The 288358-nt window shown below is 43.3% G+C and overlaps 1 protein-coding gene across 1 annotated transcript; it reads right to left on the bottom strand.

The window, feature by feature from the left end:
* Positions 1 to 75424: 75424 nt before the first annotated feature.
* On the bottom strand, positions 75425 to 271701 carry LOC124616241 (proline-rich receptor-like protein kinase PERK9). The gene is made up of 4 exons (XM_047144545.1): positions 271683 to 271701; positions 263610 to 264031; positions 254475 to 254554; positions 75425 to 75701 (listed from the first exon to the last, which is right to left on the bottom strand). The coding sequence occupies exons 1-4, from the start codon at positions 271699 to 271701 to the stop codon at positions 75425 to 75427; spliced, it is 798 nt and encodes a 265-aa protein (XP_047000501.1).
* Between the last annotated feature and the right edge of the window lie 16657 nt (positions 271702 to 288358).

Genomic DNA, 288358 nt, shown 5'->3' with positions numbered 1-288358 from the left:
TGTCCATGCTATGATCACCGAGCGAGGTGGCACAGTGGTTAGCACACTGGACTCGCATTCGGGAAGACGACGGTTGAAACACGCGTCCGGCCATCCTGATTTAGGTTTTCCGTGATTTTCCTAAATCGCTTCAGGCAAATGCCGGGATGGTTCCTTTGAAAGGTCACTACCGACTTCCTTCTCCATCCATCCCTAATCCGCTGGGACCGATGACCTCGCTGTTTGGTCCCCTGCCCAAAATCAGCCAACCAACCATGTTATAATTGGACCTTGGAGGCAGACGAGGGGGACACAGTTGCACGCTGGAAGACTCAATCTTCAGACCAAGAAAAATGCCTTCCAACATGTCATTTTTATGGCAATATGACTAGGCGCCTGGTTTCAGTGGAACCAATGGGCACTGGAGGCATATAAATAAGTCTGGATTTTAAAGCAGGGATCACTGGTCATCGCCTGAAGCCCGCAGTACCCCCACGACGCCAGAGCAACGCCAGGACGAAGCTAGACAACGAGACGACGAGGTTTCAGCCATGGGTTTGAGACTGGGCTGCACCTAGTGTCTACACAAAGTCCTTCACGAGACTTAACGTCATCGCCCTGCCAAACTGCTGTCCGTGCCAGCCGCCACCGAGGGGGACCTGACGCAACAGCAACAGTCGCGGGCCGAAATCTGTCCGAGGGTAGCGGGTTATGCCTCACATCGCCACCGCGGCTGCATACCGAGCGGGACGCCATCACAGCGAAACAAGACGCGCCACTGACGTCAAGGGCCATGGTCTACAGAGGTTGCCGGCCTCAGCAGCAAGAGACGCCAGCTCGGCGTCTCCAAGTGGAAGCTGCCAGCGGTTTATCAACCTCGGCCAGAGTGAACGACTCGTGCCTGTCTCGCTACACAATGTACCGAGATCAGTGAAACTTCTTTCTAACGTAACAGAGTTTTCCCTCTGACTCACGGCCTGCCATCACCATAAACTCATCCCCCAGATTGCCCAGCACCCTACAGAGTTGTGTCAGTGTTCATAATGGAAACGAGGATGTCACAACGTGACAACAGACCTTACAATGAATCAGCCATTTAAACCTGACTACAAAATTAGTTGACAAGCTACAGAAGGCACAGTTAGAGTGCCCTATGCAGAACAGCATGCGAATCACTTAGCATGGCTTCCAAGAATCTCGTCAAATGACCTCCAGTGCTTCTCTCGAATCACTTCAGAATGAACTCCCAAAGGTCTCAGAATACTCTTCCTGTCATCATCAAATCAGTCCCACAATGATCTCAGAAAGAACCAAAATGATCACAGTAAACTTCAATAAATTCCAAAGATTAACTGCATCATCCCACAACCCTTCTGCTCCGCAGTTTTTATTCTCATTCTCTCCACTCTATCTTTCAGTGACCGGAATCTGCCGTTGAATCACCTTGTCACTGATTAACTCAGTTTGTATCACCAACCAACGAACAATCGACTCTAGGTAATCACCCCTGCCAGTCTTCGTTACAGTATGCCAGACTCTCCGATCTTGCTTGGAAATGTCCCTGGATAGTAGCTGTTATGTAACACTAGAATGCAGGCGATCCTTTCATGCCATCTCCCATTGCGGCACCTGGCACTGTATGTGGTTACTTTCTTAGTGCCCTGCAAACCGGATTTTCTACAGAAAGTCGAAAGTCGCTGAGAATCCTTCCAGGTGTTTCTCGGTGTTATTGAGACGGTAAGGACTTTTTCCATAAGAGAAACCTCTCCGCCTCCATCAAGTGTTGCAGGTCCTCGGAACTCGCCAGCGTTCCTCAGTGGTCACAACTTCCAGAGCGAAGCACACTTACAAATTTTACCTGTCCGTCTTCCATGGCTTTCGGGAGAGTTTCGTGATAATCGTGTGCAGCTTAATCCTTTTGTCCAAATTGTCCGGGTACGGACTTGACGATTGATTAAGTCATTTTTATTTTATTTTTTTATTTACTTACTTTTTACTTCACTGGAATGTTCAGTGTTTTGAATTTGGTGTGTCTCTTGACATACGTAGCTACATCTACATCTACCCTCATACTCTGCAAACCAGTGTGATGTGCCTGTTAGAGGATAACTCTTATTGTACAATATTTTAAGATTGCTTGCCATTCCATTCGCATATGGAGCGTATGATTAATGACTAATTAAATGCATCTGTGTGCGCTGTAATTCGTCTCATATTGTGTTCACTTTCCCTATATGTGCGATACGTAAAACACAATAATATATCCCTAGAGTACACACTTGATACTGGTTTCTGAAAGACGATAAGTAGGTTTCCTTAGGGTAGTTGATGTTGGCCTTCAGGTATCGTTGAGTTAGGGTTTTTCAGTATTTACGTGACACTCTACAATGGTTTCGTCAAACATGTGAGCGTTCGTGCTGTCCTTCCTTGTACATGTCCAAGGCTCCCTGTTAGTCCTGTCTGGCATCGGTCCATGACACAACATTCTGGGAGGGATGCACGAGTATTTTGTAAGCAATTTTCTTTGTACGTTGACTACTCTTCGCCAGTATCTTACCAGCTGACAGATGTCTTAGTTCGACTGAGTCTACGTGAACATTTCATGTCATATCCACACATATCGTTACAATCAGCTTTTCATATAGGCTGGATGATTTCGATTGTGACTGACCGCATTTGCAGTCATACAACACTATGCTCTTTGGTTTTGTGGAGGGCTCAGTCTCAAATTTTTGTACAATCATATCAAGATGGCAATATCAGCACCTTCTTGATATCGTATCATGATCTGACTGTCAAATCTGGTGCAAACTGTTTCATATATTACTTCATTATAGATAACTGCACCATTTGCAAACAGTGTGAAGTTGCCATCAATATGTTCTGTAACGTCATTAAAGCAAGGGTCACAACACACTTCTCTGGGGGCACCTCAAGTTACTTCTACATTCACTGATTTCTCTCCATCGAAGATAATGTGCTCCGTTCTCGGTGTGATGAAATCCGCAGTCCTGTCACATATGTCATTCGATACGCCCTAACATCGTCCTTTTCTTAACAAACTTTGGTATGCTATAGAGTCAAATGCTTTTTGGAAACCGAGGAATCATCTACCAGATTATATTTAACGAACAGGTGGGTCACGTGAAGTGTCATTTGAGAAAAGCACAAGTTGGTGTTTTTGCATGACCGACGTTTTCGGAATCCTTGGTTGTTGGAGATCATTCTCTCCGCGAGACCTCAATAATATTGAACGATGGTTACTTGGACCACTTATGCTGTCTTTCTTGTAGACTGATACGACTTGTGCTTTCTGCAAACGAATGAACGCAGCGTTGTGTTCGAGGTGCCTACGGTATGTAATGATTAGGAGAGAGGCTAGTTCAGTCTCAGATTCTTAACAGGATTTCATCGGGTCCTTGGGCCTTCTCCAATGTAAACGATTCTATCTGATTATCAATGGCGCTGGCACGAACATCTGTTCCTCTCATTTTTCAATGCCTGATAATTAAACTGAGGAAATAGAAATTTCGCTTAGCTTGAATCAGTTGCAGATGGTGCGTTGCCTGTTAAGCATCGTGTCCACTTTCCAGTCGTAGCTGTCCGATTTTGGAATCTTTCTCTGTGAAATCAGATAGGAATGTTTAAGTAATTGGTGTCGGAGTGATAACTATTTTAAGATTGCCTCGTGCGTCAAAGTTGTTGTTAACCATTTATTATTATTATTATTATTATTAATGAGTGGTGATTGTGCGTCAAATATTGTTTTATGCACCACACCCCACTGGGAATGAGCGTGAGAGTTCTAACCATCATCATCTCGGTATCTCTGGAAGCGATGAGGGAGGCGTTACAGACTGCTCTTTTTGTAAGATTGCCTCGTGCGTCAAAGTTGCTGATAGTAAGAAACTACGTAACCTACCAGCCGTGTATGATTCATCTGCGAGAGACGATGGAAGGACAAAAAAGCAGGTGTAAGAGCAAACTGGAACCCTCTGTGACCTATTTCCGTCACTTGGGCGGATGGATGAATACATGTTTTGATCAGTAGTGGGTTCTTGTGGAGACCACGCCACAGCAAATCAATGGCCAGGTGAAGCAATCGAGGTGGCGGAGTGATTTGCGTACACTGCTTAAGGCACACTACAGTGTGGTTCCTTAGAAAGAAAATTGACCGATTTCTCTTTCGATACTTCCTCCATTTCGAGCCTTTACTGCATCTCTAATAAGCTGGCCGTCTATCAAACAGTAACGAACACAAACTGTGAAGCCTAAATCACACCGTCTATTTTCCAAATATATTCATCGTCTACTGTTTCAGTGTTCAGACAGACTATATATGTTTGATAGCGTGATCTCGAACAAGGAGTTTCAACTCGTAACATAAAATTTCCGTCCCAACGACCTGGATGCCGCATCCAGTCTCAATCAACCTAAAACTGGCCCGGAAATTTCTCACCAGACACGAATCTTCTAATAGCTATGGAAATGGAAATGAGCGTTTGGCGTCATTGGCCGGGAGGACCCTTACGGGGCAGGTCCGGCCACCTTGGTGCAGGTCTTACTACACTCGACGCTACATTGGGCGACGACCTGCGCGCCGGATGGGGATGAAATGATGATGAAGACAACACAACACCCAGTCCCTGAGTTGAAAAAATCCCCGACCCAGCCGGAAGTCGAACCTGGGCCCCTTAGGACGACAGTCCGTCATGCACTATCGGTGCTGTAATAACTATAAGACATACTGATGAACATTTTTTACGCACGATGAAGCGTGTTCTATGAGTTCATATGTGTGGACTAGTCCAACCAGCTCTCGTCTAGAGTAACGAAGACTTGAACATGAGCACCTTAATATGGAAAATATAACTCACTGACAACAGAACATTTGTAACGATAAAAGTGCAGGGTCTATTTGATAATGTTCTTTCACGATCATCTTTTAATTTTCGCTTTCACAGTTAAGCAGCTTTACGATTTAGTTGGACTTTTCTGCAAGCTTTCTTCCTATTGAGTAATGCTTTCAGATGTACGATCTCGTTTTCGATAGTTTACTGTCGAACCCTTTGCTGTTTGTTTGCAAAAGAAGAAAACATTTTCGAGGTATTTTTATTTTAAGTTCCGTGTATTTGACAATGACTCACCTGCCTGTATCCGAAGTGCGGGGATACTAAATTTCCTGCTCACTGATGAAATACCTTGGGGCTGTGCCTAAAACTGAGCCCTAAAATCATTTTTGTCAGTTTTCTTCCGATTTATATGCTCAATGGAAACGAGCCCCAATGGGTTCATCCATGGAAGTCTCTGAACATTTTACACATCATTTACTAAAACTTTTTCATAATAACTCTCTTGTAGTTTGTGCAAGAATTGACGTAGACAAGAGAATTAACCTGGTACCAAAACTATCAAAATGTGGAAGAATGGATACTAGCTATAGAGACCGGCATGCTTAAATATCAAAGAAATCACATGTGTGTATCAGCGTAATTGCTTCCCTGCCGGCCGGCCGCTGTGGCCGAGTGGTTCGAGGCGCTTCAATTGGGAACCGCGCTGCTGCTCCGGTCGCAGGTTCGAATCCTGCCTCGGGCATGGATGTGTGTGATGTCCTTAGGTTAGCTAGGTTTAAGTAGTTCTAAGTCTAGGAGGCTGATGACCTCAGATGTTAAGTCCCATAGTGTTTAAAGCCATTTGAACCTTTTCTTTGCTTCCCTGCCGGCGGGATAGCCGCGCGGTCTCAGGCGTCTTGTCACGGTCCGCGCGGTCCCCCGTTGGAGGGTCGAGTCCTTCCTCATGCATGGGTGTATGTCTCGTCCTTAGCGTAAGTTAGTTCAAATTATATTAAGTAGTGTGTAAGCTTAGGGACCGATGACCTCCACAGTTTGGTCCCATAACACCTTACCACAAATTTCCAAAGTTTCCAAATTTGCTTCCTTCTGGCATAAGTATGTCATTAAAATCGATCTAGATGTGTGAAGGAAATCACACTTAATTGGGTTGCAGTTTCTGTCGACATCATTTCTATCTTCAATAACTCGGAAGGAAATAGACGAGCGTCGCCCACTTGCTCTCGTTCGAAAGAAATCAGATGAAAGTCTGAAGAACGTTTAAATACCATCCCAATATCCGTGGACAACACACATCGCACAGAGCATTCGTGTAAAGTGGATCCACAGTATTTTCAACTTTACCTGTTCGGAAAATATCTACAGACAATCAAATTCCAGAGTCTAGTCCACAGATACAAGACACAAGTTTTATGTTTAAGCGAAATATATGTATCAACATTGTTTGTGAGCTCCCAGTGTGTATGTCAAAGACTGTAAAACAATGCAAGCCTATATGTATGAAAAAGTTTGAAAAATTCGCAATTTTATTAAAATGTCGCCGCATATCAGAGTAAAATAAAGGCAGAAACACAAAACGGGTGCGTAAACAGGCAGAATACAGCGCTGCGGTCGGCAACGCCTATGCAAGACACAAAGTGTCTGGCGCAGTTGTTAGATCGGTTACTGCTGCAACAATGCTAGGTGATCAAGCTCTAAGTGAGTTTGAACGTAGTATTACAGTCAGCGCAGGAACGATGGGACACAGTATCTCCCAGGTCGACCATTTGACGAGTGTAACCTGAATATCAAGAATACGGTGAAACATCTAATCTCTGACATCGCTGTGGCCGGAAAAAGATCCTGCAGGAACGGGAGCAACGACGAATGAAGAGAATCGTTCAACGTGAAAGAGGAGCAACCCTTACGCAAATTGCTGCGGATTTCAATGCTGGGCCATCAACAAGTGTCACCGTGCGAATCATTCAACGAAACATAATCGATATGGGCTTTCGGAGCCGAAGGCCCGCTCGTATACCCTTGACGACTGCTCGTCACAAAGCTTTACGCCGCGCCTGGGCCCATCAACACCGACTTGGACTGTTGACGACGGGAAACATGTTGCCTGGGCGGACGAGTCTCGTTTCAAATTGTATAGAGAGGATGGACATATACGGGTATGGAAACAACCTCATGTATCCATGGACCATACATGTCAGCAGGGGACTATTCAAGCTGGTGGAGGCTCCGTAATGGGGTGGGGCGTGTGCCGTTGGAGTGACGTGGGACCCCTGACACGTCTAGATACGTCACTGACAGGTGACACGTACGTAGGCATCCTGTCTGATCATCTGCGTCCAGTCATGTCCATTGTGCATTCCAATGGACTTGGGTGATTACAGCAGGAAATAGGACACCCCACACGTCCAGAGTTGCTACAGGAACACTCTTCTGAGTTTAAATGCATCCGCTGGCCACCAAACTCCCCAGACATGAACATCATTGAGCATATCTGGGATGTCTTGCAACGAGCTATTCAGAAGAGATCTCCACCCATTCGCACTCGTATGGATTTATGGACAGCCCTGCAGGATTTATGGTGTCAGTTCCCTCCAGCACTACTTCAGACATTAGTTGAGTCCATGTAACGTCTTGTTGTGCCACTCCTGCGTGTTGGCGGGGGCCCTACCCGATGTTACGCAGGTGTACCAGTTTCTTTGGCTCTTCAGTGTATACATGACCGTGGGTAGTATCTAGGTCACAGATGGCTGGCCAACGCTTACGACAAAGAATTATTAGCTCAGTAGAATTGGGGAAGATGGTGTTGGATTGTGTAGGGCACGATGAATGAGTAAGTATCCGTCAAGTCGCCCTGAAATGCGCTATTCAAAATCTGCACTATACGGTGTAGTCATGGAGCAGCAATGGTTATTGCCCAGTCATAAGAGAGGCCTGCATCCAGTGGAGGTGAATAAACTGTTTTGATACCAGAGTTCACTTCTGTCAATGGATTATCTACACTAGTACTGAATTAACGACGTGCCTGAGATTTGTATTGTTCACGAACGACGCCAGTTTCAACTATGGGGCATTTTTCTTCAGATAATGCAATTAGCCATGCATGGAATGAAGAAAATCCATGTACCACACTCTTCTGCCATTATCAGTAACGTTTTTCTGTCAACTTGTGGTCTGAAATTTTTGAAGACCAGTTGTTGGAGACAGCGTTTTCTGCGCCGTGATTATAATTGTGCTGAGTATGGCGGTCGTCACTTTCTTGTAGTTCAGCGATGGTTCAAATGGCTCTGAGCACTATTGCTGTGGTCATCAGTCCCCTAGAACTCAGAACTACTTAAACCTAACTAACCTAAGGACTTCACATACACCCATGCCCGAGGCAGGATTCGAACCTGCGACCGTAGCAACAGCGCGGCTCCGAACTGGAGCGCCTAGAACCGCACGGCCACCGCAGCCGGCTAGTTCAGTGAGCTTAAGCCTTTACTGTCAGGTGTTATGTTAACAAAAAGCTAATTATTCTTTCCCGACGATATGTCTTTCATTCCATGGTACTGAGTTTAACATCCTTTACAATCTGTAAAAAATTTTACTTTAAGGGTTTGGTACACAGTGTATGCAGTGTCGGTCACTGCAACGGTTATTTTCTTGAAAACGACAACCCTGCTTAGAACACTGAAATAAAATAAAATTTCAAAGCCATGGTTTTGTTGTAACTCGCGAGCTTATTAAGCTCATCGGAGAAAAAATTATTCACACCATTGCGCACGCATGGATGAACTGACAAGCCTTTACAGATGGTCCAGCGATCGAATCGCAGGCTCAACCGTGCGTGCACTATCTTTACGTGAGCAATCAGTGAGACATTCTCAAGCGGACATTGTGCGTAAACGTGGGTAAGAGCAAGAACGTCGCAGAGTGGCAAACACGGCAATCGTGTTTGGCCACGTCCAGGACCGTACAGTGTGAAGTGGCTGGATTTGTTGGTGTTTCGCGGCGGATTGTTCAACGTGTCTGCAAGCAGTGGTGAAACACGAGTGGCCATGAAACACGACATCGCAATTGCGGCAGGAAAAAGATCTATGACAGAGGTAACGGAGACGCGCTTCACGGCTTGTGAATCAATATAGCTTCCAAAGTGGACAGGAACTGCTGTAGACAGTGAACGAAGGTCCAACCCAACCTGTTAGCGAGAGAATATTGCGACGGGAACTGTATGTAATGAACATTTGGAGCCGGTCACGTAGCAAAAGGCCGTTGGTCACACATAAAGACGACAACAGCAAAGTTCCAGAATGAAATTTTCACTGAGCAGCGGAGTGTGCGCTGATATGAAACTTCGTTACAGTTTAAAACTGTGTGCAGGACCGAGACTCGAACTCGGGACTCTTGCCTTTCGCAGGCAAGTGAGGTAGAGTTGACGGTGGAATACTTGCTCGCTTAAGGCAAAAGTCCAAATTTCGAATCTCTGTCCGGCACACAGTTTTAATCTGCCAGGTAAGTTTCAACAGCAAAGTTCACCTGGCTGCAAGAACGTTTGACTGCTCAACCTTTGTTCTCTACACTATTACACCTCGAACAGCCTGCAAAATCACCTGACTAGACCCCACAGAGGGTACAACGCCGATGTCAGTATCGCCGCAATTTGGTGGAACTACGCTATCAAACCCTTAGCGACTGGTTTAACCCGGGTACGACGTACCTGAAAGACTTTGAGGACTCACTTCCTAACCGAATCCAGGCGGTCATTAAGTGTGTCTGTGTGTGTGTGTGTGTGAATCCTTAAGGTACCAAACTGCTGAGGTAATCGGTCCCCGTCAATAAGTCCAGGGGCAGAATTACACGGTATTAAATGATGCTTGTAATGATTTCTCTAGGAGTGATTAATTTTTTGTCCGTTGAGCTTGTAAGTTAGATGGTAGCTGTACCGCGGTGGCCCTCCTAGAAACGGAGTGAGAATATATAAAGGGCTGTTTAACTTTCAGAACATTTTTGGTTCAAATGGCTCTGAGATCATCAGTCCCCTAGAACTTAGAACTACTTAAACCGAACTAACCTAAGGACATCGCATACATTTATACCCGAGGCAGAATTCGAACGTGCGACCGTAGCGGTCGCGAGGTTCCAGACTGAAACGCCTAGAGCCGCTCGGTCACACCGGCCAGCAGAACATTTTTGTTCTGCGTAGTTTTCCTCCTGTCTGTTAGTTGAAAATAAAGAGTATTTATAGCAAAACTGAAATTGTTAACTCTTTATTCAGGTTTCATTTGAAAATCCTGGATATGTAACGTGAAACAGAGGAATGTTGCAGTAAAAATGAAAACAACAGAAGTTTCATATAGCGCTAGAAAATGCAGTTCCCTAAAGAAAGGTAAAATAAAAAAAAACACAACAAAAATATATGAAACATCGCTTCAATTCTTCGTCGAGCTTAGGTAAAACATATTTTGTTACTTATAAACAACTTTCACATTTGTCAATAATAAGAGGAAAGTGGTGAAGTACGTTCAACGGAGTACCATATAAAAACAATAATTATATAGGTTTTTTATATTTGTGCATGTGAACTGTACTTGCACCAAAAGTAACTGATTTGGTTACCAAACAGCGCAGAAGTTAACGGGATCAACTAATTGTTATTACTTATAAAATGTAAATTATCTTCCTTAAAAATTTAAAATGCACAGTACTTTTTGAAGAATGATGTGCAGTTCTAATTGTGAGAAAAAAAAGATTGATTCTGTAGATCGCAACGCCTGCATTGGTCTAATATATGACCATATGACTCAACGAGACTTAGAGGCGGTTTTATAGCCGTAACAAATATATTAATAGCATGAAAGATATCAGTGTGTTATCTTCTGCTGACCCTAATTACTGGGCGATGACTCATGTGAGGAGCTGCATTAAGGTTTAATCTGATTCATGGATTGTTTCGTGGTACGTGGTGGCCAAGAGCTAGGGCCTATGACAAATGTGCGTCTGGATTAGCGTCACATGATGTAAGCACATCCTTGTTGGGGTAGCAGGCAAATGAGTGAGAAAAAACAGCTGTCCGCAATTCCATATCAGGCAGGAATACTAAACGCGGTCTCAGGAAAGTTCGCAGATATAGTTTGTTTAAAAATGAGAGAGCTTTATTTGTTACTCACATTTGTCTGTCTCTACTGTGTTATTACCCTAACCCCGTCCCTCTATCCCCACAGTTATCTTTGCTCTCTCCCACTGGGTCATCTTCATCTTCGTTAAGACAGTTCTTATTTTCTTGCCAGAATGTCTTTTGCTTCCTTTGACACTCAGCCAGTTATTAGCATTATAGTACAGTGCTAGTGCCAACAGAGCAGTCCCACAATGCAATTATCGAGCAAACAATACGTTCTTAATTCACTCGGTGGCACGAGCCACCCGACAATAACCTGCAATTTACTCTCTTTAGACGGAGGCGCTGGTTTCACTTGTCATCGCACTGAAATATGATGCTGTTTCCCATACATCTTCGCGATAGCTGCATGAATTTTACTTTAAATTCAGTTTGTATTTAAATCAAAACTCCCAGCGTCTGTTCATCTCTCATATTAAAGAAACCTGAGGACCATAAATTCTGTGGCATTAACTAGGTTTTTGTTGTCACATAGCAATAGAAGTTAGATGATGTCTCTTCAATAACAACCAGTGGCAGTTAAAAACTTCTAGCGTGCACGAGATGACAACACAAGGAACGAATGATACGGACAGACCATTGTCAGTTTGATTTCGCGCCCACCTCACCTCTTTTTATTTCTGTTTTGATATATCTTTGGTCTTGTGACAAATTTCTCTAATGAACTGATTTATTTGAACAATGAAACGTATATTATTTTAAGAAAAATGAAAAAATTAATTCTTGAGTAATGTCTCATTTCAGCAACAGGAATTTACAATAGAAAGGAAAGCAAATACAATTATCCTCGGTGCCGATACGATCACAGACAATTGATTAGGCTCCTAATGACAGTACGAATGTTTTCCAAACGCATTTGGTAAACGCTGAAATATATTCTTAATAATCTATCACAGTTTCAATACACCGTTCAACCAGAACATTAAGACCACCTACCAAATAGCCGTGTATTCTCCTCTGGCACAGGTAACAGCGGCGACTCGTCACTGTGTTCCTCGAGCCACTCCATCACACTCTTGCCCTTGCGACAAGGCTCATTGTCTTGTTGAAACATGCCACTGCCTTCGGGACAAGTGATAGTCATGAAGAGGTATACGCGGTCTGCAACCAGTGTACGATTCTCCTTGTCCGCCATAGTGCCTTGTACGAGCCCCACTGGGCCCATGGTTGTCCACGTGAATGTTCCCCAGAGCGTAATGGAGCTGCCACCAGCTTGTTTCCGTTCGGCAGAAAGGGTGTCAAGGGGCTGTTCCCCGTAAGACAACGCATTCACGCCCTCCCAGCGATATGATGAAGTTATTGAGATTCATCAGACCATGCAAGGCTCTGCCACTGCGCCAACGTCCAACACCGATGGTCACGCGCCCATTTCAGTCGTAGTTGCCGATGTCGTGGTGTTGACATTGGCACATGCATGGGTCGTCGGCAGCGAAGGCCCATTCCTGGGAGTGTTAGGTGCACTGTGTGTCCAGACACACTTGTATTCCGCCCAAAATTAAAGTCTTATCTTTTTCTCCGCCAGAGTTAGCTGTCCGTCCAGTTTTACTAGTTTGCCCAGTTTACAACGTCCGACATCAGTATAGGAGGGTTGCTGGCCATCCCCACTACGTCTGGACGGGGTTTCACTTGGTTCTGCCACGAGTTGAAGACATTCATTACAGCACACCTGGAACACCCGGGAAGCTGTGCAGTTTGCGAAATGCTAGAGCCGACCCTCCAGGCCATCACAATCTGCCCTCGGTCAGACCCCTATAAAGCGCGCTCCTTCCCGCCTACGTGAGCCGTGAGTGTGTCTGACTAGCAGTCATTCCTCGCCAGGTGACGCTGCTATCGCCTGAACCGCTTTACATCGATAGCAGGTAGGAGGTCATAATTTTCTGACTGATCAGTGTATAACAGTGTATTCATTAGTAATACCACACAAAGAATGGCAAATTGAAGTATTATCTGCTGTGCTAATCTCTGGCCTAACAATTAGTTCTTTGATGTCCCAGATGTATAGTAGTCATCAATGGAAATTTAGTTTGAACTGTATGTAATCTATACCACCCAAGTGCACATGAAAATCTTTCTTTTCATTTACTTCAGATATCTGATGTTGGGAGATAGCTCTACAAGTAGCCCGAACCACACAACAACAAATAATGTTTTGCTACAGTAAGCTTGCCAGCATTGGAAGTTGCCTAAACAGATAATAAGATAAAAATAGACAATAATAAGTACTGGGACCCTCCCCATTTAAGTACCGGAGACTTTGAAAGGATACTAACTACTGTCTAAGTGTGAAAGAAACGAGAAGTATGAAATTTTCTGATGACTTCGGACACACCGTTATAATGTGGCATGTATTTTCAAGCAAGAATAAACGATGTTGTATCTGCTTGTCCTATCTGGCGGCTTGGCGTAAATAAAATAATTTTAATTGTAATTTATTACGTGAATTACTACCTGAAAAACATCGCGGAGTTACAGGCTCGATTTATCGCCAAAATAAATAAGAGTGTATGCCGTCTCTGCAAACAGCGACTCCAGATGGGAACATGAATACATTACAGATTATAAACACTAACATTCGTCTTTCTCAGACTTCGAATTCTCAGGAAACATTTGAGATCTGAATGATAACTGTTTAGTGAAAGGCTCACTGACAATTAATAACGAAGTATTACGAATTTAAAAAAGTTAACAGTTTTATTGTCATGGTGTAATACAACTACCTTCTCTTTCGTCTGTATCTGTCAAGAAACAAGAACAAAATGGGTCTGCAAAACAGTTGCTCGTTAATCTTACAAACTTAATTAACTAGCGAGTACAACTACAAGACGATCGCAGGTTGAACTGCGCACCTAATATTACCTATGGAATACCATATAGTCGGTTTCAAAAATAGCAAACACTGGGAACCAGATTATAATATTACGATATGTTACAATGGTCCTAAAGGGGTCACACTTTATTTGTGAAATAAACAAGCCAATTCTAATTCCTCATGCGTTATGGGTATTAGACGTTTTTGTTTCATTTTCTTTGGTAATGTTCAGCATATTTACATTTATTTAGTTATGGAACTTCGATTATCTCTGGCTGAAACAGGGATGTGGGTGTAGGACTATCTCTGCGTACGAGTTTGGTTGTTATTTTTTTTACAGATATGTCGACCTTCACTCTTTAAAAGCTTAATTGCACTTATGACTGTAAAGACTAATGCCAGTAATAAGAATTACGCTAGAGATCAATATTCAACGAGAAACAATGTCACAGCCCCTATCGTGATTGTTGAAATCGTGCAAAAATTGAAAAAGTATTCACTCTGGTCAAAAATTGTTTAATAGGTAAAAAGCTATAACACTAAATAGTGAGCAGTTCTAACTTGGAACTCGATAGTTGGAACTTACTATAAGAAAAACATAAATGTTAAGTTGCGTGTGCTGCTGTTTTCGCGAGATCGATCTCATTGATTCAGCGCATTACAAATCTCCTCTCGTTTAAGTTTTTTCCCTCCACTTATCCTCGGCTACATCGGTTCATGATACAAAAAGTTACACAATTGTTAATACCCATGCATGTACACATTTCAAATCAGTATCTCTCCTTTTCTTCTCTTGTCCTCGAGCGGGCGCTACTTGTGTAATGAATCCTGCATCTTTTACCGCACGGAATTATCCTTCGAATAAATATTTCTTTATTCCAATATAGTTAATGAAGCTAAACTGTGAAGTGAGACTTCTTCACCAAAGTAGAGGTCCAGTTTTATGAAAGAAAATGATATAATTTATTGTGAAAGTTAATCTCATCGGATAGCATGGCATGCGTAGCCCATTATGAAATCCACCAACAAGTTTCTCAAACACATTTCGTCGGGCATCAACTAAGAGATAAATATTTTAGGCGATCAGGTATGTGTATTCACATGCCTGTATTCACAATTTAGTTCTATTTTTATTCCTTAGTGAGAACACGTTTCACAGCGTCTGGCTGTACAATATGTGCGTAGCAATTACTAAGCACAAAAAATAAAATCGTATATGTTCGGAAGCGAAACGTGCGTACCGAAAACACGTTAACTCAAAAGCAAAGAGCCTTTTTTCGTACCAAAGTTTTCACCAATGTTGCTAGCAAGTAGCAGGGAATACGGCAGTGAACCCTAAATTACCAACGTACATTTTGTTTGTGGCTAGCAGGTAAGTAGCTAGAAAATGCAAAATTTAACAAAAAAATAAGTTCTCTAAACTGGCATACTAGCTTCAGTGTAGGATCCCTAGAAACGCCTCCCACACGAAAGAGTTTTGAAGTCCTTGTGCTCAACTGGTGAAACATTCGCAACAAAGTGCCATGGTTAGAGGCACTCTTAAATGTAGCAGAGTTCACATAATACTATGTTCAGAAAGTTGCCAAGAACCCGGGAAGGATGCTAGTGAGATTTCTTGGGAAAATTCATGCGTATATCTAAAAGATAGGCTAATGGAAAAAGGAGGTGCTTAATTTGTCGCAGTAGACAAGAATCTCAAATCAACCGAAGCAGGGAGTGAAGCCTACTGCCAGAATCAGTATCAAGGGTCGGTACAAACATATAAATGCATCCTCCCATCGACTACCATACCAACTCCCAAATGTTACCAAAAATTTCCGGAAAAACCACAGTCTGCTAATACGTATGTCTCGCAATCATACCGTCAGCATCGGCTGAGAGTTTAATTATGCAACAAACAGTGTGATAATAACAGTTTTAGAAGTATCTAGCAGAGGCACTTAGGAAACCTACTCATAGTGGAAATACGCTATGTCAGACCTAACAGCAACAAATAGACATGGCATCTTTCAGTATGTCGATATTGATTTGACATCAGTGACCATGAGGTAGTGGTAGCAATGAGTCCCAAAATACGTAAAGGTAGATGAAAATCTAATAGTCATTGGGGAATGGAATGTGGTTGCAGGGGAAGGAGTAGAAGAAAGTGTGTCAGCAGAATATGGGCTTGGTAGTAGGAACCAGAGACGAGAAAAGCTAATTGAGTTCTGTAATACATTTTTCTCTGTTCAATAATCGTAAGAGGAGGAGGTATACTTGGAAAAGGCCGGGAGATGTGGAAGATTTCAGTTAGATTACATCATGGTCAGCCACTGATTCCGAAATCAGGTACTGCACTGCCAGGCATACTCAAGAGCAGATAGAGATTCAGATCACAATTTAGTAGTGTTGAAGAATAGGCTGAAGTTTAAGAGACTGGTCTGGAAGAATCAAAGAAGCGGGACGTGGAAGTACTAAGGAATGAAGAGATACGCTTTAAGTTCTCTAAGGCTATATATACTGAGATAAGGAATAGCTCAGCAGGCTGGTCGTTGAAGGGGAATGGATATACCTAATGAGGGAAATCACAGAAGTTGGAAAGAAAGAGATAGTTACAAATAACTGCGAAAAATATATGCTTCCCCTTATCGATGAAAGAAGAAAGTACAAAAATGTTCCGGGGAATTCAGGAATACAGAAATACAAGTCCCTTGGGAATGAAACAAACAGAAGGTGCAAGGAAGCTAAGCCGAAATGGCTGCATGAAAAATCTGAAGAAACTGAAAAAACTAATGATTGTCGAAAGGAATGGTTCAAATGGCTCTGAGCACTATGGGACTCAACTGCTGAGGTCATTAGTCCCCTAGAACGTAGAACTAGTTAAACCTAACTAACCTAAGGACATCACAAACATCCATGCCCGAGGCAGGATTCGAACCTGCGACCGTAGCGGTCTCGCGGTTCCAGACTGCAGCGCCAGAACCGCGCGGCCACTTCGGCCGGCTTGTCGAAAGGACTGACTCAGCATATAGGAAAGTCAAACCAACTTTGGTGAAATTAAAAGCATGGGTAGTAACTCTGAGAATGCAATGGGAATATCACTGTTAAACGCAGAGGAGAGAGCGGACAGGGCGAAAGAGTACATTGAAGGCCTCCATGAGAGGGAAGATTTGCATGATGATGTGATAGCAGAAGAAACAAGAGTCGATGCAGAAGACATACTGGATCCAGTTTTAGATCAAATGGCTTGAAGCACTATGGGACTTAACATCTGAGGTCATCAGTCCCCTAGACTAAGAACTACTTAAACGTAACTAACCTAAGGACATCATACACATCCATGCCCGAGGCAGGATTCGAACCTGCGACCGATCCAGTTTTAGAATCAGAATTTAGAAGTGCTTTGGAAGACGTACGGTCGAATAAGGCAGAAAGGATAAATAACATTCCATTAAACGTTCTAGAATCATTGGGGAAAGTGGCAACAATACGGCTATTCACGTTGATGTGTAGAATGTATGAGTATGAGGATGTATCATCAGACTTTCGGGAAAACATCATTCACGTATTTCCGAGGACTGTAACAGCTACCAAGTGCGATAATAATCACACAACCAGTTTAACAGCTCGTGCATCCAAGGTCCTGCAAGAAATAATATACAAAAGAATGGAAAAGAAAATTGACGATGTGTTAGACGAAGATCAGTTTGGCTTTAGTAAAGGTGAAGGCACCAGAGAGGCAGTTCTGACTTTGCGGTTGATAATGCAAGCAAGACTAGAGATAAGTCAAGACACGTTCAGAGCATGTGTCAACGAGGAAAAAGCATTCGATGTTCGAAATTTTGAGAAAAATTGGGGTAAGCTATAGGGAAAGACGGGTAATATACAATATGTGCAAGAGCCAAGAGGGAATAGTAAGAGTGGAAGCCAGGAACGACGTACTCGGCTTAAAAAGGGTGTAAAACAGGAATGAAGTCTTTCGCCCCCACTATTTAATCTGTACATCGAAGGAGGAATAACGGAAATAAAAGAAAGGTTCGCGAGTGGAATTATATTTCAAGGTGAAAGGATAGCAATGATAAGATTCGCTGATGACATTACTATCCTCGGTGAAAGTGAAGAAGAATTACATGATTTGCTGAATGGAATGAACATTGTAGTACGTGCAGAATATCATCTGAGAGTTAATCGAAGAAAGACGAAAGCAATGAAAAGTAGCAGAAATAAGAACAGCGGGAAACGTAACATCAGAAGTGGTTATCACGAGGTGGACGAAGTTAAGGAAATCTGCTACCTAGGTAGTAAAACAACCCATAACGGACGGAGTAAGGAGGACACTAACATCTGGCTAGCATTGGCAAAAGAAGGGATGCTGGCCAAGGGAAATCTACTAGCATCAAACATAGGCCTTAATTTCAGGAAGATATTTCTGAGAATGTACATTTGGCGCACAGCGTCGTATGGGAGCGAAACATGGACTGAGGGAAAACCAGAAAAGAAGAAAATCGAAGCATTAGAGATGTGGTGCTACAGAAGAACGTTGAGTTACACGGGCTGATAAGTTGGAAGATGAGGAGATTTTCCGGAGAATCGGCGAGGAAAGAAATATATAGAAAACACTGACAAGAAGAACAAGAAGAAGAGAGAGGATTGTAGTACATCTGTTAAGAAATCACAGAATAACTTCCACGGCACTAGAGGGAACTGAGAGGGTAAAAACTATAGAGGAAAAGAGAGATTGGAATACATCCATCATATAAGTGAGGGCACAGATTAGCACAAAGAAAAGGAAAGGACCCTCCTTGCTGTCCTGCCGTGCTGCGGTCGACTGTTGACCCGATCAGCATTTTCACCAGATCTCTGACCCATTGGGTTGTCGCGAGAGTACCACGGTAGCTCTCGCCGACCGCTGCAGTTGATGAAATCTGGCCTCAAGCAGTGTACACTGACCAGAATGAGATTCCCACTCTGCAGCGGAGTGTGCGCTGATATGAAACTTCCTGGCAGATTAAAACTGTGTGCCGGACCGAGACTCGAACTCGGGACATTTGCCTTTCGCGGGCAAGGGCTCTACCATCTGAGCTACCCAGGCATGACTCACGCCCCGTCCTCACAGCTTTACTTCAGCCAGAACTTCATCTACCACCTTCCAAACTTTACAGAAGCTCTCCTGCGAACCTTGCAGAACTAGCACTCCTGCCAGGAAGTTTCAGTGTACACTGACGTTCCCTTATCTGCATCCAAGATAATACAGACTCCACGCCACAGGCGCTAGCACTGTATACTATATTTCACATTCCTGTATGGTGCGAAATCACCTACAAATTTAATAATGTGTTTGTCCTACTACGTATATTGTATACGCACAATAAGCCAAATTTAGTTGTTTCCTGTCCATGCCAGTGTTGCTTTTTTAATCGGGAGGAGTAAAGTTTCGTGCAGATACAAATAGATACAAAAACAGAGTATTAAATATAAGTACAGGGTGGTCATAATTAGACTTCCGCTATTCGAGAGGGCCCCCATGAAACCATTCAAAGAAAGACATGTTAATTTCCACATGAGAGGGTAACATTTGTTATTTGCGTACCATATTTACATTCCGGCTGTAAACGTTGCTCAGTGTGACGTTCATCAGCATCCCCGAGCCACACTAGAGATTGCTATACTGTCGTTGTAAGGCCATGTGTCGTCAAATTCAAGTCTTGCAATAAACGCAAGAGCAAAGTTTGCTCGAATATCTGCGTCACGTGGTGAAGGTTGGTGAGCAACGTGTAGCTTATACGGATACCATTTCACAATTATTCGAGCGATTTTCGAAGGGTGGACCAACCGGACCATGAAACAGACCACTGAATGTTCAGCTGACGTGACAGGCGTCATTCTGCTGGGTGCCAGAGATGTGGTGATTCGGGGAAATGAAGAAGCCGACACGGCTGCAGCGGACACGGTGTGACACGCTGCGCTGTCCCTCTTGCAGACTATCGTTTTTATGTTACGTAACAGGTCCATGCAGCTGTGGGAGGACGAAGGGTTGGCACTGACCAAGAATAACCTGCTGTTGGTGAAGTTAAGTATCCGGCCTTGGTGTTCCTCCTGCCGGTTGCTCAGTCGGGGTGGGGTGATCCTTACAAGCCTCCGAATTGGGCACAGTCCCCTTACACATGGATTCTTCCTTCGGCGAGAGGACCCTGCATTCTGTGACGCCAGTGTCGTGCAAATCACTGTGCGCCATATTTTAACTGAGCGTATTCTCTATCATGATGAGAAGGTGGAAGTGAATTTCAGTGGGAATCTGTCCTCTGCAAGTGTGGTCAAAGTTTCAAGCCTCAGCTCTTAGGGTAGAGGTTTAGCCTACGATCGGCCATGCGCGGCCATCTGCTATGTTGTTTTAAGTCCTTCTACCACTTTCTCCCTTTTTAGTCCAAGTTTCATTCTGGACATACCACCTTCTCTTCGTGCTTCAGTACTTCAGTGTGGGTACACACATGGTTTGCCGCAATTTTGTTAGTTTTATTTTCCGTTACTGTTTATTACTACTATTTAGTGTGTTTTGCTGCCGCTCGTCTCTTATCATTTTCGTCTGGGCGCTAAGATCCTTGCTGTAGTGTGTCCAAACCACCCTATCCATCTATCAGTTCAATTTATGAACTGCTTCGAGATCACACTTTGCGGTCATAATTCTCAGCCACCGCAAAAGTAACTTCTTCAACAATTTGTGGCACTACCGGCCCTCAGCCTGTCCCGGGAGAAATGCCCAAATCGCCAGTTAATTCGAACTTGCGAATCATGTTCTTCAACCTCGGTGCACCTAAACGACAGAGTGTTACTGCACAAAATCTACAACCTGGCTAACGACTACGTGCTGACGAGGATAAATGCAACACTCCTACAGAATCGACGTTTTTTCGTGGACTTCCAAGGAAAACTCAGCCGATGGAGAACTCAAAAGAACGGTCTCCCTCAAGGAAGTGTACTGTCACCTATTTTATTTAATGTGTACACTAACGACCAACCACAGCCTCAAGGATGCAACAGTTTCAAGTATGCTGATGACCTTGCTCTTCCTGCCCAGGGCAATCGGTTTGAAGATGTAGATATAATGCTTACACACGGTCTACAGCAGCTTGGTACTTACTATGAAAAGAATCAACTCGCATCCGAACCTAAGAAAACGCAAGTGTGTTCATTCCATCGGCCCGCATCTCGTGGTCGTGCGGTAGCGTTCTCGCTTCCCACGCCCGGGTTCCCGGGTTCGATTCCCGGCGGGGTCAGGGATTTTCTCTGCCTCGTGATGGCTGGGTGTTGTGTGATGTCCTTAGGTTAGTTAGGTTTAAGTAGTTCTAAGTTCTAGGGGACTGATGACCATAGATGTTAAGTCCCATAGTGCTCAGAGCCATTTGAACCATTCATTCCATCTGAAACATAAACAAGCTGACAGGAAAGTTGAAATATTCTGGAATGGAGTTGCACTAGAATATTGTTCCCGCCTCAGGTATTTGGGTGTCACTCTCGACCGTACACTGACCTACAAGGAACATTGCCTCAAGCTGAAGCAGAAAGTATCCTCCAGAAACTGCCTTGTTCGGAAACTGGCGGGATCGAACTGAGGTACACATCCAAAAACATTAAGAACAACAGCTCTTATCTTATGCTATTCTCTAGGAGAGTATGCTGGACCAGTGTGGCACAATTCAGTACATGCAAAGCAGGTTGATGTAACCTTAAATGACAGCTGTAGGATTATTACAGGCTGCCTAAGGCCAACCCCCATGGACAAAGTTCAATGTCTCGCTGGGATTGCTCCATGTGACATCAAAAGGGAGATCGCCGCTAACATCGAGAGGCATAAATCAAATACAGCGACCTCACATCCGCTCTTTGGACATCAACCTGCCAAGCCAAGACTGAAGTCCAGGAAGAGTTTCCTAACAACTTCACAGCCCTTAGAAGGATCAGCTGCGACTACCCGACTCACCAAGTGGAAAGAAAGATGCCAACACCTGTCAAACTGGATGATACCACAAGAATCCCTGCCGCCTGGACACATGGAGAAGTGGGTCATCTGGAAGTCCTTGAGCAGACTACGGACCGAAGTCGCAAGATCGAGGGACAATCTCCTTTAATGGAACTTCCAACTGCCAAATGCCAACACAGCACTGTGCGAATGCGTTGAATTGCAGATAACCCGGCATCGCTTCAAATGTAACTCACGCCCAACCAGCTGTAAAATGAAGGACTTAACGACTGCAGCACCCAATGCTATCAAAGTTGCCCAACTCTGGGTGAATAGTGTATAGTTTTCTTTGTATGTATTGTATATGTGTTCATTTTAGTGTACCTATGACACGAATGAAGAAAGACATCGGTGCAGAAAGAGGACCTCTCCGTATTCCTTTAACGCATCGATGCTCGCGAAAGGAGTAGCTTTATTTTCATTGTTTTGATAACACAGTTTTACGAGTAAACGCCTGCCCGCCTTGTTCACACCCATGTTCTGAGTCTGCAAGAGTAGTGCACTCTGATGTTTGTGTTTCAACCTCACGTCCCCGTATCAGCACCAGCACCAAACAGCAAGCCTTGATACTAGCACTATTAACAGCGAAAGTCCTGCAGCGAACGGTCCTCGTAAGTTTGGAACACATACAGTAAAACAGTTTCCCGTCTACACTGACTCAAGTAGCGAAAGTTTAGTTATAATCGCGCTGTGAGTAATGGTCGCCTTTAGCACAGGGGCCGTGCGCTGGGTGATTCCACAGCCGTCGCAAGCGGTCGTCCTCCGGCGCGACGGCGCGCTGAGCCGACACGACAGGCGGCGTCAGACGCGTTCGACCGGCCGGCGCCGAGTGGTCCTTGCCTTTCGCGGCGGGCGTTTCGATCCCCACTTTGCAGGGTGGTCCGTCTTGTCCCGCTATATGGACCGGGCCTTGACCACTTGTCCGCCTGATTTGCCAGCCTGTCCGGCCCATTCGAATGGCACTTACGCGACGCTGATTTTAATTTCTGATTCGGTAAAACGTGAAAGAAAAAGTCGCCGAAGAAAAATCAGACTACCGTTCTGTGTGAATGAATTAGTGACAGAAAACTGAAATAGAAGAAAACGAAAGTCGCATACCTTCGCGGCTGGCAGTTCATGAGGAAAACCCATATTCAGAATAGGGGGAATTTCTTCATTCATGTGATGTCCCTTCAGGTCTCCAATGTACGGATGATTCCTGAGAGATTTAACATTTCTTTGACAAGACCTTATCACTACTCACTACACAGATATTTTTCTCTAGTGATCTCCTGCAATCCTCACTGATACCTTCTTGCTGTTTGAGTTCTTGTGACTCACCCATTCTGCCAGACTGCAGCCTAACGCAGTTGTCTGCTACGAAATAATGTTTAAAATACATATGTTTTTCTTCTTGTGAGAATATCCACCTCCTATTGACCGTGAATGTGTTACCGATCAGGACTGACTAATTACCAGTTTGCTCTTCGATAGCAACAACACGCCTGTTGCGCTACTCCACTTTCCGGCATACATTTTGCTCATCGTAGAGCCATGAATATCTTGTGAGCTAATCACAGACGAGAAGGTTAACTTCGAGAGCTACGTTGTAAGCGGATTGCTGTAAGTATGAAACAAAAGAACTATACAGTTATACTGGAGAGGCGTCACATCGATTAGAATGCCACCTGGCAACATTATTGATAACCGAATGGCCTTCCGAAAGGTCGACGCGGCATATTTCTACTCTGTAGAGTAGTCTACGGTGTGATGAACATTGGTGACAAGTTTAAATTCTGTCCCGTGAGGGAACTTCTGTCGTTTAGCGCGCCGGCCGGTGTGGCCGAGCGGTTCTAGGCGCTTCAGTCTGGAACCGCGCGACCGCAGGTTCGAATCGTGCCTCGGGCATGGATGGGTGTGAAGGCCTTAGGTTAGTTACGTTTATGTAGTTCTAAGTTCTAGGGGACTGATGACCTCAGATGTTAAGTCCCATAGTGCTCAGAGCCATGTTTTGTCGTTTAGTGAAGTGCGCTACGAGCTACGCTGCTGATCAGCTCGCAGATCGAGTCAGTGTTTAAACTCATTATTGGCTTCCATCCACAACTTAGTTACGTTTATGTTGTTCTAAGTTCTAGGGGACTGATGACCTCAGATGTTAAGTCCCATAGTGCTCAGAGCCATGTCTTGTCGTTTAGCGAAGTGCGCTACGAGCTACGCTGCTGATCAGCTCACAGATCGAGTCAGTGTTTAAACTCATTATTGGCTTCCATCCACAACTTAAAAGCTCTATAGAGGTTCTTCTGCTGTGCTGCTAGGCTACCACACCTAGCAAAATGAAAAGAACGTACATATTCTCTTGGTCCGTTACCAAGACTTTTCCTTTGTTCCAGAACCCATCGGCGGCATCATTGTAATACGAGATGGCGTTCAAATTCGACGTCCATCGTTTACTCCTACAACTCATATTTCTGTATGGGTGCTTACGTTACTGTCAGATACCTACCGAAACTCTGGCCACGGATTTCAGCGAAGAATATTAGTGAAGTACACTCTGTTCCAAAGCAACATTGGTGGCACTGGGAAGTACAGCCTAAGTAAAGCAAAAAGCTTAGATTCACGTCCTGACCCAGTTAGGGTTCATCGGGAACGATTGACTGCAGTGCCATCCTCTGCCAAAAACATCATTTAGATGCCTTGTTGAAGGCAATGGGGTCAGCACACCTTTCTCCCAGTCGTTGTCAGCTTTCTTGAACTTGAGAGACACTACGTCCCAATCGTGTAGTTCCGAGGCGGAATGCACCCCATTTCAGTGCGCTCAGCAAACAAGGAAAAATTTCCGGCAGTGCCGGGAATCGAAGCTAGGTTCTCCGCATAGCAGCCTGACACTGGAACTCACTTACAAGGTGTTAAAAAACCTAATCAATGAATTTCTTCAAGTTTATCAGCCGAGCAACAGTGTTATCTAGAATTATTTTCTCAACAAATTTCCGAGTCGGCATCTTCAGACGAAGTGCCTGTATTCGACGAAAGTCCTCCTTTATAGATTCTTTGCCTAAAGCCTCCTCTATGGAGAGAGCATCAGATGAACCAGTGGCATTCCTTGTGTATTATAACGTGGAGCACATACTCCGGATGATCATCGTTGGTGATTTTGGGGGCGTACTTGGGACAGGTCCCACTCTTCCTATGTATTTGAGAGGCACTGTGGTTTTACGCGTGCCGACATTGTGTGGGAAGTCGTCAGGTATGTCTTCAGGGCACGGCCGGAAACGATTGAGGGAACTCTGACTGCACAACAGGAATTCAAGGATATCATGAGTCCTTATGTTTTTAATAACGAAAAGTGTGAGGTCATCCACCTGAGTGCGAAAAGGAACTCGTTAAACTTTGGTCACACGATAAATCAGTCTAATCTAAAAGCCGTAAATTCAACTAAATACCTAGGTATTACAATTACGAACAACTTAAGTTGGAAACAACACATAGAAAATGCTGTGGGGAAGGCAAACCAGAGGCTGCGTTTTATTGGCAGGACACTTAGAAAAATGTAACAGACCTATTAAGGAGACTGGCTACACTACGCTTGTCAGTCCTCTTTTAGAATACTGCTGCGCGGTGCGGGATCCTTACCAGGTAGGACTGACGGAGTACATCGAAAAAGTTCAAAGAAAGGCAGCACGTTTTGTATTATCGCGAAATATGGGAGACAGTGTCACAGAAATGAAACGGGATTTAGGCTGGAAATCATTAAAAGAAAGACGTTTTTCGTTGCGACGCAATCTTTTCACGAAATTCCAATCACCAACTTTCTCCTCCGATTGCGAAAATATTTTGTTGACACCGATCTACATAGGGAGATACGATCACGTCGATAAAATAAGGGAAATCAGAGCTCGTACGGAAAGATATAGGTGTTCATTCTTTCCGCGTGCTATACGAGATTGGAATAATAGAGAATTGTGAAGGTGGTTCGATGAACCCTCTGCCAGGCACTTAAATGTGCTTTGCAGAGTATCCATGTAGATGTAGACCTCTCAGGCAACAGTTTCGTGATGCTATTTTCCGAAAGCATTATGCTCGTTGGCGCATGGTACGTGTCTCTAGAAAGAGTCTACGTGATGATTTAATCCCATGGCCAGCAAGATCCGCAGATCTGTCCCTGATATAAGTAATGTGGGAGCAGCTCGGATATAAACTCTATTCTAGTGTCAGTATCAGAGATATCACTGACCAGTTATAAGATTTGTTGGCCAGCTTGCCTGAGGAGAGGATACGATAGGTTTATGCCACCCATCCCAACCGAGTCAGTGGTTGCATCCAACCCAGACAGGGTACATCGTTTTACTGGCAAGTGGGCTCGTACTGAAAAGTTCTTTGTAAACTTGGTTCGATTTTGTAACCTTTGATATAACACAAACTCCGTATCATTTTCTGATCCTCTTCCGAGAACTTCCTTTTTTTACCCCTAAGGCAGTGTATGTTTGGCAACGACCCATTTTCATATTACAAGAAATTACGCTTTTCACTGTCATACTGATACTGATGTTTTTTAAACAGCGTAAGACGTCAGCTGAGCCCTCGACATGCTCTTTTGACTGTCACATGATCCACTTCGGTTCGACCTCCCGGAAGCGAGATGGCCCCTCATAGACTCTGACGCCGTGATGTAAACCGTCACACAACTGAAACGCTATGGAAAAGCGAAAAACAGGTGTGCCCGTTTCCAGGAGACAACAGAATTCAATATCTATGGCCGAGGCCCCCTCCTCTGTCTTCTAGGAAGCGAACAGTCAGAGAAATACATTCCTTAGAACTGTACTTTGACTGGATTCTAGACTTGTAAAATGGCAATATTCTGAACAGGGCTAGGCTTTAGTCAAGGCTCATTACACAACTTCCTTAGCTAAAACTCTGACCCCATACCACACAGGGTACGGCTAGCAGGAAAACGTGTGGACGCCGACACCCAGGCACCTATCCTGACATTGTCTGGACACTGGCTGCTTCCGGCGACTTGACTAGACACTTCGGCTTGGCCCTTGTGCCTGGAGGTAACATACAATACATCAAGGCTCGAACCTCTTATAACAGCTTAAAAGGCACTTTCTAGATCACACAGTGAACAGCACCACAAGTAAAAGCATGGAGTGACAGTGTACCCACACAGAAACCGCCAACTTATCGATAGGAAACACACGACTTTCCAGCTAGCCAGGAATACGTCATTCACCAACGTGAAGGCGGAACCGAATCATCAACCATAATATGACGACTCTCAAAAAGGCGCTAGGCAGGACCACTGCGATCCCGCGCACATCACACTACGGCCAAGCGAATGCCAAATCCAACAGCCCGGCCACACGTAGAAGCACTTCCTGTCTCTCTTCACTTCACGTCCACTTTCTCACTAGCCGCCCATATTCGCCACACCATCCGCGCAGCCACCACGCGTCACTAAGCAGCCGGAAATCAAAGAGCACGACTCCAGTCGAAAACAGAGTCGATACGAGCTGCCATGGCTCAGTTGTCATTAAGGATATTGCACATTTTTCCAAAAGCGTACAAACATACTTACGCGAATTATTGAACTACATCAAATGAAATCGTCATAACTTCTGAACTGTTACTGTTAGGACGTTCAAACTGGAAGGTTGGCCAAGGAATAAGATTAGAATTAATATGCGTGTGCATGGTTTGGTTTAGCGACGGAGCCCACTTTCATTTGGATAGATTCATCATTAAGCAAAATTGGCGTATTTGGAGGACTGACAATACGCATTTCACGATCCAGAAGTCTCTTCATTCTCAACTGGTGACTGTGTGGCGTGCAATGTCCAGTCACGAAATAATCGGTGCGATATTCTTTGACGGCACGGTGACTACCGAACGGTACGTGAATGTTTTGGAAGATGATTCCATCCCCACTATCCAAAGTGACCCTGATTTCGACAATATGTGGTGATGTGTTGGTAAATGTGCCAACACCTTGTAGACAGAGGAGGCCGATGCACGCTTTCTAACGCAGACGGGCGTGAATTCTGGAACGGGATAAGTAGTGAATTCTAATAAGAAAAGTATGCAGCTCCTCGAATACTTATCTTTTATTTATCCTTGTTGTTTACAGCATTCTGGATGAGACATTTCATACGATAACTATCAAACTATGTAAGGCTAATGGGCCTTGCTAGGTCGTAGCCATGGACTTAGCTGAAGGCTATTCCAACTGTCTCTCGGCAAATGAGAGAAAGGCTTCGTCAGTGTAGTCGCTAGCAAAGTCGTCGTACAACTGCGGCGAGTGCTCTTCCGTATCTCGAGACCTGCCTTGTGGTGGCGCTCGGTCTGCGATCACACAGTGGCGACACGCGGGTCCGACATGTACTAAATGGACCGCGGCCGATTTAAGCTACCACTTAGCAAGTGTGGTGTCTGGCGGTGACACCACATTCCTCCCCCGCAAATCGGCGAACGGTCGTGTTATAAGGCTTCCGCCCGCCGTGGGGAGGACCCCATGTTGACGTATGCGATGAGGTGGGGAGCCTAACAACAGGCGAGGCTGTGCCACCCGCACCCGGCCATTCGGTCCGAGGGGGAAACGCCTGAAAACCTACTCCAGGGTGCACGTCAACACGCGGTGTATGCGCCCGTAAAGAGGCAGGAGGGGCCGAAGGGTCGACCTCCATGGCGTCGGGGTACCCGACGCGCGATGACAGCATGTGGTCCGGAGCGGGCAAGAGTTCCATGGCGGAGGACAGCTGGTCACGGGAAGCGATCGGCGGCGCGTGGCCCAGGGAGGCGCTTGGCGGCTGCAGCGAAGCGTCGAATGTGGGCGGCGCCGGCTGGAGGACAGGCGGCGGCGGCGGCGGCGGCGGCTGCGGCGGCGCGTAGCCATGGGGCAAAATGGAAGGCCTCGTCGGTAATACCTGGGGATGAGGCGAGCCAGTAGATGGGTCCCCAGGGTGCTGACCGGACGGCACCGTCGCTGAAAGCAGACGGGGAGCGGCAGAACCCGTGCGACGACAGAGGCGCAGCTGATTGAAATGCCGACGCACCTCACCAGAGGCCCTCAAAATCAAATACATCGTGCGGCCGAGGCAGCGAAGAATGCGCCCTGCGAGCCAACGCCGTGAACCGCGATAGTTGCGATAGAATACAACGTCGCCTGGAGCAAAAGCAGGAGTCTGCCGCTGCACAGGAACCTGATGCGGCGGATGCAGCAAAGACATCAAGGTTCGATGAGGACGACCGTGGAGCAACTCAGCCGGCGAGCGACCATCTCGGGGCTGAGAGCGATACGATGACAAAAAGAGCAACAACGCGTCCTCCCGAGAATGCGACTCTTTCAACTTCAGCATCTGGGACTTGAAAGTCCGGACCAATCGTTCAGCGGCACCGTTTGACTGAGGCGAAAACGGCGCGGATGTCAGATGTTGAATACCATTGGCCTGGCAGAATGACTGAAATTCTGCGGACATGAATTGTGGGCCATTGTCGGAAACAATTGTCTGCGGAAGACCTTCAATGCAAAAGATAGCAGACAACGCTTGGATGGTGGCAGAGGACGTCGTGGAAGACATCCGGACAACAAAAGGAAAATTACTGAAGGCATCGACCAGAACCAACCATCGAGCATTCCAGAATGGACCAGCAAAATCGATGTGCAAGCGTTGCCAAGGGGAAGTGGCTTTTGGCCATGCAAAGACTTTCCGCGGCGGTGCGGATTGTTGTTCGGCACACGCCTTGCAAGAAGAACACATATTCGTAATTGCAGCATCGAGTCCGAACCAAGTACAGTGCTGACGAGCAAGTTGCTTCGTTCGCACTATACCCCAATGTCCTTGGTGAACAAGCTGTAAAACAGAGGACTGTAACGAACGTGGGACCACGACTCTGGACTGATCATTATCAGAACGCAACAACAAAACACCACGTCGAACAAAAAGTCTCTCCTTGTGAGCAACAAATCGGCGAACCAACGGATCCTCGATCCGTGACTTTGACAAGGGCCATTGCGTAGCAACAAAACGCAAAACGGTAGCAAGGACAGGGTCAGCAGCTGTGGCTGTAGCGACACGACGAAAATCAATCGGAAACGATTCGACCACTTCATCGGTTTCCGCATCAATGAACATGCAAGCAAGTTCGGAAGAATCGAATGCTTTATCCTCAGCAACAGGTAAACGGGACAACGCATCGGCGTTTCCGTGCTTTGCACGCGTGGGTTCGTATCCCATCCTCGTCGCCAATGATGTGTTGGTAAATGTGCCAACACCTTGTAGACAGAGGAGGCCGATGCACGCTTTCTAACGCAGACGGGCGTGAATTCTGGAACAGGATAAGTAGTGAATTCTAATAAGAAAAGTATGCAGCTCCTCGAATACTTATCTTTTATTTATCCTTGTTGTTTACAGCATTCTGGATGAGACATTTCATACGATAACTATCAAACTATGTAAGGCTAATGGCGCCTTGCTAGGTCGTAGCCATGGACTTAGCTGAAGGCTATTCTAACTGTCTCTCGGCAAATGAGAGAAAGGCTTCGTCAGTGTAGTCGCTAGCAAAGTCGTCGTACAACTGGGGCGAGTGCTCTTCCGTATCTCGAGACCTGCCTTGTGGTGGCGCTCGGTCTGCGATCACACAGTGGCGACACGCGGGTCCGACATGTACTAAATGGACCGCGGCCGATTTAAGCTACCACCTAGCAAGTGTGGTGTCTGGCGGTGACACCACATGTGGTTCATGCAAGATAGCTCGACCCCTTCGAAGCAGCTGAGTGTTTGATGTCCTGAAGAAGCACTTTGGGGACCGCATTCTGGTTCTGGGGTACACAGAGGCCATTGGCCTGGGCCTCGATTGGCCGCAATATTCTCCAGATATGAACACATGCGCCTCCTTTTTGTGGGGTTATGTTAAAGACAAAGTGTACAGTAATAACCCCAAAACCATTGCTGAGCTGAAACCAACCATTCAGGAGGTCATCGATAGCATCGATGTTCCGACACTTCAGCGGGTCATGCAGAATTTCTCTATTCGTCTGCGCCAACATCATCGGCAATGACGGCAGGAGTATCGAACATGTCATAACCTAAGTCCGAATATCTGTAGTGACGTTATCATGTTGAATGAAGTGTGCGCACGCCGGACTTTGTAACTAATTTACTTTTTTTTTCGTATAGTTCAGTAATTGTCACCCTGTACCCAAGTACTGTACATAATGTGGTGGAGTGACATTGCTGCAAGTACATGTGACGATTATCTAAATCTACATGGATCCTCTGCAAATCACACTTAACTACCTGGAATAGCGTTTATCGAACCATATTCACAATAATTCTCCGTTATTCCACTCTTGAACAGCGCACGGAGAAAACGAACACCTCTATCTTTTCGTGAGGGCTCTGATTTTCTTTATCTTATTATGTTGATCGTTCTTTCCTACATAGGTCGACGTCAAATAATATCTTCGCATTCGGAGGAGAAAGTCAGTGATTAACATTACTTGGGACGATCCCCCTACAACGAAAAACGCCTATGTTTGAATAATGTCCACCCAAAATTCTGTATCAAGTTAGTGACACTTTCTCCCCTGTTTCTCGATAATACGAAACGTGCTGCTCTTCTTTGAACTTTCTGGATGTACTCCGTTAATCCTATATAGTAAGGATACCACAATTGCAGCACTACTCCAAAAGAAGACGGACAAGCCTAGTGCAGGCAGTCTCTTTAGCAAATCTGTTGCATCTTCTAAGTGTTCTACCAATAAGGGGCAGTCTTTGGTTCGCCCTCCCCACAATATTTTCTACGTGTTCTTTCCAATTTAAGTTGCTTGTAATTGTAATTCCTAGGTATTTAGTTGACTTTACAGCCTTTAGAGTTGACTGTTTTGTCGTGTAACCGAAGTTTTACGGATTCTTTTTAGCACTTACGTGGATGACCTCACACTTTTCATTCTTTAGGGTCAATTGCCAATGTTTGCACCATATAAATATCTTCTCTAAATTTTGCACCATACAAATACCTTCTCTACATTTTGCAATTGAATATATAAGAAACTATCAGCCTCGATTGCGGTAATGAAACCAACCTTTACTTAGGTTTCAACCCCAGTAATTGAGCCTTCTTCAGAAGATAAACCTGATTCTATAATATGTCTACGAGGACATGGTCTAGAAATAAAACTAAAACAGCCTGAATAGGTGTAGTCACATGTTGAAAATGCGGTACATAGGTACTAAGTCACCACCAAGACTTAACTTAAGCTCCGTCTCAAGACGAATAAGTTCATCCTCGTGACACACGAGATGATATCCAATTCCGCTGTTGGTACAGTTGGAAACTGTCACTGACCCTCAGTCCACCACGAAATGCATTCCACAAGTCTCACCCACCAGGGAAAGACTTGAAGTTCTCCACTAGTGGAGGACCAGAAGACGAATAAGGCAAGGAATCACAATCAATTTCCACCAAGCCACGTACAGGTGCTGAAGTAGCAGAAAAAACTCGCCTCCACGTTGTATAAACCAATCGAACTATTCCACACTTACTAAATGTCCTCTCTTCACTGTTCTGCTGACCTGGCAGCCAATCCAAACACAGCACCGCGGTTCGAACTTTGGGAGAGCAAGCCTCTGCTTTGCATATCCTGAGTGGAGCCAATCAGCGACTCAAAATCTCTCTTGTCTGAAAAAATAAATATTTTAGACTAGGCAGGCTTCGTTCTCCTGGCGAATATGGCCATGTTTTGGCAAAAAAACGTTTACGTACACGGGACCACAGTCCCTCATTTACGAAGAGATCTAATCTTTCCAGGCTGACAATTTCTAATTTCTAAAAGAAGGCTGTTAATCTTCCCAGACAGTCGTGCCTCTGAAATACATTATTTTTTACACTCGCTTAAAGAACCTGGTGACTTTCTGGCGTCAGGGGAGTTACAGTCTTGCCTCCATTAAACATGTGCACCTGCCACTCTGATAGGAGCGTGCCGGCTTCTAACATGAGAATGCTTATAGTTTTACGACCGTCCCGCCGTTTACACAAAAATTCAGATTACAGCACTCACTCACAGCTTCCTCCACCTGCTTTCCGCCAAGTGGCCGCCTTCGCGACGAACTGTCGACTGTCCCAGGTAAAATGTTTTGCAAGCCGGCATCCTTCTCGTCCGACCCTACCCTCGCAGGTAGAATTCACAGAGCGCTGCTTCCCCGAATCACTCGCACAGCCAGGTCGCTGAACACAACATTTATGGTCCACTATTCATATTCCTCCCTGTGCTCCATTCCATCACTACGGCCCCTCGGTACAAGTTCTCTACAAGCTATACATGCAGTTATAAGAATATTGTGCTCATAATATTCTCATATAAAAAAAGTCATAATCCACACATAAGAAATGTAGTATTTGGGAACATAGAGATAATGACCTAAAATATGAATATTAATCTGACCGATACAATAGTTAAAGTGAGAGAGAGGCTTGCCATGTTTCAATCAGCAGTAAGCATTCTTTTTCATTTATATCTACTTTGTCTTGGCCGAGCGGCTCTAGGCGCTTCAGTCTGGAACCGCGCGACCACTACGGTCGCAGGTTCGAATCCTGCCTCGGGCATGGATGTGTGTGATGTCCTTAGGTTGGTTAGGTTTAATTAGTTCTAAGTTCTAGGGGACTGATGACCTCAGATGTTAAGTCCCATAGTGCTCAGAGCCATTTATTGTGTTTTGTCCACGAGCAAAAGATCTCCTGCTGCTATTTTGCGAGGCGATGTCCTCGTTATAACGACCTGTTTTTCCCTCGTCCATTTCCACACCGCCGATATGTCGCAGCTTGTCAATGTTTCTTATATTGTGTGTTGTGATTCCCATGAAATTTAAAGTCTCATTTCAAAGAGTTTTGATATTTATCGTGATATTTCTGTGTACCACACTGACCATGAATTCCTACAGGTCAGTGGATTGTAAATATAGAGTAGTAATTGATTCCAATTTCTGGCGATATATGTAGTTCAACTTTATTCGGGATTTGTCTTCAGTTGCACAATGTCTTAGGTTTAACGTTCCAGTCCACTGCTTTTTAAGTATTGCCGTGTTTTACAGAGAAAATTCGCAAATGTTGCATTTAGTAGCTGATGACAAGTGATTCGTTCTTCATTTTTTCGCTCTGAGCACTTCTCCCCTGATTTACAGTACTCCTCTGAAGTTATTTGGATAAAACTGGAACAACGTAAATGAGATCGTCCACAACGCTATTTGAACTAAGACGCTGTCGAATACAAGCGCAGTATCTTGCCTATTCCGACATGAAGGTCAATGTAGCAAAAAAAATAAATAAATAAATAAATAAACAAAAAGCGCAGAAGGTATCATGTGCATAAATGATGGAAGAGAACAGAGTTGAGGATGATTCAGCCATCTGAAATATAAGTGGTCAGGTAGTTTATACGTTAGACTCTGTGACACAACTATTCCTGTAATTTCTATCTGAACTAGGCGGCTGCGATTATGAAAGTACGTCTGGCGACGTGTGGCCTTGAAACTGAAGGCACGAGCAGCAGCAGCGGGTGATGGCGTCCGTTAGGAGTGCGGCTACGCGGTATGAACGCTGCATTCGCCGCGACGCGCTTAGCTGGCATTCCGCGTTTTGGTTTACGAGGGAATCCAGCCGTGACCGTGTATGACGGAGCGCCGCGCGGAAAACAGATGGGGACAGCAGTAGCAGCGGCAGCGGCACGCGACATGGCAACCAACGGGGGCGGCGGCAAGGACGCGCCGCGAGCGCCTCACGCCACGGCGCCGGGACACACGGGTTGGTCAGGGCTGACTGTGGGCCACGGGTCAGCAGCGCGCAAGTCTTACAGAACGGAGGAGTAGTCCTACTGACCTCTTCCAAACTTCTTGGCAGATTAAAACTTTGTGCCGAACTTGAACTCCAAAGTAGGACCTTTGCCGTTCGTGGGCAAGTGCTCTACCAGCTGAGCTATCCAACCATTACTCACGAACCACCCTCACAGCCTTATTGCCATGAGTGCCTCGTCTCCCAGCTTCCAAACTTCACAGAAGTTCATTCTGGTTACTTCCAGTACTGGTAATCAGGCCTATAACTGGTGCGATGCCTCATTGGTCTACCCTGTGCAAGCCTCTTCGTCTGTCAAAAACTACTCCAACCAACATCCATCTGATCCTATTTACTACTGTAATCCTTTGGCTTCTTGTGCAATTTTTCCCCATCCGGTCGCGTGGTTCCAGACTGTAGCTCCTAGAACCGCTCGGCCACTCCAGCCGGCTCTTACCAGTTCGATTCAGCAGGTCCACATTAGTTATTCAATCTATTAATCTATGTAATTCACTTCATATTTTAGTCTGGATGTCTGGTATTCAAACATATATAATTTCCGCTGCATGCCATCAAAAATAATAGACAGTAAGGTAAAAAAATATTAAGGAACTTGACGAAAGCAATTTGCTTTAGAAAAGGTAGGCACACTACGGAGGCATTTCTGACGTCGCGCTTGATAATAGAGTAAGACTTATAAAGTCCAGGCGTTTACATCGGATTTTTCGACTTACAATACGCATTCGACAACGTCAAATGGTGCAAGCTGTTTGAAATTCTCAAAAAAATAGGTATAAGCTATGAGGAGAGACTGGTATTATACAAATGTATGGAAACCAAGAAGGAACAACAAAAAGAGAAAACTGAGAACTAAGTAATCGGATAAATAAGGCTATAAGACAAGGATCACCTTCTCGCCCGCGCTATTCAAGACGTACACGAAAAAGTTGACGCAAATGAAAGGAGCGTTCAGTAGTGGTTTTAAGATTAAAGGGAAAAGAATACAAATGATAAGATTCACTAATGAGATTGGTACCCTCGTTGAATGTGTAGAGGAATTACTGGACCTGTTGAATGAAATGAATAATCTAATTAGCAGTCACTGTGGGCTGAAAATAAAGCAAAGAAACATGAAACTAATAAGGAGTAGCAGAAATGGGATTGCTGATAAGCTGAATATTTCGGGAGCACGAATCAGACTAAGTGTAGGATATAAGTGTAGGGTATAAAAATCATACTAACACGTGCCGGCCCGGATAGACGAGCGGTCTAACGCACGGCTTTCCATATTGGGAAGGAGCGCCTGGTCCCCTGCACGAATCCTCCCGGCGGACTTGTGCCGGGGTCCGGTGAGCCGGTCAGCCAGTCTGTGGATAGTTTTAGGCGGTTTTCCATCTGCCTCAACGAATGCGAGCTGGTTTCCCTTATTCCTCCTCAGCTACACTATGTCGGCGATTGCTGCGTAAACAAGTTCTCCACGTACGCGTACACGACCATTACTCTACCACGCAAACTAAGGGGTTACACGTGTCTAGTGTGAGACGTTCCCTGGGGGGGGAGGGGGTCAACCGGAGCCGAACTGCACAATAACCCTGAAAGAGTGGTTCGGTGTGGGGCGAAGTGGACTGCTGTAGCCGTAGTGGAGTTGCGGACCACGGCGGCTGCGGCGGGGACGGCGCCTCTCCGTCGTTTCTAGGACTCCGGTTAACATACAATACAATACTAACACGTGGAGAGAGAACATCGATCACCTAAAGGAAGTTCATAGTGTCAAACTGAGAGCTCATAATTTGACGAAAAAAACTTCTGTGAATGTAAGCATAAAGAAAGAACGTCAGTGTAGTGAGAGTGTTTCTGTGTGGGTCTCTGCCTCTAAATATTTAACAAATGAAAACACAGCACGCGGTAGGCTGTGTATTTATGTTGTTTATTTAATTTGTGCGATTAGCTAATATCGAATTTGTGTCATTTTAAAGCACCTACGTGACATCAGGTTATGCACATCAAGTTTTTCATTCCCCAAATATCGAATTCATATATGTGTGAGACGAATCTGATAGGTACACAATGAAAAACGTGATATACATAGGCTGATGTCACGCATGTGCTTGAAAATGACAATGCCCATTTCAGCTATTCGCACAAATTAAATAAAGAACATTAATATAAAGCCTCCAATTGTTGTGGACTGACTAGACAGCCAGTCCACAGTGACGGGTAACCGAAAGGCACGCACTTAAACTCACGCAGGCTGGCGTGAGGTCTGAAACAGGATACGGAATGAATGCTATAAAGAAAAGTACGTAGCTGCTGGAATACTTAACTTTAATCCATCATTTGTATACATCGTTCTTGATGAGACATGCTTCATACGATAACTATCAATTGCTATGGCGCCTTGCTAGGTCGTAGCCATTGACTTAGCTGAAGGCTATTCTAACTATCTTCTCTGCAAATAAACGAGGCTTCGTCAGTGTTGCATCGCTAGCTAAGTCGTCCGTACAACTGGGGCGAGTGCTAGTCCGTCTCTCGAGACCTGCCGTGTGGTGGCGCTCGGTCTGCGATCACTGACAGTGGCGACACGCGGGTCCGACATGTACTAATGGACCGCGGCCGGTTTAAAGCTACCACCTAGCAAGTGTGGTGTCTGGCGGTGACACCACACCAATAAACCGTGGTTTCATTTGTACAATATTCTTGCAAGAATAATAAACACAAATGGATTTGTGATTGACTGCTGTGTTCCTATTCTTCCTTTGAGTCAACGGTCGCTGTGCACAACGCTTTCTTATGAAATCAAAGTTGGTTAACTGTTGTTTAAATTTTACTCTAAGACAGAAACTACAATGCTCTTCGTATTCACTCTCTTTTTGCACTTGTATTTATTAGTAACAGCAGTGTTGCTGAATTGCTAGCGACGCAATTCCTAAGTCATCAATGGAGGAAAAATTACTTTTCATAAGTATGTACTGCGAAGGTCGTTACAGTGATCATTCTAGTAAGAAGCACTTTATGTGCTAAAATCTACACACGGTGTAATGAAGGTATAAAATCGTAGGGCGAATTTTGTGACTGTATGGCCATACATTTACGACAAAAGTACTAGACAATATGTGTATTGTGGGAGTGTGCCACGAGTCACTATGTGAATGTATAAATATCATGAGCAATTTTCACCCATAGGTAAAATTTACTTATGAGGGTTTGAGTTAATATCTCCGGATGATACGCAAATCCTACCCAGTGTGCTCATTTCAAAGTGGTCAAAATGGTTCAAATGGCTCAGAGCACTATGGGACGCACATCCATGCCCGAGGCAGGATTCGAACCTGCGACGGTAGCGGTCGCGCGCTTCAGGACTGAAATGACTAGAACCGCTCGGCCACAGCGACTGGCTTCAAAGTGGTCACAGCAGGAACCTTTGGTATTAGTACCTAAGAGGTATAGGCGGAGAACGAGTATGTGCGATTTATCATTTAGTTTCCCTAAGGATGAATGAAGCTTTAACATATGTAGAAAGCGAAAATGGAAAAATTTCAGCACTAGAAATATTTCAAAGTGCATTGTTTTTGTTCTACTGATTTTTGTTTAGTTGAAACTAATGAGCTTATTAGCACATCTTTAGCAACAACTGAATATATTCTGAACGGACACTAGAGTCTCTGCAGAGGCTAGTCAGTTGTTCGCTGAAGACGGCCTAATAAACCAAAAACTAGATACTTCGCCAGAAGATGGGTAGTATGACACTTCCCGAAACGTCACGAGATATCAACGCCACCACCCGGTTGGAGACCCGAGAACCCTTCATCAACAGTTTACGCCGGGAAAGTCTACAGTCACATACAGATTGAAATAAACAAAAATCGGCAGAACAAAAACAATGAACTTGTTATTCAAATCTAATTTTGAAATTGTTCTACCAAGAAGTAACGGAGGAATCTACAAATAAAATTTCAAAATGCGGTAAATCGCTAGTTTATTGCAGGTAACAACTTTAGATTCAATGTTTATCGGGAGACTTTCACTTTGACCTATTAGGCAGGTACTTCGCAATGCCGTCGCACCATATTTACTAAAAGAAAGTACGCCTCCATAGTGTAGGGGTAGTGTTTCCACCTACCAAGCAAGGGGCCAGGGTTCGTGTCCCGATAGGGACTGAGTGATGTGTGTCCTTCATCATCAGTTTCATCAACTCTGGCCCGCAAGTCACCGAAGTGGCGTCAGCTAAAAAGTACTTGCGATACGGCGGCCGAACTCCCCAGCATGGGGCCTTCCGGCCAACATTTCCATACAATAATTTCCATTTTTTACTGAAAGAGTGATGCGACAGAGCGCAGTACAAAAACCAAAAAGAGCCGTGACTAATACTCCTTTCTTATAACGAAGAAACTGACATATGAGCTGTGACACTTGTCACCAACAAGCAGAATACCCTTGGATTTTTGTGTTAAAAGTCTGAAACCAAACCTGTTCCAGAGATCAACTATCTAAATGCATATGAAACGAGTGTACAAAATACCTGATGCTTACGAGTAGTAGCTGTCGGTACTAGCTACGTAATTACATTCAAAAACTTCAGGACGCTTATGAGCAGACCTTTAATCAAGTAACTGATGTCGATATAAGCACGCAGGGCAAGAAATTGGTCACACCAGTGTGTAAGCACAGGTGAATAGTTAAGCCTTTACAGATGGCTTAACAATCGAGTCACGTGATCAACCAACATGCACTGCGTCTGCGGTGTGCTAGCAGTAGTGATCAGTGAGATGACTATGTTTCAAGCGACATTGTACGTAAACATGGGTAAAGATAAGCACGTGACAGAGTGCCAAAAAGGGGCAACGGTGTTTGGCCGTGGCCATAGCTGTATAGTGTGTGGAGTTCATGGATTTGTTGGTGTTCCGCGGCGGACTCTCAAGCGTGTGTCTAACAAGGGAACCTCCCCATCGCATCCCCTTCAGATTTAGTTATAAGTTGGCACAGTGGATAGGCCTTGAAAAACTGAACACAGATCAATCGAGAAAACAGGAAGAAGTTGTGTGGAACTATGAAAAAATAAGCAAAGTATATAAACTGAGTAGTCCATGTGCAGGACAGGCAACATCAAGGATAATGGGAGGTTAGGAGCGCCGTGGTCCCGTGGTTAGCGTGAGCAGCTGCGGAAGAAGAGGTACTTGGTTCAAATCTTCCCTCGAGTGAAAATTTTACTTTATTTATTTTCGCAAAGTTATGATCTGTCCGTTCGTTCATTGACGTTTCTGTTCACTGTAATAAGTTTAGTGTCTGTGCTTTGCGACCACTCCGCAAAAGCGTGCGACCGTGCGATTAGTAGACGAAAGGACGTGCCTCTCCAATGGGAATCGAAAACTTTTGATTCCTCCACAGGAAAGCACGTTCTATACGACACTGGTGACGGCATGTGCGTCACATGACAGGAATATATTGTCGTCCCACCTAACTTGTGCACTTGGCGAATGGGTAAAAAGATTCTTCTACCTTTCCCGATTTAGGTTTTCTTGTGGATGTGATAATCACTCCCAAAAAGTGATGAAAACATAAGAAATTGTCACATAAACTGAAAATGAAGAATTAAACTTTTCACTCGAGGGAAGACTTGAACCAAGGACCTCTCGTTCTGCAGCTGCTCACGCTAACCACGGGACCACGGCGCTCCTTCGCTCACATTGTCCTTGATGTTGCCTATCTTGAACATGGACTACTCATTTTGTATATTTTGCTTATTTTTTCATAGTTCCAGATAACTTCTTCCTGTTTTCTCGATTGATCTGTGTTCAGTTTTTCAAGGCCCATCCACTGTGCCAACTTATAACTAAATCTGAGGGGGGTGCGGTGGGGAGGTTTCCTTGTAAGTAGTGGTGTAGCACACGTGACCATGAAACACGTCTGAGAATTGCGGTCGCAAAAAGACCCTCACTGAGAAGGACCAGAGACACGATACGAGGCTTGTCAATAAAAGTCCCTTCCAAACCCGACAAGAATTGCTGCAGTCAATGAATGATGGTCAGTCCCAACCTGTTAGCGAGAGGATACTGCGACGGGGACCGCATGCAATGAACATTTGCAATCGCTCATCTTGCAAGAGGCCGTTGCTCGTACTGGCACATAAAGACGAAAACAGGAAAGTAAGTGCGCTGCAAAATCACGTAACTTGGACCGCACAGAAAATCTGTGGGACATGTTGGAACAGCGGGTAAAACACCGACATCAGCATCCCCGTAATTTGGTGGATTTGCGCGATAAAATCCTCAGCGAAGCGCTTAACCATGATGCGACGTACCTGCACAGCCTTGTCGACTCGCTCCATAATAGAATCTAGGCAGTTATCAAGTCCGGGGTCGGAATTACACGATGTAAAACGATTATTATAATGATTTCTGTAGGGGTGAATAATTTTTTGTCCGGGCAGCTTGTGCAGGTGGCAAAAATTCTGTTGTGTGCCATCCACAGATATTTCTATTCCATGAATTCGCGTTTGGAGCACAGCATTGTATGAAAGTGAATCATGCGCTGTTGGACATAATGAAGCGTTTAAGATGTACAACAGTAGAATGCTGTTGAAAATTAGGTAGTCCGTAAGATAAGAAATGAGTGGTGCTCCGCACAATCGGAATTTGTGAACAACACCGACAGTAAATGGTTCAAATCGCTCTAAGCACTATGGGACTTAACATCTGAGGTCATCAGTTCCCTAGACTTAGAACTACTTAAACCTAACTAATCTATGGACATGACACACATCCATGCCCGAGGCAGGGTTCGAACCTGCGACAGCAACAGCTGCGTGGTTCCGGACTGAAGCTCCTTGAACCGTTCGGCCACATCGGCCGGCTACCGAAAGTAAGAAGAGACTGAATCTATAGCGCATATATTAAGACACAGAACTAGAGGTAACTGTGAAGTGTAAAAACTGTAGCGAAGGCAAAGAAGATTGCCTTCCTGATGCCGTAGCGAGAAATGCGCTCAAGTTTTTCAGAACTGCAACAGCGAGAATATTGCATGTAACAGAATGAACTTTATGCCACAGAACAGGGACAAGATGATATACATATAATTATGGTTACAAAACTACGATGATCACTAACTTAGAGCATTCAGTATGGTGTAAAGCGCCCGCATTTCCGTTCAGTTTTCCATTTTCAGCTGTAGAACAGGGCATCTGTTCAGCCATAACGTGCCCGCCGTCGCGCTGGCAACGAAGCGCTGCGTGTCTTCCCGCAGCGCTGGACTCCTGCCAGCTATCCCGAACACCTGCGCGCCTCGCCCATCACACATGTACACACGTACGTACAGTTAATAACAACAATCTACAGCTAAATTCATAACACTACATGTTATAGTCATGTATTTAATATTATCTACACTCAATAATAAAATTGTAGTTTTTATTAAAATGTCTACGGTAGTACTTCATAATCCCTCCGCTCCCCCTCCCGTCCACACACACTTGTCTCCACTGCAGAGAAAATAACCTCTTGCAAGAAATGTCGCAGTCTACTATCCCTAACCACCTACAACCTATCCGTCCCAACCTATTCCAATAAATGCATAGCTAAGCCTCTGTCATCAAACCTGAATTAACAGTCCCCACCCACCCATTCAACGATACATCATTACACACAAACAATTCCTTACGACTGGCACCCATCACCAATATCGTTAATCTTTTCCGCAATCACAGTGCTCCAAAACAGCCATCCCATTGAGCAACAGCGTAACTCCAAAAAAATTAACACTACCTGCTCAGACAGATTTCATCTTAATGCCATGGTCATGTTGTATTCCTAGAACCACACCGATTTCCCTTTCTCTCGACTGGATAGGTCCCATCTCACACTGCGCAGCATCCCTATCCTCCTCCAATAACCCTCAACAGTAAGCACCACGTAATCCACACTGTGAAAATTCACTTCTCACACCTACATCCATATTCCACCCCCGTTCCTCGTCCCATACTTTCATTCCATCAGTTCTTTTTACCCATAGTTGGTCATCGGACTACCAAACAAGACCTCGAATCAATCTTCAGCACTCCAACACCTACACGATCAGCATCATTACGACGACAATTCTGCCACCATCACAAACATTCACCACATCAAGATAATTTTATTCTATAGAATAACTTCACACTTTTCACTAATATTTTATGATTTTGCACCCAACTTTACTGTACTCAATAGCTGTACGACTGAAGAGCAGACACTTTGCTGCTTCCAGTCCACTTTTTTGGGGGGGGGGGGGGTAATGATGTAACAATGTAGAAGAATTTGCACCATATTTATAGCAGCGCAAGTATAAAATAAATTAAGTACGCAACAGGGTTTCAAAAAATGTTCAGATGTGTGTGAAATCTTATGGGGCTTAACTGCTAAGGTCATCAGTCCCTAAGCTTACACACTACTTAACCTAAATTATCCTAAGGACAAACACACACAATCATGCCCGAGGGAGGACTCGAACCTCCGCCGGGATCAACCGCTCAGTCCATGAGCAACAGGGTTTATTCTCAATCACAGAGACTGTAAGAAAAGCTTTGCTTACAGAGAGACAAAAAGGAAATCTGCTCTCAAAACCAACTTCATCTCTGTATATTGGGACTGTGTGACCTGTATGGAACAAATCGTTTTTACTTAAGCTGAATCCATCCTGTAATAAACATAGTACATCCATACAGGTAAGACAGTCAAGTATAAATAGCTTAATTTGCTAGTTTTATAAAAGTGAAACCTGAGGAATGGCAAATGTAAAATAAAGCCTTTTAAATGGGATGCTGCAGAGTTACGGTAAAAATTAAAGGAAAAAGTAAGTACGAAGTGAAGTAGTTTAAGATGTTAGTCATAAAGGCAGTGGAACTGATTTTTAAAAGTGCTACCAGAAAAAGAGATGCAGTAACATTGCTTGTGCTGGTGTAAGAGAGTTATAGAGGGGACAGCGCTAGGGAAGGAACTGGCAGTAACAGCTAAGAGCAAAGTATGTATCAGTGATAATTCCAATAGCCAAATCGTGTAATGCACTGATGGGAAAAAATCACAGCACCGTGAAACAAGCAAAGTAAAGTAACGAATTTTTGGGATTACATTTGTCTAGAATATTTAAGTGATTAACATTGAGTTGGCCGCTGTGGCCGAGCGGTTCTAGGCGCTTCAGTCCGGAACCACGCGGCTGCTACGGTCGCAGGTTCGAATCCTGCCTCGGGCATGGATGTGTGTGATGTCCTTAGGTTAGTTAGGTTTAAGTATTTCTAAGTCTAGGAGAATGATGACCTCAGATGTTAAGTCCCAAAGTGCTTAGAGCCATTTGAACAATTTTATTAACATTGAAAGATCACGTGTTAATGTAAGCCCGAGATAAGCAATTGCAAATGTGAAGTGCTGGTACATTAATAAACGGCGTAACTACCAACATGAATACTGCATGCATTGTTTCGTACAGGTGCTGGATGTCAGTTCGTGGGATGAAGTTCCATGCCCATTGCACTTGATCTTCCAGATCAGGGACAGTTAACGGTTGTTGTCGATGACGCTGGAGTTGTCATCCGATGATGTTCGGTAAGTGCTCGCTTTTACACAGATCTGGTGATCCAGCAGGCCAAGACAACATGATGACACTCAGCAGAGCATATTGGGTTGCAACAGCGAAGTGTGAGCTAGCGTGATCTCCCTGGAAGTACGAGGGTCAGTCAAAAAGTAATGCCTCCTATTTTTTTTCTACGTTTAATTGTCAGGAAATTTAAATGCAATTACATAGGTTGAAAGCCACAACATTGAGGATCATTTTGTCATTTTTCAATGTAATCTCCGCCCATCTCTACAGTTTTGGTCCATCTTTGAACAAGGGGATGTATCCCAGCACGGTAAAAATCACAGCTCTGCTTCCTAAGCCATTGACGCACGGATGTTTTGACGGCCTCCTCATCTTCAAAATGAATCCCACGATGAGCTTCTTTTAGTGGCCCGAACAGATGGAAGTCTGATGGTGCCAGGTCAGGGCTGTATGGGGGATGAGGCAAAACTTCCCATCCAATTTTGACAATCTCGTCAGAGGTGTGACGACTGGTCTGTCGTCTTGCATTGTCATGCAAAAGAAGAACATCTGCCATTGATTTTGTTGGGCGAACTCGCTGAAGACGTGCTTTAAGTTTGTTGAGGGTTGTGACGTATTGAACAGAATTTATTGTGCATCCCTGCTCCAAAAAATCAACCAGAATCACACCCTCTGTATCCCAGAAAACTGTTGCCATAACTTTCCCTGCCGATCGCACAGTTTTGAATTTGTTCTTCCTCGGCGAGCTTGTGTGACGCCACTCCATTGACTGCCTCTTTGATTCGGGTTCAAAAAAATGCACCCATGTTTCGTCCCCGGTCACAATTTTTTTCAGAAACTCATCTCCCTCCAAACGGAAGCGCTGCAAGTGTTGGGAGGCTATTGTTTTCCTTGCCTCTTTATTCTGATCGGTTAACATTCTTGGAACCCACCGTGCACAAACTTTTGAGTACCCCAATTGTTTAATAATCGTGATCACACTGCCTTTACTAAGAGAAATAATGCGACACACTTCATCTGCAGTCACCCGACGGTCACCACGAATGATGTCATCAACTTGCTGAATGTTGTGTGGAGTCACTGCACTCACCGACCTGCCGCTCCGCTTTTCGTCAGTCAACGGTGTTTGCCCTTCAGCTTCCTTACAACGACGAATCCATCGTCTAACAGTGCTGACATCCACTGTCACAACACCATACACCTTCTTCAGTCTTTCATGAATGCGTATGGGCGTTTCACCTTCTGCATTCAAGAATTCAATCACACAACGCTGTCTCAAACGAACATCGGTGTCGGCCATCTTACAAACTTCTGCTGTGCTGCCACCTGTTGACACAGAAAGTTACTACTGCAGTGGATTGAGGAAGAAGGTTTGAGGAATGGCGCCAAATTCAAATTTTTCACTTAACTTAATTTCTTTAAGTAGAAAAAAAATGGGAGGCATTACTTTTTGACCGACCCTCGTACATTCTGGAATACCAGCAAAACAGATCGAATCACCAGACTGATGTTCAGTTTTGCAGTCGTGGTGTGTGGGGTAACCACGGGAGTGCTGCTGTGTGATATGGGATCGCATCATAGACCGTAACTCCAGGTGTAGGTCCAGTTTGTCCAGCACGCAGACAGTTTTGTTACAGGCCCTCAGTTTGCCTCCTCCTAACCAACGTACGGCCATCACTGGCACCGTGGCAGAACCAGTTTTCATCAGAAAGCCTCCACTCCACCCTCGAATGAGCTCTCGCTTGCCACTACCGAAGTCAGAAATTATGATTTTTTGGGGTCAGCGGAATGCACGCTACAGGGCGTCTGGCTCCGAGCTGTCCTTGAAGTAACCAATTATTAACAGTTCGTTGTGTCACTGTAGTGCCGACTGCTGCTCGAATTATTGCTGCAGAGACATTACGATGCGCCAGAGCCAAATGCCGGAAACGACGGTCTTCCCTCTCGGCAGTGCTACGTGGCCTTCAGGAGCCCGGGCTTCTTGCTAATGTACCTTACCGTGACCACCATTAGCTACGGTCCTGACAAGTTTTTCTGTAATATCGTGGAGGGAAAATCCAGGTTTTCATAGCACTATTACAGAACCGCTGACAAACTCAGTGATCTGTTGTTAATGGTATCGTTGTAGTACTAAAGACATTCTTCACTAACATCAAGCCCGCATCTCGTGGTCGTGCGGTAGCGTTCTCGCTTCCCACGCCCGGGTTCCCGGGTTCGATTCCCGGCGGGGTCAGGGATTTTCTCTGCCTCATGATGGCTGGGTGTTGTGTGCTGTCCTTAGGTTAGTTAGGTTTAAGTAGTTCTAAGTTCTAGGGGACTGATGACCATAGCTGTTAAGTCCCATTGTGCTCAGAGCCATTTGAACCAGTAACATCAACGCACTCCGTCCACTCTCAAAGATAACAAAAGCTGATGACGGTTACAGCGCATATTTAATGACAACCTCACGATGTATCCTCACAATGCCATCACTAGCGCCTCCCTTAACCACCTGGTGCCAACTTTCAATAGACGTCATCTTTCACATGTGGAAACATGCCTGCGAACTTTCGTAGATCCCGGAAAACTACTTCTTTGGTGTCCTCGGAGTCTTTCGCGACGGCATGCATGAATAAAACGTTCTCGGTTTTCCAGCCGCGGCAATTCGAGTAAAATGCTCGAGCTTTCGATGGCCATCTCCACCATCGTCGTGAGGAGTTCACTGACTGCCGGGGCTGTTACGGTCTCTCGCCTATATAGGCATGATGACATCAGCAGCCTTTCAGATCGATTCAATGTGGCGCGCGCGCGTAAGTCGACGCGGGAAGCTAGCGGAGTTATTGCCCGTGGGAGCACCGATGACGTCAGGTGGCGCCAGGGGCAGGCGCCACGTTTGAAACTGCCGCTACCGCGTCGCGCATCTGTCTCTGCTTTCTTTCGATGTCCAACGCCCGCCCCCATGCCCTGCTGAGTGTGTATCCCTGGTCTCTGTTGAAATTGTTGTTGTTTAAGCGAATCTCGGCCTCTTCCTTTATAACGGAGTCCCAATATGTAGACGCATGAGCCAACACTTTTGTATTTTCGAACTGTATTTTACGTCCGTTTTTTAGGCAATGCTCCGCAATGGCCGACTTGCCAAGCTCCCTTTGTTTTATATGGCGCTTGTGCTCAATACAACGCTCCGCAACCGTGCGAATTGTCTGTCCAATGTACATGCAGCCACATTCACAGAGTACACCATACACACCGGACACTCGAAGAGCAATGTCGTCCTTAACAGGGCGCAACATATCTCGTATCTTGGGGGCGGGCCGGAACACTGGTCTTAGCCCATGTTTCTGCAGCAGACGTCCTAACTTACTGCTAGTTGCTCCACAGTATGTCTTCTTCTTTGGTGTTGAGATTATTTCCGTCGGCCTATATGTATGTACAGGCAACTGATGATGTTTTAACTGGATGAAATAAATAGTTGTAGTATTTACAGTATCGGCATTAATAAAGTATGTATCTTTAAAGGCAAAATTTTGTTGTATACAGATTAATACGGGTTAACAACATACATAATAACTAATTAGCAAACAGTGATGCATAAGATTTTGTCGCTTCTTACTCCTTGTGCGTATGTCAGGACACGAATGTCTTGAAGTGGCCGATCGCGTGAAAAAAATTCCTGATATTAAGTGACTAAGCTATCCAAATCAGATATGGCAATGAACACCACATATATACTCAGACCTTCACCTACTAGAAATGTCTCGCATCTCGACTCCACAAACTAACCTAAACTTCCTAGCTCATACAATAATATATTGACATGCATACATTCGGTTATAGAAGATGTTTCAAAGACAAAAAAGGAATTTGACTGCACATTTTGTTTTAAAATTCCATGACATTTTTGGTTGTTCACTTTCCTTCGCATATCTTTAGAGACTACAGCCTCTTACCCAGAACTTCAAAAGCGCCAAAATTCGAAATTCAAAAACAGGGAAGGTCCTCTTTCCAATGGATTTTATATAATTACAAGTTCAAAAATCTAATGAATCGATTATACTTTATTGACACCGACATAAAAACAACAAACGACAAGGTTTCAGCCTTTCCTGTTTCATTCCACGATTCACTTTTTACCGTCGGAGGACGCAGCATTGATGCACTAAATACGATGTTTGACGCGTGACTTTCTGAGGACAGTGATCATATGAACTAAATTATCGTAAGGTATGCCGTTTGTAGAGCGTTTAAAATTACTGCTGAAAATTTATGTATACAGAACTAAACCGTGTAAAATTTAGCTGTTTGTATTCGGTTTCAAATGTGACACAATTGAGTGACATCCAGCAATCTTACTTCAGGGTTTCGTATGTTTCTGTAAGAATGTCGCACCACAAATTAAAAAAATCCACTTTATTTCTTGTTGTGCGATAGCGTCTGTCACAAGAAAGACATTTATTTTAATTTAAATGAGAATCATGCAAATTATTTCCGCCCATCTGGACGGCTTCTAACTGGTGAGCGTCTGGTAAGGAAAGTGGAATGCCTTGACAGACGTTGGCAGGCTGCGGGCGCGCGGCTTCCTTGGCCAGCGGTGACTGGTCCCACGTCCACGCGCCGTCTCCCAGCAGAACCTGCTGGATCAACGGCAAAAGCCGTCACGACGCCTTAAAACACTGGGGGGCGGCGCAGTAAGAGGAGTCAGAAAATCCTGTCCTGTCAGCTGACGATACTGACACCAGCTGAAGATCGCAAAAAGGCTTCCTTTGCCCTTTGATAAGAAAGTGAACTAAAATGCTTGCGAGGAACTGTCTGTCTGAAAAGGAAGTATCTGCAGAAGTTGAACAGGGACAATCTGGAGTGAAAAGAAGCGTTTACGTACACACGGATTGCAACGAAACTGGCTCTGAAGAAATTAAACTAGCAAATTTTGACGGCGAATATCCTAAAACATATAGCTCGTAACCTTAACATGATAGCCGGAAGAATCGGTTTCGATATCAAACTCATGATCGCAATTAGTAAACTGCACTCCAACAAACTGTAAGTTTCGAAAAAAACCATGAATAATTTCGTAAAATAAGCCAAACAAAACACACGTTTCTCTTGATGGAATATCTACAGTTGTTATCCAATGGTTCAAATGGTTCAAATGGCTCTGAGCACTATGCGACTCAACTGCTGAGGTCATCAGTCGCCTAGAACTTAGAACTAATTAAACCTAACTAACCTAAGGACAGCACACAACACCCAGCTGTTATCCAATGGCAGTGATGAAGATATGCTACATTTTTCACAACTGCAATGGATATTACCACCGCCAAACAAAAAAAAAAGACCATAGATGAATGCAGAAATGAGCTAGATCACTCAGAAGTTTAGGATCGTTGTAATATGACGAAGTCGAGAACGTAAACTTGTGTTCCTATCATCAAACAGAATTCAAATTTAAAATTCCTACGTTATACGTTATTTAGACCTTGTACCAGTGAGAAATAACCTACTTTATTCAGTGAATCCCCCACCCAAAAAAAGAAAAAAAATAGTTCCGAGGTTTCTCATTGTTTTAAAATTTTTAATATTAATGTTTTATTAGTAGATTTTGTGAACCCAATTATTTTTAGTGAAAACGAAAAAAACAAATTTACCCTAATTTAAATCTACAATATCTGTTGAATTAATTATATTTAATGTACATAATAAAAATATTATAATTTGCAAAAATATTATAGCCATCGAACTTTTAATACGATTAATATGCGCTTTAAATATTATGGAGGACTTGTAGATGGCGTTTATTGTCTTTGGAGAAAAGTTTATTTTTCAGTGCAGTGATAACATTCTACACAGTCGACTTTTTAATTGTACAGGATCTGTAGGGTTGCTTCAAGAGAGTTCACCTCCGTTCTGTTCCTTTCATCAGTCCACTGGATGTTCATGAACGAAAATATCCGTTCTACATTAGCATTATGGGCTGGTGTTTCAAACAATTACCTTGCAGTTACTTTTTATTACCATCTCTGAGTACTGCTGCAGATGGTTTCATCTTTTGTCCTTAAAAAAAGTAATTCACTTCTTGTGATACTGCAGTGGTGCTCTGTTTCCATCATTTCTCTTGTATAGATTTTCGTCAACGAAATTCGCCAAGTCCCAAACTAATCAAAGAGACTGGAGGCATAGATTTCAAATTTTTCCACTTTCAATTAGAAAACCCTCTTTTCAACAGGTCCCCATTTTGGCACTCTCTTCAGTAACATCCAGTCAAAGACAGTGAATAATGGTGAATTCGAGGTGCTCCACTTACTGAGAAATTTTATATAAGTATCATAAAATTTGTCAAATTCTTCTTTTAAGTCCGTATCTGCTGACTTTGGTATTTCTGCTCTTTTAAGAACAGATTTAACAATAAAAAATGAACTGCTGCTCTTTTCTCTCAGTAACAGTGGCAAGAGTATTTTTCACTACGGCCTTTACCTGTATTACAGTTTTCGTGTTCCCATCAATTCTCTTTTATTCCATGCTGCAAGGTGCTATGCTGGCTGTGAGTGAACAATAAATGGGCTTCACTTACGGGACTGTTGAAAAACTGAAAATATTTTGGGGGCTTCCTTTTCATTTAGGAAGAACTCTCTTAGGTTCGAACAGCTGATGACTCTTTCAGCTGCTGGAAAAGTGAAAACCAGCGGGTTTTCGAGTGAGACATTACATGCATATACTCTGTTCCTACATAAAAACAATATTCCTTAAACCTCTCCATACTGTGTGTATAGAAAAGTGGGAGAATACGTTCACAATGACAGGTCAAACTATCAGCAGATGCCTGCACGCAGTTGTGTAAAACATGTGCAGGGCAACCTACTCCATAAGTCCTTTCGTGCAACGTTGTCTTTAATTTGGTAAATACGTTAAATTTGTCTTGTCTTTCTTAACCATCAAAGCTGGTGTTCGCATTGTCTCCACAAAATGCCATAGATCTATTTTTCTTGAGATCAAACATTTCAATAGTACTCACACAAAATGTTCAAATTTAGTCAGATGTTTCAGTAGGTAGGGAACTCACCTTCAAAAGTTTGGACAGGTTTCATTCATTAATATCGAAAAACTGACTGAACAACAAACGGAAATATTCGAGAGCCTTATGATTGCTGACTTCAGTGGATATCCCATTGAAAGAAAGCTTTTTGATGATCTAAAGGCTTTCCTTTAAACTATGGGGGGCAGTAACTCCTTGTACTAAGGCTAATACTTGCCGCACTCAACTTTTTGAAGTGGAAAAACCGTCAACCATCAAGCTATTACGCCTAATAGTACAATTACAAGACCTAAAGGTCCGCTGATGTTTTACCGTATGGCAGGCTAGAGTAAGCTCTTCTCGTATCACTTTATTGTGGCCTTAAAAATGATTTTGTAGAGTTTTAGAACAGCTCGGTGCACTATTAATGTGTTTCTTTGACTAGATATGTTCAACTATGTCAAAACGTTCACCGTGACTGATATTAATATAAGTTAGATACCAAACAATTTTCATCGTAATCTAATCGACAATTGTTGATAAAATTCCACTGCTTATAGCAGACACGTTTCGGAATCGCGTTTTGCAACACAGTAGCAACAATACGAGTAATAAGAGAATCCACCGGCGTAGCTTGTCTGACTCAACTATTCTGATAACGACAGTGGTAAGTGGCGTGAAAATCGGACAGTTTTCATAACGCTTCTCTAGTTGGAACGGTTGGCACTGTTACAACAGTACAACTACTCTCCAGCCACAGTGCCGCTCAAACGAAGTTATTGTTTCAGTGGTATCAATATTGATACTGCTATTACTGTGGGTCTACGGAAGTTGGAGGATAAGGTAAAATGCATTAATGTATCGTCAAGTATTCCGTTTAATCGAGCTAAATCTCTAAAAACTTATAAAATTTCATAAAATATATTTAAATACTGAATTGTGGGACTTCTGAGCGTTCCAGACAACTTTTCGGGACACAGTACGTTATGACGGAAAACCGAGACAATCCCGGTTTCCGAGAAGTTTGGTCATCCTTGTCTACGTAAACGTTCGGGGCGTATTACTTAGTTACATTCTTCAGCTGGATCGAAATACCGTCGTGATACCAAATTTCAGCAGTCCATTTGGCCGCCATGTTCAAGTGAGAGCGCTGTTCGCTGAAACTCGCCGGAAGTGAGTTTCAGCAATAAGCACTCTCTCCTGAAGATGACGGAAGGATAGCCCACTGAAATATTGTGTAAAGATGGTTGTATGATCCGGATAAAGACCCGAGAGGAATATAATAATAGCCTGCATTTAGTTAGTTACTTGTTCCATCAATTATGGTATAATACGCCTACATTTCGACACGATAATGTCCGCTCGAACACAGCAACAAATTCTACTGCTTGCCGTCGTGCTTAGCAGACACTACCTAGGCCAGCAGGGTCACTGAATCTCTGCCCAGCTGGGAAAATTTAGAGCATTATGGGCAGGGCCATCCAACCAGCTCGCGAGTTTGTAAATCTAAGGTAGGGGTATCCAAACTACGGCCCGCGAGGCGAAACCGGCCCGCGATGCCCGGCAAACCGGCCCGCGTTAGCTGGCTGGACATCCCCGGTATCCGGCCCGCCAAATGTTTGAAGTGGTACCTATACTGCCAACAATTGAGTTTCGAGGCCTATCGCGACCAATACACCGCGACATTGTCGGAGCTCTATCTTTACAGAGCGGAAGGTCATGGTTAAACTTGTGGCTATCCACAGTAAACAGATAGACTATTCTCCGTGTGATAGTGAAAAAAAAGAACGATTAACAGACTAGTTTGGCGAAAACATTTTAAGTAAAAAAATTATTTGATTTTATTCTACTCACGAGTCTGGTGCAAGTCTTTCAAATGGACGCCACTTCGGCGACTAGGCTTAGTAATCAATCATTATGGAAGACGCTTCTTAAGCGAGGTTTCGCTTTCTTTTGATGACGTTGTAAAATACACATAGCAACTAAATCGTATAAAATATTTTTATTTAAAGGCAGTTTAAATAAAATGCAATACCTAGTGTACATAATGATATTGGATATTTTAGTTGTAACTGATGTATAAAAATAACTGTAATTAATTTATATCTTGAAAACTCACAGTGTTAGAGTATTTACGAAAAAAAATATAACATCTTAGTGATAATGAGTGAAAAAATACTCAAATCGTGTTATACGTATTTCCATTTTCAGATTTTCCTTGTCTCTTCGAATGCAAACTTTGAATTGTCCCACACTTCGTCGTCTCACCTACTAGTACAGCGCATAAAACACTAAAAAACTCGTGAGACACTCGTAACATAGACACAATCACGCAACAGACCTATCAAGTATATGCTCTGGCTCTGCTACTCGCTACAAGACTACATAACTTATTGTTGCGCCGCTTCAAATAACATTGCGTTGACATACTCTACCTCTCTTACGTCTTGCAGTAATAGTGTTGCTAACAATGATTTTGAGATTTCGTTAACTTTGCAGGACGCTTTCGTGAAGAATGTGCAGTCACATACTTTTTTGTCGGTGAAATTCGCCAGAATAAAATACGCCACAATTTTGGTCAGGTGCGTCCACCAATCAAAATTATGTAATTAAATAAAAATCGTTGTTCGTTTTAGTGCTAGCTATTCTCACAACCTTAGATTTTTGCGATTTCATCTTTCCTTTAGCCTTACATTACGGTGACCGTGGAGTGCTAGGATGCTTTAATCCGACTAGGTAGATCTTAGCCCTTATGACTTCATGGAGGAGTCAATGTGGCCCGCGGACTAAAAAGTTTGGAGACCCTTGATCTAAGGCGCCAATTGGGCAGAATTTGGCACGATACCTCTCAGGAGGGTATCCAAAAACTTTATCAATCAATGAGAAGGCCACAAATTGCTTGCATAAGGGCCAGAGCTGGACCAGTTCGTTTTGACTTGCTCAATTTGTGAAGCTCATTCTCTTGAAAAATCATCCAACTTTTCTCAAACTGTAATCATTTATTTGGCTGTACATGTAAATCACTTTTACTGATTTCCGTTCCCTTCGGACATTTCCTTCAGAACGCGTCTTTTAACAACCGCATAATTTACTCTTTCACTTTTATGCACTTGCTCCACCAGTGGTTACGACAGGTGTTCAGAAGAGGTGAGAGATATTCTGAGTGAGGACGAGACAAGCGGTCGTTGACCGCGACCAGGCGGTGCTCAGACGTTGAGCGGCCGGCCACCTAACGAGTTGAGCGGCCGCCCGCTTTGTAGCCGCCGCAGCGGACGCCTCAGCTGGCTGAGCGCCGCCACAAATTGATATCGCGGCCGGACGGGGCGCCAAATTATGCCTGGACCGCTGCCTGCCGACTCGGCACCTTGGCGTGCGCTCCGCGGCGTCCTCGCGGAGCAGTCTGGGCGCCGGTCCAGTGACTCACCCACCAGTCTCCACTATGGCAGGTGGCGCATCTCTCGTCTCTGAAGTCTGCAGCGCTAGGCGCGAAGACCAGGCAGTGGGAAGGACGAGAATCAGTCATTTATCATTCAGAAATTCTTTAATAGTCGTTACTGTGAAGAATTACAGGATCTTTGGAGTGGGATGAACAATGTGCCGGGCACAGATTACTAGTTTTCGAGAATAACAGAGAGAGACGAAAGTAATTAGGAGTAACAGAAATGCGATTACCTTTCAAATTAACACCTAAATTAAGCAGCATCCTACAGACTAATTCTGCCATCTTTGAAGTAAAATAATATATGACTGACGAACCAGGGAGGATGTAAGAAGCAGAGAGAGATCATTCTTGCATCAAACATACGCTTGATTTGAGGTACAGCACTGTACGGAAGTAAATGACGGGCATGGCAAATCGAGAAATATGTGAATGTAAGCGTCTGAAATGTGGTGTTACAGAAAAAATGCGGAAAATTAAGTGGACTGAGAAGGGGAAAGTAAATGAGTATATGGAAAACAGTGACTAGCAGAAAGAGCAAAATTATAAGAAATCTGTTAAGACATGGGGAAATAACTTTCATGGTACTAGAGGGAGCCATAAAGGGAGAAAACTGTATAGGAAGACATAGCCTGACATACAGTGAGGTTGTATATAGACTTTCACCCCTTGAGAGGAGTCCCCATGAAAAATGTGTGATCGTAGGACGATGAAAGATTGTAGAAACATATTTTGTACGGACGTGCCAAGACAAACAACGAATAAACCATCGAAATAAGCACATTTCAGTCTCCACATGGGAGGGTAACATTTGCTATCTGCTTACCATGTTTGCGTCCTAGTTTACAAAAAAAAGTTCAAATGGCTCTGAGCGCTATGGGACTTAACTTCTAAGGTCATCAGTCCCCTAGAACTTAGAACTACTTAAACCTAACTAACCTAAGGACATCACACACATCCACGCCCAAGGCAGGATTCGAACCTGCGACCGTAGAGGTAGCGTGGGTCCAGACTGTAGCGCCTAGAAGCGCTCGGCCACCACGGTCGGCCCTAGTTTACAAACGTAGCTCATTGTGACGACCATCTGCGTCCACGACAACCTAGAAGCGCGACAGAGATACCATACCACAATCGTTGGCACCGCTTTTCGAACGGTGGACCGTGGAATGCTCAGCTATCGTTAACAGCTCTTGTACTGCTTAAAGATCGGACACTGCGTCCAGCACTCTCAACCATGGCGACAGTAACGTCTTCGACATTTTTTGGTACAAGTGACCGTCGACATCTTTCGGGTTAATTCCAACTTCCGAATTATGTTCCTCAACCGCAGTGCGGAATGAGGACTTCTGTGTGTTCCTTTAATGCGTCGATATTCGCGAAGAGCAGTAGTATAGTTGTTGTATTGATGAAATAGCTTAACGAGTAAAGCCTTGCTCATCTTCTCCAGACCCATGTTGAGTGTCTGCAATTGTAAGGAACACTGATGCTTCCGCTTCGACCCTACGTAGCCACACACAGGGGTATTTGGCCATAAAAGCTGGCCAAATGTCCAGTTTTCAAATTCGAGTGATTCCCAGAATACAAAACTTCCTGTGATAGTCTGATAGATCAGGCATTGCTGAGGCAGTAAGTTGCTTGCTTATATTACGCTGAAACGCGATAGAGATAGTCGTCAGTAGATACGTCTTGCTTTCAGTGCATCTGAAGCTTCTCTACTACATTGAAATCATTCTGTGTTTCTGAATTTGTTCAAGTGTGTTTTTACTTGAAGTGTGGTGAAAAGCAAAATGTATTCCGATGATCCGGATGTGTACCATTACTTATAATTTTTTCATTCATAGCCGGCCGGAGTGGCCGTGCGGTTCTAGGCGCTACAGTCTGGAACCGCGAGACCGCTACGGTCGCAGGTTCGAATCCTATCTCGAGCATGGATGTGTGTGATGTCCTTAGGTTAGTTAGGTTTAAGTAGTTCTAAGTTCTAGGGGACTGATGACCTCAGAAGTTGAGTCCCATAGTGCTCAGAGCCATTTGAACCATTTTTTTCATTCATATTATTTTCTACTTTTATTAGTAGTCATTCTTTTTGTTGTAGTTCACAATGTTTCCCAGCATATCTGTTAATACAGGATGATAGAAAAATCTTTCCTCTACTGGAAATTTAAAAAAAGTATCCGCTGAATACCGCAGTTTGATTTTGTACGATTTTTTTTCATCAACGAGTTGTTGGCTGTAAAATGTAATCTCCGAAATGAAATTTGAAAGCATTTTGAATTCATCCTAGGTCCATCGAAAGCCAAAATTATGGCAAGCAAAGGCCTCAATGATCTTATGAAGAGATGTTCCGAGAAAGAGTTTGTAAAATGATTGGGCTTTAATGAAAATCATATATTACCACATCCTACCTTTCCTGATGAAGAAAAGAAAGGTTTTAAATATAAATTAGAGAAACGCTGGCTTGCTTGACACAAATTTGAAAGTACCTTCTTAAAGAATAACCATAACTGGCTGTGAAGTACAATTAAAATTTCATGTTGCGAAGCTCGAGCTGGTAGCCCGTCAGAGTCGTTCGTAGCAAATATGGTATTTTTAAAGCAGCTGTTCTGGTTCTTGATATAGTTGGCACAACTGCTATTTCTCTTCAGTTAAGTGCTGGAAGTAGACAGTTTCATGCTCAGAGTAACAGTTCTCCTTCACTGTGGAAAACATCTCTACGTCTATATTAGCCGCAATTTTTTTTGTAAAACAAGTCATAACCTGACAGTCCAAGCACGTTTCAAAAACGATTGTGCCTATACATGGTAGCGATAATTGATTTTCGAAGTGTAAAACAGCTAGTAAGAAGCGGATTTCCAGAATCGATTTTGGAGTGTTTACATGGCCAACCGAAAGCAGCACTGGGAAATCGGTTAACCAAATCCGGTTTTGGGAGCCCATGTAAACATTGGGATTGAGAAAACAATTTTAGAGTGCAGAATTAATGTATGCCAGTCAAACGAGGCTCCGAGAATCTGGAAATGTTGAGGGTTTCAAATTGGTTAAAGATACTACATCATCTCCTAGATGAGCAGCTAGATGCAGATAAGCATTAGATCGGAGTTCGAGAGAGTTACATGCAAATAATCGTCATTCACATATACAAGCCTTGTCAACATTTGTGTGAGCCTCGCTGACAAATAAACAATACGAAATAATCCGAACAGCTGACAAGTAGGTCTATCCCTGTTACAGTATCATTCAAGAGGCTAAATAGCATTGCTACCCTGTGACTGAATCATATCAGGTGACTGCCATAAGTGCGGATATTCAACTTCAAGCCATACTTAAACACACGTGTGAACGATTAATATTATATTTAGAAATGGTTTTAAATGCATTGGAACTTATCTATAAAAGGATTGTCACGGTTTATAGCAAACTGAGTTTACACAAAAATTTGGGCCGGCCAGGGTGGCCGAGCGGTTCTAGGCGCTACAGTCTGGAACCGCGCGACCGCTACGGTCGCAGGTTCGAATCCTGCCTCGGGCATGGATGTGTGTGATGTGCTTAGGTTAGTTAGGTTTAAGTAGTCCTAAGTTCTAGGGGACTGATGGCCACAGCAGTCCCATAGTGCTCAGAGCTATTTGAATTTTTGAACAAAAATTTGAAACCAATCATGATTCCGATGCGAACTTGTTTCAGTCAGTAAACAGTTTTTTATATTGCTGATCAACATTCATTCAATGATTTTTAAATGAACACACCGCCATTTTACTGTATTGTTGTTTATTTACGACCCAGGTTTTGGCCTTTCATAGCATTTTCAAGTGGCTGGGTTTATGTCATTAACATACATTTCAGGACATCTAGCTCAAAATTGGTCATATATATATATATATATATATATATATATATATATATATATATATATATATATATAAAATCTCCATAGTCTAAAAAGACCAGTAAATAATAGTGAGAACACGTCGTATTTTTTAAATAAATATGACGTAATCTCACTATTATTTACTGGTCTCTTCACAAGGTGGTTGTTTTACATTTTGCATTTCGTGGCGAGCTAGGTGTCCTGCATTATATGTTAATGACATTAACTAAATCTATTGAAAATGGCATAAAAGGCCGAAACTTGGGTCGTAATTAAATAAACAAGAATATAGTCAGATAGGGGTGTATTCATTTAAAAATCATTTCAATCATTTTTTGTGCGTCCCCAACACATTACTCGCACGAATAAAGACTTAATTGTTTGGAAAAATCCTACACCATCATCTGCCCGCTATTGCAGACCAATAAGAATTCGATTTATTCATCAAACAGCTGATGTTACTAATGAATTAATTGGTTAAATCAACAGGCGAACTGAAACATTATAAGAAACAAAAATTGGAAGAACAGAAGATGCTTTATCTATAAAACACACATTGCTGATGACTATGGTAGACGTAAATGTCTGCAGTGTAGAAACAGAGGCAGCATCGACAATGATTTGCAAGGCTACCTCAAAAGATTTCAATAAATTGCGAAAAACAAAAGTAGTAAAGACAGAAGCTCTTCAGTTCGGCCAGTTCCATGCCCAAATTAGATTTTTCGAATTTTTATTGCATTTCTTATGTAACATAATCACCAAGAAGTGGCAAATCCGCTCAAAATAGGAAAAAAAACTTTTTCACGAGAGGAAAATAGCCACACAATAAATGTTTGAAATCGGCTGGGATTAACTGTAGATGTTCCGAAGCAAGGCCATTGAAATAGCAACTATGGAAATACTAATGGAAGGTTTTTTCCAGATCCTGAAACATCAACAGAAGTAACAGGTTTGGATCTACAACTCATCTATGGATTCAGGGTTATTCTAGAAGATAAACATAGACAAATTTTCTTCACATACTAATGAAACAGCAAACTATCGAGACACGTCCTTAGCCACGAGCGCACTGCCTCTACTTGAGCGTAACTAGCAATCAAGTGGACACTGTACGTAAACTGGGTAAATGTGAGGGCATGGCAGAGCGCTAAAAAGGGGCAGTCGTGTTTGTCTTAGCCCATGGCCGTGTGGTGTGTGAAGTTGCTGAATTTGTTGGTGTTTCGCGGCGGACTCTTCAGAATGTCTAGAAGTAGTGGTGGACACACGTGGCCACGAAACACGACGTCAGAACTGTCTTCGAAAATATTTTCACTGAGAGGGACCATAAACGACAGCAATTGCTGCAGACAGGGAATGAACGTCCACCCAAACCGTTAACGCAAAGAACATTTGGAGTCAGTAACCTCGCAGGCACATAAAGACGACAACAGAAAAGTCCATCATTGTTGAAAATATGGGACGGATTTTCTAAACAGTCCTCCATCCTGTTACATCTCCAGTGGCCTGTAAAATCGCCTGAAGCGAACACCATAGAAAATCTGTCGTACAAGTTAGAAAAGTGGGCAAAACACCGACATCAGCATCCCTGTAATTTTGATAGAACTGCCCAATCAAATGCTCAACGAGTGGCTTTACCTTGACGCACTTGTGAAACATCGTGTACTCACTTCCCAGCTGAATCCAGGCGGTTATCAAGTCCAGCGGCGGAATTACATGGTATGCAGAGGGTTAATATTCGTTCTCCTACAATTCTCCACACATTCGGACTTCCATCGTCATGCTGCCTACAAAACTGGGACTCGTCTGGAAAGAAGAAATAGTAGTATTCAGTTAGTGTTATCGACGCGTTTCTCGCCATGAAGGGAAACTCCAACAGTAGTCACTGTGCTAACACTTTGTGGTCCTTGAAGCATTGTTGCCGTGTTCGTGAGAATACTTGTCTTGGTGCATACAAGCCCATTTCTTGATTCAGTGTTGTATCATAAGTTTCACGCAAGCTTCTGCTACCAGCCATGGGATATAAAAGTCAACCATCGACGTACATCAGCACGAAGAGTTCTACCACCAGGAGTTGACTGTATTGCTACATGACGTAACACAACGTAGCGGTTCCACAGCCAATCAAGTGACGGGAAACTTCTTCCTGTCATATTACATCCAGGCGGAGGAAACATAAATGGTCACCGCTCAGTCAGTGGCATCTTTCCTCCGTCGTCATGGATTCGACCGGCGCGGTCTGTGTTGCAGTCGGCTGAGATTCTACAGCGTCAAGTTTGTCAAGATTTCGAAATAGGAGCTGTCATCTAGACCTGATGGCACTGGACTTCGAATGGCCCTCCTGATTCCACACTCGCATGACATTCCGGAGGATCCTGACTACCGCGAGCAGCAGTCTAGGAATTATTTGCAACCGCAGTCTCTATGGACCCTGATCCTGCCACTGTCAAATTCCGCACATGCAGAAAATTAACATGATCTTCTCTCAAACAAGCAAAATTTTAATGCGTTTTCTGAATGACAGACCTGCTGTATAATCTTTCCTTTTCTAAAAAATGAAGATTGCGAAACCCATACTTCATTTATACGAGTGTGCTGAATCCGTTGCCAATTTGACAATAGTTGCATGTCGTCGCCCGGTATTCCAATTTGAATGGCCAACAGAGTATCGTAAAAGATAAATTTATAACAGATCAAATTCTCACAGCAGAAACTGACACTTCGCTATCCATTGATTAAACAATTTTTGTATTTTTTTCTTTTGTATAGCTGCTGTCTCAGATAAGAATCGATCTGTACCGTTAGAATTCATGTTTACATGTGTAGAGTTGCCATCTGTGGGACGTCTTTCCTCCGGCAGGAGAATTTAAGCAGTTTCAGTATTCTGAAGTGTAGGTCAGTTTCATTGTTCCTACTACCCAAAAGGTAGACCTTTGTTAACTAAAACCACATCGTTCTGCGTGTCCCCGTCGCCCTTTCAAGTAAACATCCCTTTGCCATGCTAAATACGTCACGTCCCAACATCGCGAGCTGCAGATCACACCGCTACGTGCAAATCGGTACAACAGCAGCTATGTATGCCTGCATGGTGGATACAGATGAATCACTGAAAGGTGCATTTCGTGCCTTACGAATAGTTATCCGGCCCAGGTATTGGCTCGCAGCGCTCCAGCCTCCTATGATAACTTCCTGTAACTCAAGGCTCCACTATATTCTTGCTGCTCTTGTTACACTGCCGTCACACTGGTCCGCGTGCATAGCTGCTGCACAAAGAACTACCAAAACCAGAAACTAGTCAATTTTATTGATGAGCGGTTCCATTCTTTCTCCTCCAGCTGTGTCAGTTTTAGCTGGATATTGATCAGAGACAGATCATCAATCGCGAATCTCTGTGTCATATGATCTATGACTTCGTAGTATCATACTGTAAATAGCTGTAAATAGCCTTAAACACAGTGGGAAGGAAAATGCTCTAGATTTGGTCCGCGAAGAATGAATAATGTAATGAGCCAAACCGTATTCAGCCCGAAAAAAGCGCATCACTTGTTTGTATCGCCTCAACTTACTATCGATTTTTATGTGCTAGGAGAATGAAGAGTTTGTTAAATTGTTTATGTAGTTTTCTTATATTTTCGTGTTAAAATGTTGTAGATATGTGACACCACATGCTCGAGAAAAGCTGTGTCCTGTCAAGTCAGCGAGTTTGCAACGTTCAGCCGACTGCTGAATCGGAGGGTGCGGTAAAGATAGAAACTACGATGCAGTTGGCCACTACAAACGTTTGTCGGAGATTGCTAAGAAGAAACACTGATTGTTAAAGAGCGAATTAGCGTGGTACCTTTGTCCGCAGAGAATCGTTGTAGGCTTGTCCTTCTAGAATTTCAGTAGTAGTACCCCGGTATCGTTCGAGTAGTGAGCCTCAAGAGGGATTGTCTCAGGAGTGAAATGAGATCGGCTCACACGTGCGATACGTGAATTAGTCTGAAATTGAGATAGAACTCGTCTGCTCAAAGCAGATCTAAGTAGTTTAGGAAGGTATTCTGAGAGGATTAGCGGCTTGTGCAGAAAATGATTATGTCGCCGATTTTCGTAGAGAGTAGACTCGCCAGGTACAGGAAAAGATTCGATTTATTGAAGTCAGAGATTAGTTTCTCCTAGTTGTGTTTGAAACTGCAAAAAGGTGGGAATTTAAGGAGATGGGACCTGGATAAACTGAAAGAACCAGAGATTGTACAGAGTTTTGGGGAGAGCATAAGGGAACAATTGACAGGAATGGGGGAAAGAAATACTGTAGAAGAAGAATGGGTAGCTTTGAGGGATGAAATAGTGAAGTCAGCAGAGGATCAAATAGGTAAAAAGGCGAGGGCTGGTAGAAAACCTTGGGTAACAGAAGAAATATTGAATTTAATTGATGAAAGGAGAAAATATAAAAATGCAGTAAATGAAGCAGGCAAAAATGAATACAAACGTCACAAAAATGATATCGACAGGAAGTGCAAAATGGCTAAGCAGGCATGGCTAGAGGACAAATGTAAGGATGCAGAGGCTTATCTCACTAGGGGTAAGATAGATACTGCCTACAGGATAATTAAAGAGACCTTTGGAGAAAGGAGAACCACTTGTGTGAATATCAAGAGCTTTGATGGAAACCCAGTTCTAACCAAAGAAGGGAAAGCAGAAAGGTGGAAGGAGTATATAGAGGGCCTATACAAGGGCGATGTACTTGAGGACAATATTATGGAAAAGTAAGAGGATGTAGATGAAGATGAAATGGAATATTGCGTGAAGAGTTTGACAGAGCACTGAAAGACCTAAGTCGAAACAAGGCCCCCGGAGTAGACAACATTCCATTAGAACTACTGACAACCTTGGGAGAGCCAGTCCTGACAAAACTCCACCATCTGGTGAGCAAGATGTATGAGACAGGCGAAATACCCTCAGACTTCAAGAAGAATATAATAATCCCAATCCCAAAGAAAGCAGGTTTTGACAGATGTGAAAATTACCGAACTATCAGTTTAATAAGCCACAGCTGCAAAATACTAACGCGAATTCTTTACAGACGAATGGAAAAACTGATAGAAGCCGACCTCGGGGAAGATCAGTTTGGATTCCGTAGAAATGTTGGAACACGTGAGGCAATACTGACCCTACGACTTATCTTAGAAGAAAGATTAAGGAAAGGCAAACCTACGTTTCTAGCATTTGTAGACTTAGAGAAAGCTTTTGACAATGTTGATTGGAATACTCTCTTTCAAATTCTGAAGGTGGCAGGGGTAAAATACAGAGAGCGAAAGGCTATTTACAATTTGAGACAGCAAAGGACTTGGAAGAGCAGCTGAACGAAATGGACAGTGTCTTGAAAGGAGGGTATAAGATGAACATCAACAAAAGCAAAACAAGGATAATGGAATGTAGTCAAATTAAGTCGGGTGATGCTGAGGGAATTAGATTAGGAAATGAGACACTTAAAGTAGTAAAGGAGTTTTGCTATTTGGGGAGCAAAATAACTGATGATGGTCGAAGTAGAGAGGATATAAAATGTTGACTGGCAATGGCAAGGAAAGCGTTTCTTAACAAGAGAAATTTGTTAACATCGAGTATAGATTTAAGTGTCAGGAAGTCGTTTCTGAAAGTATTTGTATGGAGTGTAGCCATGTATGGAAGTGAAACGTGGACGATAAATAGCTTAGACAAGAAGAGAATGGAAGCTTTCGAAATGTGGTGCTACAGAAGAATGCTGAAGATTAGATGGGTTGATCACATAACTAATGAGGAGGTATTGAATAGAATTGGGGAGAAGAGGAGCTTGTGGCACAACTTGACTAGAAGAAGGGATCGGTTGGTAGGACATGTTCTGAGACATCGAGGGATCACCAATTTAGTATTGGAGGGCAGTGTGGAGGGTAAAAATCGTAGAGGGAGACCAAGAGATGAATACACTACACAGATTCAGAAGGATGTAGGTTGCAGTAGGTACTGGGAGATGAAGAAGCTTGCACAGGATAGAGTAGCATAGAGAGCTGCATCAAACCAGTCTCAGGACTGAAGACCACAACAACAACAGTTGTGTTTAATGGTGTTCTGTGCTGCACAACAGCTACGCGATGGTAGGTGAACCGTGTTTCAATATTTTTGTGAGATTTTCCGTCAGATGGTTTTGTAAAGAGACGTTTTCAAGCTAAGTTGTTTAGTTATTTTGTGCTTGAGCATTGAAGTGCGCACAAAAGGACAGCAGCGTTTCAGTGTGTCAGTGTGGCTGTTTTGGTGTACGCAAGCACTGAGGAATAGTGACTCAGCGATATTTAGCTAGGATTTGTTGTGTGACTTTGGTGTGAACGTAGTAATATAATCAGTTGCAGAAATCTCGTTGGGTGCACTAAATGTATAGTCTACATAAGACATAGTTATAGGTAAAAGCTATTTATTGAGAAACTAACGGAAGTTTACTGATTAGAGAACACCCTAATTCTCTCTAAAAGAGATCATCGAGTGCTGGGTTTTCAGTTTTAAATAATAGTGGGTAGCGGAAGTCACCACCTGAAGTGTTAGAGTTATATTTGGTTATTTAAAGTTCATATAGTAGAAAACTGGCGGTGACATTTAGGTTTTTTTTTTTTTTTTTGTTATTACATTTCCACTTAGTGGGTTTTGGAATAGAGCACCAGCACTCTTAAAGTAAAACGCTGATCTATACCTGTAAACAATGAATTACAGGAAACAAAGAATTAACAGTTGTAAACTGAAAACGTCATTACTCGACTTGTTCTTTATCATCAAACTATTAGAAAAAAATAATCAAAGGCTTATTTCAAAACAGACTAATATCTTGAATACATCTATTCGAAAAAAAGTGAATTCAAAACCCAATAAAGTGAAAGACTGTAATTTTGGTAAATGCAAAATTCAGAGAAATTAAAGACAAGGAATAATATTTTTGAAGTAATAACTTGCAACAGAAAGAATGATAATTAATCTTTATTTAGATATGAAAAGCAAGTTTATGCTTTATTGAAAAGTTATTAATTATAAAGGAAAGGTTGAGATTAACGAAATACTTTATTATGATAAAATTTCAATAGACTCAAGGATATTGTTGTAGCAAGACGCTACTTGTAGAGGTTATCGTTGGTTGACAACGAGAGATAAACGATATTAAATTATATCTTTGCCTTGTTAACGTATTGTCCATTCTACGTAAAAATTTATAGCATTCGCACTAATTGAGTGTGTATACGATTATTCGTTTAAGCATTAAAAAAGCCACTACAAGAAGCAACGGATCTACATGAGGTATTCATCAGCTATATACGAAAGCTATCGTTTCTGGTACGTACGTTTTTGAGAAAGTGTTTAGTTATATAGACAGAGTACACATAGTAAGCTTTGCTATATTTTGCTGTCATTGGTAAAGTAAATATATCATTCCTACTCCCGTAGACTCCTACATTTGGTATTTTTCTAGTGATTGATATTAGTTTTGGTGGTAGTTTATCTTTCGAATCTAGTGAACCCTGATAGTCAGATGTGCTGATAGGTACCACTGATCCCATTATACCATGAAAAGTGTTATTGCGTCCACCCTTTTGTACATAGTGATCTCGTAGCAAGCTGTAGTGTGATCTATAGCGTAAGAAGCTGAATATCAAATCTTACGTAACGTCATTGTGTTAGTACAGTCGATTATTTCAAGTCACACGGATTACGTCGTTCAATGTAGGCAAGGTCTTCTTAGGACGACTCATTGTAGTATTACGAGAGTGAGTTACATTGTCCGACGTCGCTTTTCACCTACGTGTTACAGTGCTGTTACAGCCTGTTGCTAGAGTATATCTCCTACTAGTTAGTGCTATCTACAGGGAGGCGCAATACAATAACCAGCAGAGTTCTCTTGTCTTGCCTGATACCGATCTAATTACCGCAGCCTCAACCTACACCGCAATGTCTTCCGTCTGCAAGAAACATAGATTCTGCATCTCACAACCAAGTGTTGTGCCCTAACATAAGATAGAGGGAAGACAGGAGGTTGCAGGTAAATCTGCAATTCCCCAACTGTTACGTGCAACTGCAGGAAGACCAACTGTCAGTGACGACAGGTTAATTACTTGGATCAGCAGCCAAGACTGTCACAGGCCACCTATGAGAGGGGCAGATTTTAGGACAATTTAGGATGCTCGCTGCAGGAACCTCAAGGAATGAAGGGGTCTGGCTAACACTGTTTATTTGCTTCCAGTCTAAATATTACTCTGAAGGCAAATTCTAAACATCAGAAAAAAGGAACGGATGCAATGCGTTGCACAAAAGTAGTCAGTATTTGAGTCCGTGGGGTTAGAGATAACAAGCAGGCTTCTCGGAGCTTACCCGAGGATGGCGACGAGCGACAAGGAATTGGCGTTCCAGGCATATGATTGACAACTCTGTCTAATACAAAAAGAACTTGTGTTAATAAGGGAATACAAAGGCGCTCTTTTTCTCTCTTAGTATAGTCGGTCCAACGATCCACAGGCACTCTGCAGGCTTCGGCCATTCAGATTCCTTCCCTTCTCCTACTCGGTATGTATGGATGCCCCTGGTCTTTACAATGACGAACTTCACGTTTGGTAGCATCAACGTCCAGATGAAAGCAGAACGTCACTGCCCTTGCTATAACGGCTAGCAACAACAATTTTCTATGTCACTTGGCCTCGCCTTGATGCCTATCGTCAACTGGGACCACTGTCTCAGCAGTTTTATCCATTTCCCATCTCACTCTAAGCTGTTCTCAGGACCAAGTATCAAACTTGCTGACTCTGCTAGCATCATAACCTCCAGATTTCACTCAGATTTGTACCAAACTTTGTATGTCGGTAGAGTATCAACCAAAACTACGACCTGGCTTGTGCTATGTACTGCCGTCCAGCAGAATGGCGTAAACGTTAACTAATAATAACACCAGAACTACCGGAGCACAGGAAAAGCGTATCTGTGAGCAATTGCTATGGGTAGTTGGTAGAGCGTAAGATCGTCGTCCGCAGGGTCCTGGGTTCAAATTCCAAAAACACGTGGTTTTTCTTTTATTTATGGTATTGTGCCTGAGAATGTTAGATGGGACAACAAGTTATTGAACAATAACTTTATCTTGGAACTCTAATATTGTTGTTTAACATATTTATGACATGTAAAAGGGCTGTTTGGAGTTTACAGTAACGTCCTCTAGGCAATCTGCTTTCGTTTTATTTCTTTTAAAGTAGCAAACCTATAGAGTACATTTATAATCTCACAGAATATAAAACCAGAATAGAAAAATAAAGAAACAATTGCATCACACGTGCTGGAGTAATAATAACCCTCTCACAAACACACGCTGTCATTTATTCAGGAGCAAAGGCTTCACGATAATGGTTGCATACGAAGAAGTGTGTGAAGCAAATTACTTTCGTGCTCTAAGCACATGTGATGAATCCCAAATTTGAGCAACCACCCTGTATAATGCAGAATGAAAGCTTGTTTCTGAAACAGAACTTTCTCCAAGTTTCAGAGGGTGTGGGTTCATCAACGAGTTTAGCCATAATTCGCCCCTGACGATGACATTTATAGTAACTGATTGTACGTGAGGGACTGCAGCTTCAGAAGATTATTCTGTTGTTGCAGACTGATCCCTTCTGAAAAATCTCTAGCAGAATCGGATATAACGAATCATATGCTTGTACTTTCTGAAGAAATGAAGGTCAAGGGGTTGACAAATAGAGGTTGTACTTGGTGGAATTACGTGAATTTTGATGTTGTCTTCTGGTAGATTGTTTCGTATGTGCGGATAACGAAGAACACTTGTGTCTTTGTCGACCATGTAAGAATCCAATCTCCACTGATTTGTTCCACTACCGCTTCTTGTAGAAATGTCCTCAACAGTTCTTTGGTCATCTTGCCGGAGGAGTGAGAGTTGACGATTAAATTTGAAGAACGAGGCTCTTGAAGGATAAACAGTTTTGGAGCAAGTTTACGCCTCTGTGAAAGCAATGGAATAACTGTGTACGTATGGGCTGTCGCATGAAGGAACTGTAAAACCCGTGCACTATCTTTAGAACTTCTAGTTGATAGAGTGCAACCCACAGATATCGTTGTAGATATTTGCGTCTGTGTAGGGTGTCATCAGCGACAAGTTGTTTGTTGTCAGTACTGTATCGTTGTCTGGATGGCGGTACGTTGCGGTACATTTTTACTGTACGGCTTACAGTATTGTTTTTACGCCTCCAGCATAAGACCAACTTTCATTGGCGTCAGATCTTTGGAAATTTAACTTTCCCGCTTTTGAATAAAACGTTCTCGATTTTCAAGCCGCGTCAATTCGAATAAAATCCTCGAGCTTTCGATGACCATCTCCGCCATTGTCGTCAGGATTTCACTGACTGCCGAGGCTGCTACGGTTCCTCGCTTATATAGGCATGATGACATCATCAGCAGCCAAATAAAGTTCGGAAATACAAAAGTGTTGGCTCATGATTTTACATATTGGGACTCCATTATAAAGAAAGAGGCCGAGATTCGTTCAAACAACAACAATTTCAACAGAGACTAGGAGTACACACTCATCAGGGCATGAGGGTGGGTGTTGGACATCGAAAGAAAGTAAAGGCAGATACGCGACGCGGAAGTGGCAGTTTCAAACGTTGCGCTTGCCTCTGGCGCCACCTGACTTCACCGATGCTGCCACTGCTGCCACGGGCAATAGCTCAGCTAGCTGCCCGGGTCGACTTAATGAGCGCGCGCCACATTGGGTCGATCTGATTGGCTGCTGATGATGTCATCATGCATATGTAAGCGAGGAACCGTAGCAGCCCAGGCCTCCCCTCCTTTTCCATCCTCTCCGTCCTCTCCCACGGCAGGTCCCACCTGGCAGTTTTATTCTTCATCGTGTGTGCTCCAAGTGCGTTTAAAGTATGTTGATCTGGAGTGTTTTTAATACTGTGGCCCACTTTTAACCTGTGCGTGTGACTTCAGTGTCTTTTTTGTGTTCTACGAATCTCCAACTGTGTTTTTAACTTTATGTCTACTTTTTTAATTGTCCCCCCATGAACGTCCCCATGTCACTGTATTTTTACCTCCATTATCTCCCCTTACTCTGTTTTATGTCCCCCTTCTTTATCGCCTTGTATGTGACATTTTATTCTTGTATTAGTTATTTCACTCGGCTGTAGAGCGGCGGATTGTGCCGCTGACAGCCCTACCCTGCCCATATGGGGCAGGGGAATGAAATCACAATAAAGAAAAACAAAATAGCAGCCCCGGCCGTCAGTGAACTTCTGACGACGATGGTGGAGATGTTCATCGAAAGGTCTATAATTTTATTCGAATTGACGAGTCTTGAAAACCTAGAACATTTTACTCATTTATGCCTTCGCTAAAGACTCCGAGGACATAGCTTTCCCGCTTTTGTTTTCGCCCACAATTTGATGTCTACATCGTGAACACATCGAACTTCCTGGCGGCGGTGTTTGAGGGTCTCCATCACTTGCATTGATTCAGATGGTTCAAACGGCTCTGAGCACTATGAGACTTAACTTCTGAGGTCATCAGTCCCCTAGAAATTAGAACTACTTAAATCTACGGACATCACACACATCCATGCCCGAGGCAGTATTCCAACCTGCGACCGTAGCGGTCGCTTGGTTCCAGACTGTAGCGCCTAGAACCGCTCGGCCACTAAGGCCGACTTCACATGCATTGAAAAATGCTTGTACTTCTCCTTCACAGACATTCACTCTCCACTTTCCCACTGCCGTTTCCACTCACACGACATACACCGCACAGGACACATAGTGCGAAATGTGTTCTTCATAGCAGACATCGTCCGATGTGCAAATTTTTGGGTTGACGTCGGCTGAATTTTTGACGTTAAGCGAACATTTGAGCGTGTCGTTTTTCTCGTATCTTGAGTAAAACACTGCCCTTTTGTCCTTCTGTGCCATTTCATCATTTCCATCGCTTGGGGACTCTTCGGGCGAAGATATCGAAAACGTCGACTCTAGTCCATTCACATAGCGCGCGCTCGTCGATATCTGTTTCCTTTTCTGTGACGTTCGACGTATTCCATTGATCAATTGTGTCCAGTACGAATGCTGCAGACATTCTCTCATTTTCAGTTATTTCCGTTGTTGTACGTACACAATAGTCGCTATGCAACAGTTCGATGAGAATGTCAATAACGTTCAGCGGATTAATGTCGCACAACAGCAGTACGTGTGCATAAACACGAGAAACTAGTCACAACACGCAACTCTAATGCACGCAGCGCTGCCATCTGCAGCCAAATGCTTCAAACGGCTCTGAGCACTAGGTGACTTAATTCTAAGGTAATCAGTCTCCTAGAACTTAGAACTACTTAAACCTAACTAACCTAAGGACATCACACACATCCATGCCCGAGGCAGGATTCGAACCTGCGACCGTAGCGGTCGCCCGGTTCCACACTGTAGCGCCTAGAACTGCTCGGCCACCCGGCCGGCCATCTGCAGTCAGTTATTATTGTTATTATTATTATGTTATTATTATTATTATTAATACTAATAATACGTCCGTGCATGTGATTCGATTGTTTCTTTATTCTATTGTCCCATTGTTTATGTTTATTCTGTGAAACTGTAAATTTACTCTATAAATTTACTACTTTAAAAGAAATAAAGGGGAAGCAGACTGCCAAGAGGACATTGCTGTAGATTCCAAACAGCCCTTTTACATGTCGTAAACATGTTGTCCCATGAAACATTTCATGCACAATACAGTAAATAATTGCGTCATGGGGTATGAAACCGGGGCCTTTCGTACGACAACCTAACGCTCTAACAACACACTCAAGGGAGTAATACGTAGCAATTGCTTTTGCCGTGTTCTGGTAGTTCTGATGTTACTTTTAATTAACGTTTACGCCCATTCTGCTGGATGAAAGCACATAGTACAGACCAGATGGTAGTTTTGATTGATACTCTTATCAACAGGCAACGTTTGGTTAAGATCTGAGTGTCTGGCATGTGAAGGTTTCTGTGTAAGACACGCCTGTTTGTGACCATCTTCTACTGTGACGCGTTACAAGACCGTCTAGGTGGTGGATGGAGTTACCAGTTGACTCTCTGGGCCAGCTGCACAGAACCTCTGCAATTCGCAGAGCTCTAGCGTTACAGTTTATCTTCGGTAACCTAACGCAAACACTTTGCCTTGGGCACTCTGCATTGTGTCTGATTTTCTATCTTGGAGTGTCATAACTGGCTTTCAGCAGCCGGAAGGTTAACAATGTGCGAGCAATACGTCGTCATGACATGGCACAAGCAGCAGAAACGACCTGCTCTTACATGCATGCGAGGCAGAGAAGCAATCCAGGCCCGGATCGTACCCACGCAGTGGTTCAACGATCAGGTAGCCTGAGTGTGGTTTTTAAGCAATTTTCTACGCCCGTTTATGCAAATGTTGGGTTAGTTCCAAACCTCCAATTTAGAAAATACGATACGCAAGCAGTTTTAATACAACAACACGCAGGACAAAGTTTACACGATCCACAGCCAGATGGTGTTAAGTATCAGTTGTAATGACAGGAAAGGAATCCAGCCGCGAAGTTAAAATTATTCTGCCGAAACATGACTAATAGCAGGCCCCGTAGGATGGTATCAATGCTAGGAGAGAAGGCAAAATTATTAGAAACCAGATTTACTTCCTAAACCACAAATTACCGACAAATAAAATAAAAGGTCCCAGAAATCTACACCTGCGTCAAAGTCCGAAAGCCACGTAATGGTGTGTGGCGCAGGGTACTTTTCCTACCACTAACTAGGCCCTCCAATCCCGTGGGAAGAATGATTGTCCGTAAACTTCTGTATTGGTTCTAATTTCTCGAATTTTCTTTTCTTGATCATTAAGCGAGACGTATGTGGGGGGAAGTAACATGTTGTTCGACTGTTCTCGGAAGGTTCTCTCCCGAAATTTGAATCATTGTGAGTCTCTTCGAGATGCACAACGCCTCTCTTATAACGCGTGACAATGGAGTTTGTTGAGCATCTTCGTAAGGCTCTCGTACCGACTAAACGCTTCCGTGACTAAATGTGCCGTTCTTCGTTAGATCTTCTCTATCTCCAATCTGGTAGGGATCCCAGATAGACGAACAATACTCAAGAATCGGTCGAACAAGCCTTTTATAAGCCACTTCGTGGATGAGTTACATTTCGTTAATATTCTTCCTATGAAAGAGAAGATCTGAGTCTTGCATCTGCTTCTCCCGCTGCTTGTTTTGTGTGGTCATTCACTTAAGGTCGTTGTGGATAGTTACGCCTAGATATTTTACGGCAGACACTGTTTCCAGCGGTTTTTCTTCAACAGTGTAGCTATACAGTAGTGGATGTCTTTCGTATGTATGTGCAATGTGTTAAATTTATTTACGTTCAGGGTCGACAGCCAGAGCCCGCGCCATTCATCAATTCTCTGGAGGTCATTCTGCAAATCGTTACTATCTTCTGGCGTTCCCACTTTGTTGCAGACAACCGCATCGTCTGCGAACAGCCTTAAAGAACATCCGACGCTTTCTATTAGATCATTTACATATTCTGTAAGCAGTAACGTTTCTATCATGCTTACTTGGGGTACTCCGGAAATTACCTTTACATTTGTAGATTATGTTTCCTTTAGAGCGATATGTTGAGTTCTGTCTGCAAGAAAGTCTTAAATCCAGTCGCAAATCTGTTCCGATACTCGATAAGCTCCAATGTTTTTCGCTAATGGCAGTGCGGGACGGAGTCAAATGCCTTCCTGAAGTCAAGGAACACGGCATCAGCCTGAGCGCCATTGTCTATGGCGCTGTGGATCTCATGGAGGAACAGAGGTAGGTGAGTTTCGCAGGATCCATGTTGATTGTTACGCAGGAGGTTTTCCTTCTCCAATAATTCTACATCAGACTGACGACAAAGATATATGTGTGTAATTGTATGCGTCTGTCTTACGACCCTTCTTAAAAACGGGAATGACCTGCGCATTTTTACAGTCGCTACGTACCCTTTATTGCTCAAGCTATATACTATAAACTACTGCTAGAAAGGGAGAAAGTGGTTTCGCATAATTTTTTGTAGATTCTTATAGGTATCTCATCAGGTCCTGACACCTTTCCACTATTAAGTGACTGTAGTTGATTTTCTATTCCGCGATAGTTACCTCAATATCTGCCATTTCGACGTTCGTACGACGATTGAGAGGAGGGACCGTGTTACGATCTTCCACGGTGAAACAGTATCGGAAGAGCGAATTCAGTGTTTCGGCCTTCTCTCTGTCATCTTCCGTTTCGGTGCCTCTATGGTCAGTGTATGAATAGATGATTTTGACCCACTTACTGATCGTGCATACGACCAAAACCTCTTAGGATTTTTAATCAGATGGGCTGACAAGGCCGGCCGAGGTGGCCGAGCGGTTCTAGGCCCTACAGTCTGGAACCGCGCGACCGCTACGGTCGGAGGTTCGAATCCTGCCTCGGGCATGGGTGTGTGTGATGTCCTTAGGTTAGTTAGGTTTAAGTAGTTCTAAGTTCTGATGACCTTAGCAGTTAAGTCCCATAGTGCTCAGAGCCATTTGAACTATTTGGGGTGACAAAATTTTTCTTTCGAAGTCATTGAACGCTTCTCTCATAGCTCTCCTTATGCTCAATTTCGCTTCGTTTACCTTTTGTTTGTCAGCTAGGTTTTTATCTCTCTCCATTCTGAGATGAAGTTCTCTTTGTTTGCGTAGCAGCCTTCTATCACGGCTATTAAACCATGGTGGGTCTTTCCCATCCCTTAAGATCTTACTCGGAACATACTCGTCTAGGGAATATTGCACGATTTCTTTGAATTGTTTCAATTTGTTTTCCACATCTTCGTCCTGATAACCGAATACTTGATGCTGTCTGCTCAGATACTCTAAAATTTGTATCCTGTCACTGTTGCTAATCAAAAATACCTTACGGTCTTTCTTTACATTCTTTGTCAGACCAGTTGTCATGGATGCTATTACAGCCTTACGATCACTGATAGCTTCCTCTACGTTAACTCATTGGATTGGTTCAGGTCTGTTTGTTGCTAGGAGGTCTAAGACGTTACCCTCACGAGTTGGTTCTCTAACCACCTGCCCCAAGTAATTTTCGGAGAAGACATCCAGAACAATGTCACTTGAATCACTGTCTCAGGCACCAGATTTGATAGCATGACACTCCCAATCTATACCTGATAAGTTGAAGCCACCCCCCTCGGTATGATCAGGAAAATTACTAACGATGTTCTGAAAGTTCTGTTTGAAACACTCTAACACTACAGCTCCTGAATCACGCGGTCTATAAAATCACCCGATTATCACTTTTGACCTATCTTTAATACTTTACCCCGAATAACCCACAATCGGAATCCGCGATAACCTAGCCAGACTTTATCGAATTCTTTACTGCAATAAACACGCCGCCACGATTGGCGACTAACCTATCCTTACGACCAATATCTCAATCTGAACTTAGGATTTCGTTCTTGCTTACATCCGGTTTCCGCCAGCTTTCTGTTTCTAACACTATCTATCCTTCAGTAAGCGATACTAATTCTGGAACCTTTCCTTGTATGCTCCCCCAGTTTACTAAAATCCTGTTAACCTATTCCGTCTCTGATCTACGACGGTGAACGTTCTCTGGGGACATGAGGAATGAGCAAGTTGGATACGTCCTCCTCATATTGCAGATGCTTAAAAGAAAAGAAGAATAGCATGGCGAGATTGAACGTTTTCCCTATCTATGAACAAAAGAAGAGTGACTCACTTTTGGGTACAACATTCTGGTAACGGCGGCCAGGTCGTAAGAAAATGAGCTGAAATGTGCGCTCGCAGTGGGGAGGGTCCGGTAGCTGCCCAAGCGCGCGCGCGCACACACACACACACACCCACACACACACAAATCGTGCCGCACTGCAGATTCCAGATACAGGCCGAGCGCAGACCGTCATCAGATTATGCCGTTCTATTGGCTATTATTCTCGGAGACCGGTAATGATTTGAGATTGCAGGCGGTCGTGATTGGCGGCCCTCGTAAAGCACGGCGTCCCTTCCCTCATCTGATGTGCGGCTAATGGCCGGCGCCCATGCTCCCAGACTGTCTGCGCGGACCACTTGCGTCTCAGTCGCGCCGGCTCTGTGATGCCAGTGGGCGCGCGGATGCTGCAGTCAGCTCTGCGCTTCCGTAACCTAGGACTCAGCAGCTGCTGTCTCTCTCCATGGAGGCCAAAGACACCTACTGGATTCTGTGTCCTTCAGCAAAATGCGTTCAAGTTTCTATAAAATTTCACTTTAGTGGCTTTAGGCTACATCATCGAGACAGCTTCTTATCTCACACGTTAACCCATGAACCATGAACAAACGGCAAAAGGCAGATTATACACTAACGAAAAAGAAAAAAGAGAAAGAAATCGCAATACCAGGAAGGATCTGTGTGACTTAAACGGAGTTGGTAGGCGTGTTTCTACATCTGAAAGGTGATGTCTAATCAAATTTTGTGTCAGTCGCATACCAGTGGCGCTAGTAGTGCCACTATGAGGATGGAAATAAGATGTTGCTTTAAATACACACTGTAACGGTCGTGAGTCTTAGTTACCTTTTACACTGGACGTGGCGAGTCTATGTTAATCAAGAATGCCTTTTAGGCGGCAAAAACGCCATTATCAATACCTCACGAGTTTGAACGCGATCGTGTATAGGGTTACGAGAAGCTGGATGTTGCTGGTGCGATATTGCAGAAAGACTTGGCAGGAATGTAGCCACTGGACAAGGCTGCTGCTAGCGGTTGCCACGGGACTGTATGGTCTCAAGAAAACTATTCTCCGGACGGCCACGTGTCACTACCGTGTTCGGCGTATGTCTCTGGCCCATCGCACTGCATCTGCAGCAGCAGTCTGAGCAGCACTTGGTACCACAGTGCCACAACCAACTGTCGCAAATAGGTTACTTGAAGAACAACTCAGAGCCAGGCGCTCTATAGAGTTCATTCCACTGACTCCAAACCACTGCCATTTACGAATTGAGTGGTGTCAAGCTGGAACTCATTGGAAGGCTGGGTGGAAGTCTGTTGTGTCTTCTGATGAAAGATACTACTGCCTCGATGACAGTGATGGCCGTGTCTTCGTTAGAAATAGCCTGCAACCAACCTGTCTGCGTGCTAGACAACTGGTCCTACACCTGGAGTTACGGTTTGAGCTGTGGTTTCGTCTGACAGCTGCAACCCTCTCGAGGTTACCCTACATACCCTGACTGCAAATTTGTACGTCAGTCTGATGATTCGACTTGTTCTACCATTCATCAACAGCATTCCAGGGTGTGTTTCCCAACAAGATAACCCTAGCTGTTGTAACCCAACATGTTCCACGGAGTGTCGACATGTTGTCTTGATCCGCTCCATCACCGGATCTGTCTCCAATCGAGCACATATGGGCCAATATCTGACGACAACTCCAGCTTCATCACAATCAGCATTAACAGTCCTTGTACTGACCGAAGAAGAACAACACACATGGAACTCCATCCCATAAACTGATATTTGGCATCTGTACACCATGCACGCACGTTTTCGTGCTTGTTTTCAACATTCTGGCGGTTACACCGATTATTATGGTTCAAATGGCTCTGAGCGCTATGGGACTCAACATGTGAGGTCATCAGACCCCTAGAACTTAGAACTATTAAACCTCACTAACCTAAGGACATCACACACATCCACGTCCGAGGCAGGATTCGAACCTGCGACCGTAGCAGTCGCACGGTTCCTGACTAAAGCGCCTAGAACCACTCGGCCACAGGGGCCGGCACTGATTATTAAAGTACCAGTATTTCACATTTGCAATGACTTATCTCGCGCTTACATTAGCCTGTGATCTTGCAACGTTAAACACTTAAATATGTTACCTACACAAAATTATTCTCGAACTTTCATTGTTCTACATTAATTACTTTTTGGTGTTGCGATTTTTGTTTCATCAGTGTATACATTGTTAGATTTTGGGAAATAAATGGTTGAAATGGCTCTGAGCACTATGGGACTCAACTGCTGAGGTCATTAGTCCCCTATAACTTAGAACTAGTTAAACCTAACTAACCTAAGGACATCACAAACATCCATGCCCGAGGCAGGATTCGAACCTGCGACCGTAGCGGTCTTGCGGTTCCAGACTGCAGCGCCTTTAACCGCACGGCCACTTCGGCCGGCTAATATGGTGAACTTCCTGACGATCTTAAGTAATTTCTATCACTTATGTTCGCCGAATTACGACACAGGCTTTATTTTTTCCTGATGGAACTATATACTTTTTTCTGTGACATTTGAAAGAAGCTTCTAAGAGAACTTCAACGACATAGCAAATATCAATCTTCGCAACATGTGCTAATCGTCAGTAGAATGTCCACGCTGACTGAAAGAAATGGGTAAAAACAACAGTCCTTGTCTATCAAAGATTGTTCCATTTTTCAAGCCCCGCTTCGTTGGTTCCTGTTTTATTGATGGGAATCCAAATACACTCAAGTATCTCTATTCCCGAAGATATAATGCTGCCGCAGTAATTGCGAAACTTCCCACTGGACGTAAGGCAGTCCTGGTGGTACCAACATGGTGGATGTCCCATTCCGCATACAAAATGACAGGCCTCTTAACATTTGGAAGGCACTGGAACGCTCGTTCTGGAAACGCAAAAATGGTCTGCACACTCACCGAACTTGAATCTTCTATTCATTTACCTGAGGCGAAACTTACACTAGAGTTATATTAGGAAACACCGACGATTCTCGAAGCCTTAGACGGCCGCTGTGGCCGAGCGGTTCTAGGCCCTTCAGTCCAGAACCGTGCTGCTGCTACGGTCGCAGTTTCGAATCCTGCCTCGGGCGTGGATGTGTGTGATGTCCTTAGGTTAGTTAGGTTTAAGTAGTTCTAAGTCTAGGGGACTGATGACCTCAGATGTTAAGCCCCACAGTGGTTAGAACCATTTTTTTCTCGAAGCTTTAAAATACCATAGACCACGGGTCTCTGCTGCCGTTAACTCTAGATCCACCGTGCAGTATTATTCCTCCAGAATCACTTTACAGCGTGTAGCAATGCTTCAAGGACAACATTTTGAATACTTGGTATCACGGCAGTGACAATAAACGCACGAACCGTACCCGAGTTACGCATTTGCTTACATTTGGTGTAAGCGGGCAGACGTTTGTGGAACCTCTTCTCCTGGTGGCGAGACAGTGGTTTGTGGCACTGTTGTTATCTTGATACTACAGGGTGATTCAAAAAGAATACCACAACTTTAAAAATGTGTATTTAATGAAAGAAACATAATATAACCTTCTGTTATACATCATTACAAAGAGTATTTAAAAAGGTTTTTTTTCACTCTAAAACAAGTTCAGAGATGTTGAATATGTCCCCCTCCAGACACTCGAGCAATATCAACCCGATACTCCAACTCGTTCCACACTCTCTGTAGCATATCAGGCGTAACAGTTTGGATAGCTGCTGTTATTTCTCGTTACAAATCATCAATGGTGGCTGGGAGAGGTGGCCGAAACACCATATCCTTAACATACCCCCATAAGAAAAAATCGCAGGGGGTAAGATCAGGGCTTCTTGGAGGCCAGTGATGATGTGCTCTGTCACGGGCTGCCTGGCGGCCGATCCATCGCCTCGGGTAGTTGACGATAAGGTTTCATAACTAACCTTTTTCGTAGGACTCTCCATACAGTTGATTGTGGAATTTGCAGCTCTCTGCTAGCTCTGCGAGTCGATTTTCCTGGGCTGCGAATAAATGCTTGCTGGATGCGTGCTACATTTTCATCACTCGTTCTCGGCCGTCCAGAACTTTTCCCTTTGCACAAACACCCATTCTCTGTAAACTGTTTATACCAACGTTTAATACACCACCTATCAGGAGGTTTAACACCATACTTCTTTCGAAATGCACGCTGAACAACTGTCGTCGATTCACTTCTGCCGTACTCAATAACACAAAAAGCTTTCTGTTGAGCGGTCGCCTACTTAGCATCAACTGACGCTGACGCCTAGTCAACAGCGCCTCAAGCGAACAAATGTACAACTAAATGAAACTTTATAGCTCCCTTAATTCGCCGACAGATAGTGCTTAGCTCTGCCTTTTGTCGTTGCAGAGTTTTAAATTCCTAAAGTTGTGGTATTCTTTTTGAATCACCCTGTATTTTATAAAGTCTATACGTTGCGTCGCTGAAGTTTTCTTATAAGCATGTTTCAAATGACACACAAAGAAGTATGGAGTGCTCTTAGTATCGTTATTCGAACGACTATAAATGACACAAATTACTTGGGAAGTCAGGAAATTTGCCATATTGTCCACTATAAATTGACGAAAATCGCTACTCGATGCATTTATTCAGTCTGAATTTATTTTGGGTGCCGGCCGCCGTGGCCGAGCGGTTCTAGGCGCTTCAGTCTGGAACCGCGCGACCGTTACGGTCGCATGTTCGTATCCTGCCTTGGGCATGGATGTGTGTGATGTCCTTAGGTTAGTTAGGTTTAAGTAGTTCTAAGTTCTAGGGGACTAATGACCTAAGATGAAGAGTCCTGTAGTGCTCAGAGCCATCTGTACCATTTAGATGACACCTTTTTATGCGTACATTAAATTTATTTAAGCCGTCTCTAATTCCTGTTGTCTATGCAAACATTACAATCGTGAAATATCATAAATACGTCAAGTTCGTGACAAATCTTGGAGCCCATAATTTCTATTAAATGCAGCAGGTGCAACTTTTGTTTAGCTTATAAACTAACTGCGTCCGAACAGGCCTCGGAAGGCGCAAAGGGGCCGACCGACCGCCATCTCATCCTAATATGATAGACATCACTGCACACGGACAGGGGCAGGTATGTGGTGAGCACACCGCTCTGCCAGCCGTTGTCAGCTTTCGTGACCAGAGCCGCCACTTCGTGATCAAGAAGCTCCTCAATTGGCTTCACAGGGATTGAGTGCGCCTTGCTTGCCAACAGTGTTCGGTCGATCTGGACGGTCACCCATCCAAGTGCTAGCCAAGCTCGACAGCTCTTAACTTCGGTGTTGCGGCTAGGCCGTTGACTTTTGTTTACCTTACACCCCATCCAAAAGTCAAAGTCAGTCCCATATTCCAGAAACGGCCGTTGGAGGTGGATGCTTGAATCCCGTATTTCTGTGTTGGGCAAGGTGTTTGAAAATTTGAAATTTGTGTTAAGTTCCTATGGGACCAAACTGCCGAGGTCATCGGTCCCTGGGCTTACACACAACTTAATCTAACTTAAACTAACTTAACGCTAAGGACAACGCACATACGCATGCACGAGGGAGGACTCGAACCTTCGACGGGGCAAGCCGCGCGAACCGTGGCAAGGCACTTAAGACCGCGTGCTGCCCCGCGCGGCAATGTCATTGTACAAGTGATCAGCGTTTCCGTACTAGAAGCTCTTTAGAAGCATCAAGTATGAAGATGTGTCGTGTGGATAATTGTGATTAGTGTTTGCATAGTGCAATGTTGTATTTGTGTTGTTATGGATGACACAAAGGTTGCCTACACTTATTGAATTGCATTAAGGGATCCTTGCCTTAGGTCAACCGACTGTATAATCATCTACGAAGTACGTAAGTCTGTGAGACACTGCTGAGACGTTTGGAATTTATTCCAGGATATTGGCGCATGGTCTGGTGATCAGGAACATCCGACCATCTCACCTTCATTTGCTGGCTCAGTACAAGTGGTGAAAGTTTCAGCCACTACCAGGATTCGAAAAGTCTACCTTCGATTCGAGCACCAAAGCACAGACGTACGCTAGCGGCCTCGGCTATGGAGACAACTCGTTTTAATGCTGATAATCGAATAAAAACCCGCAGTGTTTTAACAAATTCGTCAACTGTAAGTCAGTAAGTTATACCACAACCGATATCAAACAAAACTAACATTCGTGTGAAGAGGTACACACATGTATTGTGCATACGACAAATCTGTAGAACTACCGGTACGTCCTTCTTTTTATATGTGTAGTGTATACCATCACCAATAAATTATGAATTCAACGACCACTGTTTACTGAAGATAACAGCGCTAGTTTTGCGGAAGAGCACAAGAACAAAGTTAGTACCACATTATTCTTCCGAGTGGCCGTCTGTCGCAAAGTTTTAACCTACTATGAAGTTTGAAAGGCAGTATTACCTTCGTCAGATTAGTTCTCTGTTTCGGAAAACATTAAACGTGCACATGGAAGTAATGACTTGTGTCACGTTCAGTGTCCGTTACACGTGGTCACACTGAACATAAACTATACATATTTATGCTTCATGATACATATTTGTTCCAGACAGGCTCGAAAGAGAAAGCATCGACATCACGAAAAATAAACGGTTCAGAGGCAGAAAGAGCCACTCGTGTTCGTTGTTCCCCAAATTTCTGCATTTATAAGGCTCGTCGACTTGCACATAATCAACATCTAATCTCACTATGAGTGCGCTCAAGATCTGCCTGTTGGAAGATCCACTCGTTTTGGTAATACTAGTACTTTTAACGACTCTCATTCGGGAGAAGGGAGGACTAATGTTAAAATCCTCGTCCGGTCACTCTGATTTATATTTCCGTGATTTCCTAAACTGTTAAATACACATGCTGGGATGGTTCCACTGAAAAGGGCACGGTAGATTTCCTTCCCCATGCTTCTGAAATCCGAGCTTACGCTCTGTTTCTAATGACCTTATTGTCGACAGGACCTTCAACTCTCCTCTTCATTCCTTGCCTCACTTCTGTGTTGTCGACGGCTATGTAAGTACATGATGCAGTTTAAGGCTGCACCGTAGTGTATTGTATTCAAGTTCAGACACTCCTTTACTTTTCCCGGAGGTTTATAGGCAGTTCACCCTTCTAAAACAAAATATTCCACACACCTAGTCATTTATTTTTATTTTATTTATTTGATTTATTTTTTATTATTAAAACAGTGTCGCTATAATTTGTGTAATTTTTTATACTACTGGTCCCTCTGCATATTACTTTGTTGGTGGAAGCAAAAGTTTACTTCAATAAATGAATTATCAGGAATTAAGTATAAAAATTTCGAAACTTATCGTGGGTGAATTCAGCCCTAATATTCCGTATTCTGGATTTCGATGGATGTTGACGCGAGTCGAAACAACAAACGAGTTTTAAAAGAAATGATTTATATTTGCAAATTTAATAGTGTTAATTGATGTAATAAATTATTACATAATAATTAAAAGTTTATCTTCTCTCGGTTAATATTTCTACCTGTTTGATACCTTCTTATCCAATTATGAATATCATAATGAAAATCCCCGCAAAATATCACAGCTTTTAGGTAGATTTGAATAAAAGAAAGGTATTAATTTATTACTTATGTAAGAGAAATGTCCTCTCACAGCGTCATTTCGTTAGCTAGGTGCCTTCGCGATTTTCTTAGTATTAAATTTATTCCCGTCGAGAGAATCGATTACGTATTATACAGCATAACTGTGCGCATCCGCGCTAAATAATGACTTCCTAACGAACTAGAATCGTTTGGCGACCCTTTCGAAAAGGTACAAAATCTAAATTTCAACCTAGATTGGGACATTGCTTCCTCAGCAGGGTAGAGCAGCTGAAGGTGTGAACCCAACGCAAGCCTGGTCTTGTTTTCTTGCCAAGACGAATGACTCCCCAGCACCTCGCGCAGCATGCATGGCAAGAGCCGCCATTTATCCCGAAGCGAGCAGAGCCCCTGCTAGCGTTGCATTCCCACAGGCCGTGGAGCTGAACGCTGGCGAGGCCGCGGCTATCCATTCACCACCCCGCTCCACGCTTTCCTTTGCCGCCGTGAATCTCCGTTTCCAGAGCAGGTGAGGTGCCGCTTCTGCACTGTCTTGTAAGGGCAGCGGCGCGAACCCCGCCATGCGTTACCACGGTCGGCGCTCCAGGGCGGACACACATTGTCCACCAGCGCACGGCTCTCACCCCACCCCACCTCACACTGACGCAGGAGCTCAGTCGAAACACAGGAACTACGATATGTGCCAGCTGCTGTAACCTATTAGGGTCCGAATTTTTTATATTGACTTTAACTTGTCTTAATATTTTCTGAATTGTTTTAGAGGGTTGGAAACAGCCTTAGCAAAAACAAAAACCATAATTTTGCCACAATTTTTAAATTTTTTAAAGAAATGACTTGAAAGTTTCGCCAGGTCACAATGTTATCGTTATCGACAAACTTTATTGATGACCATAACACACATTCTATGCATGTCAAAACGCAAAGTGTGGTATCACACATCGATACCAACCCTACTGGCGTCTTTTATTTGGCAACGGAACTGCAAGTTTTCGTCAGGCGTCGACAGCGGTTGCGCGGTCTCTGATGGAGCCAGTGGTGCGCGCCCCCTGGCCACGCCCCCAGCCGCTCTGTACCAAGAGCGCCCTCTGCCTCCACAGCGGTAGCCAGACAGCCCCAGTCGCACTTGGACTCTCTTCGCTACGATTCCATCGTCAGCGCTTAGTTGAGAGAGTCCTTTCCTTGTTGGAATTGTGATATCTGGACTCGGTTTCTTGCTGCTTTATTTGGAATGAGTCTTCGAACACAACACAATGATGCTGTTGGACTAAACAGGTGACCAGAAAACTCGGACCCTCGGTCCAAATTTGTCACATAAATAAATGAAACATAAACTACTCAAAAAGCCATTACTTATCAGAACTAAAAATATAATAACATCCACTTAGTCGCCCTACAGTAAAGTCATTGCAAGTGCAGACAACATGCATCTTGCATGATGTTTGCACTTTTTGTTTGGTGACTACAGTACTACGCTGCATACAGTTGCTTGTTTTTGATGCTCGCTATAAATGTAATAATTCTCATCGTCTGAAGAAGTGCACTATGTGTGTGAAACAGGCAAGGAAATAAAATTTCTTTTGTGCAACTGGTTAGTGATTTTTCAATAAATATACTTACAGCTACTTAATGAAGTAGTAATATTTTCTGCTCCTAAACAGTTATTAGCACAAACAGATATACCATAAAATATGAGAAGCAAGAGACCACACATTATCACAGGAAACACTAAAAATCGATTATCGAAGGACAGCTTTGCAATTCCCCACAATCAAATGGCTGGAGAGCTACACGACTTCAGTTCTAACTGCTTTAGAGCCACAGATTATATCTCTGGGAAAGTTCCGCGATATATTGATAAAATATCACACTAAGAAAACTCAGGGCACTGCAGTCCCGTCAGGTTTCAAACTTCAGAGAACATCATAGGCTCTTTTTTTTGTAATTCAAATCATAAAGAAATAATATAGTTTTTCCTAAGTATTTAACTGCGAATTCCGGAGCATGGGTTTCCAATTAAAACACTGAGCCGCTCTTAGCAGTGCCAGTACCGTTAAGACTTCGGAGTTGTGTACAGGAAATCCTCGTCGGGGAGACCTGGTTTCGATTTTTGCTACTTTCCTCGAATCTCTGGAGGAGAATCTCTAGATGATTCCTTCAACCACCTAATGGCAGCTTAGCCGCTCCGCCTTTCGCTAACTGGTGTTTCGTCTTAACTGTCGCCTTTAGCGAAAAGTCGCCAAAACTTAAACTTCTTTCCTTTTTCTCCTGGCTGTTTTCTTTTTCCGATAGCGAGGGAACAGGGATATATGACGCATCAGTTAATGGTGGTACTGTATCGCTAAAAACTGTTTTTAGCTTGTGTTTTTTACGTGAAAAGTAACGAACAAGTAATTACTAAACATTGGCAACGTTGTTTATTAATATCGCTGCTATTCTTGAGCGCTGAATGTTGGTTTCATACACGTCTCTTTTGGAGTATTTTCCTCTTTTGTTTTGAGAGGTAAAACATTAAGCACAGACAGCACCTACGCTTGTCTGTGTGTGTGTGTGTGTGTGTGTGTGTGTGTGTAAATGTCCGAAACTGGCAATACGATTTTTATATATATCCTATCTTTGTTAGAGATTTTAGCGAGTCATGTTAATTTAACGAGGAGAACAAGAAGTTTATTAGTGGCCTCTGAAGGTGCAGTTCACAGAGGTTTATGTCTTAGTCAGAGCAGGAAAGATTTCTAATTTATTTTTTACGTTATATTATTTTCATATAGTCTAATTTATTATTTTCACCTGATTTACAACTACGAGAATTAATTCGATAAGATTCCGTCCGACAGCATTCTTGGGCGTTTTGACATTATGCCGCATCGCTGTTTCTGCAAAGTGTCAAAAGCGCTGCGCACTGGTGGTGGTTCCACGGCCAAATAATTCGACGAGCGGAGGAAGCATCCTTTTGCAGCATATACAAGGCCCACACTGCCAATAGGACGAAGGCTAACCTTCAGAGATTTGGTTTGGAAACACTCCCACTTCCTCCGTACAGTCCAGATCTTTCACTGTGTGATTTTCAATCTCTGGCGACGTGAAGAAAGTCATTCCTGAACGTCGCTTTCAGTCAGAAGAGGAAGTGCAAGAGTGGGTGCGGCGGTCGATCCGGCAGCGGCCGATCGCGTTCTACGGAACATGAATTGCTCGCCTCGTCTCCCAGTGAGATAAGTGTTCATGATCCCACTCGAATAGTAAACGGTTGTGAAAACACACGTGACCGCTTAGTAACAAACAATCCTGAGTTAATAACGAGCATCAAAACGAATACGGGGATTAGTGGACACAGGGTTGTCGTAGCGAGACTGAATACCGTAAGGCCCATATCCACCAAATATAAACGAAAAATATATCTATTCAAAAAAGTGGATAATAATTAGCTTGAAGCCATCCTGAGAGACAATCTCCACTACTTACAAATTAACAATGTAAGTGTAGACTATCTGTAACTGTAAGAAATTAAATCGACTGCAATTGAGATATTTATAACAAATATAAAATAAATGGCAAACGACGTAGCTGGTTCCCTATCTTACACAAACCAAGTCATAACACTGTTGCAAAATCGACAAAAAAACATGCCAAATTCAAACGAACGCAAAATTCCCAAGATTAACAACGTTTTACCTACGACAGAAATTTAGTGTAGACTTCAACGTGAGATGCTTATGATAGTTTCCACAGGCAAACTTTTCTCTAAACTGGCAGAAAATCCAAACAGATTCTGGTCGTCTGTATGGTATGCTAGCGCCAAGAGACAGTCAATGTGTTCTCTGCGACATGGCAATGAAGGACTATCGATGACAGTGCTGCTTAAGCACAGTTACTAAACACACTCTTCCGAAATTCTTTCACCAGAGAAGACGAAGTAAATACTCAGAATTCGAACCAGGAACAGCTGCCAACACGAGTAACTTAAAACCAGATATCCTCGGAATAGTGAAGCAACATAAATCACTTAATAAAAGCAAGTACTCCGGTCCAAATTTTATACCAATTAGATTCCTTTCCCAGTATGCCGATGCAATAGCTCCATTCTTAACAATGATACACAACCGCTCGCTCGGCAAAGGATCGGTACCGAAAGACTGGAAAGTTGCTCATGTCACACCAATATACAAGAAAGGCAATAGGGGTTATCCACTAAATTACAGGCCCATATCATTAACATCGATAAGCATCAGGATTTTGGATCATATATTGTGTTCGAACATTATGAATTACCTTGAAGAGAATGGTCTACTGACACGCTGTCAACACGGATTTAGAAAACGTCGTTCTTGTGAAACACAACTAGCTCTTTACTCACACAGTGTTGAGTGCTGTCGACAAGGGATTTCAGATTGATTCATTTTTTCTAGAGACCCTGAAGGCTTTCGACACCATACCCCTACAAGCTGCTTAAATTGTTGAAATGGCTCTAAGCGCTCTGGGACTTAACATCTGAGGTCAACAGTCCCCTAGACGTAGAAACTACTCAAACCTAACTAACCTAAAGACATCACTCACATCCTTGCCCGAGGTAGGATTCGAACCTGCGACCGTAGCAGCAGTGCGGTTCCGGACTGAAGCGTCTAGAACCGCTCGGCCACAGCGGCCGGCCAAGCTGCTTAAAATCAAATTGCGTGCTTATGGAATATCGTCATAGTTTTACTACTGGGCCGGCCGGAGTGGCCGAGCGGTTCTAGGCGCTACAGTCTGGAACCACGAGACCGCTACGGTCGCAGGTTCGAATCCTGCCTCGGGCTTGGATGTGTGTGATGTCCTCATGTTACTTAGATTTAAGTAGTTCTAAGTTCTAGGGGACTGATGACCTCAGAAGTTAAGTCCCGTAGTGCTCAGAGCTATTTGAACCATCTTTTTTACAACTGGATTCGATATTTCCTGTCATAAAAGTCACAGTTCGTACTAACTGACCAAAAATCATTGAGAAAACAGAAGTTATTTCTGACGTTCTCCAAGGTAGTGTTACAGGTCCACTGCTATATACACGAGGCAAACTGACCAGCCGTATTATGTTGTTTGCAAATGATGCCGACATTTACCATCTATTAAAGTCATCAGAAGATCGAAGCCATGTGATTTAGATAACACATCTATATTGTGCGAAAATTGGCAGTTGACCCCAAATAATGAAAAGTGTGAGGTCACCCAAATGAGTGCCAAAAGGAATCCGTTAAACTTCGGTTACACGATAAATCAATCAAATTAAAGCCCTTAAATTGAACTACGTACCTAGGAACTACAATTACGAATAACTTAAATTCGAAAGAACACATAGTAAATTTTGGAAATTTGTGGTTAGTTCCTGTGGGACCAAACTGCTGAGGTCATCGGTCCCTAGGCTTACACATTACTTAATCTAATTTGAACTAACTTACAGTAAGGACAACACACACACCCAAGCTATGCCCGAGGGGAGACTCGAGCACATGTGGAGAAGGCGAACCAAAGACTGTTTTTTATTGGGAGAACGCTTAGAAGACGCAACAGATCCACTAAAGAGAGTGGCTAGACTAGGCTTGTTCGTCCTCATTTGTAGTACTGCTGAGTGGTGTAGGACCCTTACCAGATAGGATTAGCGGAATACACCTGCAAAGTTTAAAGAAGGGCAGCTCATTCTGTATTATCCAGAGCAGGTGAAAGATTGTCACGGACATGATATAGGATTTGCGGTGACATCATTAAAGAAAACATTTTATTGACCCTGGCCTACATAGGAAGAAACGATCATCGTAATAAATTAAGAAAATTCTGAACTCGAATGGAAAGATATAGGTGTTCGTCTTTCCGCGCGTTGTTCGAGAGTGGAATAATAGACAATTATTATGAAATTCGTTCGATGAATTCCCCGCCTGGCACTTAAGTCTGATTTGCAGAGCAGCCATGTAGATGTAGGTATAGATGTAACTGTCTTAACGCTCGTGTTGATTACTTACTATTGCATCGAAACAGTCCACGGCCCCCTTGTGGTGGATGTTCGGTTTCCATTTGACTTCCTTTTATAACAAGAGTAAAATAATGTTGATTCCTTCTCCCATCACTGTTTAGCGAATCAGTTTCACAACTATAAATGAAAGCACAAAACTTACAGAATATTAGCCTACAGGGCTACTATAATTGGGTCTCATTGTCAAAGATGATAGCTGGTTTTGAGAAATATACTACATACGTAAGGTGTATTGTAGCACTCTGAGTTACACACGTAACATCTTTCCCAAACACATTCACTACTGTCGACTTCGACAGCGATAGTCTGTTATTGTCTGGTGGCGCCCTTATCTCCCAAAAGCTCTCACACCAGACAAGTAAATGTTGTAAAATATTCACTGCCTATGAATTCATTAATTAAAAAGGTAATACTCACGTCTGCAGATGAACGTTGTGCCACTTACATTTGTCATGCTAATGTGTGAAACAGAAAGCTGCTGAAGGAAAAGATACGTGCTCTTTCTGCGTAAAGGGAACGTAGGCGAAGTGATGTGTGGGAGAGGCGCGGTTCTTCCGCGTCTCATCCCGCACAAGAAGCAGCCGGCGGCCGGGTCGGGTCGGGTTGCCACCTGTGCGGGAGGCGGCCCGCCAGGGGACGGCGTCGTGACGTCTGCCAGCCGGCAATCCACTCGTTAGTCGCGCGGTTTCTCAACGGCGAGATTCGCCCGGTCGTTAAATCATGCGGCACATAAGGCGCTTCAGAAAAACTCCCTTCGCTACTTTCGAACCAGTCGGCGTGCTTTCACATCGGGCATCGCCCGTATTCTTCTGCCAGCCATATGTTTCGCTCGTGCGGTGGGCTTGGAGAGGGAGGGGGGTGGGTGCTTCTTTATAACACGAGAAATTATTATAGGCGACGTTCCGTAGCTGGTCTCCTCGGAGAGAGTCTGCTTTTTGGTAGGGACTGGCTACCGGGGGGACAGTGTTCGTTCTGCGGTGGACATGATACACCAGTCCGAACAGAGAAAACCAAGAAAACAGGCAAACCGTCGGTCTACGTCTGCATCAACACACCGCAAGTCACCTGACGATGTGTGGTGGAGGATGCTTCTGGTAGCATTAACTGAACTCCCCCCCCCCCCCCCCCCCCCCCTAGTTCCATTTCCCTGTTCCACTCGCGAATGCAACGTGGGAAGAACGATTGTCGACAAGTCTCTGTATCTGCTCTAATTTCTCGCATTTTCTCATCGTGGTCATTTCGCGAGATATGTGTGGGAGGAAGTAATACGTTGTAAGACTCTTCCGGGAAAGTACTCTGGCCAAATTTCAATACTAAACCTCTCCGTGATGCCTCTCTTGTATCGCCTGCTGCCACTGAAGTTTGTTGATCATCACTGTAACCCCCTCGTGCCGACTAAACGACTCCGCGACGAAGCGCAACAGCTTCGTTTGATCTTCTCTATCTCTTCTATCAGTTATGTCCGGTAAAGGTCCCAGATTGGTGGACGATACTCAAGAACCGGTCGAACAAGGGACTTGTAAGCCACTTCTTTCCTCGATGAACTACATTTCCTTAAGATTATTCCTATGACTCTCTGTCTAGCATCTGCTTTTCCAACTATTTTTTATATGTAGTCATGTCACTTAAGGTCGCTCTGCATAGTTACTCCTAGATATTTGTGGTAGATCCCGTTTCCAGCAATTTGTCATTAATTGTGTAGTTGTAAAATGATTCAAATGGCTCTGAGCACTATGGGACTTAACTTCTGAGGTCAACAGTCCCCTAGAACATAGAACTACTTAAACCTAACTAACCTAAGGACATCACACACATCCATGCCCGAGGCAGGATTCGAACCTGCGACCGTAGCGGTCGCGCGGCTCCAGACTGTAGCGCCTAGAACCGCTCGGCCACTACGGCCGGCCGTGTAGTTGTACAGTAGTGGACTTCCTCACTTACTAAATACTTTTAAAAATATTTTATGAATCGGTCAAGAAAGGAAAGAACGTGCCGTTGAACACGACTTCATTAAAGGCGGTGGAAGGGTGGAGGAAGAAATTATCCGTGCCCATATTAGAGGTGCCATGGGAACGTTTGCCCTGTGTGATTTAGGAAACCATGGAAAAACGTACGTTTGTATCACAATTTTTTGAGAACATTTCTCATGGAGGAAAACAGCGACCTGGCTAAATTATGAACGTCAAATGAGCAGTCGACGTTCGTGGAGTCACAACACCCGCTCCCTTCGCCGCTACCACCTACAATCATGATGTAAATGGTCTGAAGATGGTCCTTTCTGACCGAAGCCGGTTACCATTCTAATTAAATATTTTATTGCGAGAATTTGGACCGCCAACCTCGTGGACGCAAGTCCAGTGCCTTAGCGTTTTAGGAAATGATCGTGTCGTTGTTGAGGAAACGGGTGACAGAAGATAACCAGCTTTTTAATACTTCACCGATCGGATCGGATTGCGCAGTGTACTATCTGCCTTACAACGGAACAATCATCTTGGCTCAACAAATAAATCTCTAACACGCGCCTAGGAAATGAATAAGTTACCTCAACTGATTTCAAGAGCTAACTTCGATTGTACACGAATTATAAATACGTCTGGCATTCAAAAGACTGTTCCTCGTAATTAATCTAACGAACGCCCATTACAGATAAAAAATTTGTTTGCAATTGCTGATTTAGGGGACAAAGTGCAGCGATGCTATTTAACTCCTACTATAGAATGCCTTTTGAAGACTGTCTGGGAAGTTATACTAAGTACCCCTCAATATAAGCGTGAAGGACGATGCGATAAACTTAGGTGCCAGTTTCCAGAATGTCTGAAACACTTGCCCAGTTAGTTAAACGTTCATTCATCCAACGGTGTGGCGTACGGTAGTGCCACAGTTATATTTGTTGTTGTTACCATGATGTGTCATGATCCGTTAACAGAAATAATATGTTCTGTATGCCACCACAATTTGTTTTTGAGAACAAAGTTTTGCATTGCGGAAAGATGAAGATCATGTGGTGCTTCCGTCTGACAAGAGAAATGCCACGGTTGTTCTTAATACCACTGAACATGACAGCAAAGTAGCATCGTTGTTGGAGAATAGCACGTACAAATGCCATATCGGGACCCAGCTGCGTCATACAGCAGAGAAATGGTGGAGCTCCTAAAGAATTCTGTCTACCACAGGATGTCATCAGAAGTCTTAGAGCACGAACTCTTGACGCCAAGGCTGTACGGATTACCTACAGTTCACAGGGAAGGTATTCAACTGAGGCCAATTGTTAGTGTTGTTGGGTCTCCTAACTAAAGGCTGGCCAAATATTTAACTAAGTTGATGACTCCGATAGCTGACCGCTGTGAACATCACATCAATAATTCTCAGACCTTCACAGAGAAAATAAAATGGATCAGAGTTGGTCCAAACGATATTTTACTCAGCCTGAAGGTGGTCTCACTACTTACAAAAATTTATGTGGAGGTCACAGTAAAAGTGTTGGCAGGGCATTCTCATCCTGAAACGACAAAGTTGTTCCGACATGTAATAATGACCACCTACTTCTTGTATGGCGGCAAATTTTATGAAAAGACGGGCGGAATGGCTATGGGTTTTCTCTTGTCTCCAGCAATGGCCAACACTTTAATGGGACATAATGAGGGACGTGCATCGGATTTTTCTACCCCTCATCAATTTTCACGTACTTGTCATATTGACGACACGTTTATGGTACGACCCCAAGGCTTAGAGGCTCTTGAGAACTCCCATGAACACATGAACGGTACCCACCCAAACATGCAATCCACTGTCGGGATAGAGAAAGAAGGAAGGTTGCCATTTTTGAAGAACGTTGAATGGGCGTCTCGGCCACTCAGGCTACCACGCCCGGAGTTTTCACCATCCAATGCAAAAGACAGTATTTTTAAAACCACAGAGCAAAAACTGTTTCTCACACGCAAAACTTGGATTCCGAAATTAATTATCTCAAGTATTAGTACCGAAAGAACGGCTATGGCTCACATAATATGATCAGCGTTATCCACGAAAGAGAAACATGAAAATGTTCGGCATCCACTTTATTCCATCATTTCTGCCACGCTACATCCAGCAAAATCGGCATAGTCGTGGGAAGACGAGATATAAGATATATTTTCTGACCTCCTAAGAAGATAAAAGAAAATGCTACGCCCTGTTAACGACAGTCTCAGTGTCAGAATCCCTGGGATTTATAAAATCACTTGTGAGTGGCGAAGCAATTACATCGTCAGTCTATCCGCATCGCCTCCGACGGCTGTGCATAACAGCAACGGTATATTAAAAATCGAGAACTGGGGAAATCTGCAGTTGCTGAGCAAAGCCTCACATAAAGACATAAAATACCATTTAACGGAACAAAAGTTTTGTCCCAGGCTTCTATACAATGGGATTTTGTAACTAAAGAGTCTCCAGTAGTAAGAATGTGCGAGAATATCTTCAGCTGTGACGGTGGATATAATCTTAGCGGTGCATGGACGAGAGCACTCGATGCAGAGAAGATCCAGAGAGATTCGTGGCAATGTTTACGCTACGGGCGCAGCAGTGGCGCCACCAGCGCAGACGTTGACAACACCTGCGATGGTATTACGAAATTGCCGACCACTTATCACTTCGTCACTTATCGAAGCACATGCTCTGACAATTCTCTCTCGTATATCGTGCAAATAGTAAACACTCGCCGAATACGGCGTATCCATCTAATGTGCCATTGACATGTAAACACCATTCGACGGTTTCACAATACAACAATAATGGGAACGGTAAGATTAGTATCGTCGAATCAAGTGAATATGAATGATGTATTCCATCGAAGAACAAGTCGATATGCTTCTCATTTACGGAAAATGCCAACGACATTCAGTGAGAGCTACAGACTTATACGCTGAAAATTACCCTCAACGTACTCACCCTACACGTCGTTCATTTAAATATGTGTACGATAAACTGAGAACCACTGGATCTTCAACGCATCGGAAACACATCCGGCAAAGGAAAGTTACTAACTAGGAAAAGGAAAATGGTACTCTTGCCACTGTGGTTTGCGATCCTTGTGTTAGTTCGCGTCAAACCTACTACTTGTATGGCGGCACCTGGCATGAGCCAGAGTAGTGTTGTTCGTCTTCTTCATCGCCATAAATCTGGTACCGATTGTATGCGTCACACTGAATTATGCCGATGGGCTCAACTTCAGATTCAGAGGGATGACACTTTTATTAATTTTATTTTGTTTACTGAGAGGCTACATTCACGAATCATAGAAATGTTACTTTGCATATCATGCATTATTGAGCATCTAAAAATCCATGTTGGCTGCGGAAAGTTACACACCAAAAACCGTGGTCAGTGAATGTATGTGTGGGATTCTGGAGGACAGAATTATAGGCCCCTATCTTACAGAAGGAAATCTTAATGTTAGGAAGTACACAACATTCGTGCAAGAAACATTATGTCTGTTATTGGAAGAAATACTTTTAGGAACAAGGAACAGAATGTGGTATCAACACGATGGGTGTCAGGCACTTTTTTCGCTGATGGCTGGAAACGAGTTGCAGAGACAATTCCCAAATCGTTGGATTGGACGCGGAAGAGATGTGTCGTGGCCCGTTCGTTCGCCCGACTTGACGCCTCTGGATTTTTTCTTGTGGGGATCGGTAAAATACATTGTTTATAAAGATGTGCCAACTACACCTGAAGATATGCGAGAGAGAATTGTCAGAGCATGTTCTTCGATAAGTGCCGAAGTGATAAGGAATACCACTCAATCTATGATATGAAGATTGCAGCACTGCATTGATACCAATGGTCATCACTTCGAACACCTTCTGTAAATCGACATTTATGCTACCTTTTTGACCTTCGTTGACCTTCAAAGACCTTACCGTTACACATCATTGGATTCGTCTCGATAGCCCATATCAGAAAATAAGTACCAAACTATAGCATCCCATTTAAGGAAACAAAGTTGACCTTCATATCTCTGACGCAATCCCGCCTAGCAATAAAACACCAGCGTCATATTACGACCCCCGCCGTCGCATACAACTTTTGTACCACCAACTTTTCAGCTACTATCATACTCTCGGAGTTATTCTTGGTGGCAATAGTTAGTGACTCACCCTGTATAATTTCACACTTACACTATTTTCTTTCGATATGTTGACTAGTGTGGTCTTTTGGTAACTGCATTAAAGACTGGTTTCTATCTTCCTGTAGTTTGAGTCGAAGAACTTTGTCCCACATACATGTCACGAAATGAGCACAACGAGAAAATCAAAGAAGTTAGATATCATGCGGAGATTTACTCCACAGTCATTCTTCTGCTGCTTCGTTTGGAAATTTTGCATATAAGTGACAGTAGTACCCGAAGAATCATCCACCACACACCGTAATGAGGGTTGCAGAGTACTTGTATAGACGTAGATGTTTCTTTTGCATCCTTATCCTTTAAAACGAAAATATGTTTTTCAGCAGTAATTTTCAATCTGAATATGATCTGTGCACCAAATCAAAACTGGTTATCAAAATAAATTGATAATGGCAAGTGAAGCAGATGTGTTTTTTCATCATATTAACACAGGTGATACTTTCCATAAGACTTCAGGTCTTGAGTTATGATGGATGTATGTGTTCATATGGAATAGGTACGTAGGAAGTAAGAGTGGATCCAAAATTTAACTTTGTGGGGTAATATTTACTTAATTTTTTTCCGCCAAACTTTATCTCTACTTTCAGCATTGTTTGAATTATTCAGTGCACTTTCGCAATCTTTCAATTAAGTATCATTCAAACCAATCGTTCCTATTATCTTCAGTTTAATAAAATTTTAACTTTCCTATTAGGCTTCACGGTCTTCACACACTGTTACCAGCTGATGCAGTTTTACTGTTATAGGCCTGTGATTTTTGTGAGCAAAAAAATTAAATAAATAAAAAAATAAACAAAAATCTGAGCACATTACTTCAGTGAATATTTTATGGGAAACTGCCACTCCGAAGGTATTGGACAGGCTTCATGTAATGACTATTTTAGAATGTGGAGTGCTGAGTACAGGAGACTATGTGGCATAATTAGAAAAGGGCATACATATTACTTTCATATTACTTTCTGTGTGATATGGTGTGATATCTGGGCGCTTCTGAGTATCTTGGCCAGGAGAAGGTGCCATCTGACCGTCAGTCACAGCTGCCAGTTTTCGCCGATCTGGTGGAGGAAACCTCAACTCCCTCACGATCCCACAGAGTGATAGCCAGACGGCCTGAGGGCGAGTCCAAAAGACGTTAGGCACCTCTTTGGCTGCTCGAACCGACACGTGACAACGCGCAAATGGCTGCTTCACCTTTTATAAAGCTCTTGCATGTGAAGCCGAAATATGCTCAGCTCGTTTTACTGTTACTAATTGTTTCATTTCTCATTGCCAAATTTTTGTGTTGGAGATATCAGACAGCTGCTAGTTTTACTGCGCTTTGCATAGAAAGACAATGTCAGGTTCTTAGAAACTGCCGGAACCAATTTGGCACCTGAACACCAAATCTGCGGATACTTTCACAATTTCGACATCAGAGTTTCTTGGGAACATTCATCAAACAGGTACGACATTAGGTCCGTATATGTACATGTCACTAACAGTACAGTAGCCACTAACAAGTTAACGTTAATGCGAGTTGTGGCAGGTAATAATTTTGCATGTTGTTAATTTCACCTATAAAATGAACCTCTGAAATAGTATCTTTAATGGGTGAACATACCGTTACTCGCTGTAATGTTGTTGGCAAACTCCAAAGGCCGTCCTACATGGCGTTAACCTCGATGTGATACCTTTTACGACGCGACCGTTTTCTGGAAAACTCATTTCAGGCCTGTCCTTCACGTCCGTTTAATGAACATCTACGCGTAATTTACAGGATTCTTTCCGAGGAAGCTCTTTTTCGCATTGTCTATGTTTGCCTTCCGGAATGGGTAAAAATATCTCCGTTAAACCAAGGTCTTGAAATTTAAAAGGTTTACGTCACCGTCTGTCGAAGTCCTTGTATATATATGTAGGTAAAAGAAATACGCGTTGCGCCACGTACGCATGCAGTCTTCCACGTTTGTACCGACTTTTTGTATGTCATTTGATTGATTGGTGCTACTTTAGTCTTCTGCATCTACATACATACTTCGCAAGCCACCTTAGGGTGCACGGTGGAGGGTACCTTGTGCCACTGCCAATCTTTCCAGTTACACTCTCAAATGGGGTTGGGGACATACGTGCCCTGTTTTCTCTTGTCTTCATGGCCCTTACACGAGACATACTTTGCTAGCAGTAGACTTGTTCTGCCATCTGTCGCAAATGCCAGTTCTCTGAATTTTCGTAGTATTGGTTCGTGAAAACAACGTTTACTTTCCTCCAGGGATTTCCACTGGAGTTCAGCAACATTTACGTAATAGCCACGTGTTGATCAAACATACTGGTAACAAATGTAGCAGAACGCCTCTAAATTGCTTCTATGTCTTCTTTTTATCCTACCTAGTGTGGATCGCAAACACTCAACCAGTAGCACAAATTTCCAGCATGTGCCCTTCTTTACTTATGAACTAAGCCTTTCTGGAGTTCTCTCAACAAACCGAAGTCGACCATTCGCCTTCCTTAAAAACGACCTTACGTGCTTGTTCTATTTTATGTCGCTTTCTACAGTGACACACAGTTATTTGATGGATGTCACTATGTCACTTAGCAAACAACTAAACCACCATTCGAAGATTACAAAATTGTTTTTCCTGATCATCTGTGCTAACTTTGATTTTTCCACATTTAGAGCAAGCTGTCATTCATCACGCCAAACAAACATTCGTCCAAGTCATCTTTTTTCCTCCTACAGTCAGTAAACGAGTACAATTGCTCTTACGCTATACCATCAAACAGTTGCAGATTGTTACTCGCTCTACCGTCAGATCATTCATCTGTAGAGAACATCAGCGCTCGTATCATACTTGCACGGGACACTGATGACTATATATTTGTCTCCCTCCGATGAACACTCACCGCTCAGGACAGCGTAATAGGTCCTATAACCGAAAACGTCTCCGAGCGATTCACATACTTGAGAACCAATTTCGAATGCTGACATCTTTCCTGAAACACAAAATACAAACTGCTGTCTCTTAGGATTTCATTTTTTACGTCTTTGTTTCTATTCATATTACTTCTCATTAACATCAATTTCTCATCTGGTAAAAGATGGTAGTACGACGAAATCTGTATAATAGCGGTCCTTATAAGGTAGACAAGAAACATTGAACGAATTCGGAGTCGCAATTCTACGATCCTAACACATCGATGTAGCCCACACAAAAGTATAACATAAATTCTCGGGCAGCTTCAATCTGCGTACCTCGAAGAAAGGTGTAGTTCGCTTGAAACACTGTTTTGTAAACTTAAACAACGTGTATGGGAGGAGGACTGTGACCATCACGCTGCCACCAACGTACACATTGCACACAGCTCTTGAGAATAAGATAGGATATTAGAGCACGTGCTGAGGCGTGTGGACACTCATATTCCCCTCACTCTGTGGGATGCTAAAGTAAGTCGATAACATTTATACGATTTTCCCTCAGCCATGCACTGTACAGTGGCTTTGCGGAATACAAATATAGATTTAGATCGTCAAGTACTACTCAGAATTTTTATGTGATTCTCATGTCATCATGCCCCAATTATCGTTCTAGTTTTATGAAACGAGTTACGGACATGCGGACTCAAGTTTTACATTCGTAGTACGAGCATTTTTTTTTCCTTCCTCAGATTGAGACAAGTGGAAAATGGATAACCGGAGATTATCTGTTAATCGAAGACGTCGAGATCATTGGAAACAGAGCACAGTTAAGGTCCTGGGCTTGCAATGGGGAGTAGCAAGGTTCGTATCACTTTTGCGACCATCCCTATTTCCGTTTGACACGTTTTCACTGAATCGGTCAAAACGAATGACGGGAGAGTTCCTTTCAGAAGAACAAGACAGGTTTCCTTTCCCCCATCATCGCCCAACTAGAGCTTGGGCTACATATCTAACGAATTCGTCGATATTGAGGTGTGAAACCCTAATCTTACTTTTTTTTTCAGACTGGACCCTCGTGGGGTACGGATATTGCCGTGTCCTCTTCAAAGTTTTATGAAACGAGTTACGGATATACGGACTCAAGTTTTACATTCGTAGTACGAGCATTTTTTTTCCTTCCTCAGATTGAGACAAGTGGAAAATGGATAACCGGAGATTATCTGTTAATCGAAGACGTCGAGATCATTGGAAACAGAGCACAGTTATGGCCCTGGGCTTGCAATGGGGAGTAGCAAGGTTCGTATCACTTTTGCGACCATCCCTATTTCCGTTTGACACGTTTTCACTGAATCGGTCAAAACGAATGACGGGAGAGTTCCTTTCAGAAGGACAAGACAGGTTTCCTTTCCCCCATCATCGCCCAACTAGAGCTTGGGCTACATATCTAACGAATTCGTCGATATAGAGGTGTGAAACCCTAATCTTACTTTTTTTTTCAGACTGGACCCTCGTGGGGTACGGATATTGCCGTGTCCTCTTCAAAGAAACAACCCCAGGATTTTCCTTATTCGTTACAGGAAAAACCACAGAAAACCTACATTTCGATTCTAGACGGGTATTCGAAACCCGCTACAATCGAAATCGTGTTCAGAGCTTTAAATGGTGTACTACCTCCCTCAGTTTGTCTTGAGATTTCTGTAGATTCAGTAGCAATTTTTTCACATTTAAGTCCTATTCCACGAGTCGACATGGTTTACTTCGGCTGATATCGATACTTTCCTTCCCTAGGTTCGGCCGGCCGGATGGCCGAGCGATTCTAGGCTCTTCAGTCTGGAACCGCGCGACCGCTACGGTCGCAGGCTCGAATTCTGCCTCGGGTATGGATGTGTGTGATGTCCTTAGGTTAGTTAGGTTTAATTAGTTCTAAGTTGTAGGGGACTGATGACCTCAGATGTTAAGTCCCATAACGCTCAGAGCCATTTGAACCATTTTTTAACCCTAGGGTCGTCCCATCGGAAGTCAAACCATTTAGAAATGGAGTCCTGTCTAGAGCCGACAGTATTCTAGTACAAATAACAATTCGAACATTCGTGAGCAACAATTTAGAAAAGAAGAAACTAATAGGCTTCCGCCATAATACTGACGTAGTTACTTCAGTGAATAATAACAGTGGTATCGGACTGTGCCATTGCACTCGACTAAACACATTTGGATTTTATAATGAAACCTGTGGCGTGGGCGTGATACGCAGGGGTGTGATCAACAGTCTCGACCGGCCTGTTTTCAACGTCTTACCCGCGACGAGAAACGAGTGAATTTCCTGAAACGGGCGCCAGTCCGCCGGGGGAAACTACACAACGTTCATAATAAAGATCCCATTACTTAATAAACAAGACATTCGCAAATAACACAAGTAGCCTCTGCGGGCACACTTAATGCACGTTGTCTTACCATGACTACCAGGACACCTGTTGCTGGACATTAATATAGGATGTGGCCAAGCTTCGCTTTTATGACGGCCTGAAATCGTCTGGAGACACTTTCAATGAGTTGTCTGACTGTCAGTCCATTCTTTCTCAAGACTCGAAACCAGAGAAGGTAGCGATGCTGCACGCTGAAATCTGGAGCGAATTCAACGTTTTAACTCATCCCAAAGGTGTTGCATTGCGTCAGGTCGCTATTATGGACATACCTGTCGTCCGTTGAGGAACGCTATTGTTCACAAAACATTGCGACACAGGAGCTGATTAACGTATTGTCGTTCTGATACAATCATCGCCTCCCATATGTTCCTTTCCTCTACACAGGACACAATGCTTTAAAATGTGTTATCAATCCGCATTTAGCGTTTTATTAATCACAGTAGGGCGACCACACCATAATCATGAGAAAAATCCCCATACCGTAACAGCACCTACTGCGAATCTCGCTGTTGCCGTTACAGTTGAGAGCTGGTAACGTTCTCGAGGTATTCGCTAAACACCATCCCGTCCGATTGCCTCAGGCTATAGCGTGGTTTATCAGTTCGAACCACAGGTTTCTAGCCATCCACTGTCCAGTGGCGCCCCACTTTGCACTACCTCAAGCGTCATGTAGCACTGACTGCAGCAACCTGTGGCTTATGAGGAAGTGCTCAACCACTGTACCTCATTCTCTTCAACTTCCTACCCACACTAATTGTGCTAGCTGCACTGCTGGTAGCACACTGGAACCCACGACGGACACCTTTCGCTGATTTCAAGCGACTTTTTTTACGGCTACCCTTCGCAATGCTCTGTGATTCCTGCCCGTCAGTACATGAGATGGCCGGCCGAAGTGGCCGTGCGGTTAAAGGCGCTGCAGTCTGGACCCGCGAGACCGCTACGGTCGCAGGTTCGAATCCTGCCTCGGGCATGGATGTTTGTGATGTCCTTAGGTTAGTTAGGTTTAACTAGTTCTAAGTTCTAGGGGACTAATGACCTCAGCAGTTGAGTCCCATAGTGCTCAGAGCCATTTTGAGTACATGAGGTTGCCTGGTCTTGGTTTATCTACAGTTGTTCCTTCGCCTTTCCACTTCTGCCACATCACCAGCCGTCGACTTGTACAGCTTTAGAGGGGTTGAAACGTCCCTGACCGAACCGTTACTCAGTTGACATCGAACGACTAGTCTACGTTGAAATCACTGAGCTCTGCTAACCGACGCATACTACTGACAACACAGTACTCCCCGCCTTCCTTTTTTACCGGCAGGTCCGCCTCTAGAGACATTTAATGGTGAGTTACGCATTACACGGAGGTGTCCGCATACTTTTGATAGATAGATAATGTAATTAAACAGAATCAAAAATGGAAATTATAAAATTGTTCCGAAGAAAACCTTCATATTACACTGGTAACAATCAGTAGAACCTCAACTAGGGATACCTAGTAGTGGGTAGCATTCCTGTTCTCCGTGTTGACGGCGGCGACCTGTCACCGCACAGCTGCCACGGGACACCAGGAGCGCGCGGAATTTATCGAGATCCGTGACCGCTCACGCAACAGCAGAACACAAGATACGGAGACGGATTGCAGCTGGATCTAAAGGTGCAAATCTGGCGTTCAACGGAAGTAGCCTGTCACGAAGGACTGAAGGTGACTGCAAATGATTTTAAAATATGCAGGTGTGTCATCTATTAAGGTCATTTATCTGTAAAACTCTGCATATGTTTGCAATCGACGTTTGGAGATTGACGAATGGAAATACTACAGAGCCACGAGTCGCTAAAGAAGCGATATCATACAACAAAATGTTCTTACCAGTAGACTCACGAAAGCCACAACCGAAATGTTACTTAACAAGATGCTAAATATCTGCTTGAAATGATGTACGTTACCACAGAATAGAAGTTGCTGCGATGTAAACTCTTCCCTTATTCGTCATATAACAAGGAAGACGTTGAGTGCTACGTCGCAAAAGGCCAATGATGTTAGGGGCATTCGACGATCGCACATTGTCTACCATGCAGCCACAGTATTGGCTGCTAATAGCAACAGGGGTGGGACTAGCATCTAACAATGTGCGTAATGTGAGCTTACGGAGCATAGCTGAGCCGCTTAGTAGAAGAGTAGCTCTCAACAGTGCTACAGTGCTAGTGGTGTTGTTACAAATCAGACCAAACGCAACGATAAAAAAATCAGTCATTGTATTGTATTTACAACAACATTTGCCGAAGTTGACATTACGTCAGAAAGGAAACAAAGAAATTTAACAAAGTTAGAAAGAAGTGCCGGATGAAATCTTAGCGTTTCTACAAGATGAGCCAGTGGAAGGTGTGTTGTCGTATACGCTCGACTGTGCAGACCATGTACAAGAGGAGTACAATGATGACGGTATCTGCTTAAGTGATATTGAAACAGACGTCGAGCCACGTAGTTCATCATTCTTGTCACACAGGGAGCCACAAATCCCGTTTCCAGTGAAACGTTCTAAACGACAATGGTTGACGAAAGAGCGGATACAAAACATAATTAGTTACATGGAAGGACATCCACAGCATAATCAAAAAACATTTATGAACAGATATAGAATAATTTCGCAGCAATATGACCGTGTAGTGCGCAAGGAAAAGTACGGACAATCAAGGGAGGACAAGGCGCACTTGTTACGAAAACTAGTATTTGTACGTTTCAACGTTCCTCGATACACTTTATAGGATGTGTATCACAATGCGCTACATAGAGAACAGTGATTTCAAGGGAAGCAGTACATGCTTCCATAACTTCAAACAGTACTACAGAATTAGAAGACATAAGATAACGAAATTACAAACAATTTGTCAACTTGACGGTGCACAAAAAACTGCGGAAGCTTCCTGAAAATTTGTAGATGAGATAAACATATGATTCAAAAGGCTCTGAGCACTAGGGGACTTAACATCTGAGGTCATCAGCCCCATAGACTTAGAAGTACTTAAACCTAACTAACCTATGGACATCACACACATCCATGTCCGAGGCAGGATTCGAACCTGCGACCGTAGCAGCAGCGTGGTCCCTGACTGAAGTGCCTAGAACAGCTCGGCCACAGCGGCCGGCGAGATAAACATATTCCATCGTTCAGTATAGAATTTGTTTTCAACTCTGATGAATCAGAACTTGAAGGGGAAATGCGTATGAAAGGAATCCTGGGAATCAGAGTTACCAAAATAGTTGCATCAGGGCAACAAAAATCAGTGCCTTAACACATTCGTATATCGAGTTAATGTGAATGGTAAATCAGCTGGAAAGTTATTTGGTGTGATCTGAGAAGTCGGAGGTGCTTTGCCCCTACGATTCTTTCTCATGTGCGTCATCTTGCAAGGGGGTAAGGAATATTCACGTCACAGCAAGCAAGAGTGGGGAAAATGAGCGTAAGAGAAATATAACCATGGTATGAGCACTGCTTTTGTCCAGTAGCTGGTCAAAATAACTGCTTTTCCTTCATTCCTGTCTACATATAAAAATCACACACCTTTAGAGTGGACTATCCCTCCTGAAAAGCGTGTGACACTGCAATTTATAGCATCTGGAACGACTGGACAAATTTAGCCGCTTTCCTTGCCTATAAAACATATTATCGCATTATCTGCAGCTACGCGTTAAGGGTTAGCCAGTTTGACAATAAGCTCCACGACAGACTGTTCCGCATTCAGTTGCGTGCCACTACATTCCATCAGTTCTCATCATCCCGTTACAACAATATGATTTTACATGCATTCACTAAGAGTGGATACCTAGCTGAACGTCCTCCACTGTTTGTGACTCCCAAGGAGATCGTCTTCAATCATGGCACGAACCTTTATGATCACTGTGGCGAGTCATTTTTCCTTCAGTGTTCATGGTGAAAGTTAATGGATTGTTTTTAATATGTCCTGAATGTTGACGATTTCCATTTTGTGGTGTGTAACACATACATCCCACAGAAGGTTGATCTCTGCATCTACCGAACGTTCATTTTCTGTGGCCCTCCTGGTGTACATTTTTCCTGACTGAGTTGTTAACAAAACACTTTCAGATCAGCCTTAGTAAAGACTGAAGTTGCGAAATCACACTCAAGGAGTTCCTTGTAAATGCAAATGTGAAATTATTAAAACCCAGTAGAATGAAAGAGCGAGCGCGCTTTTTTTGTAGCCAGGGAACATATCTGACAACAGATATGTTCCGTGGGTGCAATGAAGTCGGCTTGGAGTTTTCCAGTGATCGTTCTGGAGCACATGGGTGAAATGACGCGACGTTCATATTATGTTCATGGGGACAGTACAGGTCTAGGTAAGCACCTGCATTGGTAAATGGCTGCTGTACTCCTCGCCACTGTCTCGGAGGCCCCTGGGTTAAATGAGCTTTCCGTTGAACGGTGCACTGTTTGTTGAAAGTCCAACTTTCACGGAAGACGGTCCGGGGTTCGACTGAAAATGCTTACATTGTGTCAACAAATGTTTAGCTTTTCGCCAAGCTGCTAGTCATAATTGTCTGTTACACCCTTTGTTTCCTCACTGACCAGTGCTTCTGTCGGCTTTAGGTCCGTTATTTTATATTTACTCATTAGAAAATATAAAATATAACGTTACTGCTTTCAATAGCAAATGAAAGAGAGAATAACCAAGTTACACCGCGGTTGACTAAAATGTCGTAACTACAATTGTGCTCGGAGCCGCAAGCAGAAAATATTCTTCTGTGCATTATGCTGGACATCCAGAAGGTGCGCCGTGGTCTGTGGTTCCCCGCAGTCACAGTTGATGGTATCCACTGGAGGCTGCTTTTGGACCTTCCAACGCCAGAACGAAGACTTCTGAGTGACTTTCACAAGATCCAGTTCCGTTTATGACCAGGTGGCTCGATTTTCGAAGAGAGAGGACGGCTAGAGTTATGTTTAAATAGAGAAGTCCACAATTTTTTGCTGTTTTCAAGACTGATGTGGTCTTGAGGAAACTTCTTCTGGACCTCAGCCTTGGGAGTGCTGGTGCGCGCTCATGTAAGAGATGGGTTTCCTAATAAGCCTGATTTGTTCTCTCCGCATTGGCAGCTACTTCACTACTAATATCTGGTGGCGCTATGTCTGCAGGCTGCTGGAGTCTTTCAAGTGGCGTAGCTTTCACACAAGTTTCAACAATCCTTCACATTTAGGTTGGCACCTTGTCAACCACGTTAGTTTTTGCAAAGAGGGAAGAGAGTTACTGAATGTAATAGAAAAAAAGGAAACAAAACTGAATTAGACATGTGTTAAGAAACAAGAAGAGCTAATGAAAATAGTGTTAGAAGCGTATGTGGATCGGAAGAAGAGGCAACTGAGGAAGATAATTCATACACGGGATGATGTGATGGAAGGCAGTACATACAGCAACAATGGATCGCAGGAAATGGAGATACAGAATACCGGCAAATATAGCTGAAAACTGATGATGATGAACTATGTTTGTGTGGGTATATTTGCACCACAGTGGGAAAGCATACTCTGCAATACTGTAACATGTCACTAGTGTCGTCGTTCTCAGTGTTTGTGGTCGTAAGCCCCGCATGCTACTAGTGATCTTGCTAAGGATTCTGGCTCTCACCTTCATTCTCGTATTTTAGAACCATTAATCTTCAAACATGAAATGACCTCCCTCAGTGGCAGTGCCGACTCGTCTACTTTTTAAATAATTTTTATTTTGCTTTAGCTCTCTGAATTGGGTTACTTCTCTCCTTAGTAGGACTGAGATAATGTGGTCTGGGAGCGACAGCAGCGCTATCACCTCGGTTAAGTTTATCTTAAACCATTCGGATCCCTCAGGAAGTGATGGAGTGGTGCATCGCCTTGCTAGAGTTCGCCAGCGTTCACTGCCGCTGATCAAACAGATGCACGTGAGATGACATTAGGTTTATGAAACGTTTGCCACTGAGAGACGACGAGGCATGCACTGGGGATCCCATCACATGCCATGAAAACCTTTTCCACATGAATGCTCCTCTATAAACTACTTCACAAACTGTGTCACACATGTCGCTCCACGCTAAGCCCACTGCATGTCAAGAGTGGCGCGGAATCAGAAGAGTGTCCGCGTTCCGAGTTTCCTGCAGACACAGCTCTGCAGCGGTATAGATAACAGGTGTATCACTGTGTGGGAGTGGAATGGCGCAGCAACTGGAAACGCACTCCCAAGCTGAAACACGCGGAATAGTATGATTCTTGTGGGCGGTGCTGATACTCCATATAGTCCAGAACCAGCACCACGCAGTTTTCATCATTTCGGCAGGCTGAAAGAACATCTGGGGGGAAAAAGGTTTCCCAAGGAAGAGAATTCTCGAGCGCTTCCGTGATGAAAGAGCGGATTTCTGTCATACGACGAACCGAACGATTGGTAGAAAGTGATGTGTCGACAGAAGTGCCGACACAGTGTTATTTTGAGGGGGCCGATAGGCACGCTATCTAACGCAGACGGGCGTGAAGTCTGGAACAGGATAACTATTGAATGGTAGCAAGAAAAGTACGTAGCTGGAATATACTTAACTTTATTCACTCCTTGTGATACATCTCTCTTGACTATACAAATGAGACTCGCACGATACATGCACTGTTACAATTGGCGCCTTGCTAGGTCGTAGCCATGGACTTAGCAGAAGGCTATTCTAACTGACTCTCTGCAAATGAGAGGAAGGCTTCGTCCGTATTGTCGCTAGCAATGTCGTCGTACCACTGGGGGCGAGTGCTCTATCGTATCTCAAGACCTGCCTTGTGGTGGCGCTAGGTCTGCGATCACACAGTGGCGACACGCGGGTCCGACATGTACTTAAATGGACCGCGGCCGATTTAAGCTACCACCTAGCAAGTGTGGTGTCTGGCGGTGACACCACAGAAAGTTCCGACCCGTATTAACTATGCTGAAAAATAGTGTCGTATATCTGTGTCAGTTTGGTGTCTTGGGCAGCATTCAATAAAAGTTACTTGGCCTGTGAAAACAATGTGTTACTTTATTTTTGAAGTCCCTTGTACCTGATCAGTGCCCTGTAGCCAAGTGTGAGGCATCACTGCTTCTAAGTTTCCACGTTCTCGTTCCAGCCATCCGCGTGCACCAGTGTGTGTCGCGAGTCATCGGGGCAGGTCACCTTTCTCCATGCTGTGGACATCAAATGTTATATCATTCCAGTATCCGTGTTAATCTCCATGCTCTGTGGCGGGCGATGCTGGACAGAGATATCGTTGGAGTGTTTACTTACAAACAGAATAGCGAGAAAGTGCTTCCGGGTATCATGGTTGCTCACCTTTTCTACATTTTACTCCACAGATTGTTTTCACTGTGGTCCCTCTATCTGGTGTCACACACAGCAATTGACGACTGCGTAGTTAGTCATTAGACGTACGGTCACTGGAATGCTCTCATATCCACCTTTCTAGTACAGAAACAACTACACCATTACACTGACTTAAAACATGTAAACAGTGGAAAGCTGCATTTAAAATTCTCGTCGAGGTCGGCGTAATCAAGGAAGGGACAGAACGGTGCTAAAAAACACGCTGTTGAGCACCACAAAACCACACACAGCAACAGCTATCCTACTTGAATGAGGGCGTGACAGAACTGGTGGAGTGCGAGGGGCCAAGCAGGAAGTTACAGCTTGGAACAATATTCAGTAAATGTAGCTCGTCAACAAAGGAAGTAGCTTACAAAACACTCGTTCGAGCAGTAGGTGAATACTGCTCGTCAGTGTGGGATGCGACCAAATAGGACTGATACAGGAGGTAGAAAAGATTCAAAGAAGAGCAGAAAGTTTCGTTACGGGTTCATTTAGCAAGTGTGAGAGCGTCACGGAGGTGCTCAGCCAACTCCAGTGGGAACCACCGTCGCCATACCTTAGCAACAAATCTGGTAAAGAACCCGAGAAAATTCTTTACCAACATAAAACCGCTTAGCGGGTCTAAGGCTTCCATCTAGTCCGCTGTTGACCAGTCTCATATGGTTGTTGTAGATAGTAAAAAACAAAGTCGAAGTTTTAAATTTCACGTTCAAGAAATCGTTCACGCAGGAGAACCTTATAAACATACCGTCATCTAAACATTATTGAACAAATTCCCGTGTGGACGACATAGTAACAAGTATCACTGGCTTAGAGAAACAGATGAAAGCAAATAAGTGACCAGGTCAGGGTGGAATCCCTATTTGGTTTTAGTAGTCTGCAGCACTGGCTGGCCTCTTACCCAGATTGCATTTATCGCGAACCATTCTCCCAGTGTAAAGTCCCAAGAGAATGGAAAAAAGCGCAAGTGACTCCAGTATCTAAGACGGATAAAAGAACGGACCCGTAAAATTACAGACCAATACCCCCGACTTCGGTTTGCTGCGGAATCTTTGAACATATTCTCTGTTCGGATATAGAAAATTCTCTTGAGGCCTTATGTCCACGAATCAGCATGGTTTTAGAATGATCGCGTGTGCGAAACTCAGCTTGCCCTATTCTCACATGGTATACTGCGAACTATAAGCGAAGGGCAACAGGCAGATTCCGTATTTCTAGATTTCCGGAAAGCATTTGACACGGTACCCCATTGCAGGCTGGGATAATTTCGCAGGTATGTGAGTGGTTCAAAGATTTTTGAAGTTATGGAACCAAGTATGTTGATCCAGACGGCGAGTTTCATCAGAGAAACGGTTATTGCCAGGCGATAGGCGAGCCCCAGTGAAGTGTGGTAGGACAGCTGTTGTTCGGTGTATACAAAAATAATTTGATGGACAGTCTGGGCAGCAAACTGAGGTTGTTTGCTGATGACGCTGTGGTGTAAGACAAAGTGTCTGAGTTGAGTGACTGTAGGAGAGTACAATATCACCTACACAAATTTATAGTTAGTGAGATGAATGATAGTTAGCCCTAAATCTAGGAGAATCTAAGTTAATACGGATGAGTAGGAAAAACAAACCCACAGTGTTCGAATAAAGCAGTAGTAGTGCTATCCTGCTTGACACAATCACGTCGTTTAAAGATCTGGGAGTAACGCTGCAAAACGATATGAAATCTGATGAGCACGTGTGGACTGTGGTAGGAAACGGGAATGGTCGACCCCGGTTTATTGTCAGAATTTTAGGAAAGTGGGTTCATCAGTAAAGGAGACCCTACATAGAATGCCGGTCCGATCAAATCTTGAGTACTGCTCTAGGGTTTGGGATCAGTAGCAGCTCGGAGTAATACAGGACATCGAAGCAATTCAGGAGCAGGCTGCCAGATTTGTCACTGGTAGATTCGAAGAACTCATAAGTTTTACGGAGATGTTTCGAGAACTCAAATGGCAATCCCTGGAGGGAAATACTTTGTGTTCTGCCTTACGGCAGGTGTCGTCATGGGGGAAGCCTCGTCAGAGAGGTCCACCGCATGAGCGTCTAGGGAAGTGATTCCAGTGGTGGTTTCCCGTTGCCTTCCACTGATGATGATGAAATGATAATGAGGACAACACAACACCCATTCCCTGAGGGGAGAAAATCTCCGACCCAGCCGGGAATCGAACCCGGGCCCCTTGGCGTGACAGACCGCCGCGCTAACCACTCAGATATCGGGGCGGACGCCCTGGAGGAAAGGGACGTTCTCTTCGAGGAACACTATTCAGAAAATTTAAAGAACTGGCGCTTGAAACTAACTGCCGAACGATTCTACTGTCGCCAACATACACCCCGTGTAATACCACGAAGATAAGAGACGAGAAATTAGGGCTCATACGGAGCATATAACAGTCATTTTCCCCTCGCTCTATTTGTGAGTGGAGCAGGAAAGGAAATGAGTAGTAGTGGTACAGGGTACCTTCCGCCAAGCACCGTACGGTGGCTTGTGGTGTATCTATGTAAATGCAGATGTAGGCGCTGCATGAGAGGTGTCCTGCGTCACATTAAGGTGTAACGTTAAATTTCCAAGAGTGTGTTTTCCCAGAAGAGTCAACTGATATATTGCTTCCTCCTACTTATATCTCTCAAAAGGACCCTGAAGATGAAATTAGAGAAATTCGGGCTGACTTGGATGCTTTACGCGAATGTAACAGGTGAAGGGGGAAGTGACATCGATACACCCCTCCGCACAAGTACCCTCCGCCACAGGCCGTAACGTGGCTTGTGGGGTATAGAAGTAGATGTAGACCATTCCGAATTAGGTGCCAGGTCCTTTAATCGTATTCGCAAGTTATCATGGAACTATAGTCGAAAAAAAAAACTTTGAAAATATTGTGGCACAGAAGAAATCGGGCCGGCCGAAGTGGCCGTGCGGTTAAAGGCGCTGCAGCCTGGAACCGCAAGACCGCTACGGTCGCAGGTTCGAATCCTGCCTCGGGCATGGATGTTTGTGATGTCCTTAGGTTAGTTAGGTTTAACTAGTTCTAAGTTCTAGGGGACTAATGACCTCAGCAGTTGAGTCCCATAGTGCTCAGAGCCATTTGAACCATTGAAGAAATCGGAAGATTAGGTGGGTAGATCGTATACCTAAGTAAGAGGTAATTGATAGATTTGGGAAGAAAAAAAATTAGTGGCACAATTTAACTTAAACACAGGAACGGTTGGAGGACACATCCTGAGGCATCGAGGAAATGTCGGCTTGATAACTGAGCAAATCGTGGGTGGTAAAACTTGTAAAGGGAGACCAAGGCTCAAATTGATGCTGATTGAAGTAGGTATGAAGAGATGCAGACGCTAGCGAGGAGAGGTGTATCAAACCAGTCATCGGGCTGAAGACTGCAACTCATCTGGGAAAAAAAAAGAAAAAAAAAAGTTCCCGACTCAGCATGAAATTCTGTCGTTACTACGAGCTCACTTATGCAACCTGCTGGAAGCTTAATCCACTGCACGCGGACAAAGCTCAACGCCCACTTTACCCAGCAACAGGTATGCGGCACTTGTGATGGACTTGCGCCTTCATTACTGACGCGGATCTGTCCGCTGAATGCATTGGCCGCGCGCCCGCAAGAACTCGCTTAGATTTTCAAATCGCGTGCGGCGCTTACTGATTACGATATCGCTACCCGCAGACAAGTCGCGGTCCCCCGCCCTTCCGGCTCGCGCGCTGATTGAAGGCGGTCTACGGCCTGCCACCGGGCGGCGTATCGGCGGGTGCGATCAGAGCACACCGCCTTTAGTAATGCCTCCGCCGGGGCTCGAAAAAAGACACAACTCCCTCCCTACCTGCTTAGCAAAGTCACCTTCATTTTGTTCCTTTCGCAATGTCTCAGACGAGCTTCTGTTTGTGGAACAACAATACACGTGTCTGCTTTTGTAGATTTCTGATAGCGCCAGACAGCAACGATTTGCGTATCTTACATCTGAGCGCTAACTAGAGAAACAATAGACACTGTAGGACTCCAAGAGCTACGGGCATGATATAAACATTATCTGCATCAAGAAAAGTCACTCCAGTTACATTTATGATTTTAATGAAAGAGTGCTTCAGAGGAAGACTACAGATGAGTTTCTATTACGAAAAAGATTTATGCCTGTCTTCTTACATTGCCTGCCGGCCGTTGTGGCCGAGCGGTTCTAGGCGCTTCAGTCTGGAACCGCGCTGCTGCTACGGTCGCAGGTTCGAATCCTGCCTCGGGCATGGGTGTATGTGATGTCCTTAGGTTAGTTAGGTTTAAGTAGTTCTAAATCTAGGGGACTGATGACCTTAGATGTTAAGTCCCAATGTGCATAGAGCTATTTGAACCAACTTACATTGTCTTACTTCTTTTCATTTTCTGTCAACCATATTTCGCGCTGTACGGTATTGTTTCCATTATGACTGCTGTGAGGTGGGTCACTTTAAATGTGCACATGAACAGTCAGAAAAACCACACCCATTATTGATTTACAGTAATACAAGCGTCACTAGTTTCAAATTACGGTTATTCTGCGGTATATAGTGAAGTAGTATGCTTCAAAAAGGTTCAAATGGTTCTGAGCACTATGGGACTTAAACCTAACTAACCTGAGGACATCACACACATCCATGCCCGAGGCAGGATTCGAACCTGCGACCGTAGCGGTCGCTCGGTTACAGACTGAAGCGCCTAGAACCGTTCGGCCACATCGGCTGGCTGGTGCGCTTCGAACCCTACATGTTAGTATACGTTATTGGGGCCCGCTCTGCAATGCGAAGCGGAAAGACAGACCCGACCCAAAAGCAGCTCGACAATTTAGGACAAGCGATCTGGTACAGCTGACAGTTTCTGAAGTTCTAAATTATAACTATCCTCCAAAATTATGCTGAAAGAGTAAGTTGTTAACCATGTTTGCACCAGATGTTTGGTGGTTAATAATAAAAAGTCGAATCAAAACAGCTTCAGTCGTCTAAATTTCCAGTTGTTATTTTATTTGTGCAACTAGTTTCAGCGCTACGTTACGCCATCTTCAGGCCCTCCGACCGACATCTAGGAAGGATGCAGCCTCTGGTCAAGTCGATACAGGGGCCAATATTAATGGACTGGTACCCGTATATTTCTTCTTAACACAGCGATCCCTTCATCGAAAAAGATATCTACAAATACCATCCCTGAATGCTGGCTCATATTTTGTCTGGACCAGAGCTTGCATCTTTCCTACCTGCCTGAAGAAGGCCTAACGTACCGGTTGCACGAATAAAATGACAACTGGAAATTTAGACGGCTGAAGGTTGTTTTATTTGACATTCAAAATATTTTTAATTTCAGTTTTAGTGTGGTTGTACATTCATCTAGGCAAATGTTTCCCTGATTCCACATCCCTTCCCTCTTCCTGAGAAAACAATGTCCTCGATCTTGCTAATGGGATGTCCGATGACCACGGGTTGGGCAGAGACAGCGACCTTGAAGAAGCCACAGATGTAGACGACGCCTGAAACTTTTCCACAACCACGATGACTATGCGTGACTGCGATGGGACGCTATCTTCCTTCGGGTGTTGCAATTCCTAGTGAAACTTATCTGGGAGTGCAAACGTTACGCTGTGGGACTTAAAAAGAAAAACTTCGGGACTGTAGTTAGTAAGAGCAGGATGTATGCCTGGAATCCGGAAACACGTGCTGACGGCTTCTGGAACACTGATCAGAATTTCACCAAGAGTTCAGTGTTGTAGGGGCATAGGTCCACTGCATGGACAGCTTCGGTAATGTCGAGAACATCGCGCACCGAGGCGTTAAACGAATCGATGCCAAGCAGACTGGATGACTCTGTGGCTGCCATCAGTAAAATTCAAGCCAGGGTTACTGTGGCGCCATGGGAAGCATCCTGCAGTGGAAATGGGGTCGCTACTAAAACTATGTCACTTGGTCTCAAAAGGGTGCAGTACAGGCGTCCTGAAAGCTTGCTATGTGGTCCAGTCGATGATTGTAGCCAAAGACCTGTTATCAGTCTGTAAGATGACTGGTCTGTTTTCCATATGACCTATAGAGACAGATGATCTGTACAAACGCTACATCTGGAAAGCTAGGATAGGGAAGATCCTCCTCGGTGTTGCCCTGGAACCAGTACAGGGGCGCTTGACTGGAACAGCGAGAGACTATGGCCTAATGTCCAGTCTTACCACAGGCTGTATACTTTGCCTTGCACAAACGGCATTGATGGTATGCACGGCTAACAAAACACTGCTTGTAGGTTGGTAATGGTTTTAAACGACGTATCCTGGAATGGACTTTGTCCAACCTGCGCAGAGACCGGTTGTTGTGAGGCATTCAGCCAGGATCTCTGATTAGAGCTGATGCGTAAGAGAGATTGCATTGCTCGTTGGAACACTGAAACTGTTGTTCCTGGAGAGACCCTGAGGCTAGCTATCCGTTCCGCATTGTTTCGGTATGTAGATTTTAGCAGCTAAAAGTTTGTGTTGCGCTGCTGCAACGTATATTGAGCGTCGAAACAGTCAGCCAAGTAAGGAAGCATACAGTACTAAGTGCGGTTCTAGCTCGGTGTGTACCGTTGTAAAAGCTAGTACACTGCGGGGCCCATATTGTCTAACAGGAAGGCTTGCTGCTGCTCATCGACGCAGACATTGTACACCACAAAGAGCTTCCCTAATCGGGCTTTGCAGCAGGCTCAAGGCTCGATTTTCCCGTCAAAGGGTTGAAACGACGGTGGACGGTGGCGCGAGTGTGTATGGGCGTACGTGAGCGACGGGCTGGGAACCTATCCTTGCGGTAACTATAGTGTACGGTGTCAAGGTGAAAATTTGTTCTATTCGTACCTCATTTGCCTGCTGCATCCTTCGTAGTAAGGGCAGCACCGGATGGCGGTACGTGTGTCACTTGTTGCTGTTCTCCCTGGTACATGGCACACGTGATCTAATAGTTCAAAAATGCCCCATCGCCACTGATAAATATTACGGTTTGTTACTAATTAAGGAAAGTCTCAGTAGACGTTACAATCAGCTGATTTACTACCTTGCATAAAACTTGTGGTTACAATGCGGCTAAGACTCCAATAACTCCCGGGAGTCGGAATTAAACTGAGAAAAACTTTTAATTCGAAGAACTGTTGCCTGCTACGATGCTTAACCTCTCGGCGCGACGCAGTGTTCCCCAATGGCCCGTCGAGGAGAGCTTAAGTGAAGGACTGCAAGCAGTTGGCAAATGACTGGACCAGCTCTCGATGATTGGAACTGTCCACAGTGGTCCCTGTATGGGTTTAAATTGTCACTCTTCAGGGAGAGACGTGCTGCCCCGTAGCTACCCGTGACGGGGTGGAGCTGTGGTTTTGTGCTGCGGCCAGCGACCTCTTGCTGATGCCTGGCTAGGTACCCGGTGGTCAGTAGATGGCAGTGCGCCTCCTGGAGGTCTGGGTTTACACTTGATGATCCCGCGAGGATGCTACGGAGCGCGCGAACGTTGCCTTCTTCGACCAGCGCGTCTTAACTGTCGTGAGGGTTGCGGCTAGTGCCCCTGATCACCATGGCAGACATAGCGTGGAAACACGATATAGCTAGGACATTGATTTAAGTATTGCTGCGAATAGCTTGCGGAGCAGTATTGCGTCCGAAAGGGAGACAACAAAAATATTTGCCGGAATATAAAGGAAAACCGGCACTTAATTAAAATATTACAAACTAATGAGTCTAATATGACTTATGCATATGTTCGGAATGGTAGAAAACGCAAGTCAGAGAAAAGCTCGCGTAGAAAGGAGTCCTAAAAGCCTAAATAGTCCAGTGGCCAGAGAATGCATGAGCTACTGCAACGTCGAAAAAAGATAGAAGAAAACGGCGCAAAGTGATACGACTATCAGGAATACAGTGGCCATAAACAGTCAGAACTCGTGATTTATCTCTGTTCTGTAACATTACATTACTATGTAAAACTACTGTATTTAACATTTTCGTTATTAAATTATAAATTTCTACGAAACATTTGTTATGATTTTATCCAGCTTTCACGAAAAATCTACGGCGCTGACAACTCATTCAGGATGGAGAAATTGGGAAATTTAAGCAGAACCTGCTGGTTGTGTGAGAGAAAAAATTCGCATCTAATAATAAAATGAGCAGTTTTGTTATAGTATCGGCTAAAAACAGTCTTGGTTGCAATTTCAGTTATTTTATTTTTCAACGACGCGTTTCGCCTTATTTAGGCATCTTTAGGTTACCTACATAGAAAACAGAGAAGAAATACATATATTTAAGAATCGAGATCGTGTTGTGCAGACTTGGATAACCTTAAAGCATTTATAAACAGATCAAATACTGACAGATAAAATACCTTAATTTGGTATTTCTTAGAAGAATCCTTTAGTCAGTGTACCAAAGGGCATCGTCGAATATATCAGGCCAACATCGCCTCAGTTAAACTAAGTAGAAACTAGAAATATAAAATAGTAAAATCATTACCTTTTCTAGATGGACGCAAGAGACACCGAGATCTGCATAACGCGTTCGCGTTCAAAGGAGCGAGCAACAGAATAAGATGGGGGCTCAGGCAGTAAACATAATGCAGGTGCACATGACCGACTGCATCGTGGCTGGCGCGAATGCGTGACATGATAGGACCATTTCTGGGTGAGATGTGGGCGGTGGCAGTAAATGTCGATATGTGCAGGTGCAGCCCACATTACTCACCTCACTGGCCGCGCCGTGTCTGGCGTGAATGCTGGACGCGACGCGGCCATTTCTCGGTAAAATGTGGGTGCCGCCAGAATGCCGATACCTACAACTGAGTCAAGTGCGCAGGAGTGTGGCGAAGACGGCCGTACCACGATTTCGAGGGCTCGGTAGGTGCAGCATGTGTGATGGAGAATGCTTCGTCGTAAGTGGTATCATGCGAGGAATTCGTGGCAGAATAGGGTGGAGGAGGCTTTTCCCAGTCATCCTCGACATCTAGCAAAGCCTGGTCGGGTTCCAGGGATGGGATGTAGTTGTGTAAGGTGTCAGGCAAATCCAACACCTTCCATGAAAACCCTGACATGATAAGCAAATCCAGCAGTATGTCACATAGCTCCGAATAAATCGTGACATTAAATTAACCAAAGTAATAAGAGTAACGAGTGAGCAAATGGAATACCACAGACTAATACATGAATACCTAAATGCATGTCATACCTTCCCACCGTGAGACAGACGCAGTTCCGAGGGGAGAAACGAGAACAGAAGCCGAGAGCAGAACCGTGTTAAGCTAGAAGGCCCTACGATAAGGGACGGACACCCCCGTTGCCAGCCAACCGCCAGGACCACCCCCCCAGCCCATGTTAAAAGATAGAGCCCTCCAGAAGAACAGTATAAATCTTACGATAACACTAAAAGGGCCACACCAGCCGCAAGTTTTAGCGTGAGACTTTTTCGCGTCTCTGTTAGGTTGCAAACGTTAAAAAACATTGCCCCACCACGAAAAGTAACCGCCAGGACCACCCCCCCAGCCCATGTTAAAAGATAGAGCCCTCCAGAAGAACAGTATAGATCTTACGATAACACTAAAAGGGCCACACCAGCTGCAAGTTTTAGCGTGAGACTTTTTCGCGTCTCTGTTACATTGGAAACGTTAAAAACATTGCCCCATCACGACAAAGTATAACGTTTCTCATTGGATAGACAGAATTTTTGTAGGCAGAGCTTAAGGTTAACATTGAGACCCTGATTGGTCAGATGAAAACACAGCCAGATATTTTTTTTTAAACCAGCTTCGGTAGACTGTAGTAAGGAGAAGTTAGGAGAGAGTTGCTTCCGAGACGGCGAGCTGTATGGAGCTGCGCCAGCCGCCGCCCTTTGACGAACACCGACAAGGTAATGAACGCACGCGATGCCGCATAACAGCGCATAAAGCTTCATTCAGAACTGCAGAAGTCTCATCTGTTACACCCCCTTTTTGCGTAATACTGGAGTCGACCGTCAATTTAAGCTCATGGTATTCACATTTGCTACGTAAGTTAAAATCTGAAACGTGATGATTTTTCTGTTATAGAATTATTGAGAACCCACATCAGTCACTGTAATTTACAACTTAGATAAGTAATTAAAAATAATTGAGGGTCACTGTTGATAGTTTTCTCTTTTATGAAACTTAAGTCTAGATTATAGATGTGATATGCCATAAGTCATCCTTCGATCCATTGTAGAACTTGGAAACCCACTCAGGGAATATTCGTTCACATTTTTGTTGAACGCAGTTGGTTTTTATCATCCTGTATTAAAATATTTCCTTTTATCAATAGTGCAATTTATAAACAATGTTTTGTGAGTAGAATAAAATTTCCAATGGTAAACTTAACTGTTTATTCGACGTTATTTTACCAGCTAACTAAAAATAGGAAAGCCTTGAACCCCTTCCACTAAATTTAGTCAGTATTAAGATTATTTTACAGGGAGTGCAGTGGAGCTGACGCTGAAATCATTAAGTGTTTGGTTATATCATCGCTAGTCTCACTGAACTCTTCTGAACTCTACATGTCATGTGTGGTCTGGCGTCTCCTTATCCGCAACAGGTCCCAGGTTCAATCTAGTCAATTCCCTAAAAAACACGCTCATAGCGTCGTTGCGCGAAAGTGGTAGGGAGACACGACATAGAACAACAGACACCACGCAGAATGTTAGAGTTGTCGTGTAGCGTCCGCGCCGGTTTCAAGCAGGCGATGGAAATGGACGTCAGTGTGCCACGTGGTGGGACACTGAAGGTCTGCGGTCCTTGTCTGATGACACTGAGCAGGTCAGAGTACGGGGGTCCGCAAAGTAGTCTGTACCAAGTCGTCCTGCAACATGATGTAATAACGATGTGCCAGATACTTGTGTAGAAAGACGTTCGGTACCGAATGCCACGTTGGCGGTGGGACATTAAGTGTGTGAATATGTTGACATACGTGACTAACAAGGGATGGGAGGTCCACCCGTATGGAATCTACAGAGAGCTATGCAGTCTGCTGACAGGGCGAGAGATTCAGTGTATAGTAACACTGCCAGCGACACTTTCAGGTCGTCCTAGTGTGCTGTACATAGGCTAAATGGGACCCACAGAAGAGTTTTGAAGCACGACTCGCCGTGGAACACCACGGCCGCCTTCATGTAGTGTGACACATCTCCACAGGCCCATTACTTTGCGGGTGATAGGCGTCGATGCGCGTGTGCAGTACAGCAGGGACGCACAGGGTGTTAAAGAGAATGGATCAAACTGACCGCCATGATCAGTGGTAATGACCTCTGGGATTCTGAACCACGCAGTCCACAGGCTGACGAATGCACAGGGAGCAGACTCGGGCATAACGTTGTGCATAGGTGCCACTTAGACCTACCACGGGTTTTGTCGAAGGAGGTACAGATAGCTATCTGATTCTAGTAGGGAGCTGACAATGTGAAAATATACATGCTTAAAGAGTGCTTTCTGGATCAGAGAGCGTCAATGGTGGGGCTGAGCGTAGGTGCATTGACAACGAATGCAAGCCGGAGCCCAGTGACGGCAATTAAGTTTCACATTCAGCCACATTAATCTGTCTGTGACGGCGCATACTGTCGACTTAATACTAGGGTGACTAGTTACGCAGCACGTGTGATATCTCCTTACGCAACTGTAGAGGCACCAACGGGTGCGGTTTGTCTCGTGATATATCACGTAATAATGGTTCATTAGATGAGGGCAGGAACAATGATCGATGTCGAGGCCAGTGTCTGGAGTTTTGCGCAGCTCCCTGATGCTTAGGTCACGTATCCGTTTCTTCACCGTGCGTGCAGAAGTCGTATTGTATGGATATATCATTCACCTGTGAAAGAGAATCTGCAGCAATGATGTTTGTGCCGTATACACGTCTGATGTCTGTTATATACTGCGAGATAAGGTCCAAACGCCCGAATCGCCCTGGGGTGGCTTCCGATGACAGGCTTCTTATGGCAACTACTAGAGGTTTTTGACCTGTACGTGTGATAACTGTCAGGTCATCGATGTCTTCACAGAAGTACCTTGTGGTGGGATAGACTCCTAGAAGCTGCTGTTCGCACGCGGACAACTTGGTCTGTGAGGGTGACAATTTCTTGGAGAAAAATTGGAGCATCTGAGGTTCACCATCGAGTTCCTGCTGCAGAAATGCCCCGATAGCAGAACTGCTCACGTTGGCCGTGAGAATAAATAGGGCATCGGGGTTGCGTTGTGGCTAGGTGACAGCTTGTGCTAAGCACTGCATGACGCGTAGGAATTCATCTGCCATCTTTGAAGTCCACTAAATTTTTTCTTGTCCTGTTGTCGATGACCACCATAGCTTTGATGAAAGGCATCTGCAGCTCATATGCACAAGAAAGGTGGCGCCGAAGAAATTCAGAATCGCTAGGAAGCGACACAGAGCATGATTACATTTCAGAGAGGGGAGATTGATGATTGGAAAGATGTACCCGCCGTCGGTTTGATTCTGGAAGCGTTGAGCTTTTTACCTAGGAACGTGACATTCGGTTGACGTAACTGTGATCTGGATTAGTTAATAGCCACATCACTGCCTTGGAGCGCGGCTACAACTAGTTCTAGATGCTGCAAATTTTCATCGTGGTTTTTGGGGAAAATGTAGATGTCTTCCAAGTAAAACTGAAGTGAAAACGGCAAAGAAGACGAATGATAAACCACTGCCATGTATGGTCGGCGTTTTTGAGACTGTAAGGCATGTAGAGATTTTAGAGATTTCTTGCAGTCTGAATGTCGTAGTGATCGCTGTTTTCTACACGAGTCTGTGCGGCACATGCGCCGATGTTTGTGGGGAAGTGGTGGCCCGCCGATGATCATGATAAGATGCGTTGTCCTATCCCGAACTGCATATACATGCGTGCAGGTGCGGGAGGTGGAAGAGTCGAAGACATACTTCACTGACACTGCGTGTGGTGCAGTACTGATCTTGGGGAGATCTTGCCCTGTGACAGCAGGAGCTGGCGTGGTGGGGAGCATGCTCCTAGTGAGACGAGTTGGGGGTGGGGAGAGGGGGGGGGGGTCGGGGGAGGGGGAAGCCGGACACCTCCCGTCGTCCAGATCTTTAGTCACGTTGCTTAAGGTCCATCTTTCCGATGCAAAGCCACTGGGATTGATTGTGACAGTATACGTAGCGTTGGTGTGCAGTCAGCATATCATCCACTAGGGCAACACACAAAGCATGTCGAAGTATGTGTCATCGACACAATGCTGTTGGAGTGGATGTGGGCAAGTTTGAGTCATGTAGGCATAGTCAGGTAAAGAGCCCCTGAATACTACCATTGACGAAATAATGAATGAGAGCGGCGTGAATGACGTCTGGCGAGAAGCAGTCCATGCTGGTGACTAGCTCAGTGATGTCCGTGTTGTAGAATATCTAAATGCACTAAAGATCAGTGGAAAATGCAAAGTGCAGTCGGTGGTGATTTCTGAGTCGTTTCCTGGATGGCGACGTAAGGACGTTGTTGCATCGAAACATTGAAGTCCTGAGTCGTGGCAGGGAGCTGATGTCAGATCCCACGTCAATCAAGTAGTAGTGACCCGTCGAGAGATCAAGCACAAAGAGGCATCCCTGTATGGGCGTCCTCGCAGCGACACGCACCTGTGCAGTGTATGAAAGCTGTAAGTTTCTTCTGCGTGTGCCGGTGCACGTACATCGAACCGATAGTGGTGTTTGGGTAATTGCAAGACTCAGGACACTTACGTACTGTGCAGCTGAATCAGCTGTGAAACCGCCTAGCCGTTGTTCAGTGGCTTGGAGTGGCATTTACTGCATTGTTGTCGTGCGGTGCGGGTTGTATTGCTGAGCTGTGGTGGGTTGCCAGCAGTCGTGTATGTGTGATGCCCTCTTCGAGAGTGGTCGTGGCGGTTCGGGCTGTCGCAGCCGTACCTCTAGCACTGCTAGGCGTGGTATCCTCGTAATTATTAATCAAGTGGCAGTGACGGATCTCGTGCAAGAAAGTCTCTGCAACAGAGCGGCCTTTCCTACACCATAAGTTTTCTTAAGTGGTGGGGTCAGGATAATGTCACTAAAGAGTTTGTCACGTGCCGCTACATGGCATAGCAGGTGAACATACTTGTTGGCATCATTGGAAATTTCGGAAGTCAAAAATACATACTGTGGTTCCAAAACATAATGCTAGCTGGGTGCTGTCTATTGGCGATAGTTTTAAATGTGTGTCTCCCTACTGCGATAAGAAAGTTGGGTGAGCAGTCATATCAATTGATGCAGTATGCAACACGGATACCAAATAAGCATAGCACACCACTGAATGTGGCGTAACCACTAGATATTGCTCGAATGCAATTTGTGGTCCGGAGGAAGCGGAGACACGAACACGGCATTGTATACAGTTTGTGGCTGCTGCTGAAAGAAGCCAGACCCGGACACGGTATTTTCTTCAAATTCTAGTAACAGTTTCGGTGCAGGTTTCCATTGTTGTGGCGTTGCAATGGCAGTGTCAGCACAAGAAACGGAGCACTGCTGAACTTAGCACTCAGTTTTTATCGCACGACTAGCACACTGACAGCACTGCATCTCGTGCACTGCAGTCCTTGAGCTGTAGCCGCAGAAATTGAACTGGAGTAGGACGGGCACATTGTCGCAACACGATAGGCCTGAACGGATGAATGCTCGTTCCGCAGTAGACGCGGTGTCACCAACGTATGAAATATCAAACTATGTGCAAATAGGATACCAGCGGTAAAGCACAGTACATTTTACAGTATAACACTTTACTAGCATGAACTAACTGTATCACGACTGAACAATCGCATCGTCAACTACGCAGGGCGTCTTCACTATTTGTCAAAGAACAGTATTGAGGAGGGGCACCAACCGCAACAATCACGAGAATTACGGTGGGTGGGTCAAAGTAAGTGTTGCTCAGATGCTCCCTATCAGCCAAGCAAGAACATAAATTATAAACCCAGACCACAAGGAAGCCCAACAAGAGCTACAGACTACTGGGTACCTCATGAGACATCAGCAAGAGGTCGCTGGCAGCACCACAAAACTGTATCTCCATCTGGTCATGGGTAACTGGGGGCAGCACGCCTCTTCTTGAAGAGTGATTATTTGAGAAAACCCTGTGGACAGTTCCAGTCGGCAATATGAAGATGGCGTCCTCATACCAGTCATACATAGTTCATGGCCCTCCTCTATCACGATTACGGAGAAGTCAATGGGGGCCATCCGCATCTGCAGAGCTTCACGGAACCACCAATGCATAGTCTATGGTCAGCATGTACCTCATACCCGTCCAGCCAGAGGAAAACGTTTCGCCAATATCCACCTTCTGGATGGTTATCTTCAGCTCCTATTGGCACCTGATACAGTGTAGTCGTCAATAATCTGGAGTGTATGAATATATCAGGCTTCCGATTGGCACCACCAATGTTCTAGCAGTCCTGAAGGACATCCCTGGGACAGTCTGGTCGCTGGAAAGGATGCCGCTGATATTGCCTTGAACCTAGCTTCTCATACAAGACGGCAAACCTTCATTGAAATCTTGCCAAATGGTCATTTTCATACACGACATCGAGTATTTAGGACGCTTTCAGCGTAGCCAGTTCCACAGCAAGTGTCTACCATCCAACAAATACTGGTTCCGTGGACGCTTCCTAGGTCACATTTTTACTGGGCCAGCTCAACTGCTACCTGCGGCAGCTGGCCACTGCACCACTTATTCCATGAGAATGTGACCTGGGAGTGGTTTTCCGAAGATGATAAGGAGTTCCATGACCTGAAACCTCCTCTGGCCTATTTGCTGAATAGCGTACAGTCCACCAAAACCACTAAATTTCAGACTACTGGATCGACACAGTTTTTTCCCACATAGTGAATGGTGTGGAGGGTCCCGTCGCATTTATATCCTAAACGCACTTGGAAGCACAGAGGAATTACAGCCAGGTTGAAAAGTAGGCTCTGGTCAACACCTTTCGAATTAAATGCTTCCATGATTACATCTATGGCAACCGTCTAAAGCTCACAACGTATCATAATATGGAAGTAAGTTTTCAATTGGAAGGTGAGGCCATAGATGTCATGTCCAATCCCTCCATCGACTTGGGCCTCATGGAACACTACACAGCAATCGACCCTGTCGTCCAGGGGTTTTTCGAGTATATAACAAAGGGATTGGCCACAGGAACGAAACAGCTGACACTCACTGACCTCCAAAATGGTTCAAATGGCTCTGAGCACTATGGGACTCAACTGCTGAGGTCATTAGTCCCCTAGAACTTAGAACTAGTTAAACCTAACTAACCTAAGGACATCACAAACATCCATGCCCGAGGCAGGATTCGAACCTGCGACCGTAGCGGTCTGGCGGTTCCAGACTGCAGCGCCTTTAACCGCACGGCCACTTCGGCCGGCCACTGACCTCCAAGCACACTGTAACAGGTGGTATGAGCTTTCATACTTGCATGGCTTAGTGTTGCTACAGGGCGCCAGGTAACCGTGCTCATGAGCAGGACGCATGTTCTGCAGTAGGCGAGGGTTCACCAACCTAAGAAGTATCGAACTATGGATCTGTAGTATTCCACCATTAATAACATTTTCTTTACATGAACTAACTCCCGTAGGTCTGTGCAACAGCTTCGTCCAACTACACACTGCCTCTTCACTATTTGCCAAAGTACTATGGTGCTCAGAGGCACCAGTCGCAACCCTGACGACATCTATGATGAGCGGGTCAATGTAGGAGATGCTCGTACCTTACATAGCAGCCACAGGGGAACATAAAGTATAAACCCAGACCGCCACTAGGAGCTCTGAGAGCTGCGGACCACCAGGAACCTCTCCAGGCGTCACGAAGAGGTCTGAGACCGCATCACAAACTCATGCCTCTACCCAGTGAAGACTGAGTTTATTTCTGCAGAGTGACTAGGCCAGCCAAGGGACCACATCAGACAGTTGTAGTAGGCAAGAGCCGGCCGAGTCATTTGCCACCTGCTTGCAGTCCATCACTTAAGCGCTTGTTGACGTGCCGTCAGAGAAGACTGCATCTCGTCCAGAAGTTAGGCTTCATACTATGCAACAGTTCTTCAAGTGCTAGATTTTAGCGCTTTACTTCTGGCTCCTGGAAGTTAGTTGGAACCTATACCTCAGAATCGTAAAGGCTGGGGCAGAACAGCGTTCCAGGGTACAAAGAAATAAAGCAGGGGAAAGGAAATACAGTACTAACCTGACTATGGCAGATGTTAGCCCGCCCTGCTAGTTGCATAGTCTAACGCGCTGCTTCCCGAGTGGGAAAGCGTGCCGGTCCCCGGAACGAATTCGCCCGGCACATTAGTGTCGAGGTCCAGTGTGCCAGCCAGCCTGTGCATGGTTTTTAAGGCGGTTTTCCATCTACCTCAGCGAATGCGGGCTGGTTCCCCTTATTCTGCCTCAGGTACACTATGTCGGCGATAGCTGCGCTGACACTGTCTCCATGTATGCATACACCATAATTACTCTACCACGCAAACATTTGTGGCTACACTCATCTGGTGTGAGATGTTCCCAGACGGTTCAAACCCGCGTCCAGACATCCTGATATAGGTTTTTTCTGATTTCCCCAAGTCGCTTCAGGCAAATGCTGCGATGGTTCCTTTGAAAGGGCATGACCGACTTCCTCCCCATCTTTTCCTAGTCCTATGGGACCGATGACTCTCCCTGTTTGGTCCCTTCCTACAAATGAACCAACCAATCTCTAAATTATTTAAGATAGAAAATTTCCAATAAAGTTTGCTGCAATGCAACACAGCTTTCTCGCTATAATAGAGTGTCTCCATCAGTCTGCTATTTCAGTAACGATCGTTTACTAATTATTTCAAACAATTACATTTCATTTTCTTAACGGCTTAAAACTTTTGCTAATATTTTCTCACTGTTATTTTGTACGGTGTTAATATATTGGTTACGTGTGTGTGAATCTTTTCGCACTTGTTTGCTTAAATTAATATGTAATTATTGCTGTTCTCATTATTGTCCCACTGAATTGGCGACCATTGAATTTTATACATTAATTCATTTGGTTTCGCTGTGGGTGGTTCTGGATTTCGTGGTACCCCTTGTTTCGTTTCGTCCCTACCGTGGTGTGTGTGCACTGTTTTACGCATATTATTCAAAATTCAAGTAAGGGGAGAACGTAGGAAGTTATTCGTAAAAATACGTTATTGTACACTTTACCCCATTAATCAGTTATTAACTTCGGAAACAATTGCCTTAGAAATATCTTGTTACGAGCAGGCTCACGCGATCACGTTCAGTATATTCGAATAGCTAATTAATCAAGGGGGGAAGTTATATGAACTATCGTTGTCTTTGGAATCAACACGTGTCTCCAGGGGCAATAGCAAAACTACAATATGAAACGAAACAGGAACCACCCTAATATTATTTCTACAAGAAATGATTGCCCTCAAAATAAGTGGAGGAAACTCGATACGCATCAAACGAAATGAACGCAAGATCACATGTGCGTAAAATGTGAAGTAAATAAACCCAAATTGTTATAACTGTTCTCAGAATCATTGAATATGACACCCACTGATTCCGAATCGATTAGTAATATTGGTGTAATGATTAAGCAAGACTCCATAGCATAGTGAGTGCTGATGTGGAAACAAATGTTCTGCAATATGTATTAGTTAGAATCAAAGTCCTCCCGCGAGATAAGTACGTCACCAATGAAAACACACCTACTCTTTTCTAACTGGCTGCACCCTACTGACTTAATAGAGGATTTTATACAATATGGGTACTTCTTTATTACATTTCAAGAAACTGCACAAAGTTCGACTTTTAATTTGGTCACACATACAATTTTTAGGACTAACACTCCTAACCTCAGTATGTAGCAAAAGACGAAGAAAACGACAACAGAACAACTTTGTATCATAGCTGATAAATAAGTAGTAGGCGTAATGCTACCAGAATGAAAACAGTGTTAAAAGACAGTGATTCCTAAACTATAATATTTGCTACGGAAAGTCATTTAAAATAGAGGAAAGCACAGTAATCACACGTTAATAACCTGTTTATTAGATGTTGTTAGATTCCAATAGGAGTGGAATACCTGCGCTGTACTATATCCATAGCTTGCGCTCATTCCTCTTCCTGTCCTGCACAGACCGGTAAGGGTACTTCCCACTGCCTCGCATCCCTACCTGTTTCGTTTGTCTACATCGTATCTTCGAGTCTTCTTCTATTTGTGCGTCTGCGCTCATTATCATTGTTGTGGATCGGCAAGACAGCCAACCCACTATGAGAGGAAGCCGAAAGGCACGCGTTTTAGCTCACGCAGGCTGGCGTGAGGTCTGGAACAGGTCTAGGAGATGAGACTAGCAAAAAAGGACGTAGCTGTGGAATACTTAACTTTAATCCATAAATGGTGAACATCGCTCTTGACGGTACATGTTTTACAGCATCAATAGTAACTGGTAATGGCGCCTTGCTAGGTCGTAGCAAATGACGTAGCTGAAGGCTATGCTAACTATCGTCTCGGCAAATGAGAGCGTATTTTGTCAGTGAACCATCGTCGGCTGTACAACTGGGGCGAGTGCTAGGAAGTCTCTCTAGACCTGCCGTGTGGCGGCGCTCGGTCTGCAATCACTGATAGTGGCGACACGCGGGTCCGACGTATACTAACGGACCGCGGCCGATTTAAAGGCTACCACCTAGCAAGTGTGGTGTCTGGCGGTGACACCACAATCATCATCATTATCATCACCATAATCATCATCATCATCATCCTCCTCATCTTCCCTGTAGATCGTCAGCATTCTCGTCGTAGCCCTCTCGCAGCGGCCACTGGCAACTCTCCGCCTTCGCCTTCGTCTGTGCAGCCGCCGCCGCCGCCTTCACCTGCTGCCGCAATCACATCACTCCGGACGTCGCTGTTGTCATCCCCCGCCTTTTCGGTGAGACTTCGTTTTCAGTAATCATCTACTATTACCATACCATACGTTACAACATGTCACATCGTCGTGACAACAAGTAGCATGGTGTGACTGGAGCTCCAGTTTCCATTAATTTCCAGTTTTGGAAGTCACAGGGTGCATCATATTCTCATGACGATTTTACGCCTTTGGTTTGTCTATATAATGTTTTAATTTCCCCTTTGGCCATGCCTCCTTTTATCAAGAGGATGGTCTATTTTTGTAAACAGCATATTATTTAGGTCTGACCTTCGTTGGCTATCGTACAATCACACAAGCTCTTACCAGGTGAAAGAAGGTTTCATCACCTACACATTTTTTTTCATACTTTTACACCCACCAAGTTTACCGCTTTATCTTTATTCTAGATTTCCGGATGTTCGCTTTATTCTGTCGTGTCTGAGCTTGGACTACCGATCTCTTGACGGTTTAACTTTTTATTGCAAGAGAATGTCCGGTCATCTACCTGTTATCACTTGACCTTAGTGATGAAATAAGTGCGAGTACATAATTTTCATATACAGGCTGAGTTACCTAAAACTCGCACCGCAAATACTGAGGAAATGGAAAGTGCTAATGATGTGTGGTTTTCACAGAATCTATTGGTAGTCAGGGACTAGTACCGTTAGCGAATAAACAGATTGTAATAATAGCTCGATAGCGTATCTTTTGTGCAGTCGTGATTTTGAATGGAACAATGCTTATTGGTATTAACAAACTAAAAGTAGGATAAATTAGAATGTCAGTCTTGTTTGTTAAATGACTCTAGTGCAAATAGTTTACAAGATATCGTACTTCGTAAAGTTTCTACTCCGACACTTGTTTGTGCCATTCAGTGTGCGTAGTTGCTACGTACAATGTTTTCATGTTTTCTTACAATGTGCTTGTCTGTTTCATGAGCGCACTGGGAGTTGTCAGTCAGTGTGTGGCAGTCCAAGCAGTGCGTCGTGCGTGGACTACGGGATTTACAAATGCAGGAAAAGTCGACATGCTCATGGCGTGTAGAGAATGTAGGAATAATGAAGTGCTTTCTTGTACAGAGTATGCGGCAAGATATTCCAACAGACGTCAACGACCTCGGCGATCATTTAACAGCTTCTTCAACCAGTTTCATGAAAGTGGTAGTGTAACACCTAGCCAATGTAACAGAATGAAACAAATGACGGCAGAAGAGGGGGAAATTTAACGCTCTTGCTGCTGCTGCAGTTGATACGTACTCTCAACTCCCGCGCAATCGCACCAGGAAGTGTCATGCGTCAGGCAAGTGTCCTATGCGTTCTCCATCGGCATAGTTTCCATCTCTATCATATCTTTCCATTAAGAGCTGCATGGAAAAGATTATGATAATCGTGTTAACTTCTGTACTTTTGGCATTAAAGACAGGATACTCCAGATGTTTCATGTATCTTGTCTAGTGATAAAGCTACATTTACCAGTCATGGCCAAGTAAACCGCCGAAACATGCACAACCGATCTGTTGACAATCCCCGTTGGCTTCGTTAGGTGGAACGTCAGCATCCATGAAGTGAACCATCAGCCCATAGGCCCGTTATCCATAGACGAAACCCCCAACACCCACAAGTGCTGCAGGCTCCTAACAGACCATCTTCCGTACATGTTAGAAGATGTTCCTCTGCAGACTAGGGGTAATATGTGATACCAGCATGATCACTGCCCAGCTCATAGTGCACGAAGTACTTCAGCATGTCTTCAAGAATTGTTTCCAAATCGTTGGATTTGATGCATAAGACCTGTACCTCGGCCGACCCGTTCTCCAGATTTGACGCATGTAGACTTTTTTCTGTGAGGAAACCTGAAGGACGCTGTCCACAAGAATATACCGACTACACCCGACGACTTGCTGTGACGTATTACTACAGCCTTTTCGGACATCTCCGCTGAAATGCAACAGTCGTTCCACATCAACGTGGAAGCGAATATTGCCGCTACCCGTGGTCATTTTGAACATAAACTTTGACAGTCAGTTGTCTGATTACTGATCAGAATCGACAAAACTAGTGTATGCATTTCAGTTGTTCTTTACTGTGTGCTGCCACATGTGTCGGTGTGGGGACTTTTCAAAATACTGTACCTCGTAAACGACTAACACTAGAGTTCTGCAATAAACACCACTGACGTTCTAATTCACCTACTTCTAGTCTGTTAATGTCAATAGGCATTCTACATTTAAAAAAGTGTATGTCTGAACAAAAATACACTTTACAAGTTTGTTGATTGGCTAATAACACGTGCCCCTGACTACGAATCTATATGAGTAGCACTTTCCATTTTCGCAATATCTGCGGTGCAAGTTTTGTTATTCACCCTGTATCGTTTTATGTACAGTTCAACTACATTTTAACCGAAACAGGATCTTTATCTCATATACACATTGATGGTGGAGAGAGGGAGAAATGAAGGGAATAGGAGGGTGTGACTGCTGTCAGATGCATCGAAACACTATGCAGAACCAGAGGCGACGAGTGAAAATCTGTTCCAGACCGAGATTCAATCCAGCGATCTCCTACTGATTAGGCAGGTACGTTAACCACTGCACCATCCGGGCCACACCGTTATCAGAACCGTGTGGACTGTCTCCGCACGCCTCACGGCTGATCCTCATTCCCATCGAGCGCCACCTCACCTATCCGCAATCCCCGTCCATTATCCCCAAGCTCGCTAGTCCGAGATTCCCACAGGAGATCGAACGTATTTGTGCATCCGCACAGAAGAAGGTGGATTCATTGCTCAGCTAGGCGATTTAAATATATGAACGCCAAATGTCCAAAAGAGCAGACACCATGCATTCATATAAAGGATCTTTATACGTTTACCTCTTGTTTACATACAGATGTATTCCTGAAGATGTGGCTCTAAAGCCATGAAATTAGCTGGGTCATAAAAACATATTTATCATACAACTGGAGCGGTCTTTTTCATCATGATATTTCAAGAGACCGTGTTGGCTGTTGAAGTCCCCTGAAATACGTTGGTTGAGTTTTCAGCGTTTGGGCAATCCATTTTATTATTGGTGGCTTGTAGATATTCACGAGAGTTATTTCACCAAAATGAGACAATGACTTCGTGGTGGATGTTATTCGTGGTACTGGGAGAGCCAGTGCGGGTATTTTTTTCATCTTTTTAGATGCATGTTGTTACATCGTACACCTTGTTGTATGTAGCGTCAATCAAATCAAATCCATGTATTTTATTCCTACTCTCCACTTTCTGCATGAGTTTCATGGACGGCTACTAAATAAATATCGTTCTCGTCTAGGAACTTGTGTGGTATTTGGCACTACTAATACACTCGGTGTTCAGCTGGGATATTTTAACACTGGGAGCAAATTCTCCGTGCAGATTGCCCTTAAATAGAGAACTGCTCCACTTATTCATATCTACTTTGTGTTTGGGGATGTGATATATGCCAGGAGTTCATTAGGATTGTCTGGCGCTAGTATTATTGACACTTGTGTCGAACCAATCAGGGGGTTACTTTGATACTGCCTGTCCATGACGAATTTCTTTGAACTGAGATTCCTGCTCTGACTTTGAAGCTCAAAAATGGTGTAATTGTGGCAGCTTGCCTACGGAACAGTTTGCTTGCAGGAGACCTGTATGATTCATTCTGGCGAGACTGGTTGAGATTGTAGGAGATGGGACCAAAAGAAGACGGCTAGTAGATAAAACAGTCACGTAGTGCTCTCACCGGGAGGGAGTGATCTAATTCGGAAGTTTTTCTTACTTCACCCATAAAAACACCTGTCGTTCGCAAGTCAGCAGTGTCGTGTGCAAAGCGCATCTGTCCAGATGCTGGATGAGTAAGAGAAGAGTTTAGTGTACTGTCTGCGTTACTGGTGACGATAAGGAGGTATAAGGTGGAAACTGGTGCTTACACACACGCTATCCTGTCCTCTCGAATGGCACGAACGTGACCAGCGGCGGTAAAGCTAGAAGAGCGTTAGTTGCCACCAATAAATAAACTGTCACGTGTTCTCTCCTCAGGATGCGTTACGAAGACGTTTCGAACATAATCCAGAACACTGTGTAAGTAGGCTCTTTAGGTCCTTAGATAGGTAACGCCACCGCCACCTAGCGCTCTGTATAAAAATCGCTGGCTGTGCTGTGTGCAGTCTGTGGCTGGGTGGCATTGTTGGAATTTGCTATTGTAGTGTTGGGCAGTTGGCTGTTAACAGCGCGTAGTGTTGAGCAGTTGGAGGTGAGCCGCCAGCAGTGGTGGATGTGGGGAGTGAAATGGCGGAGTTTTGAGAGCGGATGATCTGGGCAGAGACAGTAAATTTGTAATATTGGATATTATGGACTGATATAGATGTTATGACTTTTGAACACTATTAAGGTAAATACATTGTTTGTTCTCTATCAAAATCTTTCATTTGCTAACTCTGTGTATCAGTAATTAGTGCCTTCTGTAGTTAGAATCTTTTATTTAGCTGGCAGTATTGGCGCTCGCTGTATGGCAGTAGTTTGACTAACGAAGATTTTTGTGAGGTAAGTGATTTGTGAAAGGTATAGGTTAATGTTAGTCAGGGCCATTCTTTTGTAGGCATTATTAAAAGTCAGATTGCGTTGCGCTAAAAATATTGTGTGTCAGTTTAGTGCTGATCAGAATAGGGAAAGAGCGAAATGTCTGACTACGTTCAGTTTTGCTCAGCTGTTAGAAAATCAAATAATGTAAGAGGTTTATCAGCACAGTAATTCATTAATTTTTCTAACGGGACGTTTCATATGGAAATGAAAGATTTTATTAGAGAACAAACAATGTATTTACCTTAACAGTGTTCAAAAGTCATAATATCTATATCAGTCCATGATATCCAATATTACAAATTTACTGTCTCTGCCCAGATCAACCGCTCTCAAAACTCCGCCATCTCACTCCCCACATCCACCACTGCTGGCGGCTCACCTCCAACTGCGCAACGCTACGCGCTGTTAACAGCCCACAGCCCAACACTACAATAGCAAATCCCAACAACGCCACCCAGCCACAGACTGCACACAGCACAGCCAGTGATTTTCATACAGAGCGCTAGGTGGCGGTGGCGTTACCAATATAAGAACCTAAAGAGCCAATAAATAAACTGTCACGTGTTCTCTCCTCAGGATACGCTACGAAGACGTTTCGAACATAATCCAAAACACTTATACGACGTCAGATACTCAGAAATTCTATGTCGTACCGAAGATGTAAATTTCCGTGACCGAGCGGATTATAACCGGTAAAAAATGAAATGAAATAAAATAAAAGAAAAATAAATAAAAAATTGAAAAAAACGCGTTTAATCGACAAACGTTTAATAACTGTTAAAAATGTTTCCTCGATGGAAAGTATCGTGTAAGTCACAAAACTGTATTCGTGAAATTGCACAAGCTGACTCTCAGCACGGAAATTACGAATATTCTTCAGCGTATGCCATCAAAATCACGAAAATACTTTTTTGGCTAACAGCAAAGCAATTAAAGAGCTCACAGAGAACACGTCGCTACAAAAGATCTCCTCATGTAGTTGGAACGCATTAGGAGTCCTGCGAGAATTTATCGGCTCGGTGTAGGATATTACGAGGAAGGGGAAGGAGTGCCAGAGGAAGACGGAAGTAGGCGCGCTCTCTATGGCGGCGGAGCCAAAGATCACGCAGAACCTCATCGGTCAGCCGGCCCGGCGCTATTAACGGACCGACTCCGCGTCACGAACAAACCGGCAGCGCGGCGGGACTCGGCAGAGGAATCGCGGTTCGCAGGTCAAGCCTCGGCAAATATTCTCTCCCGACGCTAAATCCCTCTCCGTTACGTCCCGGCCAGCCTCTGCGCAACGAGTAATGTGCTCAGCCGGGCTGAGCAGCACTCTTCCCTCCGTGTACTGCGCCTCAGCTTTCACACCCAAGAACGTAATTACTCGCCAACAAGTTCCGTAAGTCACCTGACAAATTGACTCGGGACGGCTGGCACTTCACATAAAAAAACGAAAGAAAAAACAGAAACTGATTTAAGAGATTTAAGCTTCACATGCAAGCGCGAGTTCTCGCTGCACCTCCGATCTGACATTGACATTAACAGGATATTACTACTCAACAACAGCTGTAAAACAATAAGGCGCTACAACATGAAAGCCCGTTTTGTCATTGACGTCAATGAAATACCCATTATTGAGACAGAATGAAAGGCAATTATTCAGTAAAGATACATATGCAAACAGCTGTGATGTAACAGGTGTAAAGAAAACCAATGAAAAGAAAGGCTCATATGGTACAAGAGATTTATCAAAGAGAATGAGAACAATTCAAGCCTCGGGAAATGTGACCAAGACAGAATATCTTGAACAAACTCCGGGAAGCTGAGAGAGCGTAAAACGAAAATTTTATAAATCAACTGAAAATAAGTAGAGCGTCAAGGAAACTCATGTTGGTTTAACATTACTTTTCATCAGTCAACATGACTTGCAAAACAGTAGCGAAGAATAGAGGCAAAATTGTGCAGGCATTCTAAAATTTCTTTAAACAAATGTAGAGTCCTAGAGATCAATGACAAACACACGTAGCATTAGTGACCATAGCAAAGTTATGACAGATATAAGGTATAGAGTTACTCGATCCACTAACCAGGCTCCTGGTATTTTGTGGTTTCTTTAGAATAACTGGAAAAAAATTATACAAAAAGAATTGTCATAATCATTTGCAGCACGTCTGTGAACTAACTACTCTAAATAGGAATAGCGCAGAAAGTGTTCCACTTTACAAGAAAGTAGACATGGAAGACGTACAACCATGAACGTATCTCGATAATGTAGAAGGTGTTCATTAAAGCTACTACAAACCGCATAGAGAAAAACAGCAATGGGGTTTAATCACACAGAATAGGCTAAACAACTTACTCCTCTTCTGGCGTCAGTTACTCGTAGACAACTGGGAGCAAGGAAGGGAACCTAGCGAGCTTCGCGATAAATGCAAGCTAGGTAAGGGGCATTGGCTTGCATTTATAGTGAATTTCTTGCCCAGCACAAACTCCCAAGCGACTGGGAAAAAGCGCAGGTGACCCCAGTATACCAGAAAGATAAAAAAAAAAAACGCACCCGCAAAATTACAGACCAATACCCCTAATTTCTGTTTGCTGCAGAATCCTTGACGCTAAGCAGTTTGTGTCCAGGAATCAACATGGTTTTAGAAGACATTGCTCGTGCGAAACTAAGCTTGCCCTTTACTCACATGATACACTGAGAACGCCGGCCGAAGTGGCCGTGCGGTTAAAGGCGCTGCAGTCTGGAACCGCAAGACCGCTACGGTCGCAGGTTCGAATCCTGCCTCGGACATGGATGTTTGTGATGTCCTTAGGTTAGTTAGGTTTAACTAGTTCTAAGTTCTAGGGGACTAATGACCTCAGCAGTTGAGTCCAATAGTGCTCAGAGCCATTTGAGCCAACACTGAGAACCATGGATGAAGGGCAACAGGCAGATTCCATATTTATACTAGGTCTACAACTTTGTTTCCACCGTTCTTTTCGCAAAGTTCGGGGCTTCATTGTGAAAAACGTACAAAAATATACGATTCATAGTATTGCCCATCGCTGGCCACTACATTGTCCCATCTTTAGGATAGCATACGAATCCCATGAAGGAAAAACTGGGCGTCTTTTGTGGGAATCCTTGAATCGATTCGATTTTGCACTTGTTCGTATGATCGGAAGTGCTGGTCAGCCAGACTGTATACCACTGATCGAAAAAGGTGGTAGTCAGAGAGAGTAACGTATGGAGAATACGGCGGGAGGGATAGGACTTCTCATTCCAACGTTTCCATGTATATTTTGACGGGTTTTGCGACATGGGGTCAAGCACTGACCTGCTGCAAAATTACCTTCACATGTCTATTGCTGTATTGTGTCCGTTTGTGTTTCAGTGCTGGGCTCGAACGCATCAATTGCTTCTTATAATGATGTCCTATGACTGTCTTCGCCTGTTTTAGTAGCTACGAAACCCTTCTGTCTTTCACCGCCATGCGTGTCTTCGACATCAGAATCACCGTTCTTAAGCCGTTGAAAACATTCTCTGTACGTTCTTCCACTAATAGTTCCCTCACCATTGGTCTTACACAGCATTTTACGAGCCATAGCCGCAGATTTCTTCATGTTAAAGCAGAAAATTAAAACGTCCAGCAAATGGCGAGAAATGGTTCCGCAAGTTGATGTACTTAATCGAGAATAAGCTCATGGTGCAATCACAAATCGACTAATATTTTTACGGCATTATTTTTACAGATGCCTAAGCTTATTGTATTACGCCTACGACCAACCACCCGAACCACACTTGGCGCTACTGCCGTCTATTGCAAAACGGCGGAAACAAAGTTGTAGACCTAATAGATTTCCGGAAAGCATTTGACACGGAGCTCCACTGCAGGCTGTTAACGAAGATAAGACCATATGGAATAACTTCATAGGTATGTGAGGGGCTCGAAGAGTTCTTAAATAATAGAACCCAGTATGTGGTCCTCGAACGCGAGTAATTATCAGAAACAAGGGTGTCGTCAGGAGTGTCCCAATGAAGTGTAATGGGCCCGCTGTTGTTCTCTACATAAATAAATATTTGGTGGACAGGGGGGGGGCAGCAGACTGCGGTTGTTTGCTGATGATGCCGTGGTGTACGGTAAGGTGCCGAAGTTGAGCGAGTTTAGGCGGATACAAGACGACTTAGACAAAATTTCTAGTTGGTATGATGAATGGTAGCGATACCTAAAAGTGGAAAAATGTAAGTTAATGCGGATGAGTAGGAAGAACAAACCTGTAATGTTCGGATACGGTATTGCTAGTGTGAAGCTTGACACTGTCAAGTCGCTTAAATATCTGGGCGTAATGATGCAAAGCGATAAGAGCTAAAACGAGCATGTGAAAACTGTGGTAGGGAAGGCAAATGATCGACTTCACTTTATTGTGAGAATTTTCGGAAGTATTGTTTAACCTGTGAAGGAGACCGTATATAGGACGTCAGTGCCACCTGTTCTTGACTACTGCTCGAGTGTTTGGGATCCGTATCAGGTCGGATTGAAACGAAACATCGACGCAATACAGAGGAGAGCTGCTAGATTTGTTGCCGGTAGGTTCGAACAAATGCTTCGGGAACGCAAATGGGAATCCCTGGAGGGAAGGCTGCGTCGTTTTCGGAAAACACTATTAAGAAAATTTATGGAAGTGGCCTTTGAAGCTGGCTGCCGAACGATTTTACTGCCACCAACATATATAGCGCGTAAGGATTGCGAAGATAAAAGACGAGAAATCAGGGCTCATAGGGAGGGGTACAAACCGTCATTTTTCTCTCGCTCTGTTGGCGAGTGGAACAGGACAAATGGCAAGTAATGATACAGGGTACCCTGCGCCAAACACCTTGCGGTGGCTTTCGGAGTATCTTTGTAGATGTAGATGGAGATGTAGAATGGAAAAAAAGGAACAAGTCAGTCCCTGTTTTTGGAAATTTGTGGTAAGATCTTATGGGACCAAACTGCTGAGGTCATCGGTCCCTAAGCCTACACACTACTTAATCTAACTTAAACTCACTTACGCTATGGACAATACACACACCCATGCCCGAGGGAGGACTCGAACCTCCTACGAGGGGAGCCGCACGGACCTTGACAAGGCGCCCCAGACCGCGCGGCTAACCCCCTCGGCTCCCTGTTTTTAAGTTGGGTTGTAAGAAAGATGCACATGGCTATGGACCTGTGTCAGTCAGTTACAGAGTTATGGAAGATGTTTCCCTCTCTAGATTATGACATTCGGGGCAGACAACGGCGGCCAAGTTGCGGTGCTCCACGGACACACCGCAGTCCCGGCTTTGAAGAGCATGTCCTTTGTCACGTAGACGAGAACAGGACGTCGAATAGTCGAAGCACTGGACATTCCTTGACTCCTGTACAGCACACAGGTCAGAGTTCATTGTCCCCACTGTGTGCCTACCGTAAACTGGGAGATTTTAACCGATTCGTTCCCCAAACTTATCTCACATCCAAACGGTATATTTACGGACTGGTGTTCCATATCGTAACTTTATCTCCTAAGTCGCCTCCACAATGCCTATAAACCTGAAACGGGAATTGTGAAACACCCATTGTGTACAGGGTGAATCACCTTAAACCTACACCGCAAATATTTCGGAAATGGAAAGTGCTATTGACGTGCGATTTTCACAAACTGGATTGGTAGTCGTAAATGTTAGCGAATCAACAGATTACAGTTATACTTAGAAACTGTATTTTCTGCACAAACGTACACTTTTTAAATGGAACAAAGCCTATTGAAATTAACAAACCAAAATTAGCGTAAATTAGAATGTCAGTGGTGTTTGCGCAGGATTCCAGCGCAAATCGTTTACGAGATGTAGTATTTTGAAAAGTTCCCACGTACATGTGTTAGCACACATTGAAGAACAACACAAGTGGATATACTCCTGCGTTCAAAATGGCCACCGGAAGCGGCAGTATGTGCTTCCATTCTGGTATGGAACTACTGCTCCACACCACCTAGCATTTCAGCGGATATGTCCGAGCCAGCTGCAGCAATACATCGTTGCATCTCTTCGGGTGTAGACAGCTTTTTCCAGCTTACCCCACAGAAAAAAAGCCTATAGGCGGAAAAACCGAGGAACAGGTCGGTCAGTGTACAGGTCCTCTGCCTCTGATGCAAAGATTTGGAAACAATTCTTGAAGACATGCTGTGGTACTTCGTGCACTATCTGCTGGACAGCCATCATGCTGGTACCACAGGTTGCTTCTAGTCTATGGAGGAACGTCCTCTAGCATCCGCGGTAGATGGTCTGTTAAGCGACTGCGATAGTTGTACGCGTTCAATGTTCCGTTTATGAGTAACGGGCGTATGAGATGATCGAAACAATGTTCGCTATGCATCCCACTCCATATGTTTACACTAAATGGACGCTGACGAAGCCAACGGTGATTGTCAACAGATCAATCGTTTCGGCGGTTTACTTGGGCATGATTGGTAAGCGTGGCTTCATCACTCGACAAGATACACGATACATCTAGACCAACCTGTCTTTATGCCCATTTGCATTAGTTAACACGATTATTATAATCGTTTACATGCAGCTCTTGGTGGAAAGAGATGTGGTTGAAATGGTTCAAATGGCTCTGAGCACTATGGGACTTCACATCTGTGGTCATCAGTCCCCTAAAACTTAGAACTACTTAAACCTAACTAACCTAAGGACATCACACACATCCATGCCTTTGGCAGGATTAGAACCTCCGACCGTAGAAGCACCGCGGTTCCGGGCTGAAGCGCACAGAACCGCTCGGTCACAGCGGCCGGCGCGGAAACTAACATGCGAATCAACTGCAACAGCAGCAATAACATTAATTCCCCCCCCCCCTCTTCTGCTGCCACTTGTTTCCTTCTGTTACATTGTCTAGGTGTTTTACTACCACTTTCATGAAACTGGTTGAGGAGGCTCATAAATAACTGCCAAGATTGCTGACATGTATTGGGGTATCTTGCCGCGTACACAGTACAAGAAAGAAATTCATTCTTCCTGCACTCTCCATACACGGTGAGCATGTCGTCTTTTTCTGCATTGGTAAATTCCACCGTCCATTGATGAACTATGGCTTAGACTGTCACACACTGACTGACTAGCAAGTCGAAGTGCACTCAAGCAACGCACAGGCTCAATGCAAGCAAACAACATCTTCTGAGCAACTACGCAGGTTGAATGGCACAAACATTCGTCGGCGTAGAAACTTTTCAAAATACGATATCTCGTAAACAACTCGCACTAGAATCCTGCAACAAACACCACTAACATTCTGATTTACCCTATTTTCAGTCTTTTAATGTCAATAAACATTGTTCCATTTAAAAAAGTTTGTATATGCATAAAAATACTCTTTCTAAGTATTATTACAATCTGTTGCTTGTCTACATCTACATCTTCATGGTTACTCTGCAATTCACACTTAAGTGACTGGCAGAGGGTTCATCGAACTATTTTCATACTACTCCTATACCATTCCACTCTCGAATGGCGCGTGGGAAAAAGGAACACCTAAATCTTTCCGTTCGAGTTCTGATTTCTCTTATTTTATTATGATGATCATTTCTCTCTATGTAGGAGGGTGTCAACAAAATATTTTCGCATTCGGAAGAGAAAGTTGGTGATTGAAATTTTGTAAATAGATCTCGCCACAAAGAAAACCGCCTTTGTTTCAGTGGCTGCCACCCCAACTCGCGTGTCATATCAGTGACACTCTCACCCCCATTGCGCAATAACACGAAACCAATTGCCCTTCTTTGCACTTTTTCGATGCCTTCCGTCAATCCTACCTGGTAAGGATACCACTCCGCGCAGCAATATTCCAGCAGAGGACGGACAAGTGTAATGTAGGCTGTCTCTTTAGTGGGTTTGTCGCATCTTCTAAGTGTTCATCCAACAATGCGCAGTCTTTGTTTCGCCTTCCCCACAATATTATCTGTGTGCTCATTCCAATTTCAGTTGCTCGTAATTGTAATTCCTAGATATTTAGTCGAATTGACAGCCCTTAGACTTGTGCGATTTATCACATACCCAAAATTTATCGGATTTCTTTTAGTACTCATGTGGATGACTTCGCACTTTTCTTTGTTTAGTGCCAATTGCCACTTTTCGCGCCATACAGAAATTCTCTCTATATCATTTTGTAATTGGAATTGATCTTCTGATGATTTTACTAGACGGTAAATTAGAGCATCATCTGCAAACAATCTAACGGTCCTGCTCACATTATCACCTAGATCATTTATGTAAATAAGGAACAAGAGAGGGCCTATGACACTACCTTGCGGAACGCCAGATATCGCTTCTGTTCTACTCGATGATTTACCGTCTATCAATAATAACTGTGACCTTTCTGAGAGGAAATCACGAAACCAGTCACCCAACTGACACGGTAGTTCCATACGCACTTAATTTGGTTAATAGTCGCATTTGAGGAACGGTATGAAAAGCCTTCTGAAGATCTGGGAATATGTAATCAAGCTGAGATCTCTTGTCGACAGCACTCATTAATTCATTCGAATAAAGACAAGAACGATATTTTCTGAATCCGTGTCGGATATGTATCAATAATTCATTTTCTTCAAGGTGATGCATAATGTTAGAGTACAGTATATGCTCCAAAATCCTACTGCAAATTGAGGTCAGTGATATTGGTCTGTAATTCCATGGGTTATTCCTATTTCATTTCTTGAATATTGGTGTGACCTGTGCTACTTTCCAGTCTTAAGGAACAGACACCTTTCGTCAAGTGAGCGGTTGCATATGATTGCTAAGACAGGCGCTATTGTCTAAAAATGCTAGCCCCTGACTAGTAATCCATTCTGTGAAAACCGCACATCAATAGCACTCACCTTTACCGCAAATTTGCGGTGCGATTTTTAGGTGATTCACGCTGCGTAAGTGACAGTGAAACGAAAATGAGACAGATGGAAAAAAATGCTAGCGAACTGTCTATTATTTCAAAAGTGGTAGCAATAAAAGTTATCACACTTACGCCGCTGTGAGACAGAAGGGACAATGCCTTCGTGGAAAAGTGTTGGCGGCTGCCTACGAAACCAAGATTGTACCCAACCGTGCACCTCTTCATCCGACGGCCACGTATTCCTTTCTCCAGAGCTCCAAAAAAGTGGAAATCGCGTGCGGAGAGATCGGGAATGTATGGAGATTGTGCACCACCTTCCCAGCGAAACTTCCGTAGGCCCCCATGTGGCCAAGGTTGTTTCGACTACGCTGCATAAGTTTCGCTGGTAAGCCCTTACACATCCTCCCGCTCTCTCCCCATGCGATTTCCACATGTTTAGAGCCCTGGCGAAAGACATCCGTGGCTGTCGATTCACTTCGTGAGAAGAGTTGCACGCCTGGGAACAGTCATGGTTCCATAGACAGCCGCCAACATTTTCCGACGAAGGCGTTGACCCTCTTGTCTCACAGTTATGGTGATTAATTTTGAAACAAGCATCAGTTCGCTTAGTTTTCCAATATGTCTCCTTTCGATTTGACTGCCCCTCATAACTGTGAGAGAGCAGACGTCGGAAGTCCTTGCCGCAGCATGATGTGTGTCACAGTCAGCTTTAGACTCCAGTTTCGAGCGAGCGCTCGGACACTTTGGACGAGCAACCGTGGTGGGACCAACGTGTGGCTGCATCGCAACAGAGCCGCGCTGCAGAACTCGGTCGGCCAACGCGTGAGTTCCGGGAGCGACCTGCGATACGGGCGGAGGCAGATCCCATCTGGCGCCGCTTTGCCGCTTTGTTAATGGCCTCCTTGGAAGCGCCGCCATGCGAGAGGTTTTCTGAAATCGAGACGAGACGTATTGCGCCGGCCTTGGAGCCCGTATCTACAATTCCGAGCGCTTTGTGTGTAAATAGAGCTAGCCGTGGCTCGCGAGAAATGCACCTCCTCAAAAAAATCCCTCTCTGCGTTTCCGCTAAACGCTTTCCTAGAAAAATATTCCGCATGTAGATTCCACGAGTGTTTGTAAAACACAGCCACAGCTGTGGGAGGGCAACTTTTCAACCGTCGATTCGACAAAAACACGAGACTCGCCCGTTAAATACGCACCGATTCCATCGGGGTTCCGCAACTGCTGCCATTGTTCGCTTCGATGTCTGTCTTCATTGCGCCATGTTTTCCTGTACATACTTGCACAGGTTGTGTCCACTGGCCACCATATCGAGCTTAACCACACGGAAACAGTGTCAGAGTATGAGACAGCTTTTGGAGACTTGTGATTAAATAAAGCATAAGAGATGGATATTGCTTCGGAATTTACAAAATGACTGGGGGAAGTGGCAACGAAACGGCTAGTCAAGATAGTGTGTAGAGCCTCTGAGAACTGGAGACGTACCGTAAGACTTTTTTGAAAGTACCATCCAGACACTCCTAAAGGTAGTAAGGACATATAAATGCGATAACTATCGCACAGTCAGTTTAACAGCACATGCAGCAAAGTTGCTGACAAGAATAACCTACAGAAGAACTGTGGCTCTGTTAGATCAATTGGCTTTAGGTAAGGAAAAAGCGGTAGGGAGGCTGTACTGGCGTTGCGCTTGATAAGGGAAGCAAAGACACTCTCATAAGATTTGTTGACCTATAAAATATGTTCGAAGATTTGGTAGTATGTTTGAAATTTCCAGAAAAACATGGATAAATCATAGGAGAAAAAATCGGTAATACACAACACCTACATGAACCAAGAGGGGATAATAAGAATGGAATATGAAGAGCGAAGTGGTCGGAAAAAAATGGTGCAAGACACGAATGCAGTCTCTCGTCCATATTTTTCAATCTATACATGGAAAAAGCAATGACGAACATTATTAAAAATTGTAGGTATATAATTAAAATTCACCGTGAAAAGGTATCAATGATAAGATTGGCTCATGTCATTTATATTCTCGGTGTGAGTGAAAAACAGTATTTACTGAATGGTAAAAACAGTCTAATTGGCTCATAATATGGATTGAGATTAAACCAGAGGAAGACAAAAGTAATGAAACGTAGCAGAAATGAGACTAGCAGTAAACTGAATGTCGAAATTGGCGACCACGAAGTATAGACAAAGTAAAGAATTCTGCTGCCTCGGAAGGAGAATAACGCATGGCCGACGAAGAATGTAGAATGTAAGAAGCATACTACTGCAGGGGAAAAAAGCATTCCACGCTAAAATAGGATTACTAGTAAAGGATATAGGCGTTAATTTGTAATTTTTAAATTTACATGTAATATAATGTGAAAGAAATTTCTGAAAATATGGATTTGAGATGTGACGTTCTGCAAGTGTGTTACAAATTTACTCGTCTTATAAAACAATAAATGAGCAAGCTCTCAATATTATTGGCGTGGAAAGGAATATGTGATACACATTGATAAGAGGGGAAACTGTGTTAGGGTTCGTGTTAACACATCAGGGAATATCTTCCTTGGTACTAGATGAAGCCGCAGAGATAAAAAAACCGTAGGGGAAGATAGAGATTGGAATTCATCCAACAAATAACTGAGGACGTGCACGTATCACTCTGAGATGAAGAAGCTGGCACGGGAAAGGAAGTCGTATTGAGCCGCTTCAGGCAAATGCCGGATGGTTCCTCAGAGAAGGCATGTATGCATTCCTTCTCCACCGCCGCTGTAATCCGAGCTTGTGCTCCGTCTCTACTGATCTCGTTGTCGGAGCGACTCTAATTTCCTCCTCGTCCTCCTTCTTGTAAGGAGCCATATCGTATGGAAAAATAAGGAAAGAGAAAAGTCACTGGAGCCTATTACTACGTTGTAGGCACCATCGTCTACGAACATTAAAAGAGCTTCAGTTGGTAAGATGCCAGAAGGTACGTCCCCAAACGGTCCTTATGGTCACCCTCCATCAGTGTTTCGGCTTCATTTCCAGTTCACATGTCGACATGTCCATGGAACACTTCCCGACTTGTGGTGAGCGGCGCATACGTAGCGGATTGCCTGGAACACATAACACTTGCTTTGCGTGGTGACTGGTTATCCTATTGTTACATAATTACAGTTTACGTTATTGTTGTTAGAGACTTCGGTCGAAGGGTTCACACCGGGAAAGGCAAATCGAAACTTGTTGATCTGAAAAGGAACTTGTTGAGCCGGCCGGGGTGGCCGAGCGGTTCTAGGCGCTACAGTCTGGAACCGCGAGACCACTACGGTCGCAGGTTCGAATCCTGCCGCGGGGATGGATGTGTGTGATGTCCTTAGGTTAGTTAGGTTTAAGTAGTTCTAAGCTCTAGGGGACTGATGACCTCAGAAGTTAAGTCCCATAGTGCTCAGAACCATTTGAACTTGTTGATCTGAATGGGGTGCCGTGAAGGGACGGGTGATTGGCCGAGGGAGGAGATGAACTCATTCGAAGCGTTGGATCAGCAAGAATGTTTACCATCTGGGTCAGTAGCAACAGTGCACTAGCCCAAGTAGCAACACTAGGTTGTGGAAACAAACATTTCTAACGCAGCGCAAAGTGCATATCGTGCACATTTAAGTATTCCCACCCGGAGTCCTGCACCTTGCCTGCAGTCAATAGACATGCGGGCGATCACCTTCAGCGTAGCTGAAAATATGTAATAAAGAAGGCTGGAACCACCGTGGGCCGTGGGACACCAGCAGGCTATCGAAGCAGTAGGACAGTCATTTTTGCAATGTCACTGGCAAATATTCAGCCGCCCTTCGACTTTTTGATCGTTCTTTGTTGCAGATTCTTCATGAGGACCTCCATTTCACCCTTTTATACAAGAAATCAGCGATCACGATAATGATGCTCAGGAAAGTGTATGTGAAGATTTGCTTCAAAAGTTGGCTTTTCGTGAAGCGCTGGTGTTCTTTTGTGGAGAGGCACACATTCAGTTATCCGGGTGTATGAATAAATAAAAGGCGTATTGCTGGAGTGCTGACTGTTTGGTGTGCATTGCCGCGAGTAGGAACTATTTTCATTCCTTTGCACTTTTGTACAATTTATTTATTTATTTTAGGAAAACTAGCATAAAGTGAAAGTGGTTTTCAGGAAGTTTTCTACGCGGCAACTGCCCAGTCTTGAACAAACAGATGTCGTATATGTGTAGTTTCAGTGAGATGAGGCCACGCCGCACGCAGAGCATACTGCACCGCGTGTTTTGCGGGAAAGTCGTTCTCTCGCCTGATCTCATTCAGGGAGATCTTTCGGGGATGGAACGCTTGCCCGATTTAGTACCTGACTTTTTCTTTGGGCATGTCTGAAACCATTCTTTACATCGTTCCTCCAAGGACACTTACACACTTGAATATGCACAAAGGAACGTTGTTGTTGTTGTTGTTGTGGTCTTCAGTCCTGAGAGTGGTTTGATGCTCTAAGGAACAGCCCGCGTATATGACGTTGTACTCGAAATTGTCCATGGGAACTTCACATCATAGTAAATCAGTGAATCACAATAATGGGTCTATTTTTTGCTATGTCTCATTTTTAAAATGTGTAAATTTAAGTATCCAGTTATTTAGGATCACAAAAAGAATTAAACCACGTTGAGAGAAACGTGAAATTTTTTATTGTGACTTCCATATTCTGCGTGTGTGTGTGTGTGTGTGTGTGTGTGTGTGTGTGTGTGTGTGTGTGTGTGTAAGACAAGTCGAAAATCGTCATTTTGAAATATTCAGGGGTGTGACAGGAACAGTCATTCGAAGCAAAAATGTCTAGTGACAATGGGCTTTAATATGCATACGTTAAGAGCTATGAGGACTTCTTCACCTTCGGTATCACGTAACAAATTTCTTCTTCTGTAAGCTCTCGGTTTTGGATGTCTCGCAAGGTGACAGCATGAGTCAAAGCAATAAAAAATTGTCTATTAAACATGGACTCTGAAGTGCACACCATAAGAGCTAGAAGCACTTGTTCATTTTCGCTACTGTGAAACACATCTCTTCTACTAACCAAATGCTCATACCTCTCAACGTATGCATTTTAGAGCCCATGTTTACTGCTTCGAATTATCATTCCTGTGTAATGCCTGTGAGGAATATTGTTTGGGATTTTGACAGTTTTTGCAGTGTGTGGCTGGAGTCAGACAAATACTGTTCATTTCGAGCAATATGACTTTTAAAGCGGAATTCTGTGTGCTCATTCGATTGAACGATCCTAAATTACTGTAGTGCGATATTGCTTTTATTCTATCTGTGTTAACAGGGACGGTAAAACGCGAAGAATAATCAGTACTGCACCAGCGACAGCACCGCCCAGGATCGCCTTGACTGCTACCATCAAGCAGCAACGCTGCTCAGTCGCTGCTAGCGTACTGGTTATTCTTCTTGTTTTACTCTCCTTTTCAATACATTTCGATAAAACAAATATTGCATTAGACTAATTTTGCGCCGCGGAATCGAATGGACATGTTAGTTTCCACTACAAAAATCATTTTGTTGGTAACGGGGAACAAACCGACGCTTTCCATCAGCACAGTGCGTCGTATAGAAGACTTGATGATGAGTACTTGTTTGAGCTAGCTTCAGCTACACATTGGAAAAACGAAACTGCTAGTACCTGCCAAAACGCCAGAGAAAATACGCCCGAAGACTTATGAAAGACATCCTATGTATGCTGACGGGATAAAGAGCAGCACGAAGAAGGAACGCTGTCGTGTTTCTACATCTGAAAGATGATGTCTGTTCAAATTCTGCGCCAATCACATTAGAGCGTCTATGAGGATGCAAATCAAGTTTGCTTTAAATAGACGTTGCAACGGTTGTGAGCGTTAGTTACCTTTGAAATCGGATGTGGTGAGTTGATGTTAGACAAGGATCCCCTAAAGGCGACAAAGACGCCATTAGCAACCACTCATGGAGTTTGAATGAGGTCGTGTAGTACGGCGACGAGAAGCTGTATGTTGCTTCTGTGATACTGCAGAAAGACTAGGCAGGAATGCATTCACTGTACATGATCGCTGGCAGTGGTGGTCGAGAGAATGTACGATCGCAAGAAGACAGGCAGAATGGCAATACCGAGAAGGAAGACCATGGTGTTCGGTGTATGGCTCTGTCCCATCGTTCCATCTGTAACTGCAGTTTGACCAATAGTTGGCACCTCCGAGACAGAACGAACTGTTACAAATCGGTTATCTCAAGGACAGCTCTAAACCAGAGGCCCTGCGGCGTGCATTCCACTACCCCATACAATCACAATTTGCGACTTCAGTGATGTCAATTGAGAGCTCACTGGAGGCTATGGTGGAGGTCAGTTTTTTCTCTGATGAAAGCTGGTTCTGCCTCGGTCCAACGATGGATGTGTGTTGGTTACAAGGAGGGCAGTTGAGGGCCTGCAACCAACATGTCTGTGTGCTGGACACACTGGACCTACACCTGGAGTTATGGTTTGGGATGCGATTTTGTATGATAGCAAGAGCAGTTTTGCGATTATCCCACGCACCCTGATCGCAAAACTGTCGTCAGTCTGGTGATTCGACCTGTTGTACAGCAAAGAGTGTTTGCCAACAGCATTACGCCCGCCCACATACCGCTGTTGTAACCCAACATGCTCTACAGAGTGCTGACATGTTGCCTTGGCCTGCTCGATCATCAGATCTGTCTCCAATAAAGCACATATGGGACATCATCGGATGACAACTCCAGCGTCCACAAACACATAACCGACTGAATGCTACAGGCGTGGAACTTCGTCACACAGACTGAGATATCTCACCTGTACGACACATTGCATGCACGTCTATAGGCTTGCATTCAACATTCTGGCGCTTACAACAGTTATTAATGTAGGCCTACCAGCAATTCACATTTCCAGTGGCTTATCTCGCGCTTGCATAAACCTATGATCTCTCAAGGTTAGTCAGTTAAATGTATTATCCAAACCCAATGTATTCCAAAATTATTTCTTAGTGTTGCGGTTATATATTACGAGGCCTGTTCAGAAAGTAAGCTCCGATTGATTGCCAAATTGAAACCACAGTGAACATCAGAAATGTTTTACTTGTAACAATTAGCTACGCCTTTCAGCTACTTCTCTACGTAGTCGCCGTTCTGACTTAGACTTTTGTCATAGCGTTGTACCAACTTTTCAATAGCCTCATCATAGAAGGCAGCCGCCAGTGCTTTCCGCCAATTCTCCACGCTGGCCTACACCTCGTCGTCTGTGTCAAAATGTTGTCTTCAAAGACAGCGGTTCATGTGACCAGAGATGAAACTCAGGGGGAGACAATTGCGGACTGTATTGTGGGTAATCTAACATTTCCATTTGAAAACGATGCAGAAGCATCTTCATTGCCCCTGCAGAATGCGGCTGAGAATTGTCGTGAAGACGAAACAGCACGACAGTTATGTAATGTTAGCTGCATAGCTTCAGGCGAAATTTCTCACCAGGCCCTCTTACTTGGCGGCAGACACTATTTTCTAGACATCTTTACGCACTCACTGCGAGCTCAGAAATGAGAAGAGCGACGTGATGCTAACTGGGGTTATACTAGAGACACTACCCAACACATCTGTGCAAAGCTTTATCGGATTTTCATAGTCGTTTCCATTTCGCGACCGATCGGAGCTTACTTTCTGAACGCCCCTCGTATTTGCGGTAATATAATATATAGTGAGTGTTTGTGTTTTATTGACCAATTTCGTATCACATCCCGATAAGCATCTTCAGTTGAGCTTTCACGATGAGGAATATCGACTTATCGTAATACTGAATTTCATGTTTCCGTCAATTTTTGTTTGTCTGTTTGTTTGGATGAGGAGGCGGAGGGTTGGAGGAATTGAATCAGATGACGCTGCTGCAAAGTTTCTGTTTCCACAGCGACATTTTGATTTTTTGGCCTTGTTAAGCAGCGCTCCCAGGAACACTCATCTGCCCGCAGAGGTTACTAAGATGCAAGTGTCCACTTCGTGGATCCGTAATTACAACAAGAAAAGAGGATATAGAGAAGCTAATGGAATAGGACTGTATGTAGACAATAGTCGTACGAAGTATTCTCCGCCACACAATATTCAGTGGCGAGTGCAGTACATGATAGATATTCGGGGCAAAGATGAGCAGGTGTGCCTTTAACTTGAAAATGTTGGGATTAATGCGGATAAAGAAGTAAAGAAAGAAGAGCAGTTACTTTGGACTTCAGCGTTTGAGATGAATAATTCGTCGGAAGAATTAGACGAAGAAGCGTAGTTCATTCACGAAGGGTCTGACTTACAGAACTTTCGCCTGGATTATTACTGATCACTGTTTGTTAGCAGGTGATCCTTGCTAATTTGGGTTAGAGGTAGAGACGATTGACGGAAGAGCTGTGCTATTAGTAACAGGTTTATGAAGTCAACGAAATATACTGACCGAAAATTTTGTGTACAGGGGAAGAAATTAATTCAGAATAAATTTCGTACCAACTGTTTTTGAAACAGTGATTGTTGCTAGCCAAGAGTTCAGTAACTTTAAATTTGTAGTGGAAGGTAAAATAATATCTGCCCTTAATCTGTATCAACGCTGGATGTAAGTTACAGAATTATAGAGACAGCAGGCTAATTGTTCAGGGTGATCACTTACCGACAGACACGGAGAACGGAACTGCTGGTGGTTGGAAATGAAATAATCGTGAGGCGTTGCTGGCCGCGAGGCCTCATTCGGGGAAGTTCGGTCGCCGAGTTGCACATCTTATTTCAGCCGAAGGCACGTTGGGCAACTTGCGTGACAGGGATGATGAGGACGACACAACATCCAGTACACGAGCGGAGAAAACCCCCAACCCGGCCGGGAATCGAACCCGCGCCAGCTGCCTGGTAGACAGCTACCGGCAGCCTATGAAGAATGCCGCTATAAAAGAGTCCATACATTGATAGATAAGTGAATGAACACTGGAGCCTTTCCTACACCGCTGTGGATTTTTGGTGCAAGTATCTCAACTCGTGAACAACAGAACCATTTGCTCAGCATCAGCATTTCCCGACATACGACTAAGTACGCCAGAGCTGTACGTTTACATTTTTCGTCTCATTTTACAGTGTTAGTGGTGAATATCGTTAATTACCTCGATGTTTGTGAACGCATAGCAAAGTTTAAGTTCGTAAAATGTAAAATTCATGTGTTAGGCTCAGCATTCATATTGTCACGTAGAAGAAGGTGTAATTATATGAATGACGAACATTAACTTCACTTAACGAAGGTTTATTCAGCACTTGCACATACAAGAGCGCAGGCACAGTAACCCCCACAGCTGAATTACTAGTGGCACGCAAGGTTCCCCCGGACTTTGCGTCTCAAAAATAGATTATGGTTCGACAATATTTGCTTCAACTACACCGTGTGAGGTAATCAGTAATTCTTCTGATGTAGCTTGTCTCCATTAACGAGCCTGCATTCGAGTGTTCCTGCAACAGTTGTTAAGACTGTATATTTACAGGTGTATGACCTTCAAATCTGCGAAGTGCTTCAGAAAATCGACGTGTTTCTGTGACTCTGCAGTCGCTTCTGAGCCCAACCAAGGCGCCAACAGGTAATCAGGGGGCTACCGAGATTCATACACTCCGCCCGAACGGACCCTGGAACGCCCAACAGTACCCATCAACCACCGTGTTATATCGAGCCGACAGGATATGGAGGGGCATGTGGTCAGCTTACGGCTCTGCTGGCCGTTGTCAGGGGTGCCGGGACCGTTACGTCTCAGTCAAGTAAGTCCCCAAGTGGCCTCACAAGGGGTGGCTGCACCCCGTTTACCAAGAGCGTATGGGAGAACCGGAGGGTCATCCATCCAACAGCTTTAACTTCGGTGATCTGAAGGGAAGCATTCCTACCACTGTGCCAATGTCATTGCCGAGATTCATAAAGGGGAGCTACAAAATGGTTCTTTCCTTCCCTCAGATTCAACCCACTATGTTGAAAAAGTGGTAGACAAGGAGATAATATTTCTTAAACTCCGCAGTCGACATCCCATGACATCTACATATACACTCCTGGAAATTGAAATAAGAACACCGTGAATTCATTGTCCCAGGAAGGGGAAACTTTATTGACACATTCCTGGGGTCAGATACATCACATGATCACACTGACAGAACCACAGGCACATAGACACAGGCAACAGAGCATGCACAATGTTGGCACTAGTACAGTGTATATCCACCTTTCGCAGCAATGCAGGCTGCTATTCTCCCATGGAGACGATCGTAGAGATGCTGGATGTAGTCCTGTGGAACGGCTTGCCATGCCATTTCCACCTGGCGCCTCAGTTGGACCAGCGTTCGTGCTGGACGTGCAGACCGCGTGAGACGACGCTTCATCCAGTCCCAAACATGCTCAATGGGGGACAGATCCGGAGATCTTGCTGGCCAGGGTAGTTGACTTACACCTTCTAGAGCACGTTGGGTGGCACGGGATACATGCGGACGTGCATTGTCCTGTTGGAACAGCAAGTTCCCTTGCCGGTCTAGGAATGGTAGAACGATGGGTTCGATGACGGTTTGGATGTACCGTGCACTATTCAGTGTCCCCTCGACGATCACCAGTGGTGTACGGCCAGTGTAGGAGATCGCTCCCCACACCATGATGCCGGGTGTTGGCCCTGTGTGCCTCGGTCGTATGCAGTCCTGATTGTGGCGCTCACCTGCACGGCGCCAAACACGCATACGACCATCATTGGCACCAAGGCAGAAGCGACTCTCATCGCTGAAGACGACACGTCTCCATTCGTCCCTCCATTCACGCCTGTCGCGACACCACTGGAGGCGGGCTGCACGATGTTGGGGCGTGAGCGGAAGACGGCCTAACGGTGTGCGGGACCGTAGCCCAGCTTCATGGAGACGGTTGCGAATGGTCCTCGCCGATACCCCAGGAGCAACAGTGTCCCTAATTTGCTGGGAAGTGGCGGTGCGGTCCCCTACGGCACTGCGTAGGATCCTACGGTCTTGGCGTGCATCCGTGCGTCGCTGCGGTCCGGTCCCAGGTCGACGGGCACGTGCATCTTCCGCCGACCACTGGCGACAACATCGATGTACTGTGGAGACCTCGCGCCCCACGTGTTGAGCAATTCGGCGGTACGTCCACCCGGCCTCCCGCATGCCCACTATACGCCCTCGCTCAAAGTCCGTCAACTGCACATACGGTTCACGTCCACGCTGTCGCGGCATGCTACCAGTGTTAAAGACTGCGATGGAGCTCCGTATGCCACGGCAAACTGGCTGACACTGACGGCGGCGGTGCACAAATGCTGCGCAGCTAGCGCCATTCGACGGCCAACACCGCGGTTCCTGGTGTGTCCGCTGTGCCGTGCGTGTGATCATTGCTTGTACAGCCCTCTCGCAGTGTCCGGAGCAAGTATGGTGGGTCTGACACACCGGTGTCAATGTGTTCTTTTTTCCACTTCCAGGAGTGTACATCTACATACATATTGCTCATCTTATGGTGCGTAGAAGTAGAGTATGGTAAGAGGGCAGAACGACTGTTTGTAAGCTTCCGTGTGGGTTCCAATATATTTAATTTTCCCTTCGGGGTCTTTTCACGAGACGTAGGACGATGGGAAGATAGTCCCTCGAAACTTTAACAGTGGATCACACCGTGATGCAAACGCCTCTCTTACAGTGTCTTCTAATGGAGTTGGCTGAGTATCTCCGTGACGCTGTCGCGCTCACTAGATGAACCTGTAACAAAGGTCTTCTTTAGCTCCTCTCTATTTCCTCTATAAATTCTGTCTGGTGTGAATCGAAAACCGACGATCAGAATTCAAGTTTCAGCAAAACGAGGGTTTTATAAGGTACCTCACTTGTCGATGGACCACACTACAGAAGACCTGCCAATTAATCCCAGTCTAGCTTCTGTCTTTTGTGATTAGTTTCTTGTGTGCCTTCCACTTTAAATCCCTCCCTACGCAGTCCCACAGACAGTTGTTGCATGTGACTACTTACAGTGGTTGTTCGAAAATCGTGTAATCATACGATGACGAACCTTTCGATCTCTTAATGCGGAATACCTTTTATTTCTTTATGGTAAGTGTCGATTGCCAATCCCCACACCAAACGTCGATCCTCTGCATCTCTTCCTGCATCAACTAGCAGCATGACTTCTCTGTACACAACACCTTCCGCAAACAGCCACATGGATCTTCCAGTGTTATCGGCAAGGTCAACCATATACGAGTAGAAGTATATCGTGTATAGGAAATGTACTACTATACCCCCTTGAGGACTTCAAACTTCGCTCCTTTAAGAATGTAATATGTGTTCTACATTGAGGTGACAAAACTTACGGAATACCTCCCAATCATCATGCCAGGCCTCCTTCTACCTATCGTATTGCAGCAAATCATGTGGCTAGGACTCAGTAAGTCCTTGTAAGTCCCCTAGAGACATAATGAGGCTTGTTACCTCCAAAGTCGTCCATCATTGGAAAAATGTTGCTGGTGCAGGATGTTGTGCACGAAACTAAGTCTTTATTACGTTCTGTAAATCGTTCAAATGGCTCTGAGCGCTATGGTACTTAACATCTGAGGTCATCAGTCCCCTAGAACTTAGAACTACTTAATCCTAACTAACCTAAGGACATCACACGCATCCAAGCCCGAGGCAGGATTAGAACCTGCGACCGTAGCAGCAGCGCGGTTCCGGACTGAAGAGCCTAGAACCACTGGGCCACAGCGGCCTGCGTCCTTTAAATGTTCTACGTGTTTCATATCTGGTGATCTGGATGTGTCAAATCATTCTCTAGTATTGTCCAGAATGTTCTTCAAACCAATCGTGAACATTTGTGGTCCGATGACGTAACAGCGTTATTTGTGAAAATGAAGTCCATGAATGACTGTAAATGGTCTCCAAATAGCCGAACATTTCCATTTCCAGTCGCTGATCGGTTTAGTTGCACGAGAGGATCCAGTCCATTCCATGTTAACACAGCCCACATCGTTATGGGGACACCACCATATTGTACAGTATCTTGTTGACAACCTGGGGCAGTGGGTTCATTGGGTCTGCCGCACACTCGGACCCTACCATCAGCTCTTACGAACTGAAATCGGGGCTCATCTGAAAAGGCAACGGTTTTCCAGTCGTCCAGGATACAAGCGATGAGGTCGCGAGCCCAGGGGAGGCGCTGCAGGCGATGTACTGTTAGCAAAGGCACTCGCGTCTGTCCTCTGCCGGCATAGCCCATTAAGGCCAAACTTCACCGCACTGCCCTAACGGATACGTTCGTCGTACGTCCCACACTGATTTCTGCAGTCATTTGACGCAGTGCTGCTTGTCTGTGAGCACTGACAACTCTACGAAAATGCCACTGGGTCTTGATCCTCAAGCGAAGGCTGTCGTACTTTGCGTTGTTCGTGGTGACAGGCAATGCCTGAAATTTGCTATTCTCGGCACCCTCTTGACCCCGTGGATCTCGGAATGTTGAACTTCGTAACGATTTCTGAAATGGAATGTCCCAGCTTATAAATCTGAAATCCATTACGAAACGAGAATGGAAGGAACATAGCATCAACTTACGAGCTGGTATTCAGTATTTGTGGGTCAATTGGATGAACAGAGCGAGTAATATTTCACACGATCTATCCTAAATCAGTGTTGATCCTACAGAGGAGATTTTCGCTCTCGAGAAAGGTTATAATACGTGAGCAGAAATGAAATGCTAACTGCCTCTTACCGAATGAATGTTCCGCAATCTCAGTGAAGGTGACATTACAGGTCATAGCAACCTACAAAAAGAGAAAATCGGATGCACATAATTACCGGCCAATTTCACTGACATCGATTTGTTGTAGGATCATGGAACATATTTTGTGTTCAGACATAATGACCTTTCTAGACTCTGAGAAGCTCATCTGCAGAAACCAGCACTGTTTTAGGAAACAGCGATCATGCGAGACACATCTGGCACTCTTTGAGCATGATGTAGGCTACAACTGGTTCTAGATATCGGCTCCCAGGTTGATGTCATATTTCTCGATTTTCGAAAGGCGTTGGACTCAGTTCCGCACTGTCGCTTGCTACAAAAAGTGCGCGCTTACGGTCTATTGGATGACATATGCGGTTGGATAGAAAGCTTTCTAACAGACGGGGAGCAATATGTCGTCCTGAACGGGGTGACTTCAACAGAAGCAAGCGTAACTTCAGGTGTGCCCCAGGGCAGCGTAATAGGTCCTCTGCTTTTTACGGTTTACATAAACGATCTGGTTAATGGTATTGACAATCGCCTGAGACTTTTTGTCGATGTTGCCGTATTCTACAGGAAAGTAGAATCACACGAAATTTGGGAACAAATCAATGAGGATTTGCAGAAAATAAATGCCTGGTGTAACGACTGGCAGTTATCTCTCAATATTAGTAAGTGTAACCTACTGCGTACAACAAGGTGAAAATCCCCATTAATGTACGAGTACAAAATAAATGCCCAGTCTTTGGAAGCGGTAACGTCCGTCAAGTATCTGGGTGTGACTATTCAAAATGATCTCAGATGGAATGATCAGAGCCGACCGTAGTGGCCAAGTGGTTCTAGGCGCTTCAGTCTGGAACCGCGCGACCGCTACGGTTGCAGGTTCGAATCATGCCTCGGTCATGGATGTGTGTGATGTCCTTAGGTTAGTTAGGTTTAAGTAGTTCTAAGTTCTAGGGGACTGATGACCTCAGATGTTAAGTCCCATGGTGCTCAGAGCCATTTGAACCAATTTTTGAATGATCAGATTACACAAGTAACGGGCAAGGCGAACTCTAGATTGCGGTTTATTGATAGAATCCTGAAGTGGTGCAGTCCTTCAACAAAGGAAATAGCTTGTTGTTGTTGTTGTTGCGGTCTTCAGTCCTGAGACTGGTTTGATGCAGCTCTCCATGCTACTCTATCCTGTGCAAGCTTCTTCATCTCCCAGTACCTACTGCAACCTACATCCTTCTGAATCTGCTTAGTGTATTGATCTCATGGTCTCCCTCTACGATTTTTACCCTCCACGCTGCCCTCCAATGCTAAATTTGTGATCCCTTGATGCCTCAAAACATGTCCTACCAACCGATCCCTTCTTCTAGTCAAGTTGTGCCACAAACTTCTCTTCTCCCCAATCCTATTCAACACCTCCTCATTAGTTACGTGATCTACCCACCTTATCTTCAGCATTCTTCTGTAGCACCACATTTCGAAAGCTTCTATTCTCTTCTTGTCCAAACTGGTTATCGTCCACGTTTCACTTCCATACATGGCTACACTCCATACAAATACTTTCAGAAACGTCTTCCTGACACTTAAATCTATACTCGATGTTAACAAATTTCTCTTCTTCAGAAACGATTTCCTTGCCATTGTCAATCTACATTTTATATCCTCTCTACTTCGACCATCATCAGTTATTTTACTCCCTAAATAGCAAAACTCCTTTACTACTTTAAGTGTCTCATTTCCTAATCTAATCCCCTCAGCATCACCCGATTTAATTTGACTACATTCCATTTCCTCGTTTTGCTTTTGTTGATGTTCATCTTATATCCTCCTTTCAAGACACTGTCCATTCCGTTCAACTGCTCTTCCAAGTCCTTTGCTGTCTCTGACAGAATTACAATGTCATCGGCGAACCTCAAAGTTTTTATTTCTTCTCCATGGATTTTAATACCTACTCCGAATTTTTCTTTTGTTTCCTTTACTGCTTGCTCAATACACAGATTGAATAACATTGGGGAGAGGCTACAACCCTGTCTCACTCCTTTCCCAACCACTGCTTCCCTTTCATGCCCCTCGACTCTTATAATTGCCATCTGGTTTCTGTACAAATTGTAAATAGCCTTTCGCTCCCTGTATTTTACCCCTGCCACCTTCAGAATTTGAAAGAGAGTATTCCAGTTAACGTTGTCAAAAGCTTTCTCTAAGTCTACAAATGCTAGAAACGTAGGTTTGCCTTTTCTTAATCTTTCTTCTAAGATAAGTCGTAAGGTTACTATTGCCTCACGTGTTCCAACATTTCTACGGAATCCAAACTGATCTTCCCCGAGGTCCGCTTCTACCAGTTTTTCCATTCGTCTGTAAAGAATTCGCTTTAGTATTTTGCAGCCGTGACTTATTAAACTGATAGTTCGGTAATTTTCACATCTGTCAACACCTGCTTTCTTTGGGATTGGAATTATTATATTCTTCTTGAAGTCTGTGGGTATTTCGCCTGTCTCATACATCTTGCTCACCAGATGGTAGAGTTTTGTCATGACTGGCTCTCCCAAGGCCATCAGTAGTTCTAATGGAATGTTGCCGGAAATAGCTTACAATACGTTAATTCATCCAGTCTTGGGGTATTGTTCGTCTGTATGGGACCCTTACCAGTTGGGTCTCATTCAAGAGATTGAGACGGTCGAAAGAAGAGCGGCAAGATTCGTGACTGGTACATATTAGCCATCGCGAGAGCGTTACAAACCTCATAGAAAGTTTGAAGTGGGACACACTTGCAGATAGTCGGCGCGCTTAACAGAAGGGGCTGCTCACTAAATTCCGAAATCCGATCTTCACCGAGGATGTAGAGCATATATTTTTACCACCAACTTTCAAATCGCGCAATAATCACCATTCAAAGAGAAGGGAAATAAGAGCTCGTACTGAGGCGTTCAGACAGTCGTTTTTCCCAGGCGCGATCCGCGAGTGGAACAGAGGGGGGTAAATAAGATTTTGGCGCGAATTGTGCCCTCCGCCACACACCTCTTGGTGGCTAGCGGAGTATATATATAGGTCTACATGTAGATGTAGATTTGAGATTACATGGAAGAGATCCCAACGACAGTCGTTCATTCAACGAATGAAATACGAAGGGATGAAATGGTGCTGGTATCGTTCATCAAACACCGCCCTTAAGTGAGATGCAGAAACTGGGCCTTGGTATCAGAGATCAGAGCAGTAGCCCCTTGCGCTAGGTTACCCGCTTCTGAGTAATTTCGCATTCACTCGCAGGCCGGCGCCTTTGCCGGCCCGTGTGGCGCGGCGTGGCGGAGAGTGGCGGCGGGTTGTTATCCCAGTGGACCCCTCGTCGTGACCCGAGGTGGCGTACCGCCGTTGCGGCCGCTGACGTTGACGTATTCACTAGCGGCCAGCCGTGACTCCGACAGCACGTCCGCCGACAAAGCAGGCATTAATCATAATTAAAACTTCACTTGTCGCCGACGGGAGGGGGGATCAGCCATTGTGGGTCCGGGCCGGCTCTCTGGTCGCTGTAATTAAACGTGCCCGCGGAGCGCTACCTCAGCGCCGGCAGACACGCCCTCTTCATGCAGCCGACTTCACGCCCACAGCCGCGCGGTGCGACACACGCCCCTGACAGTAACTGCCCGCACTGTGACTGTCAGTTTAGTTTCCCACCGGCAATTACTGGCCTGTAGAAAGCCTGTCAGCCTGCCTGACTGGTACCCCATTAACCTTGTTTCCGCCCTAGAGGTGTCACTGGCAGTAACACCCGTCTCCACAGCCGAGGTCAGTAACTGCTAAAATCGAGGTAGTAATCCATTCGCAGGAAGGAAGGTCAAATTTGCGAAGGAAATGAAGTTTTCCGCAAAGAATCTGAGCAGTTCAGAATAAAGCGACTCTGGAGAAACACAGGTGGCTGTTATTTATATGTGTGGTGTCTGTTCTTTCGGACATGTCATTTGTAAGACGTCGTGGTCTCCTGACCTTCATTGCTTACATATTCTGCCCTCACAATCATATTACGCACATCAAGACGCTTCATTCGAACCCAAACGCGATAAGATAAAGTCAATGTTGTATGAGTTCATGTAAACGATATGCAAATAATAAGTAAGCGCACCGTGGTTGAAATACTCTAGGCTGGCATACACACACACATTCAAGACACGACGGTCGCAGGGGCTTCCTTTTAGTTTGGGAGACGCTAACCGCATGCCAGGGGGCCGGTCCCCGCAGAGGACAACTCAGCCTATCTATGTCAGCCGGTGACCGCCCTTAGAGCAGATAGCATTGGCCTGAGTGAAAAAGGGGAACGTCCCCGTGTTCAGCTTAAAAGCAGATTCCGCTACATTGTGTGGGAGCGGCCAGCCTACGGATTCTTTACATATACCACGCAGTTTCAGAGATTTTCACAGGGAGACAGCAAACGCCAAACGCCGATACTACAGGTTTCCGGATTGGTCGCCTTAAACGAAACCTCATTCTCCCGTTTTAGAAGAGCAATGCTGATTGGCAGACGATATTTCTGACGCCTTGAGCTGAAGGAGTAATGGAAGAGACCGAAAGGCTCTGAGCACTATGGGACTCAACTGCTGTGGTCATAAGTCCCCTAGAACTTAGAACTACTTAAACCTAACTAACCTAAGGACATCACACACATCCATGCCCGAGGCAGGATTCGAACCTGCGACCGTAGCGGTCTCGCGGTTCCAGACTGCAGCGCCAGAACCGTGACCGAAAGATATACCCCTTCACGTCTGGTGTGGAGAGAGGCCGTTCCGTTGTCGCTCTTGGAGCGAGAACACGTAACCAGAGCGTGCGCGCCCGTACGTGTACTCAAAGAGCGAGGAACAAGTCTCTCCTCAGTACTTCTCTGGGAGAGCACCTCTGTCGAGAGCGAATCGAATTGCGACTCTATATTGAGTCCTTGCGATTAAGTGTTGTTCACTGTGTTAGCCGACACACTTATTGTGTAGTGTGAACGGACAGAGTAATAGTTAAACGCCTGCGAGCGAATTTTTTAGTGGCATCGCGGTGGACTGGTTATCTGACCGGTGTACCACGCCAATAGTTAGACTAGGGGCGAATAGGAGTCCTTCACTTCATCAAGGCGTAGGGAGAGTTTGATTGGCGAAGGTCAATCCAGATAGAACGAGAGTTATCTTATTTGTCAGCAGCGAGTGGCGCAGACAGCAGTCATCGCAGCTTACGGTACTGTGTGCTACAGCTCTTGCGAGCCCCATATTTCCTCCACAACAGTACTCTTCACTGCATTTCAAACGCGACAGCCTCGACCGTACCTAGCTACATTCTAATGGATAATTATTAAAGTTGAGTAGGCGCGGCTCTCAGCCATTCTGCCAAGTCAACAACAATCTTAAACTTTGTATAGAAATTTCATTAGCGAATCCTATCCTTGAGGGTTAACTTCACATTCCGAAAAGAACCAGGATATAACTTGTTCAATTCATAACTAAAAGTGCCATTGTGATTTCTAAGAATTTTTGCAAAATAAATAATAATTTTCGTTAGTTTCATATTCTTCTTACACTAACTAGCACTACTCCAGTATCCAAGTATCCCACTAGTTTCGTAAGAAATTTTGTAAATTTTTGTGTCATTTCCTTACAGCGGGCGACTCCAGAAGATATTTATTGCTGAAAGTTTTTCAGGCATTTCTCTTTAGAACGTTAGGAGCGTCTGTCTGACTTCTGTAGTAGTGTGGGGGTGGAAATTACATCTTGCAGGAGCCACAGGGTAAAGGGAAAATCTCAGATTAATCCGTTGCGCAGAATAACTTCTCAGAATAGCAACCCCACGCTCCCACATTATGAATTGAGGCACAAAGGCATTACAGACATTGGCTGCGAGTTTGATCAATGGGTAAAGCTGAAACTAGGTGCAGGACCGGGATTCGAACCAGGATCCCCTGCTTACTAGCCGGATGCGCTGACAACTAAGCCATCCGGACGCAGTGGTCATTGCAACTGCACGAATACCCCATAGCGCCTCCTATCAAACCTAAATTCTAAACTTATCCATGCACTACTAATGTAGTACCCCTACCCCATTATCCTCATTACTCGCGGCATTTCGCCGATTCCCGTAAGAGTTCGAGCCTGCTGTGTATCCGCACTGAAGAGACCGTTTGTCGTTCTCGCCTTATACTCGTATAATAAGGCGAGGACAGCAAACGATATATATACGCTATGTGATCAAAAGTATAAGAACACTTGGCTCAAAATGACTTACAAGTTCGTGGCGCCCTCTATCGGTAACGCTGGAACTCAGTATGGTGTAGGCCCACCCGCAGCTTTGATGACAGCTTCCACTCTCGCAGGTATACGTTCAGTCAGGTGCTGGAAGGTTTCTTGGGGACTGGGAGCCCATTCTTCAAGGAGTGCTGCCCTGAGGAGAGGTACCGATGGGTGTCGGTGAGGTCTGACACCAAATCGGAATTTTAGAACACCCCAAAAGTCCTCTACAGGATACAGGTAAGGACGCTGTGCAGGCCAGCCCATTACAGGGATGTTACTATCGTGTAACCACTCCGCCACACACCGTGGATTATGAACAGCTGCTCGATCGCGTTGAAAGATGCAATCGCCATCCCCGAATTGCTCTTCAGCAATGGAAAGCAAGAAGGTGCTTAAAACTTCAATGTAGGCCTGTACTGTGATAGTGCCACGCAAAACAACATGGGGTGCAAGCCCCCTCCGCGATAAACACGACCACACCATAGCACTGCCGCCTCCGAATTTTACTGTTGGCACTACACACGCTGGCAGATGACTTCACAGGGCATTCGCCATACCCAAACCCTGCCATCAGATCGCCACATTGTGTACCGTGATTCGTCACACCACACAACATTTTTCCACTGTTCAATCGTCCGATTTTTACGCTGCCTACACCAAGCGAGGCGTCGTTTGACATTTACGGGCTTGATGTGTGGCTCATGAGCAGCCGCTCGACTATGAAATCGAAGTTTTCTCACCTTCCGCCTAACTGTCATAGTACTTGTAGTGGATCCTGATGCAGTTTCGAATTCCTGTGTGATGGTCTGGATAGATGTCTGCTCATGACACAATACGACCCTCTTCAACTGTCGGCGATCTCTGTCAGTCAACAGACGAGGTCAGCATGTACGCTATTGTGCTGTGCGTGTCCTTTCACGTTTCCACTTCACTATCACATCGGAAACAGTGGACCTAGATATGTTTAGGAGTGTGGAAATCTCGCGTGCCGACGTATGACAGAAGTGACACCGAATCACCTAACCACGTTCGAAGTCCGTGAGCTTCACGGTGAGCCCTATTCAGCAGTCTCACGACGTCTAATGACTACTGAGGTTCCTGATATGTAGCAGCACAATGCACTTAATATGAAAAACGTATTTTTGGGGGATGTCAGATTACTTTTGATCACACAATGTATATGAACTCATACGAGAATCGGAGAGATGCCGCGAGTAACGAGGCTAATGAGCAGTGTGGTATAAGTAGAGAATTTGGATCTGGCAGGAGGCGTGCTAGCATCGTCCGTGCGGGTGTGGTGCCCACTGTGTCCGGATGGCTTAGTTGTCAGAGTGTCTGCCCAGTAAGCGGAACACCATGGTACGAATCCTGTTCTCGCACGAATTTACGACTTTTTCCATTGACTTACATGAATGCTCACTCGCAGGCAGTGCCTTTGTGCCACAGGTTGCTTTATTTATATACGTTATGCTGAATAGCAGATGCAGGTTGTAATGGAACTTGAATTACGTAACCATTACGGCATCTCAACTTAACCTCTCGAGACCAGCAATATTCTACTGTGTTTCTGTAAAGTAGTTAACGTATTTGTGAGACAACATTCAGATTTGATTTCATTAATGTAGAGGTATTTTGATGCATTGATATGTTTATATTGCAATGATGTTATTCTTAGGTGTATTCTTTCTTTTGTCACTATGATCTTTCATGTACTTGTAACTCTGATTTTTGGGCGCGTAAGCGATTATTAGTTGGTTGTTAGAGAGTCGGACCTTGAGAAAGTCAAGTCTTGGACGTCATGTTGGAAAGACGCATATTGTAGTCAGCTTATAAAGTGTGAACTTTAACAGTGAGGAAGATGTTTTCAACTATGTTTTATATTGTGAAGTGATGTTTTGTGTGTTGCGTGATATTGCAACAAAAGCAATAAAAAGGAAGTGTAACTTAAATTCGGAGTGCTGATTATTTTTTATATCACCATTGTGCTAACTTTCAAAGGTTTAATCTTCAAGAATGGTTTGTGAAGCGCATCTACAAAGCTTTTGAATATAGCAGAATAAAACCTAGGCCTCTTTGCATCCGAGCTTGGATTTTCGACGATTGAGCCATGATTTTACAACGAGACCAGCGTGGGAAACACGAAAAGATGAGTTCCTAGTTTATTCATTATTACATGAAATGACTTTATTAACTGTGCTTTAATGGCACCTGCCACATAATAACTTTGTTGTTGCCCGAAAATGTAGTATTTAGCAGCGTGAGCAACACCACAATAATTATTAAAATTTTGACCTTTGTTGTGGAGGGGTTGTTAGAAGGTGAACAAGTGTATTCATTGTTTCCAGACACTGTGCCACGTTGTAGACTAATAAACAACGTACGGGCACGCGGAGTATCTTCACACATATGCGACTAACTCGAACATCGTTTGACTAACTGAACCCAGTGCTTTATGCTGCACGGTGAACGCTGAACAGAAACGAAAGCAGCATGTGATACGTCATAAGGAAGCATAACTGAAGAGTGAACGTCTCATTATTCATAAACTAAATAGAAGTACGCACAGTAGAATTACAAACGTTATCATTATTCATAAAAGCAATGGAAGCAAGAGCAGAAGAATTTATAATGTTCTCAGTATTCGTGAATGATATACGGATTATTCCCTGACGATTAAATGAAATGATGGTATGGCGTTATCGGCCGGGAGACCCCTTGTGGGGTTGTTCGGCGGCCTGCTCCACGTCTTTCTGTTTGACGCCACTTCGGCGAAATTCACATCTATGTGACGATGATGAAATGAAATGATCAGGGCAAAACAAACACCTAGTCCGTGAGCGAACAAAATCCCCGACCCAGCAGGGAACCCGGGAGCTCACCATCTAGAGCAATAGTCGTCACATTGCGGTCCGCGTTTCTCAGCTCAATTTCAAGGATAATATGAGCCTTTCATAATAATAATAGACTAATTCGCATCAAGCAACTAACAGCCGAATCCAAAAACGTCAGATAACGTTAAGAGCTTCTCAAGAACTAAGTTTCCTTGCTCAGGAACAAACAAAAATACGCACAGAGATAATACTATTTTCAGATGTACTTAATTTTAATTGACGTTGTGAATGCGGCCGTGAGCGAGGTATAGCTGGCTGCTTACGTCATATATGGAATTAGCACGGACACTGTGGCGTTACAGACGTGATCTGAGAGGGGAATAATTTTTTGTCCTCCAGTGCCGACAACCCATGGTCGTGTGTGACACTACCGATCAGATGCCATCTTCAAATGCGGTACGTACATTTATAGCAAAGAATATGAAATCAAGCCAATACTGATGGAATGAAACACAATGAGAGAAAAATTATACTCGAAATAGTTAGTAAACATCTGTGATTGAGTCTCTCATTTCATATTGTATTTGGATATACATACAATTAATGTTACAAGTCAATTAATTATCTGCTGAGACAACAATACAACAAGAGTTCATCAGGCAGTGGCAGAGTCATAACTTCGGGGTCGCTGAGGATGGCAGAAACGTGAAGGAGAGAATGGTCGAAATGATTTGTTCCGATCGGTGCCGACTTATAACGATCGGTACATACCGCGACCTCACTATAGTTAATCTGTTGGGGGCCCACAAAATACCAGTTACGTAGGTTGTTGTAGTCTTCAGTCCAAAGACTGGTTTGACGCAGCTCTCCATGCTACTCTATCCTGTGCAAGCTTCTTCACCAACAAGTAACTACTGCAGCCTACATCCTTCAAAATCTGCTCAATGTATTCATCTCTTGGTTCTCCTCTACGATTTTTACCCCCCACGCTTCCCTGAAGTACTAATTTGGTGAGTCCTTGATGTCTCAGAATGTGTTCCACCAACCGATCCCTCCTAGTCAGGTTGTACCACAGATTTCTTTTCTCCCTGTTCAGTATCTCCTCATTAGATACGTGATCTACCAATCTAATCTTAAGCATTCTCCTGCAGCACCACATTTAAAAAGCTTTTGTACTCTTCTTGTCTAAACAGTTTATCGTTCATGTTTAACATCCATACATAGCTACTCTCCATACAAACACTTTAAGAAAAGACTTCCTGACACTTAAATCTATACTCGACGTTAGGGAATTTCTCTTTTTCAGAAACGCTTTTCTTGCCATTGCCAGTCTAAATTTTATATCCTCCCTACTTCGACCATCATCAGTTATTTTACTGCCCAAATAGCAAAACTCATCTACTACTTTAAGTGTCACATTTCCTAATCTAATTCCATCAACACAATTGTTTTAATTCGATTACATTCCATTATCATTGCTTTGCTTTTGTGACGTTCGTCTTATAGTCTCCTTTCAAGACGCTGTCCATTCCGTTCAGTTGCTCTTCCAAGTCCTCTGCTGTCACTGACAGAATTAAAATGTCATCGGCAAACCTCAAAGTTTTTGTTTCATCTCCCTGTACTTGAATACCTACTCTTTTTTTGTATCCTTCACTTCTTATCAATAAACAGATTGAATAACATTGGGGATAGGCTGAAACCCTGTCTCACTCCCTACTCAACCACTGCCTTCCTTTCGTGCCTCTCGACTCTTACAACTGTACAAGTTGTAAACAACTTTTCGCTCCCTGTATTATTTCAAAGAGAGTATTCCCGTCAACATTGTCAAAAGCGTTCTCTAAGTCTGCAAATGCTATAAACGTAGGGTACCATTCCTTTTATCTTCTATGAGAAGTCTTAGGGTCAGAATTGCCTCGAGTGTTCCTATCTTTATCCGGATGCAAACTGATCCTCCCCGAAGTCAGCTTCTACCAGCTTTTCCATTCCTCTGTATAGAATTAGTTTTAGTATTTTGCAACCGTGACTTACTAAACTGATAGTTCGGTAATTTTTACACCTGTCAGCAGGTTACTAATTAATAATAATATCCGTACATGTGAGACCCGAGGTGTAGGCCTGCGATGTCTGTACGTGCTCTTTTTTTCAAGAGTTTGACGGCCTCTGATCTAGAGGCAGTGATGCATATAACTTTTTGTTTTTTCATCGTTTTTCTTCTGTGGGGAAACAGTTTATCTCTCAGAGGTTGCTTTTTTAAAATTCTTTTCAGCGAGAAAAAAACAATAGTTCTAGATTATTCGGTATGTAACAAAATATTGGGACTTGTCAAATTGTTTAAATATTTAAGGTATGAAATGTAAGGAACATCCATAATCTGTAGTAGGGAAGACGAATGACAAGACTGTTTGTTGGAACATTTGTGACAACATATAGTGCATCAGTTGGTGAAGGCGCTTACGAGACGCGCCCAATTGTAGACCTGTTCTACAATGTTGCTCCAACATTTGAAGTCCTTACAAAGTAGGCATGACAAAAGGGCATGGAACTAATTCAGGGGTGCCTTGTTAATATCGTATCACGTCGACAAACCAAATATGAAAGTGCGACAGGGACACGAGGAACGTTAGATGAAAGATAACATAACTCACGTGAAATCCCCTTGCATGAATTAGGACGTAATGAATTTCCCGGCCGCCCATGTGCGCTAACCCGCTTCGTTATCGTGATCACCCCGGCCACTTGCTGGTTGTAGGTGAAAAGTGGCGGGGTTTTTCTTCAGCCAGAAGATAATGAAGGGCCGGTGTCTGCCTAATCCTCCTATATGGGCGGTGGTCAAAGCGGACTAGACTGTTAACAAATGTGAGTCATTTCTGCAGAATGGCCGGTGATTCGCAGCACCTGTGCGAAATGAAATTGAAAAACTCCGGCAGGTAGCAACTCCTTACTTAGTTCTGGTAGTGAGAACTGGAAGTGGCCAACGTAAACGTTTGAATTCTGTTTCTGAGGCTGAAATTTAAAAACTTTCGTGGGACGACCTTGATCCAGGGCAGTCGGAGAATGGGCTGACAGCACATGTGCGGTGGAGACAGTGTGTTCGTCGTGCATTTCGGAAGTCAGTAGTTGAGGGTCCAGAGCGGTAAAATTACTTTTCCAGAGAGGACGGTAAATCAACAAGATTAGGGATTGCGGTCCCTTGAAGTGGCGCAAATTTTTGATTGAACATTCCGGTTTTCCAGGTGGGTGCAGCCTGTAACGAAAAGTGTCGTGATGATCTCTCCATTGGTAATAGATTCCAGTATAGATCCCCTTTCGGATCTCCGGGAGCGGACTCCCAAGGGAGAGATGACCACGAGCAAAAGACTCAGTAACCAACGAAATAATAACTCTGTACCACTTGGGATATGCAATGTCAGGAGTTTGAAAGTGGTAGTGAATCTAGAAAATTTGAAAAGGGAATTGCACAGGTTCAGTCTAGATATAGTGGGGGTTAGAGAAGTAATATTTAAAGAAGCCAAGGATTTCCGGTCAGATGAGTATAGGGTATTATCAACAACAGTAGAAAATGCTATAACGGGAATAGATTCTTAATGAATAGGAAGCTAGGGCAGATAGTGTGTCACAGTGAACAGTTAAGTGATCGGATTGTTTTCATCAGAATCGACAGCAAACCAACATCGACGACGATAGTTCAGGTCTATATGCCGACATCGCAAGCTGAAAATGAAGGGATAAGAAAATATATGAGGATGATGAAAGGGTAATACAGGACGTAAAGGGAGATGGAAATCTTGTAGTCATGGGGGACTACAATGCAGCTGCAGGGGAAATAATAGAAGGAAAGGTTGCAGGAGAATGTGGGCTTGGGACAAGTAATGAGAGAGGAGAAAGACTAATTGAATTCTGCAATAAATTTCAGCTAATAATAGCGAATAATCTGTTCAAGAATCACAAGAGGATGATATATACTTGGAAAGGGCCGGAAGATACGGAAGATTTCAGTTCGATTGCATCTTTGCCGGGCAGAGATTCTTTCTCGGATACTGGACTTTAAGGCGTACCCAGGAGCAGATACAGACTCAGATCACAATTTGGTAGTGAAGATTTCGAGACTAATCAGGAAGAATCAATGTGCAAAGAAGTTTCTCAAGGCTATAGATACTGCGACAAGAAATAGCTTGGTAGGCAGATTAGTTGAAGAGGAATGGACACTTCTAAAGAGAACAATCATGGAAGCAGGAAAGAAAAACCCAGGTACAAAGAAGGTAACTGCGAAGAAACCATAAGTGATAGAAGAAATACTTCAGCTGATCCATGAAAGAAGGAAGTAAAAAAAAGTTTCAGGAAAAATCAGGCATAAAGGAACACAAGTCATTTAGGAATGAAATAAACAGTAAGTGCGGGGAAGCCAAGGCGATATTTCTGTCTACATGAAAAATGTCAAGAACTCGAGAAAGAATTTAGTGTCGGAAGGACTGACTCAGCATACAGTCCAAACAACAGACGGTGAAAATGAAAGCAAGAGTGATTACATTAACAGCGTAATGGGAATTACAGTGGTAAATGCAGAAGAGAGAGCCGATAGGTGCAAAGAGTAACTTGAAACAGGAGTTGATAGAGAAGAGGTAGCGGATCCAGTATTAGAGTCAAAATTTAAGACTTAACATCAAATAAAGCAAAAGGAATAGATAACATTCCATCACAATTTCTAACATTACTGGGACAAGTGGCAACAAAACGACTGTTCACGTCTGTAGAATGCATGAGTCTGGCGACATACCATCCCACTTTCGGAAAAATATCCTCTATACAATTCCGAAGACTGCAGGTGCTGACAAGTGCGAGAATTATCGCACAATCAGCTTAACAGCTCTTGCATCCAAGTTCCCGACAACAATAATATACAGAAGAATGGAACAGAAAATTGAGTATGCGTTAAGTGACAATCAGTTTGGCTTTAGGAAAAGTAAATGCACCAGAGAGGCAATTCTGACGTTGCGGATAGTGATGGAAGCAAGAATAAAGAAAAATCAAGATTTACCGACCTGGTAAAAGCGTTCGACAATGTCAATGGTGCAAGATGTTCGAGGTTCTGAGAAAATAGAGGAAACCTATAGTGGAAGACGGGTAATGTACAATATGTACAAGAGTCAAGAAGGAATAATAAGTGTGGACGACCAAGAACGAATTGCTCGGATTAAAAAGTCTGTGTAAGACAGTGATGTAGTCTTTCACCCCTATTGTTCAATCTATATATCGAAGAAGCAATGACGGAAATAAAAGGTTCAAGAGTGGAATTAAAATTCAAGGTGATAAGGTTCTCTGATGACATTGCTATCCTCCGTGAAGTGAGGAACAATTATACGATCTGCTAAATGGAATGAACAGTGTAATGAGTACAGAATATGAAGTGAGAGTATATTAAAGAAAGACGAAAGTAACGAGCCATAGCAGAAATCGTAATATCGAGAAACTTAATACCAAAACTGATGATCACGAAGTAAACGTAATCAAAGAAATCTGCTACTTAGGCGACAAACCAATCAATGACGGATGTGGCAAAGAGGACATCAAAAGCTGACTAGCACTGCAGAAAGGGCATTCATGTCCAAGAGAAGTCCACCAGTATCGAACGTTGACCCTAAATTGAGGAAGGAATTTCTGAGACTGTACGTTAGGGGGACCGCATTGTGTTGTAGTGAATCATGGGCTGTGGGAAGAAAAGAAGAAAATCGAAGCATTTGAGATGTGGTGCTACAGAAGAATGTTGAAATTAGGTAGACTGAAAAGAGAAGAAATGAGGAGGTTCTTTGCAGACCGTAATGAAAGGAATATGTGAGAAACAGTTACAAGAAGAAAGGACAGAGTGCTAGGACATACGTTAAGACATCACGGAATAAATTCAATGGCACTAGAAGGAGCTGAAGAGAGGTAAAAATTGTACAGAAAGACAGAGATTGGAATACATTCAACACATAATTGAAGACATGAGCTGCAAGTCTTACTCTGAGATGAAGAGGTTGGCACAAGAGAGGAATTCGTGGCGCGCCGCATCAAAGTATTCAGAAGACTGATGACCCCCCCCCCCCCCCCAAAAAAAAAGGGCAAATGTTGTCTCTAAATGAGCGAACTCCCTCTAAGTGAGCAAGCTCGTATTTGGTATGCAGGGCCATCATACCATATCACGAAATGGTAGCGTTTTAGTGAACGAGACGGACGTGGCGAGGTTTTGTAGAAACCGATAAATCGTATTTGTTTCCGTGGAAAGTAGAGACTGACATTTTCAATGTAATTATTTCCCTACTGACTTGCATTCGTGTTTTGTAGTTGTCGTTATAATCGGCGGAAGTTGGTATTACCCGGATGGAGGTGGTGTAGAGGACTATTATTACCGTTCGACGTACTCCAGTACACTGGCCGGATCACGGAATATTTCCCAAAGTTGTTAGATAGCTACAGGGTTTATAAGTATTGACTTTTGAATGTTGACAAGTTCAACACATTCTCATACACTATGTAATCAAAAGTATCCGGACATCTGGCACAAAATTACTTACAAGCTGCTGGCGCCCTCCATCGGTAATGCTGGAATTTAATATAGTGTTGGCCCTCCCTTAGCCTTTCGCAGGCATACGTTCAATCAGGTGCTGGAAGATTTCTTGGGGAATGGCAGCCCATTCTTCATGGAATGCTGCACTGAGGAGAGGTGTCGATGTCGGTCGGTGGGGCCTGGTAAGAAGTCGGCTTTCCAAAACATCACAAAGGTGTTCTATAGGATTCAGGTCAGGACTCTGTGCAGGCCAGTCCATTACAGGGATGTTATTGTCGTGTAACCACTCCGCCACAGGCCGTGCATTATGAACAGGTGCTCGATCGTCTTGAAAGATACAATCGCCATCCCTGAATTGTTCTTCAACAGTTGGAAACAAGAATGTGCTTGAAACATCAATGTCGGCACGTGCTGTGATAATGCCACCCAAAACAACAATGGGTTCAAGCCCCCTCCATGAAAAACATAACCACACCATAACATTACCGCCTCCGAATTTTACTGTTGGCACTACACACGCTGACAGATGACGTTCACCGGTCATTTGCCATACCCACACCCTTCCATCGGATCGCCGCATTGTGTACCGTGATTCGTCACTCCACAAAACATTTTTCCACTGTTCAGTCGTCCAATGTTCACGCTCCTTACACCAAGCGAGGCGTCATTTGGCATTTATGGGCGTGATGTGTGGCTTATGAGCAGCCGCTCGACCATGAAATCAAAATTTTCACACCTCCCGACTAACTATCATAGTACTTGTAGTAGATCCTGATGCAGCTTGAAATTCCTGTGTGATGGTCTGGATAGATGTATGCCTATTGTACATCACGACCCTCTTCAACTGTCGGCGGTCTCTGTCAGTCAACAGACGAGGCCGGTTTGTCCGCTTTTGTGCTGCAGGTGTCCTTCCACGGTTCGGCTTCACTATCACATCGGAAACAGTGGACCTACGGAGGTTTAGTAGTGTGGAAATCACCTGACCACGTTCGAAGTCCGTGAGTTCCGCGGAGCGCTCCATTCTGCTCTCTCACGATGTCTAATGATTACTGAGGTCACTGATATGGGGTACCTGGCAGTAGTGGCAACACAATGCACCTAATAAGAAAAAACGTATGTTTTTGGGGGTGTCCGAATACTTTTGATCACACAGTGTGGCTCAACGCTAGGCTGGCGATCCTTACTCATGCTAATTTTGTGTGTGTAGCAGCTGCAGAAATTCATCCCAGTCAACCAATAAACGTTCCAGTTTAAGTCTTCAAAGCCAAGGCTATTCAGTTTCAACATACACGGTGCAGTAGTTTTCCTCACATGCCGTGCGTCAGCAAGATTACATGCATTCTGCGGTATTTTAATTCCACGATACAGAAATGGAAGTATTAATTTGTCAAAAGCAGAGCTAGAAATCATATTTTACTGTATCTTCTCTGAGTGTGGCTTTAATATCAATCAAATTAATGAAAGCTGCTTCAGCGAGGAAACACTCCACTTCGCGCACTTCGCTTTATTTAGGAGGGTAACCATACGATGGATTTAAAAACCTTCAACAGCCAAGGCTATTCAATTTCAACATAAAAAAGGGTACATCAGATATACACAGCGGACGAATTCCTGACACTGTAACACGACAAAGGTAGCCATACATGCATTATTTGTAAAAGAACATTATACACAATTCTCAAGTCAGAAACTCCCAATAAATGATCGCAATGCTCTCATCTTTGAGCTACACTCTCGTGAGAGTGGCATTAAGTTCTTTTGCACCCTTCTTTCTGCGCCAGACCGTGTCTAACGGTCTCACTGGCTTCCAGGTCAGGTTGAAAAAGCACGTATCTACTAGGAATATGTTCTACCTGTATCAGTTTTTTCAGCAGGCATCAAATAAGATGCAAAGGAATGACGTTGAAGTATAACTTAACAACGATGCACACGCACATGCAAGGTACAGTCAGTTTAATATGCCCACAACGTATTTTCGACGTCAGAGTGCAGTAACCCCTCACAAACGGCAGGTGGCAGCACTAGCAACAGAGGGTATGTGAAGCTTGTTAGAGGAACGCCGTAAAAATGATTTGTCTGACGTAAAAAAGGACATGATCATTGGGTTTCGGGCCAAGGATGGACGTATTTCCGAAATGGCCGTCTGTAAACTCTTCGCTTGCGGTCGTGGGTAAAGTGCACCGTCCATGGTGAAATCGCGCTATCCAAAACCGGTGCCGCAGCAACTTTGGAACACCACGGACCATGCGACAGCGGTGAACGACGGGCAGCGGAGATGTGTACGGGCGAACAGGCGAGCATCTGTGGAGCAGCTGCCCGTCCAGGTCAACCGAGGGGCTACCAACAGTGTCTCCTCAACAAGCGTTCAGCGAACGTTGGTGCACATAGGCTTCTGCAGCAGGCGCCTGCTTCACGCACGCCTTCTGACAGCTGTTAGTCGGTGACGAAGGCTAGAATTTGCACACCAGTACCGTAACTGGACGTCCACTGAGGCGATAGGTGGCCTTCTCAGATGAATCATGAGTTATGCTTCATCGGGCAGATGGCCGGCGTGAAATGTCTGAAAGCAAATGTTGTGGTCTGGGGAATATTTTAGTGGCAGTCTGTTGGTGATCTCATGATTGTGGAAGGCACAGTGGATCAACACGAGCATGCACTTATCCTTGCCCACCCGGTTAACCGTGCGGTCCCCGGCACGAATCCACCGGGCGGATTAGTGTGGGGCGGCGGTGGGGTGGGTGGACTGCTGTAGCCTGTTGTGGGGTTGTGAACTACTGGAGCTATAGTGGGGACGAAGCCTCTCCGTCGTGTCTAGATCCCCGTTTCCATACAATACAATACAATGCACTTGTCCTTAGGGTCCATGTCCTCTCCACATGAAATTAGTTTTTCTTCAGAACAATAGCATCTACCAGCAGGACAATGCAGCATGCCGCACACAGCTCGCAGTGTACATGTGTGGTTCGAAGAGCATCTGGACGACTCCTCCCCTCGCGACCAAACTCACCATATTCAAATCCAATTTATAACCTGTAGGCTGTCCATGCCATGGATCCTCAAACAAGAACCTGTCACAGTGGCTGTGACACTAGAGTCGCCATGGCTCCACATCCCTGTCGGTACCTTACACAATCTCAATTACTCTCTTCCTGCACATCTCACTGTGGCCTGCGCAACATAAGGTGGCTACTCATGCTTTTGACAGGTGATTAATATGACTCCACAAAGTATATTTGCCATGTGTATTCGTATTAATTGTACCATGCATAATTTTTGTTTTGTTTAACTGACTGCATTCTGTAAGTTACACGTTATTACCGCTGCATCCTCTTTTGAGGGCAACTGGCCCGCAACTGTTGTAACTGGTCGTTGATATTCTGCATACTGATTCTCGGATGCAGTTCACGTCCGAGCTGGTCCCACATTTCATCTGTAGGGGACAGATCTGGAAATGCTGCTGGCACAGGTGTTTCTGAAAAACACGTAGGTGTGTCACGGAGATACATGCATTTTGTGGACGAGCGTTGTCTGTTGAAAAATGGCACCACGATATTGTCCCCAGGGACCCGACTCATGAGGACACAGGGTGGCTGAGCAGTGCCGCTGTGCAGTCAGATTTACTTCGGTCACTGTCAGCTGTTACCTGACGTCACACCCGACGCTCGCCCCTCCCCCACCACACCCCACACCTTGACGCCAGGAGTAACATAGCTGTGCCTCTGCAAAACACCACTCCGAAGACCAGCACCAATTAAGCTAATAATGGTCATCTGGGGTAGCACAGAACTGCGATTTTTCGCTAAACACAATGCGAGGCCATTCATCAGTAGCCTACGATTCCCATTCCTGGCACCACTCCAAACGTAGCCAATTCATTTGTGGCATTGAAGGCAGCCTACCAATGAGACAGTAATCCTCTAATCCAGCTGCTGCTGGTTACCACCCAATGGTGTAGGATGATGCAAAACGTTGCAGGTGGTCCATTACTTGCTCCCAAATGGCAGATGCAGATGTCGAGGGCTTACGTTGAGCTACGTGCACAATTCGCCGATCCTCTGTTGTCGTGGTCGACTGGAACATTGATGACAAATATGTCTGCCCTCACGTTGCCATGCTGTTCAACACTGGGCCATTGTCACATTCGAATGCTCCACAAATCTTTATGTTACAGGATTCGACAATTCGGCCAAATAGAGACCAACACTGAGGCCCCTCTCAAACTATGCCATGTCCTGATAACACTGTCTCACGCGAATAAACGGTATCTCCACGTACTTCACAGTGATCACTCAACATATGATGCTGTTCATGCCCCTTATGTAGCCTACCAGGCCTGGTAAACCAATCACGTAGTTTCGCGACGCTAAACATTCAGAAACCTCTCGATGACGTGTGTGTGTGAACGAAGTTACATTGACATCCGACCATGTCTTCTAAGTGCTTCACCTTTTTGGTTAACCAGCGTATGTGCCTATGTGTGTAGTGACTCGAATGTGTGATTAAATAGTTATTTACACTTCCAAAGCTCTGTGATTTAGCTGCTTTATGAATAGAGCGTTAAGCTCTGTCCGTATCTTCACAGCAATGTGGAACATTGCTGTTTAAGCCTATGTGTGATGTTATTTGTATAAAAGCGCTCCTGTACCGATTATTGCCGTATTTATCATATACCGAACCTGGTACAGAATTAACTTCGGTTTTTATAGTATCTGTATGACCACTGTGTTATCTCATTATAGTGTTCAGTTCAGTTGCCCTTGTATGAGGACATCAGGGCTACATAACGGCGTCATTAATGCAGCTGCATGTCTCAGATCCGCAGGGTCTATCATTTACTCAAGTACTGAACAGTTCACAATAGATAGAACTTGCTGGGGTATCTGTGTAGCATTCTAAGGAGCACGACCCCAGAAATTGCAAAATATATTTAAAACGCTAAACGTGCGCTGCAAGTAAACTGTTGCTTATTTTTGCAGTAATTTTTGACATTTAAAGTAACGCTATTATATGATCGTTGGGTTTTGTGCAGTTGAATATGTACTTTTTGGTGTTCATTCATCTAATCTTAACCCACATGGGTTAGCTGTGAGATTGGGTGAATCAATAAAGAATGTAGTCAGAAAGTCCAATGATCGCTTTAAGTGACCGTAAACGTAACATTCTAGAAGTACACGTATTATGTTTACGTTGACTCAACACGACAAGCAAATGAATATTGCAGTCTGCAGATCTGAAGTAACACAGATCTAAATTGGTGTATTGCAAAATAAACCACTTCAAATCATTAAAAAGGAACATCAGCTCACCACTAACTCCGGGTCGAAGCAACGCGGTTTTTCAATTTGAAGAATTAACTACCAATAAGAACCAACAACAAACAACTTTACAGAAATGGCATCAACAAAAGACAGCTTGACAGAGTTGATATCAAGCATTCACATTGCTCCGATATAAATCAGTAAACTAAAATAAGAGCGGCTCGAACCTGTGCAAACTTCTGCTCTGCTCTACGTGGCGCTGATCCAAATTTTTTGCAGAATGAAAATATTTCTTACAAAAATCAACATGGATACGCCGTGCTTTGGCATCAGAAAGGCATCTGACACAATTACGAACTACTATTTAATGAGAAAAAAATTGAACTCACCGAACGTCAGGGCAGATTGCAATTGAATTCAAGATTTCCTTGCAGGCTGATTTGCTGATTTCAACAGACGCCCTTAAGCGGACAAAATCAACAGATAGCAATTCTGGGAGCAGTGCAAGGATGTGTGGTATGTGTGATAGGAGTGTTACTATTTGCAATGAATATAAGTAAACGTAGGAAGCTCCTCAATTCTGTCTCTGGATGAGGCAGGTGTCTGTTAGGAGGTAGCTTCGGTAGGAGACTGTAGCTAACGGCAGTAAGAGTTGCATTCTTTTTTTGACTTCTGCATGTTTACTCTGCAGTATAAGAACCGCTGATTAATGATTACGGCCTGTAAATATTTCATTTAAAATTTTCATTTGCGCAACTGTTTTTTTTTTTTTTTTTTTTGTATTCTAACAAGACTACAAAAGTGAAATACGTTAGCAAGCCAGAAGGTGAGAGTGATAAAGTACCAGTCCGAAAAAACATAACATTCCACTTAGAAAAGACAAATTTATTTACGCACACTGCTATTACGAATTTCTTTTAGCAAATAAAATTTGACAACCAGAGTGATGCAAGAGAATCGTCAATAAAGATTTAATATTTAAAATTTGAGCAATTTTGAGCTGAAGTTTGGGACTCTAACACTGCGCACAGCTTCTGTCTCAACGTAAATTCCATAAAGCGCAGTATGAGTTCAAATGCTGCTAGAACAGACAAAAGCATTTTAATTGACACATATCCCAAAAAATACATCAACCATCAACAAGGGTTTACTTAATACATCAATTAACAAATGTAAGCAGAGCATTTCAGAAGAGGCAATGAACAGTTTTAAAAATAACCTTTACTTAAATCAGTGATATATTATTTGGACTCACTAAAATAGGCAAACGGAATTTAGCAGAAAGAAAATCACAGCCAAGACAGACTGCAACATAAGTAGCTTAATTTTAAATTGCGATAACTCAAGCTAGTCATGTAAAAGAATGTAGGAATAAATTTTAGACAACAACCACCATGTGGTTTCAGCTAAAACAGCATTTAGTAAAACTGAACTTACATCACTCCATGTACAAAATGAATGACACAAAACCATCACAAATAATACCAATAATCATAAATTACTAACGGGGCTCCAGCAGGATAGGCAGAAATAATGTGGCATAAGCAATTCTGGGAATGTAAGTTAGCCATGTTGGAACTGGTAAACTTGGTAAATGTAGTCGGGTTTACACCAAACCAAAAACATTATAACACGTATAGTATAAAGAAACCTACGGTTACAGTGGATGGCCACGAATAACTCTTGGTACAGTCTGCATACAAGGATGTTCACCAAACAAGTCCAGCAAGAGCGCATGACTATGGCTTAGTAATCCCACTTTGTCAATGAATTCCGTAAACATAAATTGCAGATAAAATTCCCAGCCCATATCCCACGAACTGCGACCGAAGTGCAACCCGGCATGAAACTTGGCAGAGGTTAGTAGTGGTTCACAAAGCTGCCCAAAAATGAGTTGCAGGACTTATCCTTGAATAGCCACCCTGGAGTTTAAAATGGTTCAAATGGCTCTAAGCACTATGGGACTTAACATCTGAGGTCACCAGTCCCCTAGGCTCAGAACTACTTAAACCTAACTAACCTTAGGACATCACACACATCCGTGCCCGAGGCAGGATTCGAACCTGCGACCGTAGCAGCAGCGTGGTGCCGGACTGATGCGCCAAGAACCGCTCGGTCACAGCGGCCGGCACCCTGGAGTTACCGATGGGAAACGACTGAGAGTGAGCGCATGCTCATAGCCGTAAACTAGGTGCAGCAGCGAGCACGCATCCCCCTTGGTGGGACGCCAGTGACGTAGTTGCTTAGCCACACAGGCAAAGAGATTATTTAAAACTTCCGAATTGATATCGAAACACCGTGAAGGTAAAAAGGGCACATTAGCAACAGATTATGTGACATGTAACATTTATTCTTCAGCAATTTCATTCTGATCTGTCTTTTACACTCGAAGACATGATTCCCAGAGCACACCTACAAAGTGCTTTGTTTTAGCTACAAAATGGCTGCGAGCCCTGGTTGAGTGCATTGTTCCTTCCATGGTGATGTTTTGTGGGAAATAATTATTGTTCACTTCACTTTTCTAGCACCAACTGTTAATATACAAAACTACAATCGATTCCACAAACTGGATTAATCAAGTTAGACATTTTCCCGAACGATGATATAATTTCTGTATCTTCCTCATTATTTCACTTGTAGTACTGTACTCACATCCTTATTGCAACCTCGGGCCTCAACATTCTATCCGAAATGTTAGTTTCATCAGTACTTTGCACGCACTCGGACGTCATTCACCGTCGCTCCCTTCACTGCTGTCGTCCCTTCCGACGGGAGTGTCTTAATTGCGTAGCACGCTATGATCACGTGAACAGCACACGAGGGTTGGCAGCAACAAAGCATGCGCCTTTCGCATGGTTGTCAGAGAAGTACAGTACGACATCCCCTTTTCTTTACTGTTCTTTGATATTCAAACAGCTCTTAACAGCAATGCTTTATACAACAGATATTAGAACGCTAACACTTTACACTAGTTATGTAAATATCACTCTATTACGAATTTTCTATGCTTACGTATTTGTCAATTTATTTTACTGAACGCTGTTATGAAATTTATTTTCTTTTGCGTGTTAAATGTGAGTCAGTGGCCAACCACTGAAGCATTCACAACCTGGAATGGAATGCGAGACTAAATAACCTACTGAAAAATACGCAGCTGAAGATTACGTTGATATATTGCAACGCTGCGTATTTTGGAATGCTCTAAATTATTTTCACATCTCCAAGGAGTGATTTCATCGAACAAATTGCTTGAAGAATAGCAGTTGCACATTATTGGCCAGTCCCACCATCACAACAGCTCATATGTTCTAAGACTCCAGGCAATGTAAAGGATTTTCTTATGTATTTTACTACTGTGCTAGTGCATGAATCAGTTGTTTCATTGCATTTGCTTAGCAGAATTATAAGGTTAAATTAATTGTGTTACGCGTACATCATTGACCTACATGACATAACCTATGTTAGGATAATAATCCATGAACGTTTCCAACTGATCACAAAAATAATAACTGTTATTTGTACAGATATGTACATAAATTGTTACAGTGTTTGAAAGCTTGAGTGAAATCTGTTTTTCACTCTAAGAGATAACGCTGTCTTCAACTGCTACAAGTGGTATAAGAGTTAAATAACTGCAAAAAATATTGGTTAAACCTGCATGGTTTGCTTGAATAAATGCTACAAAATGTGTTACATGTGTCACAAAAATTTGTGTATGATAACTGCTTTAAACAGTGTATCCTATGCCATAAACGTTTTAGGCGCCCCAGCCCTTGTTCTACACATTCTGTACGTCATTAATTAAAGCACTTCCAATCACCATTGCTGTTTTTACATTCTATATATTTGTGTACAGGGAAAGCGATTCTTAAGGTTTTGTTAGTTATCACACCAGCTTCAGTGTAGCCATATTCTACGCACTGCTCAGTAATCAGTTGATTCATATTCGTATTCACATTAAGAAGTAAAAGTTAGTATGACTCTGTTCCTTTATTCATGTTTAGTGATAGGCAAGTATATGATGGTAGTTGTTGATTGATGCTGCAAATATGTTCTTGTCTTTTTCCATTTTTGTTTTGTGTTCTGAATCTAAAGGAAGTTAAACAGATTTTATTTCTGAAGCTTGAAAATTATTAATAACCCTACACATTCTGAAATTATTCGTCTTATTTGGACTGGCGACAGTTTTCGTTTATTTTATTACATGCTGTTAATAATGCTTGACGAACCTAGGTTCGAATCCCGTTACTGGTTCTTTTTCTCTTTTTAATACGATGTTATGTTACGATACCAAGTTCACATTCCTAATGCATTAACCCTTTAGATACACTATCAAGGTCTTTTAGTTCTGTAAAAACGGCAACACCTACTTATTCAACTATAAGGTGCAGTATCGGTGAGAATTATACAGGTTTCCTGCGTGTTTGCATACAGTATCTCAAACCACCAGATCTGTACGTACCGGGACTACTTTATATGTTCTGTTGCCGTGACGGAAACTTTGCTGCAAGAATATTGAGGCGGTGTTACAAACTACACCAAAGGGACACTGACTTCAGAGGTAAATTTACATATTCATTTATATATGAAGAATTTTAACCGTCTCAGCATTAATAAAACAATGAGGCGACATCTGAGGTCTCAGAGAATGTGATCACCCTACCAGTGGTTGGTTGGTTGGTTTGGGGAAGGAGACCAGACAGCGTGGTCATCGGTCTCATCGGAATAGGGAAGGATGGGGAAGGAAGTCGGCCGTGCCCTTTCAGAGGAACCATCCCGGCATTTGCCTGGAGTGATTTAGGGAAATCACGGAAAACCTAAATCAGGATGGCCGGAGGCGGGATTGAACCGTCGTCCTTCCGAATGCGAGTCCAGTGTCTAACCACTGCGCCACCTCGCTCGGTCTACCAGTGGAATAACCACATAAAACGAATTGTAGCAAATCAGGTGCTAGGCTGAGATTAATCGGAAGAAATTGCTTAGAAAGCACTTGTTCGACATATTGTATGGATTATCAGTTTGGCACCTTTAACAGGTTGAGTTAATAGAAGAGATAGAAAAGATTCAACGTCCAGCTGCGCGCTTCGTTGGTGGGTCGTTTAGATATAGCGTTACGGAGATGCTCAATAAACTCTAGCGGCAGACGCTACAAGAGAGGTATTGTGTAACATGGGGGAGTATTTGAGCTTGTCTGGTGCCATTTCTAGGCAAGGTGAGGCCCAGTTACTAAGCGGATGACTTAAGGTTTCGCGATAGTTAACTTTCGCAGTGAGGATCGTAACGGAACACATCGTCCACAAGGGGCCAAATAAGATTTAAATTAATAATATGTAGAGCTGTTTTTTTATGCCCTGCAGTGAATGAATAAGGCGCAACTGTTAAATTTAAAGCAACTGGAGTTGTCTTCACAGGATTTACTCGTGAATTGCACATGTGGGTTCAATTTCCATAGATTGAAAATCTGTAAGGACGTTTTAAAATGAGTGCAGAGGGAAGAAACTTCACTCAATACAATACACAATTCCGAAAAAGTCTGTCAGATCGTTTTTCAAGAATTGTGCTCCAATGATCCCTATATATATACTGTACGTCGAACTTAAAGCTGTGTGTTATCAAAGAATTAACGGTTCAGCTGCGAATGCAAAATGTTTATAGAGCAGCTATACTCAAAATGTGCACCGCAGAGCCCTGAGGAACATCAAGTCTTGTGACACACTGAGAAAACAATTCTTACAAAATCATAGCGATATTAGTTTCATGAAAGTTATTGTTTCTCTTAGTGCTTAACAGCTGAAAGTGAAGTGATAAGCAGCATTAAAAAATCTAAAAAAATGCTACGATAAAAAGCTACAAACAAAAGAATTTAGCTTGTACGAGCAGGTATGTAGCAATTCGATACTCGTAACTACACATGCACGAAGCGGCAGTGCTGACGCTCCCTCTCTCTCTCTCTCTCTCTCGCTGCGCAATGTCTTATCTACAGACACAGCGAACATTCCACTACGCTGTCTCCATCTTTCTCTCATCGACAAACACCACAGACCAACTCGACGGATTTAGTCGCTTGGCTATCTGAGCTTCATCACGTGGGGATATATAAACGCACAGCACGCAGCACAGTGAACAGTTCCTAGTCGAGTTTGTGAATGCAACGTGCTTTCCACTTCGCCACATCGAATCTGCGCATCGGTCTCTGACTCAGCACATTCGATTCATGATTACAATTAACTGCAGTTGTAAAATTCAGCGTCATCATGGGAATTAGATTGCGCAGTATGGTTTGATTTAACGACGAACCCGACTTTAATTTGTATGGGTTCATCAGTAAGCAAAGCTGGGGTATTTGGGGGACTGAGAATCAGCATTTCGTGATCGAGAAGTCTCTTCACCTTCAATGGGTGACTGTGTGGTGTGCAATGTCCAGTCACGGAATAATCGGTGCGATATTCCCTGACAGCACGGTGACTACTGAACGATATGTGAAGGTTTTGGAAGATGATTTCATCCCCATTATCCAAAGTGACCCTGATTTTGACAAGATGTGGTGCATGCGAGACGAAGCTCGACCCCATTGAAAGAGGAGTGTGTTTGATGTCCTGGAGGAGCAATTTCGGGACGGCGTTCTGCCTCTGGGGTTACCCAGAGGCCACTAACATGGGCCTAAATTGGCCGCCATATTCTCTGGATCTGAACACATCCGACTCCTTTTTATGGAGGCATATCAAAGACATGGTGTACAGCAATAACCCCAAACCATTTCTGAGCTGGAAACAGCCATCCAGAAGGTCATCGACAGCATCGATGTTCCGACACTTCAGCGGGTCATGCAGAATTTCGCTATTCGTCTGCACCACATCATCGCCAGTGATGGTAAACACATCGAACATGTCATAACCTAAGTCCGAATATCTATAGTGACGTTTATATGTTGAATAAAGTGTGTGCACGCCATAGTTTGTAACTAATTTACGTTTTTTTTAATATAGCTGAGAAATTACCACCCATCATGTTAACACATCGAACATGTCATAACCTAAGTCCGAATATCTATAGTGACGTTTATATGTTGAATAAAGTGTGTGCACGCCATAGTTTGTAACTAATTTACGTTTTTTTAAATATAGCTGAGAAATTACGACCCATCATGTTAACACATCGAACATGTCATAACCTAAGTCCGAATATCTATAGTGACGTTTATATGTTGAATAAAGTGTGTGCACGCCATAGTTTGTAACTAATTTACGTTTTTTTTAATATAGCTGAGAAATTACCACCCATCATGTTTGTCATAAGGTAAAATTAAACTGTTGATTTTAAAATGTAGGATGCAGTGTTGACTTAAAAGTGTGGTAGCAAAATCTCATGTTGAAAGTTCAAAGGTGGTTCACACAGAAGATGAGGCATCAACCTCAAATGTTTCTGACAAATACGAGAAGGTGATGTAACTACTTCATGTTTCAGAGTTTCAAACAGTAAGATATTTAACGGCTCTTATATCAATCTAGAATTATTCTAACGGCTCACCTCTCTGCGTGTAAGGTAGCAAGCTGCTTCAGAATAATTCCATGGGACCTGCTAAGATGCGCTGATAATTAGAAACCATATACTTCGATTGCAAAGACAACTATGTATATACATACGTAAGATGTATCAATCATTAAGAAGTCAAAAAACTATGTCGTTTGCCACCAAAACTTTGAATGAAAAAGGTACTGAGGCATTGTCTTTGGTCAGTTAACGCACTGCACAAGGAGGATATATAGACACTATCGCTGAGAATTTAATAAATCCATGTGTGACAGACATCACACAATACATGCTCGATGAAAAATCTGCGAGGTATGATTCTACGGAGCAGCTTTCTAACGACACTTTTTCACTTGCAGCCAGTTGGGCACCTTCAATACAACACATTCGTCTTACAAATGGATTAGTCGATTGAAGCTGCTGGACTATCTTCGTGATAACTGCACAATTTTCATATAAACAGTCTTTCGAAGAAGACCTTCTAATATGTGCATTGCTGCCAACTAACACTACCAGAAAAGAAATTTTTAGCAGGATGAACAAATGTTTTGAAATAAACTGTCTCTATTGGAACAACGGTATCGGATTTGCACCGATGGGGCCGAGGCAATAACTGGTACAATAGCAAGAGCGGTGTCACTAATAAAAAGTAAAGCGCAAACTGTAGTTCGAGCCATAGCATTCTGCATAGACAAGCACTTGCAATAAAGAAGATGCCACCAAATCTAAACCTGGTTCTTGGTGAAGCAATAAAAATAACCAATTGTATTAAATCACACTCTCTTTAGTGCTGATTGTTTACAGTATTATCTGAAGATTGTGGAAGCAGACATAAAACACTATCGCTAAAACCGAGATAGGTGGTTATCTCGGAGCAAGACCTTAACAAAATTATCTGTACTAAGCTCTAACGCATTTATGACTGATGTTTCTTTTAAACTGAAAGACCATTTGAGCGGTGAGACTTGGTTGTTCAAACTAGCCCTTTGGCAGATATATTAGAAAAAATTAATAAATTAAGTAAAAGTTTACAGCGGAAAATGGACAATCGTTTTTAGTACTATTAAAATATTGTCTTAAAAATTCGATTTCTCGATTGTTTGTGTTGAAAAGAGAGAACTAGAAAGCTTTTTAATGCAGAATGTCTTCGTTGATGAGGAAGCAGAATTGTTGTTGTTGTTGTGGTCTTCAGTCCAGAGACTGGTTTGATGCAGCTCTCCATGCTACTCTATCCTGTGCAAGCTTCTTCACCTCCCAGTACCTACTGCAACCTACATCCTTCTGAATCTGCTTAGTGTATTCATCTCTTGGTCTCCCTCTACGATTTTTACCCTCCACGCTGCCCTCCAGTACTAAATTGGTGACCCCTTGATGCCTCAGAACATGTCCTACCAACCGATCCCTTCTTCTACTCAAGGTGTGCGACAAATTTCTATTTTCCCTAATTCTATTCAATACCTCCTCATTAGTTATGTGATCTACCCATCTAATCTTCAGCATTCTTGTGTAGCACCACATTTCGAAAGCTTCTATTCTCTTCTTGTCCAAACTATTTATCGTACACTTTTCACTTCCATACATGTCCACACTCCGTACAAATACTTTCAGAAACGACTTCCTGACACTTAAATCTATACTCGATGTTAACAAATTTCTCTTCTTCAGAAATGCTTTCCTTGCCATTGCCAGTCTACGTTTTATATCCTCCCTACTTCGACCATCATCAGTTATTTTGCTCCCCAAATAGCAAAACTCATTTACTACTTTAAGCGTCTCATTTCCTAATCTAATACCCTCAGCATCACCCGATTTAATTCGACTACATTCCACTATCCTCGTTTTGCTTTTGTTGGTGTTCAGCTTATATCCTACTTTCAAGACACTGTCCATTCCGTTCAGCTGCTCTTCCAGGTCCTTTGCTGTCTCTGACAGAATTACAATGTCATCGGAGAACCTCAAAGTTTTTATTTCTTCTCCATGGATTTTAATTCCTACTCCAAATTTTTCTTTTGTTTCCTTTACTGCTTGAACAACATGCAGATTGAGTAACATGGGGGTATAGGCTACAATCCTGTCTCACTCCCTTCCCAACCACTGCTTCCCTTTCCTGTCCTTCGACTCTTATAACTGCCATCTGGTTTCTGTACAAATTGTAAATAGCCTTTCGCTCCCTATATTTTATCCCTGCCACCTTTCTCTAAGTCTACAAATGCTAGAAACGTAGATTTGCCTTTGCTTAATCTATTTTATTGGTGCGGTTCAGTCTCCACCTGCAGATAAACATGATGATATCTAGCCGCGACAGTGAGACGAACCGTAGGGACAGTCAAAGCGTTTCTACTGAGTTTCATTAAGTTTCAAGCTTCACTCTGAAGATTGGCTGGCAGTTCAATATGCTTTCCATTTCAACCACAGTCGCAAATGCATGCCCTTCTGTAGCGGTATCTACCTTTTACTACTGAAATTTCAGCAATCACGGTTCGATTTCGCGAATATTATTGTTTTATACTACGATGGAATTATCAGAATCAGTGTCTCGGTCCTTTACCCAGATTTGACAAGTTAATAGGCTGATACTGACAATGTTTCTCACAAGATTTAATGTGCACTTTCACGTAATAAACTGAACTAACTGTGATTCTTTTTAAATTCGTAGCTAAAGATTTCCTCATATACAGCTGATTTTCCTGAGTCATATTGAGTCTCACCTTTGTCTACGATTTTTATGCTAGATAAAGGAGAAGCTCAATATGTCTCAGGAACACCAGCTGTGTTATCGTAGATAAGGACTTCTTCATTCAATATTTAAAAGGGCTACGATTTATTGGCATCAGATAAACGGGGCCAATTTCTCACAGCTTTAAGCAAAAAACCCACACGTTATCTACCAAACAGATTCTAAAACCAATGATTTTCCTACGCACCAAAGCATGTAGCGACCTCACCATCAAATGCCACATAACACCTTGTCCATCCCCGCATCCGTTCGATTGCATCAACTACTACGAAAACTATGCAGCAAGCAAGTATCATATGAAAACTTTATCAAACCAAACACTCCCGGCCAAGGCTGTTATTGGGTGCCGTCATCAAAGACCTTCACAGGCAATATTATTACCATCCTACAGTGCCCAAATCCTTCTGTAGACATTCCTGTTACCCGAACGTGAGTCAGCTCGGAATACTTATTACAGGATGATGTATCGATGAACACATCCACGCATATTTTAAGTCGACGTTGCGCAGAATTACCTCAGCAATGTAATGAAACGAAGCGAAAAACCATACCCCTTCCACATTGGAAGAAAAACGAACTGTTGTAGTGTTTCAGTACAAGTCCGACCGCGTGTCAGAGAAAATCTTAGGCTCGATCGATGTAGTCACACCTTTGGCAGCCTTCTACAGGCGGCTGTCCACATACGGGAAATGCGAGCGTGTACAGCTCGGCTAGACCGGGAATCAATCTCGGCCGCGCGCGTTGGTATCGCGTCTCTCAATGCCAAGTCCCGCGGGACATGCGGCTCGTGTGAGCGCTGCGCGGTCCGCACAATGCGCGATAAATTATGTCCGGTTGGCAGCCGGCGGCTGCTCCTCAGAGCCGGCGCAAATTTATCTCCGGCAGTCTTAATTACCGCGCGACAGGGACGCAGGCGCATGCTTTCCGCAGATCCAGATACATTGTGGAAGAGAGTGTTCTAGAGCACTGTTGGCGCACGATTTACGAGTTGGCGACCATTTTTTTTTTTTCATTACTATATGTCGCTGCGTTTAAAAACTCGTTTCAGACTGCTATCATCAACAGTTGCGAGGACAGACGAAAGGCCTTGCGCTCGCACATACAAATCTCACTGTGTACTGCTATTAGTCATCGTTCAGTATAAAGCAGGAGAGGAGATTTACGCGTCAATCCGGGCTGTGTATAGATTAGCGACTTGTACATGAGGGCTGTAGGAGGTAGGTTAGCAGTTTCCTGTTGAGGGTAGAACTAAGCATATAGTCTAACAACCCTACCATAACAAAGGTCAAAAATTAATTATGATTGTAGTGTTGCTCACGCTGCTAAATATTGCATTTTCGGGCAACAACAAAGTTATATTATGTGGCAGGTGTCATTAGAGCACAGTTAATAAAGTCATTTCTTGAAATAATGGATAAACTAGTCACTCATCTTTTTGTGTTTCCCAAGCTGGTCTCGTTGTGAACTCATGGCTCAATCGTCGAAGATCTAGGTAGTGATGATTCCAAGCTCGGATGCAAAGAGTCCTAGGTGTTATCCTACAATATTCAAAAGTTTTATAGATGTGTTTCATAAACCATTCTTGAAGATTAAACTTTTGCAAGTTAGGTCAATGGTGATGTAAAAAAGTAATTAGCACTCCGAATTTAAGTTACACTTCTTTTTTATTACTTTTGTTGCAACATCACTTCACAATATAAAACATACTTGAAAATATCTTCCTCACTGTTAAAGTTCACATTTCATAAACTGACTGCAATTTGCGTCTTTTCAACATGACGACCAAGACTTGACTCTCTAATCACTGCTTACGCGCCCAAAAATCAGAGTTACAAGTACGTCAATGATCATAGTGACAAAAGAAAGAATACACATAACAATAATATCATTGCAATATATACATATCGATGTATCGAAGTACATCTACATTAATGAAATCAAGTCTGAATGTTGTCACAGAAATATGTTAACTATTTTACAGAAACAGTAGAATATTGCTGGTATCGAGAGGTTGAGGTGAGGTGCCGTAATGGTTACGTAATTCAAGTACCATTACAATAGGTAGCTGTAAAATGTCATGGAACAAAGGAAGTGATCGTATAATGACACGTAGACAACACATAAAAATCATTTTTCTAGAGGAAACATACATCCATGTACATATAAGAATGGTTCAAATGGCTCTGAGCACTATGGGACTTAACATCTGGGGTCATCAGCCCCTAGGACTTAGAACTACTTAAACATCACACACATCCATGGCCGAGGCAGGATTCGAACCTGCGACCGCTGTAGCGCCTAGAACCGCTCGACCACAACGGCCAGCCCATGTGCATATACACCTATTATAGTGCATAACGTACGGTAGTACGTAACAGACCTATCCACTCCGCTTTCTGCTGCATTTTCATATGTAGTGAGGGAAAAATGTCTATTTGCGTCGGAAACCGCACTGATGTCTAATTCTAGTGAGCACTATACTATATAAAAAACGGAAGCAGTAAAACCGTCAACAGTTTACTTTCACTGTCGGTTCACAACACAACTTCTTTTCCCTTCCTCCCATTTTAAAACACAGTCGCAGTTATCTTTGCAGATGACGGGTTTCGACCATCTCAAATGGCCATCTTCTGAGTTAAGATTAAAATTAAAACTTCTGTATCATTCGACATTTCGCATGTAAAATACGTTTAATATTGTAAAATAATGGGATAATGAAATTCTCACACCCAGCTGCTGGACGAAGAACCATGCATTGTCACCAATATCAAAGAATTACGCTACATATCATACACTACCATCGAGAAATAAAAGTCCGTCTACGGGTTAACGTCTGGTGACTGTCACAAAAGCGATACAATTGCAAGTCAGACAGGACCACATCGTACGATCCTGTACTCTTTTCATGCGGTACCCAAATATGTATAATGTGTAATTTTATATAATGATAAATGACTAATAACACATGAGATGATGTGGTACTCATTTTGGTGCTGCAGTCTGACCAAGGCAGGCGGTTTACCACGACATCTGTGAGCTTATGTGTTCAGGTTCGCGTGCCGTATAAATAACCAACATCACACAAGTCAAGTTCTTGCCTCGTTAATTAACTGCACCATTTAAATGTTTCGTGGTGAGAGATTACAGATGTAGTGTAAAACATTAATCTTTTCGGTTTGTGAAAGTCGAGGAGGAACAAACGTAAAACAAGTGGCTATGCTAATCGCGTTTCAGTGAATTGAAAGAGATGATAGTGGTGGATGGCTGCAGAATTAAATACGAGTAGTAATGGTTGGGTACGAGAGGGGCACAATATTATTTAAGTGTTTGACAAATGCACTAATGGCTCTCAGACGTGCAATCCACTCTGCGTGATAGATGGTGTTTCAGGCTGTATGGGGAACCCGACGGGAAGTGATACCGCACAGATCTCAAGTGTAGCTATGTGCGCTATATACACTATAGCTCAGGGCAAGATAGAGTACCCTTTCATCAACAGACGATGCCGATTACGGATTACTCGCTAATGGAGGAAAGAAGTACGGTAAAAGTTTTCTATCTACTGCAGAATATAGATGTCTGTTGCAAAATATAGGAACATATTTATCAGGCTCTGGACAAATTTATCGATAGCTATTGGAAACAGGCGAAATATTTCGAATGTCTATTGAACCGCTCTTGTATACAGTCATGACAAAAAGTATTCATACCCCGTTGTTCATGAAGAATGAATTTATTTGTTAGAACTAAAAATCACAATCAAAGATTTTATTTCGTAAAGTTAACAGTATAGGGTTTTGAAATTTTGAACATTTGATTTGTTGTGATCCAGCAACCGTACGCTATTTAATTACAGCACGTATATACAGCCACTTAGGTTGCAAAAATTTAGTCAATTGACCACGGTTTCGATTGCACTGCGGTAATCTTCATCAGAATAAAAATTGTCCTAGCGCAATCGAAACCGTGGTCAATTGACAAAATTTTGTGGCTATATATACGTCCTGTAATTATTTAGCATAGGGTTTCCTTTCTAATCTGGACATATAGAAGAATGAACTAAATTAACCTTCTGCGAGAACGATTCGCATGCAGCAAGGAACTCTTCACTGAAAAGCTCCACTTCGTGCAGTTTGGTTCTGATAAGATGGTCGATAAAGATCCTAAACTGACAGCTTCTGCATTGTCTACACTTGTAAATGACCATTTCGAGAAGAAAATCACACCAAGTTTTGTTCGCCGTATTTTAAATACAGCAGGTTTTGCGGCTAAGGTACCAAGAAGAGAACTATACATCAGCAAGAAGAACAAGGAACAGAGACTTGAATTTTCTATAGAGCATATAAACAAGAACTGAAGTTTCTGGGACAACGCACTGTGTAAATTTAGATGTGGAGACGACCAAATACTGAGCTGGATCCTAAACATATTCAACCCACAGTAAAGCATGGCAGTGAAAAGGAATTACGAAATGAGGATTTTGGTCAGTTTGTTGTGTTTGTTGACGGCAACATGGATAGATGTCAGTATTTAAATATCACAAAGTGAAATCTAAAAAATAAAAAAAAGCAGCTCGAGTTTAGGCACAGATTACTACTTTCAACAAGACAATGATGATACTAAACATACAGCGGAAATTGTTCCTCTGTGACTGTTGTATCATATTCCCCATGATCTTAAGTTTCCAGCTCAGAGCGCAAACCTCAATCCAACTGAACGTCTTTAGAATATGCTTAAAAGAATAGCCATAAAACATGAGAAAAGAACTAAGACTGCTCAGAAACAATTTCTACAGGAAGGATGGCAAATATTACCTCAGAGACTATCGGTGGTTCATTCCATGTCAAAGAAGTTAACAAACGTGATACATAGAAGAGAAATGCCTACAAGCATTAACATTGTCATTACATTTATGTACACTATAATTTTCTTTGTGAGTATGAACAATTTTTCCCCTCTGTGTGAAGCCAGTGCTACATAATTTTTATTTACTTTGGCCAGAAGAATAATTTAGTTACCAGTATTACGCGAACAGATTAGGAGGAAAACCCATACCGTCAGTTTATCAAATAACATCTCTGATTGCGATCTTTAGTTCTAATAGGTTATGTTATTCTACGTGAACAACGGTGTATGAATACTTTTTTCCATGATTGTACATGGTGTGTTCACTATCAACGATAGAAAGGAACTATAGTTTGAGCTTTCCTTACAATATACTGTAAGATAAAATGTATCTTTAAGGACTCTTTTTTCGTCTAGTTTTATTTTTCAGTCCACCTTTCTTTTGATTACATTTGCTTTTTGAATGTAGGAAGACTGTGACACCGACAACAGTCGCATAAATACATTATGGGGAGCCCTTACGTCCTTCCTGGGATCTCCCGTGGCGAAGCTGTAGGCCACAGTCGCGACCGCGGGCAGAGTTCGCTTACTCTGGGCGGTGAGCGGCGCGCCAGATTAATTACGAGACGGATAACCCAGCAGATTTACTAGTAAACTTTATTGGTGGACCCGGATTAACTTTCTACACTTCTCAAGAGCAGTCTGAATAAGAGTCACCAGCCTCGCATTTTCTCGTGACGCAAGCTTAAACTTATAATTACAGGGTGTTTCAAATCGAGTGACTTGATTTCAAAACTCCATATTTATTGCTAAAAACATACTACAAACACGAGATGAATTGCAAAATACCCATAAAATCTTAAATTTGTGGCTACTCTATTACAAATGCTCTATGTGCTCATCAGCAGCAGCTCGAACAAGATCTAGACCATAGAAGTGATGGCGGCTGTTATTCTGCTCCTCACTTCTTTTATGTCACGAAGGTAAAGGGAGATGAACACACTTTTTTTCACATACCACTACAAGACAAAATCGAATTGGGTCACGTCTAACGATCTTGGAGACCAAGAATGCAGGGCAGTGCCTAGGCGACCCGTACATCTTTTTCCAACGTTGAGGCAGAGTGCCATTAAGAAATTGACATATGTTGTGCCAGTGTGGTGGAACTCCGCACTGGCACAACAACATACGTCAGTCTAACTCTATCCTGTTAGAAAATGAAGTCACTGGAGTTCTTCTGAAGTTGTGGAAAAAGTCAAATCTGCAGTCGCCATAACTTCTGTAAAAGCAGATACATTGTGTAAAGTTTATGTCGAATTTAGCTATCATCCATATGCTGTTCGTGCTAAGACTTCAACATTTTATGACTATTTTGCAATGCATCCTATGTTGTGTTGTATGTTTTATCAATAAATATGGAGTTTGAATCAGGTCATTCTTTTCGAAACAAGTATTACGTCCCTGTAACTGACTCATACAAGAAAGATTCCAAGAACCGAACGCTCGACTGTGAAATGTGCGCTGTTAACTGTTGATTCACAGCCTTGAGCTGCTTTCTAGTTGCATCCGCCTACGATCTTCTCAAAAACAAAACAGGATAACAGTTGAAAGTCAACGGATCGGAAAGCACTCCAAAACACCACACATTAAGTTTCCACAGGAACAGACTAATTTAATTCTTTCAATAACGTTTTACCAAGTCTTCCTCTTTACTCAAACTTCACAACCTAGCTAACGCATCCATACTTTGATACAATCCGTTTCTCTACAGAGCAGGCCGGCCGAAGTGGCCGTGTGGTTAAAGGCGCTGCAGTCTGGAACCGCAAGACCGCTACGGTCGCAGGTTCGAATCCTGCCTCGGGCATGGATGTTTGTGATGTCCTTAGGTTAGTTAGGTTTAACTAGTTCTAAGTTCTAGGGGACTAACGACCTCAGCAGTTGAGTCCCATAGTGCTCAGAGCCATTTGAACCACCATCTACAGAGCAAACACCCGCTCACTAAACTGCGACATTCATCTACCTACAGGACCTGAATTTTGTATAGAAAGTTTGTTTATCCTGAATGATCACTAATTTCCGACCTCTGAAATGTTAACCACTTTAAAGCACTTTCTCTGCACCAGAGCCGGCCGGTGTGGCCGAGCGGTTCTAGGCGCTACAGTCTGGAAACGCGCGACCGTTACGGTCGCAGGTTCGAATCCTGCCTCGTGGAATAGATGTGTGTCATGTCCTTAGGTTAGTTAGGTTTAAGTAGTTCTAAGTTCTAAGGGACTGATGACCTTCCATGTTAAGTCCCATAGTGCTCAGAACCATTTTTTTCTGCGCCAGAGAATGCATGAGTTGTCTCATACACTTGGACTCCTGACCGAATCCTCGACTTTACGAGATCCTAGCAGCGTCTAACAACCCTACCACAACAAAATGGAAATGAAATGAAGTCCCATGCTTCTTTACAGAGCGTAGGGGGACGATGCGGGAGACCCGCACCGCCTTACTAGGCAAGGTCCTAATGGAGGTGGTTTTCCATTGCCTTCCTCCGACCGTAATGGGGATGAATGATGATGATGAAGACGACACAACAACACCCAGTCATCTCGAGGCAGGAAAAATCTCTGACCCCGCCGGGAATCGAACCCGAGACACCTTGCTCGGGAAGCGAGAACGCTACCGCGAGACCACGAGGGGCGGACACCACAACAAAGGTAAGCATTTAATAACGATTGTGGAGTTGCTCACGCTGCTTAATACTGCATTTTTGGGCAACAACAGTCATGTTATGTGGCAGGTGTCATTAGAGCACAGATAATAAAGCAATTTTATGTAATAATCAAAAAATTAGGCACTCATCTTTTTGTGTTTCTCCCACTGGTCTCGTCGTAAAATCATGGCTCAATCGTTAAAAATCTAGGTGGTTATGATTCCAAGCTCGGATGCAAAAAGGCTTAGATTTTATTCTGCTATATTCAAAAGTTATGTAGATGCACTTCACAAACCATCCTTGAAGATTACACTTTGGCTGGACAATGGTGATGTAAAAAAAATAATCAGCACTCCGAAATTAAGTTACACTTCCTTTTAATTGCTTTTATTGCAATATCACGCGACACACTAAACATCACTTCACAATACAAAACATACTTGAAAACATCTCTCTCACAGTCACTGTTAAAGTTCACATTTTATAAGCTGACGACAGTATTCGTCTTTCTAACAAGACGTCCACGACTTGACTTTCTCAAGGTCCGACTCTAACAACTCAACAACTAACTAATAATCGCTTACGCGCCCAAAAATCAGAGTTACAAGTACGTCAAAGATCATAGTCACAAAGGAAAGAATACACATAAGAATAATATCATTGCAATATAAACATATCGATGTATCAAGAGTGAAATCAAATCTGAATGTTGTCTCAGAAATATGTTAAGTAGTTAACAGAAGTACAGTAGAATATTACTGGTATCGAGAGGTTCAGGTGAGGTACCATAATGGTTACGTAATTCAAGTACCAGTACAAGCGTCACGAACTTTTAACTTTCAGCCAGTCGGTGTCGTGAGCGTAATGCAGACCGTATCACTGGCCACTTCTTGCTCCCATTAATAACACATCTGCAAAGTGCTGCTTTCTTCCAGGCTGTCTTCTCGGTATTTTTTTCAAAACAGGTGTTGGATAACAACAGCCGTCCTCGGAAAGTCACTAATCATTATGTCATTCTAATAGGTTCCGACCACGACCCACTTGGAAGGATTCCAATGACGCTGACCCGTCATCTTCAGACCGAGCAACGCCCCCTTACCTAGATACTGGAAACTGTTTATGGTGTGCTCAACAGCCAAGAGGACGAGCCCACAAGCGCAGGTAGAAATGCTGCTATAATTACAATCACATAAACTTGTTTTTCTTTTCCTTCCTATCTCTTCATGGATTAGGTGATTTAATCTATTCTCGTCAGTACAGTCCCAAGATCTCTCCCGTGGTCTTCTCCTCTGTCTGGTTCTTCTAGGTTTGTAGACAAGAATTTATTTTGGAAGTCTGTCTTCGTACATTCCATCTACAAGTTCCCATGATCTGTTTGTTTTTGGATCTATTTTTTGTGCACTGAATCAGTTTTAATTCATTTCTAATGTCATCATTTGTTAAGCGATTTTCTCTAGTGTATCCTTTAACATAGTGAAGAAATTTGATTTCCGCAGCCTGGTTCCCGCTCATATCCTTTTGGCTGGGAACCCAGGTTTCAGTTCCAAAGAGAATAGTATGTACTGCCTTGACTTTCTAAAATTTCGTCTGTGTTTGGTGTATTTCTAATTCTTCCTCAGACTGCGTTAAATTTTAGGACCTTGTTATCAGTTCCAGTGTCGAAATTTCGTCCTGTGTCACAGATGAGACATTGAGAGTGGGTCACTTGCTCCAGTATTACATTATTTATTGTAATTTTAGATCAAGTAGGCGATTTGCCCTTGAATACCGTTACCTTTTTTGTTAGTAGATATATTTACAAGTCAACAAATTAATTTGATAAATGGCTCTTTGAGGATTAGTTTGATTTTTTTGAATTATTGTTTGATCATCTGCATATAGTAAAGTATTCAAACATTTCTGTTTGTTGATCTTTATGCTCTAGGTGATATTTTGTTTCCAAGCCCTAACATGGTCGTCCTTGTAGATGTTCAATGAAGGTGGAGACAAGACCCATTCTTTAACGCCTTGTTACTTCTTCGATTATAAGTTTTGTCTCTTTGTAAAGGGGGGGGGGGACGTTAAAGGGTTAATTAGATGCGTTAGGAAGCCTCTTTTTCTCCAGAAGCTGCCAAAATAAGTGTCTGTCGCCTTAGAAAACATTTGTACATGGACTATTAAGATTTATAAATACTCGCTGATTTCTATCGTCTGTTTCGAAAAAGACACTAACGCCATTATGTTGTATCAAACCGCTAATACTAATGTAATAAAACCCACACATGAAGGATCTAGTTCACGAAACCCTCGTGCAACCAATCCTTGAACATTGTCTGCCAGTCTGGGATCCTTAGCAGGTAGGACTAACAGGAGCTGTATGGGAGTAGCACGTATTGCCTTTGCTTCATCAGTTAAAATTGTCCACCTCGATACGAAGCTGAGTGGTCAGCGTGACGGACTGGGTGTTGTGTTGTCTTGATCATCATTTCATCCCCATCCAGCGTGCAGATCGCCGACTGTGGCGTCGAATGTAATAAGACCTGCACCATGGAGGCCGGACCTGCCCCGCAAAGACCTTCCGGCTAATGACGCCAAACTCTGATTCCCATCAGCTAAAATTCGATCTGCAGCTTGACGTCCTGGGAGATCTTGATGTTCTGAGTATTGTAACGGGACATCCTCCTCTACCATTACTTTTCCTCAACAGTATCATTTTTCGAATTTTGGACAGGTCAGTCTTCTCTCAGCTGCTGTTCTTAAAACTTTCATATAGTTTAATACACAGTACGTTATATTTCAAGCTAGAATTTATGAAAAGGAATTACTTTATTTTGGATGTTTTAATCATTAAATTGTAGTTCTGAATGTATTGTTAAAATTATTTTTTTGGAAACATTTGAAATTAAGAATTATTTGGCACACCTAAAATTGCTATTAGTAATTACACAATCTAGTACTGTTTGTTATGTTTATTTCTGGATTCATTTATGAAATAATAATCGAAACTAATAGAAATTCATTTGTCAAGAAAAACTGTAAACCCTATGGAATACTTTTATTACTGCAGAATGAGGGAGTAGTAAGCATGCCTCTGAGGTGATCGGAATTATTTTTGGATTGTGGGCGAACAGTGTAATTTCGACTTTGTTAATGTGCAATTTCTAAAGACTGTATGATATACTAAAATGTCACCAAACATATTTACGTAACAACAAAAATTCTGCAGTAACCATCTGCAAATTTATTTAGATCAATTGAACTATGAAGACTGGAAATGCGAGAATTTCAGCTTGGAGAATCAGACAACTAGGCAAGAAGAACTGGAGCCAACTCTACACAAAAAGCTAAGTGAACCAGAAAGTTTATTGTGATCTTCGCTCTTCTCAAATTCTTCATTATAGAATTTTCTTATTGAGGACAATAGCTGAAGGAAGGTGGGGCACATTACAGTATGGAATGTTGTGTTCCAAACACGCCTCGTCAAGCAGATTAATCCCCTTATCACCAAGAGCCAATTTTTTTTTGCACCAGGCCCGCGGTAATTATACCCTGGAAAGTGCAATTCGACGGGAAGTTTGGCGAGAATACCACCAACTCCTATAATGCGCCTCCTATCACGCATGTTAGGCTACCGTGGTGGTTGTGCCCTGTGCATCGCATTATATACCAAATCGTCAGCGTCGATCCAGACGTTTTGTGCCGCGGGAAAACCAAGCCATTTAACTAGTGCTCAAGACACTTGACGTCTTATGACATACATATGGTTCTCAATTCTTCTGCATTTCCTCGGTGTAAAAGCATCCCGAAATTTCATTGCCACTGCTGTCCTTTAAGACTTAAGTTCTGGGATTTGTTCTCTGTACTTTGGACACTATGAGTATCTCACTCGACCGGTTTGCGAGGTATGACTACTCAAATGGTGTCTTGCATTTTGAAATACGTACCAAATCACATTATATTTCTGTTTACATGGATCCAGCGTTTTAATACGGTAATACACCGTATTCATCAGTCTGTTATCATGAGCATCGATTGGTCCCGTTTTTATTGTGCTACAAATCCCAGAACTCTCATCACTACAACATCGGCCTACTCTAAGTCTTCCAAACCTTCGATCATAACATACCTACGAGGGTACGTTTCGCGAGGTAGTTTGTGCAGCCCTCCAGTTATTGCCTCCATACTCATTCGATCATACCTCTGTCTCTAAGCTCTGAAATTACTGAGATAACCTCATTCGAATGAGTGGTATTGCCCGCAGCTGCTGATACCATGAGCAGTCGCAGTCGATCTATTTGCTCGTTGGGATCGTCGTAGTATATACAGGGTGGTCCACTGATAGTGAGCGGGCCAAATATCTCACGAAATAAGCATCAAACGAAAAAACTACAAAGAGCGAAACTCGTCTAGCTTGAAGGGGGAAACCAGATAGCGCTATGCCCGCTAGAGGGCGCTGCCATAGGTCAAACGGATATCAACTGCGTTTTTTTAAATAGGAAACCCCATTTTTATTACATATTCGCGTAGTACGTAAATAAATATGAATGTTTTAGTTGGACAACTTTTTTCGCTTTGTGATAGATGGCGCTGTAATAGTCGCAAACGTATAAGTACGTGGTATCACGCAACATTCCGCCAGTGCGGCCGGTATTTGCTGCGTGATACATTACCCGTGTTAAAATGGACCGTTTACCAATTGCGGAAAAGGTCGATATCGTGTTGATGTATGGTTATTGTGATCAAAATGCCCACGACGTCAGTACGGGATGTTTAGGCTAGTGGAGGCTCTGACGTGCGGAGTGTGCAGTTGGAGTGATATGGGAAACCTGATACGTCTAGATACGACTCTCGACAAGTGACAAGTACATAAGCATCCTGTCTGGTCACCTGCATCCATTCATATCCATTGTGCATTCCGACGGACATAGGCAATTCCAACAGGAAAATGCGACACCCCGAACCTCCAGAATTGCTACAGAGTAACGCCAGGAACACTCTTCTGCGTTAAACACTTCCGCTGGCCACCAAACTCCCCAGACCTGAACATTATTGAGCATATCTGTGATGCCTTGCAACGTGCTGTTCAGAAGAGATCTCCACTCCCTCGCACTGTTACGGGATTATGGACAGGCCTGCAGGATTCATGGTGTCATTTCCTTCCATCACTATTTCAGGCATTAGTCGAGTCCATGCCACGTCATGTTGCGGTACTTCGGCGTGCTCGCGGGGAGGCTACACGACGTTGGGCTGGCGTACCAGTTTTTTTGCCTATTCAGTGTATATATGTTCAGTATATATACACAATGAACAGGCAGCGTATCATCACCCAATTCAATCATTGAATGATGTGGTCTCTTCGAGTCGTGGATTCAGGTACGCTTTCAGCAGACCTCTCCAAGTGGAACGGTCTTGGGAAGTTCCCTGCCAGGTGCTACCTGCGATCTTCTTGATATCTTTGTCCATTTGTTCGACGGTCTTCCTCTAGGCCTCCGATGCTCTCTCGGACTCCACTCCAGTACTTGGTTTTCCATCTGCTGTCTTTTCTTCTCGTGACGTGGCCAGCCCACTGCCATTTCAAGGAGTCTACTCTCTGTAAGATGTCCTTAAACTTCGTCACAGACCAAATGTCATCTGCCCTTTTCCTGTCGTTTCTTGTATAGCCCAGCATTGATCTTTCCACTACTCTCTTTTGTAAATGAGTTCAGTGTCCATGTCTCACAACCATACGCCAGCACAGGAAGAATACATTGATCAAATACTATTTTCTTCAGAATTACTGGCATTTTTGATGTGAATACTGTTGAATTCCTCCCAAATGCTTGCCACCCAAGCTTGATGTGCTGATAGATTTCTGGCCTTACATCTCCCTTCATATTTATAATCTGGCCAAGGTAGGTATATTCACTGACCTCTTCTAATGGACTATGCTTGACTTTCACATCTCATGCTGGGACCCATTTGTTGGACATTACTTTTGTTTTGTAAAGGTTCATGTTCAAGCCTACCAACTGACATTCCGATGCAAGAACTATAACTAAGTTTCGGAGCTCTGTTAGTCGTTGGCCAGTAAGGCAATATCATCAGCAAATCTCAAGTTAGTAAGCCTTCTTCCATTAAATCTAATTCTCTTACCTTCCCAGCTCAGCTTTGACATAGCCATTATCAGTACAGCCCAGAGCAGTTTTGAGGAGATGGGATCGCCTTGCTTGACACCCCTCATGATGCGGAATTCTTGAGTTGATTCGCCCATATTAACACAAGCTGAAGAAGTCTCGTAGATATTGCTGAGCACTTCAAGCATCGCTGCTCCCACATCTTGTTCACTCAAAGCGTGGAGGACAGTTATATGGTTAACGGAGTCAAAGGCCTTCTCAGAAACAACAAAGGCAATGCAGAGAGGCAGCCGGTATTCACTTTCTCTGTTTATCATTTCACTAAGAATCAGAAGGTGGCCATAAGTGCTAAAATTGCTTCAGAACCCTGCCACTTCTATAGGTTTGGCTGAGTATAGGGTGGAAATAACTCGATTTAACAGAATCTTTGTGAAAATTTTGTACAAAATTGAGAGGAAGCTCATGGGACGATAGTTTTTGATATTGTGAATACCTCCTTTCTTGCGTATCAATGCAATCTTTGCCCTGTTCCAGAGATATATATAAAAGATATATATCTGCAAGGTGAACATCTATGGTTCATTGTGGAATAGAGCGAATTTGATGTGGGCTGTTAAGGAATTACAAAGAAGGTATGCAGTTCCAGCACAAGCATCTGTCTGTATCAGTTCTGAAATGTAGTTTCACCCCATACAGCTGCACTGCCATTATTTGTCGGAAAGTATTAATCATAGAATCATCCATTACAGTCCTTACCTGTGTGCTTGGATGTAGTACACTTATTAACTTCATCCCTGCTCATCAGCAGCATTGCCTCAATTTTACACACAGATACTTGCATCAGAGCAGGTAAGTGTCCCACCTCTTGTGCTTCGGAAGACTGACGAGACTTTTATCAAATGATCCACAGTTCCAGCACACGCATTTCTTAACATGAGTTGCAAAATGAAACTTAGTCCCATTCTGTTCCATCTTCATTATTTGATGAAGTGTATTCATCTTCCTCATATATTCACCAAAATATCGCCGCTTTACAAACGTCATGCAGGTGGCAGTGGATACAGTCAATAACTACATGATTACAGCTAATATATCCGCTAAACTCCTCCTTTATGGACGCAGACGTCTCATTCATAGGATGCACAGTATGCAGTAAACACTTTCATCGATCTTCTCAGGAGGCTCAGCACAGAGCGAAGCTCCTTCAAGAGTGGAGAAGGGAGGAGGGGGTGGAGGGGGGGGGGGGAGTGGAAGTGCAGTAGTGAGGAAGGGGAGGTGCTGATGGAGGCGGGCAACAGTGTCCTCTGGTGGGGGATTATGAACTAGGTCATCTGGTCCCCAGACCTCGAAGTGAACACACAAAATTTGATATCTCCACCAATTAATTTGAACTTCCCATCATTTTTTGAATTTCCCGCCATTTCCAGGAGTGGGGGATGGGGGAAAAGAGTGGGGAGGGTGGGGAGGGCGGGGGAAGGGACCCACGTGCCACCTGGGGAAAATCCATGATGCTATCAGGGGTGGGGGTTGCCCGTGAATGTATGCAACCTACATCAATGAAGTGGGAAAAATTGGAAATCTGTGGTAAGTTGCTACGGGACCAGACTGTTAAAGGTCACCGGTTCCTAGTCTTACACACTACTTAGTCTAACTTAAACTAACTTACGCTAACGACTCCACACACACCCAGGCCTGAGGGAGACCACGAACCTACGATGGTGGAACAAAGTGGCGTATAACGGATTTATCCCACAACTTCAGAGGACCTCGGTAGCCTTTAAATGGGAATGAGAGAAATTTGAGAGAGAATTAAGTTTTAAGTCGGTCGGTTGGCAGCTCAAATGATATAATTGGTAGCACGCAATCAGCGAGATGTGGAGGTCGAGAAACGAACCTCAGTTCGTCACTCAATTCGAACTTTTTCAGATATATTCGCCATATAAAACGAAAAATATTTCTTTTTCATCATCTGAGTACTGTCAAGAACATAAACGGCAGTGGATACATCAAACCAGTTTCATGCAGCCTCATAACATGTAATCCACCCACTGTTCCCTTAAGTAAGACATCTAGGAAATGTAGTTGATGCTGTTTCGCAAGTACGGCAGTGAATTTTTTTCTAGAGTGAATAGAGTTTTGATGTTCTAACAAATCTTACGTTTTATAATTCCATGTGGACCTACTACAAATATATCATTCAGTTGAAACACGTTAACTACAACTAATGGATTCTGGCCACGTTGGCTCGGAATATTGCGCGTACGTAATTGAAGTCTCGCTCAAAGAAGCGTTCTTGACCACTCCGATCGGCAGACCTAGACAACAGGAGAGAACATATTACGATTTTGTGTCCAGTCCATTAAGCACTATTAATCTAAAAATAAAATCAAGTCAAAAAGATCCCACATATACCTGTTTTACCGTAGATTTTTGGTAGGATAACCTTGACAGTTACATCCCGCTCAAATGCCATGACATGTAGGGTAAATGAAATTTACAATACTGGCGCGCCTGCGGTTCAGTGGGATCGTGCGAGCTACATTTACTCGCATGACGGATGAACAGGGAGCGCAGTTAAACCATCAAGTATCGTTTACATTCAACAGCGCAAGACGTATGTGCATAGAGCAACGCAGCTCCGTTTCGGTTTCTGCTGCGCGTTGCGTTGTTAGCGAATGCAGACAGGAGATAGGCATCTGGACGCAAATTAAGCTGGGTAATCCGAAAGATGGACGACATGAGCAAAGGCAAAATGCCGCACGCCTGCAACAAGGACACTTTCTAATGGGCTGCTCACGACCGCACACCCGCGTGATACCGTAACGCGGCACGGCGGGCACAGGCCGGCGTAAATAAATGCACGTGGATGCCACCTGTCAGCCGCGGCAAGCTGAAGCATTGTTGTTAGTGGGCACTGCTTCCACAGTGGCTGCAGCCGATCATTTTGTGGTCCTATCTCTGTTACATATCTGTTAGCACCAGGCTGGCAGTTCGTGGGTCGCAGATGATACCGAAACCAGCGTCTCGTTTCTGCTCCTAAGTATTTGTTCTTAAAAAGTTCGCGGATGATGCCTTTTTTAGTAATGTTCAGTTTCGACTTGGACGTCAAACTGGACTTGGAGGGTGCTTGGCTCATACTTCAAGAACTTTTCTAAATGGCCACAAGCATTTCGGCATCGCGGGATGGCACAGCAGCAACTCTGTTATTTGACTACTGGACTAATAAAGAAACAACCGTAACATCCCACGGAAGCAAAATTTCAAAAACGGTTTATGACACCTACGCTCATACTGGACATATTTTTATTCGTTTTTAGGAATGATTACCCCACACGCATTAAAGATGTGCGTTACGTCCGTCCACAGGCCATGGCAGGCTCATCGGCACCGACCGAACGGTGTGTCACCTTCTGCCCATGACGTCATTGGATAGAATATGGAGGGTCGTGGTATCAGCACACTGCTCTCCCGCTCGTTGTCAGTTTTCGTCACCTAAAGCCACTACTACTCGGTCAGTTATCTCAGAGTAGCTCTTGCACAGAGCGTACTGAATTATTTGTTAGATTTAGTCCAATTTCTGTCTTCCCCTACAGTTTATCACTCTAAAGTTCCCTCTAATACCGTGGAAGTTATTCCCTCATGCCTTAATCCATTTGATATCATCCTGTCCCTTCTTCTTGTCAATGTTTTCCCTATATTCCTTTGTTCGCCGATACTACAGAGAGCCTTCTCATTCTTTACCTTACCAGTCCATCTAATTTTCACGTTCTTCTGTCACATCACATCACAATCGCATGATTCTCTTCTGTTCCGCTTTTTCCAAAGACCATGATTCACTACCATGTAACACTATGCTCGAAACGTGCATTGTCAAAAATTTCATCGTAAAATCAAGGTTTATGTTTGACACTAATCGATTTCTTTTGGCCAGAAAAGCATTCTTTTCCTGTGATAATCTTCATTTTATGTTCTCCTTGCTTCGTCCGTCATGGGCTACTTTGCTTCGAGGGTACCAGAATTGTTAAACTTCTTTATCATCAATTTTGATGTTAAGCTTCTCGCTATTCTCATTTCTGCTACTTCTCACTACTTCTGTCTTTCTTGAGGTTACTCTCAGTCCGTACTCTTTACTCATTAGAATATTTATTGCCTTCTCATATTCTATAACTCTTGCTCACTTTCACTTAAGATAGCAATGGGATCAGCGAATCTTATCATTGATATACTTTCACCCCTAATTTTAATGTCACTCTTGAACCTTTTCTTTGTTTCCATCATTGATTTTTCGCTGTATAGATTGCGAAAGACTGCATCCCGTTTTACACCCTTTATAATGCTCCCACCAAGGAAAAATCCGTGGTCGTATCAGGAATCGAGCCATGGGCCCCCACGTGGCAGTCAGTCGCATTGACCACTCAGCTGCGGAGGTGAACGTATTAGAAATATGATTTTGTGCAGTCCTGTTTAAAGTAACGAGGCAGTGTATGTAGAAGAAATTCAAAGCTATATTACGCCGTAATAACAGAATTCATGCCATGTCAAGCTATTTTTCGTTACGGCACCTGCCACTCCACATCCTTATTGTATAATCACTTTACAATATGCTGGCCCAAGTGTAAAAATGCAAGGAACATTGTGCCAGCAGTTACAGTGTGTTAAGTTCACACCCAGTTCAGAGATACTTGACCGAGTGAGGTGGCGCAGTGGTTAGCACACTGAACTCACATTCGCGTGAACGACGGCTCAAACCGGTGTCCGGCCGTCCTGATTTAGGTTTACCGTGATTTCCCTAAATCGCTTCAGGCAAATGTTGGGATGGTTCCTTTGCAAGGGTACGGCCAATTTCCTTCCCTCATCCGATGGGACTGATGACTTCACTGTTTGGTTCCCTCCCCCAAGTCAACCAATCAATCGGAGATTCTCGTGGGGCGTGAATTTCCCTAAAGTAACAGACGTACGCTTTCACGTAACAGCAACTAACATACATTGTAGGCGCGCGCTTGCCGAGTATATTAGACATTGTTTTACAAAGGATCCATTGACCAGCAGAGGTGTTACCACATGGTTTTCTGGAAGAATATTCTTCCCGTAGATATGTTTTTTATATTTCTTGGTCTAGCGGTAACATCCTTGATTCACAATATGAAAGTCTTCGGTCCCGTGTTCGAACTGCGCCGCTGCTTAAATTTTGATTAATAATCAGCATTGGCGCTGAAGACTTCCGGCATAAGAAGTCACCCTATTTCTGCCAACAGCCTTGTCAAAGAGGGCGGGGGAGCGGACAGAGATTCAGGGCACTCTCTTGTCCTAGGGGTGCGAAACTGCCCCAAATGCGGAGGAATCAGCAATGATCAACGGCATGAGGATCCAGAAGCCAATGGAAACCACTGCATTAAAGACACATAACGTGTATCCACAGGACATGTGGCCTGTAACTGAAGAAGCGTCATGATGATCTCTCCATTAGCAAAAGATTTCTGAATAGTCCCCCATTCGGATCTTCGGTAGGGGACTACCAAGGGGAAGGTTACCATGCGAAAAAGTCCGAATAATCAACGGAAGAATAACGTTCTATGAGTCTGGACGTGGAATGTCAGACGCTTGAACGTGGTAGGGAAACTAGAAAATCTGAAAATGGAAATGCAAAGGCTCAATCTAGATATAGTAGAGGTCAGTGAAGGGAAGTGGACAGAACACAAGGATTTCTGGTCAGATGAGTATAGGGTAATATCAACAGCAGCAGAGAATGGTATAACAGGAATAGGATTCGTTATGACTAGGAAGGTAGGGCACAGAGTGTGTTACTGTGAACAGTTCAGTGACCGGGTTGTTCTAATCAGAATCGACAGCAGACCAACACCGACAACGATAGTTCAGGTATACATGCCGACGTCGCAAGCTGAAGATGAACAGATAGAGAAAGTATATGAGGATATTGAAAGGCTAATACTGTACGTAAAAGGAGACGAAAATCTAGTAGTTATGGGAGATTGGAATGCAGTTGTAGGGGAAGAAGTAGAAGAAAAGGTTACAGGAGAATACGGGCTTGGGACAAGGAATGAGAGAGGAGAGAAACTGAGTTCTGTAACAAGTTTCAGCTAGTAATAGCGAACAAACTGTTCAAGAAACACAAGAGGAGGTGGTATACTTGGAAAAGGCAGGGTGATACGGGAAGATTTCAGTTAGGTTACATCATGGTCAGACAGAGATTCCGAAATCAGATACTGGATTGTAAGACATACCCAGGAGCAGATATATACTCAGATCACAATATAGTAGTGATGAAGAGTAAGCTGAAGTTTAATACATCAGTTAGGAAGAATCAATACGCAAAGAAGTGGGATACGGAACTACTAAGGAATGACGAGATACGCTTGAAGTTCTCTAAGGCTATAGATACAGTAATAACGAATAGCTCAGTAGGCAGTACAGTTGAAGAGGAATGAACATCCCAAAAAAAGGCCGTCAGAGAATTTGGGAAGGACAACTTAGGAAATATGTGAAGACATTGTAGGGAAGCAGCCTACTCACGCTGTAGTAAATTCACATCAGTTTCCATTGTGTGCCAGCCAGTCTGCTGTAACTAGCTCTGACGTCATAAATGTTGTGCAATACCTTAAAAATCAAGCAAATGACCTAAAACTTTTCTAGCATGTCAGGAATAATACTAAATTAATGTGTGTTAAATATCAGTTCGATAACTTCAGCCACTTTCGAAATTTGGACGTTTTTCTGAAAAAATCATTGGCGCAACAGAAAAGAGCTAGAGACTTCAAAATTTATATTTAGATTCATCTTTCATAATGATTTAATAAAAACAGTACTTTGGATTTCACATATTAGGATTTTAGTGGAAATTCATGATTTTGTGGTTTTCGTCTCAAAACTGAAGGAAGCAAGATAGATTAAGTAGGCTAGTAAATAAGGCTAGGATGTTTAGATTTAAATAGGTTGGAGGTCCGCTATGACTATGAAGATGTGTAAAGTTTCTTTTGAATACCTATAAAATTATAGCGATAGCGGATCTCAAAAGGGCCAGTTCAGAGCTCATCTACTGCATGCAGTGTAATTTAATTAATTCTCTCCCCCAGAATATTTAACTTAGCCACGTCAAAATTTTATTATCAATACTTACCTGCGTGCTGAATGCACGTTTAAATTAAGAGCTTCTTCGGCCATCAGCAAAAGAAGCTATAAATTATTATGTAACTTGAAGTGGTGCGTTACTAGCCCAGCGGCTAGTCGGGAGAGCCGAAAAGATCAGGCGTTCCCTTAGCCGTCCGCACCGCGGCTTTATATATAAGAACGCTGCGCGAGGAAGAAAGGCCCCAGTTCTCTCCAGACGCTGAATGACACGCCATCTGTGTCGGGAGCCGCATCGCATCAGTGTCACTGCTACAAACAGCCTCGGGTGCCGTATTAAGTTACTAGAGATATGCGGAACCATGAAAACATTTCATGTGAAGTGTTAATTCTGGAATGATTTTCATTATCTAGCTTCAGTTTGCGTATTGTCGCGTTTTCACGCGCCGTCGCGGGACAGACATTCTACCAAATATTTAGCGTGGCATTTGATGAAATATTTTCATCAAATTATGGCGAGCATTCTTTTTAACATTTAATTCGGACATTTATAGTTGCATCAGCACATTAGACTCTGAACTGCTCTGTTAGTTAGGTTGTAGGGATACTTGTGTTTTTTATCAGTGAATTTCAGAATATACTCAACTATTTTGGAAAACCGTTTTTGATTAGAAATCCCAGACAATCTCCTAATTCCTCAGAGCTATAAGCTGCAGCTATAATAACATTCTCAGATAAAATGGGCACTAGGATCTCTAATTACTGGTTCCATGTTTTATTAAATCACTTTCTGGGTGCCAAAAAAGTAAATAGAGAGCCAGTGTTGAGAACGGCGAAAGACAGCATTAACAACATTCTAAAAGCCAGAAACTGATTCAACAGGCAAGCATTTATACAGCAATTAGATTAAATTTTTACAAACTTATCCGCCGCCCCACATATGGTGCATCGGCCGGGAAATGTTACAACATTCAAACAAGGATACAGCAAGTAGATTCATTTTTACAAACTTACTATCTGCCGCCCCACATATGGTGCATCGGCCGGGAAATCAACTAAGTGAAAGTGATTTTTAACTATTCGGATTCGCGAGTGAAATGCGACACGCAACTGAGTATAGAACAGTGAATGTGTTACGTGTGCATGTGGACGACGCAATTGGATTAACAACACATCTGGATTGACGGAGGTGGCACTGAGTCTAGCGGTGCTGCCGGCATCGCGAGAAGCCAGTCTCGCCGCACCGCAGTCGTCCGCTGGAGCAGTCGGCGCAGAGCCTGCAATTGCGGGCCACGCAAACACACAACAGCCGTCGGAGAGCCGTCTGCAGTTCAACGTGCCACGTCGCATCAGGAATCCTGGTACGCCGCGCCGGCAACGCCATACGTCGTGCAGAAGGAACTAAGTTAAGTGAAAAGCTGTTATGAAATTTTACTAACCTGCACTAAAAGACTGTCGGCGATGGAACCGCCAAAAGAAACTGAGGTTAAACTTAAACCAGAACCTATGTCTGTTGAGGGAACTGTAAATCCAGACAACGGTTCAAGTGTAAATATGCATGAAAGTAGTAATGTTAAAGTGAAAAATGAAGTATTGTCTCCTGACCGTAGTGTAAAATGGGGCAATGATTCAATAATAGAAACCCCTGTAGTAAAGCAGAAAGTAGAAATTGTAAATTTATTGGATGATAGTTTCTCTGATGAATTAAAAATGAAACAGTCATCAGAGATGGTAGAGTTTAAGAAGGAGCAGTTAGATATGACTAATCAATCAGAAGTTTCATTTAGTTTTGATGATTCTGGTATTGGAGCTAGTTTTTCGTCACCTGAGTGTGATAAAAAGCCAGCTAGTGAGCAACCCAAAGATGCTGGGGCTGTTGATTTAAATGTTATATTACAAGCAATAGGTGCCAGTAATGCTAGAATGACAGCTGATTTAAAATCTGATATAATTGAAGTAAATAACAGGATTGTGGCCAGCCAAACAAATTTTAATAAACGGTTTGAGGCAATGGACAATAAATTAGAATCCAATAATGCTGAATTAAAATCTAATATAATTGAGGTAAATAACAGGATTGTGGCCAGTCAAACTAATTTTAATAAACGATTGGAGGTAATGGACGATACCTTCAAGGCTGGTTGCAATAAGTTGAAAGAGGATCTAGACAGTTTGAATTGTAAAATTGATTACAATCATGAGGATATTAAGAAAAGGTTGCTCAACAATTTTCTGAAATGTATAAGACAATAGAATCCGAAGTTGCTGAGGTTCGCAAAGACTTCCAAATGGAAGATGCGAAGCTGGAGCACAAGTTAACAGAAAAGATTGAGGCGGAGTCTGAACTGTGCTCAGATAGATTTAAAGATGTTAATATAAAAGTAAACATATGTCAAGCAGACATAGATGCAATCAAATCTGATACTACTCATATTGTGCAAAGAGTAGATAATGTTGAAATGAAGGTAGAAAATATTAGTACTAACATTGCTAACATTGAGAGTAAAGTAGCTTCAGTAACTTCTGGTAATGGTAGTATACAAGTTGTAGCTGCAAAATCCGCTTTTATCGGGTGTCGGCAGTTCTTGCGGTTTGATCCAGATAAAAATATCCATCCGCTAGATTTCTGGAACGATTTTGAAGATGTGATTCCACCAACTTGGTCTGAGCGAGAGAAAATCTCATTTATTAAAAGCCATTTAGCAGGTGACGCCATGCGTTGGTCAGCTGATGTTATGTTGAAATGTAAAACATTAGCGGAATTTAAAACAGCTTTCATTAATGAGTATTGGTCTAGTAACAAGCAAAATGAAGTGTTGAGAGAATTTTGGAGTGGAAAACGCTTCTATGCAGGCAAGGAATCTATTAAAGAATTTGCTAGGTCATGGATCTCACGTTTGTCACATTTGGACGAAAAGCTGAAACCTGAAATGATAATACTGGGTCTTGAAGCCAAACTGCCATGGTATTGGCAAACTAGAATTATATCTGCCCCTAGAGACAATCTGGATCGTTTCATTGAATATCTGGAACGTGTAGAACGTGTTGCTGCCAATGAGGAGCAACCACGTAATAACAGAAATGCTAATAACAATAGTAGTAATTTTAGGAACGAGCAACATGGCAATGTAAACATCAGAACAGTAGGTGTTCGTCATCCTAAGAGAGGTAGGAATTGGGGAAATAATTATCAGAACCAACAATGGCGTGCAAGGAATAATAATTTTGTTCCAAACAGAAATATGCAGGTAAACAACAGTGCGGAAAGTAATGCTGTGCCAGTCAACTATAATGAAACTAAAGGAAACAGTAGTAGGCCGAGGCAGGAAAACTAGTTCCCGTCTATGAGGACACTGGCGCTCACCAGGCGGTTACTTTTCCTAAGCCAGTAGTTAAGGGAATTGGTAAGACAGATCAGAATACTCAAACTGAAGATGTGGATGAAGAGTCGGTAGCACCTAAGAATACAGCAGAAATATTAGATCACTCACAGTATTTGATAGATACCGTGTTAGAGACGCTTTCTAAGTGGGAAGAGAAAGAGAAGGCGCAGCAGTATAATGGTAGGGAAGAGCTACAAAATATTGAATTGTCAGGTGAAGAAGCAGAAGAAATTCATGCTTATATTTACGATGAGGATGATGTGCTCTTATCTAAAGTGCCTGTGCAGGATGTTGATAATGTACTAATAGATTTAGGACAGGAGATAAGTGGGAATGTAGAGGGTAGGCTGTTTGGGGTCGATGAACCCAGTAGCTGTGACCAGTTGTCACTTGAGAAGGAAACCGACGATAATGGTGAAAGTGGTTTAGCTGTAACTAATGTTATGCCCGGTCTGGAGGCGCAGAATCGCTCAGACTACAGTAATTTGGGTCATATTCAGCAAACTAAATGTAATGAAGTCGTGCGGTGTTTCGATTTAAAATTAATAGACCGACCGGAAAAGGCAGCTGAAAATGTAATTCAGGAAACCCCTACACACTGTGACCTAAATGTAATGAAGACAGATGTCGATCACTTTAGTTGGAGACAAATCCAAAAGGAACTACTAGATGAATGTGAGGAACCACCTGTACAACCTAGAATAAGCCAGCCTATAATAATAGTGAATATGTTGGGTATCAATGTACGTTGTCTCTTAGACAGTGGAAGTGAGGTGAGTGCAATATCTCAGTCCTTCTTTGATGCATTACCTGGTAAAGACAAGCTTACAGTAATGAGGGTGTGAGGACTAAGAATAATTGGTGCTACTGGCAAGGTTTCAAAAACGGTAAAGCAAGAAGCTTTACTACCCTTTAACATTAATGGTAATTTAATTGATCATCCATGTTTAATTGTAAACAATCTCAGTATTGAGGTTTTAATTGGCATAGATTTCTTGTCAAAATATCAGAGTGTTGTTGACTTTGAAGGAAGCCAGTTGAAAATGGTCTTGCCAATAACCGGAGTAATTATAGTACCTTTTAGTGATAAGCATGTAGTGACTGATGATGGAACTTGGGAGCTGCCTATACGAGTTCTGAAAAATAGGAGGTATTGGGACGAAGGTGTTAATCTTAGTAACAGTAAGCTAAACACAGAAGAAGAAGAAGAAGCAATTATTGTGGACAAAATAGAAGCTAAATTGCAGGAAATCGATAATATTTCAGACAATCAAAAGGAAGAACTGAGACAGGTTCTAAAAAGGCATCACAAAGTATTTTCAGATCGACGTGGCGTGGTCAAAGGTTATGAATGAATGCTGTAGGGAGGAGGTTTTTCTGTAACCTCTACACAGTGTGGCAGCTGTGCAGTCCCAGCTGTGTGAGATCTTCTTTCCCTTTCAGGTCTCATTCATTCTTCGTCTTTCCTATCTACAAAAATTTCGACGTCTTCTTTCCAACACATAAAATTTTCTGTTATGGTTATCAAGCCAGCATTAAACCAATGAATGCTGTAGGGAGGAGGTTGTTCTGTAACCTCTACACAGTGTGGCAGCTGTGCAGTCCCAGCTGTGTGAGATTTTCTTTCCCTTTCAGGTCTCATTCATTCTTCATCTTTCCTATCTACAAAAATTTCGACGTCTTCTTTCCAACACATAAAATTTTCTGTTATGGTTATCAAGCCAGCATTAAACCAATGAATGTTGTAGGGAGGAGGTTGTTCTGTAACCTCTACACAGTGTGGCAGCTGTGCAGTCCCAGCTGTGTGAGATCTTCTTTCCCTTTCAGGTCTCACTCATTCTTCCTCTTTCCTGTCCTCAAAAAATTTCTTACTCTTCTTTACAGCATTAAACCAATGAATGCTGTAGGGAGGAGGTTGTTCTGTAACCTCTACACAGTGTGGCAGCTGTGCAGTCCCAGCTGTGTGAGATCTTCTTTCCCTTTCAGGTCTCACTCATTCTTCATCTTTCCTATCCACAAAAATTTCGACCTCTTCTTTCCAGATATGAAAATTTTCTGTCATAGCTATCAAGCCATGAGTTACGTAACCATTCTATCTACCGATTAGTGAAGAAAAATACCTAATGTGACAAACCTAATAGTGACAAACAATAGAGAAGTATGATGTAATTAAGATACAAATGTATTTGAGTAACAATTATGTATAGTACCCTGGTAATTTAGTAACTACTAAGTGTTGTTTTATTGGAAATGGTCCACCAACAGTAATTTAAAAAGATGTATGAATTCATGTACAAGCAGGATCTGAAGTGATAGTGAAACCTAGTGTATGCATTAGAGCTAACTAATAAATAGTAAGAAAGAGATTGCTTAGTGTTATGAAAAATATGCGGATAAGTTGTAAGGATGAACTCACCTGGTGTAGCAAGGAAAGGCAGTGTAATAGAATTGAGCAGTGTTTGTGGTTGAGACGTGAAGGACACGTCCCTGAAGTATTTATAAGGTTGGAGCTGGCCATTATTTTAGTGTAGTGTGTGACAGGATACACCTACACGTATTGAGGTTATGAGTTGGAGGCGTGAATGCGACCATAGGTACCCTTATGTTAAATGAGACAGAGCAGCTCATGGTGTCCTATAGGTTTAAGGAATTTAGCATTACGCTCGTCCATAATTACTTGATGCACTTTAGTGGTAGGTCTGAGAGAGACTACCTGAGGTTTCAGCGTCCGTTCGAGTGGAAATGGATTGCCACGTGAGCAAACTAATCAGCTGCAATACACTATGAATATGAAAGAAATGTGCTATCCTATGCTTTAAATATTAATAGAGTGAGTTTTAAATAAGTACATACACTAGCAAAGTAAATAAATAACATACTGACAGACGTGAAACATTATTGATAGCTCAGCATAAAGACACTTCAAAGTAAGTAAGTACCTAATTGCAGATGTGGAACTGACAACAGCAGTGGACCAATAAGTGGATTTTGTAGTCAACTAAACGCAGTGTGTTTTGAACACTCACAACTGTACTATTACCAAAAGTTACTCACATGTACAAAGAAGCTGAGAAAACAACCACTAATCATACTCATACTATCTCTAAGAATAAGGTAATCAAAGATGAGTCAGTTAAGTGCTTAAAATACAAATGTATCAGGAATGTACCGAGCATTGGTTCAGTGTTCTGGCCCAGAAATAAGAAATTCAGATTAAATATGATTTATGATTGTATGCCTTAGGAGCATAAATTTTCTCCAGTACGTGACTAACGGCGTTTTGAGCCATTTGTTTACCGATTTTATGACAGTTAAGTAACCGTGAGAGTAAAATTAAAAAGGTTCTGTTAACTTTGTTCCAGTAACATATTGAAGGATAAAATGTATATATCCCCATTTCATTGTGACCCACCCATAGATATTAAGTGAACAGAGTCTGAGGCACTCTTTTTGTTTGTTCTACAGGACAAACCAGATAATAGCAGCCTGGTAGCTGCGTGAAAGCGTGGAGTGACTTGGACACAACTCACAGTGACCCCTCCCCTTTCCCCCATGTAATTTAGAGAGAACGTGAACGACGCACACCATAGCAACGTCCCCTCCTCTACCCTTGTGAATGGAAGTGTAGGACGCCAGCCAAAGCGGCTACAACCACGTGTGTAAAAATTATTTGTGAAATTTTCTTTCAGGTTTAGAAAAGACTGCTAAGAGATAATCATCTGTTTATGTACCATGTTATTTTCTTTGAATTTGTGTATGTAAAAATGTATTTAATGTATTTAATGGATCTAAGATTTTCATAATTTTTCAATTTGTATGTGTTTGTTTGTCTAAGGCAATATGTATGCCAAAATATTTCATTGACTTTGCTTAAAATTTTGAGTAATGACATTGTTTAAAAGGCAGTGAACATGCCCACAATTTAAATAATTAATATAGGTAATCAGTTTTCTTTAATGTTTCTACAGGTTTATATTTCAATTTGAATTTTCATAGGAAATTAAGCTGTGCTCTTGCTTCCCTTTTTGTAATTAAATTTTTTTTTCATTCATTAACATTCATAAACAAAAAATTTAAGTAGAGGGTGATGTAGGGAAGCAGCCTACTCACACTGTAGTAAATTCACATCAGTTTCCATTGTGTGCCAGCCAGTCTGCTGTAACTAGCTCTGACGTCATAAATGTTGCGCAATACCTTAAAAATCAAGCAAATGACCTAAAACTTTTCTAGCATGTCAGGAATAATACTAAATTAATGTGTGTTAAATATCAGTTCGATAACTTCAGCCATTTTCGAAATTTGGACGTTTTTCTGAAAAAATCATTGGCGCAACAGAAAAGAGCTAGAGACTTCAAAATTTATATTTAGATTCATCTTTCATAATGATTTAATAAAAACAGTACTTTGGATTTCACATATTAAGATTTTAGTGGAAATTCATGATTTTGTGGTTTTCGTCTCAAAACTGAAGGAAGCAAGATAGATTAAGTAGGCTAGTAAATAAGGCTAGGATGTTTAGATTTAAATAGGTTGGAGGTCCGCTATGACTATGAAGATGTGTAAAGTTTCTTTTGAATACCTATAAAATTATAGCGATAGCGGATCTCAAAAGGGCCAGTTCAGAGCTCATCTACTGCGTGCAGTGTAATTTAATTAATTCTCTCGCCAAGAATATTTAACTTAGCCACGTCAAAATTTTATTATCAATACTTACCTGCGTGCTGAATGCACGTTTAAATTAAGAGCTTCTTCGGCCATCAGCAAAAGAAGCTATAAATTATTATGTAACTTGAAGTGGTGCGTTACTAGCCCAGCGGCTAGTCGGGAGAGCCGAAAAGATCAGGCGTTCCCTTAGCCGTCCGCACCGCGGCTTTATATATAAGAACGCTGCGCGAGGAAGAAAGGCCCCAGTTCTCTCCAGACGCTGAATGACACGCCATCTGTGTCGGGAGCCGCGTCGCATCAGTGTCACTGCTACAAACAGCCTCGGGTGCCGTATTAAGTTACTAGAGATACGCGGAACCATGAAAACATTTCATGTGAAGTGTTAATTCTGGAATGATTTTCATTATCTAGCTTCAGTTTGCGTATTGTCGCGTTTTCACGCGCCGTCGCGGGACAGACATTCTACCAAATATTTAGCGTGGCGTTTGATGAAATATTTTCATCAAATTATGGCGAGCATTCTTTTTAACATTTAATTCGGGCATTTATAGTTGCATCAGCGCATTAGACTCTGAACTGCTCTGTTAGTTAGGTTGTAGGGATACTTGTGTTTTTTATCAGTGAATTTCAGAATATACTCAACTATTTTGGAAAACCGTTTTTGATTAGAAATCCCGGACAATCTCCTAATTCCTCAGAGCTATAAGCTGCAGCTATAATAACATTCTCAGATAAAGTGGGCACTAGGATATCTAATTACTGGTTCCATGTTTTATTAAATCACTTTCTGGGTGCCAAAAAAGTAAATAGAGAGCCAGTGTTGAGAACGGCGAAAGACAGCATTAACAATATTCTAAAAGCCAGAAACTGATTCAACAGGCAAGCATTTATACAGCAATTAGATTAAATTTTTACAAACTTATCCGCCGCCCCACATATGGTGCATCGGCCGGGAAATGTTACAACATTCAAACAAGGATACAGCAAGTAGATTCACTTTTACAAACTTACTATCCGCCGCCCCACAACATCGAAAAAGAAATGGTTGTCGGTAGGACATACTCAGCATACAGGAAAGTCAAAGCAACCTTCGGTGACATTAAAAACAAGAGTGATAACATTAAGAGTGCAATGGGAATTCCACTATTAAATGTAGAGGGAAGAGCGGATAGGTGGAAAGTATACACTGAAAGCCTCTACGAGGGGGAAGATTTGTCTGATTTGATAGAAGAAGAAACAGGAGGAAGACATAGGGAACCCGGTACCAGAATCAGAATTTAAAAGATCTTTGAAGATTTAAGGTCAAATAAGGCAGAAGGGATAGATAACATTCCATCAGAAATTCTAAAATCATTGGGGTAAGTGGCAACAAAACGACTATTCACGATGGTGTGTAGAATGTATGAGTCTGGCGCCATACCATCTAACTTTCGGAAAAGCATCATCTACACAATTCCGAAGAGGGAAAGAGGTACCAAGTGCGAGAATTACCGCACAATCAGCTAAACAGCTCATGCTTCCAAGCTGCTTTCAAGAATAATATACAGAAGAATGGAAAAGAAAATTGAGGATCCACTAGATGACGATCAGTTTGACTCTAGGAAAGGTAAAGGCACGAGAGAGGCAATTCTGGTGCTACAGTTAATGATGGTGGCAAGACTAAAGAAAAATCAAGACATGTTCATAGGATTTGTCGACGTGGAAGAAACGTTCGACAACGTAAAATGGTGCAAGATGTTCGAAATTCTGAAAAAAGTAGGGAGAGACGTGTCATATATAATACGTACAACAGCCAAGAAGGAATAATAAGAGTTGACAACAAAGAACGAAGTGCGCATATTAAAAAGGGTGTAAGACAAGGATGTAGCCTTCCGCCCCCACTGTTCAATCTGTACATAGAGGAAGCAGTGATGAAAATAAAAGAAAGGTTCAGGAGTGGAATTAAAATTAATGGTAAAAGGTTGTCAATGATACTAATCGCTGATGATATTGCTATCCTCAAATAAAGTGAAGAAGAATTACATTATCTGCTGAACGGAATGAACAGTCTAATGAGTACAGAGTATGGACTGAGAGTAAATCGAAGAAAGGCTAAGATAATGAGAAGTAGTGGAAATGAGAACAGCGAGAAACTTAACATCACGATTGATGCACACGAAGTAGATGCAGTTAAGGAATTCTGCTACCTAGGCAGTAAAATAACAAATGACAGACGTAGCAGGGAGGACATCAAAAGCAGACTAGCTATGGCAAAAAAAGGCATTCCTAGCTGAGAGAAGTCAACTAATACCAAATATCGACTTTAATTTGAGGAAGAAATTTCTGAGAATGTACGTCTGGAAAAATGTTCAAATGTGTGTGAAATCTTATGGAACTTAACTGCTAAGGTCATCAGTCCATAAGCTTACGCACTACTTAAAACCTAAATTATCCTAAGGACAAGCACACACACCCATGCCCGAGGGAGGACTCGAACCTCCGTCGGGACCAGCCACACAGTCCGTGACTGCAGCGCCTTAGACTGCTCCGCTAATCCCGCACGGCGTACGTCTGGAGTACAGCGTTGTATGGTAGTGAAACATGGACTGTGGGAAAACCGGAACAGAAGAGAATCGAAGCATCTGAGATGTGGTGCTACAGACGAATATTGAAAATTAGGTGGACTGATAAGGTAAGGAATGAGGAGGTTTTACGCAGAATCGGAGAGGAAAGGAATATGTGGAAAACATTGATAAGGAGAAGGGACAGGATGATAGGACATCTCGTAAGACATGCGGGAATGACTTCCATGGTACTAGAGGGAGCTGTAGAGGGAAAAAACTGTAGAGGAAGACAGTGGTTGGAAATCATCCAGCAGCAAATAATTGAGGATGTAAATGGAGCAAAAAGTGTCCTTATAGAGGTTTGCTAGTAATTATTCTTTCCCAGCTCCATCCGGCAATTGAGGGCATAGCAATTCGACGCTCCCACTACAAAAAGCTTTGTTCCCCGTGACAAATGTTGGAGTAAAGTGATTCGATATGTGGATGATTCTATTTGCGTGTCATGTCATCCCACGACAGTCGTTTGTGGGAAATAAATGCTTAGCGCTATGACAAGTAGTTTTCCGGCAAACGGTCCTTTAGATATTTGTCATCCGTAGCATTGGTGTGGCCATCTGATACCTAGACAGTACACGTTGGCACAGGGAGTCTCTGTGTATATAGGTCAAGTCGTACAGGGTGTCACAAATACAACAGAGACGCCGCTACAAAACAGCGGATCGAAGGAAACAGGGCATTCTAAAGGGAACTTTCCCATGGCCACAACCATACACAGAAATTCTGATCGCAATGTGGCTCTAGAGAATTTGTTTGGCAAATGGGCAGACGGGAACCAAAAAGACGTAATACAAGCCACGAGCACGTTACGCCATACTCCATTGGCTGGATAACGTTCCAATGAAAATAAACCACGAGACAGAGAAGAGGAAGCACCGACAAGTTGCCCATCGTGCTACTTGTTTGGGGCCTTGGAAAAGAATAACTGACGATCTATCTGTTCTGTGAGAGCCTTTCACTGTCACTGTGCTCACAATTTTCTGGTTCCGCAGGATTTTGTTATCGATAATCTTTTCCCTTCTCTCTGTATATTTATCAGTTCTCCATATCTCTGCCCCATATAGTAATACTGGTCTGATAATACTTTTCTTGCCCGGGGGGGGGGGGGGTGTAGTAGCATGGCAATTAATGATCTTATTAATCACAGGACGCAGTTGCAAAAACTGAACTGGCAACGAATAGGCAGCTGTGAAAGTCATATAAGACTTTGAAGCCCGTATAGTAGGTATTCGTGAATTAGTTTGAAGTGTGATTCTTTTGTTAGATAATCACCTGCTACCACATTACATCCTTTTCGCAGCAAGCAACAACTCAGGTAGTGTTTTCAATCGATTTTTTGCTATATGTTGGCATGTGGGCAAAACACGACATTTGACTTTTTCTTCCAAATGCTATTTCTACTTCTTTGATGACTAACGAAGTTTTTGAAAAAAATACTGACGAATTTAACAGACAGCCTACTTGCCAATTTCGGAGTTCGATATGTTGTGTTTAACATCCAAGCTACGATGGTTCAAAACATCAGTTTCAATATTGAAACATTAGTTTTTAGACTCCCAGCATCAATATCTTGTAAACATCGATAATCAAAAATGGTTCAAATGGCTCTGAGCACTATGGGACTTAACATCTATGGTCATCAGTCCCCTAGAACTTAGAACTACTTAAACCTAACTAACCTAAGGACAGCACACAACACCCAGCCATCACGAGGCAGAGAAAATCCCTGACCCCGCTGGGAATCGAACCCGGCAACCCGGGCGTGGGAAGCGAGAATGCTACCGCACGACCACGAGATGCGGGCATCGATAATCATCGAACATCCCTGGTCCACATCGCATCGGAGAGGAAGGCTGCCCAAGGAATAAAATAACTGCATACATAATTATCCAATGTTCTACAACAGGAAGAACCACATTTAAAGAGCGCTATATCACTAACAATTAAAGAAATAGACCACTGAACAACAACGATGTATACCTATCAGGTAAGATGACTATCGACAACAAAACTTTCTTCTTAAAACTAAATCAAAAAAAGAAGACCTAAGTCATGAATCAGTAATAATACCGATGAGAGCGTATGGCTGTTGGAAGGACATATATTCCACTTCTAAGAAAAATATCTGTTGAAGAAGCGGTACACTGGTTTATTTAAGGATTTTTTTGCATATTTAGTGTTCATCAGTGTAAAAGAGGTATCCTACAGTGCCGGCGTGGTTACATTTTGGATGGGTGCACTGTCGATGACAAAGCACTGTGCTAAAACGACGTGCGAAAATCAGCCTTACAGCCTTTTGTCTTCCGTTAGTACGTAAATTAGCATGCAGGTGTACAAAGCGATTGAGTGGAAAAGAAGTCGAAAGGACGATCGAGTTCTTTCAGCAGAAAGAAAGCAGCATGAACGAGAAATGTCTGAAACCTCTACAGATATCTGTGTCGTGTCACTCATGTGGAACCACTAAACACAAAATATAGGCAAATTATGCAAATCGTGTAACCACAGTGACATTACGAATCGAAATAAAAAAGAAAACTGGGTTATTAATACTATGCTTGAAGTCCTTGTCAGGAGACTGGTGCAATCGTAAACGTACATTTAAGGAAAGGTGAGCCAGATATGTTAATTTGGAGCCGTCCTCGCTATAACTCAGAAAACATTCTTTGCAAAAACAAATTATCGGAATTAATGTGATCCAAATTCGAAGTGGTGTTCTCTCTTTTTTTCTTCTTTTTTATTGTGTGTTCATTTTGAAATTACCATCATTGTCTCGTTGACAGAGACACCATCATACGCTTACTTGTTTCTCAGACCTCCGCTGTGTTACCAAATTTTTCTGGCCATCCACTGTTAACCGGTTCCTACGTCGCAGACAACTTGCTAATAGCTTACAGCGCCTTCTTTAGTTACTGTTACATTCTTGAAACACCAAGCAAGTTTTATCTTTCTAAGGTGTTAATTATGTCCGCTTTCCCTGGAACATGTTGAGTAGATGTTGCAGTAGTTGTCTATGAATATAATTCTTTAATTCATTCAAAGATCTTCGATATCATTTATTTCGGGGACCTGAGCAGACCACGCAGAAAAACTGCATTAAAGAATAACGACGCAGTTCGTTGTGAACAGCAGCATTATCATGGTGGCACAAAAGAATTCCGATTCCATTCCTATCCTTTCGGCACAGTACGGGAAGCATGCTGTGGTCTAGCACGTCAACATAAGTGATCCAGTTGGTTTAGAGCATGCAACCGTAATAGCTTCAGGTTACTCCACTATACGCGTTGAGAATGTTGCCAGTGGATTAGCGGCTGAAGCTTTAGTTTGATTCCTTTTTTTATTATTATCATTAATCTTCTCCTTCCACCACCACAGAACAGGCGCCATTCAGACACCACTCGTCCCATTACTTAAAACCTATATATCTGTTTAAAAGTACCGAACTGAAATTAAAAATGAAGTGAAGAAGCGTATATAAGCTACCAAATTTTAAGCTAGTGATCGCTTTTTGATGCATGTCCACAGCTGATGGACGGATAGTTACTTCTGGTTAAGTGTAGATAGTTGATGAATTAGACGCGGAATTAGGTGGGTAGAACGTCCCTGGAGTGACTCTTGTACGAGAATTAAAAAGGGAGCTGGATGTGAGTGACACCGGTTTTCTACAATATGTGGAGTTGCAGGATGTTTAGGAGAGTTTCCATTTGCGGAGTGGTCATAACTATAATTCTAGGAGGGAAGGTTTCTGCATTTATTTATGGCAGTTTGATGAAGATGTCTTTCGTTTGGATGTTTAGAGGTGATGAAAAGATGGAATTTGTTGGTAGAGTTGCGGAGAAATCCATGTTAGGCGAGGATTCTCGATAAGAAGGTCTACGCTGATCACGTTTACGGAGAAAGATCTCCAGAGGTTTTCTTTAAATTTGAGGCTGAATCATACCTAGATAGCTCATTCAATAATTGAAGCATAGCCCGCGAAAGAAGAAGGTCGATGTCCGGATCCAAGTGTGGCAGAGAGTTTCCTGAAAGCATTCACTTCGATCAAGAGTAAATAACCTTTCTGGGAGCACCAGAAGGGTCTTGTCCATCTTAGCTTTTAGAGTTCTTTGTTCGGCAAACAGAAATCTACTTCGGCAAAGTATCCTTCAGTTTTTCGTAACCTCTGCCACTCTCTTGATTAGGGAGATATTAATAAAAATGATGGCAGAGGTGACTGATAGCAACAAATACGATGTTATCTTGTAAATTACTTTTTTGTATGGTTTCTGCACCTCATATCAATTCATCACGTCAGAAACAATATTTCAGTGACTACTAACGAAAGCGTTAAATTCCGCACCCCTAAATGTTTAGTGATTCCTCCTATCAGCAGCTCGTCATTTCGGAACTGGACAGTTTCCACGGTGCTCCTGAAACTGTACCGCCTGTTACTTTCCCTCGCACGAATGAAAGAAGAGAATTACTCTTTAGTCTGAAGCTATAGTGGGATTTAGCTCTGCAGAGCTGATGCTGTGGTCCGTATATGAGGCTATACAAGGCGTCCAAGGATTCTGGTCTGTACCCTAGGAACTTTGTGGCATTCCTATGAAAACATCTCATTGACAGTAACTCTTACAAGGAAAGAACAACGTGAGTGCGACATTATAAGTATAATGAACTGCTTTTTGATATCTATGAACCACATAGCTATTTGAAGCAGAGATAATTACTTTTCTACAAACGTAGCGCAATTATATTTGTGGTGAAATTTCTCTAGTCACCTACAGTGTCCGTTTGAATTTTCTCTTCCGATTGTTGACTCCCTTTCGAAATTATGCACAACTTTTGAGCCCTAGTGTAGATATCGAGCGTGCAATAGTGCTTTCACAGCCACTTGTCTTTACGTGGTGCCAAATGAATTCGCGTAATTGTAATTACTCAGCAAAATTCTAGGAACACGAGTAGTACATGGACATGAGCAATAAAGAGTCAAAATGCTGTGGTCATTTTTGGTCACTTTAAAAAGGTGTAGGATTCAGTGACCGTGAAGCAGTATTCAACATGTGAAAAAGCTTTCAAAACAGAACTTTTACTGCACAGATTGCAGTTGATAAATATCCTGATTCCTTCAAAATTATCCAATTCTAGCAAAATTATACTGACGTCTTCAGATCTGTCAGTGTTACAATTACGTTACAAGGTTTATAACTATCACGGAGACGTACTTCAGGGCAATATTATGGAAATGGAAGAGGACGTGGATGAAGATGAAAGGGAGATATAATACTGCCTGAAAAATGTGACAAAACACTGAAACAATTAAGTCAGAACGAGGCCCCAGGAGTAGACAAAAGTCCATTAGAGCTATTGAAGCCTTGGTAGAGCCAGCCATGACAAAACCCCATCCATCTGGTGAACAAGATGTATGTAAGAGGCGAAATACCCTCAAACTTCAAGAAGAATATAATAATCCCAATTCTAAAGAAGACAGGTTCTGACAGGTGTGAAAATTACCAAACTATCACATTAATAAGTCACGGCTGCAAAATACTAACACGAATCCTTTGCAGGAGAATGGAAAACCTGGTAGAAACCGACTTCGGGGAAGATCAGTTTGGATTCCGAAGAAATGTAGGAACACGCAAGGCAATACTGACCCTACGACTTCTCATAGAAGATAGGTTAAAAAAAGGCAAACCTACGTTTAGAACATTTGTAGCCGTAGAGAAAGTTCTTGACAATGTTGATTGGAATACTTTCTTTCAAATTCTAAAGTTGGTAGCTGTAAAAATACAGGGAGCAAGAGGCTATTAACAATTTGTACAGAAACCAGATGGCAGTTATAAGAGACGAGTAGCGCGAAAGTGAAGCAGTGGTTGAGAAGTGAGTGAGACAGGGCAATGGCAAGAAAATCGTTTCTGAAAAAGAGGCGTTTGTTAACATCGAGTATAGATCTAAGTGTCAGGAAGTTCTTTCTGAAAGTAACTGTTTGGCGTGTAGCCATGTACGGAAGTGAAACATGAATGATAAACTGTTTAGAGAAGAAGAGTATAGAAGACTTCGAAATGTGGTGCTACAGGTGAATGCCGAAGATTAGATTGGTAGATCACGTAACTAATGAGGAGGTACTGAATAGAATTGGAGAGAAGAGAAATTTGTGGTACAAACTGACTAGAGAAGGAATCGGTTGGTAGGACACATTCTGAGGCAGCAAGGGATGACCAATTTAGTACTGGAGGGCAGCGTGGAGGGTAAAAATCGTAGAGGCAGACCAAGAGATGAATACACTAAGCAGATTCAGAAGGATGTAGGTTGCAGTAGTTACTTGGAGATGAAGAAGCTTGCACAGGATAGAGAAGCATGGGGAGTTGCATCAAACCAGTCTTTGGACTGAAGATCACAGCAACAACAACAAATATTTTACGTAATTTCGATAAAAAAATTAATTCAGTTTTACATACCGTCAGAAAAGTTAATTATAGAGCCACTACTTCTTGCACATTGCCATCTGATCTTTGAAAACTTCGAGGTAAACTGTGAAATTAAAAATGTGACATAAAAGAAAACGCTAAAAATTTAATTGGGACTCCAACGTAATAGACTAAAATAATGTTTTCTTCACAAGGAAGACACACTCATGTAATGTTGCAATAATTTTGGAAGGTTGGCGTTGATTTAAACAAATTGATACACTTTATATGTGCTTAAGGTTATTCTTGCATTATATGTTTTAGAGAAACTCTGTAGTATTATGTAGCTCGTTTGAAAACGGAGCCGGCTAACTACATACACACACCTGACGGCAGTGAATATATTCTATTTGATGTACTTGACACCCCTGTGCCGTGTTGATACAGTTATGGTTATTATTTCCGTGTACAGTGCTGGCTGGGAGTGCCTTTTTGTGAGGTAAATATTATTCTAGTCTATGACGTCGGAGTCTCCATAAAAATTTGTTAGTGCTTCTTTGAATAACCATTTTCAATTTCACTATTTATCTTCATGTTTTGAATGGCCAGATGGCAAAGTGCCACATGTAGTGGCTTTTTACGAGGGGGAGTTGGAAAATAAGTTTCCCCTGTCGACTGTGAGCAGAGTTGTGTGATATGGGCGAAACATGACACGGCAGGTGAACGCGCACGTGCAAGACATCGATACACCATTGGGTAGAGGTCGACCGCGAACAAGCAGAGGGTGCTGTCGCAGTGGCTGCGCAAAGAGGAGGCCAGCCGCTCAGTCTCTTCCCGGAGCCATGGAGAGAAGGTGCGTTTTGGAGTCGTGGTCAAAGGCGGAAGTGACAGCTGTTATCCGCTATGAATGGGCACGTCGAGTAGCAGGCACATAAATTCATAACAGTCTTGTTGAGGTGTATGGGTCAGGTGTGATGTCGAGGCAAATGGTGAGGAGACGGTGCGAGCACTTCAGTGATGGACGTCAGCAAGTGTAGGACATACCGATGTAAGATGTATGCTTTGCCGGCGATGGGGGAGGCATGACAGAATCTCTGACCAGAGAGTAGTTTATCGTTAATTGTTGCATGTCGCTATCTGCGCTTGACTGCGCGAGTCGACAGTAGTAGTCGGTCGGCTTTAGTAGCGAGTCGGTAGTAGTCTAGTGTAGGCTGCGTGAGTCGGCGGGAGTCGGCATGCGTCGGCTGTGTGCTCTGCTCGCGACTCTGGTCAGGCCTCTGGAGGATGAGTATTGTTGTAGAAGGTAAAGAAGCAGCCTTGCGCATATTTAATAATGTATGTTAATTGTAATTTAATTTGTTCAAAAATGCCCCAATAATAATTTTTATAATATAAAGTAACTCTTTTAAAGAAAAGCATTCATTTCAATTTAAAGAATTTTTCCAATGCATTATCATTGCTTCCAAGAATCAAAAAATATATACGCCAGCATTGCACGAAGCTGTGTCGAAAAATGACTAATTAAGAGCAGATATAATTGCAGTTTTATTGAGGTAAGAATTTTTGCTTTTTTTATTCAGAATACAGGGCCGAAGGTCAGCGCTGCTGTCCTCATAAAATTTGTCAGGTTACTAAACTTATATATTATTTTGGTGTTTAGGAATTTTTCTATTTCTAACTTGACATTAAATGAGAAAAGAATTCCGTGGTAACATTAAATGTGAATGCATTTCTGCACACAGACAATAAATGGGAACCAATTTTGTTCAGAGGTCAAAATATTTAAAATTCATTTAATTATTATATTTTGTAGGGAGGTTACACTTGGCTCCAAATTGATTAATATTTAACATTTTTTCGTGCGGGGAGGTTACACCGAGACCAGGACGATCGCGCACGAGCACTACAGAAGCAAATGTCACCATCGATGGAGTAGCGTCAGAACTTGGAATCGGACATGAGCGAGCTCACAAGATCATCCACGACATTCTTCGATACAGGAAGGTGTCAGCACGATGGGTACCCCACCAGCAGACCCCGACACACACGAAACAACGCATGGCGTTCAGCCTGGAACAGCTCTTGCGTTACCACGAATTTGGCAATGACCTTCTGTTTCTGATTGTGACGTGGGATGAAACGTGAGTCCACCATTACACGTCCGAATCGAAGGCCGCAGCCATGGCGTGGAAACATCCGTCATCACCTGTCCGAAAGAAGTTTAAAAGCACTCCTTCTGCAGGTAAAGTGCTACTCACCGTTTTCTGGGACGACAAAGGAGTTTGCTGCTGGACTTTCTGGAGGATGCAACCATCAGTGCTGCGCGGTACTGTGCCACTCTAAGTTGAAAGAGGTGATTTGGGAAACGCGGCCTGGCCTTCTCAGATCTGGCGTTCTGCTGTTGGATGACAATGCGAGACCACACACGGCGACGGCAACGCAAAACCATATTGCAACTCTTGGTTGGGAGCGCCTACACCATTCGCCTAACAGTCCGGATCTCGCACCTAGTGACTTCCATCTGTTTCCTGCTTTGAAGAAGACTCTCGGTGGAATGCACTTTGGCAGCAATACTGACGTCAAACAAGCTATTCAACGCTTCTTCCGTATGCTGCGCCCTGATTTTTTCCTGGAAGGCCTTTGGAAGCCTATAAGGCGGTATGAAAAATGTCTCAACGTACTTGGAAATTATGTATAAAAATAAAGATATGTCTTATCTTTAATGTCTCATTCTCTTTTTTTTTTTCCTTTCACACACAACTTTGACCCAGTCGACAGGGGAAACTTATTTTCCAACTCCCCCACGTAGTTCACGTATACGATGCTATGTAAAACTTAATTAGTCAACTGTGGTCTGGACAATAAAACTTCTATTTTTTTACATTGATATAGAGATTGCTGTCGTTCAGACAATGTCAGATATTTATAGTATTCAGTACGTCTGGGGTAGTTCGGAACTGAGAGGTAAACCCTGTCTGACCCCATCTTGAAAGTAAAGGTATTAGGAGTAGTCTCAAATCCATCCGCAATAAACCGAGCGAGGTGGCGCAGTGGTTAGCACACTGAACTCGCATTTGGGAGGACGACAGTTCAAGCCCGCGTCCGGCTGTCCAGATTTAGATTTTCCGTGACTTCCCTAAACCTCTCCAGGAAAATGCCGGGATGGTTTCTTTGAAAGGACACAGCCGATTTCCTTCCCTATCCATGGCAAAGTCCGAGCTTGTGCTCCGCCTCTAAGGACCTCGATGTCGACTAGACGTTAAACACCATATTCCTTCTTCCTTCCTTTCGGAATAAAGACAGAGAAGGACTCACTGTTCCCTTGAAGAAAATCATAACAGCCTGGAAACGGTTCTGGGAGCAAAAGGAATGCACCTTGGAAAAAAGAAAGAATCCTAGAAATTAAATATTTAACCTATGCTGAGGTCGTTGGCTTATCGGTTCCAAGCCGAGAGGACGATGAAAATGTGCAGAATAATCTGCAAGGTATTTTGGGAAAGCTGATCTGAAAGTTTACTACAGAAACGGAATACGCAGAACATAAGCAACATAAGGTTTTGTCAAAGCGACGAGGAAGGTGAACGAGTGGAAAAGTTTAAACATTTAGAGGAACAGATTCAAGCTAGTGGTCTGGATACCGTACACGCAACAAAATGCAGCTGATGGAGTAGCTGACTGTGCCAGGGGCCATAGATCGAAATAACTGAAGAAGTCTTTCACTACACTGATACGGTTTATGAAAGTACCTTCCAGTAAGGTGGTCTTACGCGACTGACATTTTCATAGAATTAGGGGTGAATGGCAAAACTGAAATCAAACAGTGAAATTTTTAAAGTGAATGTGTAACGACAGAGTTCAGAGGCAGACGGCCTACGGCTAAGCACAAGAGAAAGGCGAGTCTATTTGTCTAACGCCGTCGGCTAAATACGAGAAAGACAGAGGCAGGCAGTCTAAAAAGCATTCTGCCCTTGGCTGTAGAGAGGAGGAGGAGGAGATAGAGAGAGAGAGAGAGAGAGAGAGAGAGAGACTCGCTTCAGTTTCCCATGGCTCCTGCTGATTGATTATCGAAAGAACGTGAAGCCATGCTGCGTCTTCATACTGGAGTGAAATACCCATGGTTGATTTTGATCCACCAAGTCAGTATTAATATAGTCACCTCGTCTACCCAGTTAGAGCAACTGCATACAAAATGTAAAATCGTAACATGTAACTTCATAATGATGATTACGCTGTCTGACAAAAGAAGTAAAGCACACTGAAGTGGAAAGAGTATGTTGCGTTATGATATTACTAAGTCATTGCAAAATCATTTAAAATAACAAAGAGCTTGGGAGTATGAGCCAACCCCCTGACTATGAGGCTGTACATCCCCTGGCCAGGATACACGTACTGATTCGGTTGAAAAGGGTGTCGTAAATTCTTTGGCTATGTTCCAGGGAGGCGGAGCCTGTACACTTGGAGCGCCCGTTTGTGAGGAGTCCAAAATTTCCCGTTGACTTTGTAGCATGAGTGGCTTGTTCTTAAGCAAAGTTTGTTGTTTATGTGAATACTTTCCCCCCTATTAAGATGTCCGTTTACTAGAAATTGTCTCTAACCCAAATAATTCGTTTAGATAAGTACTGATGTCTCTGAACAATTTGTACTAAAACCAGAATTAATGATTTCGGGTAACTTTCCCAAGGCAATTACTTAAATTTTATTATTTGTTCAGACAAGTACTCACCTTAAATTATTTTAAATCAAGGATTAATATTGTTGTAAAGTACTGTACAGCAGCCCTTTGTGTGACTCTTTCATATTCTGTCCAAAACACGGCTAATGTGCTGTATAATTGTTCCTAAGGAAAGCTCGAATGCTGGCCTGAGTGTTAAATAAATGCGATTAAAAACCGTTCAAAATTTGTTAGATCACACATTATATCCAATATCACGTGATCACAGTCCTTCTGGATGCAAACTACATAAATATTGGGAGTAACTTGATATCTAATATCCCAGTTCATATACTTATTAAAAGTGTGATATTATTATATACTGAAATGAATGATTGCACTGAAAGTGTTTGGAATATGCAAGGAACGAGTATAAATATAAATTGCAGATGATGATGGGAATGTACGCCCGACACTAGTGCGGCAACAAATAAAAGGAGACAACACTCTTGTGGGCATTTTTTTCAATGCAGCGAGAAGCTTTCGGAACTTAGAGAAAAATATCATGTACCATAGGCTGGATATCTAGAAGGCGGTGACCAGTTAAGAGGAGCTGGTACAGTGCTTCTGATTCACGTAAATCAATTAAATCACCATCTTCTCCTTTCCTACAAATTGTAGATGTTGTCTCGAAACACTGATACGCTACTCTGTAATTCTGCTGGTTTCTACATCATTTGTAGTTAGTGGAACTTGTATGCCCCAGAAAACTTTGTTGAATTTTATAATAATAAAGAAGAATTGCTGTGCGACTTGCTAAAGCCATCTTCTGATTTTACGCTGAAATACTGTATGCGATATTTCTTTTCACTAGAATAGTGTTTTCTTAGTTATTATATGCTGAAGCGCCAAGGAAAGCTGGTACAGGCGCGAGTATTCAATTACAGAGGTATGTAAACAGGGAGAATATGGCGCTGCGGTCGGGAACGCCTCCGTAAGACAACAAGTATCTGGCGCAGTTGGTAGATCGGTTACTGCTGCTACAATAGCAGGTTATCAAGATTTAAGTGAGTTTGAACGTGGTGTTAAAGTCGGCGCACGGGCGATGAAACACAGCATCCCCGAGGTAGCGATGAAGTGGGGATTTTCCCGTACGACCATTTTACGAGTTTACCCTAAATATCAGGAATCCAGCAAAATGTCAAACCTGCGACATCGTTGCAGCCGGAAAAAAAAATCCTGCAAGAACAGGACCAACGACGACAGAAGAGAATAGTTCAACGTGACAGATGTGCAACCCTTCTGCAAATTACTGCAGATTTCAATGCTGGACCATTAACAAGTGTCAGCATGCGAACGATTCAACGAAACACCACCGGTATAGGCTTTCGGTGCTGAAGCCCCACTGGTGTATCTTTGATGATTGCACGACACACAGCTTTAGACCCCGTCTGGGCCGCGCGGGGTAGCCGCACGGTCTTAGGCGCCTTGTTACGGTCCGTGCGGCCCCTCCCGTCGGAAGTTCGAGTCCTCTCTTGGGCATGGGTGTGTGTGTTGTCCTTAGCGTAAGTTAGTTTAAGGTAGATTAAGTAATGTGTAAGCTTAGGGACCAATGATCTCAGCAGTTTGGTCCCATAAGACCTTGCCACAAATTTCTAAATATTTTTGCCTCGCCTGGGCCCGTCAACACCGACTGGATTGTTGATGACTGGAACATGTTGCCTGGTCGGACAAGTCTAGTTTCAAATTGTATCGAGCGGATGGACGTGTACGGGTATGGCGACAAACTGATGAATCCACGGACGCTGCGCCGGCCGGGGTGGCCATGCGGTTCTAGGCGCTACAGTCTGGTATCGCGTGACTGCTACGGTCACAGGTTCGAATCTTGCCTCGGTCATGGATGTGTGTGCTGTCCTTAGGTTAGTTAGGTTTAAGTAGTTCTAAGTTCTAGGGGACTGATGACCTCAGAAGTTAAGTCCCATAGTGCTCAGAGCCATTTGAACCACGGACGCTGCATGTCAGCAGGGGACTGTTCAAGCTGGTGGAGGCTCTATAATGATGGGGGGCGTGTGCAGTTGGAGTGACATTGGCGCCCTGATACGTCTAGATACGACTCTCAAATGTTCAAATGTGTATGAAATCTTATGGGACTTAACTGCTAAGGTCATCAGTCCCTAAGCTTACACACTACTTAACCTAAATTATCCTAAGGACAAACACACACACACACCCATGCCCGAGGGAGGACTCGAACCTCCGCCGGGATCAGCCGCACAGTCCATGACTGCAGCGCCCTCGACCGCATGGCTAATCGCGCACGGCAGATCCGACTCTGACAAATAACGCCTACGTAAGCGTCGTGCCTGATCACCTGCATCCATTCATGTCCACTGTGCATTCCGACTGCCTTGTGCAATTCCAGCATGACAATGCGACACGACGCAAGTCCAGGATCGCTACAGACTGGCTCCAGGAACGCTCTTCTGAGTTTAAACCCTTCGGCTGCCCACCAGACTCCCCAGACATGAACATTATTGAGCAAATCTGGGATGCCTTGCATCGTGCTGTTCAGAAGAGATGTCCACCCCCTCGTACTCTTACAGATTTATGGGCAGCCCTGCGGGATTCATGGTGTCAATTCCGTCCAGCACTACTTCAGACATTAGTCGAGTCCATGCCACGTGCGTGTTCGCGGGGATCCTCCAAGATATTAGGCAGGTGTACCAGTTTGTTTTCCGTGATTTCCCTAAATTGTTTCAGGAAAATGCCGGGATGGTTCCTTTGAAAGGGCACGGCCGATTTCCTTCCCCATTCTTCCCTAACCCGAGCTTGCGTTCCGTCTCTAATGACCTCGTTGTCGACGGGACGTTAAACACTAACCTCCTCCTCCTCCTCCTCCAGTTTGTTTGGCTGTTGAGTCTACTTCTGTATTTACTGTCTTAATTTACATTCAAAAGTATCACTTTGAAAACCGTAAGTTCAAATGACAATATGTATCTGGTTGCGTTTTCGTGACACACGTGTGCCACCACAATGATTTTCACAGTCGACCATCTCTCTTTCCTAACGAACGTGTAATGTTGACCACGTTTTATGGCAGTGTACACAGGGCAGTTGTAATGTCACGATTTTCGTTTTGGTGAGTACTGGAAGTGAAGTCGTATACAGAGGAGGCGTGCTGTTGTCCGGCAGATGCACCGCGGGGGCGTGGGCGAGCCGGCCGCGCCCTGCCAGTGGTCCTGCGGTCGCGCGCGGCACTTTCTCTGCTGCGACACCCGCTCCTCGAACCCCCCTCCCCTCCCCCTTCACCATCCACTTCGATGCCACACGCCGTCTGCGCGCCGCCAGAGGTTGCGTGAGCCGGCAGCCACTGCACCGGTCCACAAACACTGACGTTGCGTCACGCTAGCCGTGTCAACCCGCTGAGAGACACTCCATGGAAACGAGCGACTCAGAAGTGTTGCTACACATTCAGGCGAATGGTTCCTCAGACTGGTAGAATACGGAACTAGCGACTACGTTTTTAAATAACTGGCCTCTGAAATACTTTGACCTGTAATTGTAGAAATCATGAATAGTAGCTATTAAAATTCCGCGAACAGTAAATTATTTTGCTTTACCACACAGAGTGAAACGTCTCTGAAGTAGTTTCATAAGACGCTTGTCGAATTTGGTGCAACTTATTCACTTCACTACCCGATTTTAGCTCAATTCATGAACTCTTCCAGAAAGACTGAGCACTGAAATAAGTCCTATTGATTATTATATGTGTGTTTTAATGTGGGGTTTCGGTTTTGTTTTGTGGGAATCGCTAAATTCGTCATCGTCTGCTGGGAGCAGATGATGTTGCTTCTCGTTCGACGGAGAGTACAGGATGACCAACTTAGGTTTCCAATACCTGAACAGAGAGGTTTACCCATCTTAGTCGAGGGCTGTGTCGACGGCTGTTTTTGTGTGTGAGGTTGGTGACGGAGGGCTACCCCTCTGGTAGCTTCCGCTGCACGGGGAGCTAGGTAATCTCGAAAGAGGAAGGGACACTCTTCGGTGAACGCTTGGTGAGTACGGATCGTAGCTCTTAAGGGGGGTTTCAGGTGATAGGAAGCAGGTTCAGTTAGGACTTCATTATGTTTAACTGGTGAAATACTTAAGAACTTCAGCTTAACTGAAGCGTGTGAAGTGAGTTATTTTTTAATGATTTTTAATCTTATATTTTGTGGAAATTGCTTTTGTCTTTGTGTGTCGATTTTGTGCCACGTGTTTGGTAATCAATGACCCTTCTGGTCCACCACGGCACCGCAATAGGCTTTATTTTAACAGTTTGCTTGTTTAATGAGCTACAATTTCTGAAAGAATACCTGTTCTTTCGTGCGCTTTCTACAAAGCAGCACAACCGTTTGATTCGGAATGCACCACGTGCTCTAGTTCAGCCGTTTGCAAGCAGCAGACGCAATTAGTATGTTAAATAATTATCGCACAGCCTTGTGTATTGGTTAAACCTCTGTCCCGAATAGTGCGTGTAGAATCGAAATGCAAATATCACTGAGATATTTTTATGGTATTAATGCAAAGGAGATGATAGTATAATTATCTCCCACCTCCGTCATGTGTGTTTCTTCTTGCTGTAGTTAAATTGTGCTCTGTTTCATTCACACGTAATTCTTACTTAAGTATTTCGAGTCAGGCACCAGTTATGTGTAGTTAGGATGTGCAACCAAATATTTAGTTACAATAAATAATTTACGTGAAAGATAAATTCTGTGGCATTGATCTTAAACACTTACTCCGATTTCCAATCCTGAATTAATCAAGTTGCTTAATGAATGACATGGAGTGCTATTTATCTGGCTACTTAAAGAAATTTGCATACTTCTAATTAAATTATCAAAGTAATTAAACTAATAATTTTCCAGCTCCGTTTTTTTTCTGAATTTTTAGGAAGGGCTTGGGCTGGTGTGAGAGAAGCAGGTAGAAATGCGAGATAACATATATGGCTCGATGAGAAACGTCGTAAACATAGTAATAGGTTACAAGAGGATAAGACTCTCTCATAACATGGGAGCGTGCATTCCACTCTGCCAGGCAATCGACCTGTTCATAGGCCAAATATCTTACAAAAGCGAAATTTTTCTTAACAAGCAATTAAAAAATAGCATGAGGGACAAACGCTGTCGAATGTACCCTATGAAATAGAGATTGGGGTGTGTGGGATAAAACAGTAACAGCGAAATTTAATTTAAACTGAACTGAACGTTAATCTTGCGTAATCAAATTAGGAAAGCACTACACATTTATATGAGAACATAATGGTTTTTGTCCCTCACTTAAATAACCAATTGAGTGCAACAAATAATCAGATAGCTTGTCTGTTGGGCTTGAAAATCAATAGGCTCTCACAAAATACGTATCTCTTAATGGTAATGAATCATAGACACGCTTCACATTCATACTAACATCAGAAAGGAGATAGAAAAGGAACTAGAACAACTACAACATGCACAACAAATACATTTAGTCGGTGAAAGGTTTGCTCTACCAGCCTGACGCAAAATACGAAAAATTAAGCCGTGGAATTGAACGAGAATTACGATCTGAAATGCAGATCGGATTGGGAATGTCTGAAAATGCAACACACACAGATGAAGAGAATATAGTTTAAGCCCCACAAATATAGAACAAGGTATGAAAATTTTTGAATATGGCTGGAGCAGCAACCGTAGACTGAAATCTTGTAAAAATAGTAAACAGTAAATCAGTTGCAGATTGGAAGGTTTATTACAACCCCTTTACAATAGTTTCAACTTTTATGAAAGTCTCTTCTTCAGAAAGAAATATACATGTTGTGACAGAGATACGTTAAAAAACAGTCAAAAGGCGTCAGTCAGATATAAAGTTTAAAACATGCACTACATGAATGGATATAAAACTTCACTTCCACATAGTGGACGTAGCCGCACAAAACCAGACCAAGAAAAAATATAAAAATTCCGAAAAGAAAGCTAATCAGTGGCAGGAATTACCCACATAAGTAAATTATGACGGAAGAACTACAAGATGAAACAGATTACGAGAACTGAAGATTCTCCAAAACATCGACGAGCACGTGGGGTTGAACAAACAAAGCCACACACACCAAGGGATGAAAATTACGGGATACCGTAGAAACTAACGAAACAGAAGAAGAAACAATATAAGAAATAAAAGAATATCCACATCCACACTGGGAGCCATGAATCCTAATTTAGACTAAGCAGAGTTTGCACACCATGCTCCCACATTTCTAAGTTCTGATTGAACAAAACTAACTGGCAGTAAAATCGAACAGTTACAGAAACTCTACCACTTCCCATTTCGAATGAAATATTCTGCATGTTAACAAAGGTCTAAAGCTAGACAAGAAATGGGTTATAACTTCAACTAGGCTGAAACTTAACATACTTAGTTGTCATACTCGCTGCTGCGAAGGCGCTGGCACGAGCAGCCTATCTCTTCAAAATCCAAGAACCGAGAGACCAGGACCCTGAAAATGTATTTGTTTCACAGAAGCGTATGATAGGGACCCTGTTGTGGACAGCTCTATAAACACCGACAACAGCCTCGCAGGACACTTCCTCCAGTATGAAGTTTGTTGTCAAATCACTGTTTGAAAACAATAGTAACATACATAAATATAATATTGCAAGAACACATGACTTACACCGCTCATCAGGCAGCCTTAGTATAGCACAGAAAGGAGTGAGGTGGTTGTTGTTGTGGTCTTTAGTCCAGAGATTGGTTTGATGCAGCTCTCCATGCTACTCTATCCTGTGCAAGCTTCTTCATCTCCCAGTACCTAGTGCGACCTACATCCTTCTGGATCTGCTTAGTTTATTCATCCCTTGGTCTCTCTCTACGATTTCCACCCTCCACGCTGCCCTCCAATACTAAATTGGTGATCCCTTGATGCCTCAGAACATGTCCTACCAATCGATCCCTTCTTCTAGTCAACGTTTGCCACAAACTTCTCTTCTCCCTAATTCTATTCAGTACCTCCTCATTAGTTGTGTAATCTATTTCTCTCAGCCTACCGAATGATGTCAAAAATTTTAGGTATAACAAAATAAACTTCAGACACAAACTCAAACAATAGCTGCTTTTCAACTGCTTGTGCTCCACAGGAGTATTTACGAAACTGTACTAGTGTGTGTGTGTGTGTGTGTGTGTGTGTGTGTGTGTGTGTGTATCAGAGAGAGAGAGAGAGAGAGAGAGAGAGAGAGAGAGAGAGAGGCATTTAACACAGTTAAGTACCAGTCACTGTGTTTATTTACTTAAAAAAGAAAAGATATTACGTAAATGACCCGCATGATACAATATTTTTTGCTCTCATTGCGAGAGATGGAAATTATGATCCACAGAATGTACAGATAAGTTAACTGCACAGTTGTATATATGTACAGTGAATTTGCAATTTACTATCAGTTTATCCACGTTAAAGACGTTTAAGCTCTGCATCCGTGAACTGAATTACTTGAAGAAATACTGAAAACTCTGGTTGCTTGCTATATTTCTTCAGGTAATTACAGGTTAGCGTTTCAATTTGACAGCTAGATCTCAGCACTTCGTGTCACTTCATGCAAGTCTTTCACACCACCTTTAAAAGTGGAGTAATGAGTCATCCACAATATGCCCTGTAGTTTGTTGCACGGCACCAGAGTCACGCGCGGTATTTCCTTAGTAACCTCATATTTACAAGACTTAGTCACACGTCTCTTGCCGTGTTCGGGTTTGATTGAGTCTAAACCATTCGCAGTGGGGATGATCAAATCCTGCACTGAGTTTTTCGTTAGGTGGGTGTTTTAGGTCGGATGTTCAATTCTAGCGTTCTTTCCACTTCTCGGGGGCATTAAAAACTTTTCTCTCCCAAAGATCGACACGTACGTACCACTGCTGCATTTTGAAAAGCACTATTTAGAAACGACGTCTTATGCAACTCCTTCTTCCCAGCTTCTGACTGCCGAAGGATCAAAATTGGATAGAACAATCAACTAATGAATTGGAACAGATCTCATAAGAACATTAATCTATCTCAGTTGCATGTGTGTTTTCTCCCGTTCAGGAGCGCTACGTTCATCATTTGAATACAGAAGTAAAATTTCTACAATGTGTAGTGTATCTGCATTTGATTCACAGCTGTTTCGAGCTATTTTATGGTGTATGATACATACTTATTACACCAATCGTTGAATAAGCAACTCAGGAAACCATAATGACGGACACGAATGATTAATATACGGGACGTTCAGAAGTACGCAAACGCCTACAGGAACGTAAACTATTTCCAGATACAAAACCAATAGCCAGAAACGAATATTTCACCTGCACTTGGTCTTGAATGAGCAACGCATGTGAACACTTGTTTATAGACAGCTGGTGTTTCATATCACAGAACTGCTCTGAACTGCACGTGATAAGTGAGTGACCTCTAGCCTAGGCTCAATCTCTGCGTTTTCAGTTTTATGGTGAAATTTACTAAATCCACGTGACAGTAATTAAGTGAGAAAATTCTCTTTTCTAACAACGATATTCGTTTCCGATTAATGGTTTCGCATCTCGAAGTAGTTTAGGTTCCTCTATGGTCTGTGTATTTTTGAGACTGAAATTAAAGAACACAGTACGAATCCAGTCAGTCCAAAAAACCTCCGCTACTCGATTAATAAAAAAGTGGAGAAAACTACGTGAAACTATAAAAAAATTCTTCTTTGAAATACTGTTAATCTTGCGCGTCATATTAGCTTGAATGTGAGTCACATGGTTAAAGCATCGGCCCTAAATGTGAATTTCTGCACTTTATCATTTTGATAACATCTAGTCTCGTCACCCGTGATGTGCACTGTATTTTTATTTTCTTTTTATTTCAGTCTAGTCGCGGCAGGCGTCCCGGAGTCTCTGTTTTTCCAGAACTGTAGATGATGGCTCTAAGCACTATGGGACTTAACATCTGATGTCATCAGTCCCCTAGACTTAGAACTACTTAAACCTAAGTAATTCACACACATCCATGCCCGAGGCAGGATTCGAACCTGCGACCGTAGCGGCAGCGCGATTCCGGACTGAAGCGCCTAGAACCGCTCGGGCACAGCGGCCGGCGCGGAAATGTATTAGAGTATACTACACTTCACAACCCTACGCTACACAGGACCGTATGAAACTAAATTATCTGAAACGAAGTTAGTTTTCGTTGATTCTTAGCCCCTGGCGCGCTGAGGCATAGCTGGTAATTCATAGAGACTGTGGTGGCATCTCACCCTCGGTGTAGAAAACGCGAGACAGGTTGCTGTCAGAGGCTCAGGAAATCGTCTGTGGTCCTTGCCAAGGCTCCTTCCCTCATCGAAATGATTGTTGTTAGGTATTATTCGTGGTTGCATATAGACATGATGGAAACCTTTGTCTAGTGTGTCATGCTTGCTTCCATGTCCTGAGCTGACATTTCAGGTGTCAGCAAGTACAGGATGTGCCTCAGCTCTTCATTCCATGCTATGCCAAGGGCTGGTGTATTAATAAGGACGTTCCTGTACTGGTCTATAAAACCTTGTCTGGTAACACATTCCCAGGTGGTGTGGTCTGGCCAGCCGACTGCTCCACATTCACTGTTACCTGTGTGGGATGCGGCCCGTGCCCCGCCGGGAGCGACTAACGCGAAAGCTGCTGACAGGTGGCTGGGTGTAGCCGGCGGGCAGCTGACCCCGGGGCTGGTCCGCGGCAGCGCAGGTCTCCGCGACCCGACAGCCGGCTCGCCCGGCCGCCCCCTCTTGCGCAACGCCGCTGCATCCGGGACTGCCGCGGTCACCTCGACACGTGCAATTACCGGCAACGGAGCCCAGCGCTCGGCTCACCGTGTTACGCGGCCACGAGTTGCGAGCCGGCATGTGCGTCTCGGAATGCTGAACACACACTAACGTCTTCATTTATAGCCTCCTGTTCGGAGAGCGGCGTGGGGCGGACAGAACAGCTTACGGCACTATTATAATCCCTCCTAGTCTCCTTTGTGGAAACTGGTTCCGTTGCCGAGATAGATAGCTCGAGCGTATGTCGCGGCGCTCGACCCCTGGCGCTGGAAGCAATCTTCGGCGCTAGTATTTTGCCGATAAGGAGAAGACAATCGGCAGCCAAAGTTCCTCGTCACCAGACTTCGGGACGATATCCTGGATTAAATTCAAAATCTATCAGCATTGTCTCACGAAATGAGGGCATGTGGTACAGTACCCTCGGTAGTATATTAGAGGAAAATGCTGTTTGTCGAAATCTGGTTTCATCCTCTCCGTTCTCTCATCCCACCACACAACACAAGAATGCTAGCATTCTCCGTACACACTCCTTACAGTGTCACATACACTCAACAGGTACACACTGCGAAGAAAGTGACTGTGGTGCGTGGAGAAAGAAACTCTTCTCTATGAGGCGACTACACCGAACGTTAACTGTCCCAGGCAACAATGCCAAATGATTCTTCTCCTTCTCCAGTGGGTGCTAGGTGTAAGAAACTATTAGCTGTTCAAACAACTTACGGGTTTGCTGCCGGGTGACGTTGTCGACCACCGCCGGTATTTCGACAGGAGCACACCCTGCCATTCTCAAGGCACAACTGCAAGAGAATTTAACACCTCGGCTCAAAGAGGAGAATTAAGGAAGATACCACACACAGAACAAGTAACCGCAGAGTAAACACACAACCAAAGATAACCAACATCAGAAATATCGATAGTGACTATTAATCAATAGGTTAGGTAACATTAATTCTGTCCCTCTGTTTTTTGATGAGAGACAGAGCTGGATTCCAAGCAGCATTTAAACAGAGTCCACCACCTCTGTTTATAAGATTGCTTGATAGTTTGTTTTCAACAGCTTCCTTAATAACACTATCCCAATAGCTGGACGAGCAAGCCAGAATCCCGTGTTGTTGTATTCCATAGGATGACCGGTGTCAAGGCAGTGTTCTGCAATAGCGGATTTGCTCGCCTGTTGTAAGCGTGTGTGACGAATATGTTCAATACATCGGTCTTCAACAGTCCTGATTGTCTGACCATTATACGACGAGCCACAACTGCAAGGAATACGATAGACACCAGCCTTACGCAAACCAAGATCATCTTTTGAGGACGCGAACAGGGCCTTTACCTTAGAAGGTGGTCGAAAAACACATTTCACATCATATTTCCGCAAAATACGGCCAATCCTGCTGGAAATGCTTCCTGCGTAAGGCAAAAAAGGCCGTAGACTTAGCCGAGTGGTCTAAGGCGCTGCAGTCATGGACTGTGCGGCTGGTCCCGGAGGAGGTTCGAGTCCTGCCTCAGGCATGGGTGTGTGTGTTTGTCCTTAGGATAGTTTAGGTTAAGCGGTGTGTAAGCTTTGGGGGTGATTACCTTAGCAGTTAAGTCCCATAAGATTTCACACACATTTGAACATTGCCGTAGACTTTGGTGCCACTTCGTTGCTATCGTCACTTACCCGTTGCACAGAAGGCTGATAGCGCAACGCATGTTTCATCTGCCTCTCACTATAACCCTTCTGACGAAAGGTGACTTCGAGATGTGATAACTCAGCTGCCAAACTTTCAGGGTCTGAGATAACGTGGACTCTGTGAACCAAGGTAAGAAGTACCCCTTCATGCTGACCTGGATGGTGACAACTATCAGCTCACAAATCAGTGTGAGTAGGCTTCCTATAAACAGAATGTCCCAACGTACAATCAGTCTTCTTTCTGACCAACACATCAAGGAAGGGAAGGCATCCATTCTTTTCCACCTCCATAGTGAACTGAATATTCGGGTGGATTGAATTCAGGTGTTCCAAAAACCGGTTTAAATTCACACTACCATGAGGCCAAACAACAAAAGTATCGTCTACATATCTGAAAAAACACGCAGGTTTCAAGGTCGCTGACTCCAATGTACGTCCCTCAAAGTCCTCCATAAAGAAAATGGCCACAATAGGTGACAACGGGCTTCCCATTGCAACTCCATCTTACGTAGATTGCAGGGATTGCGTTTGAATGACTAATATTTTAGTCAGTTTTGATGTGGTTTCTCTTGTGACTCGAGTTTCTCTCTCTGATTCGTTGCAGCTAATTGAGGTTAAGTTTGGTGTCGAGTTAACAAATTTGTTTCGACATGTGCTGACTTCCACCTACTTTTTATTCAATGGTCAGTACTACGAACAGACTGATGATCAAACAAGCCTCTAAACAGAGATGGTGGATTTTGTTTAAATGCTGCTTGGAATCCGGCTGTCTCTCATCAAAAAAAACAGAGGGACAGAATTAGTGCTACCTCACCTGTTGATTAATAGTCACTATAAATATTTGTGATGTTGGTTATTTTTGGTTGTGTGTTGACTCTGCGGTTACTTGTTCTGTGTGTGGTATCTTCCTTGTTTCTCCCCTGTGAACCGAGGTATTAAATTCCCTTGCACATTTCTTCCTCCTTGCAGTTGTGCCTTGAGAAAGGCAGTGTGTGTTCCAGTAGAAATATCGGCAGTGGTCGACGACGTCACACGGCAGCAAACCCGTAAGTTATTTGAACATTCAATTTGCCGGGGAAAGTCAAGGTCTAACTATTAGCTGTAATCTTCTACTACACTGTCCAGCCACATTAATGTGACCACCTGTCAAAAGCCTGGATAGCCACCTTTTGAATGGCGGACCACTACGAGGCGTCCAGGAAGAGAATCAATGAGGCTCTGGAAGGAACCGACAGGTACGTGGAACCATGCCGGGGCCGGCTGCGGTACGTGTTCGGCTAAGGATCCATGGCACGGACAGCCCGATCGAGGTGGCCCCGCAGATTCTCGATTGGGTTTAAATCCGGGGAATTAGGTTGCCGAGGGGGTAAAGACAACTCATCATCATGATGGTCTTCATACCACGTACGTACACTATGAGTTGTGTGACGTGTTGCATTGTACTGCTGGTAGACGCCATCATGCTGAGGAAAAAAGAGCTGCCTCTAGGTTTCCAAGGATAGACGCAAATTTGTGTTGATCCGCTGTGCCTTCCAGAATGAGGAGATCACACAGGGAATACCACGAAAAAGTACCAATACAATAACAGTCCCTCCTCCAGGCCGACTCTTCCGATTCTCTAAGCACGTCTGACGTTACCTCAATGACACCATTCCAGGAGGTTGGATTGGAAAAGGAGGAGCAGAAGACGAACTTCATCGCCAGTAGCCTTCCAGGTCTCCAGATCACACACCTTGTGACTTTTATCTGTGATGTTACATAAAAGACCGCGTTTTTATCCCGCATATGCCTGACACTCTTGAAAGTCTGAAACATCGCATTGTTGAAGGTGAGAGTTCGATAACGAGAGACCAGGTGTGGCAGGAAATGAGCACTGTTTTGAAATTTGTCGTGAAACATATGGTGCTCATAGTGAATTCTTATAATTTTGAACCTTTCTCTTTCCAGGAACGTTGGAATTGTGTTTATGTCTTTTGTAGTCTGGAAGTACTAAATGCCTGAAATCTGTTCAAATGGTTCAAATGGCTCTGAGCACTATGGGACTCAACTGCTGAGGTCATTAGTCCCCTAGAACTTAGAACTAGTTAAACCTAACTAACCTAAGGACATCACAAACATCCATGCCCGAGGCAGGATTCGAACCTGCGACCGTAGTGGTCCTGCGGTTCCAGACTGCAGCGCCTTTAACCGCACGGCCACTTCGGCCGGCCTGAAATCGGTTCCTTCTTTTTCAAAAGCCCTACAAATACACCCATATTATATCAGGAGGTGTATTGTAATGATAATTATTGAGTAGTTAACTGCTTGCTTTCTCTGCCTCGTGATGACTGGGTGTTGTGTGATGTCCTTGGGTTAGTTAGGTTTAAGTAGTTCTAAGTTCTAGGGGACTGCTGACCATAGATGTTAAGTCCCATAGTGCTCAGAGCCATTTGAACCATTTGAACTGCTTGCTACTGAAACTGCTATGAGGTCATGTATATCACCTACGTTTAGTGTAGCATTGGTTCAAACGGCTCTGAGCACTATGAGACTTAACAGCTGAGGTCATCAGTCCCTAGAACTTAGAACTACTTAAACCTAACTAACCTAAGGACATCACATACATCCATGCCCTAACCAGGATTCGAACCTGCGACGGTAGCGGTTGCATGGTTCCAGCCTGAAGCGCCTAGAACCGCTCGGTCACAGTGGCCGGCCTTAGTGTAGCATTACGCGAGGAGTAAAAGAGTAAATACGCATTACTGACCTTTCTTGACTGCTCATTATTCCGTACGACAATCAGATCGAAAATAATGACAGACCGCTGACTTTTGAAATATTGCTAGCGTATGGGTGTGCAAAGCTTAACCAAAGTTGAGCTGTTGTAGGATGGAATGAAACTTTAAGTAGTGAATGACGAATGCGCTTCTGAATAATATCTGAGAATCAAAGTGGCTCTAAGGCAAACACAGTACTCTTTTTATGTGTCACGTTATGTCCTAAGTTTTAATAAGTAAAATCACTGTAAGTCCTTTCCCATTACCATTATTATCAACTTATTTAGCATACTTCTTTCAGTAAGAAGCAGGCTCTTACAGGTCTACTGTAGGGGTGATATTTGGTAATTGATACACAAGCTCTAATTTTTACACGGTTCCGATTACATCACATGTTTGCAAATGCTAACCATGAGGAAGAGTTCTATGCTGCTTATGTGTTTCATATTCTACGAAATACCGGTAATTATTTTTCTTATGGAATTCCAGCACTGTCATGATTTTTTTTTTTTTTGCGGTTTTTTAATAGCTGGCTAACGACTCTGTTTTTCACACAACGTAAAACAAAGATGGCGGCTGAGTCAATTGCTGGTATGGCTTTTATTGGATCATATCACAGCGAAGGAAACTCTTTGTTGCCGTCGCGATGCTGCTGTTTTCTGAAGATCACTGGACCACAGAAAGACGGCGGTCGGTTGATATATCGTCAATTAGAAAATAAATTACCAAAATTCAAATAAATATCTATGGCTGTCTCGGCACGTCTTTCCGTAGCTGAACAGACTGTAAAATTTCGAAAACTATTTCGAAGTAGGCTGTAGGACAGGATTATGTCGGGTAAATACTGCAAATAAAATTTTGTACTTTCATCAGCGACGACTGCTCCATTAAATTTTTAAATTTCGACCCGTAATTTTTAATAGAAAATGCTATTTCAGTAGTCAGAAGCTCTGGTCATCAGGTAAAGGTAAACTGCAAAATAGTTCTTGGTTCAACACACGAAACAGTAGCTGTCAGTAACTACTCGTAACACAGTCCATATGACTAGTAAAGTACAGTCCGTTTTCTCACCGATGAAACACGTAAATAATCCACTAGTCTACTCGAAGAATCATATTAGCGTTCTCGTGACGTAATTGTCACTGGTTCTAGGTTTTTGTAGACGTTGTCTGATTTTTCTCCACACCTTCTGCAAACTCTTTTTTTTTTCTTTTTCCTGTACCTTTGTCCCTTATCTACGCGAAGTCAGCATGGTTAATAATGTATTTGGCATGGTTAATTTAAGGGGTGACCAATGCCGTTGTTGTTGCCACCCCATTACCGTCCGGGAGGGGATAAGTGTACTCCAGCTCTCTGCGTGTAGAGTTATCCACGTGAAAGAGTGCGAACGTTTTCTAAATATTTGTGGAGCGTTTAACTGAGGCGGGACTTGGATACCAGTCTGGTATTCACCTAATCAAATGTGGCAAACAGCCTAAAAACCACATAAAGACTGGCCGGCGCACCGGCACTCGTCGTCAATACGCCGGCTGCATCTGATCTCGGCCCGGCACACCTGCCCAAATCCTGGAACCGGCGTGCTGATACACTCGCCTATCAAATGGGTTCGAGATCTCTTGCAATGACCTTGAGAAAAATCTTCTCCCTCATAATTATCTTTTCTTCGAAGCTCTTCAACTCTTGCGATATTCTCTTTTGTGCAGACTTTCAAAATAAAATCATCTTTTCGAAATATTAGTAAATTGTTGCAACAATATTGAAACAATCGCGTTCCAGAACGCCGTCTCGCCGTATACTACTGCTTATCAATTGTTGCTTCCTAGCTGAATTTTTATTTTTATTTTGTGCAGATAAACTGTTTCCTATTGGAACAAAGCTTCCGAACATTCATAGAAGTTACATATAATTACATTGAAATAATAACATTACCGATTTATATAATTCCCTTTACATGCATATATATATATCAAGCCATTAAATAACGAAAAGAACCTTAAAGGGAAAGTAATGAATACAACTTTACTACGAATTCCTGCAACATATGAAACTGTTGTGAGGGTGTTGTGATGATGTGTGATTACAGAGGAGGCTGAAAATACGCCCGTTACATAGGTAGAAAAAATAGACTTCAGACCACGAGAGTGCCCGATGCGTGCGTGACCTGCGGCGGCTACAGGCACTTGAAATCCCACAAGGTGCCTGGTAGGTCCCTGGTCATTTCAGCTGATGAGATGTACATCTGAGATGTACAACTTTGCAAAAATACCCTGCATTACAAGTTGACCGTTGCTTGCAATATCGCATCCCCCAAGACATACGAGGGATCTATAACATGGACCTGTCTGGCAAAATTATCCATCGTTGAGCTCCAGTCATCACCATCACAGAATCACAGGGTGACATCACGATTACATAAAAAGTATTCAGTTTGAACAAGTAATTTGGTTGATTTGGAAAGAGAATAATATATATATATATATATATATATATATATATATATTCCAAATGTTTTTCCCAATATTGCCTATTGTCTGTTTAGTGCTTTTCAAGAGGTACTGCAAATATTTGAATAGCAGACAATTTCAAGAAATGAATTCATGTGTGTGGCTTACGGAAGGACAGATTAACATATACAGGGTTAACTAAAGTTAAAATCTTCTGGATTGTTAGGCCGCATAATATTTCCTCTAAAATAATAGACGCTTCGACCCCTCTGTTGTATCTTCTTCAGGAACAGTGTTCTAGAAGTAGTGGACAGCGGAAGATCCTGAAGAAGATCCCAGGAGAGGGGTCATAATGGCGATTATTTTAGAGGTAATATGACACGTCCTAACAACCTAATGATTTTGACTTAAGTGACAACAGCCACGAAAGCCTGCAGACAGGGTTCACGGGTATAAGTAAAGATATTTCTGTTGGTGACTGAGGAAGGTGTACTGAAAAACATTACATTAGCATTTACGTCATTTGCAGATTGATAATTATAGCTAGTACGAAAGAGCAAGCCATTAATGCTGATTTCTCCCTGGACAGCAGGTCATGTGTTGAAGTGTGGACGTGTGGACGCAAAACGGTGACAGGCGTAGTCCACTTATTGGTGCAGTTATGACTACGCAGGATACATCAGGTCATAAGGTTTGTGACGTGTTTGTGGGAAGACTGTTCATAGCAGAGGAAAAAACTATACCACATACAAAAATGTCTGCACTTATACTCATTCCACCACATATATGGCGTGTCCTGGTAAGTTAGTTGCACTGCTCGTACAAAGCAAAGTGCAGCGTTTTAGCTTGTGAGACAGGATGGTGTACCAGACTTGGATCGAATCCGCACGCCAGTTTAAGTGCCATGGCTGGTGCTCCAGCCAGCCTGACTGTGGTTTCTAGGCCGTTTCTCACTTTCGATTAGGCAAATGTTAGACTAGTCCCCAATTTCCGCCTCAGAAAATACGGTAGACAAACAACTAACACGCAAGTCTGTAGGCTGTCTTGGCTGTTGTCACAAAAGGGTAAACCTTCTGGGTAGTTGGGCTACATCGTATTTCTTCTATGCAATGGATGTTTCGAACCCTCTGCAGGGATCTTCGTCAGGGTGTTGTTGTGTCCATGGTTAACTGAAAACTGTTCAGTCAACCTGGACACCGAAAGATCATGAAGAAGATCGTAAGAGCAGTGCCACAACTTCGGTCGTAAATAAGAAATACAACGTGAGGCCCAACAACACACTTGTTTACTTTCAGTTAAAAAAAGAGAACAAAATTTACACAATTCACAGATAGGTGGAGCACATGGCTTCTGTCCCTTAGGTAACTGAAGCCTGTGGTGTCAGAAAGGACATCCAGCTGCGAAGTTAAATAATTCTTTTCCATGTCCTGAATACAGCCACCTGCGTCCCTGATGGGATAAGCGGTAACGAAAAGAAAGAAGAAAGTCCAAATAAGTTATTTATATGTACACGTCAGTTTGAAAATGAGTGGTACAGCGGTATAGCTTTTCCACGTCATCTCCAGTTCAGCACCCCGAGATCCCTAAACCCAGGACTGCTAATTCCTGCAGGACACTGGCCTTCAAACCGGTTGCCTCTTCTTTATCTCATGGCTAAGGAATCAAGGGACATGCTGCTGGAGGGTCACATACAGTGCTTCTGAAGCCGGAGCTACTACTCACCGTTAGCTAGCTTTTCAAATGGTAACAGCACGGTATCTTACTCGTAATAAAGTTCTTGAACTTATTTTTGCATTTTGAGAATGTAAAGCAGTCAACCTCATAGTATTTTAATACAGACGTTCCGTACGAAACGTAATGCAAACGTAATGTTATTGTAAACGTAATACTGTTGTGTATAGTGAAAGCAGAATGTATTGTGAACTTCATATTATTCAAATTATTATGTTCACATGCAAAGGCAATTGGATCAAGTTGTCAGTACACTTGTGAAAATAGGTAAGGACAAAGACTTTAATTTGTCATTTCAGAGAGGCATGAGAGTGAGGGCGACCTATGATGTAGTTAAAAAGCTGTGCCGCTGACCAAGCCGGAGAGCACAGTCTTAACCCGTGATGGAAAGTGTTCCTCGCGTGAGGTGAAGGTGATGAGTAATGTAAGTAGCCTGCGATTAAAGAGGTAATTATTTCTAACTGGCCTATCGACTGACAGTTGCGAGTTTGGGAATGAGGTTGCTCTCAGTTCTACAAATTTATTCTATGTTATGCAGCGATCATTTATTTTATAATCGCGACAATGTTTCAGTATAAATGTACGCGGAATCTCTTTATTTTACACGGACTCTCTTTATTTCATTGCTTCGCGTAATTAATAGTAAACAGCACTGTGTATTGGATTTGTATTGTATTCGACAGTGTTGAAAGTCTCTTCGGGTTTGCTGTCGGATCCTAAAATCAACTCGATTCGACGTATCGGCGGTCCAACTGGTCGACGTCTTCAGGAGAATTCTGCTTCTGCTGATGAGTCCCGCTGAGAATTGACGCCAGGCTGCAAGTCATGTCCTATATAGGCCACCGTACCGTACACGGCGCATGCGCCGCCCATCACGGTTGCTGCCCTCCAAGACTGAGCAGGTGGCGCCGCCCTTAGTAGAACAATGGCGGTAATGATACATTGCACTCAGGGACGTTATTCGAATAGTCGGACTGGTCGTACCGAAGAACGGTGTCTACAAAGAAGCAATTGAAATTAGGTTGGCGGATAATTCTCGTTCTTTGTTTGATGGATGTGACTTCAGTAACAATCTCTGTGCTGCCTTTCATCAACCATTCTCTAGTAAATGAATCCTCCTGTATTTTAAAAAGTTTTAGATGCTGCTGCAGAAAATATTGATAACAGAGGTCAATATTATCGACACCAAAATGCTGATGGTGTCTTGATTATCTTCAGCGTTGCAGCACCATCAGCAAGTAAATCTTTATGTCCCAATCCGAAGCACTTCAAGAAGCTGTCCTAAAAAGAGATGGACTATCAGCTCCTAAACTGATGCAAAGAGACAGATCCTTCTGACGAGTGAGCTGTCTGGTCTGAAATTTCTGTTCTTTGAGCAGAAAGAAGAGTATGCGGCAGGCCGCTGTAACAGTACCTCACGTCGTATACTGAAAGAAACGTTTCCCAAGCAGGGTAAAACATGCGTTGTAGATCATGTACATGTATGGATTTGTATATCTAGCTCATGTGTGCAGCTTTTCTCAATGTTGGAAAGAATGGAAAATGAAGATAAGTTCCTCAGAACACTGCATTAAAGCAAGAAACAATTTGCGGCCCTGCACTGCGTGTAAACGGTAACCGTTTACAGTGTATCAGAGAGGTGTATAGCCGGCCGCGGTGGCCGAGCGGTTCTAGGCGCTTCAGTCCGGAATCGCGCGACTACTACGGTCGCAGGTTCGAATCCTGCCTCGGGCATGGATGCATGTGATGTCCTTAGGTTAGTAAGGTTTAAGTAGTTCTGAGTTGTAGGGGACTGATGACCTCAGATGTTAAGTCCCATAGTGCTCAGAGCCATTTGAACAGAGGTGTATAGGAAGTCGAAAAGAAACAATTTGATAACGATACTTTGGTCCTAGAACAATATTCTGTCAGTGTATGCAGCAACAAGCTGTAGGCAATCCTACATTTGAAAATAATTCTCACTTTTCGAGTTATCTAGGCTCTAACTCACATTCTGTGAGTGAGGTGGAGACTCAGCGACGTCCTTATTGTTGGAGGCTCCAAGTAATCGTTCTACCAGGCCTTTTATGTTGCCAAAAGACGAAGACAATGGACGGAATTACCTTCGGTTTTGCAGCATCAACTTGCAGGGTTGCATGAGGATGTTCCCTCAGAGCGACGCCAGAGGATGCGATACACGCACAATGAAGGACCAGCAGATTTTGCTGCTATGGTGAGACGACATCTGTAAGTAGGCTGTTTAGGTTTTTAAGTTGGTAACGTCACGTAGCGCTCTGTATGAAAATCACTTTGCTGTGTGCAGTCTGTAGCTGGTTGGCACTGTTGATATATTTGCCATTGTAGTGTTGGGCAGTTGGATGTTCACAGCGCGTAGCGTTGCGCAGTTGGAGGTGAGCCGTCAGCAGTGCTGGATGTGGGAAGAGAAATTGCGGAGTATATATATATATATATATATATATATATATATATATATATATATATATATATATATATATATAAACTTTTGAACACTATTAAGGTAAATACATTGTTCTGTATCAAAATCTTTCATTTGCTAACTATGCCTATCAGTAGTTAGTGACTTCAGTAGTTAAAATCTTTTATTTAGCTGGCAGTATTGGCGCTCGTTCTATTGCAGTAGTTCGAGTAATGATGATTTTTGTGAGGTAAGTGATTCATTATTGTTAGTCAGGCCCATTCTTTTGTAGGGATTCTTTTGTAGGAATTGAAAGTCAGATTGCGTTGCGCTAAAAAGATTGTGTGTCAGTTTAGTGTTGATCAGAATAAGTAAAGAGAGAAATGTCTGAGTACGTTCAGTTCTGCTCAGCTGTTTGAAAATCAAATAATGTAAGGGGTTTATCAGCACAGTCATTTATAAATTTTTCTAAGGGGATGATTCACATCTAACGCGGCAATATGATCAAAAATGGATTGGGCGAGGAGGACCTGTACCAAGGCCTCTAGGATCACTTGATTTGAAGCCGATTGACTTTTGTGTTTGCGGCCATCTTAAGGCTCGTAGTGTAAGCCACTCCCGTCAACGCGGTTGAGCTACTGGAGCAGATACTTATCATTGTTTCTCAAGTATTTCTAAATGATCCGGCCTGCATGAAGGGATTCGAAACTCAACTCATTATAGCGACAAGTACAGGCCTGCGGCCGGTCAGAATATCATAGATACTTAAAAAATCATAATGTCTTTCCATGTGAGTACCTGCTTCTTCTTTCGGCATGTATTAGCCATTTGCCTGCTACGTCCTCCTCGTTGAAATCATTGATATTTCTACCTCTTCCTCTGTCTTCCTAAAGACCTTCTGGCCACTGTGTAGAAATTAATTCGGGTATTCTGTCATCTTGCAGTCTTATAAAATAGTTCTTTCAGCTGTTCCTACATTCCTTAATCTGCCCATTTAAGCTTCTCACTCCCAGATATTCTCTGATGGCAGTATTTATTTTCCTGTCAGACAGTTTGTACACAGCTACTCTTATTAGGAATCGCGTCTCTATTTCTTGGATTCGTTGTTTATTTCTTTTTGTTACACACCATGACTCGCTTCCAACATCATAGGTGGTACTGACTTCGTTATGTAGAAGTTAGGTAGAGTTCAATTTCTTACTTTACTTCTGAAGGTTCTATAGGTTAGTAGAACACTAGCAGCAACGATATATCGCACTCAGAGACCATTTTCACACTCGGACTGGCTGCGCCCAAGAACGTTCTGTTCCAATGCGTCCTCTATACAGGGTTCCAAATCCTGCTAAGAGGAAGGCCAACGACGACTACGACGACTACGACGACTACGACGACTACGACGACTACGACGACTGAAATTCTTGGAGCTGGGTCCTTCGGATTTACTAGTGAATTTTAATGTGGTATCTTTATTTACACTAGTCCTTTTGGAAGAGTCCCTGAGTTTTATCAGTGAAAAACTGGATGAAGGGTTGGTGAAGCTTTGTCGTCACGTGCTGACATCCACGTATTTTTCATTCAATGGCAATATTTTTGATCAGAATGACAGAGTGGCTATGGGCAGTCTTATCTCCCATAGTCGCCAATCTCAACGTGGCACTCGCCTTACCAACGATTGATTTTATATGATCATTCCACTTCAAATCGTTCTGTACGCATACTCCCAGATAATTTACCGAAGTAACTGCTACCAGCGTTTGTTTCGCTATCATATAATCATACAAAAAAAGAATCTTTCTTTCTATGTATTCGCAATACTTTACATTTGTCTATGTTAAGGATCAGTTGCCACTCCCTGCCCGAAGTACCTATCCGCTGCAGATCTTCCTGCATTTCGTTGCAGTTTTCTAATGCTGCAACTTCTCTGTATACTATAGCATCTTCCGCGAAAAGCCGCATGGAACTTCCGACACTATCTACTAGGACATTTATATATATATATTGTGAAAAGCAATGGTCCCATAACAGTCCCATGTGGCACGCCAGAGGTTACTTTAACGTCTGTAGACGTCTCTCCATTGAGAACAACATGCTGTGTTCTGTTTGCTAAAAACTCTTCAATCCAGCCACACAGCTAGTCCGATATTCCGTAGGCTCTTACTTTGTTTATCAGACTATAGTGCGGAAATGTATCGAACGCCTTCCGGAAGTCAAGCAAAATGGCATCTACCTGGGAGCCTGTATCTAATAGTTTCTGGGTCTCATGAACAAATAAAGCGAGTTGGGTCTCACATGATCGCTGTTTCCAGAATTCATGTTGATTCCTACAGAGTAGCTTCTGGGTTTCCAGAAATGACATGATACGCGAGCAAAAAACATGTTCTAAAATTCTACAACAGATCGATGTCAGAGATACAGGCCTATAGCTTTGCGCATCTGCTCGACGACCCTTCTGGAAAACTGGAACTACCTGTGCTCTTTTCCAATCATTTGGAACCAGTTGCCTCACATCCCGAGACGTGACTCCCTTGGAGATGAGAAAACACACAGCAGACAGCTGTTAATGTATTTGATCCACAACAGCTAAAGATACATGATTCGTTTGTATCTTCAACCCCCCCCCCACCCCCCCCCCCACCCCCCGCCGCCCAAAAAAATAAAAATAAATAAAACACTGATTTTATGGCTTTAGGAGCCCAGAAACCGGTTACAAGGAAATTAATAACAAATGATCAGAAAATAGGAAGAGTAAACTCCATCAACGTGTTAGGAAAGACTATCTCATTTATGGCAGAAATCGACACGAAAGAAACTAGAAAGATCTAATTACTTTAACAAAACAATCTATAGAACCTTCAGAAGTAAAATAAGAAATGGAACTCTACTTAACCTCTACGTAACGATGTAGTCTCGGAGGGCATCAACTGCGGCGAGCGGCGCATGGGCCGCGTCCGTTACGGAACTCTGTATAGGACGACGATGTGCAGCCTTGACATCAGTTTTCAGTGGGACTCAGCAGCAGCAGCGTTTTCCTGAAGATGGCGGACTGCTGGATCGCCGAAATACTGACTGAAGCTGATTTTAGGATCCGACAATAGCCCGAGGAGACTTTCAGTTCTCATTAGGCCATGAAGGCCTATGAAGTCACAAAAATTAGTTTTACTTTTAAAATTTTCCCATTTCATAACAAAATATTTGAAATTTTGCTATAATATTCTTAACTTTTATAGCAGACAAAATATTCAACGTTAAATCTTAAAACTTTTAACAACATAACATAAAATTAGTACCTCTCTGTCTATGATCTTTCAAAAAAGGACGAATTTAGTGATTGATACAGTGGCCTGAATAGAAAGGGCAAGGTGACTTACTTTTATTTATTTTTGTGAGTGGATGGTGACTCATGACAACTAGTTGATTCGAGCGAGTGAGCAGCTATGATTCGATCTCTGAAAAGAACTCTTTTGCCCATCTCTAATTCTAAAGAGATACTGTAGGTGTTTCTTCTGTTCCTACAAGTTATTTTTAAACAAACAATTCAACATAATGATCTAAACTGTTGTAGGCATTGTGCGGTTAGGTACAAACAAAAACTTTCGTGTAGACAGTATAGTGTTTGTTGTGTGTGTTAAGTGATAAACAGATTCAGAATTATCGACGGCTAAATGGATAAGTGACAGACTACAAATATCTTATCACTGCTTCCACCTTTGGCAGTGACTTACAATTTAGAAAAACTGCAAGATGCCGCGCTTTTCCCAGGTCCTATGAAACTGTAGGTCCACTTGTAATTGGCTGGGTAAGTCGGTTCAAAGGTCAAAGGAATGCGAGAGCTTCCCCTTCCAGGAGCAATCATAGTAAAATACTGTGATGTTCACACCAATCTTTGGGTTGAAGGAAATATTTTTGCAATCAAAATTACAAGGAACCTGGACTTTTTACAAGTCACTAAAGATTTTGGTAAATTATTGATCACAAGCAATGCATGCCATTTTCATATCACGTTGGTCAAGTAATTTGTGTGAACATTTGTTTTCTTCATGAACAGAAGTTCCCTGTGTTATATATCGTATATTTTGCATTGTGTGTGAATGTTAGTGAAAAATTGCCTAGAAGTGGAATCCTAGGCTACTGGACATGATGGATGTTGTTAGTCGTTGGCCACAACCTGCATATCCCCTGCGTAATGAGTTACACCATTGTTTCAGCAAATCCCATGTTAAAAAATGTGATTATTTGGTATTAAACACCAGTCGCTTGCGTAACGCTGTCGTATCTGCTATACAAGCGATAACGACAAGTAAAGCGACATGAAATGGAACGAGCATCTAAGGCCGGTTGTAGGATACGCTAGTAGTCGACTTCGGTTTATTGGGAAAACTGTAGAAAAGCTTAGCTGATCTATGAAAGGAACAGCCTATACAACACTTGCGTGACATACTCTTGAATATTGCTAGACTGCTTTGGATCTTCACCAGATCGAATTAAAGGAAGATATCGAAACAAATCAGGGGTGTGCTGTTAGATTGGTAACCGGAAGGTACGATTCACGCTTATTACGGAACTGTCGCGTGAACTTAGACGAGGATCACTGGAGGAAATGCGTCGTTCTTTTCGCGAAACACTACTGAGAAAATTTAGAAAATCGGTATTTACGACAGACTGCAGAACAATCGTATTGCCACCGACGTAAGGACCACGAAGATAAGAGAAATCAGGGCTCGTGCGGAAGCGTATAGACAATCGTTTTTTTATTCGTTTCATTTGCGAGTGTAACGGGAAAGTGAATGAATAGCAGTAGTACAGGGTAGCCTCCGTCACACAGCGTATGGTGATCTGCCAAGTACGTATGCAGAAATGATGACTTAGATGTTCAGGTGATGGAATCAGGGGTCGTACCCAGACACTCCCTCTTGCAGCCAGACACGCATGGAGGAGCAACATTCATCCTACGCCGGAAATTTTCTCGTCGTAACCTCCCCTTTGTGATCACCTAGAGGAAAAGATTGTGGGCACCGTTTCAATCGACAACGACGTGTGCTGCCCGCTGATTTGCGGTTCCTTAAGCTAAAAACTTCACTCTTTATTGACAATTCGTTTCTCTTCTTGTAGTCTAGTACGATAAATGTAGTGATGATTATTAAGATTATTTGTGAAATAATATGCCTCTACATCAGTGGTTTTGTACTGAAAAATGTTCATGTGTCTGCCACTACGAATGTCTGTCGGTTGTCGCATTCGCCTGTGCTCCCACGCTAACAGGATCTGAGGAACAGAATGGTGTAAATCAGTGGCAGCGCAAGACTTTCTGCAGGAACACGCTGTGGCGGTGAAGCACGAGCTTGTATAGCGCAGGTGAGGCAAGTAGCGGACTTACCTCCTCATTCTGGGCTGTACTGGTTTGTCAGCTTTCAGGACACACTCAGCACATAATTTCCACTCCGTGACTTTCCACACCTGAAAAAAATGCGAGAGTAAACAAAATGTCGAGAAACCCTCGCTCCACTGTGTATCTTCCTGTACTACACAGCGAAAGTAGCGATATTTCTCCATAAAATGTAAAGAGAAAGTATTTTTAATTCCACGACTTGGGGAGGGCAGTAGTTACTTGAGAAAAGTTAAACTGGAAATCATATTTCGCTGTGTCTTCTCTAAGCATGGCTGTAGTATCAATGAAATTAATGAAAGCTGTTTCTTCAAGGAAATGCACCACTTCGCATAATTCAGGAAGGTAACTCTGCGATGGATTTAAAAACCCTCAACAGCTAAGTTCATCAAATTCCTGTATACATAGTTCATCCGATATACTGCAGACGTGAATTTCTGACATCGTAACAAGAAAAAAGAATTCATACGTGAGTTATTAGTAAAAGAGCGTTATACAGAGTTCTCATGCCAGAATTTTCATATATATGTGATGTCTCTTCTTTCAGAACATGAGGTCGGAGAAGCCATCTCAAGGAAATAATAGGAATAAAATCACCTTACTCTGTACTATTTTATTTACATTAGATACAGTTAATTGCAAATATCATCCTTGACAAAATGAACGTATCATTTATACTGTATCTTACAAAATGTGCTGAAACTGACGGCCATGACATCGACGAACAAGATTCTGATGCATCCTACAAATACCCCAGACGTGGCCGGCCGCTGTGACCGAGCGGTTCTAGGCGCTTCAGTCCGGAACCGCGCTGTTGCTACGGTCGCAGGTTCGAATCCTGCGTCGGGCATGTATGTGTGTGATGTCCTTAGGTCAGTTAGGTTTAAGTAGTTCTAAGTCTAGGGGACTGATGACCTCAGATCTTACGTCCCATAGTGCTTAGAGCAGGGCTTAACAACTGGCCGGTTTTGAGCGCGAGTACTCGTGTCTGCTCAGGCACGTGCTCGCGAGCAGGTGCAAGGTCGCGGAGTAGGGAGGGAGGGGAAATGCGCGCGCACGTTTGAATGTGATCTCGCGTTCTTAGCAGATTTAACTAGCCATCTGAATGCTTTGAACATTTTACTACAAGGTAAAGATCTGCTAATTACTCATTTCATAGATCGAATACTAGCTTTTAAAATGAAATTGACACTTTGGGTGAGTCAGCTGGAAACAGGAAACCTAGCTCATTTTCCTAAATTATCATCCATGCAAGATGTCCACAAAGACTGTGAACGTTATTCACATAGTTTAGTTGGTCAGCGCTTTCAAGATCTGACAGCACTAGACAGTGACTTTGATCTGTTCTCTCCATATTCAGCGAATATTTAAGAGATTCGTCCTGAGCTGCAGCAAGAAATTATTGACATGCAGTGTGACAGAGAATACAGAGACAAATTTCAGAACAAGAAAAACATTTTGGAATTCTACAGACACTTCCCTCAGGATAGATTTCCTCGTTTGCACAAACTTGCGGCTACAATAATACCAATGTTCGGTTCCACGTATGTTTGTGAGCAACTGTTCTCTGCAATGAAATGTAACAAGACGCGCCTGAGAAACGCATTGTCTGATTGAAATTTAAACTGCACGCTGCACCTAAAATGCACAAGAGCAATTACTCCGATCATAGACGCAATTGTAAAGGGCAAAAAGTAAAAGATAACCGAGAATCTCACACTTCAGTGACACCTTTTATTGTGTAACAGTTCACAAATTAATGCGAATGTAGAGGCATACACTAAGCTAATAAAATTATGTGGCATGTGTACATTCTTCTTTATTTGTTTCATTTGTCGCAGTAATAATTCGTGAGTGATATCCCTGCAGGTGGCCGCGGATTTACATTGACTGGCGGCAGCCGTTGTGTGCCCCACGTGACTTTCCCCACTCTCCGCTCTGGTCCGGTAGTGGGGGTAGCGTGCTCGCGCTGCTCCGTGCTCGCGCCTTGCTGCTCACAGCTTGCTCCACGAGCAGGTATGTTGTGAAGCCCTGGCTTAGAGCCATTTGAACCCCAGACGTGTTTCGAATCAGATCGCAGGCAGCTACAACTCTTGCAACTAATTCCATCTCCGCATCCACAGGTACAGACCGCCAGGTAGAACATATGGCCCAATGGGATTGTCGCCTACAATGCCGGCCCAGATATTCATAGCAAAACGTACTTGATGGTGTGACTATTACAGCGTGAGGGTTCTCCTAGTCACACACACGGCTAATCCTGATGAGAACCCTTCAGTAAACAGCAAGTTTGGGGAAAATCTGGTCCATCATTCCATTGTTGGAGCAACCACTGACTCAAAGCGACCCTTGGTGCAAAGTCAGTCAAAAGCATTGCATGGATTCGTTGTGTGTTACATGGGTGTGATTACTGTTGGTGAGTACTCGTCACACGCTAATACGCGCTGCGCCCATTTCACGTGCAATACGACTGGCACATGTAGTGGTGTCCGGTGCAGCACGTTCCAGCACCTCCTCTTCAGAATCGGGTGTGCGAGTGATCCTTGTTCCTTCTTTCCAGTAGAAGTATTCCGCATTCGTCGATAGATAGAAATGAACACTCATCGTGACGGATGATGCCTGTTAGGAAATCGTTCGCTGTTCAGCCTTTCAGCGACGAGAGCATTGCAACTTACCTCGACTTACACAAGGTGCATGTCAGTGAGTTCTGGAAAACTGTACCGGTACTGCTCCATCTTACTGTACTGTACATCTCCGAATAGAACTGAGTAATGAATGGGTCTATCGTTGATTCATAGCACGTTCTGTCTTGGGACAATGTAAATATGATACAACAGAGCCACCTTATGGACAAGTAAAGTAAACAAAAAGTGCATCATGACTTCCTAGTAATCAGGCTCGACCTTCTTGTCTCCTTGCAGAAAATAAAGAGTGTTCATGTAAATAAAAAGCACAGTACGTGTAAACTTATATGCTTGTTAGTTGTAAACAAGCTGGAAAACAACAATGCTAGACAAAGTGATAGACAAGTTTACTTCCGTGACAAGGAAATGAAAACACCTACAGCCGTTCTTATTTCATTTTTTTGTCGCTACCAGTTTCAACGCTTCATTGCGTCATCTTCAGACTGGTTTTGATGCGATACACGTTGATATGATCCCCACGCATACCACATCTGTTGCGAGCATTACTGGATACGCAGATAATGGGTCAGCACTCCAACCATCAACTGCCTGGAGTTGGTAGTCGATGAAGGTATTACACGAAAGAAGAATAATATTCATGTGAGGATAAATTTGAATGTGTTACCATAATTCCTTATTAACGATAGTTTATTTTCACCTCGTTTCGAGGGAAAGACCAGAAACTTAAATTTGTAATGAATGGTTACAATTTGTTTTGTTAAGTAATCCAGTGATCACATAGTACACTTTAGAACAGATATCAGAAACATCTTGAGATTAATAGTGTCATTGTAATAAAATTAAGTGATCAAGACTATGTCCAATTCATAATATAAATGTATGGGCTAAAGTTGCAGGTGAATGTCTGGTAGTCCTATACCTTCTTCCAATGCATCTCACACTATCTATAAGAAATTTGTTTCAGGGTGTTCCTCTGGTACACTATAGAATGTGACCCTTGAACAATTCTGCCCCTGTTGCTCTATTTCCAATGTTAAGTTGCCTGTCACAATTTTAATCTAGGTAATAAGATTATTTAGCTGGGAAAGGTGATGCTACATACAGGGGAACAAGAGAAAGTTAAAGAGCAGTGACCGTATACCTAATTCCAGTCCCATATACCCGTGTTTCGATCTTTTGATATAGTATACAATATTTTTATACTGAAATTAATTGCTTAATATGATATTCAAAGTTGTAGTTAATCAACGTAACACTCAGTATTCCGCATCATTTACTGACTCTTAGATCGAATACTGTTTTGGAAAAGTACCATTTTCTCATCGTGTACAAGTGATTGTTAACCTTAAACGCTTTCCAACACGTGTGTTACTGCTTCTGATCTATCTTCGTACCACAGTTGCAGAAGGATGCTCTTTGAGTGTTTTAGAAATTTGGGGTTGACCCTACGGCCTGCAAGGTAGGAAGATACCATCTCACACATGCAGAGCTCAGGAGAGTGCAACAGCACAGGCTGTGACGTAATCAGACCAGCTGGTGGCCACGCGTTTCCTTTCTGGCCAATCAGAGCTTTCGTACTTATCACTCCAGCCACTACAGTTTTTGTAGCCTATCACAGGCATCGTTTCTTTTTTAGGGTAGAGTTTAACTTTTGCTACGTAATACTGAGATAGACAGCTTTTTTTTCCTGCGAGTTTTAATGTAGTTGGCTACAATGAGTCACCTTTGGTTTGAGTTGGGTTCCTCTGAATTTTTTTTATCTCCGGACATTTTCTCTGGCATCTCCTGCTATGTTCCTGTAGAAAGGCTTTCCGAAGGGTCGTTTTTAAAAGCAGGGACAAGGGGCGGCTTTTGCTGACGGCCTATGCAGTGGCGTCTGGCGTCTCATTGTGTCCGCTAGATGCCCCATGGCGAAAGGTGTAGGCCTATATGGGACGGCCGTTGCCGTCGCAAAATTCTCTTTCCCTAAGAACTGCATCTCGTAGCAAGGGTTGGGGAAATTACTTGTGTGCAGTTACCAGTGTGAGAGTTAGTGGTTTATATTCACAAAATGCCGGCTTTTTATTACATCAACAGTTTAATAACATTCATTTAGTTTCACATAATTATGTTGCATGACATATTGAGTTAACTGTAATTATTTCAGGAGTTCAATGTAAGAAGTGTTATTTGATTGATACCTTAAAGCTTGAGCTACTAAACTTCCACCACATTTCATTCGTAACAGCTTATTAGATTACTGTGCCATAAATCCTTTAATTACTGCATTTTCCTTTAACATACTTTCATTTCTTATCTTTCGTCGACATTTATCTAAAGCTGAACAGCCATTATGTTAAGTGTAACTCCCTTTACTTACGATTTTTTAACTTCCATTTTGCCACACTTCTGTACTACTGCGTCAACTCGTATCCTGCGACTCATACTGGCCACTTGAATACTCATTCACGATCGTCTCTGAAAAAATGGAGCCCAGCAAGAGGCCATCTGCCAAATAAGTTAGCAATCAGGTCGGTATGGTGCCCCTTACATCCTGAAAAAAAAAGATTACATATGGTTTATGTGTAATGGAACTCCATTGGATTTCACTGAAATTGCTCTTTTTGAACTGGGTCACATCTACTGTGACCTAACCCCAGGAACAGCCTTGGGGTCTAAAACGTTTTAGCCTGTTACTATAAACTGACATATGTTACGGCAGTTAAATAAAATATACTGCCTGAAATTAATCGTATAAATAGTTCAAAACCACTTTTCATCAAACGGAATAAGCATTAATACTGTCAAATACAGGGAGCGAGAGACTATTTACAATCTGTACAGAAACCAGATGGCAGTTATAAGAGTCGAAGGGCATGAAAGGGAAGCAGTGATTGGGAAGGGAGTGAGACAGGGTTGTAGCCTATCCCCGATGTTATTCATTCTGTATATTGAGCAAGCAGTAAACGAAACAAAAGAAAAATACGGAGTAGGTATTAAAATCCATGGAGAAGAAATAAAAACTTTGAAGTTCACCGATGACATTGTAATTCTGTCAGAGACAGCAAAGGACCTGGAAGAGCAGCTGAACGGAATGGACAGTGTCTTGAAAGAAAGATATAAGATGAACATCAACAAAAGCAAAACAAGGATAGTGAAATGTAGTCGAATTATGTCAGGTGATGCTGAGGGAATTATATTAGGAAATGAGACACTTAAAGTAGTAAAGGAGTTTTGCTATTTGGGGAGCAAAATAACTGATGATGGTCGAAGAAGAGAGGATATAAAATTTAGACTGGCAATGGCAAGGAAATCTTTTCTGAAGAAGAGAAATTTGCTAATATCGAATAAGATTTAAGTGTCAGGAAGTCTTTTCTGAAAGTATTTGTATGGAGTGTAGCCATGTATGGAATTGAAACGTGGACGATAAATAGTTTAGGCAAAAAGAGAATAGAAGCTTTCGAAATGTGGTGCTACAGAAGAATGCTGAAGATTCGATGGGTAGATCACATAACTAATGAAGAGGTATTGAATAGAATTGGGGAGAAGAGAAATCTGTGGCACAACTTGACTAGAAGAAGGGATCGGTTGGTAGGACATATTCTGAGGCATCAAGGGATCGCCAATTTAGTATTGGAGGGCAGCGTGGAGGGTGAAAATAGTAGAGGGAGACCAAGAGATGAATACACTAAAAAGATTCAGAAGGATGTAGGTTGCAGTAGGTACTGGGAGATGAAGAGGCTTGCACAGGATAGAGTAGCATGGTGAGCTGCATGAAACCAGTGCCTGGACTCAGGACCACAACAACAAAAACTGTCAAGCTAACTTTAAAATATGACAGGACAGTAATTATTGTTACGTAATATGACAAGCTAAGTTTCATTTCAGTATCCCTCGAAACACAAATTGAAAATAACGTTCTCATTAAGTAACAAGTTTCATATTAGTTAACCATCGCCTGAAGAACTTACATGTATCACCTTCACTGCACGGCAAATGATGAAGCACTTAAACAATGATAATTTTACTTATTAATTTGTTATACTTCAATAGAATGTTTTATTCTCAGAAATGTTGTGTTAGTACTTATGATTGAGGCAAGGATTAACACAATTCTCCTTGTGAAAATCCAACTGTGAATCAATCACCAGTGCCATTAGGACAATTACAATTGATGAAGGTATTACAGCATGTAAACCATGAATAGGGTATCAAGGCGAGCAGAACCTAACCCTGACTTAAAGATTATTCTACTAATGCTAACAACAGCATCAGCATTCCTGGAATCATTGACATCAGTTTCAGCATTTACAAAATTCCCTCCCCCTACCCTCCCCTTTCTCCTTCCCACGCCATATTCTGTGGCCAATGGCGATATGTATTTGCATCGACATCACCATATAAGTACGATACCTAGTTTCAGGTACTTTCCACACAACTATCCATTTCCCATGCACGTAGATTAGCAAGAAAAGCAAAATTCTTAGGTTTTTTCATAGGTTAGTGCATGAAACAAGCAAACATTCTCGTTTATAATCTTTATTCATTTTTCTATATACATTTACACACAGAAAATAACCCTTCCACTATGTTTGTTTGGTGTGGTTTTAATAGTATCCAGCTTAGCTCTTAACTCTCTGATGGGAGAGAATTCCACAGCGTTCGGAATCCAAATAACAAGTATCTTACAAATCACACTACGCTAGTCATAAAACAACTGGAGGTAAACAGACATACCGAATGTCAGCGAGATCCTCCCCTCCCCCCCCCCCCTCCCCCTAACACCATATGTCGATGTATAAAAGTAGCTGTTCCTCAAAACGAATGGATGCCTACTAATTAATGCCACTATAGCATCTTATAGGTGGGAGAAAAATGGATCGCATGTTTGACCCTGTGCAAGAATGTAAATATACCAGTTGAGGGTACATATACAATGGTCGAAAACATCGGAACAACACACGATAGATCTATTTATAAAGCTCCATTCCCGTCTGGTTCGCCTTAAAAAGGATCATTATGTTCTTTTTAAATATAATGGACTGGATGATATGTACCTAGCTACAGAACAACCATTCGCAGAGCTTAGAACCAATTGAATAACAGCATTTAATGGTGATTCGTTTGCAAAAATAGTAAACTTAAGGTTTTAAATAGAATTTCTGCACGAATGAGAAGCAGAAGAGCTGGTAGCATACACCCAGACAGATGGTTAAATGGTAGCCAGTACTGCTATAATAAAGTCATATTTTAAGTAACGCAATTAGCAGCAACATATTGACGATTCTGGAGCACCTGCCGTAGGTTGCAGAGTGCCACCATCTTGGATGTTCAGAGTGTGAAACGCGTCTTGACAGCTGCAACGGATCAGTCTTCTGTGGTAGCCGAAAGAGTAAACATAAATCCCTCCAAAGTGCTAAACATCTTTCTGCCACTAAGAAGAAAGACAAGACGTGCCGATGAATATTTTGGTTTGTGGTTATGACTGGAGAATCTGGACAGTCTTGTTGCTGATACTGGCAACATAAATTACACCTCAAATGGTATGCTTCTTAGCGAGAAGAATTTAAATGTGCTTACACCCATTACATAAGTTTTGCGATAACATTCTGCTGCTCAAAATATGTGATGAAATGGTAAACATAGTGACGGGTCATTTGTCTATTATCTACATAGAAAAATTCGCCAAGTTCGTCATTGCGCGAAATGGTGTCAAGAAAAAACCACCATTTCGCCTGAACGGGAATGACAATGCAACAGAAAGAAGGATATTGGAAATAATCGAGAAGGAAGAACTGGATACCAATTCAAAGAACTTTTGTGGCGGTGTTCGTAGCGACAAGCAATTCGCTGTAGAAACGGCTTACCAAGTCACCGCCACACTTTTAATAGCGGGCCGACCGGTCCGCTGGAACAGTGAACAGAAAGATGAAAACCCAAACACTCTGATTAAATAAAAGTCGGTACTTATCTTTATTAACGAAGATACAGAAATCTGTCTAGTTCGAGTCGGAGCGGCTAGGTCAGCGTCGGCTGACGACAAACAACAACTCTGCTGCGATGAACACACAACTGACTAGCAAGTACACAATTCGGTGGCGAGTATACAACTGAGCGGCGAATACAGAACTGTCCTAGCGCTCGCGACTCCAGCGCTTAAGAACCCAGAAGCCAGCGGTGGCGCGCGCAGACTTGCGGCGATTTCCTGTCTCGCTGGCGCTGCTTATGCGGACGGCGTCCGAACTTTGATTCTGCCAACCTTTTGGCAGCGGGCTCGGGTGGCATTACTGGCTAGGATATAACACTCCTCCCCCCCAAATTGCTGCACCGTCGTGGAATAATGACGTGGCGAGCGTCGACGGCGGGGGAGGGGTCTGGCCGCAGGCGTAGCAGAAGAGACCGGGGCGGAGACTGTTGTCGGTGGCAGTCCCCGGTCCACACCCCAGCATTGGCTGCGCGGGGCCTCCTGAAACACCGACTGAAAACCGAGGTCAGGGTGCACGCCTGTGACCACGGGCGCAGCTTCTGGTACTGGACGCGACGGGGCGTCGGGACCCACGAAGAGAGGCAGCGTCTCCTGACGCTGCGTCGACGGCTGCTGAGTGGGCGCCGGACAAGGCGCTGCGGTGTCAGACTCCTTGGGGGTGCCCAAGGAAAGCGGCTGCAGGACAGGCTGCACAGCCACCGCTTGGGAAGGCGGCCCGGCTGAGGGGTCGACGTCCATCAGCTCCGAAGGCGGTGGCGACTGAAGAGTGACCGCAGGCGCCGGAGCGACCACCTGGGGCGCTCCCGGATGAAGCTGCGCGGGAGGCATCAACGGGACGGGCTGTCGGCGTGGTAGCGGCGACGGCTCCTGCTGTTGCTGCTGCCCTGGGGGCGGCAGCGAAGTCGGAAGGCGCGGCTGGAACCCGCCGTGGACCAAATCTGTGGACAAAGAACGAGCGGCAGAATCCGGGCGGCCAGCGCGGCGCAACTGGTTCTGATGCCTCCTGTGCACCCCAGTAGCACCTTGAACAGTATAAAAACCGCGACCCTGGACACTTATCACGGTACCACGTTCCCAACGACGGCGACCGTGATAAACTCTGAAAAAAACGGCGTCGTTGCGCTGAAAACGCGTGCGATGCTCAGAAGCGGCGGGTCGATCCGGGGGGTGCAGCAACCGTAGTAGGGTGCGATGACGACGGCCGTGGAGAAGCTCCGCAGGCGAAGGGCCGTCGCGTGGCGTGGTCCGGTACGACGACAGGAACGTGATGAGGGCCTGCTGACGAGAGTGCGTAGCACGAAGGCGGTCCATATGGTCCTTGAATGTACGTACAAAACGTTCCGCTGCACCATTCGATTGAGGGTGGAACGGCGGAGTAAGAACATGGCGAATGCCATTGGCAGAACAAAAACTTTCAAATTCAGCAGAGGCAAATTGTGGACCATTGTCAGACACTAAAACTTCTGGAAGACCCTCAATACAAAAAATTGAAGTCAACGCCTGTATAGTTTGTGCAGACGTTGTAGACTGCATGGGCACAACAAACGGAAAATTACTAAATGCATCTATCACGATGAGCCAACGAGAATGCCAATATGGACCAGCGAAATCAATATGTACTCGCTGCCAGGGACCGGCAGGGCGTGCCCACTCAAAATAGCGTTGAGGCGGAGCAGCTTGGTGTTCGGCACACGTCGAACAATCTGTAGACATCTGCGTAATCTGCTTATCAATGCCGATCCATGTACAATGACGGCGGGCAAGCTGCTTGGTGCGGACCACTCCCCAATGACCTTGATGCAACAAGTCGAGGACCTTGGATTGGAGCACTTGGGGGAACCACTACACGAAGCTGGTCATTCTCGGTGCGTAACAGCAAAACTCCGTGCGAAACAGACAACAGATGACGTTGCGGATAATAGCGACGAACCACAGGATCCGGTATGTCCTTTGCCTTGGACGGCCAACCACGTTGAACAAAACGTAATAGTAAACTCAGATGAGGATCCGTAGCTGTCTCACGTGCCACCTGACGATAATCAATCGGAAAATCCCGGAGGGATTGATGCTCATCGGCGTCAATCTGATGGCAAGAGTCGTCAGAGGAATCGAAGACATCATCCGCAGCAATCGGCAATCTAGAAAGCGCGTCAGCGTTTGCATGCTGAACTGTAGGGCGATACAGTATCTCATACTGGTATTGTGATAACAAAAGAGCCCAACGTTGGAGTCTCTGAGCTGTCCGCTGAGGAACTGGTTTAGACGGATGAAACAGTGACGTCAGGGGCTTGCGATCTGTTACTAAATAGAATGGTCTACCATAGAGGTAGTGATGGAATTTTGTGACACCGAACACAATAGCCAACGCTTCCTTGTCCAATTGGCTATAATTACACTGAGCTTTGTTGAGCAATTTAGATACGAACGCAATAGGACGTTCGGTGTTACCGACTCGGTGAGACAACACAGCACCGAGGCCGAAAGAAGAGGCATCACAAGCTAACACCAGAGGCTTGTTACGGTCGTAATGGACCAGACAACGATCATTCAATAAAGCCTCTTTAAGCTGCTGAAAGGCTGATTGGCAATCAGCTGACCACACAAACGGAACATTCTTACGGCGGAGACGATGCAACGGTGCAGCAATCTGTGATGCATTAGGTATAAACCTAATATAATATGTCAATGTGCCAAGAACTGCTTGCAATTCATGCAGATTGCGAGGGGCGGGAAAATCACGAATAGATGCTAAATGTGACTGGGAGGGATGAATGCCTTGAGCATTAATAACATGTCCCAGATACTCCATCTCCGTAAGGAAAAATGAACATTTATCGATGTTGCAACGTAGGCCTGCCTGAGACAACACTTTAAACGAACACTCCAAATTACGGAAATGTTCAGCAGGCGCCCGACCGGACACAACAATATCGTCTAAATAGTTGCAACACGATGGCACATTAGCCAGAAGTTGTGACAAAAAACGCTGAAAAACAGCTGGAGCTGACGCACAACCAAAAGGCAAACGCAGAAAACGGAACAACCCCAACGACGTGTTTATGACAAAATACTGTTGTGATTGCTCGTCGAGGGGCAATTGCAAATATGCTTCACGGAGATCAATTTTGGAAAAGAAACGAGCTTCCCCTAACTTATCCATCAGCTCGTCCGGTCTAGGCAAAGGAAAAGAATCAATGCCAGTCTGAGGATTAACTGTCGACTTAAAATCAGCACACAACCGTAACTTGCCAGACGGTTTCTTTATAATAACTAAGGGAGAAGCCCACTGGCTCGCTGAAACGGGTTGAATAACACCGTTGTTTTGCCAACGACGAAGTTCATCTTCTACAGGTGCCCGGAGGGCGTGAGGCACTGGACGAACACGACAAAATCGAGGCTGAGCATTATCTTTTAACGTAATATAAGCGGCAAAGTTCGCAGCACAACCTAGTTCGTCTTTAAATATGTCACTGTATTGTTTACACAGATCGGTTATGCTGTCTTGAGGAACAACAACAGAATTAATTTGCAACACATTGTCTTGGATAGACAGGCCAAACAAGTCAAAACAGTCTAATCCGAAAATGTTTACACTGTCTGTAGCGCGGAGCACTGTGAATGAAACTGTTTTTGTATTGCCACGGAATGTGGCTGGCACGCTACATACACCTAACACAGGAATTTGTTCTCCACTATAAGTAGCGAAAGAATGTTTTGCCGCTGAAAGTTTAGGGCGGCCGATAGCCGCATACGTAGCACTATTTATGAGAGTCACAGACGCACCAGTGTCTAACTGAAAATTGAAGTTCTTATTCTGGATGCGTAGCTTCACAAATAGTTTATTACACTGTCTCTGGATCGGTGCAGTGGAGGCGGAAGACACAAAATCAGCGCGTTTAGCGCGTGTTCGCTGCTTACGACAACTCGTGGGTTGGGCGGGTGGAACAACAACTCCCGCTTCACTTGCAGTCTGTACATTACTTTTTACAGCGTTTGAATTACGCCTGGGTCGCATAGCAGAGGGCTGGGTGGGTGGCTTATTGCAAACAAGTTTATTACCCACACGAACCGTGGAAGAGTCTTTAAACGCGACATTCTGGGCGGGCTGGCTTTGAAGAACATGAATATCCATGGGCTGGGCAGCACTAGAATTGTTCTTGCGTTTACGCAAACAGACAGTCTGGATGTGTCCTTTCCTTTGACAAAAGTGACAAACCGCGTTTCTCAACGGGCAACGTTCACGAGGATGAGCAAGAACACACTTAGGGCAAGACTTAACTCTATCATTTTGCGCACGCGGCTGACGAATGTGTTTAACATGACGCGGCCGGCTAGTGTTTACAGTCTGACTCTGCCGGTGGGGCCGCGGGCGTGACAGAACTTGCTTAGCACAGGCAATTTGAGAAATACATGGCTGATCTAACTCACACTCAGCATAGTCAAAAGTATCTTGGGCTTCAATGATGTTCATCACAGTCTCTAATGACGGGTCAGGCAACTTTAAGATAGCAGCACGAATACGAGAATCTGCAATGTTTTGAGTAATAGCGTCTCGTAGCATGACATCACTGTAGGAAGCTCCACACACACAATTAAATCGGCACTGACGGGTGAGGCCCCGTAAATCTGTTAACCACTGTTTATTAGATTGATGTGGCAGTTTCTTTAATCTGAAGAACTTGAATCTGGCTGCTGCCACATGAACTCGCGACTCGAAATACTCAGCAAGCTTGTTAACAACAACGTCATAGTCTAAAGCTTCTGGCTTGGATTCCGGGAACAACTTACAAAGTAGTCGATAGACTTCCACGCCTGCAGTGGAAATTAAATAAAGCTGCCGCTCACTACCCGTGATTTTGTAGACTGTCATGTGCGCCTGCAACTGCGCGAAATATTCTCGCCATTCTTCTCGTGATGCATCAAAAGCACGGAAAGGTGGTGCCGCCTGTGCTTATTCCTTTTGTGTTGGAGGATTAGCCGCTTGTTTGGCGATTGCTTCCACCAGACTTTGTATTTGCCGACTGTGTAACAAGATCAACTGTTCTAAGTCGGCAGACATAGTGAACACAAATTAAACCAGCCCCCAAAATTTTATCGCTATAATTAGTATAACCAGAAACAAGTTGAACCAGCCCTGCACACGAGTTCGGAAGTCCTCGTCGCCAGTTTTGTGGCGGTGTTCGTAGCGACAAGCAATTCGCTGTAGAAACGGCTTACGAAGTCACCGCCACACTTTTAATAGCGGGCCGACCGGTCCGCTGGAACAGTGAACAGAAAGATGAAAACCCAAACACTCTGATTAAATAAAAGTCGGTACTTATCTTTATTAACGAAGATACAGAAACACAGTAGTGATCTCCGTGTCTACAGAAATCTGTCTAGTTCGAGTCGGAGCGGCTAGGTCAGCGTCGGCTGACGACAAACAACAACTCTGCTGCGATGAACACACAACTGACTAGCAAGTACACAATTCGGTGGCGAGTATACAACTGAGCGGCGAATGCAGAACTGTCCTAGCGCTCGCGACTCCAGCGCTTAAGAACCCAGAAGCCAGCGGTGGCGCGCGCAGACTTGCGGCGAATTCCTGTCTCGCTGGCGCTGCTTATGCGGACGGCGTCCGAACTTTGATTCTGCCAACCTTTTGGCAGCGGGCTCGGGTGGCATTACTGGCTAGGATATAACAAGAAGTATAGAAGTCTTTTATGTAAAGGTTTTTTAAATTACCGCTACCAGTCACAGACTCGTTAACTACTGTATTACTTATTTATTTAGCGACATGTTTCGAGGGAATACCTCATCTTCAGGCTAAATGGCATTGCAAAAACAATTTTACGATAAGGTCATACTGATGTTATTGCTGTGGTTATTGTGTGGAAGAAGAGAAAACTTAGTAAGTGGCGATGTCACTTTGGAAACTGGACTGATGTTTGCATGAAAATGTTTTATAACGGTCACTCACTTTGTTCTTCTGGAGTGGCAGTCTCGTTGTGACCGTTGCAAAACATTTTCGTGCGAACATCAGTCCAGCTTCCAAAGTGACAATCGCCTCTTACTAAGTTCTCTCTTCTTCCACAGGATAACCGCAGCAATAATGAAAAGACTATGGAACATCAGTATGACCTTATTGTAAAATTTGATTTGTAATGCCATTTAGCCTGAAGATGAGATATTCCCTCGAAACATGTCGCTAAATAAATAAGTAATACAATAGTTAACAAATTTGGTGACTGGTGCCGGTAATTTAAAAAACCTTTACATATTTCTTGATACAGTCACGGTCGAAAAATAGTCAAAACGTCTTCAAATTCTAGAAGTCCTTTATCCATAGAATACAAAATGGAATTAGCCAATGTCAAAGTGTATGTTTTAATTGAAGAGCTGCCTGGAATACTGCAGCAGCAATGTGTAGATGACTACTATCTTTTGGATTTGGAAATAACGCAAGATTCTGCTAGAATTTTTTATAAAATGGCGATGTGCGACTAACTAGTACCGAATTATGTTTTCTACATAAGAGACTACCAGGGAAACCGCAGAACCGCAGGGTGATTGTGGACAACGATAGGGCAATTGTGGCTGACTGTTCGAGCTCAAATCGGAAAGGTATATAACAGGTTTATGTGTCAAATCACAAGAGAATAAAGTTATCGGTAAGCACGTGACGCGTTTCGGAATTATTCGCATCTTCAGAAATCTACAATAGAATTATAATAAATGAATTGGTATAAAAATACATTACAATAACTTTCTAAATAGTAAAGGCTAAACAAAAGTACAAACATGAACCATCCCTACCTACACAAGTGCAAAGGTAGCACAAGGAAAAGAGCGTTACGTTGAGTACATAAGATGACAGACTGCTAAGCGAGTTCCCACGAACCGGGAGAGGGAGACAACATTACTAGTAGGTAGCGGCAAAGCAAAAGTGGTGGTATTGTTTCATATGTGTTATGACAATAAATTACGTACCATGACGAAATTAGAAGTGGTACGTCAACGCACATGGAAACAATACAATGTAATGAACTGTTCTATTAACACAATAACGGAAACATTAAAAATACATTACATATAGAGCAGATGATTCGTCATATGCGACGAGAGACATAGTTAAGTCATTGATCAGTAATCGAAAGAATGTAATAATTTATTGTCGGCCGAAATCAATCCAACATTAACAATTTGCTGTGGCAATACGGCAATATAAAGCGAGAAAAAACCATTACAATGAAATTGACGTTTGCAATACAACAAGCGTATGGATGCGTGAATAGCAGGACATTGAAATAACAAAATGTTAATGTCATAGCTTTGAAATGTTGTACTACAGATTTAAAATAGCCAGTGAAGCAGTATGTGGCCAATGGACTGGGGGAGGGAAGGGGAGGGGAAGATAGGAGTGCTAGGGAGGATTGAGGTCCACGCAGATGAGGCAGGGCATTGAAAATAAGGAGAGGGAGGAAGTGAAGACAGAAAGGGGAGGGGTGCTGGTTGCTGGAAGTGAGCGGTCGGAAAAAGTAGGGAGTAGTGGAAGAGGGGACAAAGAAGTAGGCACCATATTACCCGTACAATAGCTGCGTCAAATATACCTTAAAATACTACCCATAATACGAATTTTACACCAGTGTGAAAATAATAACGTAACTCACAAAATACTTCAGTGCTGATAAGCAGTATGTACCTAATCGTATTTGTAAAATCTTACATATTCTGAAATACTCTGCTCCACATGGGGTAACAGTAACCGTCCTTCATATATACATATTTTATAGGTTCTTACCAGAAATATATATGTCTTGAAGTGAACTTTAGAAAGAGGTTAGAAAGAGGTAACACACAGGATATCCCGTAAGGTAAGATAATCTAATGATAAAAGATAAAGCTTTAATCTCCTCGTGAATTCACAGTGGTCTTGGATACGATTCGGGCTACAACGTAATTTGTTCCATTGTACTGTGGTTGAAATTTAGAAGGAAATGGGAACAGACAGTATTATGAAAAGATGCAGCCAAAATGCTAGACATATCCGATGTGGTACTGAAATTACAGAAGGATGATAAGTTTTTGACATGTGAGGAAATTTACTGAGGTCACCAGTGACTAAGAAACCTAAGGAGTTAACAGAGAGTAAGTGTCATGGCAACCACTACTACGAATGACATATGCAATTTGCGAGGTAGTCGAGGAAATGTGATTTGCGTATTGAGTGAATTTAGAGTATTGCAGCAGGCACAGCTGAAAAGAATGAAGCAAATATTGAATATGGGAGTGCACTAATAGTGTCACACATGTAACACCAATTATTTTTTTTTTATTTTTTATTTTTTTTTTTTTCATGTCAGAGGGTGACGCTGGAATCCCAGATGGAATATATGAGGAACCAGTAAGAAATTTCTTGGAAATCTACGTCACTTTAAATTTGCAAATTTGTGGTAAGGTCCTATGGGACCAAACTGCAGAGGTCATCAGTCCCTGAGCTTACACACTACTGAATCTAACTTAAGCTAACTTACACTCGGGACAACACACACACGCATACCCGAGGGAAGACTCGTACCTCCGACGGGAGGAGTCGTCACTTTAACTCACATCCATATTTCTTCAGCATTTCGCATTATCACTGAAAGAAAAAGAATTGGTCATATACGTCGAATTGGAGGAGTTTATTTAAGAAAAGTCAGCGCCGTACACTGTAAATTTCTTTGATAATAATTGGCAGTGCAAATAATGTGTTGTGAAATCTGGGAGTGTAGCGGAAGCGTGCGACAATTAGGTAGCGGCGGGTGGAGTTGGAGAGCAGACGTGGCAGGTGAGTGCGGGAAGCTCCCGACAAGCAGGCGGGGTTCACTGGGCGCCGTCGCGACGTTCGACTCGGCTGCCCACGGCGGCGTGTTAACTGAGCGCCTCGGTGCGCCATGCATCTCCCGCGCAGACACACAACAGCGCTTTATAGCGCCTCCTGCCATTGAAATCAGCGAGATAAAACGCCCGTTAAATAGCGAGAGCGGCATCGCCGCCTCGGACTAAGAGGCACTAACGAACCACGTTCTGCCGCAAAGTAAATTATCGGGGTTTGCGGCTATTAAAACTATGATTTATTCCCGCCGTAAGGCGGACAAGCGTACAAGTGCACGTAAGGCGAGCACCGTTTGTGCTCGGCGGCCGCTGCTAAATCCAAGTAATTTCCTGCCGAGCGTGAGAGGCAGCCGGCAGGCTGCATGGAAACAGCGGCTCGCCAGACAATTACCTAAATTTACTACAGGAGCAGTTCATGTAGCACGGTGAGCGCCTGCTTCCAGTCACATCGAAGCCACTCTGGAGCATCGTCCGGGTGCAGCTCTGTTCTATGGGTATACATCGTGGCCCCAAAACCTTGCTGTTGCGTTCTTTAACCAGAAGACTGGTTTCACGGTATGCTGTATTCCCATACTGGTAACTCTTCTCTCTTATCTCTCTCTCTCTCTCTCTCTCTCTCTCTCTCTCTCTCTCTCTCTCTCTCTCTTTCTCTCTCAGCTATCTTTATCCCCTCTCCCACCCACACCCAAGCTCTTCCCTCCTTTTATAAATGATCTGTTCAGTGGTTCCACAGGACGTGTCACATCGACACAATAAGATGACAAAAGTCAGGGCACAGCAATACGCATACGTACAGACTGCGGTAGTATCGCGTACACATGATATAAAACGGCATGACATTGGCGGAGCAGTCATTTGTACCCAGGTGGTTCATGTGGAAAGATTTCGTATGTGATGACGGCCGCTCTAAATGTAACAGACTCTGAAAGCGGAATGGTAGTTGGAGTTAGACGCGTGGGTATGGAATTTCGGAAATAGTTACGGAATTCAGTATTCCGGGACCCGCAGTGACAAGAGTGTGCCGAGAACAGCACATTTCAGGCATTATCTATCATCACGTACAACGCAGTAGCCGATGGGCCTCACTTAACAACCGAGTGCAGCAGCGTTTGCGTAGAGGTATCAGTGCTAACAAACTAACAATGCTGTGTGAAATAACAGCATAAATCAACGTGGTACTGTAAGTAGGCTGTTTAGGTTTTTATGTTGATAACGCCACGTAGTGCTCTGTATGAAAATCGCTGACGGCGCTGTGTGCAGTCTGTGGCTGGTTGGACTCATTGTTGGAATATTCGCTAGTGTTGCGTTGGGCAGTTGGATGTGAACAGCGTGTACCGTTCTGCAGTTGGAGGTGAGCCGCCAGTAATGGTGGATGTGGAGAGAGAGAGATGGCAGAGTCTTGAGAGGTTGCTATGAGCGGACGCTCTAGACGTTTGTCCGTCAGAAAAAGGAAATTTGTAAGACTGGATGCCATGAACTGATATATATATATATTATGACTTCTGAACGCTATTAAGGTAAATACATTGTTTGTTCTCTATAAAAATCTTTCATTTGCTAACTATGCCTGTCAGTAGTTAGAAAATGGTTCAAATGGCTCTGAGCACTATGGGACTTAACTGCTAAGGTAATCAGTCCCCTAGAACTTAGAACTACTTAAACCTAACTAACCTACGGACATCACACACATCCATGCCCGAGGCAGGATTCGAACCTTCGACCGTAGCGGTCGCGCGGTTCCAGACTGTAGCGCCTGGAACCGCTTAGTAGTTAGAATCTTTTATTTAGCTGGCAGTAGTGGCTCTCGCTGTATTGCAGTAGTTCAAGTAACGAAGATTTTTGTGAGGTGAGTGATTCATGAAAGGTATAGTTTATTGTTAGTCAGGGCCATTCTTTTGTAGGGATTATTGAAAGTCAGATTGCGTTTCGCTAAAAATATTGTGTGTCAGTTTAGTGGCGATCAGAATAAGTAAAGAGAGAACTGTCTGAGTACGTTCAGTTTTGCTCAGCTGTTTGAAAATCAAATAACGTAATAGTTTTTCGAGCACTGTCATTCTTTACATACAAAGGGGAAGTTTCAGTACATACGATCAACGTATCCTTTAGGACAGTGCGGCGAAATTTGGCGTTAATGGGTGTGGCAGCAGATGGTCGGCGAGAGTGTCTCTGCTAACAGAATGGCATCGCCTGCAACGCCTCTGCTGGGCCCGCGACCATATAGGTTGGGCCCTAGGCGACTGGGAAACCGTGACCTGGTCGGATGAGTCCCGATTTCAGTTGGTAAGAGCTGATGGTAGCGTTCCAACGTGGCGCAGATTCCACGAAGCCGTGGACCCAGCTTGTCAACAAAGCACTGTGCAAGCTGTGGTGTGGGCTGTGCGTACATAGAATGGACTGCGTCCTCTAGTCCAATTCAACCAATCATTAAATGGTTATGTTCGGCTACTTGCACACCATTTGCAGCCATTAGTGGGCTTCATGTACCAAAAAACGATGTAATTTTTATTTATTTATTTTAATAAAACTGAAGCCGAATAGCCATATACAGTTACTTTGATTAACATTCGGCATTTACATTTTACATTTTTGCATATTCATTAAGAGATTTCACTCGTTTACTGCACAGTTCTATGTGATATCGTTCACAGGCTTCGTTACAGAGTTCACACACACATGTTGCGGTTGGGTCGTGATAATTTTTGTTTTTGCAAAATAGATTATGAAAGCCGTGAATAGATAATCCAGTTACGACATGTCGCAGTTGGAAATTTGGTGCTGTCCATGAGCGGTTCGTCATTGTTTCGGTGCCATAGAACTCCGGCCATACTTTAACTCGTTTATCCTCCATGACCTTCAGTTGATTTCTGGAAGCCTTGGTGTGTGGCATCATATATCTAAGTTTGATGTCTTCGATTAGAAATGTCTCTTTCGCTAGCAGGTACACTAGTCCAGATCTTGTTATCTAAAAAGAGCACTAGGTCTCTCAAAGACAAGTCGATTTTAACTTTTCTAGTGTTTCTATATTTTTTTTCTGTCAGGTGGTCCCATATAACCTCCATCCCTTAGGCCAGGATTGGCAAGATTTTTGCGCTGAATAATTTCATGGTCGTTTGTAGACTGAGTAGGTGGATGTTTCTGATGTCCAGTATTGCTATTATTGCTTGGGCTGCACGTTCTGTTGTATGTTTTGCGAAGCGTTAGGCTGTTCGTTGCAATGTCACCCCTAGGTATTTAAAGTCGGATGAGATTTTTATTTTTTGTCCTCTATGTTGATTCTCGCATTCTTCAGTGTTTTGTCTCCTTTTCTGAAAATAACCATTTCGGTCTTTCTTATGTTTGTGTGTAGTTTGAGTTCACTGCACCATTTATCTATTCTCTCAATGATTTTCTGCAGCTTCTGTATATCTGTTGATCCTACGGCTATGTCGTCAGCGTATGCATATATGTACATATCTTCTTCATTTTCTCCAATTTTTATTGCTGACAATATTCCGTGTCACCGCGCCACAAATGTTTGCGATTTGTTGAACGTTCTGGACAATTCGACCGAATTATCTGGCCACCCTGATCGCCCATCGAACATTTACGGGACATAAACGAGAGGTCAGTTCGTGCACAAACTCCTGCACTGGCAACACTTTCGGGTTATGGACGGCTACAGGGGCAGCACGGCTCAGTATTTCTGCGGGGGCTTGCAGCGACTTTCTGAATGCGTGCCAAGTAGAGATGGTGCACTGTGCCGGACAGACGGAGGTCCGGCACGGTATTAGGAGGTATCTCGAGACTCTTGTATATTCCCTTTTCTAGCCATGTTGTACAATAAATTTCTTTTCTCTCCATCTCGAATTCAGTGCCTCTTTATTAGTTTACTGATCTGTGTATATAATCTTCCGTATTTTTGTGAAGTACCATATCTCACAAGTTTGTATTGCACTATTGATAGGAGGATGCGGATCTGAGTTACTAAATGTAACCAACTATCATAGACCTAGTACATAGCCTCGGAAGTTCCATGAGGCTTTTCGCTGATAATGCTGTTGTGTACGGAGATGTTGGGACGGCAGAAAACTGTACCAGAATGCAAGAACAGCTGCAGAGAATAGACGCTTGGTGCAGGGAGCGACAGGTGACCCTCAATATAAAAAAAAGTAACGTACTGCGAAAAAAAGACAGAAAGACACTTTATTGTATGATCACAAAATTGCAGAACAATCATCTTCAGGTGTTTATGCATACATACATACATGCATACATACATAGAGAAATGTTACTTAAAAATAAAGTCTTAAACTAGATTAATATAGAACACTTGGTCCATTGTTTTTTACTGCAGCTGCTGGTGTGGCATTTGAGTGGAAGGAATGGGGCAGTGTATGGCTAGAAATCGAAATCAGTGATGTATTCTGCTGGTTTTCTTCTTTGTGGTTGACTATGTATAACACAGCAACTTCATAATCTTGCTGCTTCGCTCGCATCACTGGTGTAATGGCGGAGCTGTTGATTGACATTACACTATTGCACATTGTAATTACATCACTGTTTTCCAACGTAATTCACTATACAACTTGCTTCGATGTTATACACACAACACAAGATGGTCACCGAACCACCTTCACAATTCTCTATAATTCCAATCTCGTATAGTGCGCGGCAAGAATGAGCACGAATCTTTCGCACGAGCTCGGATTTCCCTTATCTTATCGTGGTGATCGTTCCTCCCTATGTAGGTCGGTGACAACAAAATATTTTCGCATTCGGAGGAGAAAGTTCGTGATTGGAATTTCGTGAGAAGATTCCGTCGCAACTGAAAACGCCTTTCTTTTAATGATGTCCACGCAAATCCTGTATCATTTCGGTGACACTCTCTCCCATATTTCGCGATAATACAAAAAGTGCTGCCTTTCTTTGAACTTTTTCGATGTACTCCGTCCGTCGTATCTGGTAAGGATCCCCCACAGTGTAGCATTATTCTAAAAGAGGACGGACAAGCGTAGTGTGGGCAGTCTCCTTAGCAGATCTCTTACATTTTTTAAGTGTCCTGTCAATAAAATGCAGTCTTTGGTTGGCCCTCCACACAGTATTTTCTATGTGTTCCTTCCAATTTAAGTTGTTCGTAATTGTAATACCTAGGTATTTAGCTGAATTTACAGTTTTTTAATTAGACTGATTTATCGTGTACCCGAAGTTTAACGAGTTCCTTTTAGCACTCATGTGGATGTTCTCACACTTTTCGTTGTTTAGGGTCAACTGCCATTTTTCGCACCATTCAGATATATTTTCTAAATCGTTTTACAGTTTGTTTTGATTTTCTGGTGACTTTATTAGTCGATAAACGACAGCCTCGTATGCAAACAACCTAAGACGGCTGTTCAGATTGTCTTCCAAATCGTTTATATAGATAAGGAACAGCAAAGGGCCTATAAGACTACCTTTCGGAACGCCAGAAATCACTTCTGGTTTACTCGATGACTTTCCGTCAATTACTACGAACTGTGACCTCTCTGACAGGAAGCCACAAAAATGGTTCAAATGGCTCTGAGCACTATGGGACTTAACAGCTGAGGTCATCAGTGCCCTAGAACTGAGAACTAACTAAACCTAACTAACCTAAGGACATCACACACATCCATGCCCGAGGCAGGATTCGAACCTGCGAGCGTAGCGGTCGCGCGGTTCCAGACTGAAGCGCCTAGAACCGCTCGGCCACACCGACCGGCGGTTATTCATAATGTTCGAGGATGCAACGGCTTTATTACACCCTTCCCAACCGAATTAGTGCATGATTCCAGCCCAGAGGGAAAAACTGTCATACTGGTAAGTGGGCTTACACTGCCAAGTTGTAGATTTGACCCGATTTTGTAATCACTGAAGTAATAGAACATACTTTGTCAACCCGATAAGTTTCATCACGTTTCCTCCTCCTCTTCTGGGTGCCCATTATTTTTGTCCTGAGTTGTATATTCTTCAATGATGACTAACTTGATCTTCTGTCTACAGATTTCAAAACTTTGAACTCGTTACAATAAAATTAAGTTCAAAAAAAGTCGCAGAGTGCCGTGTATTTCATTAATTAATTGATGTGCCTTGTTACTCAACCGTCATTGTCATGAATAAAATTATGTATTGGACATTCTGTAACAAGGTGGATTTGTGGAACATTCACTCTTATCCAATGCCTGTCTAGGGCAATTTTCAGGCTGTGCTCTGCTAGTAGTACAAGAAACTTATGATTACGTACTTAACGTTTTTAATAACAGTTACTCGAATTTGTAAGTATATAGGCTGCCTCGTGTTTACGGCATATTAAATATTAATACCACGGTGGAGTGCATAAATATTCAGATATGATAATGGAGGCGGAGCTATCGTCAGCGACGAAATCGGGGTCGTCAGCCCCGCTGGACACAGAGAGAAGGAAAAACAAAAACCGTGAGTGTCCACCGCGTGCCACTTTGCGAACGACTGGAGCGGTGTGGCCTCACCACAGTGAACCAGCTGCCGTTCAAGGCCCGTAAATACGACGACAAACTACGCTACGTGACGGACATGTCCACCGCCGGCCGCGGCTGGATAATATTGCCTCGCGCAATTTACTACCCAAACTATGGCGGCCGGCTGGCGAGCGTCACAAGCAAAACACCTGATGGACGTCGCCCGTCACCACGATCCAGCTGCGTCTCAATGGAGCGGTGACAGGTTTATTGTGTCACTGTGCGCTGCTGCTTCAAGTTCCATTGTCGTGTATTCGAGTGTTTTGCTGCTCGCAGTTGTTTAACAGATATTAAGGCTTCAGTCGTATGACTAATTCTTACCGCGTCTGCATTCGTGTGTGACGTGTGGAAACAACTGAAACAGCCAAGGAAGTGTCTGGTAGTGATCAGTCACGAAGATAAAGCAATAGCCTCGTATACTTCCATGAAGCTGTCACACGGTCCTCCTTTTCTTCACATGAGTTTAACTGGGCGTTTCGTTTCTCACAATGAGCACACAGAAAATTTACATCAATGGAAATATGTCCACTATGCGAAAGTGTCAAAAATTTTTTGTCTTTCACTGGATAGAAAATGCTGTACGACAATTTAATGACCAGAGTTTCAATCATATTCATTACAACATTACGTTCTGTATGAAATCGTATCTCTCCGAGGAGGTTTCGAAGCCGGCATTCCTCCTCCTACTCGTCACTGCCAGAACCACATAATGGTGTGTGGCAGAGGTTACATCGTGTACTAGATTCCTCTCCTATCACCTTTACTGTTCCGTTTGCGGTTGGCGCACGACAAGGAATATTATCAATTTCCTTCCTGTAGTCGGTGACGCAACCCGGTATAACAAAATAAGATATATTGGAGACATTGGAGATTTTTTTATGTCGAGGTGGAGAAAACATTCGGAGCCTTTCACTTGGGAACCAAGAGCCGCTGGTCAACAGAAGGGATGAGACCAGACAGGCACCTGATTTGATGTTCTTAACGGTACCGCAGTGAGGCTGAGGTGTGCTCTTATCGAATGATATCCACAGGTGCGAGAAACGGTAGAAGCCAACAACGTGAGCAGCCCTTGAGGCCAAGTCTACAACGAAAACTAAAGTACTGATTAGTTAGATAAAAGACGATGGAAGGTAGTTCTGGACATGAACTTGGAAGTTACCGCAGGCAACTTAGTTTCAGCGCGAAAATCTCAATAATTAAAGAAATTATGATTGAAAGATACCTTTGTAGGGGAAACGATGCCTTCTGATCGTCCAGGTTCTACCGTCTTTCTTGGGAAACAAGGACAGTTTCCAACAGAAGGGCAGATGACTTAGCTAAGCTGGTCTGGAGGGAGAAGGACGTGTTTCAGATTGAATAATGTATAGGCTCTGATTTAGTCGTGCCTGCAGTCATAACTGGAGCGTTTGTACGTTGTCTGTCTTTCCATTGATATACTTATCAATAATGTTTCCAACATTTAAGACAACTGAACATAACAATCATTTAGATTAAGAGCACCTTCCGCACCAACCGCGACGGATTATTCCACTGTGGCTTATTGCATCCAATAGTTATTTAATTGTCATCAGCATAATAAAGTTTGTTTTCTGACAACCTCCATCTTCTCGTATGTATCCTGGTAGATAGAAAGATACTAACAGGAATATTTTAACTGACCCCGTCCTTCCTTGTTCCTTATTCTACAGGAAGAGTGCAACAAACATAACCAATGCTATGTTACTCCCTACTGGTGACATTTAAGTAGAATGTAATGAAAAAGTAACCCCGAGATCAGCCCAGAGGGCTAGGTGTTGTCTACCGGCCACCTTGCCACCCTCTGCCATAGCATTATAGCTTCATGGGGTATGGGGTGAGCACACCGCTCTTCTGGCCACTATCCCCTTCCCAGTCCATGCAGCCGCAACTTCTCAAGTGGTCTCACGAGAGTGAGTGCTCCCCGTTTCAATCTTCCCACGAAGCAAAGTCCCTGACTGAACCTGGAGTTGAAGCCGGGTCCTCTGCACGGCAGTCAAATACGGTAATCTCTCAGCTATGGAGGTGGACCAAATATTTTGTAAATGCTGAAGTAATCATTGGGGATTTGTTTTGTTAGTCCTGCTCAAGTCACAACTCTGATCATAATCATCATAATCTTCGCTCAAGTATTAGGCTTTTTTTTTATTTGCCTGTTACAAGTACCCATCGCGTCTTCGGTTTTTCTTGACTTCTTCTCGATTCTGGCTTAAATCGTCGTATCTGGAGAGGTTAGCTTTCTCCACTCAATCTTTCGATATGTTCATTTCAATTTCTCCTATTTTCTTGTATTTTATTGAGGATGTTGAATATATTCGGTTTTTCCCTAATTTCCGTATTTCCAAATCAGTCGACTCTTGTGCACCCCTTTACTGCTCTTAGGAATCTCATCTCTGTTGCTTGTATGCGAACTTTTGACGTTTACTTACATCCATGATTCACTTCCGTAAACAAGTATTGGAGCTGCCATTATCTTATAAACTTTCACAACTATCGTAGAAAATATTGAAAACCGTTTAGGCTATGTCGAATAGCTAAAGGTCTGTAAAATTACTACTAACAATCCTCGTCCATGGTATACACCATTATAATTTGATCGCAATGAGCTGAGTGATGTTTTCTAAGTCGAGAGTTGCCTATTGTAACCTAATTTTCTTTCCGTTCCCATAGCGAATTTTTCGTAGCTACGTTCCACGACAATTCCGCTGTTAAACGAAAGCCAGACGCCGTGTAATAGTGGCGCTACACGTGACTGAGCATGACTTGCCTGTCCTGTTGAGAGACCCACGGAAAGTAGCTGGCTGTGTATCATGTGCGCAACGGACGTCAAATATACTGAGCTGATTACTAGGAAAAAACCAAAAGTTATCGTACTCAAAGTTTGATTTATGACTCTGTAATGTAGTTCTACATCTAATTCTGCAAACCATTGTGAAGTGCGTAGTAGTGCTTACTTCCTACCGTACCTCGTACTAGGGCTTATTGTCATAAGATTTGCATATTCAGCGCGGAAAAAGTGCCGCTTAAATGCCTCTGCGAGCACTACAGTTGTCTAGTCGTCTCTAGGGAAGCGACACGTGTTTCTAAAATCTTAAAAATGGTTCCTCACATTTTGCAAATAGACTGTCGTAGCATAATTCATGTCGAGCTTCAAGCTTCTGTCAGTCCATACTTTTCGCTATCTTCACGAAGTAGTGAAATCAATTTTTTACCAATCGTGCTTTCGTCCTTTGTCACGTTCAACATCACATGTTGGTGTTATTTGATAAAGGTCCCGCAAACCTGTTAAGTATTTTTAGCTGGGACTTTGGAGTGTTTCCTAAGTCATCGACGTCTGGCACCTGCCTTACCTATGATTAAGTCAATGCGTTCGTTCCATTTCGTATTCTTACGAATTGTTACACTCAGCTAACTGCATGAACTAGAGTAACCCATTGTGACTCATTGATATTGTAGTTATAGGATATATGTTTCTACAATAGCGTACAGCTTTAGAGTTGTCAACATCTAAAGGAAGTTGACAACACCACTTTGAGAAATTATCAAGATCTGGATGAACATTTGTGTATCTTTCTTTCAGACAGTGTTTCATTACCGATTATTTCCTCATCAGCAAGAAGTCTGAAGCTACTATTAACGTTGTTTCCCACGTCATTTATATACAATATGATTAGCAACAGTTCCGGCAGACTACCCAGGACACGCTTGAAGTAACTCTTTTACCCTACGTCCTCAACTATTATTTTGGATTTATTCCATATATTACTTTCTTCGCCGTTTTTGCGGAGAATCTCCTCATTCTTTCCTTACCAGTCCACCTAATTTTCAACATTCTTTTGTAGCAACGCTTCAATCCTCTTCTATTTCGGTTTTCTCACAGTACATGATTCGCTGCCATACAATGCTGGGTTCCAAACGTAAATTCTCAGAAATTTCTTCCTCATATTAAGATTTTTATAACTTTTAGACTTCTCGCCAGGAACGCCCTCTTTGTCTGTGCTATTCTGCTTTTCTCATTCTCCTCGTTTCGTCCGTCGAGGAATACTTTGCTTCCAAGGTAGCAGAATTCCTTAACTTTGTCGATTTCGTGATAATCAACTCTGATGTTAAGTTTCTCGCTACTCTCGTTTCTGTTACTTCTCATTACTTTCGTTTTTCTTCGGTTTACACTCGGGACATATACTATATTTATAACACTGTTCATTACATTCAATGGATCCTGTAATTCTTCTTCATTTCCATTCAAATTTCAGAATCAGCAGCAAATCTTGTCACTGATGTTCTTTGACTCTCAACTTTAATTCTGCTCTTAAATCTTTCATTTACTTCTGTCATTGCTTCTTAGATGTATACCTGTATACTGAAGAATGGGGGAGAAAATCTACATCACTGTCTTACAGTCTTTCTCATTTGAGCACTTCGTTCTCAGTATTCCAGTCTTGTTGTTCCCTCTTGGTTCTTGTGCATATTGTATACTATCCGTCTTTCCCTACAGTTTACTCCTTTTTTCTCAGAATATCAAACATCTTGTATCATTTGACATTGTCGAAAGCTTTCTCCGGGTCGATAAATCCTATGAACGTGTCTTGATTTTTGTTCAGTCTTGCTTATATTATCAAACGCAACGTCAGTGCTGCCTCTCTGGTGCCTCTACCTTTCCTAAAGCCAAACTGGTCGTCATCTAACAGATCCTAAATTTTCTTTTACATCCTTTTATATATATATATATCTTGGATACATAGCCTGTAAAGCTGATTGTGCGGCAGTTTTCATACTTATCTTCTCTTTTTATCTTCTGGATTTTGTGAATGATATATTTCCGAAATCTAATGGTATTTCTTCTGCCTCGTAGAGTCTACAGACCAACGTGAATATCGTTTGTTTACTGCTCTCTTTCCAATGGTTTAAGAAATTCCATGGAAACGTTATGTATCCACTCTGCCTTATTTGATAGCAAGTTATCCAAAGCTCATTTAAATTCTGTTTCTAATGCTGGCTCCCCTACGTCTTCCTTATTGATTCCTGTCTCTTCTCTCACGTCATCAGACAATTCTTCCCCCCCTTAGAGGCCTTCAGTGGACTCATTCCACATAGACGCCTTGTCCTTTGCGTTTAACAGTGGGATTCACAGTGCACTCGTAATGTTACCACCCTTGCTTTTAATTTCACCAAAGGCTGCTTTGACTTTTCTGTATGCTGAGTCAGTCCTTCCGACTTTCATTTGTTTTTGGATTTCTTCATATTTTTCCTGTAGCCATTTTGCCTTGCCGTACCTGCACTTCCTATTTATTTCGTTTCTGAAGGATTTATATTGGTGTATTCCTGTCTTTTCCTAAACATTTTTGTACTTCATTCTTCCTTCAATCAACTGGAGTATTTCTTGTGTTACCCAAGCTTCCTTCGCAGTTTCATTACTTGTACCTGTGTTTGTCTGTCCAATATTTGTGATTGCTCTTTTTAGAAATGTGCGCTACTGAACTGCCTACTGTGGTATTCCTCATCGCACTTCCGACATCTCAAGCAAACTTCAAACGCGTCTTACCATTCCTCAGTATTTCGGCATCCCACTTACTTCCACACTGATTCTTCCGGAAGATTCTCTTACACTTCAGTCTATTCTTCATCAATACTAAATTTTGATCTGAGTCTGTATCTGCTCCTGGATACGCATTGCAATCCAGTATCTGATTTCGGAATCTCTGTCTTACCATAGTGTAATGCAACTGGAATTTTCCTGTGGCTCCAGCCCTTTTTCAAGGATACCTCCACCTTATGTGACTGTTGATCAGAGTATTCACTATTATTTGCTGTAATTTGTTGCAGAACTCAGTTAGGCTTCCTACTGCCAAGCCCACATTATTAGATTTTTATCTGATTTTATATACTAATTGCCATTTCAATATCTTTATATACTTTATCACTTAATTATCTGCTTGCGAAGTCGGCTTGTCTATCACCTGAACAATTGTTGCCGGTGTTTGTTTGCCGTCGACTCTCTTGAGAACAATCCTATCACTGAACTTTTCACATTAACTCACTTTCTAGTCTACGTTTTTATTCATAATGCATACCACTCCCATTATAGTATTTTCTTCTGCTGTTGATATTATCGTATGTTCGGCAGCCCAGAAGTCATTATTTTCTTTCGACTTCACTTCACTGGCCTCCACTATATCTAGACTAAGCCTTTGCATTTTTCCTTCCAAATTTTCTAGCTTCCATATCACTTTCAAATTTCTGGGGTTTCACGGTACATTTCGTACAGTGCTACCCTTTTGTTGGTTATTCCACCTTTTTGTCATCGTCACCTCTCATTTGGCAGTCCCCTTCCAGTGATCCAAATGGGTGACAAATCTGGAATCTTTCTTCCAATGGAGAGATCATCATGTCACTTTTTCAACTGCAGGTCACATTCCTATGTGGATACGCCTTATGTGTCTTCAATGTAACGGTTTCCATTGTCTTATGCATCCTCATTCAGTTGGTCTTTGCTGATTCTTCCAGTCATATACCTCACATGACCGTGTTTTCAATTATATACATTCATGTAGTGCTGAGTTAAATGCTTTTTTGAAGTCAAAAAGTGCTGCATCGCCGGCCGCTGTGGCGGAGCGGTTCTAGGCGCTTCAGTACGGAACCGCGCGACTGCTACGGTCGCAAGTTCTAATCCTGCTTCGGGCATGGATGTGTGTAATGTCCTTAGGTTGGTTAGGTTTAAGTAGTTCTAAGTTCTAGGGGACTGATGACCTCAGCTGTTAAAACCCAAAGTGCTCAGAGCCATTTCAACCATTTGAACCATTTGACCATTTTGAAGTGCTACATCTGTCTGAATGCGTTGACCTAAGGCTTTCTGGATGACGTGTGAGAAAAGCGCAAGTTATGTTTGACATAACCTATATTTTTCGAACGATGCTGCTCGGCACGGAGGAGGTCACGCTATTTGAGACACCTCATTATCACTGAGCTCAGAATGTGTTTTCTATTTGTACAACAGACGGATATCCGCGACACTGGACGACAATGTATCCGGGTCTGTTCTGCTGCCCTTTTTGTAGGTAGATGCGGACTATGCCTGCTTCCAAGAACTGGAAAACATTGTTTTTTTTTCTTTGAAAACTCTATTGCATATTATGGTGTAGGGAAAGAGTAACAGCTGGAAAACCTGTACTAAAATCTGAAAGGGATTCGATTGAGTCCAGGACCTTGGTCGATTTGAGCTGTTTGTCGCTGACTCTGACGTTATAGCCCGATTAAAATTGGTTGTTAGCTGATGTCTGACACTTGCGGCTACAGAGTTGCCACATCGGCTACAGGCTATCGCTCGGTTACAGGCAACACACAAACACGGTGGGTCACTTCACATGTGCTGTTACTTAACATCTAACGCCGAGCTATGTTGGGAGTGGACGCTGTGATGTATGGCGGGAATGCGAGATGCTTCGTCAGCAGTTGATTATAAGTGTCCTGTGACTGAACTGCGAAGACGACGCACTTTTCAGACTTGAATTTAAACTCATGTACAAATCTAACCACAACCTCATGATGTGAAATGTATCCGAGGAAACGGAAGTCAACAATCTGCGGCAAAACTATTAATCACACTCGCTTTTTTCGTGGCGGTAAAAGCTAACCTCTGTGGCCTATCTCAAAAGAAATATTTCACTTTGAACGTTGGAATGAAACTGTAATTTCTCGCTTTCGTTGGTTATCTGAAACTATTCTCACGTTGGCTACACGGGCTGTCACTTTACCAAACGATGAACATTACTCGTTAGAGGTTATACACGACACATGCAGATTCCAAACGAAAAAAGAATGACAGGAAGAAAACATAAGAGCAAAAACAGTCAGTACGGTGACGAAAATGAGGCGGCAAAGTACTAGTTTTAAAAGAATACATTTCTACCAAAGTATTGTATAAAAATGAGTTCAAGTCTCGGTCGGGCACACAGTTTTAATCTGCCAGGAAGTTTAATAGTAAAGGTATTTTGATAATATTAAAAAAAAATTAACCATGTGACGAGATTCGAACATGCAGCTTTCCGCACATCAGGGATATACCTTAACCACTACGTTACACCACCGTTCTATAATATATGTTATATTATACTCATATACGAAGGTTATCGAATGTAGGTCGGTCTCTGTGGTGATAATTGCAGCCGGACAGGTGTGGTCGAGCGGTTCTAGGCGCTACAGTCCGGAACCGCGCGACCGCTACGGTCGCAGGTTCGAATCCTGCCTCGGGCATGGATGTATGTGATGTCCTTGGGTTAGTTAGGTTTACGTAGTTCTAAGTTCTAGGGAACTGATGACCTCAGCTGTTAAGTTCCACAGTGCTAATTTTTTTGATAACTGTATACGTGACGCCGAATTCCAACTTTGGCAAAAGAATTCAATAGTGGTAGTGTTGTGTAAGAAAGGTGCAGTTTTCGTTAGCATCGTAGTGTGTGTGTGTGTGTGTGTGTGTGTGTGTGTGTGTGTGTGTGTGTGATTAAATGCGAAATAATCGTGGTCCAAAATCCCAAAAACATCGAAGGAAAACAGACAAGGAATTGAAGTGAGCTGACCTATTGTTGAGGCAGAGGTTGGCAACGGCGAAGAGTTCGGTTATGACGCTGAGCTCTCTGTTTGGAGGAAACCAGTTCCAGTAGGTGAAGTTTCTACCACCTAGTCTGCAGTAGTCGCTGTTTCTTTAGACGTTTTCTTACAGAGTCTGTAGACTACGTAAGGTGTGTCCCATCATGAACTACTGTACTAAATTCATTCCTGTCCAAGACTAGTCCCCCTACATGCTTGTTCCCAGACCAAACTATCTAGATTTCACCACTAAGATATGGCATAATTTCCTCTTTATTCTTTTTTTTTACTGGGAATATAGATATTTCTGTTTGTTTTAACTTATTTATCAGAAAATGGGCGTCTAGATATTATTTACTGAGCGGTTTAGTTTCGTATGCTAACCTTCGTCACCATTTGTCGTTCTCTGTCGTTGGTATATTAGGATTCCCATCTTCTGATTGACCATACAGTCGGCGAATTTCATGACCTTTTCTTCAACGGACATTTCCTCCACTTCATCAGCGCGGTTTGGCGGAAGATGTGCAACTACTGCAGGACTTGCGGCAGAACAACAGGACTTGTTCTCTATCCCTGTATTCGTCTATTAACCCGTGTTCTTGCTTTCTTCCACAAACATTGGTTAAAGTGAAAATTGAAAAGAGAAAGGGTGTTTCGGGAACACTGTTTTCGTAGCTTTAAACACAGCCATTTCAAAGTGTAGTTTTTGATGGTCACCCAGGCGTCTTATTTTTCAATCAAAAAAAAAAAAAAAAGTATTTCACATGCACATAAACCAACGACACTAGCCATTGTGGATTCCAACCGCTCACGAATACAAACGTCTCAAAAATGATATCGACAGGAAGCGCAAAATGGCTAAGCAGGGATGGCTAGAAGACAAATGTAAGGATGTAGAGGCTTATCTCACTAGGGGTAAGATAGATACTGCCTACAGGAAAATTAAAGAGACCTTTGGAGAAAAGAGAACCACTTGTATGAATATCAAGAGCTCAGATGGAAACCCAGTTCTAAGCAAAGAAGGGAAAGCAGAAAGGTGGAAGGAGTATATAGAGGGCCTATACAAGGGCGATGTACTTGAGGACAATATTATGCAAATGGAAGAGGATGTAGATGAAGATGAAATGGGAGATATGATACTGCGTGAAGAGTTTGACAGAGCACTCAAAGACGCTAGTCGAAACAAGGCTCCGGGAGTAGATAACATTCCATTAGAACTACTGACAGCCTTTGGAGAGCCAGCCCTGATAATACTCTACCATCTGGTGAGCAAGATGTATGAGACAGGCGAAATACCCTTAGACTTCAAGAAGAATATAATAA

Source organism: Schistocerca americana, chromosome 5 (genome assembly GCF_021461395.2).
Source record: "Schistocerca americana isolate TAMUIC-IGC-003095 chromosome 5, iqSchAmer2.1, whole genome shotgun sequence".
NCBI lineage: Eukaryota > Metazoa > Arthropoda > Insecta > Orthoptera > Acrididae > Schistocerca > Schistocerca americana.
The sequence above is the reverse complement of the archived record's forward strand: the minus strand, read 5'-3'. Positions and strand labels throughout refer to the sequence as shown.

Excerpts from the sequence above, each read along its gene's own strand:
- LOC124616241 (XM_047144545.1), bottom strand. Across the intron at positions 254,555-263,609 it reads CTGCGCCCGTGGTCACAGGC|GTGTGGAAAGTCACGGAGTG; the intron begins GTGCACCCTGAC and ends CATTTTTTTCAG. Across the intron at positions 75,702-254,474 it reads GTACAGCCCAGAATGAGGAG|GACACAGAATCCAGTAGGTG; the intron begins GTAAGTCCGCTA and ends ATTTTGCTGAAG.